Source organism: Rhineura floridana, chromosome 18 (assembly GCF_030035675.1).
Source record: "Rhineura floridana isolate rRhiFlo1 chromosome 18, rRhiFlo1.hap2, whole genome shotgun sequence".
NCBI lineage: Eukaryota > Metazoa > Chordata > Lepidosauria > Squamata > Rhineuridae > Rhineura > Rhineura floridana.
The window spans coordinates 5,066,835-5,326,739 of NC_084497.1; the positions used below are offsets into that span (position 1 = coordinate 5,066,835).

The 259,905-nt window shown below is 47.9% G+C and overlaps 10 protein-coding genes across 31 annotated transcripts; 8 read left to right on the forward strand and 2 right to left on the reverse strand.

Moving 5' to 3' along the window:
- The first annotated feature begins 4,465 nt into the window (after positions 1–4,465).
- On the forward strand, positions 4,466–37,827 carry APC2 (APC regulator of WNT signaling pathway 2). Its single transcript, XM_061600703.1, has 14 exons — positions 4,466–4,621; positions 6,116–6,206; positions 7,426–7,615; positions 8,467–8,575; positions 9,139–9,252; positions 10,610–10,687; positions 13,497–13,589; positions 16,992–17,379; positions 18,575–18,670; positions 24,469–24,608; positions 26,466–26,543; positions 27,435–27,551; positions 29,032–29,246; positions 32,130–37,827. The coding sequence occupies exons 1-14, from the start codon at positions 4,466–4,468 to the stop codon at positions 37,762–37,764; spliced, it is 7,500 nt and encodes a 2,499-aa protein (XP_061456687.1). The 3' UTR covers positions 37,765–37,827.
- Positions 37,828–44,741: 6,914 nt separating this feature from the next.
- On the forward strand, positions 44,742–79,085 carry TJP3 (tight junction protein 3). 6 transcript variants are annotated; one of them, XM_061602093.1, is made up of 21 exons: positions 46,702–46,849; positions 48,430–48,484; positions 57,711–57,767; positions 58,945–59,069; positions 60,033–60,135; positions 61,507–61,993; positions 62,458–62,561; positions 63,935–64,097; positions 65,461–65,554; positions 66,394–66,458; positions 66,868–66,943; positions 67,061–67,217; positions 69,502–69,610; positions 69,907–70,126; positions 71,067–71,260; positions 71,622–71,717; positions 73,399–73,469; positions 74,202–74,513; positions 75,233–75,490; positions 76,247–76,296; positions 78,006–79,085. In XM_061602093.1, the coding sequence occupies exons 3-21, from the start codon at positions 57,720–57,722 to the stop codon at positions 78,112–78,114; spliced, it is 2,841 nt and encodes a 946-aa protein (XP_061458077.1). In that variant the 5' UTR covers positions 46,702–46,849; positions 48,430–48,484; positions 57,711–57,719; the 3' UTR covers positions 78,115–79,085. The 6 variants fall into 6 exon arrangements, with proteins under 6 accessions (XP_061458075.1, XP_061458077.1, XP_061458076.1 ...); XM_061602091.1 differs by lacking the exons at positions 46,702–46,849; positions 48,430–48,484 and adding an exon at positions 44,742–44,994; XM_061602092.1 differs by lacking the exon at positions 48,430–48,484.
- Positions 77,430–96,790, reverse strand: APBA3 (amyloid beta precursor protein binding family A member 3). The gene is made up of 12 exons (XM_061602096.1): positions 96,554–96,790; positions 91,920–92,277; positions 90,321–91,116; positions 89,799–89,838; positions 88,439–88,584; positions 87,725–87,811; positions 86,666–86,824; positions 85,402–85,578; positions 84,188–84,400; positions 83,574–83,693; positions 82,450–82,590; positions 77,430–81,891 (listed from the first exon to the last, which is right to left on the reverse strand). The coding sequence occupies exons 2-12, from the start codon at positions 92,243–92,245 to the stop codon at positions 81,820–81,822; spliced, it is 2,277 nt and encodes a 758-aa protein (XP_061458080.1). The 5' UTR covers positions 92,246–92,277; positions 96,554–96,790; the 3' UTR covers positions 77,430–81,819.
- Positions 96,791–99,520: 2,730 nt separating this feature from the next.
- MRPL54 (mitochondrial ribosomal protein L54) lies at positions 99,521–103,609 on the forward strand. 3 transcript variants are annotated; one of them, XM_061602099.1, is made up of 4 exons: positions 99,521–99,589; positions 100,414–100,605; positions 102,130–102,286; positions 103,308–103,602. In XM_061602099.1, the coding sequence occupies exons 2-4, from the start codon at positions 100,497–100,499 to the stop codon at positions 103,438–103,440; spliced, it is 399 nt and encodes a 132-aa protein (XP_061458083.1). In that variant the 5' UTR covers positions 99,521–99,589; positions 100,414–100,496; the 3' UTR covers positions 103,441–103,602. The 3 variants fall into 3 exon arrangements, with proteins under 3 accessions (XP_061458083.1, XP_061458082.1, XP_061458081.1); XM_061602098.1 differs by having other exon boundaries at positions 99,557–99,589; positions 100,428–100,605; positions 103,308–103,607; XM_061602097.1 differs by lacking the exon at positions 99,521–99,589 and adding an exon at positions 99,839–99,908 and having other exon boundaries at positions 103,308–103,609.
- A 1,624-nt stretch (positions 103,610–105,233) lies between these two features.
- On the forward strand, positions 105,234–113,032 carry C18H19orf25 (chromosome 18 C19orf25 homolog). Its single transcript, XM_061600936.1, has 3 exons — positions 105,234–105,313; positions 109,868–110,029; positions 111,446–113,032. The coding sequence occupies exons 2-3, from the start codon at positions 109,894–109,896 to the stop codon at positions 111,640–111,642; spliced, it is 333 nt and encodes a 110-aa protein (XP_061456920.1). The 5' UTR covers positions 105,234–105,313; positions 109,868–109,893; the 3' UTR covers positions 111,643–113,032.
- Positions 113,033–115,442: 2,410 nt separating this feature from the next.
- Positions 115,443–170,633, forward strand: PIP5K1C (phosphatidylinositol-4-phosphate 5-kinase type 1 gamma). Of its 12 annotated transcripts, none has more exons than XM_061600487.1 (19): positions 115,450–115,791; positions 124,091–124,122; positions 125,786–125,878; positions 126,074–126,204; positions 127,647–127,764; positions 128,019–128,171; positions 129,332–129,631; positions 131,291–131,496; positions 131,799–131,882; positions 133,869–133,917; positions 134,849–134,933; positions 136,476–136,637; positions 138,117–138,255; positions 138,643–138,675; positions 139,265–139,369; positions 140,434–140,566; positions 143,697–143,771; positions 145,526–145,612; positions 147,021–148,876. In XM_061600487.1, the coding sequence occupies exons 1-19, from the start codon at positions 115,629–115,631 to the stop codon at positions 147,021–147,023; spliced, it is 2,151 nt and encodes a 716-aa protein (XP_061456471.1). In that variant the 5' UTR covers positions 115,450–115,628; the 3' UTR covers positions 147,024–148,876. The 12 variants fall into 12 exon arrangements, with proteins under 12 accessions (XP_061456470.1, XP_061456471.1, XP_061456472.1 ...); XM_061600488.1 differs by having other exon boundaries at positions 115,451–115,791; positions 145,529–145,612; XM_061600492.1 differs by lacking the exon at positions 143,697–143,771 and having other exon boundaries at positions 115,452–115,791.
- An 8,557-nt stretch (positions 170,634–179,190) lies between these two features.
- Positions 179,191–195,364, forward strand: FSTL3 (follistatin like 3). Its single transcript, XM_061600870.1, has 5 exons — positions 179,191–179,669; positions 188,492–188,677; positions 191,677–191,892; positions 192,892–193,119; positions 193,629–195,364. The coding sequence occupies exons 1-5, from the start codon at positions 179,609–179,611 to the stop codon at positions 193,685–193,687; spliced, it is 750 nt and encodes a 249-aa protein (XP_061456854.1). The 5' UTR covers positions 179,191–179,608; the 3' UTR covers positions 193,688–195,364.
- A 4,242-nt stretch (positions 195,365–199,606) lies between these two features.
- Positions 199,607–205,782, forward strand: UBA52 (ubiquitin A-52 residue ribosomal protein fusion product 1). Its single transcript, XM_061600728.1, has 5 exons — positions 199,607–199,712; positions 201,667–201,788; positions 203,163–203,249; positions 204,185–204,287; positions 205,560–205,782. The coding sequence occupies exons 2-5, from the start codon at positions 201,686–201,688 to the stop codon at positions 205,651–205,653; spliced, it is 387 nt and encodes a 128-aa protein (XP_061456712.1). The 5' UTR covers positions 199,607–199,712; positions 201,667–201,685; the 3' UTR covers positions 205,654–205,782.
- A 76-nt stretch (positions 205,783–205,858) lies between these two features.
- On the forward strand, positions 205,859–220,444 carry REX1BD (required for excision 1-B domain containing). 3 transcript variants are annotated; one of them, XM_061600726.1, is made up of 6 exons: positions 205,859–206,054; positions 207,819–209,474; positions 213,000–213,082; positions 216,353–216,557; positions 218,214–218,302; positions 219,309–219,995. In XM_061600726.1, the coding sequence occupies exons 2-6, from the start codon at positions 209,409–209,411 to the stop codon at positions 219,343–219,345; spliced, it is 480 nt and encodes a 159-aa protein (XP_061456710.1). In that variant the 5' UTR covers positions 205,859–206,054; positions 207,819–209,408; the 3' UTR covers positions 219,346–219,995. The 3 variants fall into 3 exon arrangements, with proteins under 3 accessions (XP_061456710.1, XP_061456709.1, XP_061456711.1); XM_061600725.1 differs by lacking the exons at positions 205,859–206,054; positions 219,309–219,995 and adding an exon at positions 220,003–220,444; XM_061600727.1 differs by lacking the exons at positions 205,859–206,054; positions 219,309–219,995 and adding an exon at positions 220,003–220,444 and having other exon boundaries at positions 207,819–208,619.
- A 1,221-nt stretch (positions 220,445–221,665) lies between these two features.
- CRLF1 (cytokine receptor like factor 1) lies at positions 221,666–257,424 on the reverse strand. 2 transcript variants are annotated; one of them, XM_061600841.1, is made up of 9 exons: positions 257,113–257,424; positions 236,752–237,030; positions 235,452–235,515; positions 234,491–234,556; positions 232,688–232,857; positions 228,834–228,991; positions 227,697–227,865; positions 225,756–225,940; positions 221,666–222,167 (listed from the first exon to the last, which is right to left on the reverse strand). In XM_061600841.1, the coding sequence occupies exons 1-9, from the start codon at positions 257,168–257,170 to the stop codon at positions 222,144–222,146; spliced, it is 1,173 nt and encodes a 390-aa protein (XP_061456825.1). In that variant the 5' UTR covers positions 257,171–257,424; the 3' UTR covers positions 221,666–222,143. The 2 variants fall into 2 exon arrangements, with proteins under 2 accessions (XP_061456825.1, XP_061456826.1); XM_061600842.1 differs by having other exon boundaries at positions 225,752–225,940.
- Positions 257,425–259,905: the final 2,481 nt, after the last annotated feature.

The window sequence follows — 259,905 nt, forward strand, 5'->3', positions numbered from 1 at the left end:
CGTGTGTTCAACAGGCATTCAAGCCTATCTCCTCTGCCACCACCCCACCCCGGACAGCCTAGTAGAATAAATAACTTAAAATAAGGGCAGTTCTGCCATTATGCTTAATATAGGCTTCCTGGGCAGAGAACATGAGTTCTGGTTAGGGAAAACACCTGGTCTATGTGCAACAGGACCCGATTTCAATCCCTGGCGAAGGGCCTTAGCTTAGTGGTACCTGTTTGGCTCCTGCTGGGAAGAAGGGCGGGATATGAATCAAATAATAAATAAATTAAATAAATGCAGAAGGTCCCAGGTTCAGTCCCCAGCAGACATCTCCAGGTAGTGCTGAGAGAGGCTCCCTGCTTAAAAGACAGCCACTGCCAATCAGCGTAAACAACACTGAGCTAGATGGGTTCTGTCTAAGGCAGCTTTCTACATCCCTATTTAAAATCAGCCTTTTATTCACAATCATGAGGACTGGGATCTTGCTTTAGTTTTAGCGAAAGGACCATAGCTCAGTGGCAGAGGCCCTGCTTTGCACGAAAAAGGTCCCATGTTCAGTCCACGTCTGCATCTCTAGGCAGGGCCTGTATGAAAGCCTAGAGAGTCGCTGCCAGTCAGGGTAAGCAACAGTGAACTAGATGGGGGCAACGGTCTCACTCGGTCCAAGGCAACTTGCTGTGTTCCTGGCTTGTCCAGTTAATAGGATCCAGTTGCGGGTGATAAGAAAGGCCCTTCTCTGCCCGAGACCCTGGAGTGCTGCTGCCGGTCCGAGTAGACAATGCTGGCCTGGATGGACGAACAGTCTGACCTGGTATAAAGCAGTGTCCGGTGTTGCTAAGAATCCCCCCTTCCAAGTGCCTGGTCACGCTGCCAAGAGATGCACACGCTCAAGCACACACTGTTGTATTGACACGCCTCTGGGGATCAGCACCTGTTGCCCACACACGGGTGCAATTGCTCCCCCATGGTGGGTGAGAAATGTGATTCAGTTTGCGATTCAGGGGAGACTCTGTTTCAGATCCCAACTCAGCCATGAAGCTCGCTGGGTTATCTAGGGCCAGTCACTGTCTCTCAGCCGAAGCTCCCTCACAGGGTTGTTGTGGGCATTGGGAGAGCTGTAGCTCAGGAGCACGGCATCTGCCTTGCACGTGGAAAGGTCCCAGGTTCGGCCTCTGGCCTCTCCAGTTAAAAGCTGCAGGCCTGGAAAGCCGCTACCAGCCAGTGTAGACATTACTGAGCTAATTTGCGCTGGCTTGGTATAAGGTAGCTTCCCGTGTTCTTACAGAGCTGCTGCCAGCCAGTGTAGATGACATGGAGCTAGATGCAGGACCGGCCTGACTCTGTAGGAGGCGGCTTGCCTTTCCACAGTCTCTTCTTGTTGTGGCAACAGCTAGTATGGCACAGTGGGGAGGAGAGCCTGGCTGAGGGTCCAGAGTGAGTTCAAATCCCCTTGTGTCTCCTGGGTGCAAAGGGCCAGCTAAAGATCACCCCACAGTGAGTGGCTCAGGGGTGACGTGCACTGCCAGCTGTGCAGCCATGGGCAAGCTGCATAGTCCCAAGGAGCCCAGTTGCCCCCAGCTGGCAGCTGCGGACAAGGAAGGGGCTGGCTTGTGCAGCTGTGCCAAGCAGAGCAGGCCCTAGCCAGCTGGGGAGGGCTAGCCTCAGAGGGGGCAATGGGAAAACCCCTCTGAATACCGCTTACCATGAACACCCTGTTCATAGGGTAGCCATAAGTCGGAATCGACTTGAAGGCAGTACATTTCCATTTTTCTTCTTGTGTCAACGGATCTGGGAGTCCCAAGGGGCAGATATTTGCACACACGCATCCAGCCGCGCTTGACAGCAGGAGGACTGCCTGTTCGATGTGGCCTGCAAGTGATGGAATGAGCTTGGCTGCTCCAGAGAGTATGGCGTAACCAACAAAGCCAGCCCCGTATCACTCGTGCGGAGGCGAGGGGGGGTGTCTCAGCAGCGCTGTGCTCTTCAATGCACCGATCACATGACTTGTCATTTGCACTCGAGGACCCCACAAAGGAGAAAACTGCTTGCGCTGGAGTTTAGTCCCCCCATTTCCCCCCAGAATTTGCATTCATGCACCCCATCAGCAAATTAGCATTAAAAAAAATCCAACAAAATGGGCCAGGCGTGTATGTGGAGACTCCAGACCCATAAGAGACACCCCAAGAAGGCCCTCAGGGCTTCTGTGGATCCGGAAAATTGAGGTGTGGAGGAATCCGTGTGGGAATTAATTCCCTAAGGCCAAAGGTTAAGTCGGGACGCTCCGCCTGGCAAGGATCCTGTGAAATCTGTGAGTAGGGGGCTTTATTTCATTGAGCTTGCATTTCTCGTTTCCTTGGCGTGTCTGTTTCCCATAATAACCAGTGGCTATTGTTTGCAAGGTGGGGCTCAGAGAGGAGCCAGTTGGGCTTGTGTGTTTGTAGGGGTGGGAGGATGGAGAGAAGACAGGGGGACTGAGATGGCAGAGGCAGGTCAGATCCTCCAAATAGAGAAATCAGTGGAACAGAGACTGCTCAGGGAGAAGGAGGGAAGACAAAGAGCTGGAAGACGGAGGCAGATGACTGGGGGAGGGCAGTGGAGATGGCCAACATATATTAGCAGCTGATGAAGGCGGAAGCCGAAACGTTTTGCTACTAAAATAAAACTCTGTTTTGTTAATCACAATTGCATACACACACACACACAGGCTGGCAGCAGCTGTCCAGGGTTTCAGGCAGGGGACAATCCAAGTACCTGGGACCTTCTGCATGCAGCCGCAGATGCTCTGCCGCCATGGCCTTTCATTCAAAGCAAAGCAAGGTTCTAGTCCTCATGGTTCTGAATAAAGAGCTGGTTGCGACAGAAAGTTGCCTTACCCAGAGTGGGACCGCCAGTTCATCCAGCAAAGCGCTGTCTTCACCAGTGGTTCCCAAACCTTTTCTCCCAGGGACCCCCTTAAAAATTGCCGGGGAGCCTTGGCAGGCCACTTTGTTAATTATTATTAATTTCCAAAGGCCCTCAAGGCGGCTTACAAAAAAATAGGCACAAGGATAAAAATATATCAGTGAAGGCAATTAAATAACAAATATCATTATTTTAAAAAACCAGCAATTACAACATTATTTAAAGAACAGCAGTTACAACTTATACCCCTGCAGATGTTGCTGGACTGGACTGGATATATGCATTATCACCTATTCCCAAAATGGAACCTGAGAAACAGTGAACAGTCACCTATGCTGTTGCCCTCCTTGCAATGCTGCTGTGCAATTTTGAATTGTGTTTGAACGGCCGGTTTGATCTCTTATATTGCATTGGGTTGTGTTCCATAGCATTCAAATTGTAAATACAATATTTGAAATAAGAGAAGAATGTTCACCGCGATGGATATGCCATCTCCTCTCTCCAACCACAAATCCACAGACATGATGCAGATCGCTGCTGATCTGCGGATCATGGTTTGGGACCCGTGCTTTGTGGCCATCTATCATTTCAAGCAATTTTACTAGAAAAGAATATTGCAGACCAGTCTATCCCCTGACGAAGGCCAGACAATATAGTGGCCGAAATGTGTTGGGCTTTTTTTGAAAATAACCACATTTTTATTTATTTATTATTTGATTTATATCCCGCCCTTCCTCCCAGCAGGAGCCCAGGGCGGCAAACAAAAGCACTAAAAACACTTTAAACATCATAAAAACAGACTTTAAAATACATTAAAACAAAACATCTTTAAAAACATTTTTTAAAAGCTTTCAAGACTTTTTTTTAAAGGTTAAAAACATTGGTTTTTTTAAAAAAAGAAAAGTTTTTAAAATATATTAAAAAGCAATTCCAATACAGACGCAGACTGGGATAAGGTCTCTACTTAAAAGGCTTGTTGAAAGAGGAAGGTTTTCCAGCATCTTGGGGTTTCCCCTTTTTTAATCTTGGCTTTTTGGATGCTTGCCACTTTCTGTCTTTAGGAATTAATCCGACAGAACCCTATGTTTGTGTTGGTGATAAAAATGTAAATGTACTGCCTTCAAGTCGATTCCGACTTATGGCGACCCTATGAATAGGGCTTTCATGAGGCTGAGAGGCAGTGACTGGCCCAAGGTCACCCAGTAAGCTTCATGGCTATGTGGGGATTCAAACCCTGGTCTCCCAGGTCGTAGTCCAACACCTTAACCACTACACCACACTGGCTATATATATATGTGTGTGTGTGTGTATGTATATGTATATAATAAAAACCTCTGTTTGGTTAATCACAATTACGTTTATATATATATATATATATATATATATATATACACATACATATATATATATATATATATATATATATATATATATATATATATATATATATATATATACACATACATATATATATATACATACACACCCACCCACCACGTTTGGACTTCCCTGTGTTAGAATGTCCGTGCATGCTGTTTCCACACCATGGATAAACCCTCCACGCATCTGTTTCCAGTCGATGGAGGAGCTGAAGATGACGGCTTCTAGTGCATCGTACGACCAGCTGGTGAGACAGGTGGAGGCCCTGAAGACGGAGAACACCCATCTCCGCCGGGAGCTGGCGGACAATTCCAACCATCTCTCCAAGCTAGCAAATGAGACGTCGGATATGAAGGTGAGCAACTTTGTATGTGATTCTAGGGGGGGATTAGCAAATAGACCTCAAGCCTGGGTTTTGTTTGTTTTTTGGCTCACACAACAGCCTCTACCCTCCAGTCTTTTAGGGGAAGGGCTGTAGCTCAGTGGGTAGGGCATCTGCCTCACATGCCAAAGGTCCCAGGTTCAAGCCCCAATGGCACCTCCAGATTGGGCTGGGGCACAAGCTGCCAGTTAGTGTAGTAGGTAACACCATGCTAGATGGACCGGCGGCCTGACTCGGCATGAAGCAGCTTCCTACATCCCTGCTTTAAATTAGCCTTTGATTCACAACCATGAGGACTGGAATGTTACTGCATTTTTAAGGGGAGTAGCAGAGCACCTACTTTGCATGCAGAAGGTCCCAGAGTCAATCCCTATTGGCTGGGAGAAGAGACCCTGCTTGAAACCCTAGAGAGCCATTGCTTCTGGTCAGTGTAGACGGCAGTGGCCTTGGTGCACCCAATGGTCTGTCCTGTGTTGCTGACATGTCCAGCAGTCCCGTTGCAGGCAGAAGGTCCCATTTGGTTCAATCCCCCAATGGCATCTCCAGGTAGGGCTGGGAGAGACTACCTGCCTTCAAACCGCTGCCCGTCAGTGTAGACAATACTGAGCTACATGGACCAAGGGTTTGTCGGTATGAAGCGGCTTCCTCCAAATGTTGTTGGAGCAGCAGGCAGAATTAGCAAGTGTGGATGGATGGATGGAAATGGACGGACGGACAGACGAAAATAGATGGATGGACAGACGGACGGATGGATGGATGTGCAGAGGATGTAGATAGGTAGATAATGTATGTGTGCTAGGTATGTGATAGTCTGGACAGAGAGAGAGAGAGAGAGAGAGAGAGAGAGTCAATATCTATATACACATGGGTGTGATATTGATCAGATAGAGATAGGATGTGTGTGTGCTAGATATGTGATAGTTATATAGATGTATATATATAGAGAGAGGATGTGTGTGTTAGATATGTGATAGATATGCATGTGTGTATATATATATATTCAGAGAGAGAATATCTATGTGTGTGTGTGGAGAGCAAGGGTGTGTGTGTGACGGATAGATAGATGGTATCTGTAGGATGTGTGTCGGATATGTGATAGACAGTTAATGAGAGGATTGTGTGCAAATAAAAATCTGGAGAGTGTGTGTGCACACATCTATATATGAATATGGGGGGAGAGAGAGGATGGATGGATGGATGGATGGATGGATGGATGGATGGATGGATGGATGGATGGATGGAAGACAGAAAGATAGATGATTATCTTATCACTGAGCTTAGTAACCATTCTAGAAATCTACCTAGGGTCCTTTACACAGAACACGGTGTGTCGTGATCACGACTAAGCTAACTTCAACTTGCCACCTAACGGTGGTCAGGCATAAGATGATGGCAGGGGGCCCCTGAGCATGTGCAGGTAGCGTGCCTCGTTCTGACCCGCTTTCTGTGTTATCCTTTCTGCCCCAGGAAGTCCTGAAGCACCTCCAGGGCAAACTAGAACAGGAAGCCAAGATGATGGTGTCCTCGGGGCAGATGGAGGTTCTAGACCAGTTGAAAGGTGAGCCTTTGTACATTGTCTTGTCCTCACACTCAAGCACACTCAAGGACTGTTAGGGGTAAAGCACCAAAACATGTTTCAAGTGACCTGAACCATGTCAGTAACGGCTGCCGGAGTGGAACCCGCCTGGCTGCTTCAGCTTGTATGACTTTACCCCTTGGTAGTAAATAAACCTTAAGTTTCTTTATTCTTTCAACTACCAGACTTGACAGAGCATTTATTTCTGCAAATATTTGTATACATACCAAAAACTCTGCCATGGACAGTAACTCCCATGAGCTGCAGCCAGTGCATACTCTAACAATTATATATAAAAAAACCATACACAGTAAAACCGGATTGAAGAATTCGGGCACTGAGTTATGCCCCAGGGGCCTCATTTCCTCCTGGTCAACCTTCTGAGGGCCATGTGCTAGTGGTGGATGGAGCCAGAGGCAAAAGTGGGCGGGGCAATTACTGTCAACATCGGGTTGCCTCCAGCGTTTGTCGCCCTCAGAGAAGCAGACTCACTGCAATTAGCGTGGCTCCCTTGAGTCCATTCATTTCAGTAGGCTCCACTCTGAGCAGAATGTAGTTGAACTCAAACAACTGTCTTTGCACAGTAGGCCAGTGTCTACATGCACTGTCATACCCAGGAGTGTAGTGGCAAATTTACAAGTGCAGTGTCCCTTCATTTTAGTCACAGCCTCACCTCCTCCTATTTTTTTTGCTGTTGGGTTGAGAATGAGATCTTCTTCCCCCCCCCACATGCCAATGAGCATCAAACAGGAGAGTATTAGCTGCTCAGAAGAGTCTTCTCAGTGACTGACTCACCTCCTTTCGCTCTGATTGGCTCCAATCAGCAGGAAAGGACAAGGAAGCATGTGAGAAAACTCTTCTTGGCGGCCAACCCATTTCCCTTTCATGCTGATTTGCTCATACGATCCTGAAGGCATAGGGACCCTGTTCCCAAAAAACTAAGACCCTCTGAGACCCTGGACCACTATACCCTTGCTCACACTCCTCTTTGTCCGCCATTCAGGCAAGCAAGAGTTCCTGGGCACATTTTCAGCCAGGCTAAAACACTCAAAGGGTCAATGCAGGGCCAGTGAGGGGTGTGGCCTTGAGAGAGTTCCAAGGGCCACACAGAGAGGGCCTGGAGGGCCACATTTGGTTTCCAGGCTTGAGGTCCCACACACACACAATGTCACAATTGCTTCCATCCCCCTTCCTCCTGCAGCCCTGCAGATGGACATCACCAGCTTGTACAACCTTAAGTTCCACCTGCCGGCGCTGGTCCCCGAGCCCGTCGGCCAAGGCCAGAGCCCTGAGCAGAGCCCGGCTCATTCGGCCTCGCTCCAGAGGCAAGACAGCATGGGGGATCTGAGCCGGGCCACGATCCGGCTCCTGGAAGAACTCGACAGAGAGAGGTAAAGGGGGGAAGCGATGAGGCTAGAGCCGTAGCTGGGATTGGAAGGAGATTCCTCCATCCTGGTCGGTTTTTGTTTCGACTCATGTACGCGTTTTTTGCAAGCCGTTTCTCCTAACGGGGTGCATTTTGGTATGTGGTTTTTCACCCATGGCATCATGCTAATGCACACTTTTACCCATTTTTGGGTTGGAGAGCTGTGTCGTGCATTGCTAAAAGAGCTGCACTGGTTACCAGTTGCTTACCGGGCCCAATTCAAGGTGCTGGTTTTGACCTTTAAATCCCTATATGGTCTCGGCTCAGTGCCTCCAGCATCATCAGCTATGCCGCCCAACAAGATTAGCCTCAAAAGACCTCTCCATCCCATCAGTCAAAACAGCCAAACTGGTGAGGACTAGAGAGAGGGCTTTTTCAATTGTGGCCCCCACCCTGTGGAACTCCCTCCCAAATAATCTCCGCCATGCCCCTTCCATGGTGAGCTTCCGCTGGGCCTTGAAGACCTGGCTCTTCAGGCAGGCTTTTGGGGTGGGTTAGATTTTATCTTCATTGTTTTTGGATTTTTAATGCCTACGTATTGTATGCCTATGTTGTACGTCGCCCAGAGTGGCTGGACAGCCAGCCAGATGGGCGACTAATAAATTCAATAAATAAATAAATAAAAATAAGAAGTGCGAATTCTGAAGGACGATTGCAAACTGAGTCGCATTTCTCACCCATCTTAACCGGTCAGTCATCACTACCAGTTCCAAGACCCCATATGTGAAGATAGGAAACCAAAATGGCCCTGACGTGCAACCTACTCTTTCCTTCTCTGATGTTTGTTCCCCCCTCCATTTCCCCTCCCCTCCCCAGGTGTTTTCTTTTGAGTGAGATTGAAAATGAGGAAAAAGATCAGTTGTGGTATTACACTCAGCTCCAAAGTCTCTCCCAGCGGCTGCATGAGCTCCCTCACGTAGAGACGGTAAGTAAGCATATCGGGGCTTGAGTGACCAAAGATCGTGCCCAGTTTCTCAAGTTCCAAGTCCCTGGTGTGTGTGTGTGTCTACAGGGAGAGGGATTCCGCACAGTGGGGAGCTAGTACGGAAATGTGGCGCAACTCTAAAACTTTTTTGCCTAAACGTTTTGATGAATTTGTACTCTCCGTCCTAACTAATTTGAGTGTGTTTGATTCACTCTTTTCTTAACATTTGGGGGGCTATGTTTAACTTGGGCAAATTCTGTATAAAAATTAAGCTTTGTGTTGTGTGTGTGTTTAATTATTTTAATTAACTCCACAAAATGCTACATCTTAGGCTCTGTTGATCGATGTTAAGGCAGCAGTCCATTTCCAAACACATTATTGCTTTAGCATTGATCAGCACAATGCTTTCGCTTCACTTTAAAAATAAATAAATCAAAATGTATATATATATATATATATATATATAGGTGTGTGTGTGTGTGTTTCCACGCACGCACTTGTGTAGGTCACAGCTCAGGGGAACAGTCTTGTGATTGTTTTTGCACCTTCCCCCCTTTGTCTAGTTCTCAATGCAAATGGACCTGATCCGCCAGCAATTGGAATTTGAAGCCCAGCACATCCGCACACTCATGGAGGAGCGATTTGGGACAACCGATGAAATGGTGCAAAGAGCACAGGTGAGGGGAGAGGCTATGCACCGACGGGACGTAGAATTTCAGAGCTGGAAAGAGTGCCTTGAAGGTCATCTAGCCCAACCCCCGGTTCAGTGCAGGATGCAACGGTGGCATCCCAGACAGACAGGCCATCCAGCCTCTGCTTAAACACCTCCATCACTGTTGGAGAGTTCAGCCCTTCCTGAGGCAGTCTCATCCACGTTCAGACAACTCTCCCCAGCGTTTAGGCAACTCTTTCTTAGTGATTGGGCAAAATCTACTTACCCACCATTTCACCCATCTGTTTCTAGTCCTGCCTTCTGGATCAACAGAGAACGAGGCTGCTCTGTCTTCTGCCTGGGGGCAGCCCTTCAGACATCTCCCCTTAATCTTCTCTTATATCTAAACCAGCCCTTAGGACTGGCATCTTACATTTTTTAGGATGGAGGGCTAAGACTTGTTACTGACACCCTGGAGAGCCGCTGACAGTCAGTGCAGAGACTTCTTTTTGTTGCAGCTAAATTTTGCTGCTTTGGGAATGTTTAATAATAATAATAATAACAACAACAACAACAATAATGATAATCCTGAGCTAGATGGACCGTGTAAAGTAGCTTCCTGTGTTCCTGTTTAAAGTAGCCCTACATTCAGAACTATGAGGACTAGAATCTTTGTCTTAGTGGAAAGGACCACAGCTCAGTGCTTTGCTTTGCAGTGAAGTGCTTTGCATCTGCTTTGCATGCACAAGGACCCAAGTTCAATCCCCAATGACATCTCCAAGTAGGCCTGGGAGAGACTCCTGCCTGAAACCCTGGACAGCTGCTGCCAGTCAGTGTAGACAATACTGAGCTAGACAGACCAATGGTCTGGCTCCCCAGAAGGCATCTTCCTATTTTGGGAAAGTATCCCTTTATTCAGAACTATGAGGACTAGAATCTTACTTTTAGCTTAAGGGGAAGGACTGTAGCTCAGGGGAAGAGCTTCTGCTTTCCCGGCAGAAGGTCCTTGGTTCTGTCCCTGGTATCTCCACTCTGAGGGCCACACTCACTTCTGGACAACCTCCCAAGGGCCACATGGCAGTTTCAGGTGGTATCAGACGCAAACACAGGTGGAACAATTAAGGTAAATTTTACGTTTAAACAATATCTACATGCTCCTCTCTCCTCCTTCCAGGCAAGCAAAGGCAAAATCAGAATTCAAGGGCACATTTCCAGCCAGGCAGTGGGCTATTGAGGGGGGTGTCCTGTGGAGAAGTCCAAGGGCCAGAGGGAGAGGCCGGCAGGGCTGCGTTCGGCCCCCGACCCTGAGGCTCCTCTAGGCGGCTGTGTGGAAACTGGGGGTGTCATAATGCAGCCTTTTTATTTTATTTTGAAACTTGCAGATTCGAGCATCTCGGCTGGAACAGATCGACAAAGAAGTAATTGAAGCCCAAGAGAAGGTGCAGCAGTCAGAGCCACAGGTGCGGACAATTCTATTATTATTATTATTATTATTATTATTATTATTATTATTATTATTGCTGCCCTGGGCTGCTGTTGGGAGGAAGGAAAGCATATAAATCTAATTGTTATTATTATTATAATTATAATTAACAACAACAACAATTTATATCCCATCCTTCCTCTTGAAGGAGCCCAGAGCTGTAAACATAAACAAAAGAACTGAACTTGAAAAAAGGAAAACACTAAAAAAAACACTTAAAAACATTCCAAAACACAATTACAATTGAAAACACAGCTAAAAAATATTGTTAAAACACAGCTGAAAACAGTTGCGCAGCTTAAAAACATTCTTTCATCAGTGATCATCTGGTTGCCAGGAACAGTCTCCTTCAGCTATCCAATGCAAATGCCCGGCTAAACAGGAATGTTTTCAACTTCCTCCTAAAAGTCAGTAGTGATGGAGACAGATGCAGCTTGCTGGGAAGAGCATTCCACAAAAGGGGAGCCACCACTGTAAAGGCCCTGCCATGGGTCATTGCCAACCAGCCAACACTCGGTGGCGGCACCACCGACAAGGTCACCAGTGGGAGGGCGATGATGAGTGGATTTATACATGTCTGTGTCTAATTCTGTTCCTATATAGAAGGCAGTGTGGGACTTTTTTCTTAGGAAGGGCTGTTGACTGATGAGGAAAGCTAACCATGGGCTCCAGCGGATGGTGGAGTCACACAACCACCCTGCAAGGTGGGTTAGGCAGGGCTCTTGTGAGTGTCGTCCGAGGCTGCCCTGTCAGCTGTGTGGCTGAGTGTGGACTTGAATGCAGATCTCCCCAGTAATAACCAGGGATGATCATCCATGGCCTTCCAGGGCTCCAACTCTTACCCGACCTAGTCATCAGGGCCCATGGTCAGAGCTGAGGGGAGTCCAACAATGTCTGCTTGAACCACTACGCTACTACCAGTTTCTCTATGGATGGGAACCAGTTTACTGAGTGCTGGTGGCCTCAAGACACATTTTTCCACAGATATCAGTCATTTATTTCATACGTTATAAGAAGGCTCGTACAAGGAATATTGACTTGTACAAGCCCAGACATGGCACTCGAAGTCTCTTTCCGGCCCTCGGAGCTCTCGCACTCCTTTCACCAGCTATGCCCTTTTTTGCCCAGGCCACACCCCTCATCTGCCCTGGAAAGTGTGAGATGGCCCCTGATTTGACACCATTGTAATCTAACCTCCCCATAAACGAATCAGAACAAATGTGCATTAAACAGTCTAAGAGCCTAAACAGTCTAACCTCTCTGGAAAAAAATCAAGGTGACCAGATAAATGGGTCATCTGGAAGTGACCTTCACTCACTTTGTAGCTCTCTGTGGTCCCTGTAGGTGACAAAAAGCATGACCATGATTTGCCAGGGAGGACAGTGCATGGTGGGTAGGAATTATTGGAGGATGTGAGGGACGTTCGGAGAATGGAACTGGTTGTTCTTCTCCCCGTGGCTTGGAGAGAAGGAGGAGAGTTTGGCTTTTGTTCAGGCCTCCAGCGCCGTGGAAAAGGGGCAGTTGCTATGGAGATGAGAAGTAGGTCAACCAAGAGACGGAGATCTGGCTTGGTGGCCGCAACAGGGCTGGGCTGCTCGGATTCGGCAAAGCTTCCATTGTGTGTGACAGAGCGAGCGAGCGATGTGGCTGGCAATAGGCCCAGAGCTTTGAAAAGTCCCTGGATCAAGCCAGCTCTGGCATCGCAGGTTTTGCATTCGCCACAGGGAGGTCAATGAAGCTCATACGGCGACAGCCATTTCCACACACACACACACACACACACACACACACACACACACACACACACACACACACACACACACACACACACACACACACACACACACACACACACACACACACACACACACACACACACACACACACACACACACACACACACACACACACACACACACACACACACACACACACACACACACACACACACACACACACTTTAATTTCCCATAACACCCCAAAGTGATGCTACCTCAGGTGCTATTTAAATCGGCCCTTTATCCAGAACAATGAGGACTAGTATCTTTATCTGTAAGGGAAGGGCCATAGCTCAGTGGCACAGCATCTGCTGTACATGCCAAAGGTCCCAGGTTTTATCCACCAGGAGCAGCGTATTCAGTAATTGTGGGCCCAGTTTTATGGAATTTCCTTCCAGTTGAAGTCAGATGGGTTCCCTCCCTGTTGAACTTTCAGGACTTACCAAATAATTTTTTTTGCGGTCTTTTTAATTGAATTCTGATTTATAGTTTTAAGAACTTACTTTAGTTTTACTGTGTTGAGTCTCCTGTACACCGCTTAGAGACAACTGTAATTTAACAGTATATAGATTGCTGAAGTGAAATGAAATTAAAATGAATCCCCAGAGTCTCCAGATTTGGCTGAAAAACATTCCCTGCTTGAAACCCTGGAGAGAGTGCTGTCAATCAGTGTGTAAACAATCCTGTGCTAATTTCGACCAACGATCTGCCTTGGCGCAAGATGGCTTCCTCTATTTTAATCAGCTCCTTCAGCTAGAACCATGAGGACTAGAGTCTTATTTTTTGGAGGAAGAGCTAAGACCCCCCTTGCCTGAAATCCTGAGGAGCCGCTGTCAGTCAGTCTAGGTAATACTGAGCCAGACAGGCCAATCATTTGAGCTGAAACAAGACAGCTTCTTCCGTACCTTCTGAAACCGTCTGGATTTCTCCAAGAACCTGCAAATCCCGGCAGGGTGTGGCAGCCAGGTTTCAACTGTTTGTTTGTTCTTTTACATCCGCTTTTTGCAGCTCTGTGGGAAATTGCCCAGCATGGAGGGGGACGCCAACCTTGAGGTCCCAACGCACCCCGAAGAAGGGGTCAGTCACCCAGGCAACAGCAAGGTAAAAACAGTTTGGTTTGACGTTGATGCATTTCAGTTGTAAAACAAAGAGTAGAAATGAAGTGCAACATTTGTACTCAAACATATAGCAGCCTTTCCAGGGCCTGGTGCCCTCTAGGTGCCTTGGACTACAACTGCCATCAGCCCCGTTCCGGGGTTTGGGAGGAAGGGTAACTCCTAGGAGGAGGCCCCGTCCCCGTCGGAGAGCTCCCCATGTAGAAAATCCCAAATTCAACCCTTGTCATCTCCTGTTGGCCCACATCTCTGAGTGACTGGTGAGCTACAGGCTCTTGCCAATACCTTTGTTGATGGCTAAGCTGGGGAGGATCAGTGTAGGTCAGGGTTGGAGAGCCTGGGGTCCAAATGTGGCCCTCCATGTCTCTCCATCTGGCCCACAAAACTGTTGAAGAGCCACACACCATTTCCCTAGGACACACCCCTTATTGCCTGGCTGGACATGTGTCCTTGAGGTCTGAACCTACCTCTTGCTTGTCTAGATGTAGGAGACAAGAGTTGTGCAAAGGCAAAAATGTCATCCATTCCTCAGCCATCTTTTGCCTCTGGGCCGGCCCCTGGCAAGTAGCCCTCAGGCTGAAGATAGTTCCAAACCTTTTCGTGCAGATAATGCTGAGGATGGAGATTCGATGTAACGTCTTACACTCTAATGTGTAAGGCCATTCTGTGTACATCACTGAGTCCCAACCTTTCCCCCCCTCCTCTGCACTTGAAAATTGGTGAGGGTTTTGGCAGACCCCACTTCCTGATTTTCCTGCCTGTTGAAGCCATTGTAATGCGCTGTCCAAGGTGCTGCGTGATTTTTAACTGCATTTTAATTGCTTCTTTGATTTCTGCTGGGAGGAAGGGCAGAAAATCAATCAATCAATCAACCAGCCTATCAAATAAACAAGCAAACAAACAAATAAGAGAAAGGGGGGGAAAGGAATTAAAAATAAAATGTAACAATCTATACGGATATTTCATGAGGGCATGCCGCGGATCCCTGGGATGAAGCTCATGAACCACAGTTTGGGAACCTCTGGATTACCTGATTCTGCTGATCATTAGATGCACAGCTAGGTGATTCAGAGGGAAAAGATGCCACATGGAAGTTGGTAGGTTGCCAAATGATGCAACCACCTGCCAATTGGAAGGAACCCCCCTGAGGTTTAACGTTAGAAAAATTTCTCCGTTCAGAGAAAAATGCCACCGTGGCATCAGCCCTTGAGCACAGCCATGTTTTTAAAAACATACAGCATTTCATTTTACATGCTTTTTAGAATGCATATTTTTAAAAACTGCTTCTTTAATTCCCCCCCCCAAAAAAATTTGTGTAGCCTAACTTGTTTTTTAACATCTGGATTTATTATATTTATTATATCCTGACCTTCCTCCCAGAAGGAGCCCAGGGCGGCAAACAAAAACACTAAAAGCACTCTAAAACATCTTAAAAACATATTAAAAACAAAAGGCTTTAAAACACGTTAAAACAAAACATCAAAAAAAAACCTATAGAAAACAACTTTAAAAACATCTGAAAAAGCAATTTCAGCACAGATGCAGACTGGGATCAGGTCTCTACTTAAAAGGCTTGTTGAAAGAGTAATTATGTGCAGGTGATGGCCACAACCCAAAAGCTCTCATGGATCAAATGTGTCTCTTGAAGCAATTAGTGTGTTTTTTCAGCAGATCCCTTTGCTGAATTGGAAGCTTATTAAATGACTTGTAGTTTATTTATTCATTAAGCTTCTTTCCTGCCCTTCGTTCCAAAAGGAGCCGAGGGTGGTAAATAAAGGGCAAAACACTAAAACATCTCAAAAGCAAAACATCTTAAAAATATTTTAAAAATAAACCATCTTAAAAACTTATTTTAAAAAATCTTTAAAAACATATTAAAAAGCAATTCCAGCACAGATGCAGACTGGACTAAGGTCTCTACTTAAAAGGCTTGTTGAAAGAGGAAGGTCTTCAGTCGGTGCTAAAAAGATAACAGAGATGGTGCTTGTCTAATATTTAAGGGGAGGGAATTCCAAAATGTCTGTGCCGCCACACTAAAGGTCTGTTTCCTAAGTTGTGTGGAACAGACCTCCTGATAAGATGGTATCTGCAGGAGGCCCTTACCTGCAGAGCACAGTGATCGACTGGGTATTAATTAATTAATTAATTAGATTTATATCCCGTCCTTCCTCCCAGTAGGAGCCCAGGGCAGCAATATAAGGTATATAAAGAGTAAGATGATCTTTCAGGGATCCTGGTCCCAAGCTGTATAAGGCTCTGTACACCAAAACTAGAACCTTGAACTTGGCTTGGAAGCTAATACCTAACATGTGGGATCTGCAGCAAAATGTTGCAGCGTGCAATGCTTCTGCTCAGGGTTAAGAACTTCAGACGAGCCCTGCAGCAGGATCAGGCTAAAGGGGGCCCATCTGTGCCCACCCTCCTGTTCTCGCAGTGGCCAACCAGATGCCCCAAATTGGGAAGCTCACAAGCACGACCCGAGCACAATGGCAACTCTCCCCACTTGTGATTCCCAGTGTCTGACATCCAGAGAGGCACTGCCTCTGGTGGTGGAGGGAGAACATAGCCATCGTGGCTAGTAGCCTTTGATAGCCGTTTCCTCCTCCATGAATGTGTCTAATCCTCTTTTAAAGCCCTCCAAGTTTGTGGCCAATCACTGCCTTCTGCGGAAGGGAGTTCCGCAGTTTAGCTCTGCGCTGCATGAAGAACGCCTTCCTTTTGTCTGTCCTGAATCTCCTAACATTCAGATTCATTGGATGTCTCCGAGGTGTAGCGTTATGGGAGAAAGCTCCTCTCTATCCACGTTCTTCACACCACTGTATAATCTTGTGCGGCGCTTTCATGTGCTCCCCCCTGCCTTTGCTTGCCCTTTTCCCAAACTATTTCAGCCACGTGCTGATCCCTCCCTGTCCCCAGTTGTGCTGGGTTTTTATTCAGAACCATGAGGACTAGAGCCTTACATTATTCAGCTGCAGGCAATGGCTCCATGTTGGTGGGGCAGTGGAATCTGCTCTGGGTTTTTTCCCGATCTTTCAAGGAGCTGCCCAAGGTGCTGGAGAGATTGGACTAAAACCCGGAGTGGATTCCACTGCACTGACATGGAGCCACCAGCTGCAATTGACTTTATTGTTAGTGCAAGAGCTCAGTGGCAGAGCATCTTCCCAGATGAAATGCACCTGAGTCTGAAACCCTGGATAGCTGCTGCCAGTCAGTGCAGACAATACTGAGCTAGTCTGAGTCAGTATAGAGCAGCTGTCTATGACCCAAGCCCCAGCTATAGGTCTCAGAGAAATGTCACTTCAGCTCCCCCTGGTGGCCGACGTGAAATCTGCAGCTGCGTTGGCTCTCCTTGCTTGCTCACCTAGGGTGCTCCTTCTGATCTCTCCAGGTGGAGATGGTCTTCTGGCTCCTTTCCATGCTGGCCACGCGGGACAAAGAGGACATGTCCCGCACCTTGCTGGCCATGTCCAGCTCCCAAGAAAGCTGCCTGGCTATGCGGAAGTCGGGATGCCTCCCTCTCCTCATCCAGATCCTCCACGACACGGACCGGGAGCCGGGCCCCCCGGACAGCCCTGGAGGGGGTGGGAAGGACTGCCGCATGCGTGCAAATGCCGCCCTGCACAACATCATATTCTCCCAGCCGGATGAAGGGCAGGCCAAGAAGGAGATGAGGGTGCTTCACGTTTTGGAACAGATCCGCTCCTACTCGGAGACCTGCTGGGACTGGCTCAAGGGGCAGGACAAGGAAGGAGGGAAGACCCCCGATGGGGGAGCAGGTACAATGGCCTTGCAATGTCTCCCTCTCTGTTTTGCTTTCTGTGGCTTTGCTGGGCAAGTCGGAGGATGTTTGCTGGGCTGAACTCTCTGGTGACGCCGCTGCAGCTAGCCAGGAAGGGTACTGAACCCAGGGCTTACTTCTGAGTATGTTCGTAGGGGAAGGGAGCATCGCTTAGTGGCTAGAGCACCTGCTTTGCATGCAGAAGGGTCCCCAGATTCAATCCCTGGTGTCTCCAAGTGATTTCCATGCCCTACCGGAAAACATGGTGAGCCGCTCCCAGTCAGTGCTGAGCGAGAGGGACCCTGAGGTCTGTACAAGGCAGCTTCTTACGTCCCTATTTAAATCAGCCCTTTATTCAGAACCATGAGAGACTAGACCCTCATTTTATTTTTAGAAGTAGCTCAGTGGCAGAGCACCTGCTAATTGTGCAGAAGACCTCAAGTTCATTCACCAGGCAGAGCTGTGTTCAGCTCAAGTCCTATGCAGAGCAGACCCATTGAAATGACTGATCTTAAGTTAGTCATGTCTATTAACTTCAATGGATCTGTTCTGAGTAGGGCTAGCCTTGAATACAACCCTTCCTTTTGTTCCTGTTAGAGCAGTACGACAATGGAACTAATGACCTAGGGATGTGGCCGGCTCTCCAACGCTGGAGGCCTTCAAGAGGCAGCTGGACAGACACCTGTTGGGGATGCTTTAAGTTGGATTCCAGCATTGAGCAGGGGGTTGGACTAGATGGCCTTATGCGTCCCTTCCAACTCTACAATTTATGATTTTGGGGCGGGGAGGGAGAAGAAACACAGCTCGGTGGTGGAGTGTCTGCTTTGCATGCAGAAGGTCCCAGATTCAACCCCCGGTATCTCCAGGTAATTCTGGAACAGACCCCTCAGTCTGAAATTCTGGAGAACCACTGCCAGTCAGTGTAGACAATACTGAGCTCGATGGAGCAATGATCGGACTTGGTATTAAGGCAAATTCCAAGGTTCCCATGATTGCCCTACAAGGCCAGGTCCACAGTCCTAGCAGGATTGTACCACCGTCGGGGGCGTGTGTGGACCATGTTTGCATTGTTGTTACAGACTTTTCGTTCAGATGTCAAGTGTCTACAGCATTTATATCTATATATATGGAAAGGTGATAGATCAATACATTTTGTACTGACTGGCTCCCCTCCCTGCTGCCTCCTTTGGCAGGCCCCGTCCCCATCGAGCCGCAGATCTGCCAAGCGACGTGTGCTGTCATGAAGCTCTCGTTTGACGAGGAGTATCGCCGGGCCATGAATGAGCTGGGTAAGTTATATTTTGGGACAGGGGGCAGTTTCAACGGCTTGAGAGGCCGTAAGTTCAAGGATGGCAGCCCTGCTGTGCAGATGGGAGGCCCCTGATTCAATCTCTGCATCTCCATTCCATGAGCTAGAGGAAGCCCCAGCTGACGAAGCATCAAGGCGAGTTAAGCAGCAGAGTGAGTTCGGCAGCAGGGCGAGGAGGCCAGGGCCCCCCACTCTGCCCGTCTGTTCCCTGACCTCAACTAAACTGCAGTCTCCAACCCATTGACGTAATAAACCTTAAACAAAACTATGCAGGTAAGAAGCCAGCAGGGGTGTGGGGGCTTTCCAGTGTTTTGCACTGCCTGCAGCATGTACGACTATCTGCCTTAGAAGGGACCCATTCCGTGGGGGATGAGCAGCTATCCTCTCGTGCCGAGGATATATCTCCAGGGGGTGGAGGGATCCTTGTAGTGGGTGATTCGATCATTAGGAACATAGACAGTGGGGTGTGTGATGGGCGTGTAGACCGCAAGGTGTTTTGCCTGCCTGGTGCGAAGGTTGCGGATATCGCCCGTCGTTTAGATAGTTTGGTAGACAGTGCTGGGAAGGAGTCAGTGGTCGTGGTGCACGTTGGCACCAACGACATGGGGAAATGCAGCCGTGAGGTCCTGGAAGCAAAATTTAGGTTGCTAGGTAGGATGCTGAAAGCCAGGACCTCCAAGGTGGCTTTCTCTGAAATGCTACCGGTTCCATGCGCAGGACCAGCCAGACAGGCCCAGCTTCGCAGTCTCAATGCGTGGATGAGACAATGGTGTCGGGTGGAAGGGTTCGGATTTGTTAGGCACTGGGGAACATTTTGGGACAAGCCGGGCCTGTACAAAAGGGACGGGCTCCACTTGAACCAGAATGGAACCAGACTGCTGGCACTTAAAATTAAAAAGGTAGCAGAGCAGCTTTTAAACTGACTGAGGGGGGAAACCCGACAGGAGCTGAGAAAGGTCCGGTTCGGAATAAACCTCCCCCCTGGGATAAAAACCAAAGAAATGATGAAATTTTAAAAGGGGTAGGCCTAGAAGTAGGCATTGTGAGAGCAGGGGCACGGGATATAAATTCAGAAGAGCAAAATTACCACAGGCCTAACCACAAGTGCCAAAGACACTTGAAGAGAGACACTGCTTACAAGTGCCTGTACGCTAATGCTAGGAGCCTCCGAACCAAGATGGGGAACTGGAGTGCTTGGTCTTAGAGAAGAGCATTGATATAGTGAGCATAACCGAGACCTGGTGGAATGGAGAAAACCAGTGGGATACGGTTATCCCTGGATATAAACTATATCGGAAGGACAGGGAAGGACGTATTGGTGGCGGAGTCGCTCTATACGTGAAAGAAGGAATTGAATCCAGCAAGCTCGAAACCCCAAAAGAGGCAGACTCCTCCACAGAATCGTTGTGGGTGGTGATACCATGCCCCAGAAGGGACTTAATACTGGGAACGATCTATCGTCCCCCTGATCAAAATGCTCAGGGAGACCTTGAGATGAGATATGAAATTGAGGAAGCATCCAAACTAGGAAATGTGGTAGTAATGGGTGACTTCAACTACCCGGACATAGACTGGCTGCATATGTGTTCCAGTCATGACAAAGAAGCAAAGTTTCTAGATATTCTAAATGACTATTCCCTAGATCAGTTGGTCATGGAACCGACTAGAGGGACGGCAACCCTGGACTTAATCCTCAGTGGGGACCGGGACCTGGTGCGAGATGTAAGTGTTGTCGAACCGATTGGCAGCAGTGACCACAGTGCTATTAAATTAAACATACATGTAACTGGCCAATTGCCAAGAAAATCCAACACGGTCACATTTAACTTCAAAAGAGGAAACTTCACAAAAATGAGGGGATTGGTAAAAAGAAAGCTGAAAAACAAAGTCCAGAGGGTCACATCACTCGAAAATGCTTGGAAGTTGTTTAAAAACACTATATTAGAAGCTCAACTGGAGTGCATACCGCAGATCAGAAAAGGTACCGCCAGGGCCAAAAAGATGCCAGCATGGTTAACAAGCAAAGTCAAGGAAGCTCTTAGAGGCAAAAAGTCTTCCTTCAGAAAATGGAAGTCTTGTCCGAATGAAGAAAATAAAAAAGAACACAAACTCTGGCAAAAGAAATGCAAGAAGACAATAAGGGATGCTAAAAAAGAATTTGAGGAGCACATTGCTAAGAACATAAAAACCAACAACAAAAAATTCTATAAATACATTCAAAGCAGGAGACCATCTAGGGAGACAATTGGACCCTTGGATGATAAGGGAGTCAAAGGTGTACTAAAGAACGATAAGGAGATTGCAGAGAAGCTAAATGAATTCTTTGCATCTGTCTTCACAGTGGAAGATATAGGGCAGATCCCTGAACCTGAACTAACATTTGCAGGAAGGGATTCTGAGGAACTAAGACAAATAGTGGTAACGAGAGAGGAAGTTCTAAGCTTAATGGACAATATAAAAACTGACAAATCACCGGGCCCGGATGGCATCCACCCGAGAGTTCTCAAAGAACTCAAAGGTGAAATTGCTGATCTGCTAACTAAAATATGTAACTTGTCCCTCGGGTCCTCCTCCGTGCCTGAGGACTGGAAAGTGGCAAATGTAACACCAATCTTCAAAAAGGGATCCAGAGGGGATCCCGGAAATTACAGGCCAGTTAGCTTAACTTCTGTCCCTGGAAAACTGGTAGAAAGTATTATTAAAGCTAGATTAACCAAGCACATAGAAGAACAAGCCTTGCTGAAGCAGAGCCAGCATGGCTTCTGCAAGGGAAAGTCCTGTCTCAGTAACCTATTAGAATTCTTTGAGAGTGTCAACAAGCATATAGATAGAGGTGATCCAGTGGACATAGTGTACTTAGACTTTCAAAAAGCGTTTGACAAGGTACCTCACCAAAGGCTTCTGAGGAAGCTTAGCAGTCATGGAATAAGAGGAGAGGTCCTCTTGTGGATAAGGAATTGGTTAAGAAGCAGAAAGCAGAGAGTAGGAATAAACGGACAGTTCTCCCAATGGAGGGCTGTAGAAAGTGGAGTCCCTCAAGGATCGGTATTGGGACCTGTACTTTTCAACTTGTTCATTAATGACCTAGAATTAGGAGTGAGCAGTGAAGTGGCCAAGTTTGCTGACGACACTAAATTGTTCAGGGTTGTTAAAACAAAAAGGGATTGCGAAGAGCTCCAAAAAGACCTGTCCAAACTGAGTGAATGGGCGGAAAAATGGCAAATGCAATTCAATATAAACAAGTGTAAAATTATGCATATTGGAGCAAAAAATCTTAATTTCACATATACGCTCATGGGGTCTGAACTGGCGGTGACCGACCAGGAGAGAGACCTCGGGGTTGTAGTGGACAGCACGATGAAAATGTCGACCCAGTGTGCGGCAGCTGTGAAAAAGGCAAATTCCATGCTAGCGATAATTAGGAAAGGTATTGAAAATAAAACAGCCAATATCATAATGCCGTTGTATAAATTTATGGTGCGGCCGCATTTGGAATACTGTGTACAGTTCTGGTCGCCTCATCTCAAAAAGGATATTATAGAGTTGGAAAAGGTTCAGAAGAGGGCAACCAGAATGATCAAGGGGATGGAGCGACTCCCTTACGAGGAAAGGTTGCAGCATTTGGGGCTTTTTAGTTGAGAGAAAAGGCGGGTCAGAGGAGACATGATAGAAGTGTATAAAATTATGCATGGCATTGAGAAAGTGGATAGAGAAAAGTTCTTCTCCCTCTCTCATAATACTAGAACTCGTGGACATTCAAAGAAGCTGAATGTTGGAAGATTCAGGACAGACAAAAGGAAGTACTTCTTTACTCAGCGTATAGTTAAACTATGGAATTTGCTCCCACAAGATGCAGTAATGGCCACCAGCTTGGATGGCTTTAAAAGAAGATTAGACAAATTCATGGAGGACAGGGCTATCAATGGCTACTAGCCGTGATGGCTGTGCTCTGCCACCCTAGTCAGAGGCAGCATGCTTCTGAAAACCATTTGCCGGAAGCCTCAGGAGGGGAGAGTGTTCTTGCACTTGGGTTCCCCCAGGCACCTGGTTGGCCACTGTGAGAACAGGATGCTGGATTAGATGGGCCACTGGCCTGATCCAGCAGGCTCTTCTTATGTTCTTATTCCGGTTTTCCTATCAGAAAGCTGAGCGTTCTCTGCCGGAGAACCCAGGGAACGGTTTCCTTCTTTGCTTGCTTGGGTGGAGGGCAGAGAGCATGCCTTGAGGTTCCTGTACATGGATAATATTTGTACCCCATCGCTCCGCCAATTTTCTCTCTGCCGACGGCCACCCTGGAAGATTGCCCGGAAGAGAGTGGAGTCCTTGGGTTGAAAAACATTCCGCGTGCCTGCTCTATAAGGACCCACTCCAAAAAGGACTCGCTCCAACTCTATGATCCTCTCCCTTTGGACAAGTGTCTTTTCCCCCATCAGCCAGCCAGGACAACTTTGGAATCAAACAGGGCAAGGCAACCGGCCGTTTCATGAAGGCCAACAAATTATTATGGCCAAAGCTTTAAAATGCCAGGAAACTCTTGTTATTTTCTGCTGCAAAAACTAATGCATCTGCCCTCCTGAATGCAATTTGGTATGTTATTCCTAGCAATCCTTTCCCAAATTTGACAAGTAATGGACAAGCCAATAATAAAAACAACAATTTTGTTGTTGTTGTTACTTGTCAAGGATTATCAATATCTCAGCACAGTCATTAACCAAAATGGAGACAATGAAGAAATCAGAAGAAGGCTAGGACTGGAGAGGGCAGCTGTGAGAGAACTAGAAAAGGTCCTTATATGGAAAGATGTGTCACTGAACATCGAAGTCAGGATCATTCAGACCATGGTATTCCTGATCTCTATGTAGGGATGTGAAAGTTGGACAGTGAAAAAAGCGGATAAGAGGAAAAATCAACTCATTTGAAATGTGGTGTTGGAGGAGAGCTTTGTGCATACCACGGACTGCGAAAAAGACAAATTGGGTGTTAGAACAAATTAAACCAGAACTATCACTAGAATGATGAAACTGAGGTTATCATACTTTTGACGCATAATGAGAAGACACAATTCACTAGAAAAGACCATAATGCTGGGAAAAACAGCAGGGAGTAGAGAAAGAGGAAGGCCAAACAAGAGATGGATTGATTCCATAAAGGAAGCCTCAGACCTGAACTTACAAGATCTGAACAGGGTGGTTCACGACAGATGCTCTTGGAGGCCGCTGACTCATAGGGTCGCCATACGTCGTAATCGACTTGAAGGCACATAACAACAAAATTATTATTATTATTCATTGCAAATATACAAAACGCCAAACTACTTGTTAATCATTTAAAACCAAATACGCAGAATAAAACACACTTCTCCAAGTAGATGCACCGAAATGAATGGACGTGACTCACTTAGGCCTATTCATTTCAGTGGCTCTACTCCGAGTGTGACTAATGTCGGATGCAACCCAGCAACAAAAAATATCATCAGCAGAGCCCGGCTGCTGGATCAGACTGAAGGGGGCCCATCTTGTCTGGCGTCCTGGTGGCTAAAAACAGACAATGATGACGGCAGGCACGTTTCCATGGGGGGGACAGCAGCATTCCACAAATGGGGAGCCACCACGGCAAAGGCCCTTCTTCTCGTGGCCACCCTCTGCACCTCTCTTGGAGGAAGGAGTCCACGAATAGAATCCACATGAGGAGACAGACTACATCTTTTGAGGGAACCACGTTGCCGCCGTTTTCTCTGTCCTGTCCATCTCCGCTCTCCTTTCCTACTTTCCTTCCTAGGTGGGCTCCAGGCTGTTGCTGAGCTTCTCCAGGTGGACTACGAAATGCACCGAATGACCAGCGACCCCCTCAACCTGGCCCTGAGGCGTTACACTGGCATGGCATTGACCAACCTCACCTTCGGGGACGTGGTCAACAAGGTACAGTGTGGTCCAGGACAGTTGGGAAGTGGAGAATGGATTCCGGGGGAAAGATGATGATGAGGATGATTGCATTTATATCCCACCTTTCCTTCAAGGAGCCCAAGGTGGCGTACACGTTCTTCTCCCTCTCCATTTTATCCTCACAACAACCCTGTGAGGTAGGTTAGACAGTGACTGACCCGTGGTTACCTGACTGAGTTTCATGGCTGAGTGGGGATTTGAACCCTCATTTCCCAGGTCCCGGTCAGACACTTTAACCACTGTGCCCCGCTGGCTCTCTGTTTTGTAAGGACTTCGATACCGCTTGATGTCTAAAATACCAGAGCGGTGCACATTTTCAGACGCGAAGGCACTTGCAAAAGCAGCCAGGAGTCTTTGGTCATGCTACAGAGAGAGCCTTATTGCTACATCTCTCCTTATCTCTCCTGCCTGCCCACTCCCCTGGCGGGCAGGTGGCCCACTTTTTGCCTGCATGGTTTGACATTTATTTATTTTGACAACTTGTATACCACTTATATTGAAATGGCACTCTAAGCAGTGTACAGCGTGAGTTAAACTTCTTAAACGGCAAATACAACAGCAACAAAAACAAAAAAATGCAATTGGTTACTGGCCAGAATATCCTCTTTAATATTAACATTTGGCACAAACATCAAATCAAACAGCGTAGGGAACGGCACCGCGCTTTGCAAGCCCCGACAATCAGGTGATGGTCGGCATACTAGCACTGGACACATTTGCCGGCAGTCCGAAGGGGAAGGCATTCTGCAAAATAGCTGCAGTGATTCTCAGAGCCCTCCTGTGGGCCATCACGAGCCTGTTCTGGCCTCCCATGGAGAAAGTGGCGAGGGTAGCTGAAGGTTTGCTCGGAGTGGGCGCGGTGACTTGCTCCAACAAAGGCCGGGATTGGAGCGGGTGAGGCCTTTTACGGCTCAAGAGCCTGCTGGATTGGGCCAAAGAGGGCCCATTTAGCCTAGCATCCTGCTCACACAGTGGCCAACTAGATGCCCCAATGGGAAGCCCGCAAGCAGGACCCGAGCGCAAGAGCACTCTCCTCCAAGCTCCGCCAGTAGCATAGTGGCAAATTCAGACACGCAGGGTCCCTTCATAATAGTCACGCCACACCTCCTCACAGCCACACCTTCTTTTCCTCCACCTCCCTTGCTCTCTGGTGTCACCTCGCAAGTCCACACTCCGTTACAACAGCCGTGCCTGGCAGCCAATCAGGATGAAACTGGAGGCTGTGTTAGCTACTGAGAAGAGTCTTCTCAGTGGCCCAGTCACCTCCTGTCACTCCAGATGCCTCCAACCAGCATGAAAGGACAAGGTCTCTTTTTAGTGGCTAACGTGGCCCCCTTTCATGCTGATTGGCTTGGACACAGGGACCTGGCTGAAGCCGCTGCTCCCAAAGAAGTAAATGGCTGTATGACCCACCACGACCCTAGATTACTACACCCTTGCGCTCCAGCCCCTTGAGAGAACGTCAGAGCCTTAGAGGGTCAACCTTGTGTGTTCCATCGCCTCCTTCCTGGTGGGCTGCCAGACTGGCGACGTGCAGGGGGAGGCATGTGGTTCTTCAGGCTCAGGGGAAGGTGCCCGCGAGGGTCCCTACAGGCCCTGGTGGCCTGGGAGACTCGCCCGGGGGCTCCTGCACAACAGCCTCAGGGAGTCACACCCCTGCGGTCTCTAACTCTGTGTCTAGATCGCAGCTGGAAATGAGGGCCATTGTAACACGGTGTAACGCTGCGGATTGCTTTGCACTTCTGAGACGCAGCGGCTTCTCAAATATGACACTCACTTGCCTCTTTCCTCTTCTGGTTTCTCCCACCCACCACACACCCCTGGACTGGCTAGGCGACGTTGTGCTCCCGTCAGAGATGCATGCATGCCATCGTGGCGCAACTGGCATCTGAGAGCGAAGAGCTCCACCAGGTAAGGATGGATCTAAGCGCCAACGGAGAGGGCATCCTGAGCATCCACGGTGAGCCTTCGCCAGCCTGCCTCCGACGGCAGTGAATCCACTCCAGGTTTTGATCCCAACTTCCAAGGTGCTCAAACCCAGTCCCAACATAGGCTCAGCACCTTGGACCGTTTGGACTAAAACCCGGAGCGGATTTTCTGACATCAGAGCCACCAGTCTCCACTGGGTGACCCCCTCCAGATGTGTTGGAACTGCAGCCCAGAACATATGGAGCAGGCACCAGATGTGGCGAAGGCTGACCCAAAGGGCTGCAGCAACATGAGATAGGCGAGACTGTCCATTTCTTTATTTTTCAAACCTTATGTCCTGTTGTTTGCATTTCTGCATTAGTTTGGGATTTTTTAAAAATTATTTGCTTTCATAAAACGTACAGTCAGAACAATACCATACATAGTTTGTATTAACAAATAAAGAACATCAGTTTGTGATTTTTTTAATGAAAATTTGTCAGCAATTTAGTGTACCTTTCTTCTAATATACACATTTTGTCCTGGATTAGTGAATATCTCTCTCGTTTTAGGATGCATGTACACCATACTTTTAAAGCACATTGTTAGCCACCTGCACACAAAGAATCCTGGGAACTGTAGTCTGTCAAGGGTGCTGGGAATTGTAGCTCTGTGAAGGGTAAACTACAGTTCCCAGGATTCTTGGAGGAGGGGGAAATAATGTGCTTGGTGCGTATGCTATCTTAGCCAAATCATGCACACCACAGCCTCCTAAACACACTCGCTAAGGGGCTGCTAACGAAAGGCTGCCTCTCCCCTCTGTAATTCGAACTCTGTGCCTTCCCAGTATTCCAATAATCTGCTTCCTTTCCCCCCCTCCGATTGTCTTCCTAGGTCGTCTCCAGCATCCTGCGTAATCTCTCGTGGCGAGCCGACATGAACAGCAAGAAGGTCTTGAGAGAAGTGGGCAGCGTCACAGCCTTGATGCACTGTGCCTTGCGGGCCACCAAGGTGAGCGGGAACATAATGGGATGGCCCACTTAGCTATGGCCCTTTCCTCTAAAAAAAAATGGCCCTGGTCCATTACTGCAAATGGGGCACAGCCCCACCAGCCTCACTCGTGATTCCTCCAAGCCTACCTTGCTTTTACACCCAGTGTTGCCCTTGTTGAACTCAGCAGGATGAGGTGGAAATGAGAGTGAGTTGGCTCCAACTCTCATTGGCTCAATCTCTGGCTGTCATTGACTCTGGCTCCACCTCCTGTTGGACTCCCTGCCTTCTGCCCCGCTGCGGGCCCTCAGCACCAGCCTGCTTATGCATGAGGTGAAGCAACCGGGCGTATTAAGCGTCCGCTAGAAAGTGAAAGGAACATAGGAAGCGGCCTTATAGAGAGTCAGACCATTGGACCATATACCTGTGGTGTCGTGGTTAAGGTGTTGGACTACAGCCTGGGAGACCAGGGTTCGAATCCCCACACAGCCACGAAGCTCACTTGGTGACCTTGGGCCAGTCACTGACTCTCGGCCTCATGAAAACCCTATTCATAGGGTCACCATAAGCCGGAATCGACCTGAAGGCAGAAGAGAGTATTGCCTACACTGACTGGTAACAACTGTTCAGCACGTAGCTTCCCCCAAAGAGTCCTGGGAACTGTAGTTTGCCCCTCACAGAGCTGCACATTCCAGCACTCTTAACAAGCAACGCTTCCCAGGATTCTTTGGAGGAAGCCATGTGCCTGAATGCAACCTTTCCACACCTAGGCAAGAGTCAGTTCTGTTGCTCCATCTACTTTGGCCTCTGGCCACACCCACCACTGGGACGTGGCCCCCATATGCTTGCCCAACAGGGGATGTGGCGCTCAGGCTGAAAAAGATCCCCCGAACTTTCATTGTTGTTATTATTTATTGAATGTATACCCCGTCTCTTCTCCCAAAGGAGCCCAGGGTGGCAAACATCAACAAAACTATGGAACAAGGAAAAAAGAAAAAGCTGCTAAAAACACTTAAAAACATTCCAAAACCACAATTATAAGTAAAAAAAATTCTAAAACACCACTTGAAAACATCTTTTCATCAGTGATCTCCAGGATGCTAGGGACAGTCCCCCTTCAGCCATCAAATGCCCGGGTCAACAGGAATGTTTTCAATAGCGTCAATAGCGATGGAGACAGACGTCCCTTGCTGGGGAGGACATTCCACAAATGGGGAGCCACCACTGCAAAGGCCCTGCCACGGGTCATCACCAACTAGGCAGCGCTCAGTGGTGTCACCACCAACAAGGCCCTGCCTGCTGACTGTAGGGTCCGAGATGGCTGATCCTGGAGATGGCGCACTTTTAGATACTTGGGTCCCAAACCATTTAGGGCTTTCTCTGCTAATATGAACACCTTGCATTGTAGGCCTTGCAGCTCATGCTCCTACGCCGAAATACTGACGAGCTGCCTGTCTCTCGGATAGCTGGCAATTTGCTGTTATTTTCCTCCCTGTGCTAGGAATCCACCTTAAAGAGCATCCTCAGCGCCTTGTGGAACCTGTCAGCTCACAGCACGGAGAACAAAGCCGCCATCTGCGTGGTGGAGGGCGCCCTCGGCTTCCTGGTGAGCACACTCACCTACAAGTGCCAGAGCAACTCGCTAGCCATCATTGAGAGCGGAGGCGGGATCCTGAGGAACGTTTCTAGCCTTGTCGCCACCAGGGAGGATTACCGGTCAGTGCCTCTCCCCCTCTGTTTCTCATCTTGCATTCGAGGTCCTGACCTTTGAGGCCAGTAATACTCCTTGTGGCCACCACCACCTCCCCGGCTCAGCCATTGCAGAACTGGGGTCAGGAGCTTATTCAAGGGGGAAACCTGGTAGCAGAAGGCCAGCTGCCCTGATCCCTTGTTTTTTACACTCAGTCTCTTCTCCAAGTTTGCTTTCACGGGGAAGGGCCGTGACTTTATTTATTTATTTAAAATATTTATATCCCACCCTTCTACCCTACAATACATCTCAAAAAGGATATTATAGAGTTGGAAAAGGTTCAGAAGAGGGCAACCAGAATGATCAAGGGGATGGAGCGACTCCCTTACGAGGAAAGGTTGCAGCATTTGGGGCTTTTTAGTTGAGAGAAAAGGCGGGTCAGAGGAGACATGATAGAAGTGTATAAAATTATGCATGGCATTGAGAAAGTGGATAGAGAAAAGTTCTTCTCCCTCTCTCATAATACTAGAACTTGTGGACATTCAAAGAAGTTGAATGTTGGAAGATTCAGGACAGACAAAAGGAAGTACTTCTTTACGCAGCGTATAGTTAAACTATGGAATTTGCTCCCACAAGATGCAGTAATGGCCACCAGCTTGGACGGCTTTAAAAGAAGATTAGACAATTCATGGAGGACAGGCCTATCAATGGCTACTAGCCGTGATGGCTGTGCTCTGCCACCCTAGTCAGAGGCAGCATGCTTCTGAAAACCAGTTGCCGGAAGCCTCAGGAGGGGAGAGTGTTCTTGCACTCGGGTCCTGCTTGCGGGCTTCCCCCAGCCACCTGGTTGGCCACTGTGAGAACAGGATGCTGGACTAGATGGGCCACTGGCCTGATCCAGCAGGCTCTTCTTATGTTCTTGCAATACAATCATACACATGCATAATCAAATTATGTACTAAAAGTACTGTCTTCAAGTCGATTCCAACTTATGGCGACTCTATGAATAGGGTTTTCGTGGTATTCAGTATTCAGAGGTGGTTTCCCATTGCCTTCCTCTGAGGCTGAGAGGCAGTGACTGGCCCAAAGTCACCCAGTGTGCTTCATGGCTGTGTGGGGATTCGATCCCTGGTCTCCCAGGTCGTAGTCCAGCACTCTAACCACTACGCCACACTGGCAAATTATACACAATAAAAACACATAACATTACAGTACATTAAAATACATAAAGTACAATTAAAATACATGAATACATGAATGCATAGATATATGAGGGAGTGATACTCAAAGGTCTCAAAAGATAAAAATGAAAAATAAAGAGCGTAAGAACATGGTCAGGCTCACCCGTCAGTCCCTTTGCATGCCAGGTTCAACCTCTGGCCTTGCCAGGAAAAAGACTCCCTGTCTGAAACTCTGGAGGGCCACTGCCAGTCAGTGTAGGCAGCACCAGCCTAGATGGACCAATGGTTTGACGCGGCACAAGGCAGCTTCCTCCACTCCTGTCTGAACCAGCCCTTTACTCCAAATCATGAGGACTGGCGTCTTAGTTTTTTTTGTGAGCTCGTGAAAGAGCCAGAGCTCATGGGCAGAGCATCTGCTTTGTGTGCAGAAGGTTCCTAGATTCAGTCCCCAATGGCCCCGCAGAGCCACTGCCAGTCAGTGTGAGCTATACTGAGCTAGGCAGACCACGAGTCTTAGTCAGTATATAAGGCAACTTCCTAGGCTCCTCTGCGTCTCCTCCTCCAGCCTCTGCAAGATAAGCGATCTCCTTTCTGCGCTGTTCAGGCATTGCTGGTTTGGGTGAGGATTTCACAAATGCTGTGGGTATTCTGCATCTCCGCGAAGCACCCTGGGCCCACCGGTAGCCTCTTGCTTTCTACCATATTCCTTCCCGATCCATTCTTCCTTGGCCCAGCCCGGTTTCCAACAAGAAGGCAACTTTTGCAAGAATGGAAGAAAGAGCCTTGCTCCGTTGGACCAAAGGCCTGTCCAATCCAGCCCCCCGATTCACCAGACTCCTCTGAGAGACCCTTAAGCCGGGCATGAAGGCAACAGCCCTTTGCTCTTGTCTGCCCCTCGCCCCCAGCAACTGGTGTTCAGAGGTAGACCGCCTCTGAACATGGGGGCTCCAATGCAGCGCCCGCCCTCCATTCCACTGTCCCATTAGGAGCAACGGCCTTAGTCTTAGACCAGGAACGGGGGAACTTTTCCAGCCTGAGGGCCACATTCCCTTCTGGGGGGCGCACGCCAGTGGTGGGTGGCTCCACTGGGCAGAGAAAGAATTTTACTTTTGTTGCGATAGCCTAGTTTCCAGCCAGGCCAAAACACTCGAGGAAGATGCGGAGCAGGCCCAGTGAGGGGCATGCCTTGGAGAGAGTTCCAAGGGCCAGAGAAAGAGGCTTGCAGGGCCGCATTTGACTCTCAGCCCTGAAGTTCCCCACCCTTGAACAATCCTGCAAAAATTAGATGCACCTGAGACTTTTGAAAGCACCGCAGCTCGGAATCCCCAACAGCGTCTCCAAGTAAGGCTGAGAGAAACTCCCTGCCTGAAATCTTGGGCAGCTGCTGCCAGTCAGCGTAGACATTTCTGAGCTATACGGACCAATGGTCTGTCTCAGTATAAGGCAGCTTCCTGTGTTCCTATATACAGCTGCTGGCCATCACAGCTAAACGGACAGAGCCTCCATAGCCCAAGGCAGTATACCTCAAAGCTCCAGCAGCTGGTGGGCAAGTGATGGTGGCTGCATTCAGATGGAGGCTGCATTCAGCCTCCCAACCTGAGACTCGCTCATCCTTGTCTTAGACATGCCCGCTCCAGTTCGATGCCTGCATCCCCTGCTCACCCCACCCCACTCCAAAAATCTTGTTGATTTTATTTTTCACCAAACTGCAACCCTGCTGTCTTTCAGACAAGTCCTGCGGGATCACAACTGCCTGCAGACTCTCCTCCAGCACCTCAAATCGCACAGCTTGACCATCGTCAGCAACGCTTGCGGCACCCTCTGGAACCTTTCTGCCCGCAGCCCCAAAGACCAGGAGCTGCTGTGGGATCTAGGGGCGGTCAGCATGCTGCGGAACCTTGTCCACTCCAAGCACAAGATGATCGCCATGGGCAGCGCAGCTGCCCTGAGGAACCTTCTGGCCAACCGGCCCCTCAAGTACAAAGACGCCATGGTGATCTCGCCAGGGTCGTGCATGCCTTCGCTGTACATGAGGAAGCAGAAGGCGCTGGAAGCTGAGCTGGATGCCAAGCACTTAGCTGAAGCCTTTGACAGCATGGAGAAGCAGACGTTGAAGAACCAAAATGCCAAGAAGCCGATGAGGCACATGGACAGTCTGGTTAAGGACTATGCTTCCGACTCCGGTTGTTTTGATGACGACGAGGTGCCCAATGTCTCCAACGGCACAGAGACCGGGAATGCGTCAGTCCTCTCCATGTTCCTCAACTCTTCCTTCCTCCAAGGGCAGGCTGTGCCAAGAGCCGCCGCCCAAAGGGGGTGCCTGGAACCAGTAAAAGACGAGACCGGGAACCCAGCAGAAGCCAAGACAGCCCCTCCGCTACTCCTACCCCCGGATGATGAAGTCTCCGAGGCAGTTGAGAAGTTGGCCAACAAGATCACCACCACCGTCGCCAAGATTGACAAGCTGGTGGAAGATATATCTGTCCTCCACACTTCCTCTGACGACAGTTTCAGCCTTAGCTCGGAGGACCACTGCCTCGACTGGCAGTATGGCTCGGATGAGGTCCATGAGGCCCGCGCTCAGTCTTGCTCCCCTTGCCGGCTGTCAGACACCGGCGGCTTCATCAAGCGGGAAGGCCTGTGCCGGGCTCACACCCTCTTGAGGCTGAAGACAGCCTACACCAGCTTGTCCAATGATAGCCTCAACAGCGGGAGTACCAGCGATGGGTACTGCACAAAGGAACACATGAAACCGTGTACCGGGACTACCTTCTTGGATTTCAAGGACGAGTTGCACCGGTATCAGAAGCGTCCCAGCCGCCTCGACTTGAAGAACATCTTGATCAATAGGCCAGAAAAGATGGAACTGGCGGGGAAGAAGCGTCAAGCACCCAGCGAGCCAGCGGAGAAACTGGAACCCCTTGAGAAGCCTCCCAAAGCAACTGTTTTCCCCAACACTGATGTTGCCAGGAAGGAATCTGAACCCAAGAAGAAAGGTGTAAGCAACAAGCTGGATCCAGATCCAAAGGTCCACACCATTAAGCTCTCTCCGTCTTACCAGCATGTCCCTCTCATGCAGAATGTGGAGAATGGTAATCCAACACCGGAGAGCGTAGGGGTGCTGGGAGCCAGTACTTTCTACCCAAGTTTGTCCCTGAAGTCAGCAGAAAACCTTAACAAGATTCCGGAGAAGCTGCCTGTCCAGGCTCCTGCCATGGCACCGCTGGGGCAAGAGCAGCTGCACAAATACTCCATAGAGGATACCCCAATATGCTTTTCTCGTTGCAGTTCCCTTTCTTCCCTTTCCTCAGCTGACAATGTGCTAGATGGACAGAGCCACAGCGAGATGGACAGTGACTCCTCACTGGAGATCATCGAGGTGGAAGAGGTTGCTAAGATGGAAGACCTCCGCAAGGAAGAAGAAGAAGGAAAGACCAAAGGGGAAGTTGAACCCTTCCTTGCCACCTCGCAGCCCATTGCTATCCCCTTCCCCAAGAAGGAGAAGAAATTCCTTCGGGGCGCTTCGCCCTCCCGGCACGAAGACTTGACTCCGTCCAGTTCCTCGGAGAATTATATCCAGGAGACCCCCCTGGTAATGAGCCGCTGCAGTTCAGTTAGTTCTCTGGGAAGTTTCGAGAGTCCGTCCATTGCCAGCTCTATCCAGAGCGAGCCGTGCAGTGAGATGATCAGTGGGACCGTCAGTCCGAGCGAGTTGCCAGATAGTCCCGGACAGACCATGCCTCCCAGCCGCAGCAAAACGCCTCTCTTTGAGTTGAGCAGTCAGCCTGATAAGGAGGCGAGCCAGTTCAACATACAGTGGGAGAATAACGTCAAGAAATTCATGGAGATCACGGATTTCAAAGAGCGGTTCCAGATGTCCCAAGACCTCGACTCCATGGTCTACTTCACTGTGGAGAAACCCAACGAGAACTTCTCCTGCGCCTCCAGTCTGAGTGCGCTGCCCCTTCATGAGCATTATGTCCAGAAGGATGTTGAGCTGAAGCTCATGCCACCATTCCCTGAAAGGAATGGCTTGAACTTTGTGGCACACGAAAAGCGAGATGAGGAGAGGGCCAGGGAGGGCCAGAGGAAGCCGGAGAGGCTTGAACTGACATCCGATGAAGACATCGAGATCCTGAAGGAGTGCATCAACTCGGCCATGCCGACACACTTCCGGAAAGTCCGGACATCCCTTGTCTCTGGCTTTCCGGGCCAGGTTTTCAACCCTCAGGCCAAGAAGCCAGTGCATGTTCCAGTCTATATGCTGGTCCCTGCCAATTCCCACTTGGGTATCTCTAAGCACAGACGGGCTCCTGCCACTAGGCCCAACAAGGACTACATTGGCGATGAGGATTCCTTCACGGACTCGGCAGAAGGCACCCCGGTCAACTTCTCCAGTGCAGCTTCCCTGAGTGATGAGACCCTCCAGTACCCCATGAAGGAGGAGATGGACTCACGGCGTTGCTCTGGGAAAAAGAGAGAAATGGCTGGGCCACGAGGAGCAGGGGTCAAGATGGAGGTGGTGAAGGGTGAGCAGGGCAGCTTGCGCGCTGGAAAAATAACCTCCAGCCACTCAACCCCAACCAGAATGGTTTCTGCCTACAAGCACAAAACCGGATCAAACCACACCAGCCCACTTCGCGCAGGCAGGGCCCAATCCGCCGAGTCCAAGAGAGGACACGTCCCTCTCAAGAACCTGGAGCTGACCCTCATGAGGCAAGACAGCCTGAGGGCCAGCTCCAAGGGCAGCCGTTCCAGGAAAGAGGGCCCTCGGGAGAACAGCGATAGCGACATGGTCTTCCAGTCACTGTGCCACACTACCCCAACGGAAGAGGCCGTCTATTGCTTCTACGAGAACGATTCAGGTGACTTGGCGGAGCGTGGGGTGAAGAATTCGCCCAAGAGAGCCGCTGTCGCTGCTGTCAAAGGACAAAGGAAGGAATGCTGGGCCAAGAAAGAGCCCGAGTTTACTTTTAGACAGCAGCCGCAGGCTAAAACAAAGATGGCAGCCAAACGCCGCAGCAACCTCATTGCAGACGAGACCCCGCCGTGTTATTCCCTCAGCTCCTCCCTGAGTTCCTTGAGCGACGTGGAACTTTACAACACAGAAGGGAGGGCCCAACTGTCCGGCAGCCGGGCCAACCGCCAGCTGACGTTGAGCCGTCGGCCCGAGACAAGAACAGCCTTGTCCAAATGGAGAGACAGCTCCGCCAGTTCCCTCAGTTGCAACTCGGATGACAACCTGCTGCCCAAGGGCATCGGTTTGGCCGTGCCCAAGAGGAGGTGCCACTCGACCAAGAGGAGGCATGGTGAGAAGGAGCGGAAGGCACTCAAGAGCAAGGAGCGGAAGCCTGAGGCCCTGCTGGATGAAGTAGCCTCCGAAAGAGGTTCAGACCTGGACAGCATTGAGTGGAAGGCCATCCAGGAGGGTGCAAACTCTATTGTCACTTGGCTGCACCAAGCAGCCTCTTCCTTTGCCAGGGATCCTTCCTCAGAATCCGACTCCATTCTCTCCTTTATGTCTGGCTTCTCTTCAAGCTCCACTTTGCAGCTGCCTGTGGACAGGAAGGAGAAGACGACAGGCAGGAACGTCCCTGGTAGTCACACAGGGAAGAAAGAACAGCGAAAGGCTTTCCAAGATGGCAAAAAGCTGGTGGAAGTTGGAAGTGCCAGCAGCCGGAACAGCAGGGTGGAGAAAAACCTAGGCCAACAGAAACCGTCGAGTAACTTGCCGGTGGTCTTCCGGGGCAGGACCGTGATCTACATGCCCAGTGTGACCAAGGACTCGCAGACGCAGAGCCCCAGATCCACCCCAAGGAAAACAGGACCCACAACCAAGCAGGAAGCCCCCACGAAGAACCTCAACCTGAACCAACAGAGATCTCGGAGTCTCCATCGGCCAGGGAAGATCTCAGAAATGGTTGACCTCACCTTGCCCAAGAGAAGCGCGACCCCGCCCGCCCGGATTACAAAAGCTCCTTCCTCTGGGTCATCTCGGACATCCACACCGTCTCAGCCCAACCAGAAGAAGCTGACATCACCATCACAGCCACTCAACAGACAGATGCCACCTTGCAAAGGCGGGAAGGCAGGTGGGAACTCCACACCTCCTGGCCCCAACCCCAAATTGGTCCAGAAATCACCTGTGTCCAAGCAGCACAAGACCCAGAAATCACCTGTCCGGATCCCTTTCATGCAGAAGCCTGTGAAGAAGACTCTGCCGGCGAGGAGCTCCATGCCTGTGTTGGAGGAGCAGGTGGGAAGAGGGGGCAGTGGGGGCAGCGACCCAAGGCCCAAAGCCAATGGGAAGGGGGTCCTTCAGACCAGCCGCCTCAACTTGGTGCGTGTGTCCTCGACGAGATCCATCGGCAGCGAGTCAGACCGCTCTGGCTTCCTGAGGCAGCTGACGTTCATCAAGGAGTCATCCAGCCTCCTCACGAGACACCGTGTGGAGCGTTCTCCAGAGCTCCTCTCGTCACTCTCTCAAGGTGCCTCACCTCGGAGAGGCAGGCTTGGCCTGCCGCCGGTCTTCCTCTGCTCTTCCCGGTGTGACGAACTCAAGGTGGACAAGCCGGCCAGGCCAAACCAGCGGCCCATCATCTCCCAGATGCCTCTACCAAGCCACAGAGTCTCTGTGGGCACGAGGCTTCCAAGGCGAACCAGTTCAGAAAGCCCTTCCAGGCTTCCCGTCAAAACGAGCAACGTGACCCCAGAGCCTTTCAAGCGTTACTCTTCATCGCCTCAGATCAATGTAATCAAGAGGGCGGCCAGCCCAGCCACTTCCCCTCCCTGCTGCCCTGAGTCATTAGGCGGAAAAAAGAAAAGCAAGGAGGCTCCAAAGCTACCCGTGGTTCCCCCTCTGGGGACTCTGGATAAACGGTCTGAAGATCAGCAGCAAGCGATGGTGAGGGGGACTTGGAAGAGGATCTGTGATGAAGATATCCCCCATATTCTGAAGATGACCCTTCCTTCTACTGCTCTGCCGCTGGTGAGCACCTTGGAGGAAGAAGAGATCCATCAGGCCCAGGGAGACCTCCAAAGGAAGACCAGCGATGCCGTCGTTCAAACGGAAGACTTCTCCATGGCCAAGACCAACTCTAGTACCTCTCCGACGCTAGAGAAGCAGCCGGTGCTGAAGTTCTCACCGGAAGGCTGCGAGGGAGACTCCTCAGCTCCAGGGAAGGCCCAAATGGTGCCCATCTCCTTTACCCACGAAGGGCCAATCAGCTCTCTTGGGAACTTCCCCCCAAGCAGACACAACTCCCCGAGCCGGGCAGCTCGGGTGACTCCTTTCAACTACACCCCAAGCCCCATGGTGGAAGCGACAGTCAACGACAAACAGATTCAGAAAATGCAGGTCTGATGAATCCCTGGAGGCTGTTCTCTCTAGATCCTGGGATGTCTTCAAGCTGTTGCACCTTTGTATGGAAACAAAAGCTTTGCATCCATTATTTTTTTTTTAAAGAAGTCATTTTCATAATCATCATCCCACACTCTTCTCAACACCTCAAGGAGGAATCTGGAGCCTTCCTTATTAACACAGGACTGGTGGAATTGCTTCTTATGAAAGAGACATAAATGAATATTGGGAAATGATTCATTTCATTTCCACCTAATTCTTTCTCTCTTCGGGGGAAAAATGACATTTTGGAAGATTTGACCCAGCAGGAGATGCAAACAAGACATGCTAAGCCACAACATCTTCAGGAGCACAATGTCGCCCTTCAATAATTTTGCTGTTGCTGCTGCTGCAGCAGCAAGCTGTTCTTTGGAAGAATTTGCTTTGACCACCCTCTGGCCCATCCTATGGTGAGTGGGGGAGAGCTTCTTTTTTTCCCCCACACGGAAAAACGGACATTAGGTAAAGTTTATCTTGGCAACTCCTGCAGTGAATTTGACATTATATTTCCCGACAGGAAATTGCCGGCAGTGACCCCTCCTTCTCAGATTTTGAAGCCAAGGTTGTTGTTGGTTTTTTAAAAGGTTGTATTCCCCACCCACACAACCTCTGCCACATTCTGTTGTTCAGCTTTCAAAGTGACCCTTCGTTTTGAAAATGGACAGTTCCCCGTTTCTGATCGTTATCGGCAAGTGACGATGTCCTGATGCAAGAGGCTATTCTGACTTCACAACATGCAAGACTATCCCCTTTCTCCGCTGACTTGGGGGACGAGGGAGAATTCAGAACCGTTCAGTCACCCGGGACTAGTTAAGGGGGGAGTCAATGGTTGTGTGACGTCTTTGTGCCAAGGCTCCATTGCACTGTGTCCCCCTGCTCCACTTTTCTCCCCCCTGGAACCATCAATGCAAAATCAAGAACCGCAGAGGTCAACGGTAGCCAACCCAGTGCCCTCCAAATGTTATTGGACTAGAACTCATGGAGGATAAGGCTACTGATGGCTACTAGCCACAATGGCGACAATCCCCCTCCACTGTCGGAGGCAGGATGCTTCTGGATACAATTTGCTGGGAATCACAAGTGGGAAGAGTTGCTGATGTGTTCAGGTCCTGCTTGAGGGCTTCCCATTACGGCATCTGGTTAGCCACTGTAAGGACAGGATGCTGGACTAGATGGGCCACTGGCCAGATCCAGTTGCAGGGCTCTTCTGTGATGCTCTTAACACCCTTCATCTCTGACTATTGGCTATGCTGGCTGTGGGGGGGCAGGGCTGATGGAAGTTGGACTCCTACAACAGCTGGAAAGGTACAAAAGTGGCTCCCCCTGCTGTGTAGGCCAAACCTCAACTCCAGGAGATTCTGCCCTTGGCAAAGGCCAAACAACTAAAGTGCGCTCAGGACGGCCAGCCCAAGAGGAGTCAGCCAAACTCTTTGACCGCCTTCATTCTCCTCTGGGGAAAGCGGCGAAAGCCTCTTTTGCATACAGAAAGGGACCCGAACCCGGTGCTCTTTAATTTAAACGGACAGAAGAAGATGCTTTGTGTAGAAGGGGGGCAAAGGGGAGGGGGGAAGAGAGAGCCTTAACCTCAACTCTCAGTTGCATGTATTAGGCTGTGATCCTGCACACACTTACCTGGAAGTAAGATGGGGGGCTTGCGTCTGAGTCGACCTGTCTAGGATTCCACGATTAGTCTCGTGTGGGCACCAATACTGATGAATTAAAAAGAAAGCAAAAAAGATCTTCTCAGCTCATTTATTTGGGGGTGGCGGCGGCGGGGGGGGGAGAGATTTGTGGCTTTTCAAAAATGAGAGGAAGAGGGTAAGCCAGGGTGGGGAACCAAATTGATTCCTCCAGGCCTGTTTATCTGGCTTTGCGGACTCTCCCCAGGCCACGCCCCCGCTCCCCAGGCCACGCCCCTCACTGGCCCTGCTTTGCAGACTCCTTGAGTGATTTTGCCTGGCTGAAAGGTGTCCTTGAACTCTTGTTTGGCTAGATGGAGGATAGAGAGAGGGGTGTGTGTAGAAAGTAGCCTTCTGTAAAGGTAAAGGTGTCCCCGCACTTATAGTGCGAGTCGTTTCCGACTCTTAGGGTGACGTCTTGCGACGTTTTACTAGGCAGACTGTATATATGGGGTGGGATTGCCAGTTCCTTCCCTGGCCTTTCTTTACCCCCCAGCGTATGCCGGGTACTCATTTCACCGACCATGGATGGATGGAAGGCTGAGTGGACCTCGACTCCTTTTACCGGAGATTCGACTTCCTCCTTTCCTTGGAATCGAACTCCGGCCGTGAGCAGAGCTTTCGCCTGCGTTACCGCCGCTTACCACTCTGCGCCATGGAGGATCATTTATTCTGTACAAAAGTAAAATTCATGTTTGTTGCCCCACCCACTTTGCTTCTGGCCCCGCCCTCCACTGGCATGCGGCCCTCCGGAAGGGAATGTGGCCCTCAGGCTGAGGGGAAAAAAAAGATTCCCCCATCCCTTCCTTTAATGCAACAAGCTAGATTGGGATGATAACGGTCTCCCTGGGATGCCGTGGGCCTAATTACAGCAGCTCCTTAATCTGTTAATGACTAACGCGCTGCTTTCTGTTAGGGCCGGGGCGTTTTTAGGGAGATGTATATGACACCGTATTGTCACCGTCCTTCTGCTACAAAACGGACAAAAGGGGGCTCCGTTGTTATGGAGACTGTCGGAAAGTGCAGGGAGGAATATCCCAGAGACCAACGTGGTGGCAGAGGTGGGCTGAGCGGGAGATGATTAGGGGGGCAGTTTCACAGAGGGAAAAGATGCATCACCAAAAAAGTGGACACAGGATGATTAAATTTATATCCTGCCCTTCCTCCCCGAAGCAGCTTGCACAAAATGTGGATGTCCTTGCTTTACAGCCTGTGATGGAAGTTTAGGAATCGTGATTGTTAATTTAGCTAGACATACAATCCAGAGCTGCAGGTCCACTCTCCATTTGTAGCACGCTTAAACCACACTACCACCACCCCCACCAAAGAATCCTGGGAACCGTAGTTTGTTCAGGGTGCTGGGAACTGGAGTTCTGCAAGGGGTAGGCTACAGTTCCCAGGATTCTCTGGGGCAAAGAAAATGTGCTTTAAATGTATGGTGTGTACATAGCCTAACTCACCTTAGTGGTTGTGCACCTGCTCAGATCAGGACATCTCCTGCTCTCTTGTCTTAAGACTCTTTGTGTTTAAACCGGGCAGGGGAGCACTTCAAAGCGAAGACTGTCCTCTCTTAAGTCGGACACTTGACCACCCTGTTTTTCAAAGGGAAGGGGAAATTAAATAAGCAGAAAACTGTTCTGATGACAGCAGTCACTGGAATACTCATATAAACCCTTTCAGTTATCCAGAGCGCTTGACAATTCACAGTTTTCCTGGCAACAACAGCTTTAGGCCAGTCGTATTCGTCCCTGTATTGCAGATCTTGGGGTGAGGCACCGAGGTTAAGCTCCGACGCAAGGGCCTGGATGAACCTGCACAACACAATCTGAGGCACGTGTACCGCAGTGGAAGCATACGAGATTTCCCTCTGTGCCGTTTTTGTCTCTTGTGTTTCGAAAGGAAGTTGGCACCGTTTCATATGCCAGCCTTCGCCAACCTGGTGCCCTCCAGACGGGTCCACACAGGACCTATCCCCTGCTGTTAGTCGTCATGGCTAAGCAGAACCTCCGTTTTCAGAAGCAGTCTACCCCAGAATGCCAGCTGCTGGAAGGAGGGAGAGGCGCTGGCTTTATATTCTGCCACTTCTGGGATTCTAAGAGGAATCGGGAAGGTGCTACACGGACCCATCTTCTAGGCGCTTCTGAGAATGACAGCTAAGTGAGACTTCCGCGGCAGCCTGCCTTGGTCTGGGCTCGCAGAGGCTCTTTTTAAGTCCTTGGGTGAGGCAAATTAATTGGAGGAGAATAAGCCTGTCCATGGCTGTTAGTCACAGTGGCTAAGTCAGGGATTGGGGAACAGCTGTGGCCCTCCAAATGTGGCCATCCGCTCCAGCCAGCATGCCCAATGGTCAGGGATGATGAAAATCCAGAGTCCAAAACATCTGGTGAGTGCCAGGCTAAAGAAAGCAGATTTGCATAGATTCCTTCCTGACCACATTTTGCTATAGGGTGGGGGAGGGAAAGGGAACCCCCACGCCCCCAACAAAAGGCTGCCTTTCCCAGCCATTTGTTCCTATGGCAACCCATTTATTTGTGCTTGGCTAGCAGTGTTTTACATAACAAAGCTGGACCCTGCTGGGCAGGCTTGCCCACTTGGCTTTAAAAGAACCCCTTCTGTGACTCCAGAGCCCCAGCCTGCAGAATCCTGGAGTCGGAATGAACCTTGAGGACATCCAGCTCAACCCCTGCCCCTCGAATCCCGTTACAGTAGATCTGCACAGAATAGTGTTTAATTCCCCACCCCCTCAAGACAAACAAACAAAACAAAACCCTAGCACAGCTAGCATTCAAGAGTGCCTGGAATCCAGACCCTTTCTTTCTGTTTCCAATATTCACGCTAGGAGGGTGTTTCCTTACGTTGCAACAAAAAGGAAAAAAACCTAAACCCTAGTTCTGCTACCAATCATGTTTGCAGTTATGGAAAAGGACCCTCTCATCAGTCCCCTTCCTTTCATCTCTCTAGCAGCTCTGGGAGGGGGGAGTCAGAGTCTCCCAACAACTCTCAGTGCCCGTAACAAACTACAGTTCCCAGGATTCTTTGGGGGACGAATCCACAACCGTTTAAAGTGGTATAATTCTGCTTTAAATGCATAGTGCAGGTTGGGTGTGTGTGTGTGTCAGGGTTCAAATCCCCACTCAGCCATGAAGCTCACTGGGTGACCTTGGGGGGCCACTCAGTCTCTCAGCCTTGCCTACCTCACAGGTTTGTTGTGGGGAGGACAATCATGTATGCCCCCTTGACCTCCTTAGAGGAGAAGGTGGGTTATAAAAGTACTAATCCGTAAAATTGGGTGGATTATGTTATCGTACCAACTGCGGATTCTGGGGATTTTTGGCAGACCATTTCCCCCTACTTTCTCCCTTTTTTCTTTTTTTTTCTTTTTAATCTGGTCTGACAATGGATCGTGTGGGATATAAATATGTACATGAGGATTCTCATACTGCCTTTCACAGGCTCCCAGGGCCATTTACAGGATATTTCGTTCTTTCTGGTCCCGTGGGTCCCAGACTTTTTCTAGCTGGAAACCCCCTTGAAAATTGCCGGGGTCCTTAGCAGACCACTTTGTGATTTTTCTCCCTGTTGTGGCCATTGCAATGCGCTGCGCTTGATGCCGCATGATGTTGGATTGCATTGGAATGGCTGGTTTGATCTCTTATATTGCATTTGGTTGTGTTTCATAGCATTCAGATTGTGAATACAATATCTGAAATAAGAGAAGAATGTTCAGCGCGATGGATATGCCGTCTCCTCTCTCCAACCACAAACCCACAGACATGGTGCAGATCATGCGGATCATGGTTTGGGAAGTAATGTTTAGACAGCGAGAGGTGGTGCATCTGCAGTTAAAAAAAGCCTGTCTGTGCAGGAGGGATCAGTATGCTTAGGGGAGCCCAGAGGTTTCCGCAAGTACCTACATATATATATATATATATATATATATATATATATATATATATATATATATATATATATATATATATATATATATATTGGGGGGGGAGGCTCTAAAGGGGCTTCGCAAACAGTGCAACGAGGACTGAGCTCAGTAAGTATGTAATTTATTTCACATTTGCACATTTCAAACATTTAGAAGCCACTTTATATGTTACAAATCGCTCCGCAGTCCATTAAAGCTGAGAAACGATGTCCTCAAAACAGAAACAAAACAAATGCAACATAAAGGTAGTAAAACAGTAATAGAAAAGCATGTGCTTTATATATGCTTTTTTGGAGAGCCAATGTGGCAAAGCGGGTAGCGTGTCGGACTAGGACCTGGGAGAAGAGCAGGGTTCGAATCCTCACTCTGCCATGAAGCTCACTGGGTGACCTTGGGGGCTGGTCGCTGCCTCTCAACCTATCCTACCCTACCTCACAGGGCTGTTGTGGGGATTAAATGAGGAGAAGAACCATGTGTGCCACCTTGAGCTCCTTGCAGGAAAGGTGCCATATAAATGCAATAAATCAATCTCCTACTGTATGCTTATAGTGGTGGTGGTGGCAATACTAGTACTACTAATATAGAAGATATAAAAACAGGGTCCAGTCTTATGCGTCTGGGAAAGCCTGGGCAAAAAAAGATAACTCTTTAGAAGATGACTGAAGCTACTTATGAGTGATATTTCATATACGGCAGAGATAAGGGCCTTCCACAGTTCAGGGGCAACAGCCATTCTGTGGGTCATGGTCCCAGGAAGAGAATTTTCCCAGATGATCGGAAACGGAGGGAAACGGGGGGGGGGATGGGGAATGGAAAGGAGAAGCCTGACTGAGTGAGAAGTGCTTCACGCTGCAACATTTTGTTGCGAGTCCTGCTCACAGCTACAAAAATGAAGCATAGATGCTTAATTAGGATTGCTCTGTAGCCAAAATGAGTCCGCCTGCACCCAAGGAAGGTGGCTCAGGGTACACAAAATATTGGGGGAGGACCTAAAGGGCAGGCAATTCCTCCCCCCCCCAAACAGCCCAATGAAAACTGAATATACTCAGTGGCCACAGGATGCTAAGTGTTTGGGGGGGGGAGAACGGGGAGAGGAGGCAAAGGGGTGTGTGGAATATCCTGAAAGAAGGTCTAGGGATGTCTGAAGTCCCTGAACATGTCAGACATCCCACATCTGTAATAATATTGAGAGAAAGCAGGAACTGCCCTTCCTCCTGGCCTGTACACTATCGTCAGTTCTGCTCCTGGATCTGACGTTGACTGTAACTTTAAGAGCCTGCACTTGCGCTTCCTTTGCCCTCCTCCCTTTTTCCTTGTGTGTCATGCCTTTTTTTTAGATTGTAAGCCCTGAGGGGCAGGCACTATTTCAGAGCTTGTTTTGGAAGTCGCTCTTCTAGCCTTTTCGGCTAAAGAGCAAGGTATCAATGACGTAAGCAAATCAAAAGTATCTTAAAAGGGGAATAATTTTTTTAAAAAAAATGACAAACATTTAAAGGCAGCACTGGAAAGCATTTTCTGTGTAAAAAGCCTGAGAAGTTTTTTTAAAAAAGAAGTGTACAAACCCTGGCAGAATGAAAGGTGAGATTTATTAATTTGTTAGTATTAGTCTGCATCTGTGTTGGAATGGCTTTTTAAGATGTTTTTAAAGCTTGTTTTTTTTAAAGATGTTTTGTTTTAATATATTTTGTTTGTTTTAGAGTGTAATGTTTTTGTTTGCCTTCCTGGGCTCCTGGGAGGAAGGGCAGGGTATAAATTTAATAATAATAATAATAATAATAATATTTAAAGAACTTTCATCCCACAATTCAAACAGGCTTCCAAGGTGGCTTATAAAGTTTGAAAACAACACGCACTGCAAAAGCTGAAATGGCTCCATGCACACTTAAAAGTAAATCCCACTAAATTCAGTGAGACCTTACTTCTGCCCTATAAAAAATGATTTATGTATTTATTTAGTAGGACACTTCTCTCACGCCCTTCTTGTGCAAACCACTCAGGGCGGTTTAAAATATCTAAAGATTACACCTCCCACCCTGTACATCTTTTAATTTTTGAGTTTTGGCTCTGATGTGTCTTTCTCGTTTAATCGTGTGTGCACTCTGGAGTCAGCAGTAACATTTATTTCTTTTTTATGCAACGAGATTTATAGACTGGTTAACCAAAAAGAAATAAATAAATCTCTAAGCAGTTTGCATAAAATGGTTTGCGATATTAACTTGCCTGATCGGTTTTTATGGGTTTTAATTTGGTATGGTTTAACTTTGTAGACTTGTTTTTAATGTTCTTAATTGTTGTAAACCGTCCAGAGAGCTTCGGCTATGAGGTGGCAAATAAATAAATAAATATTAATTTAAAAAAACGAAAACCAAACTTCTAAAACCGTAAAGATAGCAGACTGAATCCAATTAAGCTGTATTCAGAGCAGACCCACTTTGTTCTATCTAACTTTGGGCAAACGCAGAGTAGGCCTGTTGAAATGGACATGACTGCATTCATTTTAATGGGTCTACCCTGAATAGGGCTAATGTTAGATACAACCTGTTGAAATCAAGATAAATTCATGAGTTTTACTGCTGTTGTTTTGGGGATCGTCTCTTATTCTAATAATGGGCCTGCACAGCCACAGAGCTTGCCATTTTGACAAGGTACGTAGCTCAGTGGTGAGAGCACCTGCTTTGCATGCAGAAAGACCCAGCTTCTGCATCCCCCCTGCCTGAAACCTTGGCGCCGGTGTGGACAATATACTGAGCTAACTGACCAGCGTCCCGACTCAGGGTGGGGTAGGGGGAGGCAGCTTCCTATTTAAATCCATCCTTTATTCAGAAACCATGAGGACTAGAATCTGAATTTATTTTCAAGGAAAGGGCCACAGCTCAATGGTAGAGCACCTGCTTTGCAGACAGAATGCCTGCAGTTCAGTGCCTGGCTGAAAGCTATTCCCATTTATCGGCCTATTTACTTAATTTCTATCCCACCTTTCCACCAAGGAGCTCAAAGGGGCTTACAAACATGGTTCTCCCGCCTCCTGACTTTACCCTTACAACAACCCTGTGAGGTAGGTTGGGCTAAGAGACATAATGACTGGCCTCTTAGGTCACCCATTGAGCTTCAGGGCTGACTGGGGGGGTAGTTGGCTTCCCAGGTTCCAGTCCCACACTCTTAACCACGACTGGCTCTCTGAAACCTTGGCCAGCACCTGCCAGTCAGTGTAGACAATACTGGGTTAAATAGACCAGCCCCAGCCAGCCAGCTTCTCTCCTCCTGAGCCCGAGCAGAAGGGGTTAAGATAAGTAGCTCTGCCGCATTCCAGGGCAAAAGGACTTTTACCTGCGCGCCGGCTTGCAGGCAAAAAGTTTGTGTTTCTGATCAGACGGCGCTTCGCAAGGGCTCCTGAGCCCATAGCCCGCCGCCGAGGAGCCCCCAAGCCCGGCAGGTAAGTCTTTGGGGCCAGCGGGGAGCACCCTCTCCCCAAAAACGCCTTTCCATCAAGCCTTCCTTCTCCAAATGCGTCTGGGCGCACGCCCGGCTAGCTCAAGGGTCCTCCTCAAGAAAGCATAGGAGGGGGAGAGAGAGAGAGACCCCCTCCAGCTTGCCTCCGAAGCCCCCCAGTCCTGGTACTTCTCCCGGGCCCGATCCACTAAAGGGCCGAAGGCCACGATGCCTCCCCAAAAGGCCCTACGTGGGTTGGGTTAGGCTGGGCAGACAGGTGTCCCCCTTGGAGTTTTTTTTTTAGGTGATCGGCTCAGGGGCTGTTTGTACTGGGAGGAAGCCCCCTCCCCTCTCCTCTCTTTTGGACTTAATCGGACTTACTTCCGAGTAGCCACGCACTGTCTCTGGGGCGTTTGCAACTCAGCCCCTACTCAGAGTAGGCCCGCTGGAATGAATGGGTGCAAGACTGACTTGGGGTTGCATTCATTTCCAGGGGCCGTCTGACTACGGCTGAAGGGGGGATGCCCCCCTCTGTGTCTACATTTAGGAGGAAAACTGACTTCCTTGTTTTTGCACGTGGTTGGGTGGGCTGATATTCCTGCGTCCTTCCGGGTTGCTTCCACTCCCCACCCCTTTTTAATTTGCCTCTCCAACTCCCCCCTTTTTTCACTTGATAGGTTGAATTTTTGCCTTCAGTACCTAGAAACGTTTGTCGTGAGAGGCCAGCTAAGGAGTGGCAAGCAGATATTTTGCAGCGTTGCCAAAACAGAAATAGAGGTGGCCTGATTTGAATTGACTTCGGCTGCAACAGCAAGGCTGCCTCCCCCACTTCCCAGGGCGTAAATCCTAAACCCCACTGAACTCCATGGGGCTGACTTCAGAGTATCTTCTGAACAGACCTGGTTTTAGGCTTGCAACTTACATTCTTGTGAGTTGCAAGAATCCTTTGCTGCTGTTTGTGCACATGTAAGGCCCAAAGCGCTTTATCATTTCTTTTACTATTTATTTATTATTATTATTTGTTATATGTATATCCCGTGAGGAGGAAACAAACACGATTTAACAACAATTTTTTTTAACAACAAATAAAAAAGTATTCTAATAACAACTAAAAACATTGTTAAAAAAACAGTTGCAGATAAAAACGTTCTTCTGTCCAGTGATATCTGGGTTGCCAGGAAAGTTAGTGCCTGTAAAATCTTGCTGTATCATAAAATAGCAATCAGCTTGTTCTTCTGGGGTCACTTTGAAGAATCCTCCAGAATCCTGCCTGCATTTAAAAAAAAAAAGAAAATCTGTCTTCACACAAGGGACTAGAGACTTGAGGCCTAATAACATGCAGCGCTGAACACAGGTCCACGTGGTCTCGACATGTGTGTAAGCGTTGATTCTGTATGGCTCAGCTGCCGCATACACAGGTGCACAGACTGCACACTTGTTTAATGCTGCATTTTATTTCTGACATTGATCAAACATTTTGTATAATAAAAATAAGCTTCTTGTTGTGGGGGCGACTTCGGCAAGCAATTGTGTTGAATCCTGCCTGCATGTTTTGTTTTGTTTTAATTTCTACCTTCACACAAGGGACCGGAGACTTGAGAGGTTTGTTCGCACGCGACAGTGACGTCTTTACATCCAAGTAAGCATCTGTGTGAAAGAGTGTAGATGATTTGTATGTTAGGGCAGGGAGAGAGTCCTGGTCTGAAACCCTGGAAAATTGCTGCCAGTCAGTGTAAACTGATCTGTGCAGGGCTGACTAACTGTGCTGGGCCTTATCTGGGCTTCCTGATTGGCTGGGAGGGGATTGGAATGTGCAGGCTAGGCTGGCTTTTCTGTCATTTGGATTTGCACTCTGAGCCAGTTGCTAATATTTCTTGCGTAAAGTCCAGAGTATTAGGCTGGCGGCCGGACATGGTTTTGAATGAAGTTGGATTTTTGTTTTAAAAAAAAAAACTGCTGAAAAGCTAGGCCAGCCTCACCATGACACAGAGTGAGCCAAATTCATGGAGGATAATTAGGCTGTTAGCCACTGTGGCTCTGCTCTGCCTCCACGCTCGGAGGCAGGATGCTTCTGAATGCCAGTTGCTGGAAGCCGCAGGAGGGGAGAGTTGCTCTTGCGCTCAGGGCCTGCTTCGGGGCTCCTTCCCGTTTGGGGCATCTGGTCGGCCACAGCTTGACCCAGCTGCTGCAGGCCTCCTGAGACTCGCCTTGTCCCATGGCTCAGGCAGCAAAATGTCTTGGGCTTTCCGGGAGGCGACAGAGAGCTTTTGTGATTGTTTATTTTATTGATTATTTCTTATATTTCAAGCCCACCTTTCCTTCCAGGAGCTCAAGGTGGCTTACGTGGTTCTCCACCGCTATTCATTTTGTCTTCCCAACAACCCTGTGAGGTAGGTTAGGCAGAGAGAGAGAGAGAGAGAGAGAGAGACCAACTCCCAGGGTCACCCAGGGAAGTCTACAGCTGAGTCAAGATTTGCACCCTGGCCTCCTAGGTCCTAGTCTGATGTGCTGGCCACTATGCCATACTGCCATTAGCTCTGGAGTTGCCAAAGCGAGGGGGACCATAATCCAGCCTGGACTCCAAGCTCCCATCAGGCCTAGCCAGCAAGGCGCTTGGACTACAACTCCCATCAGCCCCGCCCAGCATACCTGATGGGAGTTGTAATTCAAAGGATCTGGAGGGCACCAACTTGGCAAAAGTGGTTGCGATCCCTCAATGGGATTAAGGAAGGCTGTAGCTCTGTATGCAGAAGGGCCCAGGTTCAACCCTCAGCATCTACAGGTAAGGCTAGGAGGGTCCCGGGCCTGAAAATCCTGGAGAGCAGCTGCCAGTTAGTGTAGACGACACTGAGTAGATGGGCCCAATAACCTAACTCTGTATTAGGCAGCTTCCTGAATTCCTCTTCAAATCAGCCCTTTATTCAGCACAATGAGGACCAGAAACTTGGTTTATTGTTAAGCGAAAGAGCTACATGGCAGAACACCTGCACTGCATGCAGAAAGTCTGAGGTTCAGTCCGTGGCATCTCCAGTTAGGGCTGGGAGACGGTCTCCATTCTGAAAGCCTGGAGAGGCGCTGCCAGCCAGTGCAGACAATATAGAGCTTGATGGGCCAACGGTCTGACTCGTTATAAGGCAATGAAAATAGAGTTGGGCTCAAAAGAATGCCTGCCGCCTTTCAGTTTTGTGGGCTGATGGGGGGGGCTGTTGGAAGGCCAGGAAATCCTTCTGTGCCTCTCTTTCCAGCCAAACCTGTTGGTTGGAAGCTGCGAAGGCAACGCCCTTTTCTGCCTCTTGCTTGGCACATCCTGCGAGTTTCAGTTTGGTGATGTATTAATTTTTTACGATGCATTCTTTTGTTGTTGTTTGTTTGGCTGGAGGTTGCGCCCTCAAAGGCATGTTTCCCTTTCCGTGGTCGCTTGCTATGTGAACATGGTCCAGTGCTCACCTGCTGTAGCTCCCGGAGATCAGCCCTCTATCCTCTCTCAACTACCCGCCCTGCAACACACACAAACACGAAAAAAGCTCAGTCGCTGAATGCTTTCTCCCTCTGAGGGCATTTCCAGAGGACCTGTTTCCTGAGCATTAGTCTGGATTTTTTTTGCAGGGAGATTAGACAGTGTTGGTGGTTTAATGATGCAGTCGCTCTGGTTCGTTTGCAGGGTGGTTAGATGATGTTGTGTCAAAGCAAGCGTTATTCCACAATATTTTCCACACAAAAGTGATTCGGAGCGAACCACTTAAAGCAAACGCCAGCAATCGCACCTTAAAAACGCATCAGTGCAGATAAAAGTCAAGTCCTACACATTTCCACACACACGCGTGTGCGTGCTATTAAGAGCCCACAAATGTCTGAAACTCTTCACATAATGGGCAAAAGTCTGATTAAAGAGGAGCGCCTTTGCCTGGCTCCTAAAAATAGACAAAGATGGTGCCTCCCTGCAGAGTGCATTCCACAAGCGAGGGCCACCACTCAAAAGGTCTGTTCTCATGTTGACAACCTCCGGACCTCCCGTGGAGGGAGCGCACAAAGGTGGACCTCAGATGGTGATCGCAGGGTCCAGGTCAGTTTCTGTTGCATTTATTTATTTATTTTATATCCCGCCCGTTCTCTCAAAGGAGCCCAGAGCAGCAAAAAGTCCCCCCCTTTTTTTTTGCAAGGTGAGGGGGAGAGAATAGGTGTGTGCAACAATCGGCGATAATTGCACAACCTGAATTAGTCGGGATGCGATTGGATCCTGCCCGAAAATAGCGACAGTCTGGAACTGCCCCGAGTTTGCCAGTTCGGAGGGGAGGTGGGTGAGAGCTGCTGCTGTTGTGCTGAGGTCCTGCTTGCGGGCTTCCTTTGAGCATCTGGTTGGCTACTCTGAGAACAGGATCGTGGACTAGATGGGCCCCTGTTGGCCTGATCCAGCATAGGCCAGCACTGATCCTTCTTACGAAGAGAGGGGCTCTTGACTTTATGCCCTGCCTGTGAGCTGCCTGGGGGATCCGATTGGCCACTGCGAGAATGGGATGCTGGACTAGATGGGCCCCCTTTGGCTCTTCTTAGCCATGACAGCTGAGAATGGAGCCTCCACGCCCAGAGGCAGTCTATCGCTGAAACCCAGTTGCTGGGAATCGCAAGTGGGGAGAGTTGCTGTTGCTCTCAGGTCCTGTTTACGGCCTTCTTCCCATTGGGGCATCTGAGGACAGGGTCCTGGACTAAGTGGGCCACTGGCTTGATCCAACATGGCTGTTCTTATGCCAAAGAAAAAGAGATGGATTTGACGCAAGAGCACTGTTTGCAAATCTCGTCTCCGCGTCCTTTAGTGGCATAGCATCCATGGGGAACCTTTATTCCTCTGGAGGTTGCCAAACTACAACTCCCATAAGCCCCAGCCAGTGTGGCCAATGTCCAGGGATGATGGGAGCTGTCGTTCAGCAACCTCTGGAAGGCCAAAGGCAATGTCTGATGCAAGCAGCATGCAGTTTTAAGCCTTGCCAGGCCTAGGAGGTTAAGCCGCCGGCTTGACCAGAGCAGCTGATTTCTGAGCTCACCAGGTTCAAGAGTTGTTTCCTCTTTGTCTGCATGAAACCAGGGTGCATTTTTGAGCCACTGGAGGTGGATTTATAACATCGGTAGTATTTCTTTTCCTGGAGGCATTTAGGAGGCAGCTGGACAGCTTTAAGTTGGATTCCTGCATGGAGCAGGGGGTTGGACTAGATGGCCTTAGAGGCCTCTTCCAACTCTACAATAATACTGTGGTCCCACTCGTAACAAACTACCAGCCTTGTGCCTCCGTCCCTGAGTTTGCTAACCACAAATAATCTAGCTTTCCCCTTTTGCGCCGTCTGTCAATATTTGTGGCTGAGGGCACTGAAATATCGTTGAGCCAATGGGCACGCCCATGGCCGGAGGGGGCAAAGGTACATCCCAGATTCTAGTGTTGATCTCAGGCTTGTAAACATAATGTCAGTGCGTGGAATCTGTGAAATGGGTGCAGGGGTGGGGGATGAGGAGACATGTTCACCTGCGTGCTTCACGACTGAACGAAAACAAATAGCTATTTAAAGAAGGGCGTGCCCCATACGGCCATTAAATCTGGAAAGTTGCTAGATGGAACTGATTTGGTAAGAGGCAGGGTCTTATGTTCCTATTTAAACCAGCCCTTTATTCAGAATCATGAGGACTAGAACCTTACATTTATCTTTACAGGAAGTTCCTATTTAAACGAGCCCTTTATTCAGAACCATGAGGACTGGAATCTTATGTCATCTTTACAGGAAGGACCATAGCTCAATGGCAGAGCGCCCGCTTTGCATGCAGGAGGCATCAGGTTCAACCTCCGGCATCTCCAGGTAGGGCTGGGAAAGTGCCCTGTCTGAAATCCTGGAGAGCTGCTGCCGGTCAGTGTCGACAATCCTAAGCTAGATGAACCAATGATCTGACTCAGTATAAGGCAGTGTCCTCTGTGTCTCTTTAAATCAGCCCCTTTTTTTCAGAATCATGAGGACTGGAAGCTTGATTTATTTTTTTTAGGAAGAAGGGCCACAGCTCACAGAGCACCTGCTTTGCAGGCGGAAGGTCCCAGCTTCAGTCCTCAGAGAGGGACAGCAAAGACCCTTGTCTGCAACCCTGGAGAGCTGCTGCCAATCAGTGCAGACATTGCTGAAGTAGATGGACCAACTCAGGATAAGGCAGCTTTTTATGTTAGACACGTAGCATATCAGTCTCTAACCCCCCTTTTTTTTGCAGAGCACCACTGTGGTTCAAACAATTAGGGATCGGAAGCCTTCAATCTCTTGCAGAAATCAGCCAGAGCAGGGCTCCCCAAAACCTTTCTGCCCCTGTGAAAATTGTTGGTCTTGGCGGACCGTTGTTTGATTTTTCTGCCTGTCATAGCGACTGCAGTGCGCTCTGGTCGACGGCTTGTCTTTTTAAATTGCTCCTTGTTTTTTTTAAATTCCAAGATTGCGTTTTGTGGTCTCGCAAGTTGCCTCCCATCAAACGGTGATGCGGTAAAAACTCAAGATGACAAAGGCGAGAAGCCGTAAAAAAGCCAGGGAGCATCGAGGTACATACTTGAGGCAGACCCACTGCGGAATGAGGCTTTTGGACCGCTGGTGGTCCATGGACCGCCGTTTGGGAACCCCTGACAAGAGCATATCTGCCCTGTGCGCCTGGAGGCGAGCAAGCTGTGTTTGTGGAGTTAAGGCACTGAGCACATTTCCTGGCTCCCTTGAAGGACCTCTGTGCCTGCTGTTGTTCTGGAGAGCCGGAGTGCTCTGGCTGCACCTGGAAATAGGTGTGTCTGCGGGGAGGTTTCACCTGGCTGTGGTTGCAGGGGGAGGGGCTGGGAAAGGGGGAGGAGGAGGAAGAAGAGGAGTCAGGAGACGGCCTTGCATAATTAGTATTTTGGGGAGGGAGTCTGCCTTCAGTTGGGCCACGGCCAGGTTTTTTAGATAGGGCAAGGAAAAGCAGGTCACCCCAGGACTTGAGGTGCCCACCCCTGGCCCTGTCGCCCACCCCGTTCCCTGCGGAGCGCACGAGGATGATGTATGGGCCGGGCAGGCACTGACCGACATGGCTGTGAGATTTGAGGCAAGTACGTGTGTATGGTCCTGGCAGGTGTGCATTGCTTTGCGACCCACCTCTAGCGGGCAGGGCGGGGGGCAATGTGCGTGTCTCCAAGCGCATGAGAGGAGGAGGATTGGGAATCTCAGCTTAACGACATTTTAACCTTTCTCTCGAGGGGGAGATTTCAGCAGTGTTGAATGGAAAGGCTCGGAACTGTCAGGCCCACCTGGTGCCAAAATCTCACAGGTGTGTGTGTGGGGGCAGAGAGGTTAGGCTTTGGAGTGAGAGGCTGGGCCTTTGGACGTGCTCAGAGGTGCCCTTTTCTTGCAGGGTTAACATGTTGAGCTTCATTGGGGGGGGACCACGGTCTCCTCCGTGTGAAAGAAAAAAGATTTGCAAAGGCGTGGGTTGGAGAACGAAAACTGTGAAGCCAAAAGTGTGGCTCTGGGCATGTGCAGAGTGCGTTTTGCCACAGTGCTGAGTAACCTCAGCTGACTGGAGTTTTTTTTTGCACGGGGAGGAAGATTCTGGTTTCTGAGGGAGAATGAATGTTTGTCTGCTTCCCCCTGCACTTTTCTTGCCTCTCTGACTCCTGGGTTTTTTGGACTGGAAACATGCCCCCTTGTTTTCCCACGGCTGCAAAACAGGCAGAAATTCAGCCCAAGGAACCTGTTTCCCGACATGGGAGCCAACTGCACCTGTGCCCTTTTTGCCTGTTAACAGTGTCGTTTGAAAAGCGCAGAGGAGCCGAGCGCTCTTTGGGTGTTGGCATCCCTGGCACTTCAGGGAGGGAGGGCTGGTGGGTGGTGGAGGAGGGGGTGGCAGGGTGCGAAGGAGAAAGAAAGAGCCCTTCTGGGCCACCGTAGTTCCAGCCTCTCATAAATCATCCCAGGAATGTGGGCTTGCCACTCTTGGGTGCCGTGACTCGGTTGACCATTGTGCCTTCTGGGAGAGCAGCTGTTTACTTTTCCAGCTGGTCGGCAGCCCCGCCTGTAGGGCAGGCAGGGGAAAAAAAATCTCTCTCAGCTCCACATGGTAGTTGAAGGGACCACGGCTCAGTGGGTAGAGGGCCTGCCTTTGCATGCATGAGACCCTCGTTCAGTCCCCGGCACGATGGAGGAAAGCCTCTGCATGCCTGAGACTCTGGAAAGCGGCTGCTGGTCAGAGCAAGCAGTATTGGATCCATTAATTCCAGTGTGTCTAAACTATTATTACTATTATTATTTATTACTAGTATTTATTAGTCGCTTTTTTCAGCAATAAAACGCAAAGCGACTTACAAAAAGGAAGCAAAAACATTGTAGTTGAAATGACTTGCAACAAAAGCAAACAATTACAGAACAATTGCAAGCAAAATAATACAACCAGAATAGAAAAAATAACAACTAGCAAATGTTACAACACAAAAACGATTTCCACACTATAAATATAACAAAACATATAGTAGCAGTACTAGTAGTAACTTAGTTGGTAACAACCCTCAGTTCCTAGTCCAGCACTCTAACCGCTACACCACACAGGCAGGCACTTCACCCGAAATGACCTTATCTTAAATTTCATTTATCTCCTTTGCAATTTTTACGGCTCAAATCTTGTCAGCCAGCTCTCTGTCAGCTCCAACTTACTCTGGCAGCCCCTGCGGGGTGAAATGAGTTCTATGCTTACCCCTTTTCAGGAGGTGAGGGGAAATCTCAATTGGGTGACAAGCTGCTAGATCTCATCAAGCAGCGAAAAGAGGGAGAGACACGTTGGAGCCACTGATTTTCTGTGGGTGGCGTGTCTGTTCTCCCTCACCCCCTGGTGTTCTGCAGCTTCAACTCTTTAGCCATCTTGAGCTAATTTCATCCTGCAGTGGATCGCTTCCAAATTTCTTGGAATGCTTTGTCTGCCCGCTAGTTATGTTTTGGGGTTTTTTTTCCTGTTAAGCACGCTGTTTTCAGCTGAAAGGGCTGATCCGCTTATTGAAATATTTCCATGCCAGTCACGCTTCTGAGCATCAGATTAAGGGCATTATTTGTTAAAAATTTTATTGAATATTTGTTATTAAGAGCATAATCATCTTAGATTCCCAGTTGAGGCAAACCAATTCCAGGAGCGTGTTAGACCAAATACCTCCTCCCCCCCCCATTTTTTTTTTAAATGAAGCTAGTAAAAAAGGTCACTTTTAGTAAGCTTAAACGCCCTTCTTTTCCAATGAGACGAGTAATGGGTGCTTTTCCAAAAACATGCTGTACCTCTGCCATTACCTGCTTCAATCCTCGGATGTTCCATTTGCACAGATTGGAGGCTGCTGGCAGATAGTGTTTTTTTTGCACCCTGCCGCTCGCTTTGTTTGCACCCTGCCACTCATGGGAGATGGCCTTTCCTGACTGAATGGTGCTGATGACGCTTTGGTGGTGGTGGTGGGGCCCTTTACATTTTACCTGAGCCACTCTGACGATGGCGTGAGTCTTTCAAGCATAATCCTGCTGTACTGGAAGTGGGTGGGATTGCCTGTTAAGAAATATAAGGCTTAATGTTTGCAAATGCTTATAACGCACAGGCTCCTTTCGATGTTCCTAATTAAATGAGCACTTTCTTCAGAACCTTGATGTCTTAAAACTTTATTTTTAAGGGAAGGACGACAACTCAGTGGAAGAGTATCTGCATTAGATGGACCAACAGCCTGACGTCCCATAAGGCAGCTTTCTGTTTAAATCGACCCTTTATTTAGAACCATGAGGACTAGGATCTTGCTTTGCTTTTAAAGGAGGAGCCATAGCTCAGGGGTAGAGCACCAGCTTTGAATGCAGAAGGTCCCAGGTTCAATCCCCAGCATCTCCAGATAGAGCTGGGAGATATCCCCTACCTGAAAACCAGTCAGCTTCCTGTCTTCGTGCCTCAATCCTAGGCGAGACATGAAGAGGGGAATCTTTGGGAGCAGGCAGGATGATATGGAAAGAGGCACACTCTTGGGTTTTTGAAGCTCAGGTTTTGAATTTAAGGCACACACGCGTACCTCTTTGCAGGCCTCTTGTTAGGTGAGCGCGGCTGGGAACTGAGCAACCCGCACCAGGGTCCCCAGCTGGCAACCTCATCTGCTTGCCGCTATTCCCAAATGCCTGGTGAATTACTTCCATAACTACACTGTCCAAAGCCACGCGGCAGCGCCCTGGAGGGATCCTCGCGCACCTCTGTGCTCCTTTGAAGAAAAGCTGTCCCCGAGGTTCGCTTTGAACTGTTGATAACTTTTTTTAAAAAAAAATTAAAGTATTTTTTCTTGTTGCTTTCATGCTCTACAACATGAGCCTGAAAGACCGATGATGATGATCCAGGGGAGTGCTAACCTTTGACCTGCTTGTCGCCCTCCATTGTCAACATAATTTCAGTTTTCTGACACTTATATAGAGCGGGGAGGGTGGCTTACAGGCTTCCCTTGGTGAATTCTGACTTTTATACTGTGTTTATGTATTTTGCTTTGTAAATTGATTTTTTTTATTGTACGTTGTGTATTCTATTGTAAACCGCTTTGAGATCTTTTAGATAATAAGCGGTCTATAAATGGAAATAATAATAATATTATAGCCGGAAAACGGTTCAGGGAGGGTGGATCAGTAGGCAAAGGGGAGTTGAAGGACAGGGCAGAGGAGTTGGGGAAACTGGGGGGCGAAAGGGGGCTAATTAAGAGGGGGAAGAAGCTGAACTGGACATGGATGCAACATAACCAGCTAACTGTTTGACTGTTATCTCTCTCTGTCTGTCTTTCTCTGGGTGTATATGCATACCTGGAGTTGATTTATAACTTTCGCCCACTTTGGCTCTCATAGGTTGCAGACATGGAAGAAATGGTAATCTGGGAACAGTATACGGTGACGTTAAACAGAGTGAGTACACCAGAAGAGCCCCAAAGCCAGATCATGCCAAAAGGGGATCCCATCTAGTCCAGCATCCTGTCCTCACTGTGGCCAACCAGATGCCCACGACAGGAAGCCCACAAGCAGGACCTGAGCACAACACCCACTCTCCCCGCTTGTTATTCCCAGCAACTGGTATTCCAAGATAGACTGCCTCTGAGTGTGGAAGGTCCATTCTCAGCTATCTTGGCTAAAAGGAGCCCTGCTGGATCAGAGCGAAGGCCCATCTAGTCCAGCGTCCTGTTCTCACGGTGGCCAATCAGATGCCTATTATGGGAAGCCCACAAGTAGGATATGAGTGCAAGCACACTCTCCCCTCTTGCGATGTCCAGCAACTGGTACTCTGCCTTCACAGCGGAGACGTTTCTGGTCTACAACTCCCATCATTCTGTGCTGGCCACCTCTCTAGGTCATTGTTTCCATTGTCTTATGGCTCTAACAGTTAGGAAGTTTTTCCTGATGTCCAGTCGAAATCAGGCTTCCTGCAACTTGAGCCCGTTATTCCGTGTCCTGCGCTCTGGGACGATCGAGAAGAAATCCCGGCCCTCCTCTATGTGGCAAACTTTCAAGGACTTGAAGAGTGCTATCATGTCTCCCCTCAGTCTTCTCTTCCCAAGGCTAAACATGCCCAGTTCTTTCAGTCTCAGAGGGCTTTGTTTCCAGTCCCCTGATCAACCTCACTGCCCTCCACTGAACCCCTTCCAGTTTGTCTGCATCCTTCTTCAAGTGTGGTGTCCAGAACTGGACGCAGTACTCAAGATGAGGCCTAATCAGTGCTGAATAGAGCTTATTATATTGTTGCTGCTGTTGTTATTAGTTTTGTGTTATCTGAAGGTCTCCAAGTGGCTTTCAACGTTGTTAAAAACAAAAGTAAATATACCGTACTATAAATAATTTAAACAACGCTTCACCCCATACAGCCACAGGAACCTTGCGCAGCACTCTAATACAACCCACATCATCTCAATCTTAACAAATGCCTGGAAGAAAAGGCAAGTCTTTCCCTGGCCCCGACAAGATGCCAATGAAGGTGCCAGGCAGATTTTGCTGGGGAGCATATTCCACGGATGTTGTCTCCACCCTCCGAGCCTCACCTCGGGCAGGGACGTGGGGACGGGCCTCAGCCTCATTTTCTCTTTCCGTGCAGGATTCCCGAAGGGGCTTTGGCATTGCCATATCGGGGGGCCGGGATCGCCCGAGCGGCGCCGATAGAGACACGTCAATCATCATTTCCGATGTGGTGCCAGGGGGCCCGGCTGATGGTCGACTCCAGTGAGTAGCCTTCGAGCAGCCTGCTTCAGTGGCCTGCCAACCGAGGCTTCGGTGGAATCCTCAAGGGAATGAGGAAGGCATCTGTTGCCCTTCTGACGCTGAAGGCTCCCAACGTCAGCCTTGTCAGCCAGCACAAAAACATAGGAAGCTGCGTTGTGCCCAGTCAGGCCACTGATCCATGTAGCTCAGTACTGCTTACACTGGCTGGCAGCAGCTCTCCAGGATTTCAGATTGGAGCCCTCCCTGGAGATGCCAGGGAAAGAACTGTCTGCAGTCAAAGCAGGTGCTCTGCCACTGAGTTACGGCCCTTCCCCAGTCCGGGATGATGGATGCTAGCAATATTCTGGCAGGCTCTATCGGTGGTAGAGCTGCTGCCAGTCTGTGTAGGCCAGAGTTCTTCGACCCACAACATCTAGGGACCCAAAGATGAAGAACTCAGGTGTGGACCACACTGAGCTGGAAGGACCAGTGGCTCGATTTGGTATAAGTCAGCTTGCCATGTTTCCTGGGTTAAACCAGCCCTTTATTCAGAACCTTGAGGACTAGAAACTTGCTTTATTGCTGCGGGCAGGGGAGAACTATAGCTCAGTGTCACAGCCCGTGCTTTGCGTGCGAAAGGTCTTAGGTTCGGTCCCTTGGCTTCTTCAAGGAGAGCTGGGAAAGGTTCGGCCTGAAACTGAGCTGCTGCCAGTCAGTGTAGACAGTACTGAGATAGGTGGACCAATGGCCTGATTCAATATAAAGCAGGCCCTATTGTTCCATTTTTATTTTGATTGCTAGGTCCCTTTACAAAGGGGGGGGGTGTATGTGTGTCCCCCAGGTGGTGCAATAATACATCTTTGATAGGTTTTTAAAAATGTTTTTAATGGTTTGGAAGAATGAGAATTTTTTTGCTTTCAAAACTTGACCTCTTTATTTACCGCTGCGTCGCACCCTACTCTCACAGAGCCTTTCCTTTTCCAGGACCCGAGACAAGATCGCGATGGTCAACGGCCTCTCTATGGAGAACGTTTCATCCTCTTTCGCCATCCAGACTTTGAAAAGCTGCGGCAAGCTGGCCAATATTGTGAGTGCCAGTGATCACAGGATCATGGAATAGAAAGAGTGGGAAGGGACCTATAAGGCCATCTAGTCAATGCAGGAATCCAAATTAAAGCATCCCCAACAGGGGGCTGTCCAGCTGCCTCTTGAGTGCCTCCAGGGTTGGAGAGCCCACCACCTCCCTAGGTCATTGGGTGCATTGTTGTACCACTCTAACAGCTGGGATGCTTTTCCTAAAGTTTGGCAGAAATCTGGCTTCCTGTAACTTGAGTCCATTATTCCTTGTCCTGCACTCTGGGACGATCGAGAAGAGATCCTGGCTCTCTTCTGTGTGACAGCCTTTCAAGTTGCCGCCCTGGGCTGCTGCTGGGAGAAAGGGTGGGATATAAATAAAATAATAAATGCAAATAAATAATAAGTTGATGGGGATGTATTTGGCGCCGAGGGCGGGGAGGGGCAGAGGAAAAGGAAAGCTCTCCAAATCCCAAAAGTTGCTTTGCTCTGCCTCTTGACTAATCCTTGGGCAGAAGCCGGGGGCGTGGTCCCTTCCCATCCAAGCTCTGTGTCCATGGAGATTTTAGCAGGGAGGGCTACAGTGTGAAGGGTGTTAAAGTGCCCCAGATGAAGTGAGCGGACACGTTTTTGAGAAACATCTTCACTTAAATTGATGCATTGAAAAGGGCAGGTGGCGGAGACCATTCAGGGAGAAGCCTTCAGGGGAATAAAGCCCCAAAAGTCCATTTTCACAGCCTTGCAACTTGTTGTTAATGTGTCATTGTTTTCAGTGATTATCTCTGTCAGGATTGGGAGGATCATGTGTGCCCATCAGAGGTGCCACATGTGTGGTGCAATTGCATGGCTCGCCCATTCTTTTTTTTAAAAAAAAGAAAGCAAGTTTCTAGCCCTTACGGCAAAGTTTTTCAGATATATTTCCAAAATTTCAAACCAAGGATGCTGTGGAACTGAGTGTGTAAGAGAGAGAGAGGAATGGAGTGAATGAAAGTAATTTGTGATTGAAAGTGCGTACAATAAATTAATTATGAAACTTGGCCAAACTCTCTAGGAGAGGGATTCCCTTCAATAAACAGGATTTGATTCTTCCCATTGCAGGTTTTGGGTACCTCATTTTGGGTTTCTTAGTGGGATATGGCTATCAAAGAATACTAGCCATGGTAGCTGTGTTCTGCCTCTGTGGTTGGATGCTTCTGAATCCCAGTTACTGGAAACTGCGAGTTGCTCTTGCACTCAGGTCCCGCTTGCCGGCTTCCCATTGGGGCATCTGGCTGGCCACTGTGAGGCCAGGCCACTGGACTAGGTGGGCCACTGGCCTGGTCCAGCAAGGCTGTCCTGATGTTCAGTTGGTTGTTGAAGCAAGGTCTTTCTTGCCTTTCTGCAGACAGTCAAAAGGCCCCGGAAGGTGCACCTCCCGGTCACCAAATCTAGCCAACCCAAAAGTCCGCCGCTCTCCAGCCCTGCTTTGCGTGACGGCCGGAACGACGATTCCGACGGGGAATATGGTTACAGAGGTGGTGGGTCTTTCTCGCCGAGTGGACGCGCCAGTTATGGCCAGCGCCGAGCAGAGGCAGATCACAACCGGGGCTATGACGGAGATTCCTCCAGCGAGAGGAGCTCTGGGCGATACCGTGATGAAGAGGACGCCCCCCGCAGGCACCCGGTCAGGAACAGGAGGCGGAGCCAAGACGGCGGCCACAGGAGACGGAGCCAAGACAGCGGGTCAGACAGGCAGCGGTTCACCAATGGGTACAGCCATAGGGGGAACGCTAGTGGACTGGCGCTGATGTCAGGATTCAAGCGGCTGCCCCAACAAGACTTTCTGTTGAAACCTGTCCGCTCCATTCTGGTAAAGAATAAGGAGAGTGAAGGTAAACTTTCCCAAAATGAAGCCATCCCCACCTTTTTCATGCACTGCTTAACTTGAAATTTAACCCACTCAATCTACCAAAATCCCAAAAGGAAATCCACTCAGAAAAACAGCTTTGCAAAACGCACACACAGAAAAATGCTTTCTTTTCAGTGAATGTCCTAACATGAAATCACACATGAAGCTAATTAAATTTGTTGTCGCACCCCTAATTCTCCCCAGTAGACAGTTGTCCCTAAGCTGGTCCCAGAGCATAACGGTGTCAGTAAAAATGATATCTTTTTTATTGAAAACTGTGCAGGCTTCTGAGTTACACAGAATACTGCGGTGTGCTCAAGGGTTCTGTAGCACCTGGACGCTTGCACGCTTTGCCTAGTTTTTTCCTTCTCCTGAAAAGTGCAAAGGCTGCAGTTCATTTCACCAACTGTCTCTGTTTTCTCTCCCGCCTGAAAAACGACGATACAGAATATGGCTTGAAGCTGGGCAGCCAGATCTTCATCAAACACATCACAGACACGGGACTGGCAGCCAAGGACAGCTCCCTGCAGGAGGGGGACCTCATACTAAAGGTGCGTGGGGGGGAGAGCGAGGGTTCCCCCCTGATTCTGTTACGCTCCACCCTGCGCAAACCCCACGGGAATCGCAAGACAGAGGATCGTACCATCAGTTTCCCAAGCAGTCTGCCAGGATGCAGCTGTACAACCCATGGCTTCAAGTTTGCCTGTTTCCAACAAACTATAGTTCAGACTAAACCACAGTTTGTTGACCCAAATGACACATACAAGTGGTGGCTGAGCAAAAATGGACGCAGGCACTTCCAAACTCCTCCTTGCGGCCACTCCAGGAAACGTAGGAAGCTACCTTATACTGAATCAGACCCACTGATCCATCTAGACGAATACTGTCTACGCTGACTGGCAGCAGCGCCTCTGCAGGGTTTCAGGCCCTACCTAGAGATGCCATTGGGGGTTGACCTTGAGACCTTCTGCATGCAAGGCAAACGCTCTGCCGCTGAGCTAGCTCACAAGGCCTTGCCGCCCTGGGCTCCTGCTGGGAGGAAGGGAGGGATATAGATCAAATAATAATAATGCTACACCAAGAATGTTGAACCTTTTCAAGGCCAAGGGCTGCATTCCCTTGTGGGCAACCTGCCGGGGGCCAGGGGCAAAACGCTGGTGGAACAATGGGTGTGACTTTACCTCGTAGTCATGCAAAAATGAGAGATTTAGATCCTCCAGGCAAACAATTCTCACACTTTAAGCCAGGCAAAAGCACTTACGGGAGGGTATCGAACAGGGCCAGTTGGGGTGCGGGTGACATGGCATAGAGCGAGTTGCAAGGGCCAGGCAGAGGAGCCTGGAGGGCCACATTCAACCATGGTTTACTGTAACATCGTAATGTGGCTAGCGTTCCAAATGTAGCCACGCTACATGAGCCCTCCCTAGCACGTACATATGCAGATGAATTCTTAAAAAAAAAAGAAAAAGATTTAATAGTACTTGAAGCACCCCCAACAGCGACCTTGTAAGGTAGGTCAGTGTGAATACCCACATATTGCAGACTGGAGTCGTGCACTTGCTTAGCATCCTTGCGCACAGTCTGAAGGTTGCAGCTAACTAAGTCCTACTCGGAGCAGACCCATTGAAATGATCAGGCCCTAATTAGTCATGCCCACTGATTTCAATGGGTCTCCTCTAAGCAGGACTTAGTTAGATACAAGCCGGAAGAATTCTCCTTGTTGTTTGCTGTCTGTGGACACAAGCCGATGCTCTTTTTAATTTTTTTAAAATTAATTTCCAGGTTAATGATGCATTGATGCTTTTACATCATGTTGGATCTACAGTGTATTAATGTTTGTGTGTTGTGTTTTGATTTGATTTGCTGCTTTATGACCTGTGGTTTACATCATTAAATTTGCTTCCTTAACTCCCCTCCCTTCCAGATCAATGGCGTGGCAGGCGAGAACTTGTCTCTCGACGAAACCCGGCAGCTGATTGAGCAATCGGAAGGGAGGCTGACCTTGGTTGTCTTGCGGGATAACAGCCAGTTCCTGGTCAACATCCCCCAAGTGAGGGAGAGTGAGAGTGAGAGCTCCCATCTAGACGGTGAGTGAGGTGGGGGAGGCGAGGCAGGCATTTAGATGCCCTCTGGGGAAGGATTTAGATGGCTTAGGAGCAGTTAGTCCCAAACGACATGCCAGGATGCACCTGCAGGCTTGCCCACGGAGGAGGCTTCCTGCAGCAACTCAGCATGAGTCTATGGCCTTGCTGCCTTCCATTGAGCCTCAGCCGTGCGCAGGAAATTCTGTCTCTCTCAATCTGTGTTTGATGTCCTACGATGATTCTGTTAGTTCCTCAACTGCAGCAGAACTGGCTTCCCTTTGGAAGGAGGCTGTCCGGTCTGTCTCTGAATGAGTCACCACTTTGCATCTTCCATTCTGCTTCCACTGGGAGCTTTTGGTGTGATTGGATCATCACCCTCTGCCTGAGGTGTGATTGGATCCTTCTTGCTCCTGAAGCGGCCCAGGGAACTGTCTTGGTAAGAGGCTGATGTCTGAGCCTCTGTGCGAATCGCAGCTCAGAGTCTGCGCGCTTCCAGTCTGCATGCCCCTCAAGACCAGTAATGCGTGCAAAAACGCTTGGCGGTATCCTTGTTCCTGTGGCGAAATGCTTTGCGCCTGCGGGTCATTGTTGCGCAAGGGAATGCATCTGCAGGTTGATGGCAACTTCGTTGCCCAATAGGTCATGCAATCTGCTGCACGATGAGTTTATGTTAGCTGCCAGTTCACTAGCGGGCAGAGTTGTAGTCTATAATACCCAACTTTTTCTAGTTATGTCAGGGGGGGCTCCCTTATGCTTGGGTACCCTTCTTGGCAAATTTGCCTCAGATTCTAATTTCAGCAGTCTGCAGCCTTGGGGACTAGAAACTTTGGGTTGTATCCACCCAGGGTGGATCCCTTGAAATTAATGGGCCCAAGTTAGTCATGTCCATCAGTTTCAGTGGGTTTACTCTGAGTAGGACTAGCATTCGATACAACCCTTTGTCTGTGTGTGCATTTAGGAAAACCAGTACCTCTTCGTTAATGATTAAGAAAAATTACTGCAGTTTCTAAACTGAGGAGTCTGCACAAATGATGGGCGGGTACATAAATTATGCATATTAGCAGATTTTAAACCCGGCTTTTGCTAGTGATGGCGAGGGGGCAGGGGTGTCCCCTGACCACCAGAGATTCTTCTTGGCAAAGTCGCCTTTAGCTTCTAATTTCAGCTGTATGCAGCCTTAAGGACTAGAAACTTGGCCGGAATGCACTTTTGGAGAGAAAATAGGCTTAGGAAATGTGCTTTTCAGTATATATTTAAATGCATCTTGATGCAGAAAAGGGGAATGGAACGGACTTGTGAAGGGCTCTGCAAAGAAGAGACTGATTTGTTCTGTCCTAAAGAATTCTCTCTCTCTCCCTTTTTAAAGACATCTCGGATCTGGCCTCTGACATCTCATCCCCACCCCCCCCCGCGGGGAGCGTGCCGAACTCTCCTAAATCTCCACAAAGCAATTCGCTCCCGTAAGCATCTTTCTGTGCTGATGATGATTGGCACTGAGGGCCTTTCCTCTGGGGGGTGCATACCAGGAGAGAGAGAGTGAGAGAGAGTGTGAGAGAGTGAGAGAGAGTGTGAGAGAGTGAGAGTGAGTGTGGAAGTGTCTCCCCTCTCTGCCAAAAATGTACCCCACACAGCAATCAGGCTGCAGCTTTTGGGGCAGAATGTCAGCCTGGGAGACCCAGGTTCAAATCCCTACTCGGCCGTCTAGCTCACCAGGTGACCCTGAGCTAATCGCAGTCTTTCAGCGTCGCCTGCCCTGCAGGGCTGTTGGGAGGATAAAACAGGGAAGGGGGAAGAACCACGTATGCCACATTGGTGGAGAGGAAGGTGTGTAAGATGTGTGTGTTACATTTTATTCCGCCTTTTCTACATAAATATTCTGCCCGAATAAAAACTGGGAGTGATTTAAATTCACTTGGCATGCTTTTCTGAAAAAAATCTAGCACCTCGTTTGTCTCTGGGGTTTTTTTGCGGGGGAGGAACTTGTGCTTTATTTTTTAACACTGCCATAGCGGTGAAGTTGGTTAGAAGCAGGAAAACCTGGGTTCAAATCATCGCCCGCCTATGGAGCTCACGTCTGGTTGGGAGAGCGATTATTAGCCAAACCTACCTCGCAGGGCTGTTGGAGGGGGTAGAACAGGGGGGATGGCACATCTGCTGGGCTTGGAGAGGGTGGGTGGGATTCGGCTAATAAAGACAAAAGACGGATGCCCAGAGCTACAGAAGGTTGTTTTCCCTATCCCACACAACTGGGTTGTTTTTTTCCCCTTCACTCTCTCCCCCCCCCCCAAAAAAAACCCAGGACTCGGAGGCGTTCCAGCAGGGAACAAATGTCAGCAGAAGAGCTGACTCCACCTGTAGTTCATGGTGAGTTCCTACCTCTCCATCACTCTTTCGAATGCTCTCCTTCCACGGTCAGAGGCAGGATCACCAGAGAGGAGAGTTGCTCTCGCACTCAGGACCTGCTTGTGGGCTTCCCGTAATGGGCATCTAGTTGGCCACTGTGAGGACAGGACCCTGGGCTAGATAGGCCATTGCTCTTCTCCAAAGGTTGCCAGTTCACTAGCTGTGCCTGTCGAGGGTGGGAGAAGGTCGATGGCGGGGAATGTCAGGCCCAGGGTACCAAATCCGGCCCTCCAGACCTTTCTGTCTGGCCCTCAGGACTCTCCCCAACCTACACCTTGCTCCTTGAGTGTTTTCGCCTGGTTGGGAGGTGTCCTCAAACTCTGGCTGCAGGACAGAGAGGGGTGTTTCATTTTTTTCTTCCCCCTTCCAGAAACCTCCGAAAGCCCCGAAAATGCCTACAATCCCCCTTCCGACCCTTTCCTTTCCCAGAGTGGTGGGAATTACAGGTAAGAACCACGGCGATGCCTTGCAGCTGCCGGGCGCGGTGGCTGGTGAATTTCAGGGGGGCATCGAGGGCCACAGGCTGCCCGTTGTTAAGAGAACTCCTTTGTCTGCTCTGGCAGCTACAGCCCTGATTCCAAAACGGTGCATTTCATCAAGGCCAAGAACGTTGGCCTCCGCCTGGCTGGCGGCAATGACGTGGGCATATTCGTGTCCGGCGTGCAGGAGGGGAGCCCGGCTGAGATCCAAGGCATCCAGGAGGGAGATCAGATCCTTCAGGTAGGTCCACGCCCAGAGGCTGGCCCGTGGCCCAGAGTTTTCGTGGACAGGAAATGCAGGAACCAATATTTGAACGTTTTTAGCAAATATACACAGTGTTTTTTGTTTGTTTATCTTAAATGAGGTGCTAGTCCTCATACCTTGACAAAAATGCTGTGGGCGCCAGCACAAAATGGCTGCCATGGTTGCCGGTACTGCATAGCGGTGAGCACCATTACAAAAAAAGTGCCTGAATATATATCTGTTTTACTGTTTGCTTTTAATTGGTATTTTTAATGCATACTTTTATTTTATTTTATTTTTACTTCATTGATAGCGTTAAGAATAACTCAAATCCTACATTAACTGAGAGTGGGAAGGGTACGTCATATATACAATAGATTTTCTTCCTGTTAGGCACACAGATAAATAATCTGTTGTTGTTATTTGGTCACCTTTACGAAATCCATAGGTTTTGAAAAGCTTTGGGTATCCTGCTTTGACTGTCCGTTTTAGTCTTCCGCGTTGGTGTATTTAGTAAAGCGCCACCACTCTGCAACAAATGTATTTTTGTCCCTTTTGCAATCATAGAATCATAGAATAGTAGAGTTGGAAGGGGCCTGTAAGGCCATCCAGTCCAACCCCCTGCGCAATGCAGGAATCCAAATCAAAGCATTCCCGACAGATGGCTGTCCAGCTGCCTCTTGAAGGCCTCCAGTGTCGGAGAGCCCACTACCTCTCTAGGTGATTGGTTCCATCTTCAGCTTCTGCGTCAGTTTCTCTATTCACTGCGTATGCAGTTTAGAGAAACTAGTGTAAAGTATGGCTTAAAAACAGCGATTAAATGCAAAACCTTAGACATAGCAAAAAAGATCCAAATACAGGTGAAATCAACCGTTGTTTTTTTTTAAATGAAATGTAAATGGCAGATCTAGGTAAGCTTGCCTAAACGAGCAGCATTGAAAACAATGGGTTGGATCCCATACTGGTCCTTCTCAGAACCAAACCCATTGAAATGAATGACCATGACTAACTCGGACACATTAATTTCATTGGGTCTACTCTGAGCAGAATTTGGTTAAATTCAGTCCAATACAATGAAGGGGGCTGCCTGATATTAATAGGCAGAGAACTCCAGAGTAGAGGTGTTGCTATATATACATATAGGCAGTGCACTTTTTTGGGGGGGGAGGGGTGATGGAACTTGCTGGGTGTGTGTGTGTAGTGGTTAGAGCAGAGGTTTCCAGACTGAGGTCGATGGACCACCCTGATCTCTGAGCTTCATTCAAATCGTCTGCGGCACATCCGTATTAAAAATCCGTGTTGAGTTTTAATTTAATTGTTACGTCGCATTACGGTTTGAATTCTATGGAATGCAAATTGCGATGCAACAAAATACGAGATGAGAAATAAAAAAGGAGTTAAAAATACCGTTAAAAAATCATACAGCATCTTGCATGGTGCCTTGCAATTGCTGCAACAGGCAGGGAAATCGTAGAGTGGTGCGCCACTCATTTTCAAGTGTGTGTGTGGGTAGTTTGCAAAACACTGGGTTACAGTGTATGGACTAGGATCCGGGAGACCAGGGTTCAAATCCCCACTCAGCCGTGAAACTTGCTGGGTGACCTTGGGCCAGTCACGCTTTCTCAGCCTAAACTACCTCACAGGGTTGTTGTGAGGATAAAATGGTGAGGAGAGGAGAATCAGGTACACCACCTTGAGTTCCTATGAGGAAAGGTGGAATATAAAGGTAATAATAGATAAACCTATATATTTATTCACACTATGCGTATTTCTAAAGGCTGTGTGTGTATTGTATATTCTGGATCAGTATAAAAGTCTACCTACCCCAAACCTGATTCCAACAGTGGACGGCAAGAGAGGTCTCTGGGAAGCTCCCAGATCAGGCTTTGAAGGTAGCTGCACCATCAGAATAAGCAGATATTTAGGCCCCTGCTTAGCTAAATGAGGAGACTCCACACGCACGCACACAGAGTAGAACAGGGGTAGGTATCTTCCAAATGTTGCTGGACTGCAACTATGACATCATCATTCCTGGCCTTCGGCCATGCTGGGTGGCAGGCATATACCCCAACAACATCTGGAGGGCCAGGTGGGTTGCCCAGCATGGCCCTCAAAGGCAGCCAAGAAATCATAGAAGTATAATGACAAATTGGTAGTGCAGTTTAGGAGGAGAAAGGAAGTCTCTGTTGAGAAGGTGTTATTGTTTCCGAGGAGTTTACGAGTGGTTGCTCTGTCTCTGGTTTTCTTTCTCAATTCCCTGATTTCACCCACCCCTCGGCAGGTAAACGAGAGAGTCCTCCATAACCTGACCCGTGAGGAGGCTGTTCGGTACCTCCTGGAGCTTTCGCCAGGGGAAGAGGTGACCTTGCGTGTTCAGAATAAGCAGGACAGTAAGTAACTCATTTGCTGCTTTATAGTTATTCCTGAATGCCAACAAGGCTGAATGCTGGAGTAACATGTCCAAAAGGGGGAGAAAGAGAGAGATTATTCTGTAGAACTTGGGTCACCATTGAAAGGGGCCTGCTCCAAATGGAAAAATGTGGCTCTTGCATCTCTGAGTAGTGGGATGTGAAGCAGGGTCTCGCTTGCCCACCGTAATAAGGGAAGGGCATGTACGGAGATGAATGTGGCTTGTAGTGTGCAGGCTGCAAAAAGTCATCCCCATCTCTCTCTCTCTGTTTCCCAGTCTACAGGAAGATGGTCAAGTCCAACATGGGCGATTCGTTCTATGTCCGTGTCCATTTTGATTTTGAGAAGGATGCTCCGTCAGGGCTGAGCTTCACCCGCGGCGAAGTGTTCCACGTGGTGGATACCTTGTACCGGGGGAAGGTGGGGAGCTGGCTGGCCCTGCGGATGGGGAAAGAGCTTCAGGAATTGGACAAGGGCATTATTCCAAACAGCAGCAGGTATGTAGAGTGCCTGTGCGTGAGAGAGAGGGACAGAGACGGAAATAGGATTGGGGTGTGGGTAGGGATGGTGTAGAAAGATTCGCAAAACTGGATTTGGTTTTGAATTCTGAGATAATCTGCAAGTTCGTCTGCTCGTCAAACGGACTCCCACTCTTTGAGTACCTTACCGTCTGTTAGCGACACCGTCGTTTTAAAAACCCCCACTGCAACGAGAATTGTGTAATTATTTACGTAATTATTTTTGTAATCTGCTGCTGCTGCATATGTTATATAAACAGATAACAGCATAAGGAATAACGGAGAAAATTACATAATTTTTCGGAAGAAATAACGAAAAAAGGGAGAACCGGGTATTGCGACAACTGGCTGAACACAGTTTATAGTGAATAGGAACTGGCAGCCCATTTGACGAATTGAAAAATGGAACGGTTGGATCGCAAACCCCATCCCTAGGTGGGGGGCTGTCTCTTAGGCCCCTCTAGATGTCTTTTTTATTGTACGTTCGTGACAATGTGCTCATGATTGTGTCGGGGCGGTTATAAACAATCCCCCTTCCAAATGCGGTGCTGTTATGTTTCTGCTTCTGAAACATTGGCAGATCCCACCGTACCTTTAAATCGCATCCAACGTGCATTTAAAGCGCACGACTTCCCCCAAAGAATTTTGGGAACTGTAGTTTGCCTCTCGCAGAGCCACTGCTTCACAGCAGCTTTTAACAAACTACAATTCCCACACTTCTTTGTGGGAGGTCTTGTGCTTTAAATGAGCTTTGGATGTGCTATCCATGTATGGTGTGGATCTGCCTTTATGTTTCTAAAATGTTTGGGGGGGGCGAGATAGCCGTGGACGTTTTCCTGCAGAGGTTGCACCCCCGTTTTGTGGGGCCAGCACGTTGGGTTCCCTGCCCTCACTCACCTGGCCTTTCTTTGCCCCCCAGGGCAGAGCAGATTGCCAGCCTGGAGACGGTCCTCAAAGCCACGTCGGCAGCCTCCTCCGGGGCGCGTGCTGAGTTCTGGAAACTGCGGGGCCTGCGGGGCACCAAGCGGAACCTGCGGAAGAGCCGAGAGGACCTGTCTGCCCTCACCAAGCAAGGCCACTACCCGCCGTACGAGAAAGTCATGCTCAAAGAAGGTGAGGAGACTCCTTACAGAAGCCCCAAGAGAGTGGGGGAGGGGGCAGCGCCATGAGTCCAGTGGTGTTGCTTAGGGCCGGTTCTGGGATTATGTTTTGAAGCCAGCGTGGGTAGTGGTTAGAGTACTGGACTGGGACCTAGCAGACCTGGGTTCAAATCCCCCTTCAGACAAGAAGCTCGCTGGGCCAGTCGCTATTTCAGCGTAGCCTGCCTCACAGGGTTGTTGTGAGGATAAAACGGTGAATGGGAGAAGAACTGTGCACACCACCTTGAGCTTCTTGAAGGGAAGGTGAACTATAAATTGGGATGAATAAATAAATAAAACTCCTCTGTCTCTTTGCCTTCCTTTCGCCGGTGCAGCAACCTTTAAACGGCCGGTGGTGATTCTGGGCCCCATTGCCGACATTGCCATGGAGAAACTGAGCACCGAGATGCCAGATCAGTTTGAGATTGCCGGTGAGCCTTCCCTCGATCCCAGTGCAGCGTAGCGGGTTGAATTCGGGTCTCCAGGCGTAGTTCGGGTGCAACAGAAGTTGCCAGCCTGTTTTAGCCTTGTGGAGAGCATTCTGGAGTTTTGAACGAGTGCTCTGGGCACCCCTGTCCTTGGGTCGCATCCCCCTGAGACGGAAAGAGACAGTTTGGATGCACGGACCCCCCTTTTCCAAGGCCTCTGGGTCAAAGTCAGAGCTAAGATTTGGCACAGCGCTACAAATTGCATTCTTAGAAAATTCAACTGGTTGGAAACAAATCCTTTTTCGCTTCACCTTAATATCATCCTTTTTAGCTTTGCCTGAAATATAGCTCAAGTTACAGGACCCACCCTATTCTTCAGGTTGTAAATAGCTTTACCTGTTTTTAAGCGTGCATTTGTGTGTGGGGTATGTGTGCGCGCAAATATAACTGGGGGAGGAAAGGGCAAACAGCAAAAATATTCCATGAATCTTGACTTAAACGTGTAAATTAATAGATGGTCCGTATGTCCAAATAACCGTCCAAAGGAGGTTGGTGATCATAAGCTCTGCGTGCCAACATAAGAAGGGCCGTGAGATATTCAGACCACTGAGTAGCAGATGTATTTCTGTAGGGTTGCAATATAAATCTCTTTGCAACCGCAAAGAGGGTCGGCTTTTGTTGTCCGTCTGACAGGAATATAATTGAAGAGTCTGTGAACATCTGCAGATGTTGATATTATTTTAACCCACCTTGGGACCTTAGGGTGAAGGGCAAGTTAGAAATGTAATAATAACACTTGTATCTCAGTCTATAAGTGTATTAGTTTGAAATTGTTTCTTTAAAAAAAAAGTTTTTATTTCTCATTTTCAAATCAGTAGTAAGAGATAAGCAATTTTTCTGTTCCTCCCAGAAGACTATGAGTCATTGCCCCAAATAGTTGCATTCAAGCATGTTTAAGGTTGCTTTTTCCACCTTAAAAACCTTAAAACTTAAGGGTGCTTTTTGGCAGTAGGAGTGGTCTCTGCTGATGATGTCACTGCCCCCTTGAAATTTATTTATTTATAAATATATTTGTATACCGCTGTTTCATTTAAAAAACAAACGTCAAAGCAGTTTACGATTAATAAAGTGCAGCAAGAATTGCTTTTACCCATAGAATTGTTCTTCATTGTTTTTATATATGGAATTGTATAAAATATATATGTATATATTTTAAAAGGACAAGAACAAACAGAATTAAGCTGAATTAATTTGCAAACTATAAATTACAATCAGGAGCGGGTAAAAACATAATTCCATATACATAATCAAAAGATTTTTTTTTTTGTCTTACTCATTTTGAACATTCTAGGTGTGCTACATTACCTGACCAATTTGTTTCATTTATTCAGGGAATCAGACTTTACAACTGATTAGCTGAACTCACTCCCTGATTCCCTTTATGCAGTTGCCACATTTTTTTCCTTTTCAAATTTTTTTTTTTAAATTCAAATCTGTTCTCGTTGGATCTTAACAAACAGTAGCATTGAAAGAATGAAATAAAAGGACGTGATTCAAATTTTTAAAATGGAATTGTTTTTCGTGTTGATGTTTTTGCGGGAAAAATTGCTTTGAGATATTTTAGGGGAAGCCATACGGAAGTGAAATCCAATAAATAATACCTCTTGCTTTCTCTTATCTTTAGAGAGCGTGGTCAGAGAAGGCGGTTCAGCCAAGGTTATCAAGCTGGACTCCGTTTGGCAAATTGCGAAACAGGTTGGAAAGCTGGGTGCATTGCTAAGGGGTGGCCGAGGGAAAGGGTGTACAATTCACAGGCAAAGACGAACGCAGGAAACTGATTTATACCGAGCTCCTGAGCTAGATGGGCCTGTGGCCTGACTCTGTAGTCTGATGTTCCTTTGCAACAAAGACAGTAATTGAGTTTGTCTTGAACTATGAACACGCAAACTCTGCCTTTTTAAAATCGGCCTTTGATCTGAGACCATGAAGTCCGGGATCTTTACTTTCTTTTTAAGGAAAGGGCTGTAGCTCAGTGGCAGAGCACCTGTGCTGCACACAGAAGGTCCCCAGTTCAATCCTTGATAGCCCTCTAGATGGGGGGAACTGAATGACTGAATGTGGCCCTCAGGACTCTCACCTGCCCTGTTTCATACCATCCTTGAGTATTTTTGCCTGGCTGTGATGTGTCCTTGGTCTGTAATAATGCCCCTTCCTTGCCTAGATGGACAATAGAGGGGTGTGTGAGTGTGCGTAGAAACTTGCAAATATAACATTTTCATGCATGAGGCCCCTGGAAATCTGCTCAGAAGGGAATGCGGCCCTCAGGCTAAAGAAAGCTCCTCGCCCCCAGTGCTCAGGGCTGATGAGAGCTGCAGAATCCAACAATATCTGGAAGACACCATGTTTGCAGCGCCCCAGGTGAGCCGATAATATTAGACAGGCGAATAGTTTGACGAGCTCGCTTTCTGCTTTGCCCACCCTTTCCAGGATAAACACGCCTTGCTGGACATCACCCCCGAAGCCGTAGAGAGGCTCAACTATGTCCAGTACTTCCCCATCGTCGTCTTCTGCGAGCCGGACAGCCGCCAGGGCGTCAAGGCCATGAGGCAGTGGCTGGCCCCCGACTCCAAGAAGAGTTCACGCCGCCTCTTCGCCCAGGCCACCAAGATGCGCAAAAACTGGAGCCACATCTTCACGGCCACCATCAGCCTGGCTGGAGGCTCCAACAGCTGGTACCAGAATGTCAAGGACATTGTCCGAATCCAACAAGCCTGCCCCATCTGGATGACGGAAGAGCAGGTGGGTGTGTTCTGTGTGTGCGGGACAAGATTTGAACTCGGCTCACCTCCGATGCTGATATTGTATCATGCTGATGCTTTTTTTAAAGAGTTGTTGGTTTCTGATCCATTTCCATACCTGATTATTATTACTATTATTATTATTATTATTGGAACTTTGTATTGTACATTGTTAAATACTTAGCTTTTAACTTATCTGTTTGCATTTTTCAGCTTGCTTTTAATTCCTGGTTTTCTTTGCAATAATGTCCATCTGGGTTGTATTCAATTGAGTCTTCCTCAAAAAAAAAAAAGACCCATTGAAAGAAATGAACCTAGGCTAGTCATGACTGTTCACTTCAATGGGTCTACCCTGAGTAGCGTTAGCATTGAATAGCACCCAATATATTTTGGAAGGCTGTCTGTTCTCTCTGTATTTGGACCCCTCTTAAGACAAGACAACCAAATGTTTTGTGTGATGGTTCCTGAAATCAAGGAGCAGTGTACTTCCATGTTTGGATACCATTTGGACACCATTTTGACTCAAGATGGCGGACGGCACCTTTCAGAACTGCCCTGATGTTGAAACTGCACTGATTTTTTAAATTGTTTCTTAAAATTCTCAAGCAATGCTGGGTATGAGACTGCTAGTATATTTGTAGTTCATGTAAACCACTCAGTTGTTTTTATAATTAAGTGGCGTACAAATTATCTTAATTCAACTCAACGTTTTTTCCTCAGGTGGATGCTTCAGCCGAGGAAAGCTTGGACCTGTTGAATCAACCCTCACCCACCACCCCAGGCTACCTGACCTGTGACAGCCGTGCCAACAGTGACTACGAGGAGACAGACGCGGAGGGTGAGCCTTATATGGACCAGGATATTGAAGAGTCCTATCAGGAGCCAGCCCTGGCCCGCTCCTCAGAACCCACCGAGGAAAACCCTGAGCAGGACCTGAATGAGCGTGTGGCGGCCGCTTTGGCTTATCCTGTTGAGTCGGTAAGGAGAAATAAGCTCCTAGAATTGTGTAGTCGGAAGGGGTATCTTGGAGGTCGTCTAGCCCAACCCTCTACTCAGTGCAGGAATCTTGCAATTATATCATCCCTGACAGGTGGGCCATTCAGCTTCTTTTTAAAGTATCTCCAATGAAGGAGAGTCCCCTGCCTCCCACAGCAGCCTATTCTCACTGTCCAAGAGCTCTTACTGTTGGGAAGTTTTCCCCTCTAATGTTTAGCCAAAATGTACATCCCTGCCATTTCCATTGTAGAGAATATAGCCTGTGTGCCTACACTGCAGGGGTAGAATGTGGTGGGAGATCAAGGACTGTACATGCTTCCCTAGAGACTGGGCATTCCTTCTTTGCCTCCAGTTCAAACCCCAAGACCCCCATCTGTGCAATGCTTTTAAAGCAATATCCTGCCACTTTAAGCAGTCCTGGCCTCCCCCCCCCCGAAAGAATCTGGGAAGCTGTAGTTTAAGGGTGCAGAAAGTTGTTTCCCCTCACAGAGCTACAATTCCCAGAATTCCCTGGGAAGAGGGATTGATAGTTAAACCACTCTGGGAAATTGTAGCTCTGTGTAGGGATTTGTAAGTGCCTTGGGACAGAAAGCTGCCTCTTCTTAAAAAAACAGAAAAAACACCCTTACGTTATTCTCCAAAAATGCCACATTTATTGTTCTAACGTTAAGTGCTCCTGCTAGAATGAACTTCAGAGCTGCAGTTCTTACCTGGTTGTTTCCTTTTGCTCTCTCCCAGCACGATGGCGACCAACAGCCTCAAGGACAGTGGAGACACAACTATATCAGGTAGCTAGCCCCTACCGCATTTTCAGATCCTGGGGTACAGCAGGGGAAAGGCTTAGAAGCGCAGCCACAATCAGGGTGTGGGAGGTATGTCGAAGGGCTGTTCTGGGGGAAAGACTCCCTTGGAAGGTTGCCCTTTGGTGCAGCGAGGCCAAGGGACCGTGCGAGGTGATGAGCAGGGGGTGGCGGAGAATGGCTGGGACTGTGTTCACTAGGGTTAGCCTCACAACATCTCTTGTTGTTTGTGGCCCTATGACAGCCTCAGGGAAGCCCTCCCAGTCACTCTCCATTTCCAGAAATTTCAATTTGTCCTTGTCTAGAACCGTCTTGTCCTTGCCACGGGCAGGCAAGTGGCTATTGCCATAGCCTGCTTGAATTTATTGCCTCACTTTTAAAATGCATTTCTATTCTGTTAAAAAAAAAAGACTTCTATATGTGCTCAAACATGCACCAGCTATTGATATATTATGGTCTAGCAGTTCCTGTACCCCATTTCAACCCCCCTCAAATGTGCTTGTTTACCGTTGCCTTTTGTTTTTAAGCCTCACCGACCTTGCAGGGTTGTTGTGAAGATAAAATGGGACTTTTTAAAAAGCCACGCATGGCTCTTCTGCAGGGCACAAGCAGGGTACCAATGTGCTAAATAAAATAGTAAATTGGGGGCCTGGAAATACTTCAGATTTTTTCCCCCTTTAAGCTAACGTTAGGAGGTTCTAAATGTGTCTTACTGCCTTGATGTGCCTTTCAGTTGCCCACTTTAAAAACAAAAGCAAAAAACCCTCTTTTGTGCGTTCAGTTAATTATATTTTTAAATGTGTGTGTTTTTAAAATGATATACAGTCATGTGAAGTAAATGCATTCCTGGACATTATTCCTTTAACAGAAACTTTGCTACCAGAGGTAGGAACAACATGGAAAGAATAGGGATAGGTTCCTACACCACAAAACAACGAGAGCGGTTCAACATATTTCAGCAAACATTTTATTTAAAACTAACAATACGCATGTCTGAAATGAAACAACCAGGTCAGCTGAGCCTTGCATGCAGACAGCTTGAAGGCTTCTTCCAAAGTGCATCCACGGATGCCTGCCTTGCCTTTTTTCTTTTGTCATGGAGGATCTTGCTATAGCAATCTCAACTTTGAGCACAGCCCTACTCTCCGTACACTTGAGCAGGCAGGCAAGGGGCAGCCACCATCGCCACCACCCTGCGCTTGGGCTCTCTTTCTCTGCCATCCTCCCATGCACTCGAGCAGACACGTCTGCAGTAAACAGTGCTTCCAGGGCACCCGAAGCACTGTTTACTGCGAAGGCTTCTGTGCCACCTGGCAAGGAACGCCATTCCAGCCACGCATGAGCTGCCTGCAGCCGCCGCAATCCGGTAGACAAGGAGCCACATTCTGAGAGTGTCAGAGTGTGCACACACCCCCAAAATACTTTGTTAAAAGGAGCTTATTTGCTGGAGGATTTGTTAACTGAGGTATCACTGTATTGATGCCTGCCTTGTAACCTTGTGAGATCTAAATTGCACTGGTAGATTAAATAATTAGGAGGCTGTTCCTTTTTGGCCTGGGGGGAAGAGGAGGGCCTTAAGAAGGAGGCGATCCCAGTCAAGAATTATGGGAATCTCAGTGAAGACCCTAAAAAAATTACATTTTTTTTAGAAAAACACCCCTTTGCTTAATTTAATTACCCTGCATTGTCTTTTCCAGGGAATACGAGCATGAAGCCCTCAGGAAGAAGTTCACCTATGCTCAGACCTACGACTCCGAGTCAGATCAGGACTACGGTTACGACTGGGGCCCCGCCACAGACCTCTAAACCCCCCTGCTGGGTGGTCTCCTGTAGCTCCATCAGGTGGGGCTGCAGTTCCTCGCCAGATTATTTTAAAAGACTGTTCCCATCCCCTACATGGAGGTAGTGGCTGGGGAAAGATATACCGGATGCCTGTGTTATTTTTACCACATGGAAGTTCTCCTCATCCGTCTGTGTCTTCCAATGCTCCTGTTAAGGGAGCCCTTTGCCCCCTTTCCTGCTGGTTTGGCAAAGCAGCAAAAAAAGAACAAGCCCTCCTCCTCCTCCCCAGGGTTAAGTCTGGTCTCCAGTTGCCTTGCTTCGCAGTCCTAACCCATCAGGGTGCCCATCCTCAGGGCCCCAGAATCCCAACCCATCAGGGTGTCCATCCTCAGGGTCCCAGTTCACAACCCATTATGGTGTCCATCCTTAGGGCCCCGGATCCCAACCCATTAGGGTGTCCATCCTCAGGGCCCTGGATCCCAACCCGTCAGGATGCTCATCCTGAAGCCCCCCCAGATCCCAACCCATCAGGGTGCCCAGCCTCAAGCTGTGTCTACAGTCCCAGCAGGCTCATCTCGAGAGTGACTTGCAAGTTCCATCTTGCTGCTTCTATTCCCATTATCCGTAACCATTAACCATGCTGGGAACTGGAGTCCAGCCCTATCTGGAGGGCACCATTTTGGCTATCCCTGCTCTGAAAGTTTGCAGTCTGGGGGTGTGAGGAGGGACCGTGCCGATTACTTGTCCCTTTTTAACAAAGACCTTGAGGCAGCATTGACCATACAGTGTCTTTAAAAAAAAAAAAAAATCTCCACACACCCATAAATTTTGAGCTGTTTTTTTAAAAAACTTTCCATTTCGTGTCTGCCCAAGTAATGGGAAACCCCCTCTGGATTTTTGCCTTAACGCCTGCGGGCTTTCCTCCTCCACACAGCACAAATATGGCGGAGCAAGGCCCTTTTGTGTATGCCTTTGTAATAAAGACATTATTTTCAGCTCTGTTGCCTGCCTGTCCTTTTCAGTCGGCAGGAGACAGAGGAAACCCAGGCACGTGGGTGGGGAAAGAGGGCAAGTTTAATAACTCTCGACAACTTTCCTGGAAAGCCTTTGCTGTCCTGGCGTGAAGGAGGCTTGCTTCACAAATCGTCAGGCACCATCTTCTTGGGACGACCCTGCAAGGTAGGCCAGTCTGGCGGCAGTGGCCCCATGTTCTGGATGGGAAGGGCGAGGCTTGCCTAAGTCACTGAGATTGGGCTGCCCCTCCGATACTTCGCACCATCTTTTAGCCATTATACTTTCAAAATGGGGGTGGGGGTACTTAGCAAACCTGTTTTGTGTTTTTGTCTGTGCTCCGGAAGGAATTTTCATCCCAGGTCACCTTGGCGAGTGATGCCTGTTTGAGCTTTTTTGCTGTCTTCTGACGCAAAACTCCTTTTGCAGGCTCCTTGGGGCAAGGCACTAGATAGCTGATTTTGTTGGCGGTCCCGTTCTCACAGTGGCCCATCAGATGCCTACCAGAAGCCGAAGAGCATGACCTGATTATAACAGCAGCTTTCTCCCCTCTTGCAGTCTAGGCCTTAACACAGGATGAGTAGGGCTTAAACCTTGGTCCCATTCCCCCCCCATGCGCCAAACCATCCCCTAAATAGCCAAGTAGCACCTCAAGAAATTTAGCTTAGGCCTTTCCCTGACAGGCTAATTAAATGTCGCCAGGTAACTTTTTATGTGGGAAGGAATATGACAGTCAGGATCTCTTCTTGGTCATCCCAGAGTGCAGGGCACAGGAGAATGGGCTCAAGTTTCAGGAAGCCAGATTTTGACTAAACATCAAGAATGGAACCCATGACGTAGGGAGGTAGTGGGCTCTCCAACACTGGAGGTATCCAAAAGGCAACTGGACAGCCACCTGTCGGGGATGCTTTGATTTGGATTTCTGCATTGAGCAGGGGGTTGGACTAGATGGCCTCGTAGGTCCCTTCCAATTCTAGTTGGTGAAGTCTCGCCCTTTGTCTGGCGCTGGCAAGGAGAGCGCGAGAGGGTTTGCAAAAGGCCAGGCTTGCAGGCCAGGCCACTCCGTGTTCTAAAACGGCCATACTGCGGTTCTCTAAATTCCTTTTATTTCCTCAACGTTTCAGTCTTTTGAGCGGTGGAAGGAGGGTGCCTTTTGGTTGGAGGGCATTGTCACGCACATCTAGAAAAAAAGCCTCCATGGATAGATCAAGTGGAGCCGCAGGAGAGGAAGTGTTCCAAATGAGCTCTTTGCCACTAGCAATGAGTTTACTGCTCTCTTGCAGACGTGCGTGCGGGAGAGATAGAGATGGAGGTTTGGTGCTTACTTTGCTTTAACCTCATTGTCCGCTGATATATGCCTTTTAAAAAAAACTGCAATGCAGGGAGTGCCATAGTCTGGCGATCCGACAACATTTAAGATTGCTTAATGCCGATTGCCTTCTGCGTGCATCCTTGCTTAGTAGATCCATTGCTGGCTTAGTAGAACTTTGCAGGCACTCAACACCCCCACCTCATACATTGTTATTTCCCATATGCCTCACCCTGAGATATGCTGATACAAGGAGGGGGCTTCACCACCACTACCACCGCAACAAGTTAGGCTTCACTCTAACCTTTTTCCTGGCATGCTAGATTTCTGCCAGTGGGGAACAGCAGCTGCCCAAAAGAGAACTCAGATTCATTCATTCTCTCTCTCACTCACTCGCTGTCTTTCTCGGAAGTGGTAAAAGAAGCCAAATATCTTCTCTTTTTTTTAAAATACTGCATCTGTAGATCTGCCAGTGGGCAAGCCATTTCCCAGCCCCTGCCCAAAATTGTGTGGAACGGCATGCCCGTGATGGGATTTCCTGAGGGCTTTCGATCGGTGTCTTGTTGCGAACGCCAGCTCCAGACATGTAATGCTGAACTGGACTTGGGGGTGGGAGAAGAGGGGAGGAAGTCTGTCTGGCCTGTGCTTCAAGAAACACAGTAGAGCGAAGAGATGGTTGTACAATGTCCCATTATAATGTCCAGAAAGGAGATGCTATATATTTTTTTAATTTCCCCCGTTTTGCTTGGTCTTCAAAACATTTTTTTTAAAAGCCTTCCTGCAAGGAGAAATCTAGCAACTCAAGGGAAAATGTTATCCACTCCCAGCTATGCTGTTTTGCTATTTTCAGGATATATTTTTAATGTAAGGGGAACATTTTAATACATATATATCAATAGATATATATACACATGCACATATGTATGTACGTGTATATAGATACAGAAAATATGTTATATTTCTCCTTCACCACCCCTGCAGCTTGATGTGGTACAGTCTGTCCCTTATTTGCTATCTCAGGACTCTACCATCTGCATGCCCAGTCCGGGCTTGAAAAAAGAATTCCACACACACATGCAAAAACCCCTCTCCCGGCTTCCAGCGAGTTCTAGCACAGAAACCAACCCCCAGTTAAGGGTTGATAATTTCACAGCGCCCCCCCCCCAAAAAAATCCCACACACATCCCCACCCTCCCAGTTAAAGCCAAACAAAACACTGTTTGCTCCTGTGATTTCAGGAGCAAAAAAAAGCTAATGAAGGTAGGGGTGTCTTGAGTCCACACCGTGTGAAGGCCGCGGGCAGGAATCTAGTTTGTGAAGCAAGACTGGGGAGTTGGGTGTGTGTGCATGCAACTTGTTAAGCAGATGCAAGAGATAACTCTCCCCCCTCCAAAAAATCTCTTCTCCCTTCAGAGGAATATAGGTTGTTCCTGGCCAGTCAAAAGACGGTATGTTGATGCTGGCATGGTTTTGATGTGGATCTGCGATGAGACAGAAGCAAGGGGTTAAAGCGAAGTGAGGCAACTCTTGCATTCCTTCCATGATTTGGGGTGGGGGCAACTCAGCCTAGAGCTTTCTTCTTTCCTTGTGCACCCCCCCACAACACCAGCCCAACCAAAGCTGACTTTGCTAAAGCGCTAACTACTTTTGCTGCCCATTATCAATGATGATTCCTCTGACCCTGAAGTGTTGGTGACAGCGATTAATTGCGGGGAGAGGTGTGTGGAGTCTGGCAAGTGGCCCGCACACCTCACTTCCTGTGCTGGCTGGCCAGCCATGTGCAAGAGGCAGGAAGGGAGGTCTGGGCTACAGTGCCACCCATGGCAAGTGGGTGGATTGTGGTACTGCAGCTTCTGATTCATAAACAGCCTCAGGGCCGGGGGCCAGATGTGCCCCCCTTGCCTTTCCTAGACCAAACCCCTCAGTGGCCTTGTTTTGCAACCCCCTTGAGTGAGTTTGCCTGGCTAGGATGTGTCCTCTGCAAATGCCTTCTCACTTGCCTGGACGGAGAATAGAGAGAGTGTCGTGTGCCCACCCACCTCGCTGACCGCCTGTGTGAGGATCTGGATGATCTTCTCGTGAGGCATGGCCACCACGCTCTGCCCGTTGATCTCGATAATGCGATGTCCCACGCGTATCCCGCCCCGCTCGGCAATCCCCCCACGCATGAGGCTGCAGATCTGGAGGAGAAATGGGGGGGTTGTTGTTACAGCAGGGCGTTAATTCAGATCGTGGTCATGCCAAATGGTGCGATTCTTCACCCCCACCTGCAAAAATCTCTGCTTAGTCATCTTAATGTTGCAAAGTACGATGGGGAGTCCACGTTGGCTTGAAATAAACGAGCCAGATCTGTTGCTGGGGGGGGGGGCTCTCGTATTTTAAGTTCCCTTTGATAAGCAAAAGCCATCAAATATACATGCAGAGAAAGAAACAAGTCTTCTCAGACTGCAGCCTTGAGGGCTAGAAACCTTGGGTTGTACTTAACTAGGTTCTGCTCAGAGTACACCCACGTTAAGTCAATCAGTTTCAGTGGGTCTACTCTGAGAAGGAGTAGCACTGGATAAAGCCCTGAGACTTCCTTCTGAGTAAGCACCCGTAGAATTACAGCGTTAGGACTGCAAGCTCTTAGCATGCAGGGACCTATCTATATTGCCAATGCAACTCACCACATACAAGGGTGGGATAATGATGATGATAATAATTGTAATTGATGACAACCATAATAATAATTGATGGTGGTGGTTATAACAATAAAGGTGACAATAAAAATAGTAATTCCATAAATAACAACAGGTTTTATCCAGTGGTACTCCGCCTACAAGCAGACCCAATGAAATTAAAGAACATGACTCTGAGGGGGATTTACTTGGATAAAACCAAATAATTGTGATTGATGATGATAAATAATAGTTGATGATGCTAATAACAGTAATTGATGATAAATACCAGTAATTAATGTTGATGGTAATAGTAATTGATGATGATAATGAATTTAGGAAACTAGCCATTTTGACAGAGGTGGGGTAATAGTCTCAATAATACGGTGTTCCATGCGGATCCCGCCCCTTGCATTTGCTGGGATTCACTCCTCCCTCTCTAGAAAAACCCACAACTTTTCACCACGCAGCTTGGCTTTCTCCTCCAAGCCACCTAAGTTACTCACAATGCCATTTTCCACGCAGAACCCCAGGGGGTATTTTGCATCGGGCCTCCGCACAATAGCTGTGGTGACAGGGGGGCAGTGGACCACACGGAGGGTCGCCTCGGTCTGGTTTTTCAAATCCTGGAAAGGGAGATAGAATTGAGCAGGCTTAGACAATTGAATGCTTGTGTTCTCTAGTCCACCTAGGCCGGTATTCCTTGCTCTGATTGGCAGCAATCTGAAAAGGGCTGGAAAAGATCTCTGTCTTACCGGAGATGCTGGGGATTGAACCTGCATGCCCAGCAGGTCCTCAGCCCTTCTCCTAAATATAAAGATTCCAGTCCTCATGGCTAATTTTAAATAGGAAGAGGCCTTATACTGGTCCATCAAGCTCAGTACTGTCTACCCTGACTGGCAGGGGCTCTCCAGGATTTCAGATGCAGAGATCTCTCCCAGCCGCACCTGGAGATGATGCCAAGGATTGAATCTGGGACCTTCTGCAGGTAAAGCAGGTGCTCTAACCACTGGGCTTCATTCTAGAGTTGCAGAACACTTTTTTTAAAAAAAATTGCCCAGAAGTAAACAAAAAATGAAAAGATTTTTTCTACTCCGCCGTTCTAAGGCCCATCGCTCACCCGTATGATGGCCTGGCATGATGCAAGCGGCAAGCCCACCAGGCTGGTCCCATTGACGGCCATGATGCGGTCGCCGATGCTGAGCTTGCCCGACCTCTCTGCTGCCCCCTTGTGCATGAGGTTGGCGACGACCACCGTGGGCAGGATGGAGCCCCAACCTGACTCGACAATCACCATGCCCAGGATCTCCCCCTTCTGTTTATGGATGATGACCTGTGCGGGGGTACCAGAAAGAGACAGACATCGCAAGGAATGATGATGTGGGAACTGGGGCAATATTAACCTCTCCCAGCAGAGGGTGCACTCCAGGAGCCTCCACAAACATGGCGCCCTGTAGATGTCACAAATGGGCGCCATCATTGTCTGGTTTTATTTATCCAAGCCTTCGGTTTTTCATTGGGAGGGTAGTTAGTTATGTCAATAGCTCTTTTTTTTAGTCATCTTGTAAGTGGGGCGGATAGGATTTGTTCTTTGAAATATTTTTTCAGATGAGTGTTTTCATTCACTGCTGTTTTCATATTTGGTTTCAATGTTTTTGTTTTCATCTCTTAAGTTGCTTTGAGACACCTCAGTGCAAAAAATGCATAATTTTGGTAATGTGATTTTAACTTGTTTTTTTAAATTGTTTTTAATGATGCATTTTAAACTGTTGTAACCTGCCCTGGTACCTCAGGGTGAAGAGTGGGCAATAAATCAAAATCATAATAAATGATTAACAATCCCTGACCATTGGTCATGCTTGCTGGAGCCCAACATTTTGAGGGCCACATTGGTTCTCTGCTTCAACATATTCTGGGTGAAAAAGATGATGATGATAGTATCCATGCCTTTCTCCCAGAAGCAGCCCAGGCCCGCAGACAACAAAATAGTAAAAAAACCTTAAAAATGAAAGATCTTTTTTTAAAAAAACAAACCAAAACCTTAAAAATAAAAACATCTTTTAAAAAAAAATTTAAAAAACTTAAACATTTTACAAACAATTCCAGTGCAGATGCAGACTGGGATAAAGGTCTCTACTTAAAAGGCTTGTTGACCACAGGGCAGCCAGTTCTAAGAACGCAAGCCGAGAGTTGAACTCGGGATTGCCTGGTCCGGCTGCAACAATCGACGGGAGCATGCAAGACACAAAAGGGGGGCCTCCGTGCAGGAGTGTGCTTAGCGCCGGCCCACCCCACTCCCTGCCCCAGGGTAGAATATCTCTGATCGGTCCTTACTTCCTTACAGTTCTCTTGCTTGGAAAAGTGAGGTAAATCTCCATTGTACAGCTCTTCCTCCTTCGCGAGGTCTTCATCGTCGTCGTCGTGCTGGTTAGGGTCGATGCCGCTGGCCCGCAGGAAATGCTGGTAAGCCACGCTGAAGGCCTGGCCGATTGCTTGAGCTATCAAGGGAGCCTGCGGGACAAGAAGGCAGGTTTGCATCTGGGCTCACTGCTGTCCCCAAGGGGGAGGGACTCGCGGTCATAGGAAGCTGCCTGATATGAGCCAGGCCAACTGTCTGCACTGACCGACAGCGGCTTTCCAGGGTTTCAGGCAGGGTACATTTCCAGCCCTCCTTGGAGATGTTGGGGATTGAAGCTGGGACCTTCTGCATGCAAAGCAAGTGCTCTGCCCCGGGCAACAGCCCTTCCCCTAACCAAGATGGTGGCTGTCATGCCAACATCGCATTTTCTTCCTCGCCCTTTCGGATCATCCCAGGCCTGAGAAGGGATTTGCCTGTCAAAAGATTGCATCTGGCTTTCTGCTCAAGAGCTACAGAAGAGGAGCCAGGACCATGCTTGAAAGCTCAGCTGAGAGACCAGGTACCATAAGGGCTAGAAACTTTATTTAGACATCCCACGGGCATCTGATTGGCCACAATGAGAACAGTCTGCTGGGCTAAAGGGGCTCACCTTTGGCCCAATGCAGCAGGGGCTCTTCTGATGTTCCATTTAAGCTGGTCCTTATAAAGAACAACTCAGAGAGTGGTGGCTGGGTTTCTTGTTTGCCTCGTCCTGCCTCGGCCCTCCCCATTTTCCTTTTGTGTCGTGCCTTTTTGATTGCAAGCATGCAGGCAGGGACTGTCCCATTTTTAATCACTATTCGGCATCTGTTAAAATGTTAGGCGCTTTAAGCACTGATAGATAATAAAAAAGAACCACGACTAAGCTGTGGAAATACTGCATATATATTTTGCAAGGGTGATCCATACACACACCTTGACAGCAGGTGTACTATTTGGCCTTCTCTCTGAGATTTTCCCTAGGCACTGTTCACGGGTCATCATTTTCCTCCTGCCACATGTTTGTCATAAGGACTAGAAACTTTATTAAAAGAAAGGGGGGGAAGATGGGGGCGGAACCAGCAAAACGAACCAACTTGCTGTTGGCCGCCCGTGTTTTGCTTTCTGCTCTTTCACGTGATCCCACACACGTGTACGTGCGCGCACCCAAACACACACACACAAGTCCCCGTAGGTTTCTCCCTGTTTCCCCGAGCTCACGTCAGCTGAGTGGAAGACGTGGCAGATCATCTTGTACAGCTGCTTCTCCGCAGCCACCTCCGTCCGGCGAGGCAATTTCCGACGGGCCATCAGGACCACGATGCTCCCAATGTCAGCGATGTAGGAGATGGTCTGCAGGGGGTGGTCCATCATAGCCTCCTGTCGGATGGGGAGAGAGGGAGTTAGCAGGAGCCCAGAGCGTCAAAGCTACAGATTCCCCACGGTGGATTCTTGCAGAGGATGATGGGGGAACATCTGCGGCCCTCCAGACGTTGCTGAACTCATGGCATGGAGGGGGCAAGTGACAGCAGGGAGGTGGAATGGAATGGGACGGAAGTGACAGCAGGGAGGTAGATGGCATGGGAGGGAAGTGACGGCAGGGAGGTGGAATGGCACTGGGAGGGAAGTGACGGCAGGGAGGTAGATGGCATGGGAGGGAAGTGACGGCAGGGAGGTGGAATGGCACTGGGAGGCAGGGGAGTGGAACAGCATGAGGGACGGCAAGTGGGTGGCTATTCAGGATTGAGCGGGGGATCGAGTTCCTCCTCTGAAATGACAGCATAGCTAGCCCAGACAAGTTTCTAGCCCTCAGTTTCTTGTTCAGCTTGCAGCTCTCTTTGAAAGAGCAGGCAAGGGTTCAAACTGTGTAAAGCGGGGGCGGGACTAGTGTTTTGTACTACAACTGCCATGCACCACCTGTCCCACCCTTGGTGTCCAAGTCCTCTCCTATTTTTTTTTTTTAATTGTTGGGTTTTTTGGCCTTGCAAGGTTTCTTTGTTTGGGGCAGGTGTATGTGTTTTATTTGGCTTTGGAGGGGTATATGTGCATATTTGCTTTTGGGTGGCGGGGGGTGTTTTCTGGTCATCGCCACTTTTTCATCTGTGAAATAGGTATTTGTGGTGCCCACAATAATTTCTTAGATTTCCAAACGTGCCCACTGGCCCAAAAGGGTTGAAGGACCCCTGGTGTAACCTGCTTTGAGAGACAGCATAAGTGTCAGAAAGGCAGGCTTGAAAATTAAAAACCCTATAAATAAAACAAACAAATAAATATATGCACCTGGGAGTCAGCCGTCAGGACCTTGATCCTTTGCGTGGAGATAAAGAGATCCACCTCTGTCATCGGCTGGGATTCTCCTTCTGGGGCCTGGATTGCAAGTTCAAACATCTTAAGGAACTGGAGGAAGTGATGGCAGGGAAGTGGGATGGCATGTGGGAGGCAAGTGACGGCAGAGAGGTGGAATGGCATGGGGGGGAAGTGACAGCAGGGAGGTAGAATGGCACTGGGAGGCAGGGGAGTGCAACAGCATGAGGGAGGGCAAGTGACGGCCAGGAGATGAAACGGCATGAGGGAGGGCAAGTGACAGCCTAGATGACTTGAGTTCTATTTCCCAGCACTGGAGAGAAAATGGTGGCCACTGCGTGGAATGCAAAAACATGAAAGGAGCCCTTCTAGATCAGATCCAAGGCCCTTCGAGCCCCGTATCCTGTTTCCAGAAGTGGACAGCCGGAGTGCCCCAATACGAAGCCTGTAAGTAGGACACGGAAGCCCCAGGTCTCTCCCGCCATGTCCCTCCCAGCAGGCGTTTGGAGGTAGACTGCTCCTGAAGCTGGGTGGATTTATTTTGCTAGGATTTGGACTGTTAAAAGAGCCCTGCTTGATGAGACCAAAGGCCACCCGGTCCAGCATCCTACGCGACCTGAGCCAATGGCTCTAGGAAGCCTGCGTACCGCTGCAACACAGGTCATGGCAGCTGCCTGCTCCCTGTCTCACCTTGATCCTGTCTACGGCCTTCTGAGCCTGGGCCATGCGGATGTGGGTGGGTGGGTTCCTCTCTGAGATCAGCTGCGTGGAACCGAGGTACTTGGCCCCAAAGATCACCCCGTCCAGCAGATCTTCAGGCTCGCAGGGGCCTGGCACTGAGTCAACCGAAAAGGTCTTTTTTAAAAAAATTAATGTGGAATGACGCAAAACAGTTTGTCATATTAGCCTCCCTCCGATCCCTTGACTTGGCTTTAAAGAGGAAGCTTCTAGTCTTCATGGGGGAAGTTCTCCACCTGGAACGAGGAGATCTGTTTTCCCTCTGTGAGCGCAGCTGGGTTCAGACAGGCCCCCCCATACGCTGAAAGAATTGGGGGAGGGTCACAGGGCTACATGGGCTAGCCCCTCGCACCATGCCTGCATATTTGGAACATGTTGGAAGCAGTTCTACATGTGTGTCAGTTGGGGGAGTTGCTGCCAGGTGCGTTTGGCAATGGATGCTGGGCTACGTCACGTGCCCCTCCAAACCTCCTCACAGGTTCTTTTAATGCATTGGGGGGGCGGGATTGTTTAAACTTCCGTAAGAAGGAATGACTCTTTTCAAGAAGACACGTTCCCTCCTGCACGACGAGCAAAGGGATGATTTAATATTATCGATTTGGTGACTTTTTATCCCGCCCTTCCTCTCGAAGGAGCCCAGGGTGGCTAACACAAGGAAAACTAAAGCATGCTAAAAAAAAAAACCCCACACATTCCAAGAGGCAATAACAATTAACAACATTTTTTAGCACCGTTAAAAACATTCTTTCACCAGTGATCTCCGGTTGCCAGGAAAAGCCCCCTTCAGCCATCAGATTCTTGGGTAAATAGGAACGTTGTCAATTTACTTCTGGAAGCCAGCACTGATGGAGACAGACGCGCCTCACTGGAGAGGGCACTCCACAAACGGGCAGCCACCATCGAAAAGGCCCTGGCTGTGAGTCGGCGCCAGCCGGCAGCGCTCGGTGGTGGCACCACCACCAAGGCTTGTCCTGTCGATCGTAGTGTCCGCGAGGAAGGCCTCTTCTAAGAGACTGTCTGCCAAAATGCAGTTCTTACCATCGAAATAGTTCCCTTGGTAGCTTAAAAAGTGCCAGGGATGCCTTTTCCTTGGTCAGGTTTGTTTGTAGGGAATTTAGTCTCTATTTTTTTCCAATTTAAAGCACCTGGAAGCGTTGAAAGCAAAGGACCATCCCTCTCTCCATGGCTATAGCTGGAGTTCACAGCCTTTTGGCACCTATGGGTGCCCAATTTCCTTTCCTGCTAAACCCTCTTACCCAGTCAACACATTCACACAGTCTCCTGCAACCAAGACTTGAAATGCATCACTCACCTTCTTTGTAAGATGGCAAGGAAGATAACTCTGCTTTATTCTGTCAAAACAGGGGGGGGAGGAAAATATCGGTTATCAGAGCGAGGGGGAAAGGAAGGCGATCTGTTAAATCCTCATGACTCTTAATATAGCTTAGTATTGTCTAGTCTGACTGGCAGCAGCTCTCCAGGGTTTCAGGCAGGGGACATTCCCAGCCTTACCTGGAGATGCCGGGGATTGAACCTGGGACCTTCTGCGTACACAGCAGGTGCCCTACCACAGAGCTACGACCTTTCACTTAAAAAAAAAGATTCTAGTCCTCAATGTTCTGACTTAAACAGAAACAAGGAGAAACTATCCTATACTGGGCCGGACCTTTGGCCATCCGGCTTGCTATTGTCTGCCCTGACTGACAGTGGCTATCCAGTCTTTCCGGTACAGGGAACATCTGCCGTATCCGGAGATGCCAGAAATCAAACCAGGGACCTTCTGCGCGCAACGCAAATGCTCTCATGGAAGACTCATCTCACGTTAGATGCTTACAGCCAAATCCGACACAGAAGATGCCCCTTCCTCATGGCTCGATCCTGGTACTGGTCGTCTCCAACATGGCTCCGGAGAGCTCTCCCACCTGTGCGCTCCCGAGCCGGGGTCAGAGGAGGTGGGATCTTCCTGTCCGACGCCCTCTCTCGGAACCCACCGGCAGGGTCCTTTTCCCTCTGCCCTGTCCGAGCCATGACTTGGGGGCATCTCTCGTGCCACCCTCCTGCCTGGCGCCTGCCCACTCTGGCAGCTGCTGCCAGCCACTGCGCCCGAGCGAGCCAGGGGCATCTGGCCACTCGCCTCCGAGGGGACCCCCCCTTCGTAGTGGAGGAGGCTGAGCAAGTCCTCGCTGTCAGTCTCGGCCGAAAGCAAACCCCGGCCTCTCCGCCGGTGGGCGGCTAGCTGGAGCTTGTGGGGTGAGGCCCCCAAACCATGTCCCGTGGCGATGTGTAGCGGGCAAGGGCCACAGTCCCCTGGCGGCCCCCGGCACTCTGCAGGCTCAAGGAGGGGGTCTCCGTCTCCTCCAAAATCACATCCCTCCTCGCTGTCTGAGGCGTGCAGGAGCCCATCTTCAGAGGTGGGGGATCTGTCGTCAAAACCAGGGCTGAGTCTCTGCAGCTGGGCAAGCAGGCCTTCGAGCGGGACCTGGTCCGCCTCTGCGGCCCCCTCTCTTGTGTAGGCGTCCTCTAACTCCATGAGAAGCTCGCCCTGGTCAACGGCAGGTGGGCTCTGGGGGCTGCTGTCTGCCTCCAAACCCTTTTGGGGATCAGGTTCCGCAGACTGAGCCATCCAGTCCCTGCAGGAGCAAATGCAAAAAGATTTCACCTTCTCCCACCAAAAATGAACAGAGATGGCAAAGAACCGCACCTCAAGATTAGCGTCGTTCCGCTGAGACGCACACAGGTCAGTTCACACATCATGGGAAATCGCAGTTCCCTGTTGCAAGAATTGAAATGCGACCGGCCCTGGCTTGTGTATATCGCTCCCTCTGCTTTAACACCCACAAAAGATTTGGAAGCATTTGATTTCTTATTTTAAATAGAGAAAACGGATAAAATTTTAAGCCAACCCATGCCCACGCTCAGGGAAGCAACCATGGTTTGTTTAAAATCGAAAACAAGCTTTCACAGGAGCCACAGTTCCCTGGGATGTCCAAACTTAGGGAATGGGGGGTTTGTTCAAACCAAGGGTGGGAGGGACCAGTGGTTGTCTAGATATTGCAAGACACCAATTCCCAGCAGCCCCAGCGGGCAGGGAAGATGGGTGTTAGACTCCTGCAACCTTTGGAGAGCAGCAGGTTCTCCACTCCTTGTTTAAATGATGGTTTGAAAGCAAGCCGAGCATCAGAAACCGTGGCTTGATCCTTGGTTTGGTCTCACAAACCCTAGCTTTAAACAACAACAAAGCATTCTAGTCCTCATGGGAAGGGGATGCAGACGTGAACAAATTCAATAAAGTAAACTAAGGTTTGCTTCCAATTTTTTCCGCTCCGGAATAAAATGTGTCTCAGCAATTCAGTGCAAGCACAGTAAAAAAAGGGAGAACCAGAGGAGGCTCCTGATGGAAATGAAACAGGAAAGTTTATTTTATCTTTTTTACCTGGAGCCTTTGACGCCTGCTTCTGTGTAACCCAGGGAACTGGAATCTGGTGGATTTGAAAGCCATCTAGATCCCTCTGGAATATCCGAGCCACTCCGAGTCTCAGGTGTCCCCGGATCGCAGATCTCAGAGTTTGTGTTTGGAAGGGCAGGGATAGCCTCCAGGTGGCCACAAGGGATCTGGGCCTCTTGCTGGATGGAAGCGACGCTTTCTCCAGATTCCCCAGGGGCGTCTAGCTCAGACTCTGTGCCCTCCTCTAAGTCCATGGGGGGAGGCTCCGCCACCGAGACGGCATCCGTCTTGAAGTCCATGCCGCTGTCGGCCATGACTGTTCTTTCAGGCCAGGAACAGCCCTACACTTGAAAACAAAAGTCGGCACAGTGGATTGGCCTCAGGGCAGATAATTCATACCAGGGGTGGGGATCATTTTTCAGCCCGGGGGCCGCATTCTCTTCCCTTCCGAGGGCCTCATGCCGGTGGTGGGCAAGGTCAGAGACAAAAGTGGGCGGAGCAATTTATGATTTACTTATTTACCTTTTGTTAAGAGTTGTTTCTACACATATTCCTCTCTTTCCTCTACCCAAGCAAGCAAGAAGCGTTAATCAAAGTTTTTAAGGGCCACAGTCTGGCCAGGCCAAAACATTCAATGAGGGTACAAAGCTGGGCCACTGGGGGGGGGTTTGCCTGGGGAGAGTTCCGAGGGCCAGACGGAAAGGCCTGGAGGGCCACATTGACTACTAGCCAGAGATTTCCCACCCATTCCAACTGGGGATGTTGGGAATTGAAACCAGTCCTTCAGGTCCACACTATTGCTTTATTTGTACAGTACGAAAATCCATATACTGTACATTCCCAGTGCTAATTCTAAACTACAGGAATTGTGTTTTCAGATGCTATTGCTCGTGTGTTGTCGTGTTGTATTTGAAAAGCCTTGGGTGCTTATTTCTTTATTTTTAAATAGAAAGGCTGGCAGAGAATCTCTGTTAGGCATATCCCCCAATTAACGGCGCGGGACTGATTTAAGAGGTATTGGATTGCATCAGTCGGAAGAAAGCACTGCACAATTGATCGAGCACCAATCAATTCAGTGAATATTGGATGTCAAATAAATATTGGCTGCCAATCAATTCATTACTGATAGTACATATTTATTTACAGGCATATTCCGCTTAAAGTAGCCTCACTTAAAGTAGCCTCGCTATACCCCGCTTGGACACTTTGTTGGCATGACGCCGCTGCCATCTAGTGGTGATCGCGTGCAGTACAAGTGAAGATAATTGCTTCACTTTAAGTACATTTTCACTTGAAGTACACTCTCCGGTCCCACTGTGTACGTTAAAGCGGGGTATGCCTGTATTTATTACATTTATACCCCGCCTTTCTTTCCCCATGGAACCCAAGGTAGTATACATGCTGTCGCAAGGCGGTCTCCCATCCAGGACCTGACCCAAGCCCAGACCTGCTTCAGCCAGGTGGTGGACTCATGTGCCTTCAGGCCGTAGCCTGGGTCCATATTTCTGGGGATGGGGAACACCTCTGGCCCTCCAGATGTTGGTGGGTTCCAGACGCCATCATCCCCGACCACTGGGGATGCTGGCTGATGGGAGCTGGCATCCCAACAACATCTGGAGGGCCACAGATGTTTGGCATCCCTGCATATGATAAAGGTTTTGTTAATTTACAGCAGTCCTAGTCCATGTATTTAAAATATTTCTAATCTCAAGGTGGATTAGTAGAACTCCCTGCCTATTGACATCTGACAGGTGCCTTCACCGTATTCTTTTCAGAGCTTGTTTAGGCAAGCCTGTCCAGACACATAGAGGTTGGTTTGCTGATCTTTAAATTGCCTTTAAAATAGTTTTGTTTGTTTTTAATTGTATTGATAACGTTAATGTTTCTTGCGGACCGCTTAGAGATTGTTGGGGTTTTTTTTGCAACCAAGCGGTAAATAAAAATAAATAAATAAGGTGGCACATGACATAATCATTTCTTTAATTACACAAACTCTCCATTAGAAATGCAATTTAAAACCCTGTTGTTACCAAGTCTTTAGATGGCTTCTCAAAGACTGCTGCATTAAGTGCCTTGCTGTGTCCTACGGGGCCATCCTAAACCCACTTCCTAAGAGGCCAGCCCCATTGAACACAGCAGGTCTTACTTTGTGCAAATGTGCTTAAGGTTGTGTTGTTAAAAAGTAAAAAATGACTGCATCCCAGGCTTTGGGGGGGAGGGGTAGATCAGAACATCCCTTCCCCAAGCTGGTGGGCCCGAGATATCCACCTGAACTGGAACCAGCAAAGGTGCAGATTTTGGGTTGAAAATATCTTGAGAAGAGCGCACAGAACCAAATGTTTAGCTTTATTTGTCCGTTTGTTTTAAAGATGGCTTATTCAACTTCATTGCATTTTTTTTTCTATATTGCAATTTGCCTCCAGCACAAATTTGCCGAGAATGCGCTGGGTAAATTTTAAAAGAACTGAAGAACAACAGCCAAGAAAGAACTGGCAACCGTGTTTCCGAGCCAAGAAAGGGAGGAAATTGCACAAATTTGGCTGCTGTTTGCGGAGATGTTCTTTGAGACGGAGAAATACGATGAAGCTATTTGATTTAAAAAACAAACAGTGACTTAAAGGTAACATTACCTTGCCAGGATATTTCACAAAGTCCTGTGTATGTCATCTCACTTTGGGAGACGATTAATAGATTTTTTTTAAAGAGGAAAAAAGGAGCAGAGAAACAGCTGTCAATTGTTTTGCAATGCCCAGTGCCAGATTCTCAACACGCCTTGCAATGCAATCCCACGCTTGTTTATGCAGCTTTATTATGTTCAACGGGGCTTATAGAATTCTGAGCTTCCCAGGATGGGCATCTGGTTGGCCGCTGCAAGAACAGGATGCCGGACTAGATGCGCCCCCTTTGGCCTGAGCCAGCAGGCTCTTCTTATGAATTGGAGCCTTACAGTGCAATCCTAGCCGTGTCTACTCAGAAGTAAGTCTTTCTACATTCAATAGGGCTTACTCCCAGGTAAATGGGAGTTAGAATTGCAGCCTAATAGGATTGTGAGCATTTTTTAAAAGAAGTGAATTCTGTGTGTGTGTGTGCACCCGGGGGGGGGGGATTACTTATGAGTAAACATGCTTTGGCAGTTCCTGTTAGTTATTTAAAGTATTTCTAATTAATCCTTCCTCCAAAGGCAGGAAATAGAGCCCCAAAGCATTAAACGTTAACAGGCTGCTGTCCAGTGGTGTAGTTGTCCAGGGTATCAGGTGTATTAGTTTTTTGAGAACAGGGTCCCCATGTCTCCTGCATCTTATGAGCCAACCACCATGAAAGGAGAGTGTGTTAGCCACTGAGAAGAGTCTTCTCACATGCTTCCTTGTCCTTTCCTGCTGATTGGAGCCAATCGGAGTGAAAGGAGGTGAGTCAGCTGCTGAGAAGACTCTTCTCAGCAGTGAACACTCTCCCCTTTCACGCTTATCGGCTCCTAGGGACATCTGTCGTGGGAGAGGAGATTAACAAGGATCTCATTTGGAGGGGGCATGGTTGTGACTATCATGAAGGGACCCTGCACTTCTGAATTTGCCACTACACAACTGCTGCTGTCAGACTAGTTTTCATCAGTTTGAATTAATTCTTGGCCTTTCCAGCGATGTTGCCACTTTCAACTAACATCCCAAAGAGGCGACCCCCTTTGGAGTTGTCCCTTCAGAGTTGCCCCCCCGCCGCCGCCACCCCCACCAGTCCCGGCCGGCTTGCCTTATATCCTCCCCTTCTCCAGCCAGACTCCAAGGTCTTCTGGTTTGGGGGAGTGCCGTCGACACTTGTAACTCTGTTCTTATTTTATTTCATTTGCAACTTACATTTTTAGCCCTCTTATTCGAGGTCTGATGCATATGCGTGGTTATTACACAGATATCAAAACTGGGTTGTATTAAGTCACGTTCAAGGGCAGACCCACGGCCTTTAATGGATTTAAATGAAGCCTGGGTGAACTTCAGTTAATTGACTTGAATGGATCTAAAGTGAGTCGGCCACAATAGCTTTAAATCATAATCATAAATACTTGGAAGGAAATCTGATGGATTTCAATAATAAAAATTCTTCTCAAAGTAAACACTGCAATCTAGATTTCAACAGGATTTCTTCCCAATCTGGATTTCAATAACATTTCTTCTTAAATGAACACTACAATCTGGATTTCACCAAAAACATTCCCAAGTAACACCGCAATCCAGATTTCAATAAAGTTTCTTCTTAAATGAACACTACTGTCTGGATTGCAACAGAAATTCTTCCCAAGTAACACTGTAATTTCAGTACAATTTCTTCTTGGAAGTCACACTGCAATCTGGATTTCAATAGAATTTTTTCTTAAATTAACGGTGCAAGCCTATGCATGCCTACTCAGAAGTAAGTCCCACTGCGTTCAAAGATTGCCGCTCATGGGAGTTTTGGATTGCAATTAAACAGACAAGATTCCTTTCAGGATTTCTCTATTCCCCCCCCCCGCTGATTTCAACAGAACTTGCTCCCATGTAAGTGTGTCCAGGATTCCGTGAAGCAGAAACAAACTTGGATCTCTACTCCAAAGTTTCTTGTATCAAAACAACTATGAACTTAAAAGGCAAACTTACTTCTTAGAAAAGTTTTGCTTCAGAGAAGAAAAGGTTTGGAAGAGGAAACGTTATAAACTGCAGAGTCTTCAGAGATCTTTTTTTCTTTTGGAGCAGTTGTGGTCGTTGCAACCAGGATCGGGTCCGCTCCCTCTGGATCAGGACATTTTCTCACTGAAAAGTGCAGCTTGCAATTGTTTCTCTGAAGTTATTTTCTTCCTGTTGCTTCTTTCTGTCTCCTCTCTCCCGGACTGAGCATGTGCTTCAAAGCAAAAGAAAAGAAAAGGAAGAAAAGGGATTCTGGGGAATGTAGTTTTGTGGAGCTGCAGAAGGAATCGAGTGGAGTCTGGCTAGTTTGCCCTTCTGGGTGACGAAGAATCCTGTATCACCCAGAAGCTTGCAAACTTTTCTAACAGAACCATTGAAAACAAAGAAAACTAAGCCAGCTTGATTTAAGCGCCGTTTGAAGGGAAAAAATCCTTAAAAGATGTATTGTACCGGAGTCAAGAATTCGCGTCCCACAAAATTCATTTCCCACAAAAGCCGGGCATGTGTTTTCTCTCGCTCGCTCGCTGGTGCAATGCAACACCCTGCTGGAGTCTAACCTGTTTTCTTTGCCTGGGTTTCAAAGATCATTTGCGTTGCAGATCAGGTTGCCTTTTGGAGACAAGGATTAAATTCTCTTTAAAAATCCATGATGTGGCACATCAAAGTTGTCTCGTCTGCAGAAAAAAATATATAAGCTAGGTCCAAAAAGAGATGTTGGCCTGGCCTCTTCTCCATATCCGCATCCCCACATTTGTATTTTATTGTAATGAAGGTTAAAAAAAAATGGCTCAAAACCAAGATCTTGCATTGACTTGCTTAGAAGATAATCCATAGGCATAATAAAAGAAACAGGGGTAGAGGGCCGTTTCTTGGTATCAACTACGCCTCATACGGAGGCTGCAACCCTACCTCCCTGTTCATCAGCTCCCACTGGTAGTACATGCCCTGGTCACCTCTCGATTAGACCACTGCAATGCGCTCTACGTGGGGTTACCCTTGAAAACGGTCCGGAAACTACAACTGGTGCAGAATGCGGCGGCTCGGTTGCTTACAAACAGCCGCCGCTGTGATCACATCACGCCAGTGCTGTTTCATCTACATTGGCTTCCAGTTGTTTTCCGGGCCCAATTCAAGGTGTTGGTATTAACCTTTAAAGCCCTATACGGTCTCGGCCCAGTTTGCCTGAAGGAGCACCTCCAGTACTACCAATTAAGCCGCCTGACTAGATCAGCCACGCAGGGCCTTCTCTCAGTCCCACCAACGAAAACAGCTAGGTTGGTGGGGACTAGAGAGAGGGCTTTCTCAGTGGTGGCCCCCTCTCTCTGGAACTCCCTCCCATTCGATCTTCGCCATGCCCCTTCCCTGGATATATTCCGCCGAGCCTTAAAAACTTGGCTCTTTGGACAGGCCTTTGGGATCTCCGGGGTGGGCTAAATTCCCTATGTCTTAATTGTTATTGATTGCCCTTCATCGTTTTATACTGCTGCTATCTAAAATGGTTAGTATTTGACTGCATTGTATTTGTTGATTGCATTGTATTTTATCTTGTATTTGTATTGTATTTTATTGCATTTTAATGTGTACGTCGCCTAGAGTGGCTTCGGCCAGATAGGCGACACAAAAATTAAATTTATTATTATTATTATTCTAGCCTGAGGACCAAATCCCCTTGCGAGGAATCTTCTGGGTGGGAGGAGCTACAGGCAAAGGTAGGAGGAGCAATGAATGTACATATTACTTCTGGACGGTACAAATCAGAGGTTTAAACCTTTCTCTCCATCATTACATCTCTAGGGCACATCCCATCTAGGCAAAAAAACAAACAAACCCAAAACGCTCAAGGAGGGCATAGAGGGGTGTGGCCTAGGAAGACTCCCAAGGGCCAAACAAAGAGGGCTGGAGGGCCGTATTCGGCTCCCATGAGGTTCTCCAGTCCTGGAGTGAAACAATACGTCTTGTTAGGATGAACTAATATCCTGGACAATGAAGATTAAAAGCTCTGCATCAGGATGGATGTTTAACCCCAGGAGGCTGATGGAGATGGGGCAGAAATTCGATTTGGTTCGCCTTTCCAAACAAAAGCACTAAAAACACTTTAAAACATCACAGAAACAGACTTTAAAATACATTAAAACAAAACAGCTTTAAAAACATTTTTTAAAAAGCTTTCAAAACACCTTTTTTAAAATTTCAAAAGATCTTTTTTTAAAAAAAAGTTTTGAAAATGGAAATTGACTGCCTTCAAGTCGATTCTGACTTATGGCAACTGACTTATGGGTAGATGGATCTTTGGTCTGATCCAGCGGGGCAAATTCCGATGCTTTTACGGTTGGTTGAAAGGCAGGTTGCTGCACATGACAAAAAGGAGGCAAAGTTCAATCTTCAGGTGATGGGAGATGAATAACCAGTAGCCATTGATCTTTGTTAGGAAAAATGAGGACGTCACAAGAGGATCCTTATCGTGTACAGCATTTGGACCCTGGGGTGTGTGTGTATATATACATATTCACACATCTCTTCTCATCATCAGAATGAGCTGTTTATACCATTTTGGAAAAGCAATATAATAATGGAACCCCCAGGTTCAGAGACACTCTACCTTTGAGGTCTAAGTAAACATGAGAACAATTGAAATTTTATTTTGTTCAATCCCTCCCTGCTTTTTTTCGTTTGTACACTGCTTAATTAATATATTAGAATTTAGTTAAAATATACATTGAAAGTATGCATAGAGTCATGCTGTACGCTATGAATCAGGAAGTCCCCAGTTTGAATTTCACCTCTGCTATGAACTGATTCAGGATGGCCTCACAGTATAATCCTATTCAGAAGGAAACCCACTGAATTCAACTGGGTTTACTCCCAGGTAAATGAGTATAAATTTGCAGCTTCAGACAAGCCACTCTCTCACACGCTTTCAGTCTCCCAGTCTGCAATACAGGGAAATCTTGACCTACCTTATAAGGATGTTGTAAGGACTGCAACTAGAGAATGCGTTTGAAAAGCCATGTAAGTATTAAATATAGTCATTATTATGTATGATACAAAATAATAGATTTGTGCTGCTATGGTCAGATCTGAACAAGTCCCTGCTTATTTAAACAAAACATTTACCTCGCCCAGCATTTAACTGGACATTAAGCTTCAATGGAGTATATGAGGTAATTCATATGATGGAGATAAATTTAATGGCTAGACTTGCCCGCAGTTGCAAACCGGTGTTGACTGAGCTTTAGCAGAATATAGATGAGGGTTTATAATTAATATGCATTAATGAAAAGATCCTTTTCCAGGTGCAAACCAATTTTGCTGAACGTCAGTCTTCATAGTAAGTATGTATGTATTTATTGAATTATATGCAAGTATGTATAAAACCAGAAAGGTAATGACAGCCAGCTGAGTGTTACTCAGAGTCAACCCATTGAAATCAATGGGCTTCAGCAACTGAATAAATTATTGTAATGGGTCTGCTCTGATGATGACTCTCACCTTATGCACCTTATGCAATGAATGAATATAATTTAATGACGAGGGTCTCCCCCAATTGCAACCAATTTTGTGGGACCTGAAGCTTCGACAAAACATAGAAGAGAGGAGTTTTTTTAAAAAAACTTATTTTTATTCTTCATATAACTCGCAGGAACAAAAGCTCATCCAATTGCAACCAAGTTTGCAAAAGCAAAAAAATAAATAAATGCAATAATTGATTATTTATTACGGTCAAAGACGAGTCCATACGGGCAAAAAGTAAAATAATGTAACTTATGTACATAATAAAACCAAGCAAACCGCAATAAATTTCCTTGTAATGCATGTTTTTTTGTTTAAAAAAGACTACATTTCCCAGAATGCTCTTTGGCTGCCGCGCAGACTCCGTGAAGCCAGGCGGGGCACCCAGGTCAGCCTCGCCGCTCTCATGGCTGTAGCTGGACTCCAGCGGCAGCTGCGGGCCGCGATCCGCCTCTCCACGGCCCCCGGTCTCCTGTGGCCCGGCCCGGCGGCCCGACACTACGCCAAGAAGCCCGGTAAGCCCTGGGACAAAAGGGAGGGTGAGGGTCATTTTGGGAGCTCTGCAAGAGCAACCTACTACAACCCCCCCACTCTCCCCCAAAAGAGGCCACCTGGCCCAGCTGAGCAGATGTTACCAGGAAGCCCCCAAGCCACCGCCCTCCCATGCTCCTTGCCCGCCCTGCATTTAGCAATCTGGAGGTAGACTGCACCGCAGTGTGGAGGTTCTATTCCCCCCCTCTCTTTCTCTCTTGTTACGTAAGAACAGCCCTGTTTATTAGTTTAGAGAGAGAAAAAGCTCCATTAAAAGTGGGGAAGGACATGACATATGTATAAGATTATGTGCGGTGTGGAGAGAGACACGTGTCTTTCTCCCTCTCTCATAATTATTAGAACCTGGAGGCATCTAGTGGGCAAAAAGAAGGACTCCTTCGCACAGCGCAGAGCTAAACTGTGACATTCGCTCCCGCAAGAACCAGGGATTGGATGGCTTTACATTCATGGAGGGCTGAGCTTGGAAAAGTTACTTTTTTGAACTACAACTCCCATCAGCCCAATCCAGTGGCCATGCTGGCTGGGGCTGATGGGAGTTGTAGTTCAAAAAAGTAACTTATCAGTGGCTATTAGCCGCGATGGCTAGACTCTGCTTCCGTTGTCGGGAGACAGGATGCTTCTGAATACCAGTTGCTGGAAACCGCAGGAGGAGAGAGTTGCTGCTGCACTCAGGCTTCCCACTGTGAGATCAGGATGCTGGGCTATGATGGGCCCCCTTTGGCTGCACCCAGCTGCTGCTGGAGCAGACATCTAAAGGTCCCTCTCGTCCAGCGTCTCAGCTTCCCAAATCTGACGCCTCTGGGGAGCCCGCAGGCAGGGCATTGGGTCGTGGTGGCGTAGTGGTTAGAGTGCCAGACCTGGACCCAGGAGATCAGGGTCCAAATCCCCACTGAACCATGAAGGTTGACCTTGGGCCGATCACTCTATCTCACAGCCTTAGACCTACCTCACAGGGTTGTTGTGGGGATGAAATGGGGAGAGGGAGGACCATTCATGCTACCTTGAGCTCCTTGGAGGAAAAATGGAATATAAATGCAGTACAATTTATTTAGTGCTCTTGGAGGTCACTCATTCATAGGGTCGCCATAAGTCGTAATCGACTTGAAGGCACATAACAACAACATTTAACAAAATGTATATCCTTTATTGTAAAAAAAAGCAAACAAACTGTAAGACATTGAAATGTTGATAAAAGAGTTAAAAACAAGTAATTAACTGTGCATGCCTGTAGGTTTGTTTGGTTTTTTAATCTATTTTTCTATTTATGTTTAGATAAGTCTGTATCAGAACTACAGTGCACAAGTATTGCAAATTTCTTTGCAGAAGACTAAAAATTAATTCAAAAAATTGACAAAACAACAAATAATTTAAACCCTTTTTAGTGCAAAACTGCAACAGGCGAAAGAGATTAAAACGCATCAACATCTATGTGCTTGGAGAGGTTTGCCTAAAACAAGGGTTTTAATACCAGATCTGTTCTTTTACAGTGACAAAGATGAAAGGGAAAGGCTTAGTTAAAGAAGCCCTTAAAGATCCTGAAGTCTGCAAGGACCCGGTGATGCTCACCACCCATGCCGTGGGGGTCAATATTTACAAGGAAGGCCCAGAGGTGGCATTGAAGCCGGACTCGGAATATCCGGAATGGTGAGTAAATAAATAACAGTCTGCGCAAATGTGGAAGTAAACATCTTTTTTTTTTAAAAAAAAATCACAAATCAAGTTTCTGGTCCATAAGATGTGTGCAAAGAGAGACTTCAAAATGTCTGACATTGTGAAATCTCAGTGGATCTCAGGTCTTTGATGCCCTAGCAAGGGATGGGCCCAAGATGTCGTTTTTTACGGACAATTTTACATTGGAGAAATCTCTTTGTTCCGGGGAGATTTTGTGATGCCCCAAAATGTTCTGGTAGCCAAAAGTATTTGAACTGAAATATTGGATTTAAAGGAGGGGGCTATCAGCGAAGGACATTTAGAGCTGCACCGTTCTGCATGCCTACTCAGAAGTAAGTCCTAGCTGGTAGCCACAGTCCTCTGCACCGTTAATCTGTAAATGAGGCCCCTTACACACAGCAGGGCTTATTTCTGCGTGAAATTGCGCTGTCAAACAAATCCAAAGCTTTATTTAGAAATTATTTTTACTGGAAGGCTTGTAAATATCTTACGGTTCTTTAGGGATGGGCTGCAGCTCAGTGGTACAGCACTTGCTTTGCATGTTGAAGGTCTGCAATTCAGGCCCCAATGGCATCTCCAGGGAGGGCTGGGGATATCCCGTCTGTAGTCACTGCCAGTCAGTGCGGACAGTACTGAGCTGCATGGACCTATCATCAGACATGGTATAAGGCAGCTTTGTAGGTGTCTATTGGAAATCAGCCCTGCCCTTTTTTAATTTATAATCATGAGGTCTAGAATCTTGCTTTGTTTTCAAGGAAAGGGCCCTAGCTCAGTGGTAAAGCAGCTGCATTGCATGCTGGAGGCCCCAGGTTCAATCCTCAGCAGCATCGCCAGGTAGGCCTAGGAAAGACACACTCCCTGCCTGAAACCCTGAGGAGCTGCTGCCGGTCAGTGCAGACAGTATTGAACCAAATGAGCCATTGGTCTGACATGGTGTAAGGCAGATGTGTATTTGAGAATAGATTTTTGTTTCCCCTGTCTCCGCCCCTTACAGGCTTTTCCACATGTATCTCGGGCCCCCGAAAAAGCTGGAAGAACTAGATCCGGAGACCCTCGAATATTGGCGTAAACTCCGGAAACTGAATACGTGGCAACGGTTCAAACTGAAAAAGGTCCGCGCGTTTTGATGGAGGCTGCTGGGAGGCCGAACCGAACTGTTTTCCCGAAAAGCTAGGACTGCTTAGAAGGTGGGAGAGGTGGGCCGGGGCATCCTTTTTATTTTAATGGCTCTCTCTGATGTACATGTTGACCAATAAAACCTCGACTCTGCGGGGCACTTCCTATGTCATTTGCTTCTCTTAAACCTTGATGTGGCTACGTAAGGCTTGTGAAAACTACTTTGTTTTTTGTGTTTTCTCGAATATAACTTTGCGGTCTACCAACTGGAGCCAGTCATGAAATGGTGGCAGGGGTGTGTGTGTGGGGGGGGGCACATTTATCTTTTGCACCCCGCGATCCATTCACAGAGATAGTGAGCTGTATACAAAAGTACAAATCTCCATCTTTTGTCACTGCAGATCAGGGATTTTAACAGCCTAATTTGTGTCAGAGCAGAATCACCTTGCTAAACAATTACGAACCAAAAACTGCTTGCTGATCCATTGCATGCCACCCAGTAGATGCATATCTTCTGTGTCTGGTAAACCAGTTTTGAATCTTTTGAGTCTTTGTTATTCCCAAACAAAGGGGTGTTGGCAATTTAATGTCCGGAGCCTGGCAGCAACATCTCTTTTCAACAAGCTGCGTAAGCACAGGAGAAGTTTCTGGTTTGTGACTGGATGCAGACTGCGGCATGCTGAGAATCTCTGCTTTTGTTTTAAGATGAAACAAGTTTCTGTCCCTCAGGGCTGTTCGGATCACATTGATCAGCAGGTCAGCAGGACAGTCACTTTGGGCACAAAACCTTATTTTACTAGTTTGAACTGCATGGGGGAGATGTTGGCTGTTATATTTGATGCTTAAGGCTTGCTCACTCACAATCGTTTTGCGGTCCTTAATACACTTCCACTTGCCCCAGAGACTTTAAATTTGGTGGATGTATATGTATTAATTAATTAAATTTATTTATTGCATTTACATCCCACCTTTCCTCTTAAGGAACTCAAGGTTCTCCCCCTCATTTTATCTTCACAACACCCCTGTGAGGTAAGTTAAGCCCAAAGACGGTGAGTTTCATGGCTGAATGGGGGTATTTGAACCCATCTCCCACTATTAAATGTAAACTGAATAGATGGATGGACAGAGTTGACATTTTTAAATTGTTCTAAAGTCTGTTTACCATTTGTCCAGACCATAAAGATGTCATCAATGTATCGCCACCATATAAGTGGTTTGCTAATGGCCTTTTTCAGGATCTCTTGTTCCAGTTTACCCATAAATAGATCCACATATGATGGAGTCATGAGAGTCCCATAGCTGTGCCTTGTAGTTGCAGGTAGTGTCCTCCATTGAAAGTAAAGTTGTTGCAAGTCAGGACTAGCTAAATGGAACACATTTACACATACACATATCTGTAAAACAACTGAGTAAAAGTAATTTTTATTATATACTCACACATACACACAAATTCAGATGTAATTTTTGTCTGTAGATGGTGAGTGTGATTGTTGCAGTATCCCTTTTTATTGCAATTGTTATGAACAACAAATGAGTAAAAGTAATTTATCATATATAATTCATGTATATTATTCAAATATTCAGACAGCACAAAAAGGGCTCATTTAGTTTCTCCTTCTATGATGGGGTGTGTCACTCTATCCTTTCCTCGTCTTATTTCTATGGTCACTGCCCCTCCCTCAGCTAGAAACCAGGCAAAGACGGGGAAAGAAACCATAGAGATCTACGCTAGGGGCGTAGAGCGCCTCCCCGCTACTTTCCAGGCCCACGTTCAAAATAGAAGCCGGAAGTGGATGGTGAGAAAGCGGAAGTGCTGCCCTGGGGGAGGGGAGGGGCCCGAGGAGGGGCGGGAATCAGGTGGCGGAGAGGAGGGAGGAAGAGCAGGTAAGAAAATGAAGGGGGGCTACCTGGGGGCGGGGTAAAGGTTTGGGGGCTTAACATGTGGGGGGGGTTAACCTTTGTGGGGAGTGGGCTTGTGACGGGGGGGGAGAAGGAGAAACTAAGGAAATGGCCCCAGTTTTGGGGGGGAGGGGGAAGAGATTGTGTTTTGGGGGGCATATATATAGGGATGTTTGGGGAGCGTATAATGTGGGGGTAGCTACTGTGGGGGAGGTGCTGGAGGGTCGCAGGAAAGGTTGCATGGGGGGAGACCGTAAAGTATTGTGCTTTGGGGAGATGCATTTTTGGAGGGGAGAGGAATCTTGGGGGCGCCTTGTGCCCCAAAGGGGCTACAAGGGGGAAGACAGGCCGAGAAATGGCCCTTATAGAACTGGGGGGGGGGTACCCAGAAAATAAATGGTGGCTCGGGGAGGGGGGCAAATATGTGGGTGGTTTAGTGGGATAACATTTGGGGGGGGCTTAATATTGAGGCGAGTGCCTCTTTTCAGAGTAAAGGAGCGACCCAGGAAATGTGTTGGGATTGTTTTGTTTTGTGGGGGATAAATATGGGGGGTGTTTTTTGTTTTGGGAGGCTACTGGGGGAGCAAGAAAGGGGAGATCCAGGAGAGAAAATAATTGGGGTGTTTGTGTGAGTAATTTTTTGGGGGGGGAGGCGGCGAGGCTCGGAAGGAGCCCTGAAGAGGGAAGACAAAATGAAAGGAGGTGGTGGTGGGGAGTGTGATAATTGGGGGGGAGTTCCTATAGATCTGGTTGAGGGAAGAGGGTTGAAGCTAATAGGGTCAGGTCAGGGTGTGTGGGTTTTGGGGGGGGCTGAGTAAGGTGAAATGAGACATACTTGGAGGAGAGGTGGTTCAAACGGGGGGGTGATCCTGGTGGGGTGACTTAAAAAAAGTGGGAGGGAATCCGGGGTGGGGGTGTGCTGGTTAGCATGAAACAGAAAGGGGAGAGCTTTATTGGAGAAAGGAGGGGGGGATTGAATGGAGAAAACCGGGGGGGGGGAGGTTGCAGGAGGAGGAGAAGGTCTTGATGTAAAATCTGACGATGATGGAAACTGAGGAGGTGAGATGTTGGAATAGAAGGGCAGGATTGCATATGTAGTGAAGCGATATATTTGTGTGGGTGGGTTGCGGGAGGGGATCTTAGTGGAATGCGTGGGAGGGGACCACCAGGGTGGGGTAGTGGGTTGCAAGGAAGATAAACAGAGCTTGCAATTTTACCCAAAATTGCTGGTGTGTGTGTTGGGAGGGAGATTGCATTTAAGTGGGTGTGGTATCTGCAGAACGGGTCTCTCTCTGTGTGCCTGCGTCTGTATATTTATATGTGTGTGTGTATATATGTGTGTGTGTGTATATATATGTGTGTGTGTATATATATGTGTGTGTATATATATATATATATATATATATATACACATATATATACACATTTCCACCTTTGATCTTTTTTCTGAATGCATCTTACTTAGCCGTCCTTTGCAAAGAAGACTGCAGAGCCGATGCAGAATGTTCTGGAACCCTGTTTGGATGAATGGGCAGTCCTTTCCAACCAACCTCAAAGGGGGGGGGGAATGGGACTTTTAAAAAAGGAGAAAGATACGATTTCTCAGTATAACTGTTCTTCTCCTGCTCCCGCGAAAATTTCCTCCACCCAAAATAGAGGAAGCACACGCACCCCCCCCCCCGATGAATTGGCAAATATAATTCAACTGATTCCTTTCCCTCTGCGGATAGATTGTTACAGCGGAGTGAGGGGTATTTTGAGATGCGTTTTGCTAGCCTCACAGTGAGGGGCTGACCAGAGAGAAACTTGGTTTGGAGACAAAAGGATTTGGAGGTAGGGGGTAGGGGAAGGATTTGCAAAGGGAGGATGGGACGGAGCTGGCAATTCATTTCAAATACAGGTTTTTTTCCCCACTGGTACAAAAAAGTTCAGATGCCTCTCAGGGTTTTGCTTTTAAAGGGATGAATGGATTAAGAATGATAACAATTTTCTGCTCTGAAATAAACTCACAGCAGGAATTATTTCTTGGGCTTTTCGTGTGATTTTCAAGAAATCTCGGTTGATTGTTTTTAATTAAGCAGTCGGTCTGTTAATGGTATGGAGCTGCCGAGGCAGCTCTGTGGTCCTTCAAGCTCAGTGTTGTGTACACTGACTGGCAGTGACTTGCAAGGGTTTCAGGAAGGAGTCTCTCCCAGCACAACCTGGAGATCCTCTAGGGATTGAACCTGGGACCTTCTGCATATAAGGCAGATGCTCTGCCAATAAGCTATGGTCCTTCTTCTAAAAAAAAGGAAGATTGTAGTCCTCATGATTCTGAATAAAATGGTTGATTTAAATAGGAACTTTGGAAGGTGCTTCACTATTGCATACACCGGTGGGCAGCAGCTCTCTGAGTGACCCTGTTCCCAAAAATTAAATTTGCACTTGATAAAAAAAGGGGGATTGTCTGATTAAATCACTCAAGGAATTGTAGCTCTGTGAGGTGGTCTTCTAAGAAATCTCAGTACCCTTCACAAACTACAGCTCCCAGGATTCGTTGGCAGAAGCCATGACTGTTTAAAGTGGTACAATACCCCTTTAAATGTATGGTATAGATGGGCCTTTAGTCCATTTCAGATTGAGTTTGGCTCTGTGAAATTAATTTACAATTTAATTTGCTCCAAAAATAAATATTTATATTTAGTCCAGATAGTGATCTATTTATTTAATAGGTTAATCAGTTTTAAAGGTCATAGCCCTAATTATTGCTATAAATGAGCTGCCTCTCGAGTTGCACAGAACTGGAAGAAATCCAAAGTCTTCTTTTTATTTCTTATTTTATTAAGGCAATCTGATCAACAATGCTACGCGTTGCCATTGATTGCACGGTCGGGCATCCATATTCAGAGGTCATTTTTACATTTAAGCGAAAAGCAAATAAAACAAAGCTAAGCTTCTAGCCCTCAAGACTACAAAGATAGGCGTGAAAGTGGATGAACACTGCAATCTAAGAAGCTTAGCGTGAAAGGGGTGCAGTGGGCTGGCCTCAGCACTCTACCTAGCTCTCAGTCTTTCCTGTTGTTATTAATATTTACAATTTAATTTACTACTCACCCTTCACCCTGAGGTCTCAGGATGGGTTACAACAGTTTAAAAGTTTGATGTTGTTGTTGTTATGTGCCTTCAAGCCGATTATGACTTATGGCAACCCTATGAATCAGTAACCTCCAAGAGCATCTGTCATGAACCACCCTGTTCAGATCTTGCAAGTTCAGGTCTGTGGCTTCCTTTATGGAATCAATCCATCTCTTGTTTGGCCTTCCTCTTTTTCTACTCCCTTCTGTTTTCCCCAGCATTATGGTCTTTTCTAGTGAATCAGGTCTTCAGTTTAAAAGTAGTAGGTGTGAAATTAATTGCTTGGTTTGCCCAATTTACCACTTTTAATTGCAATTAAAGTGCAAAACTTTTAATTTTTTATTAGGGTTCCAAGAGAATATCAACAACAAAAGATGTATGCATACACAAATGATTCTATTCACTTTACTATTGTCTAATAAAGCTAAAAGAGCTGCAGGAAAAGGTGCCTAGGAAAGCTCCCCTATACGGATCGTTGACCCATCTAGCTCAGTATTGTCTACACTGACTGGCAGCTAACGGCTCTCCAGAGTTTCAGGCAGGGGATATTCCCAGCCCTACCTGGAGATGCCTTTGGGGATTGAACCTAGGACCTTCTGCACACGAGACAGATGCTCTGCCAATGAGCTACAGTCCATTGTACAGTACATTGCCTAAAACCTGTACGGCGTATCCGCAGTTTGCGAAATGCAGCTGCTCTTGATACAGAACCCTAATTCTACCCCCTCCCTTGTGCAGATAATATCCTCCAGATGGTGGTGCTCTCCAGGTGCTGTTGGGACTCCCAATGGCCAACGGTCAGGGATGATGGGAGGTGGGAGTCCCAACAGCATCCGGAGAGCCTTGCTGATTCCTGTCGAAACGGGTTGCGGGCCTGAGATAGGCTTGCTCTGCCGATCACGGTATCTTGGGTGCGCCTCTTGCGATTTGCACCGCGGCGGCACCCTTGGGGAAAGGGGGTTCGGGGCAGCTGCTCCACCATTCTGGAACACCTGGAGCCTGGACAGAGATTGTGTGGAGGTGTTAGGGCTGCTGTTGTTTTGCTGGCCGCGGAGATGTCATCGCACCTTATCCTGGCTGGGTCCTGGAGCTGGGCGTGGAACCTATTCATCAAATTGTCGAGTGAGCCGGATCTGTAATCGGAAGCTGCCACACCCTGCATCAGACCATTGGTCCACCCAGCTCAGCATTGACCACACTGACAGGCAGCAGTGGCTGTCCAGGGTTGCAGGCGGGGAGACTCTCCCAGCCCTTACCTGGAGGTGGCGGGGATTGGACTTGGGGCCTTCTGGAGACAAGGCAGATGATGCTCTTCCCACGGAGCGACATCCCGTCCATTTCCAAACAGGTCTCTTCTCGCGATCGAGGCCCATCTTTAAATAACCCCGGTACGCTTCCTCTCCCCGCTTCTTTCTCTCGTTCCAGTGCTCCCCAGCATCTCCTTCTGCGCAATGACCTCCAAGGCCAAGAAGCGGGTGGTGCTTCCCACGCGCCCCGACCCCCCCAACACGGAACAGATTCTCGAGGATGTCCAGCGTGCCCAGCCCAACGACCCTGTCTTCATCCTCCTCGCGGAGCCCAGCGAAGGTAGCGGGAATCCTTTTATTTCTTTCTTTCTTTGTTTATTTATTGTCCTTGTGCAGCGAGGTTTGTTTCGAACGTTACACTGGACACGGGTGCAAGCAATCGCTACGTGAGTGTTTGGAAAATCTGCGCCTCTTTAGTAATAATAATAATAAATTGGATTGATTCGTCGCTGGTTACCCGAAGGTTTCCAGGCAACTTGCAATGTTGTTAAAAACAAAAGGAGATGTATCGCAGCGTAAAACAAAATACTAAAACAGCACTTACACAACTACAGAAAGCTTTGGTGGCATACTAATGCAGACATCATCATCTCAGTCTGTCAAATGCCTGGGGAAAAAGGGAAGCCTTTACCTGGCGCCGAAAAGATGTCAAGGAAGGCGCCAGGAGGATCTCACTGGGGAGTGTATTACACAGAGGGGAAGCCACCACTAAAAAGGCCGTCTCCTTTGTTGCCCCGCTCCGAGCCTCCCTCAGAGGGAAGACCCAGGGCATATGTAAGGCTCAGCTGTTGGGTACGCAGCCTGCACACTTGTTGAACGTTTCATGCATAGGGATGCCCAGCTCGGCTGCTTGCTTACAAAGGTGAACTCGTAAATGTAAAAAATCTCCCTGTGAGTCTTCAGCAGTGAGCTGCGGACACATCCAGCTGGGATAGGACGCTACGTGAAAAGTGTTTCAGCAGAGGTCACGGCCTTTCCCCACTCTGGGGCCTGATGTTTTGAACTCCCAGCTGGCAGGGGCCATATGATGCCGGGGGGGCAGCGCTGGGAGCCCCAAACATCTGGAGAGCATCAGGTCGGGGAATGCAGAGTTAGACTGTCTTGGCTTTCTGTGCTTCTGCACAGCGGGCAGTAATTAAACAGGTTGTGGAGCTGTGTCGAAGCACCACGAAGGGTCTGCGGCTGCTTCTCCCTCAGATGCCTTTAATGTTCATTACGTGGCTTGATAGGGATGGTGGGTATTTAGACACTGAGGACTGCCTCGATATGGCCTTTTTTCCAGCGCGGCAACCTCTGGGTGTTTTGGATTCCCAGCTCTCATTAGCCCCAGCCAGTGCAGGTGTATGGCGCTGGGGCTGATGGGTGCTGGCAGGAGCTGATGGGAACAGGAATCCAAAACATCTTGAGGGCATCAGAAGAGCCCGGCTGCTGGATTGGGCCGAAGAGAGCCCATCGAGTCCACACTAGGGATTGAACTTGGGGTGTTCTGTACACAGAGTGGGCGCTCTACCACTGGCTGTCGGTCTTCAGCTAAAAATAAGTAAGATTCTAGTCCTCATGGTTCTGAATAAGGAATGCAGGAAGTTGCCTTATACGGAGCCCATCTAGCTCTAACGCTGAGATACGGTCCTTTCTTCAAGGCAGAGTGTTTTATCTCTCTCTCTCTCCTCCCCTGCCCCTTTCTGCCCACGGTCAGATTTGCCCACTCCAACCAAAAATGAAGACCCAGAGGCCAAGAGGGAACGCCTGTACCGGCTGACACAGTCCTACGTGGAGATGAACCACCGCCTTCAGAAAGCCTGCAGCCTGCTCAAGGAGAAATGTGAGGAGCTCAAACTGGCCGGCGCGACCCTGGAGCAGGGCATCTTGGAAATGAAGCAGAGGGCCTTGTGAGGCGCTCTCTGGGCAATGACGGCTATCGCCGCCCCGGAAGCCAGGCAAGCGAAACGTCGAGGGGAGCCGGCCAGAACTGCGCCACGCTCTGAGCTGCAGGCTCGCTGCCCCCGCTGCCGCCCCTGCGATGTGATTTCAGCATGCATAAGCTACACAACTTAAACACTGTCTATGTTCTAAGTTTTGTGAATGTGTGCCAAAACAGCTGCCTGCTACGCGCCCAAGCTGCCTTGCCGTGCTTGTGAAATGCCCAATAGCGTGGTTAGGCTCATCTGTTTCCCCAAATTTCACGAGATTTGCCCGCCACTCTGCGTGAGTCTCCCATACCTTTTTTCCTTACATTTGCAAAGACATAACACAAGCTGTCTCTGTCAGAGAGCCCAGCCGGCACTCTCCCCAAAGTTCTCCTATCTAGGCTGGGACAAGTGGACTTTTGAGGGTGGGGGGTTGCGGGGAGGGGAAAGGTAGTCACCTTTTTGCCATTCTCAGCAACGGCTGCATTTCTATTTTATTTTGGGGGGGGGCATGACATCTCCGTCCATCCGTTACGATTTCTCCCTTTGGTACTGCCTGGACGACGACCCCATTGCCACCGACATTTGCAAGATCCTGACGGAGCAAGGGTTCCACGGTTACGTTGAGCATCAGGACCATGTGGCGGGGCGCTCTGTCGTCGCCTCGGTGAACGAGATTATCCAGGCGAGCCGAGTTGCCATCGTGCTCTTGACGTCCTGCTCGGTGGCTGACCCCTGGTGCCAGCGGATTGCGGAGTGGAGCCTCATCCACACAATACAGGAAGAGGGGGCGAAAGTCATCCCAGTTTATGTGGACGTCTCGCAGGAGCAGGTGCCCTTGGCTTTCAAGCACTTGACCGGACTCGAATACAGCGAGAGGTTCTTCAGGCGGAGGCTGCTTGCCAGTTTGCAAAAGACCAGGCCCCGCACAAGGACCCGCGTCCCTCCAGTGTGACCAGTATGAAAAAAAGAGTTGGCTTCTGATGGGCTGGAGGGGGGGGACTCTTGGAGGGGGGGGCAGGGGCAGGCTTAAACTTGGCGGCTCCATTTTGACCATTGTCCAGAGTGTGTCGGATTCGTTCAGTGTTTGACGTAGGCCCCATTGTGACATGGGTTTGGTGACCGTGAACGGATTCCCACTAGGTTTGTGGCTAGAGCCAATTTATAAGGAGGTCTTAAGTAAAACAGGAGTTGTAGGTGTTTGGGGGTGGGGTGGGGTAAGCGAGGAAAGGGTGGGAGGTGTCGTTTGTCAGTATGTTTGGTGTTAGCAGGGGGAGGTTGGTGTCAAGAGAAAAAAGCTGGTTCTTGAGACTTCTGATTTTCACATTTTATTTAATTTAAGGAGCTGTTATTAAAAAAGCAGTTTTTGGACAAGACGATGTGCGTGGGCTGTCTCTTTGTGCTTGCGGAGTGTAGCTCACGTTAGGGGGAGGCGTCTTTATGCGCAAGTTGAATCTGCCCTGGGACTGTGGAGCTTTGGGAAGCTGCTTTATATTGAGCCAGGCCATTGGTCCATCTAGCTCAGTATTGTCTAAACCAACTGACAGCAGCTGCCCAGAGTTTCAGGCTGGGGAGTCTCTCCCTGCCCTATCTGCAGATGCCAGGGACTGTGAACCTGGAGCCTTCTGCATGCAAAACAGGTGCTCGGCCACTGAGCTACAGTCCTCCTAAAACTAAACTAAGATTCCAGTCCTCATGGTTCTGAATAAAGGGCTGATTTAAATAGGAACACGGGAAGTGGGCATATTCAGAGTCAGACCATTGGTCCAACCAGCCCAGTATTGTCTAGCGACCGTTGGGGTTTTTTTTGGGGGGGGGGTTCCTGTGGCTTCTGATTTTTGAGGGTAAATTGAGGAGGGGGTAAAGAGACCCACATATTCCAGCTTCAGCTGCTTGGGGAAAAGCAGGGGGGACGGAAATATAAATGGAAATAAAATTAGTAAGAGTTGGGTGGCGATTTGCTTGCAAGTTGTGGTGAAGGGGGTTTGGGATTCAGGATCTTAATAATCCCTCTCAAAGAAGACTCCAGTTTTAATAGCCCCCCTGAAAGACGTCTCCAACATCTGGAGGGCCAAAGGTTCCCCCACTCCTGAGTTCTACTGAACTGCCCTCTATCCTTATTTATTTTTTAAGTGAAGGGCAGAATATCTAAAATAAAATGAGCGTGCTAAGGAAGAAGCAGCAGTGGCCCACCTCCACCAGAAGATGGCACTGTTGTCAAGGGAGGAAAGAAGCCTTGAAGCAATTCTAATCTTGTAGGATTCTAGTAGTCCAGCTGGGCAGATGTTGCTGAACTACAACTCCCATCAGCCCCAGCTAACATGGCCAATGGCCTGGGATGGTGAAACTTGTAGCTCATCGACATCTAGAGAGCCAAAAGGCTCCCCACTCCTGCCATCAGAAGAGCCCTGCAGCAGCTGGATCAGGCCAGTGGCCCGTCCAGTCCGTCATCCTGTTCTCCCAGTGGCCAACCAGTGGCTCGTTATGGGAAGCCCACAAGCAAGACCTGAGCGCAACCGCAGCAACTCTCAGCAAAACTGGTATTCAGGAGCATATTGCCTCCCGATGGAGGGAAAACATGGGAACGTAAGGAAGAGCTGCCTTATACTGATCCAGACCCAGTATTGTCTACACTGACGGGCAGCGGCTCACAGGGGTTCCCCAGCCCTACCTGGAGATGCCTTTGGGGATTGAACCTTTCTGCACACAAAGCAAGTGATCAACCACCAAGGTAGGGCCCCTTACTTTAAAAATAAGGCAAGATTCTAGTCCTCAAGTTTGTGAATAAAGGTTGAATTGGAACCGGGGACACCGCCTTATCCTGAGTGAGAGTGTTGATCTTCGTTACTAAAAACTAAAACTCTAGTCCTCATGGTTCAGAAGAGCTGGTCTAAACTGAAAGCTGCCTTCTCCAGAGACAAGCTAACTGGTCCATCTAGCTCAGTGCCTACGCTGACTGGCAGGGCTCTCCAGGGTTTCAGGCAGGCACTTTCTCCCAGCCCTTCCTGGAGAGGCCATTGGGGATTGACTCTGGGACCTTGGCGCTCTAACCACTGACCTATGGACCCTTTCCGAACATAGCCATTGCAGCTGTTCGCCACTGACAGTCTTCTCCCCTGCTAGATTTGCCTAATCTTTTCAGTTTGTCCAAGCTGGAGGGGCTTCACTACCTTTTGTAGGGGGTGCATACCATTAACTATGTGCCTTGTGAAGTTCTTTTTCTGTGTGATCCTCACAACAACCCTGTGAGGTAGGGTTGGGGCTAAGAGTAGTGTGACTGACCCAGCGTGGTATCCAAGGTCAGCCCTACTCAGAGATCCACTTGAAACCAATAGGCATGATTCAACTGAAGGCTCATCTCCATCTCAACAGCTCTGCTTTGAGTCTAAGAACTACTTGGGCCTGTATTCCTACTCATGAGGAGACCCACTGAAATCAATGGGCATGATTCTATTGAAGGCCCATTCTTTCATCCCAATGCACGGGCTTGCTCTTACTTGGACACAACATGGTGACCTTGGTGGGAGGTCCAGTCACTGCCTTTCAGCCTACCCTATCTCGCAGGGTTGTTGTGTGGGTCAAATGGGGAGTGGGGAAGGGGAGAGCCATGTACGCCTCCTTCGGCTCCTTGGGGGGGAAAAGCCGGACATAAATGTCATTAAAATAAAATAAAGCATTCCCTTATTTACAGGCAGGCAGCTGCGCACGCGCCCATTCCTCCATCCCTGTCTGTGTGTGGGAGGGGAACGAGCGAGGCAGAGCCCTCGGGCGGCTAGAGCGTCCCCTGGAAAGAAGCCGCTGCTGCCGCCGCTCTAGCCTCCGCGCTCCGTGGCGAGGCCTCCGAGTGGGCGCCTGCGCCTTTCCTCCTCCTCTCTCTCTCTGTCTCCTCAGGAGAAGCGGCTGGTCGGAGCTGAGGCGAGGCGAGGCTGGGCCGGGGCCGCCCGTCCGCCTCCCTCCCTCCCTCCGCCAGCCATGGAGCTGGAGGCGCCCGAGGAGGCTGCAGGCAGCGAGGCCGCCGCAGGGGCCGAGGCCGGAGCCCTCACCCCGGAGGAGGAGGAGGAGACGGCGGCGGGAGGAGGAGGATGGAGGGCGCCTCCTCCGCCGGTGCTGCTGGAGCCCTCTTCGGCTGGAGCAGGTGCAGGGGAGGGGCTTCCCAGGGAGGGGGAAATGGGGGAGGGGCTTCCTGAGGTGGGGAGGGGTTGGGGGAGGGGCTTCCTGAGGTGGAGGTGGGGATGAGGGTGGGGGCTTCACAGGGGAGGGGGAGGGGGGATTCCCAGAGTGGGGTAATGGTCACCATCCTCATCTTCATTCTCCTCCGCATCTTCATTCTCATCTTCATTCTCATCTTCATTCTCATCTTCCTCCTCCTCCCCATCTTCCTCCTCCTCCTCATCTTCATCCTCCTCCTCCTCTTCATCCTCCTCCTCCCCATCTTCATCCTCCTCCTCCTCCTCTTCATCCTCCTCCTCCTCCTCTTCATCCTCCTCCTCCTCCTCTTCATCCCCCTCCTCCTCATCTTCATCGTCCTCATCACTATAGGAAACCCCCCCACAGACACACCTGCAGCCACCCATATCCCGCAATCCTGGTTTGTTATTACTAACAATAACGAGTGGTGTTGATCAGGGGCCATGACTAAAGGGTGGGGGGATGTGGTGGAGGGGGATCACTGTGCGGTGTGTGGCGGGGAGGGAGGGAGGCTCAGCTCCGCGTGGCCCCAGTGCTGCAGTTCTGGGTTATTGTTTATGATATTGGCAGTGTTTATTGTTGTTGTTGTGAATGATAATAGCAATGTATACTTAGTATTATCATTTTTGTTATTCTAGCTTATTATTGATTATGTTAGTGATGGTACTTAGCATTGTCATTATTATTGTAACTTACTGATTATATTAGTGATGTTAGTATTCTAGTTTACTATTAATGATGTTAGTGATGTTACTTAGTATTATTACTCTTCTGGGTTATTATTAATGATATTAGTGATGTTACTTATTTTTATTATTGTTGTTTACATATACGGTCACAGACCCAATCAAATAAAACAGTCAGTAAAACATCAGAATAGTTAAGATACAGGAATATAAAAATACAACATAAAAGAAATAGCGGTTAAAAGAGAAGAATCCTCTTACGAATCCTTTGGGCAGAAAAGAGGATCTTAGCCACTGACTCTGTTATAGACTTATTAAAATCAGCTAAGAAGTATTTTAAAAACCAGACCAATGGCCTGCCAGGAAAGTTCCTCATAATTGGGCCGAGTAGTCTATTGCGATCCTCCCTATAAAAATTACATACAAAAAAGACGAGAGTCAATGTTTCAACTTCGTCACCACAAGGACACAGCCGGTCTGCATAAGGGGTACCTTGGTATCGTCCTTCCAAGAGAGCGGAAGGGAGACAATTAAACATGGCTCTGGAGAGTACATGCTGATACTTAGGAATAGACAGATTCTCCAAATAGTTAGCGTGTTTGGGGAACAGGAAATTCAGTCCAAGAAGGGTAGGTGAGCACATTTTGCAAGCATTTGATACCGAAAGTTGAAAGTTGATATCCCTGATTTGTTGGTTATTATTGTTTATGATGGTAATTTAGTGTGTTATTGGGAGGTGAGGGAGGATTGTCATTGTCATCACCACAGAATCCTAAGCGCCATAATTCTAGCTTGTTAGTAATGAGTGGTGGTGTTGATAATTATCAATAAGAAATGAGAATGGTTATGTTGGTGATGAGGAGGTAGTGTGTTGTGGGAAGATGGGGGAGAGAATTATCACCATCATGACCACTGCCAAAGGAGCCCCCCCCCCACCAAGAAAGCCACAGTTCTGCTTCATTGCAAATAATAATATTAGTGGTGATATTATTAATTATCCATAACTAATGGTGATAATGATGTGGTGTGTTATGGGGAGGGGAGAGAGGTGTGTGCTGCACTTTTAATGTAATGTTAATTGTATTAGTGAAACTACTAATTACTAATAAAGGTTGTGGTTTTGGTGATGGTGATTTGGGGTGTTACAGGGAAGTCAGGGGGGAATCATCACCGGCATCACCAAAGGAACTTGAAAATAGTGATATTATTAATGGTAGTTATTAATAATTAATTAGGGTGGTTACGGTGATGATGATTTTATTTGCCTCTTACTACATAAAGTATTTTTTAAAAATTCCTCATCATTGGAAAGAACACCCATCTTTAATAGTGTCTTGCTTCCTTTTTCTGTTACGGCAGCACATTTGCTCTGAAATAGCCTGAGACAACAAAAGAACTCATTGCTCCCCCTTCCCAATTAAAAATAGCACGGATAAAAAGCAGAGCCCCCCCCATGAGTCATTTGTAACACCCTTTAACCAGCATGTGACAATGAGGCTTTGTAAATCAAGGTTGGCTCTTCACCCCTTTTCAATGCGTGCGTGTGGGGGAAGCTGGGATTCAAATCGTGTTTGCGATAATAACAGGATTGGTCTTTATTCCAGGCTGGGTCCTGTGTAAAAATGTGAATGTACTGCCTTCAAGTCGATTCTGACTTATGGCGACCCTACGAAGAGGGTTTTCATGAGGCTGAGAGGCAGTGACTGGCCCACGGTCACCCAGGGAGCTTCATGGCTATGTGGGGATTCGAACCCGGGTCTCCCAGGTCGTAGTCCAACACCTAAATCACTACCCCACGCTGGCTCTCGGTTCCTGTGTACATCCCTAGATCTGTCCTGGGACACAGAAGTCCTTTCATTACTCTGCTCCAAATCTTTCCACCGCCAAATATGTGGGTGTTGGCTCCACCAAGGAAACATGCAGTTCTGGGCAGTGAAAGGTCTGTCTGTGGTGGATTTAAGAGCCACAGAAGCCCAACTCACACGTGCAGGTTGTCATTTGAGGCTGCCGCTGCCTCCGTAACAGAGCAAATGAGCGTGTGCATCTTTTGATAGCTGAGCTTTGAGAATTATTTAAAATCCACGCTGGGAGGCAGGGTGCTTTGAAATGCCAGTTGCTGGAAAGCACAGGAAGGGACAGTTGCTCGTATGCTCAGCTCCTGCTTTGGGGCTTCCTTTTGGGGCATCTTACAGGCCGCTGCTTGGCCTGATCCATCAGGCTCTTCTCATGTTCTTAACTACAAAAAATACTATTTTCAGTGGGTCTGCTCTGAGTCAAGTTTAGTTGGATTCAATCCTGTGTTTATATAGTTTTTAGAAATATAAATCTAAGTGTATAAAACTAATTATTATTATTATTATCTTTATTTATACCCTGCCCTTTTTCCAAAACTGGAACTCAGGGCGGCTTACAACTAAAAATGGGTACATATAATTTGGACATATAAAAATCTACATTTAAAATAGAATTAAACTCATTACAGCATTAAAACAATAAAACATCACCTAAGAATACCTAAAACCAATTTAAGAATAATGTAATCAAACAGTAAAACAATACGGGATACCTCTAGAAGTCTTGTCTTAAACAACTTCTATTCCGAAAGCCTGCTGGAATAAATAAGTTTTCACTTGTTGATGAAAGGACAGTAAAGAGGGGGCCATTCTTGCCTCCCTCGGAAGGGAGTTCCAAACCCTACGGGCAGCCGCTGAAAAGGCCCTATCTCGCGTCCCCACCTATCGCACTTGTGACGGTGGTGGGACTGAGAGGAGGGCCTCTCCCGAAGATCTCAGGGGCCCGGGTAGGCTCATATAGGGAGACACGGTCTGACAAATAGCCTGGGCCTAAGCCGTGTAGGTCAAAACCAGCACTAGAGGCCCCAGGGCAGAGGCTGAATCACGTATGTATCACGTACATATATACGGAGAGAGAATGTTTTGTTTTTGATGATGACGAATGTATTTGTTCGTCATTGTATGTCACTCTGCTGCTCGCCCACCCATGTTGTGTGGAGAGGTTTAGCTCCCACATCTTGCTTTCTGTAAATCTTAAAAGCAAGGTCCAGATTCAGCCCTGCTTGCCTATCGCTAGGACAGCTTTACAAAGACGATTAGAAAGTTCATGGTGGGTAAGGCTGTCAATGGCTACTAGCCACGATGGATGTGTTCCCCCTCCACTGTCAGAGGCAGTAAATGCCTCTGAATGCCAGTTGCCGGAGGGTTGCAGTTGCCTCCAGGTCCTGTTTGCCAGCTTCCCGTTGGGGCATTTGGGTGGCCATTGTGAGAACAGGATGCAGGACTAGAGGGCCCCCCTTTGGCTGCTGTTCCAGCTGCTGCAGGGTTCTTCTGATGTTCCAACGTTTTGTGCAGTTTACATTTTTAAATACGCATAAGAGATAGGGCAAGGTTTTCAAAGTGAGTTTTGCTGATGCCAGCAGTGCGAGTTGAACGGTGCTCCGTGGTATCAAGTTGGCTCTGCACAGCTCATCGCGTGCCATGTAGCTCATCTTGTCAGTATTTAATGCGGCCAGGAGCTGCGCTTTAAAAGGAGTTGGCACAAGCAGCCTTTGTGGTTTCTGAGCCAGGCCGGTGGGAGAATGTATTGGCGCCCTGATGCTTTCACACGTGAGTCTCTTCTTCCCTCGCTGCCCCCAAGCATTCTGAAAATTGCTGGCTTGGAAGCAACATGAAAAGTGGGTGAGACATGAGTTGCTGCCAGTATCTCTTTTAAATCCCTGGAGGCATGTGTGTAAATAGAAGGCATTTTTAAAGATGTAAGCAATAAGTGGAGGAAATGAGAGGTCGGCAGTGCTGTGTCTATCCTGATAGTTGTTTCGGAGACGGACGGATGGACTTCTTAAAATGCCGTGCGTTTAAACTGCTTATTTTTCTCATTCCCCAAAAGTTGCTTAGCAGCCCAGCCTCACAAGCTGCATTGTACTGACTCTGACTCTGCGTCCACCTGGCATTGAACATTCTGACTGGCAAGCGGCTCTCCAGAGAGAGGCACCATTAGGGAAGGCCTGCCTGGCTGTTTAACTGCAGATGCACGGGCACCGGGACGGTCAGTTTACTTTATGGATAATTGATTTGTCCCAGACTATGGCCTGAAGGCACATGAGGCCAGCACTCTGCTCCCGAGAGGCCTTTGCCCTGTCTAGCTCAGGGTTGTCTGCACTGACTGGCAGCAGCTCTCTGGGGTTTCACGCAGGGAATCTTTCTCAGATGTCCCTGGAGATGTGGGGAATTGAAAACAAAGTGAAAGAGAGCAGATGAAGAAGCTGAACCGTAGAACTGTAATAATAATAACAGTATTTTTAAAAAAGTCTTGGAAGGTTTTTCAGGGAAAAGGCCATCACTAACGGAAAGAGCATCTGCCTTGCAGAAAGAAGCCCCCCAATGGTAGCTCCAAATAGGGCTGGGAGAGCCTCCCTGCCTGGAAGCCTGGTGAGCTGCTGCCAGTCAGTGGAGACAGTACTGAGCTAGATGGACCAAGAGTCTGACTCTCTATAAGGCAGCTTCCTGTGTGCATGGGGCCCGAAGATGGGAGCTTCTCTGGGGTTGCGCATTCCACAAATCACTAACCACTGCCAGTCTCACATCGCACAGACAGGGACAACGTATCTGGAACGCGCGTGTACCTGTGCATGTGGTCGAGCTTCGGGGGCGGTTAAGAGCGTGGCGTGCAGTGCAACACTCACCTCTGATCGGTTGGCAGTGTGAAGCTTTTGGACTGGCCAACTGTTCTTCTGCTGTTGTCTGGGCAAAATATTTATTGAATTTATATCCCGCTGTTCTTCCCGGAGGAGCCCAGGGCCGCAACCGAAACAAAACAGTTTAACAAGAAAAAGAGAAGCATACGATAAACAACTAAAAACATTCCAAAACAACAATTGCAGTGAAAAGCATTCTGAACACAGCTAAAAACATTGTAAAACACAGTTAAGAATATTCTGGAACACAGTTAAAAAACAGTCTTCCATTGGTGATCTCTGGGTTGCCAGGAACCTTCAGCCATCAAGTGCCTGCCTAGGTAATTCTCTCCCCCCCCTCCCTCCGGTCACACACCTGATAAGAGCTTCTTCACGTCCCTAACCTGATTCTCAAGAATGTAAGAGTATTGGGCTTGGAGCGGGGGGGGGGGATAGGGAACCTCTGAGCCCACCAGAGAGTCTGATTTGGTTAGCGAGGCTATTTCCCCTTAAAACCATGCCCACCTGTCAATCAGCTGATATCACTGGGTGACGGCGGGGTTTAATCCCGCTGGGGGCAGAACTCTCCCCCCATTCCCGCAGTTGGACTTTGACCGGAGTGGAAGGGAGCTGTCATGGCATCAGAAGAGTGGCATGTGGGTGGCCCCTGCCCACGTGCCAAAATTGGTCTGCCGGGCAGGGGGTAGATAAAGATTTGCTCTGTCGAGCTGGAAAAGTCTCCCCACCCAGGGCTAGGACCTGAGAGACCAGGGTTCAGATCCCCCCCTCCCCCAGCCGTGAAGCTCACTGGGTAATCTCGGGGCAATTGCAATCTCTCAGCTTGGCCTACTTCGCAGGGTGGTTGTGAGGATAATTTGGGGAGACAGGGAGAACTGTTTACACCACCTCGGAGGAAAGGCAGATAGTGTAAATGCAGTAAGCAGATACTAAGTGGTAAGCAGTAGCTAGCTCTGCTATTCAGCAGTAGAGGTGTGGCAGATCATGGCAATTTCAGGTTGGAGAGGAGGGTGCAGGAACCTTGTACGCCAACCTTGAGCTCCTTGGAGGAAAGTTGCATGCTGTAATCATCATCATCGCCACCATGAGAAGCCTGGTTCATGTAAACCACTCTTTGCCAACCTGGAGCCCTCCAGATGTGTGGGGCCGGGCCGGCCAAGGCTGATGGGAGTTGTAGTCCAAAGCATATGGAAGAGCCCCAGATTGGCAAAGGTGAAGTCTTGAGTGGAGCGAGAGAAGCAAGGCTGGTGGGTAGGGTCCAGTCCTAAAATGGTTGGCTTCCCTGGCCGGACAGCATCACCCAATAGCTGGAGTTAAATTAGCTGCTGTTGAAGGTTTTGTGTTTTCCCCGCCAGGCCATCTGTCAGCTGGCCTAGGAGATAAATGCCCGCTTAATGCTCCCGCAAATAGCCAACAGAGGGATTCCTTTTCCTTTTTGTCCTCCCGCAAATCGGATTTCACCATTGCACATTTGAAGCGCAAGCCTGCACGAGGTTCCTTTGGGTAGTCTCTGCCCTCCTCCTCCCCTGCCAGCCTCTAATTTCACCTCCCAGTTTTATTTTGTTTTGTTTTTAATCTGTGGGCTTTCTTCCATTCTCCCCCTTCCAACCTGGGCTGCAAGGCAAAGCCGCTTGTGGTAATTATTGCAAAACTGGAGCTAATCTGTGGCTCTGGAGTTTTGACAGTGTGCAGAAAAGAGATTAGCCAGTGCAGTTTCCCTGGAACCTCTGCTCTCTCTGTGTGTGTATGTGTTAAAGGTTGGGAACCTCTGCGCTCTCTCTCTCTCTCTCTCTCTGTCTCTCTGTGTGTGTGTGTGTGTGTGTGTGTGAGAGAGAGAGAGAGAATAGGGTTGGGTTCCCACCTCTGACCACCATAGTGGATAGTTGTGGGGCTCATGTAACTGAGGTCTTGTTTCGGACCTCCCACGTAACACATAATCTGCCAAATTCAGCTCCCAAGCAATCTGTCTCTACATTTAAAAACAAAATTACTCAAGTTCCTGGTCCGTATGAAGGAAGCCTTTCAGAGTCAATGGGATTGTTGAATAAGGTTTTCATCGACCACATGCATGGCTAGGCTGCCCTGAGCGGTGGAAGCCAACCAAGGCTGAGAGATAGACTTTTTTTTTTTTAAAGAAGTGTCCTTGAGTATCCTATTTGCACCTAAAATCTGGATTTGTTAAAACTGGATTTCTAAAATTGCACCTGCAATCCGAAGTGGTGGAATCTAGATTTCTAAAAACTCCCAGATTCTTGCTGAGGTGCTAGAGGTGTGTCTGGTCTGTACGGGGAGAAATTTCTCACATGGCTGCACACCCCACCATAAGGTGGGGAGGGAGGGAGGCCGAGTTGGAACTTTTCTCCTTGACACCCCAGTTTGAAAAATGTCGGAAGAGCCCCACAGCAGCTGCATCAGGGCCAAGGTGGTGGTGGTGGGGTGCGTCGATCCACCATCCTGTCCTCACAGTGGCCAGCCAGATGCCCATTATGGGAAGAAGACCGCAAGCAGGACCTGACCGCAAGAGCAACTCTCCCCTCTTGCGGTTCCCAGCAACTGGCATTCAGAGGCATTTATTGCTTCCAACAAGACGTAGCCATCGCTTCTGTGGAGTGATCTCCCCCCCCCCCAGGCAATGCGTAGAAGGCCGCTGGAGGGTTTCTTTGTGCTTGCTCTGTGGCAGACCCCACTGTACGCGATGGGACATACTCTGGAAGCCAAGTTCCCTCTGTGAGGGGCAGGTGAGGGGTCACTCTCCCCTCTCCTGTTGGCCCTGCCCCGCCGCTGGTGCCAGGGCCCGCGTTTGGCTTCCCAAGGCAATCCCCCTGATGTTGCCTTTCTCCTTCTCTCCTCAGGACTGGCTCTGAAGAAGGCTGTGCTAACAGAGGTGAGTCCAGGTCCTTCTCTTCTGCTCTGACCTCTCCGTAAGCCTCGAGATCAGCTGCGTCGGGTCCTCCCTGTGTCCTGAGGCTCCAGGTGGCGCAAAACGCTGAGGCTAGGCTGTTGATGGGGACAGACTATCGCCAGCACATCACTCCAGTGCTCGAGAGCTTGCCCTAGCTGCCCATATGCTACCAGGCCAGAGTCAAGGTTCTAGTATTAATGTAACCTTAACAACCTGGGTCCAGGTTACCTTAAGGACCGCCTGATCCCTTCTGTCCCAGCCCGATCACTGAGATCTTTGGGGAGTCTCTGTTAGTGGTCTTCCGTGGCTTGGATGCACAGTTCGTATCCGCCATATGTTCAGTATCGTGGGCCCGGTTTTATGGAACCCTTCCAGTTGTGGTCAGACAGGCCATTTGGGGGGGGGGGGAGGTGCAGGGTGCAGATTGTTCTGTCTACCTGTACAGTTGTTCGCATTGGTGAAAGAACGCTTCCCTTTGGAGGAGATTCCCGGGCACGCTGCTGGAGTGGCACAGGGGCCTGCTGTTTGAAATCAACCAGGTGGCTGCTAGTCCCAGAGGCTTTTCCACTGGCCTTAGAGATGTGAAGGCCCAGGGGGAAAAAACACCTGGAAAAATCAGGGAGGAATATATCCCCCCTTTTTTCTGGAAAATTGTGCGGGGGGAAACAGAAATAACACACACACCCCTCAAATCTCTGGTTATTTCTGGGCCTTCACAACTCTAACTGGCCCCTCTCTCCTGCATCTGCAGAAGGCAACAGAAAACAAACTCTCAATTTATTTAGGAAGGTGTTTTAAGTCACTGGATGCCGCCTTTTCTTTGCTCGTTCACTCATTTCAGCGGCCCCTGCCTTTCTTTCCTGCTTTCACTTAACCGCTTGGCGTGTTGCAGCTCTTGGGGTACTGTTAATAGGGTGGTGCTTAATGATTCTTAGATGCTCTGAGGGCCCAGTGGGCAACGAGCGCAGGATATGAAAGGCTGGAAATAACATGGATTACACTCAAACCCAGGCAGGACCATCTAGGTAGCGCTCTGTTTCCTGGGGAGCGTGCTTGGTGTCCTGGAGCCCCTTGCCTTACACCGGGCTGTGGAACCCTTTAGCCCTCCAGACGCTGCTGTTTTGCAACTCCCATCATCCCTCACCCTTGGCCCCAGGAGGGCTGCCGGGAACTGGGAGTCCAACAGCATCGGGAAGGTCAAAGTTTCCCCAGCCTGTTTTAATACATTCCCCAGGGACAACGTTCCCCAGCCTGATGCCCTTCAGATGTTTTGGACTACAACTCCTAGCAGGCCTAGTGCTTTGCATGGTAGGCTAGTTTCTACACACACTCGCACACCCCTCTCAGCCCTCCCTCCAGGCCAGCGGGAGGCATGATCAGAGTTCGAAGATGCATCCCAGCCAGGGAAAAGCCCTCGAGGAGGGTGTGAAGCAGAGCCAGCAAGGGCTGTGGCCTGGGGAGAGGTCCAAGGGCCAGAAGTGGAGGCCTGGAGGGCCGCATTTGATCTCACGTTCCCTATCGCTGGCTTGCAACCTTCCTGTGCCCAATCTGCTTCACCCTACGTAGCCCCCTCCAGTCTCTCTCTTCCGATTTGTGTTCTTTTTGTACCTGCCTTTGGCTCACCTCGAAATCCTTCCCTTCTCAGGCACCGTTGTTGACAGGGCAGCCGGGGGCTGGCCAGGGCAAAAAGATTGGCCACCGAGGGGTTGACGCTTCGGGGGAAACGACATACAAGAAGGTAGATTCTCCCGGCGGATGGATCCGGAAGGCAGGCCAGAAGTAGTTGCAGCCTCTTCCGCCCCCCCAACTCTCCCCCAATCCTTGATGCCCTCCTTTTCCTCCACTTTCACCCCAGGGGTGTGGGATGTGGCACGCCTTGCTTGCGGGAAATCATGGCATATAACCCTTCCCTCCTGCCTGACTCTGTCCTCAGACCACCTCGTCGACGCTTAAGGGGGCCATCCAGCTTGGTATTGGCTACACAGTAGGGAACCTGAGCTCCAAGCCCGAGAGAGACGTCTTGATGCAAGATTTCTATGTGGTGGAGAGCATCTTCTTCCCCAGGTACTGTTGCCGCCCCCACCATTGCCGCCGGTTAGTCAGGGAGACTGCGCAGACCAGTTCAGCCGTTAGCTCTTGGCCAGACGCACGGACGGATGTGCGTACGCCGACTTCCCTCTTTCAGGGGAGGCAGGGGTAGGGGTGTCATCGCTGGAGCGAGCTGAGGGCCACGTTTTATTTATTTATTTATTTGCAGATTTATATCCCGCTCTAGTTCAGAAATTCCAAATTCAGAGCAGTAAACAAGTAAATAAGTCACTAGTACAGAATCATACAAAATATAACAATTATTGCTAAAAAATCAGAAGTGTTTCCCTTTAAAAATTAAAAGCTTGATAAAATAAAAAAGTTTTGGTCTGACGACAGAAGTCCATAAGAGAGGGGGAAAGCCGTATCTCAAGTGGTAGATTATTCCAAAAGGTAGGTGCTGCGACAGAAAAAGCTTGTTTTCTGGTGGCTATTTAGCGGATGGTGAAAGTTGAAGGGACCCTAAGGGTATGATCAACAATTGGTCTCATGGGCCGATGGGATTTAAATTTAAAGAGACGATTCGCCAAATATGTTGGTGCTAATCCATGTAGAGCTTTGAAAGGTAAAACCAGTCACTTAAACTGGTGCCGAAATTCTATGGGGAGCCAATGTAGCTGATATAGAAGAGGTGTGGTATGGGCCCGAGGGCCAGTTCTTGTGATCATCCTTGCCGCTGCTCTTTGTACCAACTTAAGCGGTCGAAGCGATCTAGCGTTCCCTCACGGGCAACTTTCCAGGGGGCCGGGGGAAAAGTAGGTTGAGATCCTAACCTTTGAACAGCAAGCTACACTTCACCTGCGCAAAAATTGGAGGTTTCTACGCACACTATAGCAACGCTCAATTTCCCCCAGGCAAAAGTGCTTGAGGAGGGGGCGAAGCAGATCCCCATGCCTGTGTTAGAGAACCAGACTGAGGCCACATCTGCACTGTACGTGTAAAGCAGTGTCATACCACTTTAAACAGTTGGGTCTTCCTCTGCCAAAGAATCCTGGGTGCTGAGAGGAGATCCCCTCTTGATCTCCTAACAAGTTTCAGCAACCTGAGCAAACTACAGTTCCCAGGATTCTTTGGAGGAAGCCATGACTCTTTAAAGTGATATGGACCTGCTTTAAATGTATGGTGCAGGTGAGGACTAAGGACTGCAGGACTGGGCTTTGGATCCTTCCACTTGGCTGTGAAGCTCACTGGGTGATTTGGGGCAGCCTCTAAGCCTCTGGTTCCCGTGGAGATAAAACGGGGAGTGGAGGGTGGGGCACTGTGTATACCGCCTTGAGCTCCTTGGAGGAGAGACAGGCTGTTAAATGATAAAATAGGAGCTAGCTCTGCCCTTTGACAGTAGACGCACTACAGGTAATGACTTCAGGCGTAGAGGGGAGCGTTTTAACCTCTGTGTCCCTGTACTTCCGCCAACGCAGCGAAGGCAGTAATCTCACTCCGGCGCACCACTTCCCTGACTTCAGGTTCAAAACATACGCGCCCGTCGCTTTCCGGTACTTCCGAGAGCTCTTCGGCATCCGCCCCGATGATTATTTGGTGAGAACAGCTTCTCTTCCCCGCTCCAGATTAAAAGGGGGGAGAAAACCACCACCACCAGGCTTGTCGGGGGAGAGGGTCAGGGCATGTCCGTCCAAGCTGTGTCCGGATTGCAGCGGACCAGACCCTTCTGTTTCGCTGGGCACAAGGAGAGGGCCCATCTGCCGTGTGACTCCCAGCTCCACCCACCACATTCTTGAATGTCTTATTACGTCCTCTCTCCCCCCCCCCCCCCCGTCCCACCAACTGCTCAGTATTCCTTGTGCAACGAGCCCCTGATAGAGCTGTCCAACCCCGGGGCCAGCGGCTCACTCTTCTACGTCACCAGCGATGACGAGTTTATCATCAAGACAGTGATGCACAAAGAGGCCGAATTCCTCCAGAAGCTCCTTCCGGGCTACTATATGGTGCGTACTGGGAAAGCCGCCTCTCCGGGCCGTTGCTGGTTCGCGGCAGACGCTGGGGAATAATTTGGAAATGCAGGCGTGCCGTGCGGCATTTTAGCTTAGAGGAATTGGCGGGTAAGAGGGGACTTGATAGAAGCCTATAAAACGATGCATGGTGCGGAGAACGTGGAGAGAGAAAAGTGTTTCTCCCTCTCGCATAACACTGGAACTCGGGGACATCCGCTGAAGCTGAATGTTGGGAGATTCAGCACAGGCAAAAGGAAGGACTTCTTCACGTAGTGCAGAGTTAAACTCTTTAAACGAGTTTAAATTTTGTATACTGTGTTTTTAAATGTGTTGTATATTGTTTTAAAATGCAAGTCGCCCAGAGACCACTAGGTATGAGGCGACTAACAAATTAGATGATGGTGATGATGATAAAGAGGGTGTTCTTATGACCCCAGTACCTCAAGGACCCACATCTCCCCATATGAACTTGCCTGGACCCTGCATTCATCATCTGAGACCCATCTCCATGTGCCCCCTCTGAGGGTGGTGCCATGAGAACAGGGCCTTTTTGGTGATGGCTTCTTGTTTGCAGAATGCTCTCCCCAGGGAAGCACATTTGCACTATGATACAATTTCTAACAGTCATAGCTTCCCCCCAAGGATTCTGGGGATGGTAGTTTGTTAAAGGTGTTGAGAGGAGTTAAGAGATCCCTCTTACTACAAGCTACAATTCCCGGGGAAGCGGGACTGACTGTTAAAACCACTCTGGGAACTGTCGCTCTTGGAGTGGAATAGGGGGTCTCCTAACACCTCTCAGCACCCTGGACAAACTGTGGTTCCCACGATTCTTTGAGGGGAAGCCGTGACTGGTAAATAGCACTTTAAGCGTATAGCGTAGGTGTGGCCTAAGCCACATAAGGCTTTGTAGGTGAAAACCAGCACTTTGAATGGAGCCTGGAAACAAATTGGCAGTCAGGTCCTGCTTGCGGGCTTCCCATGGGGCACCTAGTTGGCCACCGTGAGAACAGCGTGCTGGACTAGTTGGGCCCCCGTTGGCCTGATCCAGCAGCCAGGCTCTTCAGTACAGCCAGGCCAGGATGGGGGTTCTGTGCTCAGGTCACTCTGCTCCTCATTTAATTTCTTTATTTTTTAAAAAACAAATCTCCTTCTAGAACTTGAACCAGAATCCCCGGACGCTGCTGCCCAAGTTCTACGGCCTCTACTGCGTCCAGTCCGGAGGCAAAAACATCCGGGTCGTGGTGATGAACAACATCCTCCCCCGGGTGGTGAAGATGCACCTGAAGTATGACCTGAAGGGTTCGACCTACAAGCGCCGGGCCTCCAAGAAAGAGAAGGACAAATCGAGCCCCACTTACAAGGACCTGGACTTCATGCAGGACCTGCCCGACGGGATCATGCTGGACACGGACACCTTCAACGCTCTGGTGAAGACCCTGCAGAGGGACTGCTTGGTAGGTCTCTGGGAGGGGAGGGAGAAGGACAGCCCAAACAGGACCACCGTTCCTTATTTACTGTGTGGGGCTGAACGGGGCCCTATAGGCCCCATTCTCAAGACCTCCCGGCAAAGGCCACGCCCCTCACTGGCCTTGCTGTGGACCCTCTTCGCGTTGGAATTGGCCGAGAACTTGGCGTGAGCTGTGATACCGGCCTCCTGGCTGCTTCGACGGAGGCTAGAGAGATGTTGCCGGTAATGGCGGGCGTTAGAAGCCTCTGACCTTGTTGTGGCTTGTGCAAAGCAGGGGCGGTGGAGCCGTTTTCAGCCCGGGGGCCGCGTTTCCTTCTGGGGCACCCTTCCAAGGGCCACATGGAGCGGCTCAATTAAAATTTACCTTTGTACAGTGGTTTAGTAGCTGCGTGCGCTGGCATGCCTTGTCTCGGCACGCCCATTTGTGCAAGCAGGAGGTGTTGCCAGAATTCAAGTGCACGTTCCAGTCAATCAAAAAACACTCCAGGAGGGGTCAAAGCAGGACCAGTGAGGGGGGTGGCCCATAAAGCCCTCCGGGGGCCAGGTAGATGTGAGTGTAGGGCCGCATTTGGCCCTCAGACCTGAGGTTTCTACCCCTGGTGGGAAGGTAAGAGTCGCATCCATTACTGCACCCGCTTTTTGCCTCTGGCTCCACCCACCCCTGACGTGCCATTCTTGGAAGTAGATTTAGGAGGGATTTTTTGAGATATATATTGATATAGATATAGATATGTTACTGGTTCTACCAGTGCCGCCTGCAACAAGCTAAGCGGAAAGCACATCAAGCAAATTCTTGTCATGACCATCTTCCATCTGTGGGAGGCTGTGTGGATCCAGAATTGGCCTCCACAGTCACTTACGGACCCACTGTTAAAGACCTTATGTTGGAAGACAATCTTACTTGGCCATGAATGATTGCCAGTGAATGAATGAATGAATTTTGAAATTGTTTTCAAGGAGCTTTGGTACTGTGAGCCTCCCCTGGGTTCCCACTTGAGGGAGGATTGCTGGGTTATGAATGTGTTTTTTGATTCCTCTGTGATTCTGTTAGAATGGTGCTTTTTATTTCTTCTGTGCACCACTGAGGGTTTTGTCCTAAAAAGATTTTGCTTAGAAACATTTGAAATAAACAAATACAGGGTCGTGGCCAGGGTGAGATGAGGACCGGAGGTTTCATACAGAGCTGCCTGTTGATGCGCTTAAATCCATCACGCTTTCCGTTCTCACCGAGGCCTCAGGCAGAGGCCTTTACCATTAGCTGTTGCTTGACCCTGGAGGTGTCAAGAGAATAGCTTGCAGAGCTTGTGCTCCGCTGCTGAGCTGTGGCCCTTTCCTTAAAAAATAAAACAGGTTTCCAGTCTTCATGAGCTGATTTCAGCTGGAACATAGGAAGCTTCCTTGTACCGAGTCAGACTGTTGGGTCCATCTAGATCAGTATCATCCACACTGACTGGCAGCAGCTTTTCAGGATTTCATACCGCAGGGTCTCTTTCCCCAGCCCTTCCTGAAGATGCCGGTGGCGAGTGAACCAGGGGCATTCTGCTGCTGAGCTTGCACACGCACACACCCCGGTCTTGTATGCTTAACTTGTGGAGCACAACTTGATTCGTGCTCTTGGTTAGCGCCCCATTTCCCCCCCCCCCAGGTGCTCGAAAGCTTCAAAATCATGGACTACAGCTTGCTCCTGGGGGTGCACAACATGGACCAGCAAGAGCGGGAGCGGCAGGCGGACGGCGCCCAGAGCACATCGGACGAGAAGCGCCCCGTGGGACAAAAGGCCCTGTACTCCACCGCCATGGAGTCGATCCAGGGCGGGGCCGCCCGAGGGGAGCCCATCGACACAGATGACACGTAAGCGGGATGGTATCTTCCGACTTTGCCCCTCTTGCTTGCAGGAGCTCTTAGAGCAGCTTCAGGGCTCTGAGCTGTGCAGGCAGAGACGCCCGCCTCAAAGGGTGCTCGCGGGCTATGCTATCTGAGGAAGGGGGGAGTGTCTTTTTGGCGCCTGTTGGAAGACTTTCCTCTTTCAACATCAGCACAGCACAGATCGCGGGGCGAGGCTTGTCCCAAACGTTTAAGCAAGGATTTGAGCCATCCCCAATACAGACCTAACCTCTGTTCTCTCTCTCTTTTCCCCCCTTCCCCCTCTTCAGGATGGGAGGCATTCCAGCCGTGAACGGCAAAGGAGAACGGCTTCTTCTCCATGTCGGCATCATTGACATCCTCCAGTCCTACAGGTAGGCGCCATCTGTCTCTCTCTGCCGCTTCTGGTCTCCCAACTTAAGAAGGTATACAGACCTGCCTCCTTGAGTTCTCTCTCTCTCTCCCTTTCTCTCAACATGTGGCCCTCCAGTTGTTGCTGGTCTGCAACTCCTGTCAAGGCCTTATACAGATTGGGACCAGGATTATCTCAACGATTGTCTCATTCCTTACTTATTTTATTTAACAAAATTTATATACCGCTTGATTGTAAAAACAAACAACCCTTGTAATCGGTTTAGAAAAGGTACTGAAATTATGGATAAAACAGTTAAAGACAAGTAATTGAAGAAATTTTTAAAACAAAGCAGCAACAGGCTAAAAAGATTGGCTGAATAGGCTTGCCTAAACAAAAAGGTTGTAAGCAGGCGTCAAAATGAATACAGCGAAGGCGCCTGCCTGATGTCACACTAAAAGCGCCACAGTAAAAGAACGATTTCTCACAAGTGTGGAACGAGTATCACGTGGCACGTGTTAAGTGCCTGTTCTACAGACCAAAGTGCTTGGGCAGACACACGTGGGGTAAGGCAGCCCCGTGGTCATTATACACTCAACCCATCCCTGCGCTTTGTGGGAGAGGTATGTTCCACGCAATGCCTGGACCAGTGTGGTGCAGTCTTTTCGGCGCCTCTTGGAAGGCTTTCCTCTTTCAGCGTGCCTTCTAAATTGAATTTTTTTAATCCTAGTCTGTATCTGATTTTATTTGAAATTGGTTTCCATTGTCTGGTGAAATCGCTTTGAGATGCTTTGAGATTTGTGAACAAAACAATAATAGCAACAGTAGGAATCCCTGACTTTTGGCCATGCTGGCTGCCCGGATTTGGAGGCCTGTAGCATTTAGAGGGCCAGATTGTCCCCCATCTCTGCTTTACTTATTATTATGGTTGTTGTTATAAATTTATATCCCACCCTTTGAGAGCCAGCATGGTGTAGTGGTTAAGGTGCTGGGCTATGACCTGGGAGACCAGGGTTCGAATCCCCACACCGCCACAAAGCTCACTGGGTGACCTTGGGCCAGTCACTGCCTCTCAGCCTCAGAGGGAGGCAATGGGAAACCATCTCTGAATACCTCTTACCATGAAAAACCCTGTTCATAGGGTCGCCATAAGTCAGGAGTTACGTGAAGGCAGTCCATTTCCATGCCACCCTTTCTCCAAAAAAGGAGCACAGGGCAGCATAGCCTTGCCAACCTTTCCACTTCTATCCCATCCGTTCCTTGCTTGATTGAGGAGAGGCAGGGAATTTAATAATAGACTCATGGAGTTGGAGGGTCCCTCAAAGGTCATCTAGTCTTGCCTTCTTCTTCTTACAGACTGGGGATGTTGTAACAGTCCATTTCCTGCCATTCAGCCTCTAACAACCTCCAGCAAAGGAGAGCTCCCCACATGCCAAGACAGCCTGTTCTGCTGCCAAACTCGCTTGTGCTGTCGGGTCTTCATAATGTCTACCCCAGGGATAGCTAATCTGGTGTCCTCCAGATGTTGTTGAACTCCCAGCAGCCAGCATGGCCCGGCTGGATTATGGAGATTGGAATTCAGCACCATCTAGAGGGAGCCACGTTGGCAGTGCCTGTTCCAAATCACCCTCTTTGTAACTTGGAACGCATCGGTTTAGACTGAGGCTGATGGGAGTTGTGGTCCAACAACATCTGGTGGCCCACTAGTTGGGAAAGGCTGGTTTAGACCCTACCTTTTGGAGCCACAGGAGACAAATTTGCTCGGTCCTGTGTCTGACAGCCCTTTAAATACCCTTTAAATATCCGAAGGTGGCTGACATACTGCCTCGCAGTCACAAACAAATGATCCGTTTGGCTTGGCACAATTTTATTTGTTGAATGTATAACCCGCCCTTCAACCCAAAGGTGCCAGGGCGGTTTTATGTGTAAAACGTATTTACAGTACATTTTGTTTCTGCATCTCTTTCTCTCTTTCCCTTCCCCACTCCTCTCTTCCCTTACAATCCAGGCTCATCAAGAAGCTAGAGCACACGTGGAAGGCGCTCGTCCACGACGGGGTGAGTTTCAGCCGACCAGGATGCAGAGCAAATGGAACTGCTTTAAACAGCGGTGCAACTGCGTTCTTTGAGGCTGTTTGATCCTTCCCTCTCTCTCTCTCTCTCTCTCTCTCTCTCTCTCTCTCTCTCTCTCTGTGTGTGTGTGTGTGTGTGTGTGTGTGTGTGTGTGTGTGTGTGTGTGTGTGGTCACACATTTGGATCTCTTGTTTGCAGGTGAGTGGGCTCCCTGATGATGTAGGGACACGCATGCACTCCAGAACGGCCAGGACGTTTGCGCAGAGGGAGAATAGGTCCATTTGGATGCCACCATCCCAAGCCATGGCTTAGAAAGCCGGCCACAAGCATCTCCCCGTTGCTTCTCTTGTGTGCTGGCTCTGGTGCTGTATCTCCGATTTAAATTAAACCACAGTTCTTTGTGAAGCCCGCCACAGGAAACGCTGGTTTTCAGGTCGACTTATTAACCAGCATTTTTAAACCACAGTTTGATCCTCGGTTAAGACTGAGCTTTGAATAATCAGGTGAAATAATACTTATAGAAGCAAGCGACTGGAAGGCAGGAGATAGTTTTTGATCCATTTGCCTCTCGGTTGGCTTGTGAATAACGATTAGGGAAATGTAAAGCAGGTATAGAAATGATTTGAATGAATGATTTAAATAAATAATTGTCCTACGGTGGTAAGAGAATAGCTCATGGCGAAATCAGGAAGCTGAATCACAAGCTCAATCAAGCAGGCACCAGAACTGCAGCACCCCCCCCCTTGAGTTCTTATTTATAGCTTTGCAACAGTGAAGCTGGATTGTGGCAACCCGGTTTCTTATCAGCTGCGGCTTGTCAGTGTTCTGCCTTGAAGGCCCAGCTGGGAGTTTCTGACATCTCACGTTCCCCTTCCCCTTCTCTGTTCCCCTCTCTGTTTTGTTTTTCCCTCCCTAGGACACAGTGTCAGTCCACAGGCCCAGCTTCTACGCAGAAAGGTTCTTCAAGTTCATGACCAACACTGTGTTCAGAAAGAGTACCTGTAAGTGTGTAGGTTTCTGTCTGCCTGCTGGGTTTTTTTTTTTAAGACCGGAAAGAAACAAGCTGTGCGAACAGAAATAGTTTTTATTTATTTATTTACTTGTTTGTTCGTTTATTATTTGATTTATACCCCGCCCTTCCTCCTAGCAGGAGCCCAGGGTGGCAAACAAAAGCACTAAAAACACTTTAAAACACCATAAAGCAAGACTTTAAAATACATGAAAGCAAAACATCTTTAAAAACATCTTTTTAAAAAAAGCTTTCAAGACACCTTTAAAAAGGAAAAGGTTAAAAACATACTGTTTTTTAAAAAAAGGTTTAAAAACATATTAAAAAGCAATTCCAACACAGACGCAGACTGGGATAAGGTCTCTACTTAAAAGGCTTGTTGAAAGAGGAAGGTCTTCAGTAGCAGACTGGGATAAGGTCTCTACTTAAAAGGCTTGTTGAAAGAGGAAGGTCTTCAGTAGGTGCCGAAAAGATAACAGAGATGGCGCATGTCTAACATTTAAGGGGAGGGAATTTCACTGGGTAGGTGCTGCCATACTTCCCCCCCCGTTTGGGACCATGAGGACTAGGAGATTGCTTAGCTTGTATTTATTATTACTTACATCACTTTTTTTCCTCAGGGACTTCAAGGGTGTGTTATGTTATGGTTTATTTCTATGCCGCCTTTTCGCCAAAAAGGCCCCCAAGGCTGCTTGCAAAAAAATGTAAAATACTAGTCAGAAATGAACAATACAATTTACAAAAATTTAAGACAACAAAATCTTAACTTTTTGAAAAAACAGCAGCAGCAAATAAAAACCAGATACATTCACCTTCCTGGGAGAGGCCAGTCCCCAGAAAGATGTCAGAAAGAGCAGGGTTGAGGGGACAAGGCAGGCGGAGAAGTTTGCCCCTGATGGTTCCAGTGTGGCCTCACCCTTGCAGCAGTACCTCTCAGTGTATATGGTGTGGCGGTGTACGTTATTCTTCCCCCTACCCCCCCCACTTCATCCTTGCAACAGCCCTGTAAGGTAGATGAGGCTGTGAGAGAGGAAGAGAGAGAGTGCGAACGGCCCAGGGCCACCGCAGTGGAGCTTCTTGGCTGAGTGGTGGATCGGAACCTGGGCCTTCCCAGGCCTAGCCTAACTGTAGAAGTTGTATATACCTCCAGGGCTCTATGTGTGGTCCTCAGGACTCTTCTCCACCCCCCACCGGCTCTGCTTTGCACCCTCCTTGCAGGTGTTTTTGCCTGGCCGGGATGTGTTCTTGAACCCCCGAACCTGCCTCTCGCTCACCTGGGCAGAGGCCAGAGAGGCATGCCTGCAGTAACTACCCTGCTGTAGATGAGTAAAATTTACCACGGTTGCCCCACCCACGTTTGCCTCTGAACCCGCCCGCTGCTGGTTGCCCAGATGGGAATGCGGCCCTCGGGCTGGAAAAAGGTCTAAGCCAGGAGTTGGATCTTGCACACTCACACACACTCAACGTACCTCCACCTTCCCTTCTGAACGTTGAACCAGCCCACTGTTGTTGTTGCTTCCCATCACGCCTGCAGCTCTGAGAGTGTCTCCTTCGAAGAAAGGGCGGAGTGGACTGCTGGCCGTCAAGGCCTCCGGCCCCATGGCCTCCTTTTCAGCAAGCCAGATCCCCTCGGAGAAGGACGAAGGCCAGTACGATCTCCGGGGCACCAGGAGTTACCCCACTCTAGACGACGAAGGTAACGCGCGTCACCCTCTCCTGCGCCCGCCTCCTCCGCCTCATTTCCCTCCCTCCCCCTTAGAGGTCGACCCCCGCTCAAGCACTCCCTGTCCTCCTCTTAGTTCCAGTTGCGTCTCTCGAAAGACCAGCGCCATCCCAAAATTATTCTTCTTCTTTGCTATTACTATTTTTCCCCTTCAATCTCTCGCTGTGCAGGTGCTAAAGCGAACCACAGCAAGGGGGAAGGTAAGGATCGTGATTTGTCCCTCAATTAGCCGGTAAAAAATGTTGTGCCGGGATGAGTTGAGTTGCCTCTGCTTTTAGCCGTAGGTGATAGATGTATCATTTTTCAGGGTTTGGGTTTTTTTTAAAGAAAATATTCCTTTTGAAGGCAAGGCAAATGGGCACATTTGGAGTTTTGAGGAAGTGTTGTGGAAGCCGGCCACATAATGGCTGCTGCAGGGGGCAGGGCAGCATGCATTCCACAAAACAGGTATTTACCAAGACCTCATTGGAAAATGTGTTGCCACACACAATCTCCGCTTTCCCTGTCCCCCTCTGTTAGCAGAAATAGACCTTTTCATGTCTTCCACATTTTGTGAGCCCTCACCATGAGGGCTAGGAGATTGCTTCACTTTTTAAAAATGAAATGAGAAGCAGCTTGCATTCCCTAGTTGTGTAACAAGACCTGTGCCACGCCAGAAATCTTGGCCCTACTCCGAAAATTTTGCCATAGATCCGAAGAAAAACGTCTGGTTCTTTGCTGCCTCTGATGGGCCGGGGTGTATGTGCGCATGCGCAGTTTGCATTCAGCCAGGCTTGTTCAAACGTTAGTAAGGCAACAGAGAACCACACTTGCTGCCGTGACTTCGTGCAAGGTGATTTTCCCAGTTCCTAAAATGAGTTAGTTTGTGTGGACCACACCACAGCAGGGGCCACTCAACTCCACACAGAACAGCTTCTTGCCCCTGACAAGAATGATTTCTTCTCTAGAACTGCACTTCCCAGTCTTGTGGACAACTTGAAAATTGCTGACCACTGAGTTATTTTTCTGCCTGTTGCAGCAATTGCTAGACGCAGCACGATGGTTTCAAACTGCCCTTTTTAATTGCTCCTTTTATTTCTCCTCTTGCATTACGATTGGCACGCCATAGAATCCAAATAGCAATGTAATAAAGTAAAATAAAAGAAAAATGCAGTTAAAAATCCAGCAGCGGTATTTATCGTGGGCATGCCGCGGAGCACCTGAATGAAGCTTGCAGACTGCCCGTGGCCCATGGACTTTTGGGAAACCCCTGCTCTAGAACTCGGGGTGGGTGTGCTGTCGCTCTCCCCTGAATAGGATCCGTCTTTCCCTCTTGTGTCAGAGAGTGGCATTGTCTGTGTGGCCAGCCCCCTGCGTACATGGAACACTTAACACGCCTTTGCCTTTGTGCTCGTGTCAGCGAACACGCGACAGCTTCAACGCCCCTCTTTCTCTCCGTTGTGGGCCCCACAGGTCGGCCAGATCTTCTTCCGTGCACCCCTCCGTCGTTTGAAGAAGCCACCACCGCTTCCATCGCCACCACGCTCTCATCCACCTCGCTCTCTGTCCCCGAAAGGTCCCCTTCCGAGTCCTCGGAGCAACCTCGGTACAGGTAAGAGCAGCCAAGCGCGTCTCAACACCCTGGGTTGTGTCCGGCTATGTTCTACTGGGAGCACATCCTTGGGAATGAATGGGCCTGAGTTAGCCATGCCCATGAATTCCAAAGGGTCTGCTCTGAGCATGACCAGCGCTGGACTCAACACTCTGTTCCTCACCGGGGAGACTGCCTGGTGCTTGTTGGTTCGTTCACTACAGGCTTGACACGCTTACAAGGGTTCTTAGTAAACGTTTGCCTTCAGACGCTGCTCGGATGGGATTAATTATTTTCAATGTGTCGGCCGTTAACGCAGGACCTGCACACCCCCTTGGCATGGGGGGGGGCGGCAGGAGACATTAGGCCAGGTTTTACTAAACCTAACACCTTGCTGTTCCTTCATAGGCGGCGTACCCAGTCTTCGGGACAGGACGGGAGGTGAGTGGGGCACGTTTGCTCAAACTGTCTTTCTGTCTGCACCTCTCAGGAGCATCTTGCAACCTTCTGTAGGTCCCCATAGGTGGTTATTATTTATTACATTTGTACCCCGCCTTTCTTTTCATGATAGAAACCCAAAGCGGCTTACATATGGTTCCCAGGCGGTCTCCCATCCAGGCACTGAGCAGACCTGACCCTGCTTAGCTTCAGCAGGGTGCTGGCCTCATGTGCCTTCAGACCATAGGAACAGGACACTGGGAAGGCGCCGTAGCTCTGTGGCAGAGCCGCTGCTTTGCATGCAGAAGGTCCCAGGTTCAATCCCCAGCGGCATCTCCAGGTAGGGTGGGGACAGAGCCCCTGCCTGTAACCCTGGAGAGCCACTGCTGCCAGTCAGAGCAGACACTACTGAGGTAGGTGGACGAAGGGTCTGGCTCAAAATCAGGCGAGTTTTACGTTGGGTGATCCTGGATTCTGGGGTGCATGACAGAGAGAAACAGGAAACGGCAGACGTTTGAAAATGAACTCGGGGCTTTTGTGTGTATCCTGTGTTCCCTCCCCCCCCCCCGGCAATAAAAAAAAAACACCACAGGTCTCGTGAACAGCTTCGAGCGGAAGACAACCTCCAGCAGATCACGGTGGAACTCAAGCCCAAGTGTGACATTGAGATCGTGATCCCCGACATGGCTGCCGCAGGGTTAGGGCAAGTTGCTGTTGAATGTACCCCCTCCAAATCTTCCTCGGTGCACGGGGGGGTGGTTCAGTGGGAGGGGGGCACCTGCTTTGCACGGAGGAAGTGCCTCTTGTTCACTTCCTGGCATCTCTCAGTTACGAACTTAAGAAGAGCCTTAAGGGGGCTCATTTAGTCAGCATCCTGTCCTCACAGCGGCCAGTCAGCTGCCCCAACGGGAAGATGCTCGCAAGCAGGACTTGAGTGCAACAGCAACTCTCCCCTCTTGTGATTCCACGCAACTGGGATTCAGAGATAGACTGCCCCTGGGTGTGGAGGTTCCATTCTGTCATGGTGAAGAGCAGCCTTGCTGCAGCAGGCCAAAGGGGGCCCGTCTAGTCCAGCCTCCAGTCCTCACAGCTGCCAACCAGATGCCCATTATGGGAAGCCCGCAAGCAGACCCTGGGCGCAAGAGCGGCTCTCTCCCCCTGCTCTTTCCAGGAGCACACTGCCTCCAGCTGGAGCGTGGGGAAGGGGCCGTAGCTCAGTGGGAGGCAGGGCAGCGGCTTTGCACGCAGAAGGTCCCTGCTTCAGTCCCCAACGGCATCTGCGGCGAGGGCTGAGAGAGACTCCCCTGCTTGAAATCCGAGAGAGTTCCTGCCAGGCAGGGTAGACAATACTGAGCTAGATGGGACCGACAGCCTGGCTCAGTAGAACGCAGCTTCCTATTTAAACCACCCTTCGTATAGAACAATGAGGACTAGGATCTTACTTTACTTTCAAGGGAGGGGCCTTAGCTCAGCGGTGTTGCTCCTGCTTTGCATGCACCAGGCCCCAGGTGCAATCCCCGATGGCACCTGTGGGTAGGGCTGGGAGAGACTCTTACATCTGAAATCCTGGGGAGTGGTCTGACTCAGTATAAGGCAGCTGCCTTTGTTCCCAAAAGGAAGCCCGATTCTTCCCCACCTAGTGGCGGCAGGAGGAAGGGCGGCTGTGATTCCTGAAACCATTGGGGGGGGGTGCGGCTGCCGCTGTGCGCAGAGCCAGGCCTGCAATGAATCCCATCCCCTTGCCCTCCGGTCCTTTTCCAGGGAGGCAACCTCGTTGGCGTGCGCCACGGCGCTGTCCAAGGCAGCTGTGGAGGTGGAGACAGCTAGCCAGGCCTCCGAGCCCGCCAGCCAAGCCTCAGACGAGGAGGATCTCCCAGTCCCAGATATATATTTTGTAAGTGGCCTCTCTTTCTCTCTCTACATATTTTGTGGGTGTCGCGGAAAGTGCTGTGTTCCTCTTCCTCCTTCCTTCCCCCACCGCCTCTCAGTTCAGGAAGGCCAAGCGGGCTGTAACTCTCGGAGGCTACTTTTATGGAAAGGGCTATAGCTCAGCCGCAGAGCATCTGCGGAAGGCCCTAGGTTCGGTCTCCGGGCAGGGCTGAAACCCTAAGGAGCTGCTGCCAGTCAGCGTACGCAATACTGAGCTAGACAGACCAAGGTTCGGCTTTATTATAAGGCAGCCTCTGATGTTTCTGTTTAAATCAGCCCTTCGTTCTGAAATTTGAGGACTGGAATCTTGCTTTAAGGAGCGTGGCTCAGTGGGCGGAGCACAACTCTTTGCATACAAGGAGTCTGAGGTTTAATCCCCCACACCTTCTGGGAGCACGCTGCCAGTCTGTGTAGACGTTCCCGAGCTAGATGAACCAGCGGTCTGACTCGGTGTAAGTGTTTCTATGACATGACCCGAAAGCATGTTTCCAGGCTTGTGCTCTTGCATCATCCCGGGCGGCGGGGTTCTCGGCAGCCCTTCCTCCGTCAAATTGGGGCTGCGGTAGGTTTGCCAGCCCAGGAGTTGTGGACTCTGAGGAGCTGTCGGTGAACTGCCTTCATGCCTTTTCCTTGCAGTCAGAATCAAGTTCAGAGGAAGAAGTCTAGGGAGGCTGAGTCAGGGAGGAAGTGAGTCAGGGTGTGTTTTGAGTTTGTGTGAGCATGCAGTGGAGTGGACTGGACTGGACCCAGATTCTCATGCCAGATTCTGACTGTTCCCTTTTTGTAGATTTGCTAAGACAAAAAAATTAATCATGCTCTGACTCTTCCCCTCCCCATCACCCCAATTTTTCACCTTGCTTGGGGGATATCATCCCCCCCCCGGATTAAATAAATAGCTCCTTGTTTTCACCAAAGAACTGGCGAGCTTCAGGGCAGAAGTGGCTTCAGGAGCACAGGAAATGCAATCACGTTTTCTTCCAGTGGAAAGAAAGAGATGATTCCCCGAGCTGCAAAACCTTTGACTGAGGGTTGCTTGGCTTGCTGCCTGTCGCCTAATAATAAATCTGATTGTTTAAGAAGAGGTGGAGGCAACCCACCCCCATGGTCCCAGCCACCCCGCTGAAGGGAGATGCTGAGCTCTATCCCACTATGGCTGCCTCCGCGCCATACCTTTAAAGTAGGGGCTTCCAGACTGTGGTCCGTGGACCACCAGCAGCCCACCAACTTCATTCAGGCAGCACGTCTGCGTTAAAACACTCATAATTTCATTTTTATTACCGCTTTTCTTTCTTACGTTGTGTTTTAATTTGATTCCGATTTGAATTCTGTGGAATGCAAGTAATAGTTTGTTGTCATATGCCCTAAGTTGATTACGACTTCTGGCGACCCTATGCATCTTGTTTGGATATATTTATAGGGTTTTCATGGCAAAAGGTATTCAGAGGTGGTTCACCATTGCCTCCCTCTAAGCCTACGGCACCCGGGCGGTCTCCCATCCACATACGAACCAGGCCTGACCCTGCTTAGCTTCCGAGATCAGATGAGATTGGGCACGTTCAGGGTAGTGTGGCCACAGACAAGTAGTAATAAAGGAAACGCAAGGAATAGAAGAATCGATACAGTGGAAAAAGTCTCACAGCGTGTTACAATTGCTACGGCAGGCAGGCGAACCGTTAAGCGGGGTCTGCCCTCAGCCTTTTTCAAGTGGTCCGTGGGGGGGACAGGTTTGGGAACCGCTGCTTTAAAGTATGATTATACCACTTGTCATGGCTTCCCCCTAAGGATCCTGAGAACCGTAGATAAGGGTGCCGAGAGCGGTTCGGAGACCCCGGTTCCCCTCGCAGAGCAGCAATTCTCAGAGTTCACCGGGAAGAGGGATTGATTGGTAATCCGCCCTGGCAACTGTAGCTCTGTTAGGGGAACAGGGAGTCTCCTGACAACTCTCAGCACCCTGAACGAGCTACACTTCCCAGCATACTTTAGGGGAAACCAGGGCCGTTTCAGAGTGCTGCCATAGTGCCTTAAATGTATGCAGATGCAGCCGATGTTCTGCTCAGAGTGGGACCTACGGGGAAATTAGTGGGCCCAATTTAATCATGTTCGTTCATTACAAGGGATCTGCTCTGAGTCGGACTAACGTTGGGTATAAAGTCCTCAATCTCGGTCCGAGAGGCCTGGGTTATGTCCTTGTCTTTCTGCCCATGCCTCTGTCCCTGAACAGGCCTTTTCTGGCTCCCGTCCAGCCCTTTCAACTAGTGGACCCACCTTCTGTTTCATCGGGGAGCAAAAGGGTCCAGCCTTGCATGCCCCCCCCGCCTCCTACTTTGGCTGCTTGCCCCTTTTCTGCCCGCTCTCGGCAACTTCTCCAATTAGCTGCAAAAGGAATCGGCTCCTCTTTTGTTTTTTTTGCTTTTTTAAAGCTGCTGGGTGTGGTCCTAAATGCATGCGACGTGGAAATGCGATCTGCCCTTGTTTTTTGTTTTTTATTTTACATTTGCTGTTTGCAGTTTGCAGTTGGCCATCTGGCGTGGGTTGGCTGCTGTGTTTCTGACTTTGCCGTTTCTGGAGTGTGTTGCTTCCGCTCAAAGGGGAATTTTTAAGGGTCCGCTCCCCTCAGAAGATTGAAGCAAGTGCCACGGTTGCAGAGCCCTTGCAGATTACAAGGAGTGTTCTTTGACGATTGAAAACAACTCTTTTCCAATTGGCAAAGTAAACGTCTTTTGAATGTAGACCTGAGTAGCATCCGTACATGCCTTCCTGCAGAGGATGGGGGGGGGGGGACCCTGATGCAGCAGAGCTCCAGCAACATCCTTCTCCTCGCATCTGAGCTCCAGCAACATCCTTCTCCTCGCATCTGAGCTCTAGCAACATCCTTCTCCTCGCATCTGAGCTCTAGCAACAGCCTTCTTTTCCCATACACAATACTTCCTCCATCAGCTTTTGCTTTCAGGCTCATACATTCTTACCCCTTCCAGGAACATTATTTTTCTTTTATCTCCTTCCCTACCCCCACCTGTTCATCCTTTCTCATCTCCTTCATTTCTTTCTCCTCCCTCTTCCATCCTGGCTCATTCACCCTGTTACGTGCCATCCAGTTCACAGACGGAAGGTACTGGATTTACTCTCCCCGCCTGCGCAGGCTCCGGGCTGCCTCCGTTTCCTCTTGGGACGTAAGTGAACTCGCTAGTAGAGAAGGCAGCGCAACCACAGCTTTGAAATGCTCGGGGTAGGGGTGGGGTGCCTCATGGCTGCTGTCGCTCCTGGCCCTGGGCGTGCTGGCCCTGTGAGCTCTATTAATAACGCTTCCTATCTGTTTACAACAGCTCTGTAAGGTCGGTTGGCATTCTCCCCATATCGCAGATAGGGAAAACTGAGGCTAGGAGCGGGCGGGATTAACAGCTGCTTTGTGAGTTCACAGCAGATTCAAACAGGGAGCTTCCTAATTTTGTAGCTTGGCCTTTCTGAGCTGCTAACTTGCACCAGTTATGGAGATTTCCCAGATCTATATTTAGTCTACATTGCTGGCGAATAGAGAGTGAAATCTTGGAGGTATGCAGGGAGGAATTCGCTGAAATTTGATGGGAGATTGACAATATACAGAGAGATAGATAGATAAAAAATATCATGGGTGGGGAAGACTAGCAGTTCAAAGCTCTGTTGCCTCTTGAGTAGCCCCCATGGGGGGGGGGGACCTGTGTGGCCCTCTGGATTCTGTTGGACTCCCAGCAGCCACCCTGGCCAAAGATGAGGGCTGCTGGGAGTTGTAGTCCAGCAACTTCTCAAGGGGCGCAGGTTCTCTGCTTCTTCCATAGACTCTTAAAGCGCCAGATTAGAAGTGTCTGTAGGCCTCTCTCAACGTGCCTGCAAAGCCTTTTCTGTTGATTTCTAGAGGTTGGGGTGTGTGTGTTGGGGAAAGACAGCTTAAGAGAGGGGTTTTTTACCTTTCTCCAAGCTCTCCCTTTGGTAGTTGCTTCAAGTTCCCCGTTGGCTGCCCTTTGCTTGCAGTTTTTGGTGGGTCTGCCCCCAGTAATTCCTGGGCCATGCATTGCAAGAGAGTGTCTACAGAGCGCTGCAGGAAGTGACACTACTTAAGGCTCCCGTGAGGCTACAAAGCAGCTGCTTGCATAAGAGGCAGCCCGATGTGTATCCAAATGAATCCCTGTTCTGGCTGGTTGGGAGTCAGCTTTCCCCAAGGTGATTCTGGCCGCCTCTCTGCATGGGGTGCGACTGGAATAATTCTGTGGGCGATGCTTCCTATTTACTTAGGGAGGACCTGACCAGGACCTCCTGCTCCTGGGACTTTTGATATTTCATACCCACAGGGCTATGTAGGTAGGACATGAACCCAATAGAGGAGCTCTTTTTGGGGTAGGAAGGGGTGGGTGGGATTCTTTCCCAAACTCTTCTTCTCGCAAAGCCCTGTTTTTGCCCTGGAGCTTGGGAATTAAGAATGGGGTGAGCATGAGCCTCTAAGAGTGCGTGCAGAATGCCTTTTCTTTGGCACCGAGTTAACATTATCTGTACATCTGGCTCTGTTTTTTGCCTTCTTTTGTTTGGCCAATGTTATGGCTCTCCGGTCCTCTGGAGCCCCAGCACTGAAGTCCGCAAGCAGACTGTGGTTCCTTCAATTTAGTGAGTTTTGGAAGCGGAGGTTCCCAGGCTCAGGCCTTTCAGGGTTGAGCGCTGACGGCTCCAGTCTTTCCTCTTTGCCAGCGGATGGAGTTGTAGTCCAAAACGTCCAGAGGGCACCAGATTCGGGAAGGCTAATCGGTCTCTTCTCAATCACCCTCTTCCTTTCTATCTCTCTCCAGTGATACACCTGTGCTAACCATGTTCTCCTTTACATCTCTCTCTCTCTCTCTCTCTCTCTTGTTCATTTTTCTCTCCTCCTTGGCTCCTCTTGCGCTCTTCCTTCGCTGTCCAGCAGCCGACAGACGAGAGGAGCTGGGTGTACTCTCCTCTCCACTATAACACTCAGATCCACTCTGTCTCCGATGAGGAGAGTGATACAGTAAGTTACATTTTGTGTGCCTCTTTGTGTGCGGTAACTGCGCTTGCATGCAAGACCGATGAATCGCGAGACTAGTTCCTTTCTAGGATTGCAGGCCTGATGAAGTGGACAATTGAGCCCCTGAAAGCTTGCTTGCTTCGAATATTTACAAAGACCAGTTGAGAGTGCCACGCAGCAATCAATAAAAGCAATCCCTCCATCCAAACAAGGTCTTTTAACCAAACTAAAGCCGCGGGTCACAACATAAGATGCCCTGTGCCTCTTTGTTGAACGTAGAATGCCTGTTGAAAGATAGAAGTCTTTGTCAAGCCTCTGAAGTTCAGCAGGGAAGAAGCCCTAGCTGATTTCAGCCAGCAGGGAGTTCCACAGGGTCGGTCCCACAACAATGAACATGCACAGCTGCTGGTGGATACGAGCTGTGCATCCAAGCCGTGGAGGCCCACTTTCCCCAGAGATGTAGATGATCAGGCAGGGATAGAAGGGATCAGGCGGTCTTTAAGGTGTCCCGGGTATCCCGGACTCAATTTGTTCAGGCCCTTGTAAATCCATACAAGAATGTTCAACTTGGCCTGGTAACACATGAGCAGCCAGTGCACGCCTTTGAGCACTGGAGTGATGTGCTGCCGACTGTCACTCCCCACCATAAAAGCATAATGTATTATGCTGTAATACCTTTGTTAATCTTTGCAAAGGAGCCGCTTGAATCTGGTCTATGGCTTAATTTGAGGCAAGCGTGGCTGTCGTAGAACTTCTGCGCATGCCCAGAGTGCCTTCCCTTGAGGTTTTGGACAACTGAGAGCTAAGTGAGTTTGGACAGCCAGAGCAGAGTCCCGGTGGCCCCAAACCATCTTGATCCTGAAACAAGAGTAAATGAGCATCCCCTTGAGCATTCGTAGAGTGCATTTCCTTAACTTCTGAGTTTACAGAGGTCTCTCCATGCATCCATGATTAAGGAAGAAAGCTTTTTCCCCCCAGATGAACTGGGGTGCTTGTATCTCTCTTCTCCCTCCCGCCCCCGCCCCCCCAGCAATGAAGGACTTCCAAGCCACGTGCAGAGTGCCTGTTTCTCTGAGATTGGCTAGCCGCACCTTGGCTTGACCTGCTGAGCATTTGGAGACTGGGACCTGGCTGTGAAATGGCATGGAAAAGCACAGACCAGCCCTGTCAACCTGGAGGGCATCAACACTGTTGACGCCCCTTGTTGGGCTTGCTTATCCAGTCAAAACCTTGGGTTATATTTTGCCAAACTGAGCAGTTTCCCTAATGACAACAAGATTTTTTAAAGTGAATTAATCCCCCACCCTCCAACTCTCCCCTTCCACAGGAGACTAGCCAGGAGACTTCTGACTGTGCTCTTCCAGTAACTTCTCTCTCTCTCTCTCCCCCCACCCCTTTTCACCTCTCTCAGTAACTTCTATGCAAGCCCCCCACCCCAAAAGAAACAACCCCCCTTCCTGCTACCAGCTGCAGAATCCCCTCTCGGCTGCCCCCTGCAGCCGCTGTGATGGAACAAGGGAGGGACTTGTTGCATCGGCGTTCCACTGTTGCTCCGGGATCCCCATCCAGCCTTCAGAAAAGACAGAGCCACCACCACCAGAAAAAAAGACAAGAAAATCTCCATCACTGCCTCTCGTTCTCTTCTCTCTTTCCCCCCAAACCATCCAAGCTGTGGCCCATAAAAAGTTCCTGTCCCTGGGCAATACCTAAAGCTGGAAGGGGGGTGTCCTTAATTCTGGGTAGTGACCAATTTAAATATATATATATATAAATATATATATATTTCCCCCCCCAAAGTGCACTATTGTAGCTACCTATCTGTATGTGATACTGTGAACCTCCTTATTTCCCCCCCCATTTTGAAATCATGTATTTATTTTCTTTGTCCTTGCACAGACTGTTGCACTGTTGTGCTTTTTTTGAAAAAAATTACTAATATTATTGAGAAATGGTTTACTGCACTTTTGGGGACGTGAGGGAGAGAGACATCATTGCATCAGTGTGGTTGGCGAGACGGGTGGTCACTCTCCCACTGCCTGGGAAAGTGGATGTTGTGGGGGGGGGTGCTCGAAGAGTGGGGGGTGGAGATCAGAAGCGCCACCAACAGCCTCTGCACAGAGGGAGTCGGCATGGCCAAAAAGGTTGCCTGTCCAGCTAAACTCTGCCAACCTCTACAAGGGCGAAGCCATGGACCAGTCAGCGCAGTACGCTGCAAATCTTTCCTGCAGCTGTCTTGTTGGAGCTTCTTGTTTCTTTGACGGTTGGAGAGTTGAAATGTGCAGGATCGGCTGAGAACCGCCTTAAAGCGTTTCTCCCTTTGGGATTCTCTTAAGAGGCCAGCGACTCTGCTTTGGGCAGATGGCTTTTAATGCCTAGCTTTTTCAACTTTTTAGCAAATGACCCCTTCTCTTCCCTTAGGGGGCTCTTGTGTGTGCGTCCCTCGCAGCCCTGCTGGGTTGAGCTTCAGGAAGCAGCGCTGGAGCATTTGACCAGGCACAGCACCCCCAGGCATCTTTGGGCATCTACTGATGCCTGCCTGGGGCTCCCTTTGATTGTCTTTTTTTGGCGCTCCACACCCGTGTGCCGCCAGGCGGTGAGATCTAGCCGTTCTTTTTAGTTCCCCACAATGCCCTTGACCATCTGATGCCTCATGGGAAATGGAAAGGGTGGCTTGACCCAGCTGCTTGGAGACCCACAAGCCTGTCAGACCCTCACTGACAAATCTGCACTTGCCAAAACACACCCTTTCCTATCAGAACGGGGGGACGGGGGACCTCAAGGGTTTGGCCACCTCTGTCTCATCCAACCTCTTTTTTTCTTCTTTCTGGTGTTGGGGTACCCCAAGATCGCACCTGACGATTTAGAAATGAGCGGTGGCGGGGGAGCCATTGTGGATAGAGATTGAGCATGTTCCTCCAGAGGAACTAGCAGCTTGATTCGCTTCAGTTCACCCACGCACACGTTGGTTTCTGATTTGAGGCTGAGTTTCCTGTTAAGGCATCCCTGTAAGAGGTCTGTCGCCCTTTGTCATTTTACTGGGGCATGAGGTAAAAGAACAGACTCCTCTTCTGCTAGGAGCATTGAAATCCGACTGGATTTCCGGGCCTGCTGCCTCTCATCAGTTGGTGTCCTTTTTTCTTTTTTTTAAATTATCCTTATTTTCTCTCTGCCAGTTGACGGGCTGGCATGTCTCTGACCCTGCCTCTCTTGCGCTCTCCATCTGGGTCCTCTCGTCACAAAAATCATCCCCCTGCGATGGACGCTTCCAAAGGTCGAGCAAAACTTGGGATGCACCAATGGGCAAGTTCTAAAGTCATCCTTTGTGGGTCAAGCCATGGAACGCCTGCTTTCATTTTACGGGGAGGGGTCCCTACCAGTTAACGCAGCAGATGAGAGTGGAGCGGAAGGCTGACTCACCCCTCTCCCCTCCACATTCCACTTGTCGGTATGGTTATTTTTTGAGGCAGCCCACCACAATCGGGCCAAGAGCTACCCTTCCAGCATAATTTGGTTTTGCAGTTCTGAGACGGAAGTGCGTTTGGGACAGCGGAGAGTCCTTTGCAAAAGGTACCCTGGGAAACTCAGAAGTTGCCTGCCAGTGCTAGGGTAGCTCTTCTTGTCTGACAGCCACCCCAACCCGCCGTAAACTCTGTTAAGGCAGGCTTCACCAACCTAATGGGGGCTGCAATCCAAAACGTCTGGAGGGCACCAGTTTGATGAAGGAATTGGTTTCAGACCGATTCAAGATCAGCTACCGTTCTTGAGGAATACAATTCCCTTTTGAGGCATATGCTGTTCCCCATCACCCTTGAACTCTGCTGTTTTCTAAGACACCATCCACCACCACCCCTGATCAGCGAAGTCCACCCTTGGGGGACCGTTCTTTCTTCCACTCTCTTCCTCCTCTCAGTTTCACCAGAAAGACAAATCAGCACTCAGGTCAACGGGGAACTACATCTGACATATTATTTTAGAAGTCTACATTAGACCCGAGATGTGCGCGTGTGTCTGTGTATATATACATTATATATATTTATATGTGTGTATATATATATATTCTGATTTATTTTATTTTTATGTTGCGATAAGGTCATGTTTTTGGAACTTGCGAGTGCTCCCTGTTTAACGTGCTTTGTACAAAGGGTGTATAGGATTTTGGGGTTGTGTCGGGCAGGGAGGGGGTGGAATTCTAGCAAGACTCCCATTTGTCAATTGTCACATATCACCTTTTAAATTGCATTTTTGTTTGGGAGATCCCCCCCCCCCGAAGTGTAAATCATTGCTCGTTATGAAGCTACATGACCGCATCGTAGTGTTTGATGTTAAAACCAGAGGCAGTTTTCTCATCCTGACCAAAATAGTTGCTGTCCTCTTTTTTTTTGCCTCTCTCTGCCCCCCATTGTATATAAAACTTTGAAGCGTGTGTTGATTGCATCCTCTATATAAAAGTCTCTCTCAAACAGCTTCTCAATTCCAACATTAAAAAGATCCCAAAGCTCTTGTCCAATGGGTATTTAAAAAGAAAATAAAAACCTTATTATTATTTTTTTTTAAAGACAAGTGTTCTGGGGGAAAAAGCACCCTTCTCCTAAGGAACAGGAGACTTGCCCTCTGTTCGGTCGCGCTTCTCCACTTCCCTGTCATCTCTTCTGTCTGTGCTTCGGGGAGAGGGGTCTCTTAACTCCAGAGCCGGCCCTGCCGTTTATCCAGCCCCCGGCTGCCTCTGTCCCGTTCAGCATCCCAGCTTGAACTGTTTTCCAAGTGGAGAAAGTCAAATTCTGGGCAGTCTGTTTTTGTTTTTAAATTTCGGATGCAACAGGCGTGGCCCTGGCATGCCATTGTTTTTACTGTGTAATTTATTAAAGACTTATTTAAAGAGGATTTTGCTTTTCTTTTTCCTTTCTTTTTTAAAGTTGTCTTGCCTGGCAGTAAGTAGACAATCTCTTTATGCTTGAGGTCTCTTTCCCTCCCGGCCCTCGTTCTCTCTCTTTTTCGGAAGCGGGGACTGTAATCAGACCTGAGTGACTTCTGTATTTGCAGGGGCAAAGTAAAATTCTTGTATGCAATGTCTCCCTGTTTCTCCTCCCTTTTTGTCATTCTTTACCCCCCCTTTATTTTTGGAAATACCTAATAAAATAGAATGATAAATCACTCTTGCTTTTTATGAGTTTGGTCTCCCCCCCCCCGCCTTCCTGCCTTCAGTTTGGCTCTTGTCGAGTGATTTGATTGATTGCTTTGAGTTGATTAATTGATCGAGGACACTTTGAGTTGACGGATTGATTTCATTTATAAATTGCTTCCCTATAAGGCACCCCGAAGCGATTTACACTATAATAAAAACGTTTATAAAACAAGGCAGTTACATATATAAAAACAGTTAACACAATTGCATATATAAAAGCAATTTAAAAAAAAAACAATTTAGTATATACACATACATGCGCACATATATCCAGATTCAGAACATATACGAATTGGGGTAAATAATCTACATGTAAAAGGCTTGTTGAAAGAGCAAACTTCGTTAGCAGGTGCCAAAAAAAACAACAGAGAAGGTACCTGTCTGATATGTAACTGACTTGAGAATGTTTCGAATTGATTGATGGATAAGGTTTAAATTTGTATATTACCAATATGGCCTCTGGGATGCTTTTCCAGGCACCACCATGATGATGATGATTTACACTTGTTAGTCACTTGTTACCAAAGGTCTCCAAATGATTTTAAACACATTTAAAAACATATATTATACCCTAATAATATTACAGGTAGGTTAATACCTAGTGAGCTGTTAACAGTACCACGCTAGATGGACTGACCCAGTACAAGGAAACATCTTGCATTCCTATTTAAATCAGCCCCTTTTTCCGAAGCTTGAGGACTGGAATCTTAGTTTATCTTTCGGGGAAGGGCCATAGCTCAGTGGTAGAGCCTCTGCTCTTTGCATACAGAAGGTCCCTGGATCAATCCCCGGTGGCATCTCCAGGGACGGCTGGGAAACGTCCCCTGCCCTGAAACCCTAGAGAGCTGCTGCCAGTCAGTGTAGACAGTACTGGGCTAGATGGACAGACTGTTTGACTCTGTTTAAGGCATCTTCCTATATTGCGAAATAACGGCTCCTTGCCACCTTCCCGTTGATATCAGGCTGACTCCAGCCCAGGAGCTTAGAGGAAGGAGTTACTTAACCCACGAAGAGTAGAAAACCACATCAGCTTGAGTAATGCCTTCCTTGATCCTTCGAGGCCTTTTTGTGCTGACGAGGGGCAGTTTCAATTTCTGGCTTCTGCCCTGTTGGAACCGTTGTCTGATTCCGAGACTTAAAGGAGGACGCACCCGCTCCCCGGTTTCCCTCCAAAGATCGTCCCTCCTGGGGCCCGTCCATTCCTTCAGCCGGAAGATCTCTCGAAGACGGCTCTGTGAAGATGGCAAAAGCTTCCTGGGTGCGCCGCCTGCTGCTCCTCGCAAGGAGGCTGAGAGCGTTTCTCATCCTACTTCAAGCAGGTAAAATGACTCTTTTTGAGGGGCGGAATGTTAGGTTTACAACCTGATTACACGCGCACTCGTACATTGGGAGAATCCCCCCTTCATTCAGTCAGTATCCTACTCCTTTAGCTTTAGAGGGTTGGACAAATGCACGGAGGAGGGGAAGGCTCTCGGTGGCTACTAGCCACAATGGCTGTGCTGGTTCCTCCAGGGTCAGAGACTGTGTGCCTCCGAATAATACCAGTTGATGGGGATTGTAAGTGGGGAGAGCACTGCTGTTGCGCTCACGTCCTACTTTTCGGCTTCCCATTGAGGGCATCTGGCTGGTCACTGTAGGAACAGGACTCTGGGCTAGATGGACCCCCTTTGGTCTGATCCACCAGCCAGGCTTGGGCCCCCTTGTGATGTTCCTATATATTAGTGTATATATGGTAAGTGCTGGTTGTTTAGAGTATACATGGTAAGTAGTGAAAGAGGAGGGGGAGTGAATGGGCAATAGAATGCTTGATGATTGGCTGAATGTTTAAAATGGCTGACAGTATAAATGAAAGGATGACAGGTAAATCTGTGTAAATGTGAGGTGGTAAATTGTGGAATAGGGGGGAGAAGAGAAAGAGTGGATTGCTTGGTGGGGTTTGAAAGAGTTTGTCAGGAGAGAGTGAAGAAGGAGGGAGGTGGAGTTCGGATTAGTATTGAGTAAAACCATATGCTTATGTGCCTTAAGAAGAAATCTTGTTAATCTTGTTAGCTTTGTTATCTGTAATAAATACTTAATTTGGTTTACCAAAGGCCTGATCCTTGGCTGGGGTTTCACAGACCAGAAGGGAGGGTAAGGTAATGACCAAGGCTGAAGGGGAACTGTAACAAATGGTGGCAGCGGTGAAGAGAATAACAATACCAGTATTCAGAGTCTCTGGGAATACTAGTATTGGGACGTTACTGGTGGTTGCCTAGCAGGGGGATCTGTTGAGATCTGTGCTAGAGCGGGGAGAGAAATCATAAGAGAGAGCGGTCCGGACTGGTGGAGTTCCTGGTGGTGCCTAGAGACAGGCAGTAACCACGAGCAGGTAGGAACCTGACAGGGAGAGCCAGGGAAGGACGCCTCACATGTGGTGTCAGTAGCTGTGGGATACGAACAACAGAGAATCCAGATACGAACAACAGAGAATCCAGATACAGTGGTGTGGCAAACAGAAATAACAAAACAAGATTTCTTGTGAGAGTGACTGACAAAGAGTGTGTGGCAAAGAGTGAGTGACCATGGCTGAATACATAAAAATGAAAAGAGAGGAGCTGGTGGAGAAGTGCATAACATTCAATTTACCTCACGAGGGTAAAGGGGTAGATGAATTGAGGGTAGCACTTATAGGATTTGCAACTGCCCAGCAAAAACAACCTGTCAGGGAAGAGACCCCAGAAGGATATTTAAGCAATCCCGCTTATATAGAGTACTTGAGAGAGAAGTTAAGATGGGAGGCTGAGGAAAAAGACAAGCAGAGGGAGTTGGAAGCTGAGAGATTGAAGAGGGAGGCTGAGGAAAAAGACAAGCAGAGGGAGTTGGAAGCTGAGAGATTGAAGATGGAAGCTGAGATATTGAGGATGGAAGCTGAGGAAAAAGACAAGCAGAGGGAGTTGGAAGCTGAGAGAATGAGATTGGGGTTTGAGGAGAGGGAGAAGCAACGAGCATTGGATGCTGAATTACAAGTAGAAAAGTTAAAATTTGATAGAGAGAAATTTCACTCTGAGGAGACAAGGAAAGACAGAGATGGAGCAAAAATAAAAATTACTCCAAAGGACTTTGCTGTCTATGAGCCTGGTCAAGATCCTCAAATTTACCTCAGCACCTTTGAAAAAGCAGCTCAGTTGTGGGGGCTACCTGAAGATAAATACATGCAATATTTATCAAATCTGATTAAAGGGGAATTGGCTGAGGTATACCAATATTTCCCCTCAGACAAGCCCGTCACCTATGCTGAATTCAAAGAAGCAGTGTTTAAAAGATTCAGACTGGGGCCTGATTATTTTAGAAAGCTTTTCAGAAATTGCCAGATACAGACAGGGAGGTCTTTTGTGGAACTGGGAGCAAAGTTGATGGATATATTTGGAAAGTGGATGAGTAGTGCCAAAGCTCAGTCAGTGGAAGAGGTGAAAAGCCTCATGATACTGGATCAATTATACCATCAGTTACCACCAGAAATAAGGCTCCTGGTCAAAGACCGTTCCCCTACATCTGTGCAGGAGGCCGCAGAGCTGGCGGATCACTTCGCCTCCAATAGAACTGGCTGGGTGGGGAAAACATCAAGAGAGTTTAAACCCAGACCATATAGTGCTGGCAGAAGGGATGTGGTACCACAGCGAGTGAGTCCTCCAGTAAAATCTGAAGGGCACAGGACACCCCAGAGTGGATCTGTGTACCCTAAAAGTGAGGAGAAATTATGCTACAAATGTGGTAGACCGGGGCACCTACGTTTTCAATGTGAGGTTGCCAACCCCATTAGTAATCCTGCTCAGACAAGGGCAGTGAAAACAGAGCCCAAGGCTTTAGAAGCAGCGAAAAAGGTTCAGTTTTGCCAGATAAACTGGACAGAAGTAACAGACCTTGATTCAAGTCTGAGAGAGGAAGTGAGAGTACAAGGGGCAAATTATTGGGCATTGCTTGATACTGGTGCCGCTCAGACATTACTGAGGCCAGATTTAATAAAATCTGAGGTAATATTACCTCAGGAAACTGTGACTATCCAAGGAGTGAGGGGTCAACCAGAAAGTTTGCCTGTGGCCCTGGTGGAAATGACTTGGAGAGGCCGAGAGGGCCGATATAAAGTAGGCATTAATGCCCAGCAACAAGAACCAGTAATACTGGGAAGGGATGTAATGGGCGCCCAAGGAAAGATCTATGTAGTGACCAGACAGCAACTTGGCAGAGAAAAAGAAGCCATATTAAGGGGGGCTGAAACAAACAGGGTGGAATCTGTTAACCAGCCTCAGGTCACCATAGCAACCACTAGCAGGCCTGCTGAAGAAGACAAACTGTATCAAGTGGTCTCTGGGGAAGAAGCAGATCAATTCAGGGAAGAGCTGCATAAAGATATCAGTTTGAAGCAGGTAAAGGAACAAGCCCTGACCCAGCAGATTCCTTTTGCTGACAAGCTGAGGAATCAAGTTGTGTGTGAGAATGGGATTTTATATAGACTGTGGATGCCCGCTGAGAGAAAGGATGAATGTGAACCAGTGAAACAAATGATGGAAGTGGTGAAAGAGAATCTCAGTCAAGCTCAGCAGAAGCAAAGTTACTGGTATGACAGAACAGCCAGAGAACGTGTGTATAATGTGGGAGATATGGTTATGGCGTTCATACCCAGGAAACATGACAAATTACAGGCTAACTGGGAAGGACCATATACCATCAGAGAAAGGCTTGACACAGTGACATATGTAATCACCACAGACCAATTAAACAAAAGCAAAGTGGTTCATGTAAATATGTTGAACCCTTACCATACCAGGGATGCAAAGGTGTTGCAAGTTACCTTATTCCCTGAGGGAAGTGGGCCTGAACTTCCAGATTTGGTACAGGAAAGCAAAGACAAAGGAGGGGTAGATCAAGTGGAATGGTCAGAGGAGGTGAAGGAGGAAGTAAAAGAAGAGATTCTGAGAGTTTTGAAAACCTATAGGAATCTCTTTAGCAACAAACCTGGCCGAACCAGTATAGTTATACATTCCATTGATACTGGAGATCATGCCCCAATCAGATCTGTTCCGTACCGTGTGAATGGGAAAGTTTTGAATGAGATCAAAAAGGAGGTGGAAGATATGCTGGAATTAGGAGTGATCAGGGAATCCATCAGTCCCTGGGCCTCAAGTATTGTCCTGGTTCCGAAAAAAGATGGAACGACAAGGTTTTGCATTGATTATCGGCTAATCAATAAAATTACTGTCCCAGATGCGTATCCTATGCATAGGGTAGACACTATGTTAGAGTTATTGGGGGCAGCAACCATTATCTCTACACTAGATCTCTGTAAAGGATTTTGGCAAATGGAACTAGACGAGCAATCCAGAGCCAAAACTGCCTTCAGTACACCAGATGGGTTATATGAGTTTGTGACCTTACCCATGGGACTAAGGAACTCACCAAGTTCATTTCAGACGCTAATCAATACTGTGTTGCGAGGCATGTCAGATTTTGCAGTGGCCTATATCGATGACGTGGCCATTTTTAGCAAGTCGGTGCCTGAGCATGTCCAACACCTGACAACAGTATTGGAGGCCTTAAGAAAAGCAGGCCTCACAATAAAAGCTAAGAAATGCCAGTTTGGACTAAAGGAAGTAATCTATTTAGGACATAAGGTGGGGAGTGGGAAAATCACCCCCTTATGGAGCAAGGTGGAGGCAATACAAGCCGATCCCCTTAACCAAAAAACAAGTAAGGGCATTTCTGGGTGTGGCTGGATTTTATAGGAAGTTTGTGAGAAATTTTGGGGAAATAGCAACCCCCTTGCATGAATTAACAAAGAAGAAGTGTTCTGAGCGTGTGGTATGGACGGATGAATGTCAGAAGGCTTTTGATCTGCTGAAGCAAGCCTTGTGCCAAGGACCCATATTAATAGCACCAGACTATGAGCAACCATTCATCGTGGCTACAGATGCGTCATACCTCGCGCTGGGAGTCGTCTTGCTGCAGGAGAGAGAAGGCACCAGACATCCAGTGGCGTACCTGAGTCGCAAGCTGACGCCGAGGGAGAAAAACTATTCGTCGGTCCAGAAGGAGTGCCTAGCGGTCGTGTGGGGACTGAACAAGTTGCGCCCATACGTGTGGGGACGAAGATTCACAGTGACTACGGATCATCGGGCCTTGTTATGGTTGCAGACTATGAAAAACCATAACACTATGCTGCAGAGGTGGTCCTGGGCCCTACAGGACTATCAAGTGGACTTCCAGTTCATCAAAGGCAAGGACAATGTACTGGCCGATGGACTTTCCAGGCAAGTGGCTGGGACTGCAGTGACGTGACCAGACAGAGGAACAAAGAAAGACATTTTCCCCATAGAGACTTTTATTTGTTAACGCAACGTATAAATCCTGGAACAGGAATAATACTCTGCCGTTGTTTAAGGGGGGGGGAATGTGATGTTCCTATATATTAGTGTATATATGGTAAGTGCTGGTTGTTTAGAGTATACATGGTAAGTAGTGAAAGAGGAGGGGGAGTGAATGGGCAATAGAATGCTTGATGATTGGCTGAATGTTTAAAATGGCTGACAGTATAAATGAAAGGATGACAGGTAAATCTGTGTAAATGTGAGGTGGTAAATTGTGGAATGGGGGGAGAAGAGAAAGAGTGGATTGCTTGGTGGGGTTTGAGAGAGTTGTTTGTCAGGAGAGAGTGAAGAAGGAGGGAGGTGGAGTTCGGATTAGTATTGAGTAAAACCATATGCTTATGTGCCTTAAGAAGAAATCTTGTTAATCTTGTTAGCTTTGTTATCTGTAATAAATACTTAATTTGGTTTACCAAAGGCCTGATCCTTGGCTGGGGTTTCACAGACCAGAAGGGAGGGTAAGGTAATGACCAAGGCTGAAGGGGAACTGTAACAAATGGTGGCAGCGGTGAAGAGAATAACAATACCAGTATTCAGAGTCTCTGGGAATACTAGTATTGGGACGTTACTGGTGGTTGCCTAGCAGGGGGATCTGTTGAGATCTGTGCTAGAGCGGGGAGAGAAATCATAAGAGAGAGCGGTCCGGACTGGTGGAGTCCCTGGTGGTGCCTAGAGACAGGCAGTAACCACGAGCAGGTAGGAACCTGACAGGGAGAGCCAGGGAAGGACGCCTCACACCCCTCTTCCACCTGACTGCAATCTCAGATCGGACGTGGCAACCCCGCTCTATTCTGGACGGAATGCCTCTCCGAAGATAGCCACACTGCTGCCTCACGCAGCGCATTGGTCCACAGCGGCTTCAAAGAGGCATTTTCTTCTCTACCACAGGAGGGAATGCCTCTTCCACGACGGTGCTCATCCCAGGATGCATTCCTACACCATCTAATCTAAAAAAAGTAAAAATATGGCTTCCGGGAAGTGGTGCTGGCTGGTGGTTGTCTCTGAGGGAGCTCTGCCTCAGAGGAAGCTTTTTCCAGGTTAAAAGCCAGCCAAGAGGAATCTTGGACTGGCTCAAATGTTCTCCAAGGTATAGGAGAACCGATCAGATCTCCCACAAGACTTCGTTGAGCTGTCGGCGGCTGGAATTGATCAGGAAATTCCTGAGATAAGAAGGCAAGCCGATCGGCTGAAGACGGAGTCTGGACTTCCACGCAAGCTGCACTGGGATAAAGCGAAGCGTTTTTTCTTTTTAAAAAAAACGTTCTTAACCAGCGAGCCCACTTCTACCTAAATCTTATCATTCGGCTTAAATTACTGCAATAAAAGGGATTTGTTTATGAATCAGCAACTGAGAAACCTGGGTGAGTCATACCTTTTCTCTTTTAAATATAATTAAGGAAGAAAGAAAATATAAACAACTTATATACTTCTTTTACGACAAAAAGCTGGCTTGAATTTGGAGTTATAAAGTTTAAAAACGGATGAGAGGCAATTATTATATTTTGGACTAATTTTCTCTTTGGACTATTTCTTTTTGGATAAATCCGCTGCTCGTATATGCTAATAACTGTTTAGTCTTGGCAACCAGAATTGTTTTGCATTCTTGGATACAGATAAGAACTGCTGGCTGGATTTCAATAATAGGCCTGGAATATTAACTCTTTTTTCGGTGGAGAGAAAAAAGAAAAGAAATAGATTGCCTCTAGGTTCTGAAATAGTGATTAATATTAGAAATTAAAGGCTTATTTTTGAAAATGGCAACTAAAAAAACAACTAAGGGGCGAAGAGGTTCTATTGATACACAGGAAGAGGATATGCCCTCAGAAATGTTTCAAAAAATAATGGAAGGGATCAATGCTATAAAACAGGAGATGAAACAGGAAATGAATGAAATGAAAACTGAATTGACAGATATAAGAGACTATATTAAAACACAAGTGGATGAGATTAAAGGGACAATTGGGCAAATAAAGGAGGATCCAAAAAATACTAAAGAAAAGGTACAAACCTTGGAGAATAGAACAGATATATTAAATCTGGAATTAGAAAAAAATTTGGACTATGGGGCTGTGACTGAAATGAGAAGTAAAGAGCATTGTTTGAGATTCCGTGCAATCCCTGAGGAAACAGGTGAAGACATCAGAGATAAAATTGTTAATGCTTTAGTAAAATTTCTGGATTTGAATGAAGATCGGATGGAATTTGAAATAGACAAAGTTTATAGAATTAATTCCAGATATGCAACAATGAAAAAAATTCCAAGAGATGTGCTTGTTCATTTTGTAAAGAAAACGACCAGAGATATGGTATTACAGCAACATTTTAAATATACCTTTAAAATTGATGGTAAGGAAATACTGGTGTTGAAAGAAATCCCTATTAGACTTTTACGTAAGAGAAAAGAATATGCTTTCCTTACAGAAAAACTTAAGCAATGCAAAATTCAATTTAGGTGGGATGTTCCAGAAGGAGTGATTTTTACATTCAGACAACAGAAATATAGATTGAATACTGTTCAAAAAGCAAGGGACTTCCTGAGAAAAGCTTCAAAAGATATGGAAGAAGATAAACTCAAAGATATGGATATAGTTCCTGGGAAACAAAGTCAACAAGGATATGCAGAGGAGGGGAAGGAAGATGATGGATCAAAAGGAGCACCAGGCACATTTTAAAATACATGCTTAATGATGGATTACAAATACCTAACTTGGAATATAAATGGAGCTAACACGGCACAAAAGAGAAAGAAAGTGTTTCATTACTTGAAAAAATTAAAATTGGATATAATTTGTTTACAGGAAACTCATATTCAGAAGAAAGACTCCAAATATTTGATTTGTAAAAATTTGGGTGAAGAATTTATTTCAGCTGGACCAAAAAAAAAAAATGGAGTTGTTCTTTATATTAATCCACAATTGCTTCCTAAATTGGTATTACTGGATGATAGTGGTAGATTTGTGGGGGTTGAAATTACTTTACAAGGTACAAACATTTTGATAGTGGGTATTTATGCCCCCAATGAAGATAAAACAAGGTTTTATACAAGACTTATGGAAAAATTGTCAGAGCTTTCATATGAGCATTGGTGTGTCATGGGTGACTGGAATGGGGTAATCTCACCAAAAATTGATAGGCTTTCTGAAAAAAATATCAAAGAGACACAAGGTAAATTACCGAAGATTTGTTTTGAACTCATGGAACATTTAGAATTGGTGGATACCTGGAGATATATAAATGATAACGCAAAGGAATTTACTTATTTTTCAGAAAGACATAAAACATTTTCGAGGATTGATATGATTTGGATGTCTAAAATTTTAGCGAAGGATATCTTTAAAATGGATATATTACCAAAAACTTTTTCGGATCACAATCCCGTGATATTAACTTTAAAAAAAAAAAATCTTGGATTTAGATGGAGACTAAATGAATCTTTATTACAGAATGATAAAGTAGTACAAGAATGTAAGAAGAAATTAAAAGAGTTCTTTGAATATAATTTATATAAAGGAACAAGTGAAAATATTGTTTGGGATACAAGTAAGGCATTTATGAGGGGATACTTTATTAAATGTAACTCTGAATTAAAAAAAAAGAAACAACAGAAAATGCAATTAATTTTGGAAGAAATAAAACAAAAAGAGGAAGAATTGAAAAAGAATCCAGCTAAAGTTTCTATTGTAAATCAAATTAAAATGTTACAGAAGCAAGTATCAATGTTGACAGTCAGAGAAATTGAAAGGAAATTAAATTTTGCTAAACAAAGGACTTTTGAATTTGCAAATAAACCTGGGAAATGGTTAGCATACAAGTTAAGAAAAGAACGTCAAAAAAACATTATTTTAAAGATACAAGAAGGAGACGAGATGCTCACAGATAATGTAAAAATTAAAAAGATTTTCCATCAATATTACTCAACATTATACAAGTGTCAAGAAATTCCATCTGAAAAAATAGAAGAGTACTTATCCAAACAGAATTTGCCTAAAATTACAGATTTTCAGAGACAAGTTATTAATGGCCCTATTACGTCAAGAGAGATATCTGAAGCTATAAATAAAATTAAATTAGGAAAGGCACCAGGACCAGATGGGTTATCTGCAATGTATTATAAATGTTTGGAGGAAGAACTCTTGTTACCCCTACAGTCTACAATGAATTCTATTTTGCAAGAGGGAAAGATACCCGATAGTTGGAAAAATGCTAATATAACATTAATACCTAAAGAGGACCAAGATTTAACTAAAACAAAAAATTATCGGCCAATATCTCTATTGAACAATGACTATAAAATTTTTACAATGATCTTGGCTGAAAGATTGAAAATAATATTGCAACAATTTATTCAGGAAGATCAATCAGGGTTTCTACCTAAAAGACAATTACGTGACAACGTCAGGAATGTTTTGAATGTGTTGGAATATTTAGAACAACGAAATGATAAACAAGCAGCTTTGATTTTTTTAGATGCTGAAAAAGCGTTTGATAATTTGAATTGGAAATTTATGTTCCAGGTTTTGGAGCAAATGGATTTTGGAGACAACTTTATAAAATGGATTAGATCGATTTATACATCACAGAAGGCCCAGATAATTGTTAATGGAGACTTAACGGATTCATGTGAAATACAAAAGGGTACAAGACAGGGATGTCCATTATCTCCCCTTTTATTTATTTTGGTTTTAGAAGTGCTGCTTAGAGATATAAGGCAAGATAAAAGGATTTCGGGTTTGAAAATAAAAAAAGAAGAATATAAATTGAGAGCATTTGCTGATGATTTGATAATTGTATTAGAAAACCCTTTGGAAGGAATTCATATATTGATGGATAAATTAAAAGAATTTGGACCGTTAGCAGGATTTAAGATCAACAATCAAAAAACAAAGATGTTGGTGAAAAATTTAACTTTAAGTGAACAGAAAGAGTTAATGGACAAGACAGATTTTACAATAGAAAAAAAGTTGAAGTATCTAGGTATTATTATGACAAATAAAAACTCAAAGTTGTTCCATAACAACTATGAAAAATTATGGACAGAGATTAAGAAAGACTTGCTAAGATGGGATAAATTACAACTGTCATTAATGGGTAGAATATCTGTGATAAAAATGAATGTATTACCGAGAATGATGTTTTTGTTCCAAACAATACCTGTAATATCCTCTGATTTACCTTTTAAACAATGGCAAAAAGATATTTCTAAATTTGTATGGCAAGGAAAAAAACCAAGAGTTAAATTTAAATTACTTCAAGATGCTAAAGAAAGAGGAGGACTGGGATTACCAAATTTGAGACTTTATTTTGCTGCCTGCTGTTTAGTCTGGATAAAGGAATGGATTTTATTGAGGAATAAAAGACTATTGGATTTGGAAGGCCATAACTTGAAGTGGGGATGGCACGGATATCTATGGTATGACAAAGTAAAAGTAAACGTAGACTTTAACAATCATTTTATAAGACGTCCTCTGTTGAAAATATGGAATAGATATAAACCAAGGTTTTTTTCGAAAATACCATTATGTGTCTCAAGTCAAGAAGCGTTTTATAGAAGAGAAATGACTGGAAAAGAGAAATGGTTAACTTATCAAGATCTATTAGAAAATGTACATGGAGAATACACAATGAAAGAGAGAGAACAACTGATAAAGGAAGGATATAGTTTTCATTGGTTTGCTTATTTACAATTGTTAGAAAGATATAAAATGGATAAGAAAATGTATGGGTTTGAAATAAGTAAATCTGATTTTGAAATAGGTTTGTGTACAAATGATGAAAACATAATTGCGAAAATGTATAAACTTTTACTGAAAATGGATATGGAGGAAGAACAAGTAAAAGAGTGCATGGTAAAGTGGGCAAAAAATTTTGGTTATAACATACAAATGGATCAATGGGAAAATATGTGGAAAAAAGGCTTGAAATTTACATTATGTTATAATCTTAAAGAAAATTTTTATAAAATGATGTACCGTTGGTACATGACTCCAGAAAAGCTGTCAAAAATGTATAGTAATGTCTCTAATGTTTGTTGGAAATGTAATCAACAAGAAGGATCTTTTTATCATATGTGGTGGTCATGTAAAAAGGCAAAATTATTCTGGGCACAGATAGGCAGGAAGATGCAAAAAATTTTAAAAATAAATATTCAGTCAAAACCAGAATTTTTTTTATTGGGCTTTATGGATAAACAAATAGAAAAGAAATATGGAAGAATAATATTATATATGATTACGGCAGCAAGATTATTATATGCACAAAAGTGGAAAATGGAATCAATACCAACAATGGAAGAATGGCTATTGAAATTAATGGACTTAGTAGAAATGGATAAATTGACGTGTTTACTTAGAGAAAAATCGACAGATACATTCCTTAAGGATTGGAAGCCTCTCTTAGACTTTTTGTCAAAAGATCAAAATAAAATGATGATACTGGGATTTGATGATTAATTAAGACAGCTTATGGAGAAAAGGGACTATGTATGTATATATATTAAGGGACAGGTTTGATGTATATTATATACTTATAGCTGATTTGTGACAAATCGGAAGTCAACCATTTTATTTTCATTTTTTGTTGTAATATTGTTATGTTTTTTCTTACTTTGTTTTGTTTGTTTTTGGAAAAATTTGAATAAAAATTATATAAAAAATAAAAAAAGTAAAAATATGCTTCGTGCAGACGCTTGCGCACACGCATGCACACACATTCTTTAAAGCAGTCTTTCCCAACTTGGAGCCCTCCTAAATTCCTAAAAGCGACCTTTCCTTGCACAGGGCTTTGGCTGCCCCCGAGTGCCACCGGGAGCTGGATTATTGGAGGCAAGGAAGTTGCACCCCATTCCCGGCCCTTTATGGCCTCCATCCAGATGAACGGGATGCACGTCTGTGGCGGCTTCCTGGTCCGTCGCAAATGGGTGATGACGGCGGCCCACTGCCTGATCCCCAGGTAAGTGAGCAAGAGTTGGAAAGGTGTTGCATATGGACTCTTGGAATTAGGCCAGAGAGAGAGAGTTCAGGTCCTCCTCACTTCCATTCAGAGTGGCTTTGTGGAGGAGAGATTACTATTATTGACGAAGTCATAGATGCTGAAGCAGCCATGTGGCTTCCACTCTGGGAGCCATTACTAACTAACGGAGAGCAAAGACAGGAAGAGAAGAGAGGAAGGGGAGGAGCAAAGCCTGCAGAAGCAACTAGCCCTTTAGAGGAGGAATCAACAGAGGGAAGAAAAGACAGACAGAAAGGCAATTGCCCTTCACTAGTTCAGATCTCTTGTAACATGAGTTGGTGCTTTACTCCCAACAGGTCTTAGAGCAGGGGTGGGAAAGTTCTGGCCAGTCTTCCCCATTTTTGGCCAAGCCCCGCCCACCTCCCCAACTCCCGACATCATATATGATATCAGATGTGGGACAGGTAACGAATCAGATGGGCAAAAGAGAGCTTGCAAGCGCCGACAGTCGGGTTGTCATCTGCACAGGCAAAGACAGGCCCGCTGGCATTGTGATGTCAGGTGACCAACCGACCCACGTGTCAAATTTGGCCTGTGGGGAGTGGGGGGAGAAGGATTCTCCATTAAAAGGTCTATTAATAATAATAATAATAATTAGCTGCTTTCCCAGTGAATACAGCAATAGTAGACACCTTTTTAAGCCCCATAGGAAGGACAGGCACTGTTGTTGCTTCTGCCTGTAGGTCTTCTCTGCTGTCCCAGAGGGCAAAAAAGCTTAGATCTAAATGGGAGTAAAGTTGCAGGAGGGTAGATTGTGGTTAAACTGCAGGGGAAACATCTTGACAGTAAAGAGCAGCTTGATGAGGGGTGGGTGAGTTCTCCCTTGCCGGAGATGTTCAAGAAGAGGCTGGAGAGCCGTCTGTTGGGGTTGCCCCAGATATCCTGCGCTGAGTGAGGAATTGGACTGGATGGCCTTCAAGGCCCCCTTTCCAACTTTACAAGCCTTTGCTTGTGCCTTTGGCGAGGGAGAGAGGAGAAATATCATGACCCAACCCTTTCCGAATTGTGACTCCAGGCGATTTCCCACCCTCCGTGTCGCGCTCGGCGCCCATTCCCTCAAGGCTTCTGAGGCCTCGCAGCAGATTTTTAGCGTCCAGGAATCCATCGCTCATCCACTTTACGACCCTGGAACGGTGAAAAATGACATTCGCTTGCTCAAAGTGAGTGGCGTTTGCGTTTGTATGTTTGTATGTTTGTAGTGGCTAAATATGGTCTACTCTAAAGTTCTATAGGACCATGGTATTCCCAATCTCTGTGTACAGATGTGAAAGTTGGACAGTGAAAAAAGCGGATAAGAGGGAAAAAAATTCATTTGAAATGTGTTGGAGGAGAGCTTTGCGCATACCATGGACTGCGAAAAAGACCAATAATTGACAGCAAAAAGGACAAATTATTGGGTGTGAGAACAAATTAAACAGAACTGTCACTAGAAGCTGAAATGATGAAACTGAGGTTATCATATTTTGGACACACCATGAGAAGACCTGATTCACTAGAAAAGACAGTAATGCTGGGAAAAACAGAAGGGAGTAGAAAAAGAGGAAGGCCAAACAAGAGATGGATTGACTCCATAAAGGAAGCCACAGACCTGAACTTACAAGATCTGAACAGGGTGGTTCATAACAGATGCTCTTGGAGGTCACTGATTCATAGGGTTGCCATGAGTCGTAGTCGACTTGGAGGCACGTAACAACAACAACAAAAGTTGTAGACCAGGGGTGGGAGCCTTTATCAGGCTGAGGGCTGTATTCCCTTCTGGGCAACTTTCCGAGGACCGTGTGTCGGGGTGGACAGGGAGCGGACAAATGTACTTTTTAGCTTTCTACAGCAGGGTAGTTTTTATGCTTCTTCTGCATTGAATTTGAAATTGTTTTTATATGCGCGATTGTTTCTCATCATTTCTAAAAACGTTATTGCTTTTAACTGTTTTTGCAGGGGCAACTGTGTCTATATAAGTGATGTGAAATCCCTTTTGGATGCTTCACAGGAAGCGATGCATAAATGAAATGAGTAAATAAATCATATACACATCCCATGTCCTTCCCTATCTTCCCTCCAGGGAAGTAAGAAGCATTGTCAAGAGTTCGCATCCACAGCAACGACACAGGATCGTAGGAATCTGCCTTATGCTGAGTCAGACCGTTAGTCCCCCTAGCTCAATACTGTCTACACTGACTGGCAGCAGCTCTCCAGGGTTTCAGGCAAGGCATGTTCCCAACCCTACTTGGGGATGCCAGGGATTGAACCTGCGACCTGCATGCAAAGTGGGTACTCGGCCGATACCTCCGAGCTACGGTTGCACGGCAGAGTGTCCCAAGGGCCGGATAGAGAAGCCCTGCAGGGCTTTATTTGGGCCTGAGTTTCCTCACCCATGAGCTACATGCTTCCTATTGAGACAGCTTTGGATGTTTATCACGTGGCTCAAGGGTAGAACACCTGCTTTGCATGCAGAAGGTCCCAAGTCCAGTCCCTACTGGCATTTCCAGGAGGGGCTGGGTGAGACTTCTCCAATCGTCGTAGGCAATACTAGATGAACCAAGGGGTCTGATTCAGTGTCTGCGTCTGCTTGTAATGCTAAACCATGGTTTGTTTTAACTATGGTTTGGTCAGGAAAGCAGGAGTCGTTCTCACAGACGATCAAATAAACTGTGGCTTGTTTCTCTAAAGTTTGTTTTGTTTTCTAGCTGCTCTTAGCTTAGCCAAGGGTCTGGGGATGGGGTGGGCAAACAAACCATGGTTAAGCAAGGTTGTTGGGTTGAAACGTAACACCTCATAGTTATGTGGTTACGTACCCTGCCACTTGTGCAGCCGTGGGCAAGCTGCATAGTCCCAAGGAGCCCAGTTGCCCCCCAGCTGGCAGTTGCGGACAAGGAAGGTGCTGGCTTGTGCAGCTGTGGCAAGCTGAGCAGGCCCTAGCCAGCTGGGGAGGACTAGCCACAGAGGGAGGTGATGATAACAATGGTAAACCCCCTCTGAATGCCGCTTACCATGAAAAACCCTATTCATAGGGTAGCTATAAGTCGGGATCGACTTGAAGGCAGTCCATGTGGTCCATAACCCAGCAACTAACCATAGCTTAAGTTGGAGTTTCTTCCTAGGATACAAACCAGGCTGTGCTGGGTCCGGATGTTCAGACAAACCACACTTTGGCTGAACAAACCACAGTTATATGAAAACCAGGCCCGTATAGGAAATAATCAAAATAGGTGGATTTTCCGCATGTGTGTCTGCGCTGTGTCTTGAAAAACTGGCCACTAGATGGCAGCACAGACATCAGAAAAAAAATATTTTCCAGCAAAATGCATTTTCTCTTGAAGTTTCTGGAGAGGAGAGCCAGAAAGGAGACAGGGCTAAAAAAAATAATGCCAGTAATTTGACATGCAGATGCAAACAATCAGTGAAATCTGGGCACCGGAGTGACAAAACAAGAATCCAGTCAGGATGCTCCCAAAATTCTATCCCTTCACTTTTCTCTCTGGATTTTGGAGCTCCATGCTACCCCTCCTGAGCGCTGCCTCAGGTGGCAAATGACTGGTGACATCCCCCCCCCCAAAAAAACCCAGTTGTTGTCCCTAAGCCCTCTTCTGTTGCAAGGCTGAGTTGTGCAGTCTCCTGTACCCTTCAGGTCACAATAGTAGGGGGTGCTATCCCATCGCGAGGATAAAATTTATGTGCCAGCCCAGTTACTCACTAGGACTGTTTGGGGAACCTTTGGCCCTCCAGATGTTGCCCCAGCAAGCATGGCCAATGGCCAGGGATTGTGGATGTTGTCGTTCATCAACATCTAGAGGGCCAAAAGTTCCCTACGCCAGCACTCGGAACATAAAAAGTTGCCTTATGCTGAGTTGAAACCGTGGTCCATCTAGCTCAGTGTTGTGTACACTGACTGGCAACAGCTCTTTCCAGGGTTTCAGGCAGGGAGAGTCTCCGTGACCTTCCTGGAGGTGCCACCGGGGATTGAAGATAAGGCAAGATTCTAGTCCTCGTAGTTCTGAACAAATGGCTGAGTAGAAAGCTGCCTTATATTGGGTCAGATCATTGGTTCATTGTCTACACTGACTGGCAACAGCTGTTTCAGGGTTTCACGCAGGGAGTCTTCCTCAGTCTTCCTGGAAGTGCCATTGGTGATTGAACTGGAGATTGTCTACAGATGCGGCAGATGCTCTGCTGATGAGCCACATCCCTTGGCTTATTACACAGTATTTTGTCCTTCTCAGGCAGCAAAATGTCCTCCACCAGTTCTGACATGCATCACTAAGGTCCCCCATGGCTAACAGTATTTTGTGATTAAACTATTTATTTAAAAATATGGAACTTCATACAGATTTTTAAAAAAATTAGGAGAAAAAGGAAATTGCAGATTTAATGCGGAAACTGGAGGGAACAGACTTCTGAATGCTGACGTGAAATTGTTCCATCCCTCCCTTCCTTAGGCACTGCTGTTCACAAGCTCTTGGCTTTGTGAACGACTTTCCAAAAGGTTGCCTGGTCTTGTTTTGTGTGTTCTCAGTTGTGTGGGATGAACTATGCAAGGGACGGCGATTAGATATGACAACTATTTGGCTGTTTCGAAATGATTTAGTGTTACGTGTTCTTTGCGTAAATTCCCAGTTCTGCTACTAGAGGGAGACAAAACATGTTAGCATTGACATGGTTCCCATTTTCTTCCCTTCCACTCAATTTCCAGTTAAATGACTCTGCCATCTTGAACCAGGCCGTTCGACGCATTGGGCTCCCCCGAGCCAACACTGACCTCCGCCCCGGAATCACGTGCCGAGTGAGTGGCTGGGGAGATGTCTCCAATTTTGGAACTGTCCCCACAGAACTGATGGAGGCCAACACGACCATCGTCAACAAGAAAGCATGCAATGCATCGTGGTCTGGCCATGTGTACAGCTGTATGATCTGTGCGGCCAACACGGACTCCAGCCTGCGTGGATTCTGCTCGGTGAGTGCTTTTTTGGGGAGCCCAAACCAGAATTTTCCAGAACAGAAATCCAGAGATTTCTTACATAGGAAGCTGCCTTATAATTAATTGGGCAGCCATAGATTGCAACAGCATAAATATTTGGACCTAGAAAATCTTAATAACTATAGGCTGGTAGCAAATGTTCAATTCCTGGGCAAGGTCCAGTGGTTGCTGGCCAGCTCCAGACAGCATAAAATGATTGAACCCATTGCATAAAAATCCATCTCTAGACATTTTAGGCCCCAGATCAGGTGACACGGAGGGCCAATAAAGCTCCAGATGGACCCTATAAAGCAGCCTTCCCAAACCCGGTGCCCTCCAGGTGTTTTGGACTGCAATGCTGCTGGTACCGGGATTGTTGGGAGAACAGTCGTGTTAGCGAGGGCTGGATGAAAGTTGTAGTCCAGAATATCTGGGGAAGGCTGCTATCAGCAACTGTCTCCAGTCAGCTCGCAGCTCGCACCCTGACGGACATCCCTTGCCCTCTTTTGATCACCATCTCACCCCTGGGCCACTTTCATTCTCCCGCAGGGTGACTCGGGCGGACCCCTGGTTTGTGGGGCAAGGGTCCATGGGATCGTCTCCTTCAACGGAAAGCGATGTGGGGACCAGCGCTTCCCGGATGTCTACACCCGGATCTCCAGATACATCCCCTGGATCCATCACGTGATACAGACATTTTGATCTGCGGTCTCAGAAGAGGTCTCCAGAGAAGGATGGCTACTCTATCAGAAAGTACATTAGAGAGCTGAATAATTCCCCCCAAACCCCATTTTATAGAATCATCCCATTAGGCCCTAACTATTCGAGAGTGGAGTAAGCGTCTCAATGAAGGCTAGTCCGTCAGGGCAGCCATCTCACTGCCCCACTAACATCAATCTGCCCTCAGCTGCCCATCTCATTTATACCCTTTCCAGTGGTCGGAACGACTTCCTCCTCTATATGTCTCGTGTTGCCCCTTGTAGCGCTCAGCAGGGAGGAGGAAGATGGGGACAAAACTAGCATGAGCTGGCTGTGCCTCTCATTGGCTCAGGATCCACCTATCATTGGCTCTGGCCCCGCCTCCTGTTGGGACTCCCTGCCTTCCGCCTCACCAGTCCCAAATAACCACCAGCCGCCATTGTTCTCCTTTCAAAATTTGATGAGGATCTGCTTTTCGGTACCTAGTAATTTTTGCAAGCTGTTTTATTTTCACGTTCAAATAAATGTTTTTCAAGGAACGTGCTGCCGGAAATTTCTCCCAAGCTCAAAAACCCATGCTAAGGACGGAAGGATCTGCCAGTTTCGGTTACCTCCTTTTTTCATTTTCCCCAATCTTGAATTCAGCCCTCCACATTTCTGCAGGCAATTTGCATTTAAGGGGGGAAAAAACTCATGGAAATTCTTCAGTGTTTTAGTGTGGCTTTCTCCCAGTAAACACATTTTTGTGGGCACTTTTGACTAATGTACCTGTTTTTGCTAGCAATTTCTCCTAATAGAATGCATCTTTGTATGTTGTTTTCACTAAGATTGCCGTTATTTATGCATGCTTTCCCTTGATCTGTGCGTTCTCGTAAACACTGGTTGGTTGGAGAACTGCATTGCAAAATTCAGGTAAGTGCGAATTTCAAAGGATGGCTGTGTTTCAGTTCTCCTACGTGTTTCGGAGAGTGAATCTGAACGTCAGCTTTCTGAGGTTTCTGGACCTCTCCAAGCACTCCTTGGAGATGCCAGCAATTGAATCTGGGACCTTCTGCATGCAAAGCAGAGGCTCCTCTGGGAAGCCCCATATTCTGTGCCTCAACCGACGTCCCCTACACACACACAGCAGTGTTTTCACAAACAGCCACTTTTGTTCATCCGTCAGAGGATGGAGAGAGAAATCACTTCCATCTGTTTTGACTTTGTAATAGCGTTTTTCTGCCCCAGCCAAGGACAGCTGGAACAGAAAGCAAAAAGACCGTGTGTGTGTGTGTGTGTGTGTGTGTGTGTGTGTGTGTGTGTGTGTGTGTGTGTGTGTGTGTGTGTGTGTGAGTGAGTGAGTGAGTGAGTGAGTGAGTGAGTGAGTGAGTGAGTGAGTGAGTGAGTGAGTGAGTGAGTGAGTGAGTGAGTGAGTGAGTGAGTGAGTGAGTGAGTGAGTGAGTGAGTGAGTGAGAGAGAGAGAGAGAGAGAGAGAGAGAGAGAGAGCGATCAAATATGATCTTAATAGCATAGTGCGGTATTTGGCAAAACAACAGCAGCTCTTAATTGTGTCCTGATGTCCAACCTTGCTCACCCTTTCTAAGGATAGAGGCGTCTGGACTGGGGACAAGCAGGCTCAGTGGTTAGGGATGAGGCCAAGTGGGTTGGGTTGACCACCTTCTTCCACCACAGGCATGTTCAAATCCCCCAGGGAGGCTGAATGGTCCTGCCGGATTGGTTGAGCTTGGGGAACAACCTCCCACAGAAGGAGCGGAGGTGTTTGGGACTGAGCCACCTCCCTGAACTAAGTAACCCTGTGAGGTAGGCACATGGCTTCATTGCCCTCTGCACGGATATCCACTATGACAGCAAATTTTGTTGAGATCACCTGCCTGGCAAGGCCTGCGAAACTCAAGGGAGACTGTGGGAGAAACTATGTTAGAAACTTTAGAAGTGAGTTTTTTAAAATATGTTTTGATAGTTAGTTTTACAACACGAACTACTTTCAGAACTGTTATTAGCAATATTACCAGTACTAGTATTGTTTAATTTATGTATCGCCATTTACATTCATCTTAAGGCAATTTATAACCATCCCGTAAAGACCGCTAAGAATAGTTTTCAAACCAGTAGATACACACACAAAACTAAATATGCTTTTAAACCAATACAAAATGAACATCTAAGGGCAAGGCCATTTTACTCAGCTAGAAAAGCTTATCGAAACAACAATGTCTTCAGATTGTTTCTGGAATACTGGAACAATTTTGAAAAGTGGTTTACAGATATTCTGAATAAGGAAATAGAATCCTAGAGTTGGGAAAGGAGTCTTGTTGATCATTTTGTCTGACCTCTGCCACCGCTCTGTGCAGGAAATCCAGAGTTAGACAATCCCCTCCCCCAGCAGGTGGCTGTCTAGTCTCCGCTTGAAGACCTCCGCATTGGGGAAAGCCCACACGTCCTACCAGGTAATTGATCCCATTGTTCAACTGCTCCTATCATTCTGAACTTTACTGTAGTGTTCCACCAAAATCTAACCTTCTGTATCTTAAGCCCATTGGATCCATCCCCGCACTCTGGGGCACCAGTGAACCAATCCTTTTTCTCTGGACGCTTTCCTCTTCCCTGTATCCATCCTAAAAAGTGTGTTGCCCAAAATGATGTCCGACTAGTCCAGGATAAAGTGGAATGATGACTTCTTGTGATTGGAAGCTATGGCTCTATTAATCCGGCCTTAAAATCACATTAGCCTTTTTTGCAGTTGCCTCACATGTCTGGCTCATTTCCGGTGTGCGATTAACTACAGCCCTACAGATTCTTTCCATGTAAGTTGGCTGTCCTCCATCCAATAGCAAAATATTGTTTTGATCATTTAAAACAGAGCCACTTTTGAGCCCAGAAGGGCAGCGAACCAGTGTTTTCCATTAAATGAGTAATCAATGTATTTGCCCATCTTGACTTGTCCATACCATGCTGGGGGGAGACAGTGAAATGTCAGATTTGGGCCAGCTAAGGATGGCGGAGAAATTCACTTCTGTTCACATTGAAAGGCAAACATCTAATTTGCATTTCCTGAAACAATAGAACAAACCAGAATCTGCAGTTCTCCACGCTTTACATTGTGGCTCTTCACCTCCCAATCGCCCCCAAAAAAGCATACGCCAAACTGCTCCTGTTAGTGAAAACAAAGTACAAAACTGCACTTTATTTGTGGAAAACTGCAAACAAAAAAATGACTGCACACGACGACGCATACAAACTTTCGTGTGGACTTTGTTAAAAAAAAAAATGGAAGTTGATGTGGAAATTGCATGCAAAAAATGCTTACAAATTTTCATGTGGGTTTTTTTTTTTAATAATAAATTTCCAGCTGATGTGGAGGACTGAACGAGAGATTCATCCATCTCTCGGATGCCCACCGGATGGGCCCTTAAAAGGCAACAGTTTTGGGACCACAAAAACAGGGACTTGATTCAAGAGACTGCCTGGCTTCTTTGACTATCCCTCAACCGAGAGAAGCAAACTTTGGATGTGGACGCCCGACGCCTCAGATGATGCCCAGAATCGAATGCTGGAGACGGGCCGTACGGCGAAACTGCGTTGTCTTTTTACCAACAAAATTACGCAAACCCTCTAGGAATGTGATGATACTCTGTTCTTTCCTTTTATAGCCTGCAAAGTTCTGCCAGTTTGCTTTTTTGTCTTTGTTTCCGTCTCTTCGTGCAGAAGATTAGGGGATTTTTTTTATTTTTTGCAGTGGGGACGGCAGCAGTGGCAAAGCTTTTAAGCACGTTCGCAAAGCCTGTCTGGATCACAAAAGCTGGTCCAGCCTTCCTGCCTTCCCCCAGCAGCCGGCCAGATGGCCTTTAGAAGCTTTTGAACACGGCCTCATTCCGTTGCTTTGCTCCCAGCATCTGGTTTTTCAAGGTAGACTGCGTCTGAGTGGTGGAGGTTCCATGGAGCTCTCGTTCACTTGGTGTTATGATCTCCAGCGCTTACAGACCGCTTTTCATATAGATGGTCACAAAGCGGTTTAGGAATAGAGGAATCTGCCTTCTCCCGAGTCAGACTGTTGGTCCATGTAGCTCAGCGTGGTCAGCACTGCAAGGCAGGTGTTCTAACCACTGAGCTGTGGCCCTCCCCCATCAGTAGACCTAGCACATAAGGAAAGCCCTGCGGCTGGCTCAGGCCAAAGGGGGCCCATTAGTGGCCCACAGCACCTCCCCAAAGCAAGACCGGAGCGCAAGGCAAGTCTCCCCACTTGAGATTCCCAGCAACTGGTATTTGGAGGCACACCGCTTCCGACAGCGGAGGGATATCACAGCCATCGTGGCTAGTAGCCATTGATAGCCTTCTCCCCAGTAAATTTGCCTGACCCTCTTTTTGAAGCCATCCAGGTCCGTGGCCATCGCTGCGCCTCCATCACTGAGCTCTCTTCCTCTGTGAACGCGGTCAAATCCCATTTAAAAGCTTGTGATCATCGCCAGATGTTAGTTATGCAGAACAAGACAAAAGCAGCATTTCTGCTAATTTATCCGGTGATTCTTTCCCTACCCCCTTCACAAAAAAGTTCCAGTAACTGATTTTAATACTGTATTTTTAAATGGCTGTAACCTGCCCTGGCACCTTATGGTGAAGGACAGGTAATAAATCTATTAATCTCGTATGTCTGCATCCACACCATACGTTTAATGCACATTTCCCACCGTCAAAGAATCTGGGAACTGTAGTTTGCCCCCACAGAGCTACAATTTCCAGCACCCTTGGCAAAACTATAGTTCCCATGATTCTTTGAAGGGGGGGATGCGCTTTAAGTCTGTGTTGAGTACACAGATGAAATTTCTTTCTTGTTCCCTGTCCCCCCTCCCCAAATCCTGGGGACTGTAGTTTAAGGGTGCTGGGAATTGTAGCTCTGAGGGATAAACTACAGCTCCCAGGATTCTTGGGGCAAGCTTTAAATGTGTGTGGGGGGGTGTCTGCAGCTTCTCTCTCTCCCTTCCAAAAAAATCAGTTTTTCAGTATCAGTTGCAACTACAGTGCCGTGGTTAAGGCTGCCACTGGCTGCTTCTGCAGTATGTATCACTGGGTGGTTTGGTGCTAACTTTCCTTTGGAAGATCCAGTGGTGGTTTCCGGCTGTTACTCTTTGGAAGCGGTGCAGACAGACGAATCTGAACCGTGGTGGAATCCCTTCTATTATGGGTTCTCCTTTTTCTAATCTTACTTTCAGTTGTCCAGATTTCGGCAGCGACTTGTGAATTCTTTTTAAAATCGTCATGAAAATTCTTCAGCATTTTCGTGCTCCTTTCTCCAGGCAAACACATTTTTGCAAGCAGTTTCTCATAATATACTGCTTCCCGCCCCCCAAAATAATATTATTTCTGCTAATACCTTTATTTTTGTGCAGACTTTCCCCTAAACATGTGCATTTTTGTAGAGATTGTCTGGTTGGGGAACTGTGCCACAAAATTCAGAGAAGAGTGGATATCGAAGCAACGGTTGTGCTTCGGAAAGCACAGATTTGATGGGCTCGCCTTTGAATGTGAACTGAATCAGAATTCTCTCCTGTCTCTTCTTGCAGCCTTCTTTTTCTTCTCTGTTTTCCCTCTTGCTTATTCCAGGGCATTCTGGGAGGAAATCGTGGCTTCTATGATAGCCTCATGCCACTACCCACAGGTGTGGTGGAGGCCATCTCCACGTCTTCCTCCCAGCCAACCCTTTTTCCAGCCTGACGGCTGCATTCCCTTCAGAGCATCTTTCTGAGGGCCACATGCCGTTTCTGGACCAAGATAGCCTGACCACTGTTGTCCACGCACTGGTAACCTCCAGGCTGGATGACTGTAATGTGCTCTATGTGGGGCTGCCCTTGAGGTTGGTCCGGAAGTTGCAGCTGGTGCAAAATGCGGGAGCGTGACTGCTCACTGGGGCAGGGTATCGCCAACATGTCACCCTGCTGCTGAAAGAACTGCACTGGCTGCCCATTTGATACCGGGCCAAGTTCAGGGTGCTGGTTTTGGTGTACAAAGCCCTATACAGCTTGGGACCAGGATACCTGAAAGACCATCTTACCCCTTATATACCCAGCCGATCACTGCGCTCTGCAGGTGAGGGCCTCCTGCAGATTCCTTCTTATCAGGAGGTCCGTTCTGCACAAAATAGGAAACGCACCTTTAGTGTGGTGGCACCTACCCTGTGGAATTCCCTCCCCTTAAATATTAGACAGACACCATCTCTGTTATTTTTTTGGCACCTATTGAAGACCTTCCTCTTTCAACAAGCCTTTTAAGTAGAGACCTTATCCCAGTCTGCATCTGTGTTAGCTTTTCTTTTTAATACGTTTTTAAACCTTCCTTTTTAAAAAAACAGATGTTTTAAAACCTTTTTTAAAAATGTTTTTAAAGTTATTTTGTTTTAATGTATTTTAAAGTTTGTTTTTATGACGTTCTAAAGTATTTTTAGTGCTTTTGTTTGTTGCCCTGGGCTCCTGCTGGGAGGAAGGGCGGGATATAAATCAAATATTAAATACATAAAATAATGCCAGTGGTGGGCAAGGCCAGATGGAAAGGTGACCAGAGCAATTCCAGTCAAGGTTACCTTTGCACAGTAGGACAGCTTTTGCGCACACCCACACAATCCTCCTCTCTGTCCTCCCATGCTGGGAAGCGGCATGATCTGAGTTCCAGGACGCACCCCAGCCGAGCTAAAACACTCAAGGGGGGTGCAATGCAGAGGCAGTGAGGGCTGTGGCCCGGGGGCCACATAGAGAAGTCTGGAGGGCCGCATTTGGCCCCTGTGCCTGAAAGTCCTCACCCCTGTGGGGTATAGTAACCAGCCACAATTTTAAAATTTGTTATTAGCCTTGTTTTCACGGTGGGGGGGGGAATTCAGGAGAATTTGGCAAGGGCAATTTCAGTCCACTTCAGCAGAAATTCAATCTGGTGTTCCTTTTCCCCATCGCTGCATCTCCAAGCTTTTGCATGTGGGGAGGAGGGATTTTCTGCCTTTTCCAGAAAAGCCTCATATTTGACTGGAAGCGGCCTGGCTTTTGAGCGCCTGGCCTGCAGGCAGACATAACAAGCTGTCCGCCGGAACGAGGGGGATTTGATGACACAGACCAATCGCAGGCATTTATCTTTTATTATGTCTGCAAATTCCTCCCTCCACCTCTCTCTCTCTCTCTTAAAAAAAAAAGTCTTGGATCATCGCAAACATCTGGCACAAAGGCCTTCATGAGAAACCGGGACATGGAAATGACTTAATTGCATGGGTGGCAAACAACGGTTATGAAAATGCGCTCGTCTGCCTTAAGTTTGTGTCCGAACTTGTCAGGAATACAGCCTTCCTTTGGGGGTGGAAGAAGGTCCAAAATAAGACTCCCCATCAATGCGCCATCCATAGATATGAGAAAATGTTCCGCATCCTACCCACCCCTGGTTTGCTCTACCCTGCAATTTCACCTTTGCAATTCTGATTGAACTGGGAGAAATTTCTGCACTGAATTCTGGAATTCCAAGTGGCACAGCCTCTGGGGAAGGGCTGCATACGCCGCTTGGGGTAGTCACCCCTGTTTTCGATAAAATGCCAGTCTTTCCGACTCCATGTTACAGCTAAGTCCCTTTGTTTTGTGCCACCGCCTCTCCCTGCTTCACCAAAGTAACTGCCTTCACTGTCGGAGACGGTGAACGCCAGTTTGCTGAGATTCACGAGTGGGGAATGAGTTCTTGCACTGAGGTCCTGCATGCGGGCTTCCCGTTGGGGTATCCGGTTGGCCACTGTGAGAACAGGATGCTGGACTAGATGGGCCCCCTTTGGCCCGGTCTGGCAGGGCTCTTCTTAGCCATGACAGCTGAGAATAGAACCTCCTCACCCAGGAGCAGTCTATCTCTGAATCCCAGTTGCCAGGAATCACAAGAGGGGAGAGTTGCTGTTGCGCTCAAGGCCTGCATCAGGGCTTCTTCCCATTGGGGCATCTGGTCGGCCACTGTGAGAACAGGATGTTGGACTTGATGGGCCCCCTTTGGCCTGATCTAGCTATTGCAGGGCTGTTCTGGTGTTCTTAAACCTGGGACCTTCTGCATGCAGTGCAGGTGCTCTGCCACTGAGCTATGGCGCTTCCCAAATGTATTTGCTTACTAGCCATGATGGCTATGTTCTCCCTCCCCTGTTGGAGACAGTATGCCCCTGAATACTATTTTCCGGGGATCACAAGTGGGGAGAGTTGCTGTTGTGCTCAGGTCCTGCCTGTGGGCTTCCCACGGGGGCATCTGGTTGGCCACTGTGAGGACAGGACTCTGGATGAGATGGGCCTGCTTTGGCCTGATCCAGCCACAAGGCTGTTCTTCTGTCCTTAAAGTACCAAGAAAACAAAATATATACGCAGATTTCGGGGCAAATTAACGTGACGTCTCAATGAGTTCCAAAAGCGGGGGGCTGTCACTGGAAAGGCCCTGTTTCACATGCCCACCAGCCATTTCTCTCTTGTTGGGAGATTGGGAAGCAGAGCATAGCAAGATACCCACTATGGGGCAGGTGGCAGATCTCTAGAGAAATATGATCTGGATGTGGGTCTATAGCTGAATGGGTTGGCGAATGTGAGGCCCCACTGTCCCCATCCCAACAAGAACTGCCCCGTCTTAATCTTCCTTGATCCTTTATTTCACTTTTTAGTGGGAGGGGGTGTTGGTTGCCTCAGCATGCAAATAGATCTGAGGGGCGAATGGTGATTGGTGAAAAGACCTGTGACTCCTCGTGTTATTCTTCCATGCAATTCCTAAGAGGAAGGTGCATTTGAGGAAGGGTGTGTGCACATTCTCATTCTCAAATGCAATGCTACTGATCCCCTAAACAGAGTATATGCATTTAAAGCACTTCATTTCCCCTCAAAGAATCCTGGGAACTGTAGTTTGCCCTACACAGAGCTGCGGTTCCCAGGATTCTTTGGGGGAAATAATGTGCTTTAAATGTATGGTGTGTACACAGTTCCACTCTGTCTGAACTTCCGGACCTTGAGCGGATTGCAAAACTGCAATATAACATTTTTAAAGCATTGGAATTTTTTGTGTGTTTTCCCACGCACGCCCCGGAGACACGATGTTCGCCCTTTGGAACAGCGTTGAGGGAAAAGGGGATCTCCGCGGTGCACAGTGGCAATGCGCTGGGACAGAATTTCCAAGAATGAGACTGGGATGCGGAAAATAGTGCTAACCATCCAGACAGAAAAAGTCAAGAGGACAGAGAGAAAGAGCGCACAGTTGATTGCCAACTCGCCACCTCTCACTCCCATGCGCACTTGAACGTTAAAACAACAAGCTACAATGCCGAGAGTGTATTATTGATGACTCTTGACAACGATTTGTATTTAACCACGTCCAGGAGGGGCCCAGCGAGCCAGCGAGATGCACAATGCCGTCCCCAGACATGTTACTGGCTGCTGTTCACACCGCCTACCCTAGACAGAGTTATGATTCAGACCGCGGAGACAGACCTTAGACGCACACACCATACGACTTTATAGAGAGAGAGTGAAACTGAGGCTTTTTTAAGGGGGTGGGGTGTAAAAAACAAAAAAAACCCAAACCAGCTTCCCTGGAAGATCAGGCCACAAAGCTACAAGGAAATCTTGGCTGATTCCCCAGCAGATGTGCCAGGCAACCTCCTCCTCTCTGTGACCTTCGCTGAGAGCGCCTCTCCCGCTTTGGTGATAAGAGGCAAAACTTTCTTGTGCGCTCTTCTTGTCCTGTTTCTCCCCTGTCGCTTTGACTGCCTCTCTCTGGCGTGGCTCGCCATGAAGATCTGCCTTGTGCTGTTGGGTGTGCTCTGCGCAGCCCGAGGGGACGCTTTTGCAGGTAAGTGCATTTCGGGGAGGGGGGTGGGTGTGCTGTAAACAGCAAGCTGGTTCCCTTTTTCTTCCAGGCATTGATGTTTAAAGCTTAGGACCCCAAGAGCCCCCTCCCCAGAGGGTACTTCCCAAGATCCTCAACACTTAGAATGTGGGCTGTGATGAAGGAGAAAGAGGGCCTCTGAGTACGTGCAGAGTGTGGGACTCAACTGGGTTCCCTGGATTTGTTTAAAACAAGTAGGGTGACTCAACTGGGTTCCCTGTTTAAGGTGAACAAGTATTTGCAGAAGTCAGTCTGTCCAAGTTCAGTGGACCTCAAGTAAAGCATACATTGTCCCAGTCAATTTAATCAACAATCAACCCTTTTAGGGGATTATAGCAGGAGCCTGTTTTTAATCATGCCTAAAGTGATAAGTCAAGGACATAGCTTTATGTTACTGTATTAGTTCTGATTTATTACTGTTCATAGGGTTTGAAAAAGCCTTTTTTTAAAACCATTTTTTTTTAACTAGAAAGGAGCTAGAGTTAGGAGTTTCAGGGAATTTCCTAACGAGTTTTTTTAATGTTTAATTTTCTTTCATGTTTCAGTTATTTAACATTTCTTTTACACGCCCTTCAACAGATCTCAGATGAAAACAGGAACCCTTTAAAAAAAATAAACACACACTAAACACAAGTTGTACTGATTTACTGCTACATTTAAAAAAAAATTCAATAGCCCAGATTTTGCCATCTTGGTGCCCTTCAGCTGTGCTGACTGGGGCTGATGGGAATTGTAGTCCAAAATAGCTGGAAGGCACCAGCTTGGCAAAGGCTGCAATAGCTTCCCCTTCACTCATCTACAAGCAAAGAGGGCATTTCCACCCCACCCCACCCCAAACCTCCCCCCCTCTTCTGGTTTAAAAAGAAGCTGGACCAACACTCTTTTCCTGCAATATCTTATCAAGAATTCAAAATTACACCTCAGCAAGCTTGATGCTGTCTGCTGGTGCCTTGGTGATCCCGCGCATGAATTTCTATGCGTGTGCACTAGAGACTAGATGTGTCTCTCAACACCCAACTCAGAGATTTAACTGTTTTGGTGTGGTTCAGGAAAGCAAAACCATCAACCAACACACACACCCATGCCACAGGAAGTTTTGTCAGCATAATAATAACAGGCAACATAATCTCGGTCTATCAAATGCCTGGGGGGGGTGGAAGGTGCTGAAAAGATGTCAAGGAAGGTGCCAGGTGGGCCTCAATGGGGAGCCACCACTGGAAAGGCCATCTCCCTTGTTGCCATACTCCAAGCCTCCCTCAGAAAAGCAGAGAGCACATTCCCCCTCTCCCCCCCCCCATTCCTTGTGGGTTCATGACTCTCTTACCATATTCTCCTATCAAACATGATCAGTAGTTACAAAAATAAACCTTGGCCACAGCAGTGGGTGAAATAGCTATCTGCACACCCCTCCTGCTCTTAGTGTTCATGCGTGTGATTTTTTTTATATGCATGCACACTAGAGATATGTCCGTCTCTGACAGACAGATTTAAGTGCAAGAGGTTTTGAGGAGACCCTGAAGAATGTTAGTAAGTCTAACACTCAGTGCTAACTTTTTGAAGGTGTCCCCAAATCAGTGCAATTGGTTTTTATTGGATTCCTGCATTGAGCAGGAGGTTGGACTCGATGGCCTTGTAGGCCCCTTCCAACTCTACTATTCTATGATTCCGTGGTGTTCTTAAGGGTATTTTTACTGATCCTTTTTGCTGATTTTATTTTTCTATGGCATGTACCACCTTGATATATTTTTATGAAGTGCAGGTTCTAAATACAAACCTTCCTTTTTCAACAAGCCTTTTAAGTAGAGGACCTTATCCCAGTCTTGCTTCTGTGTTGGAATTGGTTTTTAATATGTTTTTAAAGCTTTTAAAAAAAAAGTTTTAAAAGCTTTTTTTTTAAAGATGTTTTTAAAGCTTTTTTTGGATGTTTTGTTTTAACATGATTTTAAGGATGTTTTATTGTAATATATGTTAAAATCTGTTTTTATGATGTTTTAGAGTGGTTTTAGTGCTTTTGGTTGCTGCCCTGGGCTCCTACTCGGGGGAAGGGTGGGATACAAATCAAATAAAGTAATAAATAAATATGCAAGTAAACAAAGGCCAAGAATAGGTACAAAATGGGGACAGTGACTTTCCAGGTTAAAACAACCAGGTGAAGGGGAGAGTGAGTTACAAGGGCGTGCGTATGCCTTCCGTGTTTCAAAAACGGACCTCCAATGAGATTTTGGCAACAACGCAGATTTATTTCATAGCTTGCGTGGATTGTGTGAATGGATTCATTGGTTTAAAATGCAGGTTAGTAACAAAAAAACAGTCCCAACCTTCACCGTTTGACAGTCTTAAGAAAATAGGCTGCAACCATACTCAGATACTGAGATATATTTTTTTTGCGGCTTAGGAAAGGGGGGGAGTTTTCTCGCATGTGTTTTACCTGCGCAGTCATACTTCCCTGTGGGGGTGGGTGGGCAGGAAACCTTTTCCAGCCCGAGGGGCACATTTCCTTCTGGGCTGTCTTCCGGGGGCCACATGGGCAGTGGTGGGTGGGGCCAGAGGTGAAAGTAGGCGGAGCAATGAATGCCAATTTCACCTTGGTCCAGTAAACTAGTTTCTTCACATGCCTCTCTATCCTCCCTCCGGGCAAGCAGGAGGCACGATCAGAGTTCAAGAGAACACCCCAGCTGGGCAAGAACACTCAAGGAGGGTGTGAAGAGAGGGGGTGTGGCTTGGGCAGAGTCCCAAGGGCCAGTTACAGAGGCCTGATGGGCCACATTGTATGCCTGAGTGATGGAAGAAATAACTGGAATCCTCCTGCGCTATCCCAGGATGCACTACACCAGGCATCAAGGCAGCAAGAGCTGAAGGAACCCCCTAGCTTAGAAACTCCCAAACTGTGGCCTAGTCACCGAGGAGGGAGCCTGCTGCATCTCTGCATGATGTCCTGCTTTGATATCTGTCCGTTCCATCGCCAGCCTCCACTGTTTCTCTGCACCAAGGGCAAGTGGATGGGAAAGGCATGCGGAGTCTTGAAATGGAGGCTCAGGTACCCTGAGCCATTGTACTGCTGTCAAGCGGAGTTTGCCAGCCTCTAGTATTAATTTACAACAGGGAGGAAAAAATCCTCTATCCGCTTTCTCTTCACCGTGCACAATTTACACACCTTTATGGCACACCCCAAGTCGCTATTGTGCGCCTGGCAACCCTGAAGTCTACCCATCCCTTTTTAAACTTCATTTTTTTTTGGGGGGGGGGAGACATTTAGTGAACTGCCACATCCCGCCCACATAATGGGGTTACTCAGTGATGGCGACAGTAGGCAGCAGTCCCACGTTCATTTTAATCCCCCAGAATTCCAATGGGGCTGACATTTTGATTCCCCACAGTGCCCTGAGATGGCATGGCATGGGGGGGGCGTTTTTAACAGGGGGGCTCCCAGACTGGATAGGGATGCTGTTTAAATTCCTCCCCAGTGTTCCAATGCAGAGCATTGTGGGAGATTTAAAGTCAAAGCTTCTTGACCTAGCCACAACAAAAATAGTGTTTTGGGCAGGCTTGTGGTGGGGTTGGCTCTTCTGTGGCGCTGAGGCCTTGGCAGCTGGTCGAGGGTTGATGGCCGTAGCCTGGATTACGATCTGAGCCCCCAAGAGATCTTGTGCAAGTGATGTTGGCGTGTGCTCAGCTAGGACCTGTGCTTTTGAGACACCGCTGATATAATCAGTCAGGACCGGCCCTGCTGTTTGGTCGACTGAGTTAGCTCCCTCAAGCAGCACATTTTGGTGCCATTAAAGGATGGCAGGCTGACAGATGGTTCATTTAACTATAATTTAGAGCTGTCAACCATGGATGAGAGAATATTGAGCCAGAATCTGAAAACCGGCATTTAGGTTAGGCGGGTGGGTGGAGATTTCCGCATTTGGGACATTTAAATAAGGATTCACTTACCTCTCCTTGGGGGGGAAAAAAATCTCATGAGACAGAATCCAAACTCCGAAACCAGGTGCAGTCTTCAAAAGGAGAGGCTTTCTTTGAAGTGGGAGACTTAATCTTTCAACATCTCCCATCTGTGGTGAGCCTCTTTGGGGAGATTGCACAAGACCTCCTCTTTGATGGGAAGGTGGTGAGCCAGACCTGGACTCCAGATGCAACGGTTCTAGAGTTTCAACTCCTCTTGGCTCCGAGACATGCTCTTCTTGTGGTGAAGAGGATTTCCTTTTGGAGATGGTTTTGGGGTGAGGTGTTCATCTCTCTCCCCCCCCCCCAGAGCTTGAAAGATGTTGGGCACATCCACACCATACATTTTAAGCGTGTTCAACGCACCTTTAAAGTAAATGACTTTCCCCAAAGGATCCTGGGAACTGTAGTTTGTTAAGGGTGCTGGGAATGGTAGCTCAGGGGGACATCTATGGTGCGGATCTGCCCAGAGAATGGCTAGATTTTAAAAAAATATTGTGAAATGCTTTAATTAGGGCTTAAGGAGGTGCATCGGAGTTACTGGATCACTGAAGAATAAACTAGATTGATTGTGGCGTGCATTTTAACTAGGACTATCTCACTGTTGCCTAACCATGCAGTCCTGTATGCTTGTTGACTCGGGAGTCCCACCGAATTCAGTGGTGCTTGGGTCCATTTACAAATACACAGGACTGCAGCCTGGAGGCGGTTTGAGGGCTTGTGATTAATGTTATTTGTTTATTTACCAAAATTTATAGACCACTTGATTGCAGAACAAAACCTCTAAGCGATTTACAAAATAAAAACCTGTTAAAATTATCAATAAACAAGTTAAAAACAAGTAATTAAACACATTTTTTAAAAACAACTGGCTACTCAGATTAAAACGTGTCAGTATCAATGTGTCGGGATAGGCTTGCCTGAACAAAAATGTTTTTAGCAGGCGCCGAAAAGAGTACAGTGAAGGCGCTTGCCTGATGTCAATAGGCAGGGAGTTCCAAAGCATAGGGGCTGCCAAACTAAAAGAACGATTTCTTACAAGTGTGGGACGAGTATTATGTAGGACCTGTAACAGCGCCTGTTCGCTATTTCATCAGTGGATGACGCAAAAGGTCATTTCATTTCTTTTCTGTCCCCGTCATTCCTAGTTATAACAAACTAAGAACAAAAACCACAAATGGATTGTAGCTTGTAGGTTCAGAGATGATAAACGGATGCATAATGTACCTGTGGAACTCATTGCCACAAGGTGTTTGTTAAGAACATAAGAAGAGGCTGGTTGCTGGATCCGGCCAAAGGGGGCCCACCTGGTCCAGCCTCCTGGTCTCAAAATGGCCAACCAGATGCCCCAATGGGAAAGCCCGCAAGCAGGACCCGAGCGCAACAGCAACTCTCCCCCCTTGCGATTCCCAGCAACTGGCATTCAGAGTCAGAGCATAGCCATCGTGGCTAGTAGCCATTGAGAGCCTTCCCCTCCTTGATTAATTTGTCAAATCCCTTTTTAAAAGCTAACTGGTTGGTGGTGTCCATTACATCTTTTGAGATCATTGCAACGTTTTCTCCTTTCTGCCCGCTTTTCTTGATCAGATACGCTCACGGTCACTTACAGTTTTGGTACAACCAACGGTAAGCACACACAACACCACCACCAAAGAACCAAACATGAGATAAATATGATGAATGATGGCTTTTAAAAAAAGAAAAATAAAACTCCTGAAGGACAAATTCTCCCTTTGACAGTTAGCTTGGATAAGTTAAGAGAAGCCTACAATTTCAGTCTACCTCTGACTATTAGATGCCGGGGGAATCGATAGCAGTTGTTGCGGCCCTTTACTCTGGCCTACGGATGGAAAGATCTGTCAGTTAGATTTCTCAGTTTCTAATTTTTGCAACCTTAAATTTAGTTCTCCGCATTTCCGAGGCAATTAAAAAAAATTCCTCATGAAAATTCTTCAGCCTGCGCCTCTATCATGTTACCTCTTATTTATTTATCATTTGATTTATATCCCGCCCTTCCAGTGGGAGCCCAAGCTCTTACATCAGCTTCCTCTGTAAACAAATGACGTTACAAGTTACTAGTCCTTACAGCGCTGGAAATAAATAACAGGTTCTGAAGGCCCTGGCAGCCTCCCAGAAATAGCTGGCAGTCCTGGTTGGTTCGGGGTGTCCGACGCTGCATGGGTCAGTCCTACTGAATCTTGAGGACTGTCAGCGATCAAATTAAATAAATAAAATTCAGAGCAATAACAACCATAACCTATTACCCGCCCTTCACCTTGAGTTCCCAGGGTGGGTTGCAACAGCTTAAAATGCAGCATTAAATGCAATTAAGAAAAAATTAAAATCACAGCATCACACACACGCAAGACCTATCCCAGTCTGTGTCTGTTAGAATTGTTTATTACGTTTTTTTAATAATGTTTGAACCCTTTAAAAAAGTTTTTTTTAAAAAATAATGTTTTTAACGCTGTTTTGTTTTAATGTATTTTAAGATCTGTTTTAATGATGTTTTAAAGTGTTTTTAGCGCGTTGTTTGCCGCCCTGGGCTCCTGCTGGGAGGAAGGGCGGGATACAAATTTAATAAATAAATAAATAATAAATAAATAAAATATAGATTACAGTTGGGAGGTTGAAGAACATGCCCTCACTTAGGCTGCTGGAAAAGAGGCCTTCTGCTGAATGTGGCATACACCTCCCTCCCCCCGAGCCAAGTTCCTTGGGGAAAGTTTTGGGGTTTTTTAAAACAAAATCAAAAAAACCGTGGGAGAGTCTGGTACGCCGAGCCGGAAATTGCGGAGGGCTCGCTCGCAAGAAATGAACGATTAGTTCACGAGATTAAGGAACAAACGGCCTTTTGAATTGGCTGCCAGATGGATGGCCGGAGGCTGCCGTCTCGGGTAGCCGTTTTGGGGGGAGAGAGCCGTGCGTCCTGTGGGGAGGTGGCGGTGATGGGGAATGGATCAAAAGTCCCAGACAGGCCTCGCACGACCTACCCGCCAGCCTTCTTGAGCTGCCAGAGCCTCTCAATGTGCTCTGGAAGCTGAACAAAGCTCATCTGTCTGTCGGGCGGATCAGGACGGCCAGTCTCAGTGGGGCTTGCACAGGCCTGGGAGTTCAGGTCAGGGGGGTCAACCCTTGTCAACTTGTTTGGAAGCCCAGGCTCTGGGCAATGAGTTCCTCTCAGGGTCATCCAGAGGCAGCCTCAGGAGAACCACAGTGAGAGCTGCCTTCTACCCGAGGCAGACCCCTAGCTCAATATTGTTGACACTGGCTGGCAGCAGCTCTTTGGGGTTTCAGGCAGCCCTACCTGGAGATGCTGCCGGGAATTGAACCTGGGATCTGCTGCCTACAAAAAGAAGATGCTTTATCACTGAGATGCAATCCTTAGTCACATCCGCACAGTTCTTTTGTAAAAATGTAAATGTACTGCCTTCAAGTCGATTCCGACTTATGACGACCCAATGAATAGGGCTTTCATGAGGCTGAGAGGCCCAAGGTCACCCAGTGAGCTTCATGGCTATGTGGGGATTCAAACCCGGGTCTCCCAGGTTGTAGTCCAACACCTTAACCGCTACGCCACACTGGCTCTTTTAAAGCACATTTAATGCGCGTGACTTTCCCCCCAAAAGCCCTGAGGGTAGCAATGGAAAGAACTGTCCGTGTCGGTTATCTCAGTTTCTCGATCTTGAATTCAGTTCTCCACATTTCCGCCCCAGTTTACTGTTGATTTATTTTTTTAAAAAAAAATCCTCATGAAATGCGTCAGGATTTTTGTACGCTGTTTTTTGACAAATGTACACATTTCAGCATGGCGTTCTCTCCCAAACTCAATATAATGCATTTCTGTATGTTCTGTTCACTTTCCCCTAATATATGCATTTTTGTAAATGCTGGTTGGAGAACTGTGCCACAGAATTTGGATAAGGGCGCTCTTCAAAGGATGGCTGCGTTTTCAGTTCCCATATTGTTTCGGAAAATGCCAGTTTGATAGATTCGACTTCAGATGAGAACTGAGTCTCATTTCTCTCCCACCCCTCTCTGGGAATTGTAGTTTGTTAAGAGTGGTGGGCATTGTAGCTCTGTGAGGGATAAACTACAATTTCCGTGACTCTTTGGTGGAAGCCAGGTGCTTTTCATAGAATCATAGAATAGTAGAGTTGGAAGGGGCCTATAAGGCCATCAAGTCCAACTCCCTGCTCAATGCAGGAATTTTAAATGTAAGGTGTGGATATGAATATGAGAATCTAGTCCTCATGGTTCTAACTAAGGAATGTAAAAAGTTGCCTTACATTGAGTCTCAGACCCTTGGTCTCACTAGCTGAGGATTGTCTGCAATAACCAGCAACGACTTTCCAGGCGTTCAGACAGGAGCCTTTTCCGCAGTGGTTTCTAGATAACGAACCTCAGGTCTCCATGCATGCAAAACAGGTGTGCTACCACTAAGTTTACCCTTCCGCTAAGAATCAAATAAGATTCCAGTCCTCATGGGTCTGAATGAAGCGTTGATTTAAATAGGAAGCTGTTTTGTAGGTCCTGTCTGCTGTCTGAGGAGCTCTGCAGGGTCAGCTCAAAAACTCTGCCTAGATTCCCACAGTGGCCAACCAGGTGTCTCTGAGAAGTCCGTCCCCCCCAACAACTGGCATTCAGTGGTAGACTTCTCCTGAAAATGGAAGCTCTGTGTGAAACTAGCTACCTAATAGGCATTGGCGGACCCCTCCTGCATGTGCAATCCTTTTCTTTCTTTTTTTAAAAGCCACCTAAGCTTAACAGCCATCGCATCTTGTGGCGGTGAGTTCCATTAACCGTCCGCAGTTCTCACAGGTCTCCCTTCCTCCCAATAGGCGGGATCTGCTGGCTGCAGCAAGGGCGGGATGCCAAATGCACCATGATCGTCCGGACCGGCGTGACTTGGGAGGAATGCTGTGCCAACGGCAGCACGGACATGGCCTGGTCAAACGCCTCTCACCCAGACAACAAGATCAGCCTTATGAGGATCCTGGGACTTGTGACCTGCCACCCTTGCAAAGGTAGGCTTTAGGCATCCGTGAAACGCGGGACTCCTGTCCCCCGTACTAATGCAGGAGCAGCTGGTGGAGATTGGAACTGGCAGGGCGGAAAGCAGGGAGCCCGACAGGAGGCGGAGCCAGAGCTAATGAGAGGCGGAGCCTGAACCAATTCTGTTTTTGTTTCCCTCCTTTTCTCTGATGAGTTGCACAAGCGGCAGCCCTGAGACTCATGAGGAGGAAGTGGACAGGCACGGCCACCCCCTCGACTGGTTGTAAGAACAGGTTCAGGAGAGGGTCACACTAGGGTTATTTATTTATTTATTAAATTTATATCCCGCCCTTCCTCCCAGAAGGAGCCCAGGGCGGCAAACAAAAACACTAAGAGCACTTTAAAACATCTTAAAAACACATTAAAAAAATCTTTTTTAAAAAAGGTTTAAAAACATCTTTAAGAAGCAATTCCAATGCAGACACAGACTGGGATGAGGTCTCTACTTAAAAGGTTTGTTGAAAGAGGAAGGTCTTCAATAGCAGACTGGGATAACGTCTCTGCTTAAAAGGCTTGTTGAACGAGGAAGGTCTTCAATAGCAGACTGGGATAAGCTCTACTTAAAAGGCTTGTTGAAAGAGGAAGGTCTTCAATAGCAGACTGGGATAAGGTCTCTGCTTAAAAGGCTTGTTGAAAGAGGAAGGTCTTCAGGAGGCACCGAAAAGATAACAAAGATGGCGTCTGTCTAATATTTAAGGGGAGGGAATTCCAAAATGTCTGTACCGCCACACTAAAGGTCTGTTTCATATGTTGTGTGGAACAGACCTCCTGATAAGATGGTATCTGCAGGAGGCCCTTGCCTGCAGAGCGCAGTGATCGACTGGGGATATAAAGGGTAAGACGGTTTTTCAGGTATCCTAATCCCAAGCTGTATAGGGCTTTGTACACCAAAACTAGAACCTTGAACTTGATCAGGAGATTGGAAACAAAGACGTATGAGGAGAGATTTAAAAAGATTGAAGGGAGATTTGATAGCACTCTTCAAGCCCTTGAAAGTTGTCACACAGGGGAGAGCCAAGATCTCTTCTCGATCATCAAAGAGTGTAGGACACGGAATAATGGGTTGAACTTGCCGGAAGCCAGATTTCGGCTGAACATCAGGAAAAATTTCCTAACTGTTAAGAGTGGTACGACAGTGGCACCAATGACCTAGAGAGGTGGTGGACTCTCCAGCCCTGGAGGCCTTCAAAAGGCAGCTGGACAGCCACCTGTCCGGGAGCTTTATGTTGGATTCCTGCACTGGGCTGAGGGTTGGACTAGATGGCCTTATAGGCCCCTTGCAACTCTATGATTCTAGGATTCTAAGAAGGCAGGCCGGTGGAGGGCAGACTGAAGTGGGTGGGCCCTGATGGACCAGCCTCCGTTGTAGCAATGCACTATCATAAAGCAAGAGTACATATCCGTACCGTGTGACAACGGGTGCGAAACTGCCTTCATTTTCTTTTTATTAGAAGCCCGAAGCAACCAGCACCAGGTGAAAAACAGTCACTGTAGGGGAGATGGAGACTGATCCAGAATGGTTTTCCTCCTCCAGTCCTGAAACTGCCTGCATTTATAATTGTGTTTTGGAATGTTTTAAACTGTTTTTTAGTATGTTTTTCTTCTTTTCTTGTCAAATTGATTTGTTTGTTTGCCGTCCTTTGGGAGGAAGGGTGGGATATAAATTCAATTAATGACAGTGATAATAATTTACGAGGAGAAGTCTATATCTCAGTCACTGCAGACCAGGGACCGTGCCCTCTAATTCTGAACGCCTCTCGCTTCCCTGGCTGGAAGAGAGGGAGTGTGCAAGTGTGTGTAGAAACTAGGCTGCAGGACAAAGGCAAAATTTGCAGTAATTGTTTCACCCACTTATGCCTCTGCATAAGTGGGTGAACTGTGGCCCCCAGAAGCTTGCTCAGAAGGGAATGCGGCCCACCGTCTGAAGAAAGGGCTCCCCTTCCCTGCTCCAGGGGAAGAGAGTAGAAGGTGTTCCAGACAGAGGCTAGAGTCTTTTGAACAGCTTTTGCAAATGGGTTATTTATAGGCAGATTTGGCAAAGATCTGCTGAGTCGCACGCTATTTAGCCAGGATGAATTCAGTGGAACCTCTGTGTTCAGAGGCAGTCTACCTCTCAGTCCCAGGCTCTGAGGACAAACGATTCAGAGTGGCTGAAGTCCCTCGTACTCCCCCTGTGGGCATCCCCAAACCTATTTGCCTGGCTAGGAACGCGGGAAGCTGCCTTTGCCTGAGCCAGACCCTTCTAGGTCCATCCAGCTCAGTATTGTCTACACTGACTGGCAGTGCCTCGCCAGGGGCTTCAGGCAGGAGTCTCTCTCCCAGCCCATCGAGGATTGAACCTCAGGCCTTCTGCATGCAAGGCAGGTGGTCTACCCACTGGGCTGTGGCTACTGTCACATGCAAAAACATAAAACGCCCGTGTACGCGCTCTTTGCCGGCTGACTTTCTCCCTGACAGCCAGAAAGGGGCCACCCATGCCTACTCCGCTTCAGGGAAATGAGTTTCGTGCACCCCAACCCACCACCTCCCTAAACTCAGCCAGACAGCTTTTGCCCCAGGCTGACCCAGCGACATAAAGCACGCATCTGTCTCCGTCTGCCCCTCCTTCCCTGGAAGCCAAAGGGGGTTCCCTCCCTTCCCCACCCCACCCCACCCCAGACAGATCCTCTTGTTGCCGGCTCGTTTCCATGTCACGGAAGCCCGAGGCGAAACAGGGACGCCTATTGTGCGAGGAAGGCTGGCCGTGGGATCTCTCAGAAAGCACGGCTTGCCTCCTTCCTGCAAATATGACTTTGGCCCTTTGCGTACATGCTTGCTCAGACACATCATTGCTGCTGTGCCCGCGTGTCCTCCCTCAATTGAGTGCCTCCGGCTGTGCAATTAAGCCCCTTCATAGATCCACACACGCCGCTGTTTGCTGTCTTTGGTGGTTAGCCCTGCATAAATCCTTCCTTTGTTCCTCCTTCCGCAGAGACCTGTGAAGGTGTGGATTGCGGGCCGGGGAAAGTCTGCAAAATGAGATACGGGCGCCCGCATTGCATATGCGCTCCGGATTGCTCCAACTTCTCCCGCATGCTTCAGGTGTGTGGCTCGGATGGCTTCACCTACCGAAACGAATGTGAGCTTCTAACGGCCAAGTGTCGAGGGCACCCGGACCTGGAAGTGATGTACCAAGGCCGATGTAAAAGTAAGCAGGAACACACCCACGCACCTGGCATATCTCCAAAAGTTGGTAACCAAAAATACAGCCGTGCTAGAAGCTATGGTTTGTTCAACAAACGACAAGTTGTCCCACAGACGATCAAGCCAATCGTGCTTTGTTTCAGCAAACCTTGGTGGATTTTCCTAGCCACCCTTGCTTCTGTGCCTCTATAGTTTGGCGAGTGTCTGGGCAGAATGACCAAACAAACCATGGTTAAAGTGTGGTTATTGGGCTCAGACAGACTGTTATAGTTAAAGCGAGCTTGGCTTTGTCAGCAGGCAGCCAACCATGGTTTTGCATCAGCGGCTGCAGCTCGGGAAGAAACTGTGGTTCCTTCTGCTGGGCTGGGTCACACAGACCACACTTTGGCGGAACAAACCATGGCTTGGGGTTACGTGTGAATCAGGTTAGTATCTACTCGACAGCCTATCCTGTAGCTTATCCTCACAACGACTCTGCGAGGTAGGCTAGGCCAGGGCTTCCCAAATTGGGGTTCGTGGACCACCAGCGGTCCACAAGCTTCCCTCAGGTGATCCGCAGTGTGTCCGCATTAAACAGTCACACTGATTTTTAATTGCATTTCTGTGGCTTCTTTCATTCCTTATGTTGTACTTTTATCGTGCTGCTGTTCTGTGGACTGCAAAGGGTAATACAATAAAAGACAACATAAGAAATAAGAGATGCAATCAAGATACAGTTGGGAAAAAAACATACAGCCCCTAGCACAATGGCCATGAAGTGGTCCGCCAAGACCCTCAGCAGTTTTCAAGTGGTCCGTGGGGAAAATGGGAACTGGGAGTCAGCGACTGGCCCAAGCTCATCTTGGTGGAGCAGGGGTTCGAACCCTCACTCCCAGGTACCTAGTGCAGCACCTTAACCCCCCACCCCCAAACACACTGCCTCACTGACGGGGCATCTGTTCCTCACCCCAAGTTTCAGCTGATCTTGGGTCTTCCTTTTTTGGGGGGGGTGTTGCTCCTCCAGAATCGTGTTCCAGCGTTGTCTGCCCGGGAACCCACACGTGTGTTGTGGACCAGACCGCGAGTGCCCACTGTGTGATGTGCAGAGCCACCCCATGTCCGGAGCCCACCGCTGTAGACCACGCCATCTGCGGGAACAACAACATCACTTACCCTTCCACCTGCCACCTCCGGCGGGCCACCTGCTTCCTGGGGAGGTCCATCGGGGTCCGGCATTATGGAAGCTGTGCAGGTACGTTTTGCCTGGGCAGAGTTAGGGACGCCTCGCTCAGTGGCCAGGGCTGCTGCTTTGCATGTGCAAGGCTCTGGGTTCAAGCCACGAAGGCATTGCCAGGCACGGCTGGGAGAGATTCTGTTTTGATCACACACGTAGTTGCACCAGAGCTCTTTACCTGCTGCGTTTTACTGATGTTTACAAGCATCACACTGGAAATGTGCTGGGTTTGACCTGGGGGGCCTTCTGCCATGGAGTGCCAGTCCTTCCCTAACAATAAAGCAAGATTCTAGTCCTCGTAGTCATAAATAAAGGGCTGAATTAAATAGAATTGTAGGAAGTCAGACCCTTGGGTGCATCTAGATCAGTATTGCCCATGCTGACTGGGAACTTGGGAGCTTCCACATGCAAGTCAGATGCTCTAACCACTGAGCTGCAACCCTTCCCCTGCATATACGCTGATGACGTCTTATGTGTTAATGAATCATAGCGTTGACTCTTCCCCCTCCTCTTCCATTTTCCCTTAGCCCTGAACAAATACCAATACCCCCTGGATGCAGACGAAGCTGAAGAAAACTACATCTAAGCCTGCTTCTGTTGCTTGCCAAACTCCCTACATGCTGGGGCATTATCTGTAAGAATGTACAGACTGCATATTTCTGATATTTATTAAGAACCAAAAGAAAGAAACCTTATTTATATATAATAGACAGAGATGTTGGTCGATGCCACCTAGATCTGTCCGTCCCAGGTTTTTCCAAAGCCCTCAGCTGCAGAATTTTCCTCCAAAAGTGCGGAGCAGATCTACTCCCCGGGAGCAAGGGGGAAGCCACGCTCGCAGTTCTTGAGGTCTTGCAGCTTAGCATAAATCAACAGAGGGAATTCGGCCCCTACAACCAGGGCAACCTCTCTGGATCTTTGGAAGGCCCTCAGCCTCTGAATGCATTTACTTGTCCACTCTCTGTCTGACTAGCTTCCCGCCACCTTTCTTGCCCCCGGGCTCTGCGTTTCAACCTTTTCCCTCCACTCTTTACCTTCTGTTTGCCACCGTGCATCCATGTTACCTCCCTTCCGCTTTTTCCACTTCCCTTCTGGGGCGTCAGCCCTCATCCTCCCTCCCTGCCAAGCCCCTACCCGCCCTTCTAAAAGCACGCAGCCCCTCCTGCCAGTATGCCTGTGCGAGGGATTTCTCCTCTCAGCCAAGCCAACCTTTCAGCCCGCTCACTGAAGCTGCACTGTTGGTTAAGATTCCATTGCTGACGTTTCCCACGCACCAGTTACAATACTCTCAAATATCCCATGACATCACAGAGATTCAGCAAATAGACATGGATACGGGATGGGGGGTGGGAAATGAGATCTGCTGTTGTCACCCAGACAATTTCCAGTTTTTAGCCTGTTTTAATATACATATAAATAATTTAAATTCACTGCTTAGGTCACTGAGTGCCTTGTAAGCTCTTTCTTCAACATGTTTTTTTTTATTGTTTCTCCTCTGACTACGTTTTAAAAAGCGTATTTTCTATGTTTCGTATGCTTGTGTATGCTCTTTTTACACCTTTTAGTTGTCAGGTAGGGCTAATTATTTTTTATTAATAATTATTACATCAATATTCCACCTTTCCTCCAAGGAGTTCCACGGGCGTTGTTCCTGCCGGGATTATATCTTCTTAACAATCCCGTTGAGTTTTAAGATTAGCAGAGAGGGTCATTCACTTAGGCACGGGGGAAGAAATTTCATTCAGTCCTCGTTCAAATTTCATTCAGTCCTGATTGCCGCCCTGGGCTCCTACTGGGAGAAAGGGCGGGATATAAATCTAACAAATAAATAATAATAATAATAATTCAAAGCTGAATCTATGAAATTCACACTTTCCAAAATGAGAATTGAAAGGCAGCAATCCGTCGAAATCCGCTCTTCTCCAAATTTTGCAATGTCGTGGGCCAACCGCACCATATTTACACAAATGCATATATTAGAGGAAAGGGTGCATAAAATGAATTGTTATATGCCTTCCAAGTCCATTACGACTTAGGAATCTATAAAAATGAATACCTGAGTGAAAATAACATGCAACTATGTATGTTGCAAACCGGTGCAAACACCCCTGTGATAAAACAATCTGTTTTTAAGATGTTTGCAAAGATGTTTTTGTTTTTAAGATTTTTTTTTAGAAGAAATTTATAGTGTTTTATCACTTCTTGTTTGCCACCCTGGGCTCCCTTTGGGAGGAAGGGCGGGATATAAGTTTAATAAATAAATAAAACACAATAAAAACAATCGATACCAAAAACAGTTAAAAACATAGTCTATATATCAAAACAATTCCAATGCAGAATGGGAGAAAGATCTCTACTTAAAACGGTTGTTGAAAGCGGAAGGTCTTCAGTTGGGGCCAAAAAGACCTTTTGGTGACGAGTAGGCAAGAAATCACATCAATCATCGAATCATAGAGTTGGAAGGGGCCTGTAAGGCCATCAAGTCCAACCCCCTCCTCAGTGGGGAAATCCAACTTAAAGCATTCCCCACAGGTGTATAATATATTATTATTTTTATTAACAAGGGTGCAATTGCCCTGAGAGTGGAACCATGCCCACTTTGCATAGAATGCCCACTTTGCATTGAAGATCAGAAGCATCCTAAGAGAATTCTCCATTGTGGCATGGCCCACCTTTTCCAGGTTAATGGGGCTCCCACAGAGGGTGCCATGATCAAGGCACCTACCTCCCATCCCGAAAAATAATAATTTCTGGAGGAGCCTGAGCTTTGGTCTGGCTTCCCTGGAATATGCGGACACAAGTGGGAACCTGCAACAAAATGTTGCTGTGTCTCACTGGCTCCTAGCAGAGGCGCTCCTGTTCAATGATCCTGCTGCTTAGACCAAGGCCAAATTTCAAAAAAAATGCCGGGGGGAGGAGGGAAAATTGACTTTTGTGGAAGGGGGACAGAAGTTGCTGGGAGCGGAGGATCCTTCTGCCTCATAACCAGACGACATAGTACCGTTCTGTGGCAATTTGGAGAGGTGGAATTTGAGCAAAAGTGGATGAACACCCCCAAGGAGACGGGAGTCATGCTGATGAGCTCCCCCCCCCCCCGGAACCAAATGAGACCGTGAAATTTGGCCTAAGGGTCCCACAGCAGCTGGATGAGGCCCAAGGGGCCACCGTAGCCTAGCCTCCTGTTGTCACAGATGCCCCCAATGGGAAGAAGCCCCCAAGCCGGGACCTGAGTGCAACAGCAATCCTCCTCATCTGTGATTCCCAGCATCCTGTCTCCGACAGGGGAGGGGACAACAGAGTCGACGTGGGACCAAAGTAATGCTGTTTAGATTCCCAGGGAAACTGCTAGGCCTTTACAAGATGTAGGCCCACGATGGCACGCGTTTGTCTTGCAGCAAATGATGAGGGCAGGTGGAATACAGGGATCTGCCGGAGACCAACTCAGACCATCTAGCTCAGTATAGTCTGCGCAGATGGGCATCTCCAGGGTTTCAGGCAAGGGGGGAAATTCCCAGCCCTCCCTGGAGATGCCATCGGGAGTCGAACTCGGGACCGTCTGCAAGCAAAGCAGGTGCTCTGAGCTATGGGTCCTTCCTTCAGACATTCCTGATTCAGAGGGAACGGTGTGGCCTGCCTCACTGTCACGCATCGTCCTATGTTCCTAACTGAAACCAGTCCTTTATGCAGAAGCATGAGGACTAGGCTCTTGGCCTCAGATTGAAGCTGGGAGCTTCTGCATGCAGGGCGGATGTGCTGAGCCACAACCCTCACCCAGTGGCTGGGAATCTCACCGTACCCGGCCGCACTGTTAAGACGAAACACAATAGTTATAAGGGGGGGGGAGGAGGAGGGCAAGAGATCCCTGGCCCACCCCCTAACAAATACAGGAAATTAGTGTATGCCTGATTTCAGCAGCAAAACGCAGGAAGTCAAGTCCGTGTCACGGCAATGTCACTTTGGAGCATTGATGCACTGAGATGAGGGTGCTACTGGTGGTGGTGTTTCTCCTGAAGAATCTGGAGCATGGCCGTTTCACTGGTGCCTGAAGCAACGGTCCAGTTATTCGCACGAGCTTCCGATCCTGGGGAGTGGGCGTGTGTGTGTGTGTAAATGATATTGGCCAGGGATTGTCAGGGTTAAGCAGCGGATAGATGATAACTGGAGGCAGGAAATGGGAAAAACCAGGATTTGAGAGCAACAACCCTCTCCCAACTTGGTTTTTTTTTTCATGCAAAGCAGGCCCTCCGCCACTAACCCTCAGCCCTTCTCCTAAAGATCTATTTATTTATATATTTAAAGATTCTCGTAAAGATAAATAAAGATTCTAGACCTCATACTCCAGAATTAGTAGATACTTCTGGATTAGTAAATAATAGCCATCACAGCTAGTAGTAAGTAAATAAAGATTCTAGTCCTCATTAAGAATTAAGAATGGACTGCCTTCAAGTCGATCCCGACTTACGGCGACCCTATGAATAAGGTGTTCATGGTAAGCTGTGTTCAGAGGTGGTTTGCCACTGCCTTCCTCTGAGGCTGAGAGGCAGTGACTGGCCCAAGGTCACCCAGTGAGCTTCATGGCTGTGTGCGGGTTCGAACCCTGGTCTCCCAGATCATAGTCCAACTTCTGAATTAAAGGCTAGATCCACGCCAAGTCTCTGCAGGCCACACCCCCTCTTCCCTGGCTGCAGCCCTTAAGAGGCTCTGCTTTACACCAGCCTTTAGGTTTTTTGGGAGGAGGGGGTGAAAAGAGGCTGAAAAGAGTCTGATCATGCTCCCTGGAGGGATGGTAGAGAGGGGTCTGTGAGTGTGTGCGAGAGGAGCTAGCTCACAGCCATGTTTGCTGCTCCTCCCACTTTTGCCTCTGGCCCTGACCACCACAGGCATGAGGCCCCCGGAAAGCTGTCCAGAACTGAATGCGGCCCTTGGACTGACAAGTGGCCTCCCTCCCTGCCCGAGACAGATGAATAGTCTGATCTCATAGGACCCAGTTTTGCAGGTACTTAACCACTCCTTGGAGGGATGACCCCTGACTCTAGATTTGCTTGCACACCAAATATTTAAAGCAAACCCTGGGAAGTATAGTTTGTTAAGGGTGCGGGGAACTGTAGCTCAGGGTAAACGACAGTTCCCAGGATCCTTTGGGGGAAGTCACGTGCTTTAAACGTTCTTTCGGTGTGACTTAAATGTATGGTGTGTGTGTGTCCTGAGACTATGACCCAGATAGGGTTGAATCATGGGCCCCTCTCTGTCCAGTCCGGCTCCTAGGAATGCTGACCACAGCACCCCCTGCCTCATAGGCAGCAGTCAACGTCGTCCCTGGGTTTTTTACTCTTTGGAACTGAAAAGCATCAAAAGAGCCCGCTGGGTCAGGCCAAAGGGGGCCCATCTAGTCCTGCATCCTGTTCTCACAGTGGCCAGATGGATGCCCCGATGGGAAGAGGTCCACAAGCAGGACCTGAGCGCAACAGCACCGTCTCTGCATGCCGTTCCCAGCAACTGGTACTCAGAAGCATCCTGTCTCTGACAGTGGAGGTAGAATGCAGCCATCCTGGCTAGTAGGCATGGAGATCAGCCTGCTCCTCCGTGAATTTGTCTAGCCCCCTTTTAAAGCCATCCAGGTTGGCGGCCGTCACCGCCTCTTGTGGGAGAGAGTGCCAGAGTTTAATTTTGCGTTGCATGAAGAACTCCTTCCTTTTGTCTGTCACGAAACTCCCAGCATTCAGCTTCATGGGACATCCCCCAGTTCCAGTGTTCCGATAGAGGGAGAACGACATTTCTCTGCCCGCTTTCTCTATGCCTGGCATCATTTGATACTCTGGTGTCACGTTCCTATAACTGCAAGTTCATGAAGGATTCCAGCAGGATCATAAGATGGCCCTGCCCCGGGTTGCTTCTCCTCTCTAATCACTGTTGGCCCCCATCAGTCAGTATTCAGGGGTAGACTGCCCCTGAACATGGAGGCTGCATCAAGCTCTATGTTGCCTTTTGGGAGAAGTGGCCCTCCAGGGCTCCCTCTCCGGCCCTTGAAACTGTCTCTCCAGGCCACACTGGCAGTGCTTCACACACCCCTTTTGGGGCGTCTTGATGAAGGAAAACTTAGAAATCAGCCTGTTGTACAAAGCTAAAATTTACAGCCATTGCTCCGCCCACTTTTGCTCCTGTCCCCGCCCACATCTGGCATATAGCCCCCGGAAGGTTGCCCAAAAGGGAATACGACCGTTGGGCTGCAAAAAAGCTCTCCCACCCTTCCTTGGCACAGTATTTTTTATGATGATGATGATGTTTTAGGTTTCTTCCTCCCGTGTGAACCCGGAAACTGCCCGCTCCAAAACCGAGATTAGTCTTTTTCATTAAATTTTTTTTATCTCTGTGGTCTGAAGGAGGAGGAAAAGAAAAAAACTACAAGACGCCCGGCCTACGCGTGCGCAGATGACGCGCGATGACGTTGAGGGTGACCCAGAGCGACGTCTGTGACGCCGCCTGGTGTGGGCGGAGCTTAGAAGTAGGAGGAGGAAAAGAGGAGGTGGCGGAAGTGAGCCTCGTTTCCGTTTCCGGTCGGGGCTCGCTCTCTTTCTGTTCGGCGAGGAGAGGCGGCAGGAGACGCGTGGAAGGTGGGTGACCTCGCTTCGGACGCCTGGGTCCCTCTTTATCTCTCTGCCCCCCTTTTTTTAAACTTTTTTGGGGGGAGGGCCGTTTGCATCTTTATATATTATAAATGTTTATTTATATGATATGTATAGTATATATACGTTACACTTATATATTTAGTATATATACGTTACATTTATATGTATGTGATACATTATATATATATAAATACGTTTTATATATGCATGTATGTTATGCTCTCTCTCTCTATATATATTTATTATTTGATTTATATCCTGCCCTTCCAGCAGGAGCCCAGGGCGGCAAACAAAAGCACTAAAAACACTTTAAAACATCATTATTTATTTATTGTACTTATATACCACCCCATAGCCGAAGCTCTCTGGGCGGTTTACAGTAACTAAAAACATTAAAACAAATATACAAATTTAAAAACACATTTTTTAAAACACAATTTAAAAATTTAAAACACACACCATAAAACAGGCTTTAAAAATACATTAAAACAAAGCAACTTTAAAAACATTTTTTTAAAGCTTTGAAGACATCTTAAAAAAAAGGTTTAAAAGCATATTAAAGAGTAGTTCCAACACAGAAGGAGACTGGTATCATATATATATGTTACTTGTATAATCGGTTTTTCCTTTCTTTCTCTCTCTCGATATAAGTATTACTTTGTTGCCGTTTATTTACCCCCTTAACAAAATTTTGTGTATCTATAAAATGTTTTAGACACAGGCATAACTATATTTTAACATTCTAGATGTAACTGTATAATATCTTGTCTGAAGCGTCATGTGTGGGTATATACATAGAAATATCTATTATAATCAGTCTCACTCTACAGTTAATGTTTTGTGTGTGTCTGAAAACAGAGGAATATAACTATATCGCTCCTTTGTGTGTTTCTGTTCGTTGTGACCAGCCTCAGTCCGCTCTGACATAAATGTATAATTGTTAAGTTAACTTTTATAAGTGCACAAAATGTTTTTAGACACAGGTATAACTATGTAATATTTAATATCTGTGTCTAAAGCATTGCGTGTATTAAAAGGACGTAGAAATATAATCTGTTTAATCTCTCAGTCTACCTCTATAAAGGACCTTCTTAAGTGTGTATGTATGTAAAAGAATTTACATGCAATTGTATGATCTCTGTATTTTTCTTTCTCTCTTGGTTTATATCTAATGTTAGAGTAGACCCCTTAAAATTTATGAACCTAACTTAGTCAAGTCCATTAACTTCAGTCAGTCTGCTCTGACTCCACTGGACACCGCCCATTATAGTCAAATACATGTTTGTTTATTCTTACCAGCCTCCTTAATCCTGAACTACTTTACACCTTTGTTTTATTATCCCCCATATTTTAATTTTTTGGAGGGGGCTGAATCTGAGGGACTAGAGCAAGGATAAGGAAATACCTGTGGCCCTCCCAATGTTGCTGGACTCCTGACATCTCTGACCATTGGCCACACTGGCTGATGGGAATTGGGAATCCAACATCTGGAAGGCCACAAATGTTCCCCAGCCCTTGTCTACAATCTGGCTAAAGGCTTCTTGTACTTGTGTAATAATAATGACAACAGCAATCATTACTTTTCTTATTGTTGGATGTCCGAACCAAAGGCTAGCGCTTTTAGGTTCCATCATTCTCTGTAGAAAAGCTTAGCCTGACTTTAAAATTTATCTCGTTGAAACGGGGGGTTTAGAACAGCTCAGCTGCCTTACACTGAATCATACCACTGTCCATTTAGCTCAGTCTTGTCTACACTGATTGGCAGCAGTTCTCCGGGGGTTCAGACTCAAGGTTCTCTCCCAGCCCTACCTGGAGATGTAGGGTACTGAACCTGGGCCTTCTGCATACAAGGCAGATGTTCTGCCTCTGACCTTGATTTGAATATTGATTTGGTTTAACCGCTGCTTCTCCTGTGTGTTTCCCCCCCTCCCCTTTTCAGGTGACACTCAGCTGCCAGGATGCAGATTTTTGTGAAGACCCTGACGGGCAAAACCATCACCCTTGAGGTGGAGCCCAGCGACACGATTGAGAACGTCAAGGCGAAAATCCAGGATAAGGAAGGTGAGCTGTTGTCTCTGCGCTTGGGTGCCGAGCCAGCCAAGAGACTAGGGAAGAATGCCTTCTTCTGAGTCAGGCCACTGACCCATCTAGCTCCGAATTGTTGGCACTGGCTGGCAGGAGCCCTCCAGCGTTTCAGACGGAAACGCTGCCAGTCCTGTTTGGAGATGCCAGAGACCTGAAGGTTCAGAAAAAGGCAACCAAACTGACCAAGGGGATGGAGCCCACCCCCCAATGAGGAGAAGGTAGAACATTTGGGGCTTTTATCTCCCTCTGTCACAAAGCTAGGACCCAGTAGGGTCATGTGTTGTAGCTGAATGTTGGGAGATTCAGGACAGACAAAAGAAAGGACAGCTTCACACAGCACTTAGTTAAACTGGAATTTGCTCCCACGAGAGGCAGGTATGGCCCCCAACTTGGAGGGTTTTAAAAGAAGATAACCCAAAGTCATGGAGGAGGAGAGGGTCATCAGTGGCTACTAACCACAGCGGCTGTATTCTACAGGGCCTTTCGGGGGGGGGGGATATATCAGTACTATATCCCCAGGGCTGGAAGAGACCTCTGCTTGAAACTCTCCTGAGCTAGATGGACCAATATCTCTGATTCTGTATGCTATGGACTTAAGATCTTCCTTCCTTCCTTCCTTTATTACATTTATACCCCGCAACCAAAACACTATAATACATCTAACAGCAGACTTTGAAAATGGAAATGGGCTGCCTTCAAGTCAAGTCTAGTCAAGTCAAAGAATAGGGTCTTCATAGTAAGCGGTATGCAGAGAGTGTTTACCATTGCCTTCCTCTGAGGCTGAGAGGCAGTGACTGGCCCAAGGTCACCCAGGGAGCTTCATGGCAGTGTGGGGATTCGAACCCTGGTGTCCCAGGTCGTAGTCCAGCACCTTAACCACTACACCACATCGGCTCTCAAAAAACAGACTTTAAAATAAATGAAAACAAAAACATCTTTAAAAAAATCTTTTTTTAAAAAAAAAGCTTTAAAAAAATCTTAAAAAGCAATTCCAACACAGAGGCAGACTGGGATAAGGTCTCTACTTGAAAGGCGAAGATCTTCAGCAGGCGCTGGAAAGATAGCAGAGATGGCACCTGTCTAATATTTAAGGGGAGGGAATTCCAAAGGGTCAGTGCTCCTATACTAAAGGTCCGCTTCCTATGTTGTGCAGAATGGTCCTCCTGATAAGATGGTATCTGCAGGAGGCCCTCACCTGCAGAGCACAGAGATCGACTGGGTATAAAAGGGGTAAGATGATCTTTCAGGTGTCCAGGTGCCAAGGTATATAAGGATTTGTACATCAGAACCTTGAAAGCCCAGTAGCTAATGGGCAGCCACTGACTTCTGTGAAAAACCTCTGCTTTGCAGGTATCCCTCCTGACCAACAGCGTCTGATCTTTGCGGGGAAGCAGTTGGAAGATGGCCGCACGCTGTCGGACTACAACATCCAGAAAGGTATGCTTCTGGTATGCAGAACCCCCACCCCTTGTTGTAGAGGTGATGGCCAAGTTGTCCATTGGCCGCTCTTAGTTTCTTGTCTGGAGTGGTGTGTCTCTGGTTGTAGAAAGTATGTCCCCCCCCCCTTTTTTTCCAGGCTCAAAGCTTCCAGCAAGTGGCTTAAAATATTTTTTATTCTAATTAACAGGGCTTGTGTGCCGCTCAGTTGTAAAAATCCTCTAAGTGGTTTATATAAAATGCATGCTAAATTTATCGGGGGGAAACCAGAAGTTAAGAACAAGCTTGTCTAGTAGTTTCCCCCCCCAAAAAATATAAATAGAATTGGCGGTTAAAAATATACGCATTATGAAATGAACTGACACTTTAAAACGCACGTCAGCTTTATGTATCTGGATAGGCTTGGCTAAACCACAAAGTTTTGCGCGCGTACTGAAAAGAATACCAGTGAAGGTGCCTCTTCCTGTTTGAAGTCTTGGGGAGCCTCTGCCAATCTACTTAGAGAATACTTGAGCTAGGTGGATCAAGAGGACAAGGCAGCTTCCTGCATTCCTGTTTCAACTGACCTTTTATTCAGAGCCACGAGGACTAGAATCTTAGTTTATGTTCAGAGGAAGGACTGTAACAGTGATAACGCTACCTTTTTGCGTTCCGACAGTCCCAGGGTTCAGTCCCCGGCCTCTCCAGTTGATTGATTTTTTATTTACGGTCATAGACCAAACTGAACAGGCCTCTCCAGTTAAAAAGGGTCTGGGAGCAGGTGATAAAAAAGACCCTTCTCTGCCCAAGACCCTGACCCAGATCAGTGCTACACGTGCCAGTGGTCTCGCCTGGTTTAAAGCAGCTTTCTGTGTTTCTAATCTCGCAGTTTCCTAGAATGCTGCGGAACGTGGCTTGCTTAATCCACTTTCTCTTTTGTTTTTTTCCTTGCGCAGAGTCCACCCTTCACTTGGTGCTGCGTCTCCGCGGGGGGATCATCGAGCCGTCTCTTCGCCAGCTCGCCCAGAAGTACAACTGCGACAAGATGATTTGCCGCAAGTATGTGCCACCCTCGCAGGAGCCGTCACAGTAGGGCTGCTGACCAAGGCAGTTGGGGACGAGGTGGGGTGTGTGTGTCCAGATTGAGGGAGGGTCAAGTTGACAGAAGCAGCGGCTTGCTCAAATCAAAGCACCGGGGCCTGCCAAGAGTTCACAGCAAGAAGACTTCCTGTATCGAAGCTTGCTGCATCTGCAGCCTCTCCCAACTCGAGCAACCTCTAGATGTCTTGGACCACAACTCCCATCATGCAGCTGGGGCCAGTGGGAGTTGCAGTCCAAAACACTTGGCGGTTGCCCCACGCTGAGCGAGGCTGTTACTAGGCAGAGGACATTAGCAGCGTCAAATAAGAATTAGAAGGTTCCCTCAGAGGTCCTCAAGTGCAACCCCTTGCCAGCGTCGGAGGCAGTTTTCCTCTGTGTGGGTTTGGACCAGCATCCCTGGGAGAGTGTTTGTGCCTGCTTTTGGAGACAGTCCCCATGGGACTCTGCATGCAGGAGGCTGCAAGTTCAGTCCCCAACGGCATCTCTATTTAACAAAAAGAAAGGAAATCTCGACTGCACGGCTTTGCATGCAGAAAGCCTCAGGTTCAGTTTTGAGGCAGAACTATCTTCTCAGTAGCCGAGAAAGATCCACCCCTCTCTCTGCCAGGGTCCTTGGAAAGCTGATAATATTGGCTGCGATGAGGCTGAGTGTTCATACGTTTAAAGACAGGGGAAGGCGTTGGGAGTCCCAAGAAGGTCCCCATCCTTGAGTTGGGCGATGGGGAATAAGCCTTGAGATCATTTACATCAGGTGCGGATGCTGCTGAACTATAGTTCCCATGAGCCCCAGGAAGTATGGCCAAGGATGATGGGGGTTGTCGTTCGGGAACATCTGGAGGGCCAAAGGTTCCCTACTCCTGATTTACACCCTCCTTATCTGGAGGAAATTCCCCAGCTCTCAGCCACTGAAGAACGCTGCAGAAAGGGGAGGGCGACTTGTGGCCCTGTACCTCTTGGTGTGCTACAACTCCCATCACTCTTGGGCATTGGCCGTGAAGGAAGTTAGAGACTGTCAACGCCTGGAGAGCCACAGATGTCCCCCATCCCTGAGACTGATCTCCAGTGAGATGTCCTTTGGCAAGCTGTTCTCCTCCTTCCCAAAGACAGAGAGTCTGAGCGCTAAAGTTATCCCCCAGAATCCTTTGGGGCCGGACTAGAAAGGCCCCTTAGCAGAGCGAGGCCACTGTGGTTCCCGGCACCCCGGAGCCTCAGGCATTTCTTCCCTTCCAGGTGTTACGCCCGCCTGCACCCCCGTGCTGTGAACTGTCGCAAGAAGAAGTGCGGCCATACCAACAACCTGCGCCCAAAGAAGAAGGTCAAATAAAGAGGGGGGTGCGGTCTCCCCCCAATCCCCAAATCTGGGCTTGGCGTTGTTGCGGTGAAGCGCTCTGTCTCCTGTTCGGCCCGGCCGTTCCTTTTTCCTGCCCATTAGAATAAACTTTCAGAGCACCAAGTAGGCTGTGTTTGGCTGTTAATTTGTGTGTGTGTGTGGGGGGGCTGTGTGATATATCAAGGAGCCCAGATCTTCATGACGTTTATTCCTGAGAGTTTATTATCTTAAAATGTACAGGTGTGGGGATGATGGGAGTTGTAGTTCAGCACCATCTGCAAGGCCAAAGGATCCCTGCACCTGGAATTCGGAAACGTCGGCTGGGGCACCACCTACCTTCCAAGCTAACGGAATCATTTCCAGGTTAACGTTTTGAGGATGAGTGCTATTAGAAGGTGGGTTAATTGCTAGATTGCTAACCTGCTCTCTGTCAAGGTGTTTTGGAATTATAGCTCCCATCAGTGTCAGCCAGCCAGTCCAGAATATCTGAAATATCCATATATGCACCCCAAGGATCACTCCTCCTCCTCGGTTACAAGCAAATGGGAAATTGGGACGTTAAGGTGTTTTTGTGGCAACAGCCATCTTAGCAATATTTGCTTAGTTAAGTAGAGCTGGTTTTTAGAGTGAGCTTTTGGGAAAAACAGAAGGGAGCAGAAAAAGAGGAAGGCCAAACAAGAGATGGATTGATTCCATAAAGGCAGCCACAGACCTGAACTTCCAAGATCTGAACAGGGTGGTTCATGACAGATGCTGTTGGAGGTCACTGATTCATGGGGTTGCCATAAGTCGTAATCGACTTGAAGGCACATAACAACAACAGAAGGTGCTCAAATTCTTGGCCGGTAATTTACAGATAATTCTGTGCCCTCGGGGAGGTTTATGGGGATGAATATGGGTGTATGTGGTTTTTTAGTTATTTAAAATATTTCTATCCCACCCTGGTACCCTACAAAAATCAGAAAAAAATATAAATATAAAACTATAAATAAAATACAGTTAAGAAATCTAGGGGAGTAAATTAAAGGGGGCTAAAGAGGTAAAACTAAAAAAAGAGACTATGAAATCAGCCTCAGGCTATACTTTCAGTCACTTTCATTTAGGTGGATTCCATTCTTACTGTGAGGGATTAAGTTTAAGGGACTCAAGTCTTCTCCAAGAAGGGCGGATTGTGTCGAGGGGTTGGAAGGAGGCCCGTGTCCTTGTTTTAAGGAGGGTTGGTGGAAGTAAAGGCATAGCAAAGGGCCCGTGGTCCTCCAGATGTTGCTAAGGTGCAACTCCCAATCTTGCACCATCGACCGTGTGGGCCGCTGGGAGTCCCAACGACGCCTTGGAGGGCCACCAGTTCCCCACACCCTGGAACAGATGGTTAAGGTGGTCTGCGGCATGCCCACATCTAATTCTCTTTATTGCTGCTTTTCAAAGGGTAGCAGGAAAGAAGCGACAAAAGGTGCAATTTAAAAATACTCTGCATCCACCAGGCTGCATTACAGTTGCTCCAACAGGCAGAAAAATCAGGAAGGGGCCTGACTAGACCCTCAGCAACTGTCAAGTGGCCAGTGTGTGTGTGTGTGTGTGAAGTTTGGGAATCACTGGTCTGCACTGTCGGGCAGCAGCTCTCTTCGGTTTCACACCACCTGTTGAGTGTGCTTTAACTTGGATTCCTGCACTGAACGGGGTTGGACTCGATGGCCTTTGAGGCCCCTTCCAACTCTATGATACTATCACTATGAGTTTCCCAGCCCTGGAGATGCCATTGGGGACTGAGCTTGTAACTTTCTGCATGTGTGAATGCTCTACCACTGAGCTACAGCCGTCCCTCTAAAGATAAAAGTTTCTAGTCCTCATGGACCTGAATAAACAGCTGGTTTTAAATAGGAATATAGGAAGCCGCCTTATACCAAGTCAGGCCCTTGATCCATCTAGACCAATACTGTCTACACTGACTGGCAGCTGCTTGCCAGAGGTTCAGGCAGGAGATTTTCCCAGCCCTACCTGGAGATGCCATTGGGGACTGAGCCAGCAGCTCTCTGCACGCAAAGCAGATGCTGTACCACTGAGCTGTGGGAGGCCCACGGGTCCCCTGGCCCTGGTATAAAAGCTATTGTGAATTTGGCTATTATGGGTTGGAAAAACTGGGTTTGCTTTTATGTTAAAAGAGACGTTCTTCAGTTGCCACGAACCTCCTGGGCCAGCAGAGGGCGCTGCGCCAGAGCCTTGCGAAGGAAGTGCAAGGTGGCCTCTGAAGGTGTAGAACATAGACCCGAGAAATGACAAAGAAGGCTGACTCGCTGGGCTGCTTTCAAGGACACTTCGTCGCTCCCGAAATTCAGAGGGGCCGAATTGGTTTGATTTATATCCTGCCCTTCCTCCAAAAGAAACATGTCAGTACTAAAAACAATGCAAGAAAAACTTCTAAAAAGACCCAACCAGTTAAAAACTGCTCAAATTAATGGATAAACTCAGAATATATCAGCATAGCTCTGTTCCATACCCCCCCAAAATAAAAAGGGGTGGCAGTGGCAGTCTCAAGCGAGCTTGCAGAGCTGTAAGGAGACCTTTCGGTATAGAGTGACGAAAACTAATTTATTATTCTTCAATGTATGAGTCATTTACAGCATATAAAGTCTCCGTCCCAAGCTACCCTGCAAAGCTTTGAAAACATAAAAGACAGCATTGTAAGTCGCTTGGAGACCCTTGGGCGTAAAGCAACTAAAAATTAATAATAACGGCAACAACATAGAATCAAAAAGGGAGGAAGAAGATAAATGCACAAAGATTGATGCACGGATTTCTAGGGATAGATCGCACTTCCAGCCCGAATTCCAACGGGGGAAAGTTGCTTTACAAAAGCTTCTGATGGTGAACCAGGAAATAGCCAACCTAGGGAGCAGGGAGGGCCGCTCTATCCCTTCGTAGCTCCGTGGTGCCTGGAGAAGCTGTGAGGAGCCGCTGCAATGGTGAGCAGAGAGCCGAGTTAGGGAGCTTGCTGGCGGGGGGGAGTGCAATGGGGCCGGGGGCTTCTCTCTGCCCTGGGCCTCTCTTTGGAAGCTGCAGGAAGGCAGCTGCAAACAATGGAGAAATTTAAAAAAGGAGGGGGGAGGCCTTTGCTGCAAACCCAAAATTAAGAAATAAAAAGTGCGCAGCGCGCGGCGAAACCAGCAGTGGCCACCGGAGGGCGCGCGAGACCACGAGGATGCATTAATTAATGATTACTTTGCGAGCCCCACATGAACGGATTGTTCGTTTTAGGAAGCTCCTTTATCCCGAATCTACACTGACTGGCAGCAGCTGCCCAGGGTCCTCAGCAAGGGCTTTTCCCACCGTGGGAAATGTGGAGGATTGAACCTGGGCCTGCTCTGCAACTGAGCGTAGGCCCTTCCACTAAGAAGAAAGCAAGTTCCTAGTCCTCACGGTTCTGAATAAAGGGATAGGTTAAATATGAGCCATGAGAAGTGTTTTATACTGATCATAGGTCCAACCAGCTCAGTATTCTCAACACTGACTGGCAGCTGTATGGCCTCTCAGTCCCAGGTGCTGAGGATTAAAAATGCAGGGAAGCCAATGGCCTTTGAAGACCCTCATACTCTCCTGGGGGGCATCCCAACATTATTTGCCTGGCTAGGAACACAGGGAGCTGCCTTATATTGAGCCAGACCACTGGTCCATCTAGCGCACTACTGTCTGCACTGACCGGCAGCAGCTCTCCAGGATTTCAGGCAGGGAGACTCACCCAGCCCTTCCTGGGGATGGAATGTGGGACCTTCTGCATGCAAAGCAAGTGTCCTGCCACTGAACCACAGTCACTTGTTCAGGTAGTGTTGTTAATCAATATAGTAACTGAATCACAGCAACTGAGCCAGTAATTGTTATTCAGTTAGTGGTTTTAATCAGTGTTAACATTGCTCATGAGTGGTATTTAATTGTTTATTAGTGTTATTGATTAAAAAATAAATTGCAAGCGTATCAATAATAGTATTATTTTCAATGATGCATATTGGAACTGCATATTAATTAAAGGACCATTTGAGCATTTATTTAGAGTGATGCCCGAGTTACCTAAGTCCATTGATTTCAATGGGTCTGCTGTGAGTATGGCGCATACTGCCCTTAACACGCCCAATCTCGTCTGATCTCGGAAGGTAAGCAGGGTCTGGCCTGGTTTGTATGTGGATGGGAGACCGCCTGGGAAAACGGTACCGTAGGCTTAGAGGGAGGCAATGGCAAACCAGCTCTGAATACCTCTTGCCGTGAAAACCCTATGAATGCATCCAAAAAGGATTCATAGGGTCGCCATAAGTCGTAATCGACTTCAAGGCGTAGAACAACAAAACTGTGACTTAACAGTGGGCATCACCCATCGCATTTTGGAGGAGGGACTTATCGCCTCTGTGGCTGTTTGTGAGCATGCCAACAGAGGGTTTGTTCGGCCAACAGGGTGCCTGTGATGTTCCTATTAAAAAGGATGGCTTGTTTCTGTTTACAAATTTAGGGCTGCGGATGGGGTTGTTGAGAGCTCTAACCCAGATAGATAAGACAGAACCTCCATGTTTAGAGGTAGTCTACCATGGTGTGACCTAGCAGGGCTCTTCTTGCATCCTTAGTCCAGGCTTTGCCAACCTGGTGCCATCCAGCCCAGCTGTTTTGGACTGCGACTCCATTCAGGCCCCCCCTGAACGGAGCCATCCCCAGTGTATAGCCAAGAAGCCACTGGGCAACAGTGTCTGCATGATGGGAGTTGTAGTTGAAACAGCACCTCCAAGCACAGGAGCAGTCTACCTCGGATTGCTAATTTGCCTAGAGCCAAGAACGTGGGGAGAAGTCTCATGCTTTCACGCGCTGCCTGTTGGGCTTTTGGCTGGCCACAGCGGGTATCTTTCTGGACCTTTGCTCTCATCCAGTGGGGCTCTCGTGTCGTAAGAAAGAATTGCTAATATGAGCTCTGTGAAAGAGACTTGGGGTAAACCTTACTTACTGTTGAAACTGATGAACGTGACTAACTTAGGTCCATTGATCTCAATGGGCCTACTCTGGTGGAAACCACAGGCGTAGGCAGCAATACTGGGGAAGCCATTTATCAGAAGATTAATATTTCACACTCGTGTAGGGCTTTTGGGTGGCCAAAAAGTGCTTTGGGTATATTGCCTTGCCCTAAAGTTTACAGCAACCCTGTAAAGTAGGACGGGGTTATTAAACCCGTACTCCGGATGGGGAAAACTGAGAGTGTGTGTTTGTAGCTTGAATGCTGGACCGGATGGCTCGTGGGCAAAGAGACACACTAGTTCTCAAGGGATTGTAGCAGGGCAAGATTTGATCTCGACCCTTGGCAGCTCCTCACCCAAGGTCCTTAACGTTTTAAGTGGAATCAGCCGTGAAGCTGAGGCCTTCTCGTCCTAGTCCTGACTTGGAGACGGGAACGTCCCAGGCTGATTGTTTTGGGTGGGGATGGTATGTGTGTGTGCTGTTTTGTAACCTGCGATTAAACCATCTACCTTCCCAGCCAGCAGTTTGGGATCCCCGGCACGAAGGCGTGGAGCGCCAGATAGGCCCGGAGAGCACATGGAAATTGTCAGTTTTAATTGGGTGATGCAGCAGAAGACCCCCAGCTGGTCTCCACCCTCTACTCTCCCCTCGGCACAACAATTTAGCACAAGATGCTGTTACAGTATGGGGGGGAGTTTTGTCCACCACCACCCCCTCCGTGCACTTCTCCATCTCCGATTTGGAACAGGCTGCGGGTTTCTGTGCGCTCGCCAGAATTGTGTTCCTGGAGGTGTTTTGGAAAAGATCCCGTCTGTCTCGAGGTCGGGGGGTCACTCTGCAGGGGTGGCCAGGAACGAAGGTTCAGAAGCTGGTGTGTGTGTGTACATGGGAAGTTTTCTGCGTGGCACCGTGCCCCCTTTGCCATCGCAAGGGTGGGTGCGTGGCAAGGACTGGGCCGTTGGTTTACACCAAGGGGAACGGCACATTGGAAGGTGCTTGTCGGGCCTGTAAAAGCCTTGCTTCCGCCAACGTCCCCGTCATGGTTGAAGCTATAGAAAGCTGGCTCCGGTTGGCGCAGGGCGTTATGCCACGGCTCTGCCAGGGGGCTCGCAATTCCGAGTCCAGCTGGGCTTCAAAGGACCCAGTGGAAACCTTACGGAGTGTGAGAGAAATCAGATCTTGGCAAGGAACCCTGGGTGACGGCAGCCAAACCGGACGCCATCCTTTCCAAGCAGAGTTTTGAGTAGGGGGGCAGTGCAGGAGTTGGAGGAGGAGGGGTTTTGCGAAATTGGCAGGGCTTTGAAGCCTTCTACCCCGTCCCCTTCCATAAAATAGATATATATGCGGAAGCGAAGAAACAAATCTGGCCTCAGCCCTGCTCCGAGGAGGGCTTCCAAATTGTGAGTTGCTGTCTTGCACGCACACACACATGCATGCACAAAAGAGGTTTGGGCCTCTTGGCAAAGAGCCGTTTGTATTCCCAGAAAATGGGAAAGCACGTTCGAGTTGCCCGCCTGGATTGGACCAGGCGTCCAAAGTCTGACATCTTGTTTCCGTCCCAGATCAAGCCGAGTGGCTGCAAGGAGGTGCCTAGCCAAGTCGTAAAGACGACACCCATTTCTTGTTGTTGTTTGTTTCTAGAGCCAAGGTAGACTGCCCTGTGGTACAGAGGTTCTGCTGTCGCTATCTTGACTAACCATGATTGGCGGGCGGCCCTCCTTCCTTTTTAAGGCTACCTTAACGCTAGAACCCAAAGGGGCCATCCAGTGAAGCGGAATATTGGAAGATTCAGGGCAGGAATACTTCATGCAGCGGCAGAGTTCGACTGTGGAACTCACTGCCACAGGAGGTAGTGACAGCTGCCAACTTGGACGGCTTTAAAAGAGGATCAGACAAATTCATGGAGGAGGAGGAGGAGGCTATCGGTGGCCACTAGCCACAATGGCTCTCTTTGTCCTCCGCTCTTCGAGGCCGTCTGCCTCTGAACGAGCCACAATGGCTAGGCTCTGTCTCCATGGTCGGAGGCAGGATGCTTTTGAATCCCAGCTGCTGGGAACCGCAGTGGGAGAGAGTTGCTGTGGCACTCGGGTCCTCAGAACAGGACGCTGGTCTAGATGGATCCCTTTCGGCCTCATCCACCTGCAGCCGGGCGCTTCGCTGTGGATAAACGTAGGTCGCCGTTGCCCGAAGCGGCTGTTCGTGCGGAACGCTTTTCTCTCAACGTTTTGATCCAGGGTGGCCCGTGCCGTGCTCTTCCCGTGAAACGTGCCCCACCCCGGGGGGCCCCCCGAGCGCCAGGCGAAATGCACTCTTGGCAACCTCTGTCCCTTCCCAGACTCGTTTCTTTGTCTTTGCAGTTGGAGGAGGAGGTGCAAGCCTTGGTGCGCCGGTTCTACGCCCTGCAGAGCGAGCGCGTGGAAGCCTACCACCTCTTCGAAGAGTGAGTGTCCGCGGCCGTTCTGGCGTGCAAGGCGGGCTCTCTGAAGAGCAGCCCTGCGGAGAGGGGCCTGCTGCTTTCCTGCCCCACTTGGGGAGGGGGGAGCTTCCTATTGAGGTCTCTGTGGGGAACAGGACCTTCCGTCTGGATCAGTGATGGGGAACCTTTGCCCCTCCAGAGTTTGCTGAACTTCAACTCCCAGCAGCCAATGGCCAGGGGTGATGGGGGTTGTAGTTCAGCAACATTTGGAGGGCCAGAAGTTCCCCACACTTGGTGTAGATGGGCCCTTCGTGGTACGGTCTTATGTTCTCTTTAGAAGGATTAAGACCTATATTTATGGAGGGTAATAAAGCTCCCGGGCCAGAAGCAGTCTATCTCTGAGTTAACAATGGGGGAGGGCTATTACCTTCATGCCCCACTTGTGGGCTTACTATTGTTACCTATATTTATGTAACAAAATGTATGTACCGCTTGATTGTAAAACCCAACCTCTAAGCGATTTATAAAGAGACAAAATGATCAATAAAACAGTTACAAACAAGTAATTAAAAACATGCTTAAAACCATTAAAATAGCAGCAGACTGAAAAGATTATAAACACAGCAGCATCGATGTGTCTGCATAGGCTTGCCTAAATAAAAAATATTTAAAGCAGGCAGCAGCAATAATAATAATAATAATAATAACAATAATATCCTGCCCTTCCTCCCAAAGGGAGCCCATGGTGGCAAACAGGCAATAAAACACTGAAAACATCTTTAAAAAACATCTTTAAAATAATAATAATAATTATTATTATTTATTACATTTATATACTGCCCAATAACCAAAGCTCTCTGGGCGGTTTACAAAAATTAAAAACATTAAACATAAAACATCCTAAAAATACATTTCCCACACAAAAGCAGACTGAGATAATGAGATGCCAGGTTAGATGGCTCTTTGCGCGCGTGCATGCGTGTATACGTGTGAGCGTGTGCACAGGAGTGTCTCACTCTGCAGGGCTCATCTGATGCTCTTATAGCAAAGCCATAATTAGAAATTAAATTCAGTACATACACACACATGTATATATACATACTAGGGAATAAAAAATGCTGATTTCCCCCTCCCTCTCCCACCCCCAGTAACCCTAGTTCCTGCTGGCCACTTTGCAGACACGGAACATGGGCCCGAGACACTGGTGGGTGCCACGTATGACCACGTAGTTTCCACGCCCCTCCGCCCTGCCAGGAAAGGGGCCCAGCAGGAGGTTTCATCTCGCGCCCCCTCCCCGGACCCCCGCTTTCTCTCCGGGTGCCCCTGATGAACTCCAGATGAGCAAAAGAGAACATGCCTCCCCGGACACCTGTCTTCCATTTGCAGAGAGTGCGTGGGGTGGGGTGGGGGCAGACGCAGTGTGCATGTGGGTAATTTACTTCTGGGGATTGAGAACTGAATGCCTGACCTTGGCAGCCCCCCCCCTTTCCCACGACTCTAACCAAGAAGGCCCCTTTTTCCCTGCAGGGGAAGTGGGTGACGGCCCCTCCTTGGGCGAGTCAGGCTCCGGGTGGGGGAAACGATTCCTAATTCAATAAGGCCGTTTTGAAAACCCAGCCTAGCAAGATCCTCTCCAAGGTCACGCCATAGCGGGGTGGGGTTGGTGGGGAGGCTTTCTTTAAGGTCGCCGAAGGCCGGGGTTTAAGAGTCTCTGTCCTGTGTTTCCCGAGGCCTGGTGGTTGGTAAAGGGGGAAAAGGCAGAGAGGGGAAGCCAATGAGGTCATCCAGTCTGACCCCTTCCGATTGAACCAATGCCACACAACGGCTAAATAGCACATGGGATTCGTTGCCAGCCGCTGTTGCGCCAGCTCAGGCGGCTTATTTTAGAAACGAAACAAAACCTGCATAAATTCCACCCCACCTTTTTGAAAGTCCATGCAAAGCGCTTTCCAATATCGGAACAATTGAATGATGCGTTCTGTCCTACTTTTCTGCAGATGCGTTGAAAGCAGCTTTCCGATATCAAAACGATTAAAAATAGCAAGGGTAGAATTAAAACGATAGCAGCACAATATACGCTGTCAAACTGTAATCTTTACAGCGACCTCGTAAGGCAGGTCTGGGGCACAGTTGTCAGCCTGCAGGCAATCTTCCGGAGGCCATGTGCCAGTGGTGGGCGGAACCAGGGGCAAAAGTGGGTGGAGCAACAATAGTGAATTTTACCTTTGTACAGTAGGCCGGTAACATTGTGGCAAATTCAGAAGCACAGGGTCCCTTCATGATAGTCACAATCACAGCCATGTCCCCTCCCTTTTTTTTCCTGCTGGGTTGAGAACGAGATCCTTGTTGTTCCCAGAACAACCGATGTCCCTAGGAGCCAGTAAGCTTGAAAGGAGAGAGTTAGCTGCTGAGAAGAGTCTTCTCAGTGGCTGACTCACCTCCTTTCACTCTGATTGGTTCCAATCAGCAGGAAAGGACAAGGAAGCATGTGAGAAGACTCTTCTCAGTGGCCAACCCACTCCCTTTTCATGCTGATTGGCTCATAGGATGCTGGAAATAAGAGGGACCCTGCTCCCAAAACAGTAAGGAGCCCCCGAGACCCTGAACAATTACACCCCTGTAGTAGGTTAGTTTCTACACACACACACACTCTCCGTCCTCTGCCCCCTTCTGCCTTTGGTCCTGCCCAACACTGGCTGCAAAGGGTCCACCACCACCTGTCCTATTCTGACTGGTAGGAGCTCCGCTTGATTTCAAGCCCTGGGTCTTTCCCGAGCCTGCCTGAAGACACCAGGCATTTGAATCCGGGACCTTTGTTGCATTCCAAGCAGACGTTTTGGAATTCCCTCCCCTTAAATATCAGACAGGCGCCATCTCTGTTGTCTTTTCAACACCTACTGAGGACCTTCCTCTTTCAACAAGCTTTTAAGTAGAGACCTCATCTCAGTCTACATCTGTGCTGGAGTTGCTTTGTAATATGTTTTTAAAGCTTTTGTAAAAAAAAAAAGATGTTTTAAAAATATATATATATTTTAAAAGATGTTTTGTTCTAATATGTTTTTAAGGGTGTTTTATTGTAATATATTTTAAAGTCTGTTTTCATGATGTTTCAGAGTATTTTTAGTGCTTTTGTTTGCTGTCCTGGGCTCCTCCTAGGAGGAAGGGCGGGATATAAATCTAACAAATATATAATAAATAATAAATGCTCTGAGCCCTGAGCTGTGGCGCCAACCCTGCTGTTAATAAACTCGGGTTCTCATTCCTGGTTCTTCTCGGCCCTCTTCCACCCCACAGAGGCCACCGGGCCTATCTCAGAAGCGGCCCCGCCTACGACTTTGCCCGCTACCGCCAGCTGGTCCACGAGATCACCCAAGCCTTCAGCGGCATCTCACGGGACATTCTGCAGATTAAGGGGCAGCTGGAGGGGCCCCACGGGCGCCCGGACCTCGCTCAGCACCTAGGACGCATCCAGGAGAAAGAGAAGGAGAAGCTGGAGCTGGTGAGAGGGGAAGAGGCGCTCCAGGATGTCCTCGCCTTTGCAAACCGGCCTGAATCCTGTTTCTGTTGTCCCGGCGTCTGGGGTGGGACCCTTGGGAGGGGCGCTGAGTGTTTTGAAGTTCCTTCGGGTGGGGAGACGTTATTATGAGTTGTGTTTTGATCCTGCCTTGTCTTCGAGGAGGACAGCCTAGCTTACGCTGTGCTCCCTTCCATAATGTCATCCTCACAATAACCCTGTGAGGTAGGTAGGTGGGGAGAGAGAGAGAGAGACTGGCTAAAGGCTTACCCACGTTGCTTTGTGGGTGAACAGAGACTTGTATAATATATACTTGTGCGTATAAGACAGTTTTGAAAGCAACAAACAGAACTTCACTCAAGCTTGCTCTGGATCCCTATAAAGATTCCCTTAATCACCTAAAAATATATATGCACGTAATTGTGATTAACAAAACAGAGGTTTTTATTGTATTAACAAAATGTTTATAATATATATTATTCCTACTTGGACAACGGATCCATCCAGCCCTGTGCTGCCTACACTGGGCATGAGAAAACGCCCTCCGAGCCTTTCCACCTGGCCCTTGGGACCACTTCCCTTACTGGACATGTTCCACGCCCTCCGTGAGTGTTTTTGCCTGGCTAGAACGGATGGAGGTGTGCGTGTGTATGTTTGTAAACCTCTGGTTTTTACCTCCTGTACAAAGGTCAGAGTTGCATCCCTTGCTCCACCCACTTACCCCGAAGCCACGCCCACCATTGACATGCAGTTCCCAGAAGGGTGACCCCAAAGGAGCAGGGTCCTTGGGCTGACAGAAGGTGCCCCACCGCCGGTCTACACTGATGGACAGCAGCTCTCCAGCATTTCAGAGAGGGATCCTCTCCCAGTGTTGCTTGGAGACGCCGAGGACTGAATGTGCACCTTTTCCGTATGCCAAGCTTGTGCTCTACTGTTAAGTTATGATCTTCCTCCCCCCCCCTTTTTTAACTTTCTTTTTAAATTTTAGATATCCCAGTAAAATGAACGTGCATTCTGCATGCACATGTTCTTGAGCACTGCAAACGTTACACACACACAGAAACGAATTCGAGAAACAACTCCCCTCCGTTTGACTTGCCTCGTGCCCTCCTGAATTTTGAGTGAGAGGTGTAGATTTTCTGAACGTTCTTGTCATCAGGATATCTTGGTTTGATTGTGATTCCTGTCAGGTGCAGGCATCCCTTTTGAGGATGGAGATGTGAGAAGTTTGATTTTGCATGTGTATGATGGCACAATGTTCCCGGCATGGAGCTTACTTATTTGCATGTTTGTTTATTACATTTTTATATCTTGTCTTTAATCCTGGAAGCTGAAGGGTTGGGGTATATAGTACTCTCTCTCTCCCTCCCTGCCTCTCTGTTTATCCTCACAACAACCCTGTGAGGTAGATTCGGCCGAGAGAGGTCAATGGCCGACGATGCGCATGGCAAAGCGGAGATTCCGACCTGGGTCTCTCAAGTTCTAGCCTGGAGCTCTAACCGCTACACCACGCTGTCATAAGTTGCTCGTCCTGCCGTGATCCCAGGGGATTGGGGAGGGCGCTGGTTGTCCCTCCACCTCACCCCTCCTTCCGTCTCCATGGAGAGATTCTCACCCCCTTCTCTTTGCTCTCCCTTCCAGACAGCGCAGCTGCAGCTCGCCAAACAAAATGCCCAGGACCATCCCGGCGTGGAAGCGCATGCGCAAGAGGTGCGGGAGGTAAAGCACAAGTAAGTGACGCGGCTGTGGCTGCAAAGGAAAGGCCTTGAGGAGGCAAGGGTGGGGGCCATTCCTTTTGCGTCTACCCTCTTGCAGAGTATAAAAGCTATTGCACGAGGTTGGGCCCGGCTTCCAAAGCGCATGCGCGGACACGTGATTTTATTCGTCTTGCTTGCAAAAGGCCTCTTGTGTTGTGATGAGCAAAAGCACATCGTGCAGATTTGGGGACGTTCAGATGTGGCTCTCCAGGCTTCTCTGTCTGGCTCTCAGGACTTTCCCAGGCCATGCCTCCTCTCCACCCTGCTCTCGGGCCCTGCCCATTTTTTCCTCTGACCCCGCCCACCCTGGCCTGTGCTTCCCCTCCACCCCCGGAAGGTTGCTTGCAAGGGAATGCGGCCTGCTGAAGAAGGTTCCCCAACGGGTGTGATGAGCCTGACATGGATATTGTGGGACCACTAAGTTTCACCTTTCTATCCGGTGCAGAAGCCCCTTTGGAAAGTTCCATGGAGCCGTGTTCGAGAGCACTTGCAATGTGTCTCACGTGCATCTGCTCATGAGAGGCACATCGCAGTGCCTCTTCAGTGTGGGAACCCTGTTGGCTGAAGGCGGGCCTGTATATATTGTCAAACAGAGCTCCGACAGAATTTTAGGGAAGTGTTTTTGTAGATGTGTTTAGGCCCTTACAGACCCATAGACCCAAATTTGCGTGAGATTCACGTGTTAATTTAATGGTCTTGATTCAATTTTTAGTATTTTAAATAGGGCATGGAATCCTATTTCCCTGACCAAATCACCCTGAAATAAATTGCTTAATATTTTTACCCCTGAGCACCAAAATCAGTTCCTCCTCAATTAGTTTATGGTGGCCAGTCCAATTAATTTCCAAAGATATTCTGCTCTGAATCAATTTGCTTTCCCTTCAGTTGCCCCCCATGTATTACACACACCCCAAAAACCGTTTGCAGAAAAAGTGATCTTAAATCAATTTATTCCACCTCATATTAATATTTTGCCCAGTAACCCAGAGCACGTTGATCCAAGAGCGCCTCCGTGACCGTTTTCTGCTGCCACCCACCTCTTAGTCCATCAGCACCCATCGTCATCTCAACACGTGCGACAAATATCTACAGACAAAGCAAACGGATCATTATCTTGGAAACCCTCTTTTTGACCCAATGAGAATGGAAGTCACATCTCCCATGATCTCCCCTTTGCATCGCGGCTGAATTTCCTGTAACGCCTAGCGCAGAGGGGCAGAATCTTGGGAAGATCCCTTATGCTGTAACCCAGGCAACAGGGATGTCTTTTCAGGGGGGCAGGAGGGGGATATTGTGGCCTTGTGGAAACCGGGCAGCTGTGAGATTCAGAGCCTTTTGCCCCAGAATGAGGCTCTGTTACCATTTGCGCCCAGGCGGCTGCGTGCAAATTTGGGGCAAGGGTCTGGATACAAGACACCCAGGGGTGCCCTCCTTTTTGGAGAAGAGGCCCCGCACGGGGGTCTTCCGAGACCATGCCCAACCTCTCCTCTTCCCAGATTGCTCAGTGTTGGCTTTTGAAATTGTTGGCTCCTCTTGTAAGTTCCTCTTGTAAGCGTTTCATAAACAAGCACCGAGGGCTGCGAGGGAGGTGGATGGGGCAGGAGCGCAGGCGAGAGCGTGGCTAATCGGCTCCATATGCTCCTTTATTTATTGTTTCCATCCGGCTCACGCAGGCTAATTCAAACCATCGAGGCAATCAGTGAAATTCTCCAGGATTTCAAGTACGATTCGGAAGAAAGCGGTTGACAGGGCGTCTCGCAGGAGGCAGCTGAAAGCAAGGCGGGGGGGGGGAGGAAATTTCGGGAGGGGAGAAGCGAAGTTTGATTCTGTGCTCCCCGCCCACTTCCTACCCGTTCTGGACTTCTTTCGTGCTGACCTGCCTTGCCTGCAGGCTTGATGCCACGGTGAGAGGCTTGTCCGCACACTTCTTGGCCCCACGCCGGACACAAAGGCAACCAGACCTGCACCAACTGAGTCCAATAAAGACTTCTCTGAACCAGGTCTTGGATTGGGTTTGCCTGGTTGGAGGCAGGGTTTGTGCAGTGCTAGGAAACGGCTTCTTGTTGTTTTTTGGAACACGGCACAATTTTGGTTCAATAAAAACCAGCCTCTCTATTTTGATGCGTTTACTTTCTTGGCTGTGGCAGTCGTGGTGTAGGGCTTCCCCTCAACCCAAGCCCCAGATTCATTTTGCAGAGATGCGCAATCATTGGGGGGGGGTGTGTGTGAACAGGTAGGAGTTTGGGCTAGTAGCCCATGCTGCCCCGAAGGGGTGGAGGTTAGTAGGGAAAAGGACACCCAGAATGAGAACGTTTCCTCAAGTTTGTTCATTTTTTCCTGCCCTGATCCGGACCTCTGGCCCCGAAGGCTAGCTCCATACAGACAGGTCTAATCGCAATTCATCTGAACATCAGTTGCTGGTTTCTGGCTGGCCTAAATGGGTCATTGGGTTCATGCCAGTAGGGCTGAGCTTAGGTTGTTCTGGAGGACAAGACTACCAGCGGGTTGCTAAATATGAGAACTAGACGGAACCCCCAGATTCAAAGGCAGTCTACCTCTGAACATTGGGGTCTAGGGTGTGAACAATAGCCCTGTTTGTTCAGGGATGAGTACCCTCCAGATATTATTGGACCACAACACGCATCAGCCCTGACCGTTGGCTATGCTGGCTTGGGCTGATGGAAGTTTGGATCCAGCAACATTTGGCAAGCACCAGGTTCCCCATACCTAATCCAGCACGGCTTTTTCCTGTGTGTTAGGGATAGTGAAGAATGGATCCTCCATGTTTAGAAGCAGTATACCCTCAGAATACCAGAAAAGGTCTTTATGCCGTGATTGTGTCCAGTCTGAACTGTCCACTGTCGGCAGACAGGACGTTGGACTGGATGAGGATTTGGGAACCTCTCGTCTGGGGGCCAAATGTGGCCCTTCAGACCTCTCCATCTGGCCCTTGCTGGAATGTGTTGTTGAACTCCGAGAATGCCTTTTTTCTTGCCTGGTTGCAGGATAGAGAGTGTGTGTAGAAATTAGTCTATGGTACAAAGGTCAAATTGTACCAATTCTGCCTCTGGTTCCATCACACCACTGGCACGTGGCCCCCAGGAGGTTGCCCGGAAAGGAATGTGGCCCTTGGATCAAAAGTTTTGCCACTCCTGTCCTAGATGGATCCCTGGCTTGGTCGATTAGAGAAGATTCCTGTGATCTTAAGGAAAGGAAAGTTGTCGGTTCAATAGGAGCCTGGATCGATTTGGCTTGTGGGGGGGGGGGGGCACAGGATCAAAAACCAATAGAAAGAATTGGCAGAGTATATGACAGACTTGGAAACTCAGCAACACATACAAACTGAGAATTTATTTTGAAAAGAACATGTAAGATCATGGTGAAGCCTCAAGACCAAATTTGACCCTTCTGGGCTTGAATTTTTAATCTCAATTGGATAAAGATCTTGTTTCTGCTTTGTAATGGTGCATTGACCGCCATTTTGATGGAGGGGAGGGAGGAATATGTGCCCCAGTAGGACTTAAAACCTCTTGTGGCATACACAAAGACGGCAGACCAAGTTGTTGGAAAAACCCAGATCCATGGATCTCAAAAGGGAAATGCGGAGATACTTGACAGCAGGATAGACATGAACGATGACGGATCGTAGCCCAAGCTTTCGCCAGTTTGCAGATGCTGGCCTTGATAGCGCCATGTGGTTTCACTGCCATCCTGTAGCTGCTCTGCTCACCTCCTCAGCTCATTGTCCAGGAGAACCAGCCGCCGCCGGCCATGTTACCTTTCAGGGAACTCCTTGTTCCACCTTCAAACCTCGCTACGATTTATCGCCGGAGAGGACCTGGGAAGACATAGAGAGGAGGAGTCAGACTGGTGCAAGATTCACTCCCACTGACAGCTGGAAATCTTGCCGTGGTTGGTGCTCAGGCTACAACCACGTCTAAAGTGACCGGTCACGGTCTTCACGCTTAGGGGACTCCTGTGTCTTAAGCAGATCAATGAAGTGGTCCAGCTCCATCGGTCAGCGATGAGTCGAAGGCCGAGCTCTTGATTTTTACCCTTGGCCCAGCCCATGCAGATCATTCATAAAGGTAAAGGTTTCCGACTCTTAGGGTGACGTCTTGTGACGTTTACTAGGCAGACCGTATATATGGGGTGGGATTGCCAGTTCCTTCCCCGGCCTTTCTTTACCCCCCAGCGTATGCCGGGTACTCATTTCACCGACCATGGATGGATGGAAGGCTGAGTGGACCTCGACTCCTTTTACCGGAGATTCGACTTCCTCCTTCCGTTGGAATCGAACTCCGGCCGTGAGCAGAGCTTTCACCTGCGTTACCACTGCTTACCGCTCTGTGCCACGGAGGATCATTCATACCCCCTCCAAAAAAATCTCAAAGCTGCATGCTCTTTCCTGTCCCACACACAATTTGATCATTTCTTGAACTTACAATCTCTTTTTCTCTGGCTAGGCAGCTCTCTGCACCACTCAGCTGATCCTAATCCAAAAGCATAGCTATGGCAAAGAGGTCTCCAGCTGTTGTTATGAGGCTTATCCATCACAGCCAGTATAGCAGTTTAAGCCTGCATCAGGCCTTCTTCAAGAACAGAGCTATGTGGTAGCCTCAACCTGGTTCTAAGCAAACTCAGAGCTGTTTCCCCTGGAGGCCTGATCTCATTACTAACCGGAGAAGCAACAGGGAGTGTTTCCTACTTTGAGGGGCTCTTTTTAATTAGCATTTTGTGTGTACTGACCTTGGTAGAGAAAGAGAGCAAACAGGCAAGCAGTGAGCTTTTTTTCTGTTTTTTTACTTTAACTTTTTGCATTGATTTTTCTGAATTGGGGAACTGGGAGGAGAAACAGTACAAGTGGGTTGTGTATGTATTGCAACAAACTATTAAACATTTCCCTGCATGCGCTCATTAAAAGCTGGGTGGAGCAGGGCAGGTTGATCTGAGCCACTTCCAAGTCCAGAGTATTTTCCAGAAAAGTTGTGTCGATCTGGTTCCAACCAGGGCTGTGGAGTCGGTACACCAAACCTTTGACTCCTCTATTTTTCTACTGTCCGACTTCGACTCCACCCAAAATTGCTTCCAACTCCACAGCCCTGGAAAGCACTGTAAATGTCTTTTTAAATTGGACGCTCTCATAGGAGCATTTTTGTCGCTGCCTGAATATGCGCTGATCTTGGAATCACAATATTTGTCTTCATCTGGGTCCTGCGTCATGCACTGACACACAAAATGTTTTCCATCTTGAGTTATGGTGAAATGCTCAACTACAGCTGACTTCATGGGAAGCTTCTTTGACATGGGATGGAGGGAAGTGGGAGTGCTATTATTTCTAGCGTTACGAGTTTTGTCAGTGATTTCTAAAATGAAAGGTTTGAGCTCTATGCCTGTCTGGATATAACTCCACATCCTTCCTCCAACCTGGATGATACTCTCCCTCATCTCAGACCTGATAATGATTAATCTGGTGTGATGTACTCTGCACTGAGCAGAGATTATAATTTCACATTTTCAGGACTGAGCCATGCATTGTGCAAATATATTCTGATGTGCCCTGGCTCAAAGGTTGTTGTTGGTTGTCATATTTTGTCCTTTTAATTTAGAAGAAAAAGTGCTTTGCATAATGAAAAGATAAACTTAATTTTAGGGAGGGGGGAACTGCATGAAACTAGAAGCAAGCATTGCTCACATTTTAAAAGTTTGTGCGTGTTTAGGGTTTTTTTGGCAATGGACGTGCAGGTGCAGTCACTACCTGAATTCAAAACGTATGTCATGTGGAATGGTTTTATTTCTAAGTAAGAGGTGTGCAGTCAGTCATGTCTGAAAAATTGTACTTGGCCCTCTTACATGGAAGCTCTTCCAATGCCCATAGATGTGCAAAGAATTGATATATTTCCAGTGAGGAGACAGTGGCCCTCTGCACATATGTAATAGCACAGTTTCCTAAATAAGTGCTCTTGTGACGAAAGATTGCAGCCCTGCCAAGTCAAATTATTACTAGCTGCCATTGCCTCAGACTCCCTTATGGCTCTCAGAGCTAGGCCAAGGCTTCAGGTTCCTCTGGCTTGCCGGGCTAGGCCCCAGCATCAGGCCCACAGTGGCCCCTCACCAAGCCCAGGCCTCAGGCTCACTATAGGTCACCAGGCTAGGCTCAGACCCAGTATGGCTTATGAGGTTAGGCCTCAACTTCAGACTCACTTAGGTTGCCTGGTGAGGTCTAGGTCTCAGGCCCACAGTGCCTCACTTTCCAGCTTAGGCCCAGGCCTCAGGCCCGCAATGGCTTATGAGGCTAGGCCACAGTGATTCACCAGGCTGGGCCTAGGCCGCAGTCCCACCAGTCTAGGCTGCAGCCTCAGACTCTGTAGTTTGCCAGGCTAAGCTCAGCCCTTAAGTGACTTGCCATGCTAGGGTGCAGCTTCAGACCTGCATGGCTTACAGGGCCAGCTTCAGGCCTGCCAGGCTAGGCCTCAAGCCTCAGGCTCGCAATAGCTCACAGGGCTAGGCCACAGCTTCAGGGCTGCATGGCTTGCCAGGCTAGGCCAGGCTAGGCCAGGCCTCAGAGCTGCCAGGCTCAGGTTTGCAATAGCTCACAGGGCTAGGCCACAGCTTCAGGCCTGCCGGGCTAGGTCTCGGCCTCAGGCTCACAATAGCTTACAGGGCTAGGACATGGCTTCAGATCTGCATGGCTTGCCGGGCTAGGTCAGGCTTCATGCCTGCCAGGCTAGGCCTCAGCGTCAGGCTCACGATAGCTCAGAGAGCTAGGCCATAGCTTCAAGACTGCATGGCATGCTGAGATAAGCCAGGCTTGCAATAGGTCACAAGACTAGGCCGCAGCTTTAGTCTCACTTGGCTTCCTGGGCCTGGCCCAGGCTAGGCGGCAGCCTCAATCACATAGTGGCTTACCAGGCAGGGGGCAGGACTCGGGTCCACTCAGCATGTAGCCTCACTAGGCCGGGTTGCAGACCTGGGTTCTGGGTTTAAGGCCTGGCATCCCTCATGATTTGTGGGCCCTGTTGTGCTTGCTTGGAAATGGCACCTTGCATTTGTTTTAATTCAGGGCCTCTGCCTAAATGGGATCGCAACCAGGGTTTGTAGCCAAGCTGAAGCTGGTTTGGTATGCCTCAACCAAGTGGAGGTTTGCAAAGATCCACAATATAAGTTGCTGGTCCTCAAGCGTTTTCACTAGAACACTCAGACTTGCAAAGTGCAAGTCATTTTTCTAGTTGCATCAAATGCCTGAAAGAGAAAAGTTTCATCTCTTTTTCAATTTGACAAAAAGTCCTCACTTGTTCGCCATAGGTGAGTAGGCAAGTGGTCTCCTGGAAGCATGAACCAACTCACCTTTGGCGAGTGGCTATTTACAGGCTCGTATTCCCACCCTCCTTTCAATGAGGATAACTTGGGGGGGGTCCTTACCTACCTGGTTCCGCGTTTTGTGTGACTTCTGCAACGAGACACGCCACTGGTCATACATTTTGATGCTCAGGTTGGCACAGCCGTATGAGCTGCCATGTTTGCGCATCCATCCAAAGAACTGTTTGAGCTCCCGGCGCAGCGTGTTGTTGTGTTCTCCACTTTTGGGCTCACACACACCGGGGGTTCGGCCTGAGAGATTGCGGGAGAAAGAGAGAGATGATTTGAGGAAGGGCAAAAGATGTCATCGTGCAAGGAAAAGATTCCATAAGAACTTCCATATACAAGTGCAATCTATCTTCAAATACTGGACACTGGAGACAAAACACAACAGACAAAGCCGTTGCCTTCAAGACCAGCTTCCATGCTTAAGAAGAGCTCTTCCAGATCGAGGCAAAGGTCTGTCTCAGAGGTAAGGAAACATTTTCAGCCAGGGGGCTATCATGGCAAGCTACTGGGGGCCACATAGCAGTGCAGGCAGAGACAAAAGTGGGTGGAGTAAGGGGTGTAAATTTTACGTTTCAACGGTAGGCTAATTTCTATACATCCTTCTCTGTCGCCCATCCAGGGAAAGCAAAAAGGCTGATAAGAGTTCAAGGACCCATTCCATCAGGTGCAAACCAGGGCTGGTGAAGGGTATGGCCTGCAGAGAGTCCCAAGGGCCAGGTAGGGAGCCTTGGAGGGCCGCATTTGGCCCTTCTACCAATCTAGTTCAGCATCCTCACAGCGGTCAAACAAATGTTTTCGGATACAGTCAACAAGCAGGGCAGGGTGACAGTATTTTCTTATCATAGCTGGTATCCATTAGACGGCATCTATCTGGCCCCCTGTGCTGACTGGTTAAGAATACAAAAAGACCCCTGCTGGACTGGATCCATCCTCTTTCCAATGGTGACCGCTGAGATGCCACAAGGTCTCCCAAACATGGCAAGGATGTCATGACCATGCCCTGTGACCTGTCTGCAGCACACCTGATTCAGGTATACTGCTTTTGAATATGGGGGTTCTTTTATCTTATTTTTTGCTCTGTGTTCAGGCATCTCCAGGTAGGTGTGGAAATGGCCCCTGCTTGAAACCCTGGAGATCTGCTGCTGGTCAGTGTTGACAGTACTGAGCTGGATAAACCTCAGTGGTCTGACTTGGATAAGGAAGCTTCCAATTTTCCTATATAAATTAGCTCTTTATTCAGAACTAGGAGAATGCGAACTGCTTTATTTTAAAGGAAAAGGCCATAGCTTGGTGGTTGAGCGTGTGCCTTGCATGCAGAAGGTCTCAAGTTCAATTCCCCACATCTCCCGGTAGGGCTGGGAGACAGAGTCCCTGCCTGAAACCCCAGAGAGCTGCTGCCAAGTCAGTGTTGGCATTCCTGAGCTAGATGGATCATGAACCCAATGGTCTGACTTGGTATAAGGAAAACACGGGAATTAAATGTTGTACTCGCTCTGGAAAAGCTGGCAAATCACCTCGTCCCTCTCCTCTCCTTCCCCCTCCAAAAAATAAATAATTCAGGTGTCCCCCATAAGCCAAGAGGAGAAGAATGACATTATACACGAAAAGCGGGCTTGTGACGGGCGGGGGAGCTGGTGTGGGCTTTCCAGGCCAAGAACTCGTAGACCTCCCAGCTGGGAAATATCTAGCCTGGCTCAAGCACAAGAAATCCAGGTGCCGGGCATACGACCAGGTCAGGATTTCCCCAGAGGCTCTTTGCTTCCTTCCCCAAAGGCAGCACAGGTCTGCCTTCGGCACGGAGTCTGCTCGGATTTCCGGGAGGAGAGGAGAAGCAGCGGCCCTGATGGATTCCCCAAGCCGGCCGCCAAGACAGAACCGCCAGGCGCGGGTGCAAGGCCAGGCCCGCTTTTCCAACAGCCCCTCGCTGTGGCTGGCAAAGAGAATTGTCGGCCATGCCCACTGGAGGGTGCAGGCTCTGGGGCGGAGTTGGCTTACCCACCGTTCCGCGGCGTGGAGGCTGCTGTGGGGTTGCTCCAGGTGCTCCAGATGCCAGCCTTCTTGGATCCGTAGATGCCGAATGGATTGCAGCGCACTTGGACAAAATAGACAGTGCCCGGCCTGAGCCCCGCCAGCCGGCACGACGTCTGGTTGCCCACGTTGTCCACAACCTGTCGGGACAAATATATATATATAACAGATTCTAGTCCTCATGGTTCTGAATAAAAGGGGCCTGTGTTAAATGGGAATACAGGAAGCTGCCTTATGATGGTCCATCTAGCTCAGGAATGTCAACACTGACTGATAGCAGCTCTCCAGGGATTCAGGTGGTGGGGTCTCTCCCACCTCCGCCTGGAGATGTGGAGGGGTTGAACCTGGGTCCCATGGCAGGCAAAGCATGCCCTACACCACTAAGTTGTGGTCCTTCCCCTAAAGGTACCGTAGGGGTCTACGCTTTAAACAGAAACGCAGGAAGTTTCATTCAGGTGGCCTGCAGCGTGTCTGTGGATTTGTGGCTCACAAAGGGACACGGCACATCCATCGCTTTGAATTGTAAAAATTGTATTTCAGCGACTTCTTTCAATTCTTACCTTGTCTTTTGTTGTTTTACCGTTTGGATTCTATGGCATGCCGTAAAATTCAACGTGTAAAAAATAACAGAAGCAATAAAAATACACTTCGCATCCTAGAGCGTCTGCTACAGCGCAGTACGAATCCAACAACAGGCAGGAAAATCATGAAGTGGTCCGTCGAGACCTTCAGCGATCTTCTAGTGGTCCATGGGGGGGCGGAGTTGGGGAACGACTGGCTTAGTGAATTCTGGTCCATTAGGGTGAGTGAGGCACTGCCCGGCCAAGCTCTCAGCCAGCCCCCTCCTACCAGCCTTCTTACTCCTTAATCAGCTTCTCCTCCTTAATCTTAGTATTTCCCATGTAGAACTCCGCAGGGAGGAGAGATGGGGGACAAAACTAGAATGAGTTGGCTCTGCTTGTCATTCACTCTGCCTCCACCAATCACTGGCTCCGGCTCCTCTTACTGTTGGGCTCCCTGCCTTCCACCCCACCAGTTCCAAATGGGCACCAGCCACCATGGATGGCGCTTAGATTAAAACCGTTCCAGAATATCCAGAAAGGCTCACCTTCCACTCGGAGCTGTCCTCAACTCTGTACTGGATCTGATATTTGGCTTGGAAGAGGAAGTCTTTGAGGGCAGGAGGGGCGCTCCACCGGACGCTCAGCTGGTCCTCCAGGTCGCCCACACGGTTTACATGAACATCCAGTGGTGGGTCAGTTGTGACTGTCGGAGGAGCACAGTGGTGGTTAAAGTGGGGCTGAGTGGGGTTGCGTGTATGTGGGTTTTTTATTATTAATTACTGGGAAACGGTGATTAAAAAGAAATGGAGGTGAGGCGATGTGAACATTCAGCTTGTGGCATTTGATTAGGTGCGTGTAAGCAAATTAGTGGAGTTAGCGGTGGGTGAGCAAAGTTCCCTCAATTCTGTATCGGCTGGGCAATTGTGGGTTTTTTTGGTGAGTGTTCAGAAAAGGAAGATCTCTGTTTCCCTAAGAAGTCATAACTTGGGTGCAGGGGCACTAAGGATGGCCAGTTCTGTCAATTTTCAGTTCCTTATTTTCCCCCTCTTAAGTTCTCCGCATGAGTTTGCACTATAAAACGAAAATCAGCATTTTAGTGCAAATTTCCAGAAATGTGCACATTTTCACAAGCCTTCGCCCGATACACTCATTTTTACAAAGCAGTTTTCCTTCACGGGGTATGATATTTTCATGAATATTCACTAATATTTTAATGCACTTAGTGCACTTTTGTACGCATGTGTCTGGAGAAGTGCCTTGCACAATTTCGGAGATGTGCGAGTTTCAAAGGGTTGGTTGTGTTTTCAGTTTGCCTGTTTTCCCCGCAAAGTGCAACTTAGGTAGGTTCATCTTTTAAATGCAAACTGAATCAGATTTGTCTGCCATCCTTAATGGGTGCTGACGGAGTTGCTTGCTTGTGCCTTTTATTGCCCACTGTGACAGAGGAATCAAATTGCCTTCTCTCCTAAAGCAATCTTTGCCATCATGGTGCCGTCTGGATGTTTTGGACTACAACTCCCATCAGCCCTCAGCCAACGCAGCTGTGTTGGCCGGGGCTGATGGGAATCGTAGCCAAAAACATCTGGATGCCACCACACTGACGAAGGCTGTCCAAAAACATGCACAGTTAGGGACAAGAAAGGGTTTTCAAAGTTGCGTCTGATACATTTAGAGCTTTCAAGGTAATCGCAAGTACACTGAATTATCCCTGGAAATGAGCTGGTTTCCTTCATGTTGGACTGCGGACAGAGGCGAGGGGTTCTGATCCGGGTTAGCGAGGATTGTTGTTCCCAACTGATGAAAGAAATCTTTACATCCCAAATGGTTTACGTTTGGTGTGTAATGGAGACATGGGAAGCTGACTTAAACCGAGTCAAACTATCGATCTACCTAGCTCAGGATTGTCTGCACAGACTGCCAGAGCTGTCCAGGTTTTCAGACCGGAGTCTTTCCCAGCCTACCTGGGGATGCCATGGGGGAACTGAGCCTGGGACCTTCTGCAATGCAAGGCAGGTGCTCTGACACTGCGCCCACAGGGCCCACTGGGCTATGGTGAAAGAATGTTCACCTTCTGGAAGGAGAGCAGAGCCAAGCAGCAGCTCATGCAGAGATGTAATGGGCACCCTCATTCTTGCTGGGTGTGAGCTGCAGCTGATTGGACGGAAGCAAGGCCAGAATGGTGACTCCCGCAGAGATGCGACAGGCGGCCTCGTCTGCTGGGTTTCTGCATGTGGGGGGACACCCAATGTAGGGAGATGGTCAAATCCCCTGCCTCCAATGAAGGCTAGGTGAAAGGAGGCCAGACTAGAGCAGTGAATCAAGCAGAGACGCTGTGGGCACCCTCCTCTGAGAGTGGGTGCTTCTGTCCCCACCCTCACCGCCCGTTAATGGTTTCTCATGGCATAGCTCAGGAACGACGAGAGTCAATGCTGCAATCTTGGCTTGGGGTTGTTACTGCAGATGAAGCGGAAGAGATAGTTGGAACAATGTTCTTTGCCTTTTAAGGGAGTTGAGCCTTGTTTCTGCAGTCTCGGGACCCATATATCTGTCTCTGCTTATGGGGCAGCCCCTCCCCATCCCATCCCTCCTGGCCAGCACGTGCGAGATTTGACCTTGGCGGGGGTCCAGGCACAAAGGGAAAGGGTTAAGGAGAAGCATATGTCTGGAAGGAACTGAAAGGGAGACCAGACTCCAGGAGAAATAGCCTAATTAAATTAAGAGCAATTCCCCTCACATATCATCTATTTCCTGCCTTCTCCCTCCTTTCCGGGATGCCCCAGACGTCCCCTGTTCCCCCCCCCCATGTTTCCCAGCTCTGCAAATGAGGTCATCGTCACCTCCCCTGCATGTGATGATGTCACAGGTGCCCAGCAATGACATCGTTGCACCACGGATCGCAGCGAAGGCCAGCGACGACTAGGTGAGATTTTGATCTGCCTCGGTCACTGTTAACTTTAGCGACGATCCTTGGCGTGCGATTGCCCAGAGGCATAAATGATCCTTCTTCACACCCTCCCACTACTTTTCATTCCAGTGAAAATTTCTGACTTTTGTTTTTTAAGGTGCTTTGTACCACAGGGTGAGAAGACAGCTCCTTCCTGTGATCCTAAGCACATTTAAACCCTAAAGGGAAAAAAAAGCGGATCCCTTCTTATAAACCAAATTCGTGGAGAATAAGTCACCAGTTAAATTGAGCCTCCATGTTTAGAGGCAGTCTATCTGTCAGGTACGAAGGGTGAATTCCATCCCAGGAGGATTATTCCACCTCGTTCTGCAGCATATATATATATAGACTGGGCCTAAGCATACGTCTCAAAGCACGCGTTCGAAGGAGAATATGGACATTTTCTTTGTGGCGTTTTGATCCACGGCTGTCCAAAGAACTGAATCGGCATTGGCGAACTGACCCTTTAAAATTTATTTTATTTCTTAGGGTTACATTCAATGCTACACCTATGCAGAGTAGACCCGCTGAAATTAATTAACCTAACTTAGTCATATCACCTTAATTATATTTAATTTGCAGCTTTACTCCAAGGAGATGTAGCTGACATACGGGTTTTGTTCTTCCCATCTCATCCTCATTTTATCCTCTCAACAACCCCTGAGAAAGTTCCTTTGGTTCACACTTAAAGCTGAATCTCTCAACTTTGCACTTTCCGAAGCAACTTGGGAACCGAAATGCAGCCATCCTTTGAAATTCGCACTTACCCGAATTTGGGATGCAATTCTCCAACCAAAACAAAAATGCGTCATTTTAAGGGAAATGGCTTGCCAAAGTGTGCACAGTGGTCAAAACTGCGTATAAAAATGGGTTTATTAGGAGAAATTCGCACTCAAATGCTGGAGAATTTTCATGAGGATTTTTTTTTTTTAATTGCAAATTACTGCAGAAATATAGAGAACTGAATTTAAGGTTGGGAAAATGAGAAACAGAGAGGACTGAAATGGACGGCTCTTTTCATTCCTAGAGGTAGGTCAGGCTGAGAGACTGCCCCCCCCAACAAGGTCACAAGGACGATTTGAACCCCAGTCTCTCGCAGTCCTAGTCTGACACTAACCGCCAGACCAACGCTGCCTTGATGGCAGGGAATCGTCTACGGGAGCGGCTCTCAAACCTCACCCCCCAAGGACCACTTCAAAATTGCTGAGGGCCTTGAGGGATCCCACGTCATTATTTTTCTGCCTCTGCAGCAATCGCACTGTGCTAGGCGCTGTTTGGTTTGTAAAAATTGCATTTTTACTGCTTCTTGAATTCTCGGTTGTATTTTTTATTGTGTAACAATTTGAATTCTGCACACCCACCGCAGACCATTTGAGTGAAGCTCATGGGCCACGGGTGGCCCGTGGACCCACCATTTGGCAACCCCTGGTCTATGGAGGAAGGGTGTCTCCTTACCGACATCTACAATGTCCAGCATGATCACGTCTGATGTGGCCACGCCCAGGCGGTTGGTGGCCTCCACCCAAATCTCATAGGGTGTGAAGAGGGCCAGATCTTTGGATATGTGACAAGTGTACGGTCCAGCGGTATGATATTCACGGCAGATGTTGTCGCGTCCGTACCACCTAGGAAGGAGAGTGGTGCGATGTTACTATTGCTCGTTAAACATATATATCTCATTCTTCCTCCAAAAAGGAGCCCAGGGCGGCCAACAAGAAGTGAAAAAACATCTTAAAGACAAATCCAAGGTAGATGCAGGCGGGGATAAAGATCTCCGCTGAAAAGGTGTGTTGGCAGAGGAAGGTCTTCAGTAGGCGCCGAAAAGATAACAGAGACGGCGCCTGTCTAATATTTAAGGGGAGGGAATTCCAGAGGGTCGGTGCCACTGCACTAATGGTCCACTTCCTATGTTGTGTGGAACGGATTTCCTGATAAGATGGTATCTGCAGACGGCCCTCGCCTGCGGAGGGCAGTGATCGACTGGGTATGTAATGGCTAAGACAATCTTTCAGGTATCCTGGTCCCAAGCTATATAAGGCTTTATACACCCAAACCAGCACCTTGAACTTAGTTGCTTGGCAATTTGTTCACTAGCCCCCACAACAGCCCTGTTTGAAATTTTGTGTCCCCCTCAGCCACCGTTCCATTGCAGGGTCACAGGAGGAACATCGAAGGAACACCATTGGGTCTGATGCCTCTATGATGCCTCCCATGTTTAGAAGCAGCCTACCTCTGCATACTGGATACCAGCGACCCATGCAATAGGAGAGAGCTGTTGGCTTTACGTGCTGCTTATGGGCTACCCTGGAAACACTGGTTTACCTGCTCTTGGAATTAGAGTGCTAGTCTCTGGTTTGGGGGTGTGGGAACATTTTCAGGCCAAAGGCCGCATTCATTTCCGGGCAACCTTCCATGGGTGAGCAGGCCATGTAAATTTTACCTTTGTATAATAGCCTAGTTTCTACCCACTCTGCCTCTCTGTCCTGCACCCAGACTAAGGAGGGTGTGAAGAGAGGGGGTGTGGCTTTGGGAGAGTCCCGGGGGCCAGATGGAGAGGCCTGGAGGGCCACATTTGGCTCCCGGCCCGAGGTTTCTCCATCTTTCATCTAGACGAACCTTTGGTCTCATCTAGTCGGGTTTTTCTGGAGTTCTTCTTAAAAGAGGCTCAGACAGGTTAAAAAGGTAAAGGTGTCCCCGCACTTGTAGTGCGAGTCGTTTCCGACTCTTAGGGTGACGTCTTGCGATGTTTACTAGGCAGACCGTATATATGGGGTGGGATTGCCAGTTCCTTTCCCGGCCTTTCTTTACCCCCCAGCATATGCTGGGTACTCATTTCACCGACCACGGATGGATGGAAGGCTGAGTGGACCTCGACCCCTTTTACCGGAGGTTCGACTTCCTCCTTCCGTTGGAATCGAACTCCGGCCGTGAGCACAGCTTCGGCTGCGTTACCGCTGCTTACCACTCTGCGCCACGGAGGATCTAATAGATGGTTATTAGCCAGAATGTTCCGGGTTATTTTCTTTGTCCTGCTTTTGCTTGTGTCATGCACAAGCATGCTCCTCCAAAACAGCAATCATGTTGCGACGCTGGAAAAGCATCCCAGAACAATGAGGAAAGTGGAACGAGGTGTGGATAGTCCAGTGTAAATCCATCATTAATGCACTATAATTGCATCAGTGACACAGGAACAGACCCACAGAACCAGAGCAGTCGGGGGGGCCTCAGCTGCATTGATCCCTTGCCCTCAGGCCTCACCTCAGTTTGTACTTGAGGGTGTAATTCGTGTGCAGGTAGGTCTCGCCTTCTGTTCCAGGTGTCCACCTGCAGGTACAGAGAGATTTTATTCAGTTTGCATTTAAAGCCGAATCTATCAAACTCGCACTTTCCGAAACAACCTGAGCCTCAAAACACAGCCATCCTTCGCAATTTGCACCTATCTGAATTTTGCATTACAGTTCGTCAGCCAAACAAGACATGTAATTGTGATTAACAAAACAAAGGTTTTTATTGTATTACCAAAACGTTTCAGCTTCCGCCTTCATCAGCTGCTAACATACAAATGCCAAGGTGGCAGTTATAGAGCGTTGAGGGTGGAATGCTCAGAGGGGCTTCCTTTGCAGAAGCTAGGTTTGGTTTGTACCTTCCTCCATGTTCAGGCCATGTGGCGCCAATGTGTCCGGACAGGATATCCAACAGTTCTCCCTCTTAGTCAATGCTGCTGGATCTGTTGGCATCTCTATAGCTGTTATAGAAAAGTCCAACAGACTGTGGCCCTCAGTGTTGAAATGTTTTGCAACCGGTTGCTGCACTTTTTTTGTTAAGATTGCCGATTTGTGGTTTCTGAAGCGTGTGCGTAGGTCAGTTGTGGTTTTTCCTACGCATTGGATATGACATTCTGGTCTTTTGCGTTCGATGACATAAATTATATTGCAGGACCTGCCGGTGATGCTCTGTTTGATGTAATATGTCCTGCCTGTCCTAGTGCTTGTGAAAGTAGCTGTCTCCCTGAGGTACACACTGTGTGAGGAGAAGCTCCCTGCAGCAACGTGTACGCTAGTCACAACTGCAGACAAAAATGTGTTTAGGAGGAGAAATTGGCACTAAGATGCTGAAGAGTTTTCATGAGGATTTTTTTTAAAAAAATTGCAAATTGCTGCAAAAATGTGGAAAACCGAATTTCAGATTGGAAAAATGAGACATTTCTTTCCAACCCTACCTGCAGGTGAGATCCTTCAGATTTTTGGACCAGCACGAGATGTTGGTGGGTTTCTCTGGGGGCACTAGAAGACAAATATAGATATATAAAGAATCAGAGAGAGCTGTTAACAGGGGGACGTAAATGTCTAAAACTCATGAAAAAGAACAGTTAGTTTACTCTTTTTTTTAAATGGAAGCACCCCTCTCGTTTGGCACTGAAGCAATATTTAGACCTCTCCGTCTGGGTAAGAGCGATCAGGACGGGGGTTGTTTGTGGGGAGGTGAAAAAGCTTTGCTGTTCCCAGCCGAAGTTCCCAAGAGGCTTTGTCGAGAGAATCTTAAAAATAGCCTGTGATAAAAATCTTAACGAATATTGATTTGGACAACTGTAATTTCACAGAGCGTTGCCAAAATAGCTTTTTGTCTTGGGGAGTAGCCCGTGTTGGCTACGATGGTGGGTCTCATAACAAACTCCCAAGGACAGAGACTTTTTTATTGTTACCTAAAGGCCTTGGGGAGGGAAATGGCAGGGGCTGGGGCTTGTTAGGGTGGGAACCGGCTCCTTTGGAGAAGCGTTGAAAAGGGGCCGATGAGCCTTAAAAGGGGGGTTATGTGACGGACTATCGTAGGGAACAGCACAGGGCAGAGGCAGTTGGGTACCAGCTGCGAAGCTAGGAGCATTCGCTCCTGGACGTCAGGAATACGACTGTAATTTTTCACAGGAGGCGTTTTACCAGCGTTTGCTATGTGGGCAGGAAATCTTTTTCAGCCCGAGGGCCGCATTCTCTTCTGGGAAACCTTCTGGGGCCACAGGCAAAAGCGAGCAGAGCGATGCATGCAAATTTTACCTTTGCAGAGTAGGAGAGTTCAAAGACACACATTCCAGCCAGGGTAAAACACTCAAGGAGGGGAGGCAAAGCAGGGCTGGTCAGGGGCTGTGGTCTTGGAAGAGTCCTGAAGGCCAGCTAGAGAGGCCCAGAGGGCCGCATTTGGCCCCACGGTGTGAGGTTCCCACCCCTGATCTATGGAGAAGCAAGAGGTATCAATGGGCCTAGGGGAATCCCAGGTTTGCAGAAGCCCAAGAAATCTTTCGGGTTTCCCCTCCCCTCAAACCCCCCATGAGGGGACTGAGTGTGCTCAGTGGACTCGGAACACTGACTAACTGATGGAAGGCTCACCGGCAGGTGGAATGGAATGGAGCATCATTGAAATGGGCATGGCTGGCAGGAAGACCCCACACTGCAACGTTTTGTTGCCAGTCCCACTTTTATCTCACGGTACTGGGGGGGAGGGTAGACGCGGAAGATTCTCAGACGTACATCCTACGTAGAGGCATGACCCAGCCAGAATGCCGCCTTCCTTGCTGTGGCAGACCAGGTTGTCTCCCGACTGCTGCTGCGATCCGTTCAGCTTAGAGAGGGTGAGGCTCAGAGTGGTGGCACTGAGGACCTTGTAGGCCTCCAGCGGGAGGCGCCGGCCGTTCAGGGTCCAGTAAAGGTCCTCGGCCCTCAGGCTCGAGTCGGCAGCGACCGAACAGTTGGCCGTGAGCGAAGAGCCAATGAGGAGGGTGGGGTCTTGGGGGGCTATGATGGCCAGGTCTGCAGTGGAAAGGGAGAGAGGGAAAGAGAGACGGAAAATGAATCGCTTCCTTTGCTCACTTGGATACGGAGCAATCCGCTCACTCTGGAGCTACTAATTATAACAGCAATGGAGAATTATTATTATATTTTCTCTATTATCATATTTATGTCTCTCCTTTCCCTCCAAGGAGCTCAAGATGGCGTACATGGTTCTCCTCCCTCTCCATCCTGATAACAGCCCTCTGAGGTAGATCAGGCTGAGAGACTGTGCCTGCCTCCCCCAAAGGCCACCCAGTGAACCTCATGGCTGAGCGGGCAGATTTGAACTCTGCTCTCCCGGTTCCCAGTCTGACACTCTAACCACTATGCCATGCTGCCTCTCTAATAATTATTTATAATAATTAATAGTAACCATTATATTAATTATACTAATCATTATATCAATTATTTTATATCTAATATAATCATAATAAGATTCTTATTTATTGTTACAATATATTTTATAGTTGTTGTGGTTATTAATGGCATCAGCACCAAGCATTTCATTCAACTAAATAAGGAACGGGGGACCTGAGACCTGGAGTCCAAATGTGGCCCTCAGGGCCTCTCTTTCTGGCCCTCAGGTCTCTTCCCCAGACCACACTGCTTTGCATCGACCTTGAGTGTTTCTGCCTGGCTGGAAAATGTTCCCTTGAACTCTGATCGTGCCTCCTGCCTGTGTTGATGGAAACAGAGAGGTGTACGTATAAAAACTAGCTTCCTCTACAGAGGTAACGTTTGCATTTGTTGCTCCGCCCACTTTTTTCTCTGGCTCCACCCACCACTGGCATCTGGCTCTTGGAAAGGCTGCCCAGAAGTTCAACAGGGAAGGGTGTCCCTGTTGAACTTCAGGCGCCTGGCAAAGTCTTCCTCAGCAAGTATTTAAAGGAAGTTTTCTGTTTTTATTATTGATTTTAATTGATTTTTATCTGTTGTCTGCTTTTTTAAAACAATTTTTATGTGCACTGCATAGACTGTACAAACGCAGAATTTGTATTTATTGCTTTGGTCTTGACCAGAACTGGGATGTGGCTCTCAGAAGGTTGCTCAGAAAGGAATGTGGCCCTCTGGCTGAAAGAGGCTGCCCGCCCTTGATGCAGCCCAAATGCCTCAGGGAAGGTCACCACAGACAATGAAAGATAGACTGCCTCTGATAATGGAGGCTCAATTTTCTTCACCCATTTGATGGACCCTAGTCATTGCTTTCAGACTACTTGGCAAAAGCAAAGGTGGATTTAGGCTCACAAAAATGAATGAGCATCACTCTCTTTCAAGGAGGGAGAGGGAGGGCTCTGCTCCAAGTCTGTGGAACTCCCTCGCAGCAGAAATCAGGCAGGCACCATCCCTGTGAAATTTCAAATGCCAGACGGCCTTTGCACTACATACGTTCTAATGCTTTCTGTTTTCTGATGTCTTCATGTTTGTATGTTGTACATTTTATCTCTTCTGTAAGCCGCTTTGAGACATAATTGTAAAAAGTAAGGTATACATTCCTTAAATAAATAATCCTCTGGCCCTGAAGGGTTGGGGAGAGGCTTAAAATCCATGGACTGCGAGGTCTTAAAAACTGAAAACTCTCTCAAGTTGCAGACACCTCTGGCGTCCTTTGGTCTGGTGCCACCAGGTGGCGCTGCCTGACATTCTTTCTCTACGGGGTAGTTTCAAGATGTGTCCACTTGACCCTATCTGAATCTCTGGGGCAGGTGTGAGGTGGGTGGGAGAAGCAGCCGCTCGGTGAGCCTTTGATGTGGGTGGCCAGCAAATGAGTGTGGAAGGCGCAGATTGATAGCGCCGTCTGTAACCCCCGACACTGTTCGGTGCTGTGTGGTATCAAAGCCTCGACCCAACAGGTTGAGCGATACAAAACAACTGAAACGACTGAGCTGAACACAGAGATGCCAATAAGAGCAGTCCCCTCCCTGGTCAATGGGCACATCCACCCCAGTACTTTGGCCCTGTGTGTTGATCAGGAGCTTGTGCAGCCATCCACCTTGGCTTTCAAAGGGGTTTAGACAGAGAGATGGAGGATAAGGCGATTGGTGGCTACTAGCCACGATGGCTATCCCTTTCCTCTACGGTCAGCCTGCTTCTGAATCCCAGTTGCTGGAAACCGCAGGAGGGGCGAGTTGCTTTTGCTCTCGGGTCTTGCTTGCGGGCTTCCCGTAATGGGCATCTGATCAGAGTTCAAGGACACCCATCCCCAGCAAGGCAGAAACACGGACGGTGCAAAGCAAGGCCAGTGATGGGCGTGGCGTGGGGAGATTTCTGAGGGCCAGGTAGCGATCTCGGGAGGGCCGCATTTGACCTCAACACCTGAGGTTCACCCTTGCTGTAGAACATACTTCATATTGTGGCATCATCATCCTGCCACTCCATTGGCAGCCAACGGTGTTGCCCAAATGCCAGGACATCAGGACTTTGCCAACTAAGTGTGGCGGATGCCGAATATGCGTGTGAGAGCAGAGGCGAGATGCACGATTCTCCACTTCTGCATTTACAACCGCAACTACTTTGGGGCCACCCTGAGCTTCCCGACCTGTTTGGCCCTAGGCGGTGGTTGGACTAAAGCAGAGCACCCTAACCCTTGGGGGCTGGGGACACATTTGGAAAGCTAAGACACCATGAAATAACATAAGAAGAGCCTGCTGGATCAGGCCAGTGGCCCATGTAGTCCAGCATCCTGTTCTCACAGTGGCCAACCAGGTGCCTGGGAGAAGCCCGCAAGCAGGACCTGAACACAAGATCACTGTCCCCTCCTGAGGCTTCCGGCAACTGGTTTTCAGAAGCATGCTGCCTCTGACTAGGGTGGCAGAGCACAGTCATCATGGCTAGTAGCCATTGATAGCCCTGTCCTCCATGAATTGGTCTCATCTTCTTTTAAAGCCATCCAAGCTGGTGGCCATTACTGCGTCTTGTAGCTAATTCCATAGTTTAACTATGCACTGAGTAAAGAAGTACTTCCTTTTGTCTGTCCTGAATCTTCCAACATTCAGCTTCTTTGAATGTCCACAAGTTCTAGTATTATGAGAGAGGGAGAAGAACTTTTCTCTATCCACTTTCTCAATGCCATGCATAATTTTATACACTTCTATCATGTCTCCTCTGACCCGCCTTTTCTCTAAAGTAAAAAGCCCCAAATGCTGCAACCTTTCCTCGTAAGGGAGTCACTCCATCCCCTTGATCATTCTGGTTGCCCTCTTCTGCAAGTATGCATTTTGCAGAAGGAAAAACTGATGGTGCTCAGAGCACCCACACCAGACGATGGGAAGGGTGCCTATACTCCCTTCCCAAATTAAAACACCCCCCAAAAGAACCAGGCTTACTGACCCCAAGAAGCAACCCCCCAATAACACTTTTTTTAAAAAAATGGGTGGAGAGCATTGGGCAGCAAGAGGGTATCTTGAGGGGGCAATGGTGCTCATGGGCACCACGTTAGGACCCCCCAGAACGAAAGGGCAATGTGTTGTATGTATATGATAGGAGGAGATTCTGAGCTACATGTTACCCAGTGGTCTGATTTGCTCAGTGGCAGAGTATCTGCCCTGCCTGTAGAAAGGCCCAGGTTTAATCCCTGGCATCTCCAGGTAGGGCAGAGAGAGGACCCTGCCTGTAACCCCAGGGAGCCGTTGCCAGTCGGTGTAGGCAACACTGAGCTAGATGCACCGCATGGTCTGACTCGGTCTAAGGCAGCTTCCTGTGTGCCTGTCGCCCCAATGTCACTGAAAAAAACTGCCTGCAGCTGGGCGCCCTTGTACCCAGATGCTGGCCGATGCACGAAACCTCTTGCAGACTCGAGGGGCAGCCGCGGAGACTGGCGGATCCAAACTTAGAAACTGCCACAGGACGGGGACATCCAACCTAGCAATTACCGAATCAAAGGGAGGTCAGGTTTGCCCTCAAAGAGGGCCCCCAGGAAGTCTTCTAAGTATATCCACCGCCCAAGCGCACTGCTTTGATTCGAGAGTCCGAAATCTCCAAGGCCTGCTCTGGAGAGGGAGGATACCTCTGCAGCCAAGGCTTGCAGAGACGAGGGCCTCTCCGCAGCGGCCCCCCCGAAAGCATTGCCAAATGTACCATTGCTCAAACAAAATACAAAAACACCCACGTGTCTGTCCATCATGGAGACAGATGTGATTCCTGCCCTTGATAAACAGGAGGGGCCTGTTGTCTCCCCTGCAACCCCAAGTAATAGGTCCCCTTTTTCCTCTCTCTCCCCTCCACAGATGACGACTTAAACATGTGTTTTACAAGGGAAAGGTGCAACATTTTCAAATTGGAGAGGCAAACCGCGAAGAGGGGAAAACCGAGAGAGAGGTGGATGATGTGGAGTGCTTAGTTCTGACCCGGTACATGTCTGCAAGAGATTTTCTTGCTTTCTTGTGAAATGTTTATTACATATATTTTACTGATCAGGTGTTAAGTAATACCGGGAAGTGAAACCACATTTCCTAGGTGTGGGGAACATTTATCCTTCTCTTTTGGATGGCTGCTTTGACGACATTTCCTTTTTGAAATTATTATCATCGCTCAGCAGCTGGAGGGGACGAGGGGAAACTGATTAAAGTGGCTGGAACTACAAACTTCCCCCCATCCCTTTTTGTTATACATTAAATAATAATAATAATAACAATGACAGTTGTTGTTGTTATGTGCCTTCAAGTCGATTATGACTTAGGGCGACCCTACGAATCAGCGACCTCCAACAGCATCTGTCGTGAACCACCCTGTTCAGATCTTGTAAGTTCAGGTCTGCGGCTTCCTTGATGGAATCATTCTATCAACAGTGACAATTATTATTATTATTATTATTATTATTATGCTGTCATCTGAAAGCTGCTACAAAATGAAGTAGGAGCAAATAGGACAACACATGCAATGGCTTGACCTTGGCTATGGAAAGGAAGGAGGGCGCTCTGATCTCAGCTGATAAAACTAATATAATTAATAGAACCGTCCTATGCTCACGTTATGCATTGGTGCCACCCAGACTGGGGTTAACAGCTGCCATCTGCAAAGCATGCTCAGCCCAGGTGCAGAGGAGGGGAACACACAAAGCAGAAGATTGTAAGAACGGGTGATGTTGGCAGGCGGGAAGCTCCACTCATCCACTTGTGTGTCTTGTCTCTCTCTGTGTCAGGTGTCAGACCCAGGGCTCGGCCGGGATCCATCTAGGGGCCAGGGTCCTGCGACAAGGGGCAGAGGCAAGGTCTCCTCTGGCATAAAGGTTTCCTTGGGAGTAAAGGTTTGGCTGAGGCAGGGATGTTGTTCCAGCAGCTCCAGCTCAAAAGCCCCATTGCCAGGCTGGAAGAGCTGCTGGGACAACATCTATGCGCCAGCCCTGTGCTCTGCCTGCTAGCTGAGCGCCTGCTGACCCCAAGCCAGCCTTTCGGCTTTACCCGTGAACGGACTGAACCTTGAGCTTGGCGTGCTCTCAGCTTGCCTCTGGCACAAGCCTTTGGCGTGGACTCGGCTGGTTTGGACCCTGACTTTGAACTGGGCCCGGATGTTTCTTTGGTGGTGGTGTTGCTGGCAGGTTAGATCAGGGGCCTAGTGAGAACAGGGCTCCATGTGTGTACTTTTGAGATCCGGCCCACCGACCAGATCCTGTTTTCCGCCCTGTCCCTATGGGCTGCAACTGCAGAGAGACCAAAAGGTCCAATAGAAGCCATTTTGCTGCCCCCTGCTGGTTGGAGTCTAGATTTGGTGCTGCCATCTGGTGGCTGAAATGCTGCGGCGCAGCCAATTACCGCCACTGGAGCAATTTCCGTCTGACTGCTCTTGAAATTTTTGCAGCCTTTGTGGAACCTGCAAGGGACGCCCCCTCCTCAAGTCACTGGCTGAATCCTTGAATTAGCCCGTAAGTAAGGCCAAAATACCTAGGCTTTCATTGGCACATTTAGATCATGGGTAGTTTTAAACATAGGCTTAAATGGGTGGTTTTGTCTGTGCTGGTAGTCGATGGTGCTGTTGTTTTGTTAACTTGAGTAAGTTCTCCTGTATGGCCAGCAGAGGCTAGTCCTCAAGGGTGAATTGTGCAGTGCCTTGCCAATTTTGGTCTAATCCCCACCTGACTGCATTGCAACCAATCGGCGGTGGCTGTGCATCTCATTGGGTCTGGTACCTCCTCTCCCTACCTTTGAGTGCAGGATGGGACCAGGGAGACCGGGGTTCAAAGCCCTGCCTGGCCATGAACCTCACTGGGCTACGTTGGGGGCCAGTCACTATATCTCTCAGATAGGGATGGGATCTGTTGGCCGGTGCTGGTTTGGAAGCATTCTGTCGATCTAACAGGCGGTATCGATTTGAGGTTGGTCTTTGTCTGCCAGCCGCTGCTTTTACTGATCTGGGGTTTTTTTCCCATCAGAAAAAATATTAATATCAATATTTTTAAAGGAAATATCAATGAAAATATCAATATTAATATCAATATTTTAGATGTGGATTTTTTAAAAAAATATCCATTTCCAAAAGTGACCATGGGAAATCATTGCATAAAAATCCACAACGATAGCGAATAAGGGAATTAATGGAAAATTCGGTACCAAATCGGAATTGTGCAGAATTCTAGCACATCCCTACTCTCAGCCTAGCCTACCTCACAGGGTTGTTGTGAGGATGAAATCGGGAGGGGGGGAACCATGTTTGTGTGCCACCTTGAGCTCCTAGAGGATACAAATGTCATAAATACAAAATAAATGAAATGAAGTCCATCCATTGTAATGGGTCTACTGTACTCTGAATTCATAACGTTTGAAATTTGCAAGCATTTTAAGTGTTTCTGTCCTTTTCCCTCTCTTTAAGAACAGAACGAGAGGGAAGTTATTGTCAGGGTTTTTAACAAAATATATTTCAGAAGCTGCCTTGAACACTGCAGACGCAACGGGAGAGGCATCTTTTAAGTGAATGGATCTACGAAAGCCTTCCTAATCATAATAAACATATAGATTTACCTCTGTGCTTATTTAAACGGAAACGTCCCTAATCCCTGGATGTTTACAGTTCTATAAACATAACGAACATCTCTTTATTGTTTTAGATTTTATTATGCTGGAGTCGCCCTTTAAAAGAAAAGGAAAAAAGGCAGACTTTGAATCGACAAATATGTTTTTGGGGAAATTAGTTATGATCTGGGTGGTGGTAGGATTGACAATAAATTACAGTTGACTGAACAGCACACAAACAGGTTGTTTGCATTTTTAGAAAATATGCTGTTTGTTTATTGAGCTTGTGTATTTGTGGGTCCGTAGCAGCCTTTGTCAACCCGGTGCTTTCTAAACATTTTGCGTTACAACAGTGACCACCCCCACCCCAGATAGTTGTCATTGGACTTGGATGGCTTTCAGATGGGAGTCAGCATATTCTCGGAGGATTGGCCTAGCAGCCGGTATTAGCCATGGCACCTGAGTGGATCCTCCAGGATCAAAGGCAGTCTACCTTGGAGTACCAGATGCTGGAGGCAAGCAACAGGGGGCAGGGGGTGGAAAAGGCTCTTGACACTATTTTGTTATTTATGATATCGCCCTTGTTCTAAAGAGCTTAAGCCCTCTGCTTGTAACTGTAGTGGTAGGTTAGGCTAAGGAGATGGTGAGTGTAAAGCCTTCCGTCAGGATTTGAACCCAGGTCTCCCCAACATAAATCTTTAGCCTCTTACGTAGGGATAGGCAACACGTTTGGTTCAGTTCGCATTTCAAGCTGAATCTATCAAATTCGCACTTTCTGGAACGATCTGAGAACTGAAACTCACAGCCATCCTTCGAAATTCACACTTAATCGCATTTTGCAATGCAGTTTGTCAGCCAAATAATGCTTGCAGAAATTCATATGCAAGGGGAAAGCGTGCTTAAAAATGAATATATGAGTGAAAATAAAATGCAAATGCATTATATGACAAGAAATGGCTTGCAAAATGTGTACATTAGTCAAAACTTGCTACAAAAACGGGTGTGTTAGGAGAAGTCCACGCTAAAATGCTGGAGAATTGTCATGAGGATTTCTTTTTATATAAATCTTTTTATATAAATCGGAAATTCCCGCATAAACCTGGAGAGCTGAATATAAGATTGGAAAAATGAGACACTCAGAGAACCGAAACAGGCAGATCTTTCCGTTCCTACCCTTACGGCATGCTGATTGTTACGCCTTGGCTTTGTAGAAGCGTCTTGCCAGCTATAGCTGGAGCCTACATCAGAAGTGGGGAACATTTTTTGAGCTCGAGGGCCACATTCCTTTCTGGGCAACCTTCTGAGGGCCACATGCCAGTGGTGGACAGTGCCAGAGGCCAAAGTGGGTGGAGCAAAATTACCACAGGCCTAACCACAAGTGCCAAAGACACTTGAAGAGAGACACTGCTTACAAGTGCCTGTACGCTAATGCTAGGAGCCTGCGAACCAAGATGGGAGAACTGGAGTGCTTGGTCTTAGAGGAGAGCATTGATATAGTGAGCATAACGGAGACCTGGTGGAATGGAGAAAACCAGTGGGATACGGTTATCCCTGGATATAAACTATATCGGAAGGACAGGGAAGGACGTATTGGTGGCGGAGTCGCTCTATACGTGAAAGAAGGCATTGAATCCAGCAAGCTCGAAACCCCAAAAGAGGCAGACTCCTCCACAGAATCGTTGTGGGTGGTGATACCATGCCCCAGAAGGGACTTAATACTGGGAACGATCTATCGTCCCCCTGATCAAAATGCTCAGGGAGACCTTGAGATGAGATATGAAATTGAGGAAGCATCCAAACTAGGAAATGTGGTAGTAATGGGTGACTTCAACTACCCGGACATAGACTGGCTGCATATGTGTTCCAGTCATGACAAAGAAGCAAAGTTCCTAGATATTCTAAATGACTATTCCCTAGACCAGTTGGTCATGGAACCGACCAGAGGGACGGCAACCCTGGACTTAATCCTCAGTGGGGACCGGGACCTGGTGCGAGATGTAAGTGTTGTTGAACCGATTGGGAGCAGTGACCACAGTGCTATTAAATTAAACATACATGTAACTGGCCAATTGCCAAGAAAATCCAACACGGTCACATTTGACTACAAAAGAGGAAACTTCACAAAAATGAGGGGATTGGTAAAAAGAAAGCTGAAAAACAAAGTCCAGAGGGTCACATCACTCGAAAATGCTTGGAAGTTGTTTAAAAACACTATATTAGAAGCTCAACTGGAGTGCATACCGCAGATCAGAAAAGGTACCGCCAGGGCCAAGAAGATGCCAGCATGGTTAACGAGCAAAGTCAAGGAAGCTCTTAGAGGCAAAAAGTCTTCCTTCAAAAAATGGAAGTCTTGTCCGAATGAAGAAAATAAACAAGAACACAAACTCTGGCAAAAGAAATGCAAGAAGACAATAAGGGATGCTAAAAAAGAATTTGAGGAGCACATTGCTAAGAACATAAAAACCAACAACAAAAAATTCTATAAATACATTCAAAGCAGGAGACCATCTAGGGAGACGATTGGACCCTTGGATGATAAGGGAGTCAAAGGTGTACTAAAGAACGATAAGGAGACTGCAGAGAAGCTAAATGAATTCTTTGCATCTGTCTTCACAGTGGAAGATATAGGGCAGATCCCTGAACCTGAACTAACATTTGCAGGAAGGGATTCTGAGGAACTGAGACAAATAGCGGTAACGAGAGAGGAAGTTCTAAGCTTAATGGACAATATAAAAACTGACAAATCACCGGGCCCGGATGGCATCCACCCGAGAGTTCTCAAAGAACTCAAATGTGAAATTGCTGATCTGCTAACTAAAATATGTAACTTGTCCTTTGGGTCCTCCTCCGTACCTGAGGACTGGAAAGTGGCAAATGTAACGCCAATCTTCAAAAAGGGATCCAGAGGGGATCCCGGAAATTACAGGCCAGTTAGCTTAACTTCTGTCCCTGGAAAACTGGTAGAAAGTATTATTAAAGCTAGATTAACTAAGCACATAGAAGAACAAGCCTTGCTGAAGCAGAGCCAGCATGGCTTCTGCAAGGGAAAGTCCTGTCTCAGTAACCTATTAGAATTCTTTGAGAGTGTCAACAAGCATATAGATAGAGGTGATCCAGTGGACATAGTGTACTTAGACTTTCAAAAAGCGTTTGACAAGGTACCTCACCAAAGGCTTCTGAGGAAGCTTAGCAGTCATGGAATAAGAGGAGAGGTCCTCTTGTGGATAAGGAATTGGTTAAGAAGCAGAAAGCAGAGAGTAGGAATAAACGGACAGTTCTCCCAATGGAGGGCTGTAGAAAGTGGAGTCCCTCAAGGATCGGTATTGGGACCTGTACTTTTCAACTTGTTCATTAATGACCTAGAATTAGGAGTGAGCAGTGAAGTGGCCAAGTTTGCTGATGACACCAAATTGTTCAGGGTTGTTAAAACAAAAAGGGATTGCGAAGAGCTCCAAAAAGACCTCTCCAAACTGAGTGAATGGGCAGAAAAATGGCAAATGCAATTCAATATAAACAAGTGTAAAATTATGCATATTGGAGCAAAAAATCTGAATTTCACATATACGCTCATGGGGTCTGAACTGGCGGTGACCGACCAGGAGAGAGACCTCGGGGTTGTAGTGGACAGCACGATGAAAATGTCGACCCAGTGTGCGGCAGCTGTGAAAAAGGCAAATTCCATGCTAGCGATAATTAGGAAAGGTATTGAAAATAAAACAGCCGATATCATAATGCCGTTGTATAAATCTGTGGTGCGGCCGCATTTGGAATACTGTGTACAGTTCTGGTCGCCTCATCTCAAAAAGGATATTATAGAGTTGGAAAAGGTTCAGAAGAGGGCAACCAGAATGATCAAGGGGATGGAACGACTCCCTTACGAGGAAAGGTTGCAGCATTTGGGGCTTTTTAGTTTAGAGAAAAGGCGGGTCAGAGGAGACATGATAGAAGTGTATAAAATTATGCATGGCATTGAGAAAGTGGATAGAGAAAAGTTCTTCTCCCTCTCTCATAATACTAGAACTCGTGGACATTCAAAGAAGCTGAATGTTGGAAGATTCAGGACAGACAAAAGGAAGTACTTGTTTACTCAGCGCATAGTTAAACTATGGAATTTGCTCCCACAAGATGCAGTATTGGCCACCAGCTTGGATGGCTTTAAAAGAAGATTAGACAAATTCATGGAGGACAGGGCTATCAATGGCTACTAGCCATGATGGCTGTGCTCTGCCACCCTAGTCAGAGGCAGCATGCTTCTGAAAACCAGTTGCCGGAAGCCTCAGGAGGGGAGAGTGTTCTTGCACTCGGGTCCTGCTTGCAGGCTTCCCCCAGGCACCTGGTTGGCCACTGTGAGAACAGGATGCTGGACTAGATGGGCCACTGGCCTGATCCAGCAGGCTCTTCTTATGTTCTTATGTAAATTTTTCCTTTGCACAGTTAGGCTACTTTCTACACACACTCCTCCTCTCTGTCCTTCATCCAGGCAAGCGATGGCCATGATCAGAGTTCAAGGGCACATTTCAAGCCAGGCAAAACACATCCAAGGACACAAAGCAGGGCCGTTGATGGGATGTTGCCTGGGGAGTGTTCTGTGGGCCGGACAGAGAGGCCTGAAGGGCCGCATTAGACCCTTGGCCTAGGTGGATTCTTGGTCTGGTTGAATTTTGCAAATTCTCACTTCAGTTCACTTCCCCCCCACACACACACCTCCCAACTCAAGGTAGCCTACAGTTCTTTTACTAAAAGAGTTTGATTGTTGTTATGTGCCTTTAAGTCAATTACGACTTATGGTGACCCTTGAATCAGCGACCTCCAAGAGCATCTGTCGTGAACCACCCTGTTCAGATCTTGTAAGTTCAGGTCTGTGGCTTCCTTTATGGAATCAATCCATCTCTTGTTTGGCCTTCCTTTTTTTCTATTCCCTTCCGTTTTCCCCAGCATTATTCTCTTTTCTAATGAATCATGTCTTCTCATGATGTGTCCAAAGTATGAGAACCTCAGTTTCATCATTTTAGCTTCTAGTGACAGTTCTGGTTTAATTTGTTCTAACACCCAATTATTTGTCTTTTTCGCACTCCACGGTATCTGCAAAGCTCTCCTCCAACACCACATTTCAAATGAGTGGATTTTTCTCTTACCCGCTTTTTTCATTGTCCAACTTTCACATCCATACATAGAGACCGGGAATACCATGGTCTGAATGATCCTGACTTTACTGTTCAGTGATACGAGTTTGATATCCTGATTAGATTAAAATATCAGTCTAGGTGTGGGAAGCATCATAACAACGTTTGCTTAAATTTAGTGCGTGCACCCTCCACCTTCTAAACGTGCAAAATAAACCTGCTCCCAAATTACAGTTCCATAGTCCGCCCCCACCCCACCCCACTCTGGGATTTTACGAGAGACCCACGAGGTTGCAACGTCCCAGCCAGCTTGATTTCCCTAGGGAGTTGGCCCGGGGAGTTAATTGGGCTTTGGTGACCTCAGTCAATTGTAGGATTTCTTCTTAGCTATCCCAGCTGTTTAGCAATCAATTCCTGGACTGTACCAGAACCTGTAGAATTAAGGGTGTGTGGGGTAGAGGTTTTTTGGGGGGAGGGGGTATGAAGTCTTCATTTCCTGTCTGCTGGCTAATTGCAGCGTTGCCGAAACCTAATCCCCAATGGAAACTCGTTTTAACATCTCGCTAATTAATGTCAAGAGGTGGAGAGGCAACTGAAGACATTGGGGTTCTGGTCTGAGAGACAGAGAGTTTATAGCCCCATCTGAAGAGAGGCACCCTGTTTATTGATTTACTGCATTTATATCCCACCTTTCATAGAATCGTAGAATAGTAGAGTTGGAAGGGGCCTGTAAGGCCATCAAGTCTAACCCCCTGCGCAATGCAGGAATCCAAATCAAAGCATTCCCGACAGATGGCTGTCCAGCTGCCTCTTGAAGGCCTCCAGTGTCGGAGAGCCCACTACCTCTCTAGGTCATTGGTTCCATTGTCGTATGGCTCTAACAGGAAGTTTTTCCTGATGTCCAGTTGAAATCTGGCTTCCTGCAACTTGAGCCCATTCTTCCGTGTCCTGCACTCTTTTCCTCCAAGGAACTCAAGGTGACATATATGTTTCTCTCTTCCTCTCTGTTTTATCCTCACAACAACAGCCCTGTGAAGTAGCTTAGTCTGAGAGGCAGTGACTGGCCCCCCAAGGTCACCCAGTGTGCTTCATGGCTGACTGAGGATTTGAACCCTGGGCTCCCAGATCCTGGTTCATTGATTGAGACACGGGAATACTTCTTCTAAGGATGAGCGAAAGGGCCTCCCAAATGCAGCAGGGCTTGCTTGTTGTTGGCTTCATCTGCAATATACATTTAAAGCAATGTCATGGCACTTTAAACAGTCATGGCTTCCCCTAAAGAATCCTGGGAAATGTAGTTCGTTCAGGGTGCTATGATTCCCAGTGGGGTTTAGCAATCGGTCCCTCTTCCCAGGGAACTCTGGGAATTGCAGCTCTGTGGAGAGTCTTCTAACAACTCTCATCACCTTGAACAAACTACAGTTCCCAGGATTCTTTGCAGCCGGGAAGCCATTGTAAACAGTCATGGCTTCCCCGCTGCAAAGATACATAGTGCTGTAAAGTGCTATGACACTGCTTTAAATGTGTAGTGGGGCTATGTTTTGAAGTAATGCAAATCACCTAAAGAGGAATGCATATCCCAGGACCATACGTACAAGCGAGACCCACAGCAAAATGTTGCACTGTCGGGTGTTGCTGTTCAGGGTACCAGCCAGCCAGACATGCCCTCCTTTGTGATACTCCATTCCATTTCAGTCAGCATTCTGTGGCCAGCGAGAAATTTTAATTGCGCTGGTTTTTGAGGGGGTTTTGGGCTACATAATCAAGAGTCTGGTTTTATTTTCAATTCTGCAGGGATTTGCTGGAGTCCGGAGTGGGGGAAGATAATGCAATGTGCCGGAGTCAGGAACCTTCAAGAATTCCACCTTTCATGTTTCTAGCCTATAAGGCTACAAAAAAGATGCTTGGACATTGCCTGCAAAAAATCTCAGTTTGAGGTAAGATTTTCCAGTGCTTGCAGGGAGGACATGGGATTTCACCATCTTTGTTGCCCCTCCATGAGAAAGAAAAGAAGAATGCATTATGCTAAGTAAGAAAAAAGATGCCTGCCTAAACTGCTCCCTGCACTTAGAAATCTAGCAAGCACGTTAGGGGGAGAGGTTCTAAACTGCGCCCTGCACTTAGAAACCTAGCACTTTAGGGGGAGGTCTAAACTGGTCCTTGCACTTAGAAATCTAGCACGCTAGGGGGAGAGGTTCTAAATTGCTCCCTGCACTTAGAAACCTAGCACATTAGGGGGAGAGGTTCTAGTCCACTCATCTCCCCTACTTGCAGGGAGCTTTTTTTTTTTTAAAACACGGGAAGAACGTTCAAAAAATGTGGTTCCACATCCACCTGTCCAACCCTGGCAGTCTGAAGTGGTATAGTGTGTTCTGTCACAACATTTTGTTTCTGAACCAGGACTGTGACTCTCCCACAGATCCTCTTCACGTGAGGTCATTTCCTCTGCTGCTGCTGCCCAAGTATCTGTAGATGCCGGAGATAGAACCGGGGGCCTTCTGCATGCAGAGCAGGTCCTCTTCTACCTGCTGTTAAGGCCTTAAAAAAAAAGATTGTAGTCCTCAGTATAAGGTAGCTTAAAGCAGCCCTTTAATCAGAACCGTTTCTGGATAAAAGGCTGCTTTATAGAGGAACATAGACACTGCCTTATACTGAGTCGGACTGTTGGCACATCTGGCTCACTCCTGTCTACACTGACTGGCAGTGGCTGTCCAGAGTTCCAGAGCCGGCGAGAGCCGGCGTAATGTAACGATCGCAGCAGTGGCTCCCAAACATTTGTCCCCCACAGACCACTTGTAAATTGCTGAGGGTCTTGGTGGACCACTTAATGACTTTCCTGCCTGTTGAAGCCATTGTAACGGGCTGTTCTCGATGCTGCATGTTTTTCTAATTTTATTTTTACGGTTTTCGTTACATTCCCATGGAATTCAAATTGCAACACAGTAAGATACAGTGTAAAAGTAAAGGAAGCCATAAAATGCAACTTAGAAATCAATATGCATGTCTAATGCCGACAGGTCACCCGAATGAAGCTCGCAGGCCACTGGTGGTGCTCCATGGACCACAGTTTGGGAACCTTTATGTGAATGTGTTGGACTAGGACGTGGGGGACCAGGGTTCAAATCCCTACATGGCCACAGGTGACCTGGTGTCAGTCACTGTTTCTTTCAGCTCTCAGACTAGCCTAGCCTACCTCACTGGGTTATTGTGAGGATTAAATGGGGAGGGAGAGAATTGTGTACATTGCCGCCTTGAGCTCGTTGGAGGAAAGGTTGGGAAAAAATATAGTAATACATTTAACTTGATAGAGTTATGTGACAATGGAACCAATGACCTAGAGAGGTAGTGGGCTCTCCGACACTGGAGGCCTTCAAGAGGCAGCTGGACAGCCACCTGTCGGGAATGCTTTGATTTGGATTTCTGCATTGAGCAGGGGGTTGGACTGGATGGCCTTATAGGCCCCTTCCAACTCTACTATTCTATGATTCTGATTTTTTTTAAAAAAAAGAGAGATGGACAGGGAGAGAGAGGGGAGCAGGCACACATCTCCTCTGGCCAGCCTTCTCCACTATGCAGAGATGTAAAGGGCCATCCTCAGTGGGTAGAATGCCTCCTTTGCATGCAGAAGATCCTACGTTCATCCCTGAAACACGCTGCCAGTCAGTGTAGACAGTACTGGCCTAGTTGGACCAGTGGGTCTGACTCAGTATAAGGCAGTTTCCTGTAAGCTGCCATATAAGCATAATTTCTAAATTTGCATCTGTGCATATAAATAGGCCCATTTTATGCAAATCCGTGTCTTTTTTTGGTCTTTTTTTGGCAAAGCATTCTCTGTTGCTTACGTTTCCTAGCGAAGGCATCATATGTACTGTTGATGAAATAATCATAATCTTAACTAATAATAAATGTTTAAGAAGTTTGCTGGGCTATCCCTGATGCTCTTGAAAGGAAAGGAGGGAAAAAAATAATATACTCAGGGGCAGGGCGCATAAGAAACTGCTTTATACTGAATCAGGCTGTTGGTTCATCTAGCGCAGCATTGTCTGCACTGACCGGCAGCAGCTCTCCAGGGTTTCAAGCAGGGAGTCTGTCCCAGCCCTATCTGGAAATGTTGCTGGGGATGGAACCTGGGTCTTTCTGCATGCAAAGCAGATGCTGTGCCACTGACCTACAGCTCCAGGAGTCTGTCCACTGTGTCCCTGCTTGAGTAACTGTGCTGGCCGTACCTTCTATAGACTCATATGGGGTGCAACGAGGAGCGGAAATTTTCCGGAGTGGGCCTAGCTGCACATGAGCAGGCTCTCGGACACAGGTGCTGCTCTGAGCAACGCTGTCCTGGCGATCGGTTTCGCTCCAGTTCCTCGCTGTGAAGTGTGACGGAATTGTGTTCCTGGACAAGCTGTTCAGCGGGGTGAGGGGTGGGGAGGGAGGGTGTCTGGCCATCCCAACAGCGACAGAAGTTTTTCTTGGCCTGGTTGCGCATCGTGCGCACTCAAAAAAAAAAAAATCAGCTCCTTGGACAAATTTCTCACCCTAAAGAGGAAGTGTAAACTTCCTGTTTCAGGAGCGCAGTGTTGTGCTGGGGAGGGGGGTAGAATGTCCTCCACAGTCATCACCTCCTGTGTTGGGGGGGGGAAGGAATGGACGAAATCTGTTCCAGGAACGAAAGCCTAATTTTGTGTTTACAACACTCGAGGGGGGGGGGGGACGGGGGAATGAAGCTTGTGGAAATTCACTTTCCACTTGGCTCTGCGGAGAGGCATGTCCATTTTTCCTTGCAAGACATTTGCCCCCCCCCGCCCACCAAAGTTCGAACCCAGGCACGCTTGTGGGAACATTTCAAATACCAGAAGAAGGGGGGGGGAAGTCCTCCTCCTGACGATAATGCCATCTGGCTGGCGAAGGCCCTTTTGAAAAAGAAAGAAAATAAAAAAGAAAATCCCTGGTGCAGTTTTAGTATTTTTCTATTCTGATTCCCAACAAACATGCCTCAACAGCAGGCAAGGTACCTGGCAGAGGGCCCTTGGCCTAGGTTAGAGAGATGAGGGAAGGCTTCAAAGAGTCGATTCCCCTTCTCCTCCATCCTGCCACAACATCTAACATTAATTGTTTGGGTTAGAAAATCATGCAGAGAATCCCCCCCCCTCGGAAAAACAAAGCTTCCCATTGTCCGTAAGACAAAGGAGCAATTTTTTTGGGGGGGGAGGGTATATAGAAATCTGGTATACAGAAATATTTACTACTCCAATCTTTTTGGGTCATTTACAAAAAAAACCTACTGCTCAGTAAATTAAAAATCTACTGCTGTAAACCATAGTGTAAGTTGATGACGCTACAGAAACCATATATATATATATATACATTTCCCCATGTAGAGTAAAGTGAAGAAGATCCATTCATCCAAGGAGGCAGGTATATAGATGTCCTCTCTGGGGCAGGACAGGTAGTTTTCTTGCTACCTTGAAGGGTGTTAGGGAGATTATCTAGCATCCTCCACTGTGGGGTGAGAAGATTTGACTCTCTACTATGATCAGGATTTTTTTGGAGGGGAGGGGTGGGAAGGGGGAGGATCTATTGGCTGCACTCTGGGATGAGCTTGTCTGTAGAAAGTTGAGGTGTGGATTCTGTACTGGCTTATTTAAAAAAAAGAAAGAACATTTTTACGCCAGCGTTTGGCCCCAGGGATCTGCAAGGATGATTACAGATCTATTTAAAACACGCACACACCCATTTCATGTTCAGGTATAGAGCAATAAGTCAGAGTGAAATAGTAGATTCTGTTTTGCCCGTTATCTAGAAATACGTCTGCAGGATTCTCTGGGAGCTAGCGACAGAAAACGATAGTTTTGTTTGTTCTGTGTGGGATTAAGATTTTAAATCTTTGGAGAGGGGATAGATATTACTCTTATGCTATAAGATTTATGAGGTGGAAATGGCCGGATAGACTTGTAATGGCCCAGGATTTAATGTAGATTTGCCTTTATTGGTTTGAGAAATTCTCTCTGTGTGTGCTTTAGGCAGTGGGAATATTTTTTTGTTTTCTCCTGGTGGGGTGTGTGTAGATTATTCATCAGTGGGATAGATTAATCTTTTTGCCATCAATTTTTAGCAGGATCAATCTCCATGCTGCACTCCAAGATCCCACCTAATATTTGGGATCTCTCTCTCACACACTCACACACGCACACGGGTGAAGAACAGATTTCTGGGCCATCCGTTTTTACAGGGGGTTAGGGTTGTCGGAAACCGTATAAGACGTAACATTTGGGAAACTTACGAGGGGTTTGGAAAGGGGGATGTGATTGCTTAAACCAGCAGGTTAAAAAAGGAAGGTTAAAAAAGATGGATTTAAATATTTCACGGCTCTGATGTCAAATAGGATTTAGGATTAGACACCCCCCCCAAAAAAGAAAGAAAAGCACATTTTTATTTCCAAAATAAATACAAGTGAGGATTAATACCCTTTGTTCAGTATGTGGATCAGCTTTGATTTTGGGGGTGGGGATGCAATTGGTACCCCCATCCTCACATTGGGTGGGGAGAAATTTTCTTCACCTGACATTGAGAAGGGGGGGGCAGTTTATTAGAATACTCATCTAAATCTTTTTGTTCTCTGGCTTTTTTTTACTTTCTCTTTTGGATGCCAGCTCTCTCTCTATTCCACCTCCTCTCCCAAAGATGAAAAACAAAATTATTTTCTCTTAAAAAGAAACACACAAAAACCCTAGCAATCCTGGCCACCTACACGCTACAGAGCTCATTAAAGGAAGACCCATTCCCTTGTAACACAAGCATATTTCCTAAAGTGGACAAAAGGACATACAAAGGATGGAATCAGTGTTTCCCTCCGCACACCCCAGCTTTTTCCAACCACTGGCATGCTTAGATTTGTTTTGGGAGAGCAAAGAGAGTTCCCAGCTAGCCAGAAATAAAAAGGGACAGGACACAAACTTCCTCTAGAGAACACCAAGTAAAACTGTGTCTGCAGGAGCGAAACTTTGGAGGTGTGCAGTCTCTGGAGATTAAAAGCAAATGTAAAGTTCTGGGGGTGGGAAGGACATAGAGAAGCTCATCCTGAATTTGGTGCACACCCACCCACCCATCCGCACATTGCAACTTTCCCCTCTTGACTAAAGGGGCCGGGGTGTGTGTGGTGCTTTGGCAAATATATTTGTCAGCCAGTTTCTCTCCCCCTCAATACATGCCTTTGCCACACATCACACACTCCAATTATCCTTGAAGGTGGTTTATAATGTTGAGAGCGGGGGTGTGGAGAGGAGAGAGAGAGCAATCCAGATTTTGGAGTCGGGGTAGGGAAGGACTCAGATTAATCCCTAGAGGCATTTTTGAGAGAGAGAGAGAAGATAACCGCTCAAAGAATTAAGATTTTGCTCGCTCGCTCTGTGTAGAGAGAATGTGTGTGTTGGGGTGCTGTTTCGTTCAGAGAAAAAGAGGGGGGAAATCACAACACTTTGAAGTCCAGAGGATTTTGCTCCTGGTGGTGGGGTTTTCAATAAGTGCGCTCTGTGTGTGTGTGTGTATTTTAACAGAACTTTTTGCCTGGCACAGCTTAAAGTTCATCACCATTTCCTTTCCTTTTTAATTTCTTTCTGGCGATTGTTCTCATATTAGTAGTTGTCATTAGGATCGTTCTGCTTCTCGTTCAAACGACAGTGCATTGGCAAATAAAGAAAAATAAAAAAGACACACATCCCCTACAATATTCAAACAACAAATAAGATCCTTTTTGCATTTTTTTTAAAGCGAAAGAGGGTGCTTTTTAATATTCTTTTTAAAATAACGATGGCTTTGTTGTTAAAAGAATAACCCTCCCATAAACCCTCCGCTTCTCTTTCTCTCTCTCAGCCCCTCCATCTCTCCCTTCTCCCCATGCCTTTCCTATTGCCACTTTATCACGCACCCACCCATCTTCTCACAAATAAAATGAAATAGACAGATACAGATGCAGATTAGAGATTCCAAAGGGTTTTACTTACACATCAGAGAATCCACCCGGTGAAGAAGAGGCAGCCATAGGAGCAATACTTTCATCATGGTGCAAAACGGAGGGGAAGATAGTTCTATAGTGGGGTGGGACAGATTCTCTTCCCACCCCACCTCTTCTTCCAAGGATTTCCTTTGCCTACCTAAGCCTTCTTTGAAGCAGCTTCTCACAATCAGCTGAAGATGAGCTATAGAGACTTTTTTCCCCGACCTCCAAAAACTTTTTTCTCCTTCTTCTTCTTTCACCCCCCCTCCCCAAAGAGACAAACAGGAGATTTCCTAAGCAAGTCTGAACAGTTCAGACTTGACAAGTTCCTTAATGTGCTTTTTACACCCCGCCCTTTCCCGCCCCTCTGGGCTTTGTTGAGGGGGGGGAGGAGAGAGGGAGAGAGAGAGAAAAAGATGAGGTTGAAATTAACAAGTCCGTGCTGAAATTGACAGACAAGCAGGCAGGCATCCCTTCTTGCAATCTATCCATTCTTCCCAGGAGGGGACATCTTTGCAGGCAAAGAGTCCAGACCCACCACCAAAAAACAGTCCTTTCAACCCACCCCCCTTTTTTTCTCCTTCGGACTTTCTTTTTGCCTGTTACTCAATCAGCACACTGAAAAGATCAGTTCTGACTCAGTGTAGTAAATACCTACTCAACGTTTTGGCCCATCATCATAGGGTGGTTCCTTTTGTATGATCCCTTTTTCTTTCTTTCTTGGAAAAAAAATCTACCAGAAAAAGAGGTCAGACACACACCGTTGTGTTCACCAGGCAGTGACTGAGGTGAGTAATCATGGGGAGTGCAAGTGTACGACAGCGATCCTCTTCAGTGCCCCCCCAAATCCCCTCCGACCTCAGCAAGACAAATTATCTGAGTGCCTGCATTTACTCCTGTGCCATCGTAGCTTCAGGATGCATTGCCGGGCATGACAACAGTATGTGTGGGGTTGGTTTTTTTAAATGTTTAATGTGGTTTGTGGTGGTTTTTTTAAAAAAAAAATTGGGACTGACTCAACTGTACCAGCTTTGGAGTTACTCAGGGCTTCGCCACACAGGCACTGCTGAAGAGTTCTGTGTAAGTGAAAAGCCTGCAGATTGGTTTCTTTCTTTCCTTCATTTTTTTGCCCTGCAAACGCTTCTGCATCTGTGTGTCATGGCCATGCGCATCCATTGTGACAAAATATAGGTAAAGAAAAGGTATTTTCTAGGATAGAATTGGTGATGGTGATAAGCATTTATATAGTACCTTTTAAGTGTTCAGAAATGTTTACTTTTTTTTAAAAAAAGGAATTTGTATCTCACTTTTTGCAAAAGTCTCAAGGTGGATAAACAAACAAAAAATAAGTTGCACATATTGGGCAATATCCCCTGGGCTGTATGTAGTGCTCAGTCCTACTCAGAGTAGACGCATTGAAATTGATGGCCGTGACTAACTTGGTACCATCCATTTCGTTGGGTCTACTCTGAGTGGAACTTGGGTTCACAGTGGGTCGCATTCAACTTGCTCTGTAAACCCATTGAAATCAATGGGCAAGTTAGTTTAGTCAAAATTGGTTTCAGTGGGTGCACTTGGAATGTGACTGACATTGGAAATCACCCATTGAATTCTCCAGATTGATCAAGTGCTGTTTTGGCGAGGTGTTTTTTAAGAATGGGAAATTAAAATGATTTTGCAGCAAATGATGAAAAGTTTATGCACTCTGTTCTTGTCCAACCCTCCTAGAAAAGAAAACTTCAGCTGGGCTGAGGTAATCCAAAGAGTGGCATTAAGGTTTCCCAAACCTCTGTTAGCTGAGGGGCAACTGACACACATGCAATTATAATTAGAGGCATGCTTCATTCTTATGCTTTCAAAGAATCATAGAATAGTAGAGTTGGAAGGGGCCTCTAAGGCCATCAAGTCCAACCCCCTACTCAATGCAGGAATCCAAATCAAACCATTCCCGACAGATGGCTGTCCAGCTGCCTCTTGAAGGCCTCCAGTGTTGGAGAGCCCACTACCTCTCTAGGTCATTGGTTCCATTGTCATATAGCTCTAACAGTTAGGAAGTTTTTCCTGATGTCCACTGGAAATCTGGCTTCCTGCAACTTGAGCCCATTATTCTGTGTCCTGCACTCTGGGATGATCGAGAAAAGATCCCAGCCCTCCTCTGTGTGACAACCTTTCATGTGCTTTAAAAGCGTTTGCATATGCAGAGCGTGAAAAATCAAGTATTTTGTGCACTCAGAGGAATATAGGAAACTGCGTTATAACGAGTCAGACTATTGGACCATCTAGCTCAATATTGTCTGCGCTGACTGGCAGCAGCTCCACATGGTTTCAGGCAGGAGTCTTTCCCAGCCCTACCTGGAGATGCTATTGGGTATTGAACCTGGGCCCTTCTGAGCGCAAAGCAGATGCTCTACTGCTGAGCAATGGCCCCAGGAGCCTGCCCACTGTGCACCTGCTTGAGTAACTGTGCTGGCCGTACCTCCTGATAGAATCATACAGAGATGCAGTGAGGAGCAGAGCTTCATACAGAGATGCAACAAGAAGCCTCTTGTGAGGGAGGGGGCTGTTACAGGTTTTGAAGCAGAGGCTGGATGGCCACGTATCGGGTGCTGTGGAAGTGGGCTTCCTGCAATAGCAGGGGGTTGGTCTAGATGACCTTTGGGCTTCCTGTGATTCAACAATTGAATTTGTTTGCATTTATGCTCTACCTTTCCTCCGAGGAGCATAGGCAGCATACATGGTTCTGCCAATGACAACAGCACCCTCCGCTGCTGCTGCTGCTGCTGCTGCTGCTGCCACCACC

Bases quoted from the DNA above. Each gene is read 5' to 3' on its own strand.
- APC2 (XM_061600703.1), top strand. From the start codon at position 4,466: ATGGAGGAGCTGAAGATGACGGCTTCTAGTGCATCGTACGACCAGCTG. The intron at 8,576-9,138 runs GTAAGTAAGCAT...CCCTTTGTCTAG, and splicing joins AGCTCCCTCACGTAGAGACG to TTCTCAATGCAAATGGACCT. The intron at 27,552-29,031 runs GTGAGCGGGAAC...TCCCTGTGCTAG, and splicing joins GTGCCTTGCGGGCCACCAAG to GAATCCACCTTAAAGAGCAT.
- TJP3 (XM_061602090.1), top strand. The intron at 64,098-65,460 runs GTGAGTGAGGTG...CCCTTTTTAAAG, and splicing joins TGAGAGCTCCCATCTAGACG to ACATCTCGGATCTGGCCTCT. The intron at 65,555-66,393 runs GTAAGCATCTTT...AAAAAAACCCAG, and splicing joins CCACAAAGCAATTCGCTCCC to GACTCGGAGGCGTTCCAGCA.
- APBA3 (XM_061602096.1), bottom strand. From the start codon at position 92,245: ATGGCCGACAGCGGCATGGACTTCAAGACGGATGCCGTCTCGGTGGCG. The intron at 86,825-87,724 runs GTGCATATATTT...CCCATCCGACAG, and splicing joins TCCTGACGGCTGACTCCCAG to GAGGCTATGATGGACCACCC. The intron at 84,401-85,401 runs GTAAGGACCGAT...ACCCCCGCACAG, and splicing joins AGCAAGAGAACTGTAAGGAA to GTCATCATCCATAAACAGAA.
- MRPL54 (XM_061602097.1), top strand. From the start codon at position 99,854: ATGAAAAGATCCTTTTCCAGGTGCAAACCAATTTTGCTGAACGTCAGT. The intron at 99,909-100,413 runs GTAAGTATGTAT...TGTTTAAAAAAG, and splicing joins GCTGAACGTCAGTCTTCATA to ACTACATTTCCCAGAATGCT. The intron at 100,606-102,129 runs GTAAGCCCTGGG...GTTCTTTTACAG, and splicing joins ACACTACGCCAAGAAGCCCG to TGACAAAGATGAAAGGGAAA.
- C18H19orf25 (XM_061600936.1), top strand. From the start codon at position 109,894: ATGACCTCCAAGGCCAAGAAGCGGGTGGTGCTTCCCACGCGCCCCGAC. The intron at 110,030-111,445 runs GTAGCGGGAATC...GCCCACGGTCAG, and splicing joins CCTCGCGGAGCCCAGCGAAG to ATTTGCCCACTCCAACCAAA.
- PIP5K1C (XM_061600498.1), top strand. From the start codon at position 115,629: ATGGAGCTGGAGGCGCCCGAGGAGGCTGCAGGCAGCGAGGCCGCCGCA. The intron at 115,792-124,090 runs GTGCAGGGGAGG...TTCTCTCCTCAG, and splicing joins GCCCTCTTCGGCTGGAGCAG to GACTGGCTCTGAAGAAGGCT. The intron at 128,172-129,331 runs GTGCGTACTGGG...ATCTCCTTCTAG, and splicing joins TCCTTCCGGGCTACTATATG to AACTTGAACCAGAATCCCCG.
- FSTL3 (XM_061600870.1), top strand. From the start codon at position 179,609: ATGAAGATCTGCCTTGTGCTGTTGGGTGTGCTCTGCGCAGCCCGAGGG. The intron at 191,893-192,891 runs GTAAGCAGGAAC...TTGCTCCTCCAG, and splicing joins GTACCAAGGCCGATGTAAAA to AATCGTGTTCCAGCGTTGTC. The intron at 193,120-193,628 runs GTACGTTTTGCC...ATTTTCCCTTAG, and splicing joins GCATTATGGAAGCTGTGCAG to CCCTGAACAAATACCAATAC.
- UBA52 (XM_061600728.1), top strand. From the start codon at position 201,686: ATGCAGATTTTTGTGAAGACCCTGACGGGCAAAACCATCACCCTTGAG. The intron at 203,250-204,184 runs GTATGCTTCTGG...TTCCTTGCGCAG, and splicing joins GGACTACAACATCCAGAAAG to AGTCCACCCTTCACTTGGTG. The intron at 204,288-205,559 runs GTATGTGCCACC...CTTCCCTTCCAG, and splicing joins GACAAGATGATTTGCCGCAA to GTGTTACGCCCGCCTGCACC.
- REX1BD (XM_061600725.1), top strand. From the start codon at position 209,409: ATGGAATGTGGGACCTTCTGCATGCAAAGCAAGTGTCCTGCCACTGAA. The intron at 209,475-212,999 runs GTAGTGTTGTTA...TTGTCTTTGCAG, and splicing joins AACCACAGTCACTTGTTCAG to TTGGAGGAGGAGGTGCAAGC. The intron at 218,303-220,002 runs GTAAGTGACGCG...CGGCTCACGCAG, and splicing joins GTGCGGGAGGTAAAGCACAA to GCTAATTCAAACCATCGAGG.
- CRLF1 (XM_061600841.1), bottom strand. From the start codon at position 257,170: ATGATGAAAGTATTGCTCCTATGGCTGCCTCTTCTTCACCGGGTGGAT. The intron at 235,516-236,751 runs GTACGTCTGAGA...TTTGTCTTCTAG, and splicing joins GTCATGCCTCTACGTAGGAT to TGCCCCCAGAGAAACCCACC. The intron at 222,168-225,755 runs GTAGGTAAGGAC...ATGTCTTCCCAG, and splicing joins CACACAAAACGCGGAACCAG to GTCCTCTCCGGCGATAAATC.